Raw genomic sequence first — 281,685 nt, 5'->3', positions numbered from 1 at the left:
AATTGCAAGCTACGCACAGCCCTAATAAACTACTGAAGGCCACTCAAGTGGCCAGGCCTCTTCACAAGCTGCCTGAAAGCGTAACTAAGACGAGGTGGTAAGTTTTCACCTAGGTTATAGGAGGAAAGAAGCATGCCCTAATCCCGAATTTCTTTTAAAAATAACTTGGATTGATAAAGCACATTTATTTCATATTTTAACAGATACATTACAAAACAAGCTGAACACCACTAGGAGCAAGAAAAAACAATTTTGCTTAAGAAAAAAAAATTAACAGCCAAAAGAAAACCGTGGAACAGGAATACCTAACATTGGGAAAGGCCACGGTTACTTTGCCCCACTCAAGACCCACGGCAAGCACTCCAACACCTCACACAGCTGTCACAACAGCACAGGAACACCGAGAGATAGGGGCTTCCCCCTCAGCTTCCCTCACTTTGAGGGCAGAAACCTCGTTTCTACACTTTTTCTCCCAGCAGCGGAAACAGCTCAGGGCCGCGCTCTGAGACGGACCCACCCCGCAGTAGCGCCAGACACTAACCATCTTCCCCGCCAATAGACAAAAAATGGCGGTCTCCTCCACAGCACCAGGTAGCACACATACGCACAAGGGCACCGCGCGGGACGAGTTTACATGCACACCCTCGCCCCGCCCCCCCCAAGGCGCATGCGCTGCCCGTTCTCTCTCCGCCCCTCCGCCCGCGGCGCCCTGTGACGCGCGGAGCGTAAACAAAGCGGTGCATTCTGGGAAGAGGGAATCGTTACGTGCAGGAAGAGGGAGCCTCCATCTTAGGCGCTCGACGCGTCGCGGCGGCGGCGGCGGGATGGCGGCTGATAGCCGGGAGGAAAAAGGTACCCGGTGGTAGGGGTGAGGGCAGTGGCTAGGCCCGAGGAGGGGAGATGGCTCGGGAGGGGGGGATTCCCCCCCCGCCCGAGCCATCTCCCCTCCCCGGGGCCTGCTTGGTTTCTGGTGCTGGGCCTTAACTCTGGGAGACGTCCGTGAGGAGAGCGGAGGGGCGGCGGGGCCGGGAGGCCCTCTTCGAGGACGATTTTCTTAGTCTTTAGATATGGCGTGTGAGGAAACGCTCCCTGTTGTGCCCTGCGGTGCTGGAGGTGATGGGGCCATGGTGCCGTAATGTGGTACCGCGGCGGCAGTGGGCTGAGGGCAAGGTGACTTGAGCAGCGAGAATAGGAATAAGTTCGTGGGCCATAAATTTAACGTCATTGGCAGTGAATTACTGCTGGTTATCTTCTCGTAGAAAGTATCTGCTTTTGTTTATTTTTGGTGGATCCCTAGCTGTATTTTTTGCAGGATTTTCTGCTGAGGGACGTAGTTACTTTAGCAAACAGAAACTGACGTTGGAGTATTATTTTGGTGATTTTTGCTCGGCTTTTTGCAGTCAGTTATGTATTCTGGGCACTGTGGGTAAATAAGTTTGAATTAAACGAATTGAACGTTTCCAGGGTGATGTATATTTGCCACTCTTGTAACTGTCTGTCACTGTACGTGGAAGCTGAAGTGATCCGCATGTTGTCTATGAGATTATATGAGTCAATCCTCACCAAATAGTCCATGTAAGAAATAAAAACAAAGTTTAGATGTAGAAGACTGCTGTTTGGTGGTTAGTACAGACAATAGCAGTGTTATAAAAAAGGTAAGGATCATTGTGGCGTTGTGGTTTGGTTTACATTGTTTTGGATTTCTATGGGATACATTTAATGTAAGGTTTTTTTGCATAGTAGATGTCCATAAAATGTCTTTTGTCAGAGTGGTGAAAGGTTGCCTACTCTAATATGTATTGTGAAATTAGATCACATGGAAAATTCCCACTAGATTTTGTTAGAACTGATAAGTAGAATTATTTCTGGTGCTTCATTCTTAACGGTATTATTGTAAGACTGGTGGGATAGGATAGGATACGATCAGGTTGTGTTGAAACAGGTGTGAGGTGCCGCCATGGATGAGCAGTGAAATTGAAACATTTACTGTTGTCATCTATAAATTTCTGCTCATATAATAATTTATCCAAATGGGCTTGAACTCTTTTATTCTTTGTGGGTTTTGTTTGTTTTTTGTTTGGGTTTTTTTTTAATCACTGACAGTGGTCAAGTCACAAGTAGCAGACAATAAATGTTTTTATGTTTCATATTTTAATTTGCTTTTAATTTTCTGTCCAATGAAAGGGTTGATTCTGACTGCATAGCAGGTGTTAATGCACATTTGTTTGTAACTCAACTTATTTCTACTGTAAATACAACATTATTTTTATGCTCCTTTTGGAAGAGAAATGCTGTTTCACTGCTTAAAAAAAAGTGGAAATAAATATTGTGTACCTTTTTAGTTTGAAACCACCTGGTCTTATCTCCTCTGTTTGCCAAATCATATTTTTGCTTGGACCCTTCCTTGAATAGATCTAACGCTCATCGCCAGTAGAGAAAAAATGGCCTCCCCAGGTCACTTTCCTGCTGTTTCAGGTGAGTTAAATTTGTTCATGGAAGGATCCAACACACCTCAGAGTCAACAAAAGATGAGTTGCAGGAGAGCCCAGTTGGGAGTGTCTGTAATGGAAAGGACTCATTTGGACCTTCCCCCTTCAGCAGTGATGAACTGTAAGAAATCTGTCCTCTACCATCTTTCTGTTTCTTTTTTTGTGCTTTTCCTGATGCTTATCTTGATCTGTCTGAGATAATTTAGCTCATCAGGTTGAACTCTAACAGTGACAGTTCAGTGAGTGGAATCGTCTTGTGGAAGTCTGTTGAGCGGTATACTCACTGCAAGTGAGAGACGGGAACTGTGTGTTCTGATTGCCCTTTTTGCATCACCAGGCTGCTAAACAAATCTGGAAATTATTTTTAAATAAATCAGATGGATGTACCTACAGAAGGGGACGGGGGGGAACTCATCCTTCTCCTGTCTTTTGTGTACTTGTTTAAGGTTCCAACTATAAATCAGGCCCACCTAACTTGGAAGGGATTTAACAGAGAGTATGTGTCACACTTGCTTATTCCATTAAATTTTCCTTATCTGCTCATTTATTTCTGAACCAGCTGATACGTGAGTCTTTTAGCATCTCTGAATTCTACTGCAGTAGCTAGGTTAAATATAGTTTACTCAAGTATGCTGTTACCTCACCAAAAGGGAAAAAAAGCTAAGGTTCAATATGTGTGATCTGAGATGGGTGATATGTTTAATATTCTAATCCTAGTGCACCTCTTTTTCATAAGTCTTTAGTAAAAAAAAATCTGGTGCTCTGAACTTGCCTAGTCTCCCATGGGGAAGCAGAATGCAAGCCAGGAAATTGCAGGCCATGTTTAGTAGTTGCACAGCCATGAGTCTGACTCTTGTGTATCTCATCAGTAACAGCAAGAATATTTGCTGTGGATGTATAGGTATAAGGGCTGTTCCCAAGAGAATTATGATGCAGCTTCGTGTTATATTTAAATGCCCTCTAACTGTAAACTGCCCGGGAAAGGCTTGATCCACCTCTCACTGCACTGCTTCCTTTGCATTAGCTACAGCAATTGTGCAGTTCAGGGACCACTTCTGCATTCCCCTACCACAGAAAATGTGGAGAAATGCCAGCAGGAAAGCTAGCACACATGCTGACTTCAGATTCAGTAGTATATAGTAGAGATACAATTATAATAGTAACTTTTTTCCCTGATGTGGATTGTGTCTTTTTTTAATATCAAGCTGTAAAACTTCTCTTGCAGCGCAGCTCAAGATTTTGAGATAGACAAGTTGCCAAACTCTGGAGGACTTCGTCTGCTGCCTTACCCCGATTTCATCCAGTACAGGAGTCCTTACCTGCTGCTTTATAATGTTGTACAATGCGTCTTCTACAGATGCTGTCAACTAGTGGAATCCTTGGAGTTTGCTCTGCTTTCCTTTTCCTGAATACAGAAAACAGGATCAATCATAGTAATGTAAAGTGGAAAGAGCTAAGAACTCCAGAGTTTGGGAGAAGAAATATGAGATTCCAAAATTAATACCTTTTCTATTATTTTTCCCTTTGCATGCTTAGGCTTAGTTCACTCTTCTTTTTAAAGTGCTTGGCCTACAGATCTGCTGTCTAAAAGCTGGTGAATCCTTCTACCAGAATCACCGTATATCCCCTTTGGTTTCAGGCAAAGTGAAACGGAGTCAGAAACAGTGACAGATCTTAAAAGTTGTGTGACCAAGTGTGGTCATTTACTGCTTCTAGCATGAATTGTTGTAAACTTTTGCCCTTTTGATCAAGGTGAATTAATTGTAGCGGTTTATTTTCAGAGCAGCTCAGAATTAATTATGCAGCAAATAAGTACTACTTTCCCCTTCTTCAGTGGGGTGACCTAGCTTATATTCTTGTTGATAACTTGTCCTGTTGTGTTTTTTCTACTTGTAGGTGAACCACAAAATTCACCCTTCTAACACAGCAATGATGACAAAAATAGCAGGGCAGCAGGGGAGATAATTTAAGGTGCAACTTCCTCAGGATTTTGAGAAGAGAGTTCACTCCTCTTTGCTTATGGCACTCAGACTATCTTCCAGTCTCCTTTTTCTCAAATTTTGTACAGGCTTTTTTCTTAAGCTTTCATTTGTAGGTCAGCTTTCCTGCAAAGCTTGTGTGACATGGGGAGCCAACTTGGACCATATTCAGAGGCCTAAGTGCATCCTGTGACATATTTTAATTCTTTTATTGGCTTTGCTTGATCCTTCCAACTGAAATTGTAGAAATAAATCAAGAGGATATTAATTTTTGCCTTGTAGCAGGAAATGTTTGGGTTTGTAAATATTAGTTCTACTGTAGTTTACATATTCAGACTTTTTATAGTTGTTTTTAATGTTTTGGGTTTTTTTATTTTTCAGATGGTGAACTGAATGTTCTGGATGACATTTTAACTGATGCTCCTGACCAAGATGATGAGTTGTATAACCCCGACAGCGAGCAAGATAAAAGTGAAAAAAAGGGTAGGTGACTTTGGTAGTGGATGTCCTGCAGGAATGTAAATGGTAAAAATAATCTTTCTTGTTAGGGTTAAAATATTTGAAGTAGTGGCTCTTATAACCTGATTCAAAGAGTGAAAGAGTTCCAAAAGTCTTTATTTCATAGACATCTGCCTTTTCACCTGACCTTCCAAGCAAACAGTTAACTAGGTTTCCTTTTGTCTCAGAAGCAATTGCTGAGTTTGGCTTGTTGTGAATTCATTTGCTGTTAGAAAATTACTGTCCTTCTTGGTTCGATGAAGTGAAATGGAAATGGAGCAAGGGAGTCCCAGCGTCCGGTTCCAGCTCAGTTCTTGATTTGGCTTTAGGCCAGTCCCATAAGCGTTTAATTTAGTATTCTCATATATACAATTTAGAAAACACCTACCAAAGTCTAAAGTTTTGCTCTTTTAAAGTAAAATACATGTTTTGGAACTTGAGCTGTTCCTAACAAGCAGTTTTGAGTGTTGTTGCAAAGCCTACAGCTGGAAGGTGCTACCTATGACTGCAACAGGGGAATTACCCAAAATAGAGAAAGTAGGTCCCTCTGCGTGGTTTTTGGTTTGAGATACAAAATAACATTGAACTTGATATCTCTTTCTATTCAAGGATCAAAAAGAAAAACTGACAGGATGGAAAACGCTGAAAGCAAGAGACAAAAACCTTCTGTGCATTCATCGAGGCAGATGATGCCAAAGCCTCCTAGTTCATCAGTTAGCAATAACAAGAGAATAGTGAGTACGAAAGGAAAACCAGTATCAGAATACAAGAATGAGGAGTATCAGAGGTCTGATAGAAACAAGCGCCCAGATGGTGATCGAAAGACACGCGTGTCGAGCAGTTCTAGGGAACCTTATAAAGGACAACCAGAAAAAACTTGCATGAGGAAGAGGGATATTGACAGAAGGGCGAAGTCTTCTACACCAGATGGTTCAGAGGTATTAAATATTCTTGCTGCCTTATAAATTATATGAGACTTTTATAAGGCACATTCTTAGGACTGTGTGTGCATCCTGACAATGTTATATGACTGCTGATTCACTTTTTCTTTAAACGTCAGAGAATCAGGCATGATGTGGATAGAAGACCAAGCAGATCCAGCCATTCCTCTAAAGAAGAGGTGAACTCTGAGGAATATTGTTCAGATCATGAGACTGGCAGTAGTGGTTCCTCTGAACAAGGCAATACAGAGAATGAGGAGGAAGGAATGGAAGAAGAGGAAGATGATGAAGGGGAGGAGGATGAAGAGGTGGAAGAAGATGGGGAGGAGGATGAAGAAGAGTATGAACAGGATGAGAGGGATCAGAAGGAAGGAAATGACTATGACACACGAAGTGAAGCCAGCGATTCTGATTCTGAATCCGCCTCTTTCACAGATGGGTCAGTCAGATCTGGGACTGGTTCAGATGCATCAGGTAGGTAACATCTAGCGTGCTAATGTGAAATACCTTGCCATTGAAAGTTTGGCTGCTTTTAAAAATAACCACTTCCTGACTATGTCAAAAGTAAGCCTTAGTAGCACAAGTCAGTAAGATGTTAATTATGAAATACCATAGGCAAGGAAAAAATATACTGGAAAGTGGTATTTCCTTACACCAAAACTTGTGGATATCAGGATTGCCATGCTGAGGATTCATAGTGTTCTTGATTGCTCTGGTCTTGCTGTTCAATGCTTTGTAACATTAGAATTAGTATTTTCTTAAGTATCTAATGGCTTAGTTTTCCATATGAATCATTTTGGTGTTGAATTGTTCTGTATTCATCTAGGTGAGTGACCAGGTAGACTGATGTAGTAAAAGCACCATATCCCCAGGAAAGGATAGTTGAATCTTAAATAGTGGCTGCCTTCAGCTTAGGAAATCTAAACCTAAGTTGAAATGATTAGCTATTAGGGCAAACTTAGAAAGAGAGAAATGTTTTAAGCAAAAATTAGAAACAAATGCTTCACGGTTGTATATTATAACTGGTCCTAACTTACAGATGTGAAGTGTTAATGATGTAAATACTTTTGGTTTTGGCTGGTTTCAGGTGTTTTTTTTGGGGTTTTTTTGTTTTTTTTTTTTTTAAGAAAGCAGCTTGCAATCCTGTTAAGATTCCTCTTGTCTGTCTTCCTTGTCTGAAGTTTGCATAGGTGGTCATCCTGCTTAACATAATGCCTTTTTTTGGCTCAGCTCTGCTGTTTGGAATTAGAGAACAGAAAGGTGTAACCTGAAGACAAGTGAGGCTGTAATAACTGTTCTAAAAAGCTCTGTAGTATAACATAACACTTTTAAGAGTGGAAATAGTTGCCTGTGTGCCTCAGTGTTTTGTTTTCATACCTCTTGCCATTTTATTGAGCTCTGAGTGAATGAGCCGATATCACTATCACAACACAGTTTGTGCTCTATGTTGCAAATTTGGCTGAAGGCTGAAGAGAAGAGCTAAACCACCCTTACTAAAACACCTAGGAGATAAATTCTGTCTCTAACCTTTGCACAGAATTACTAGATTTGTGGTGTTTGTGTTCCTTTTGTGAATGAAAAGCTTGAGTAATTAGCATTTGCTTCTTTTGTGCGTGATAGTTTTGGGGCAGCAGTCACAATTTTCATGTGCAAGCCAAATGCTAACTTTGCTATTACAGATGTTATTTTCCTGTCTCAGTACTTTTTATCTCAATTTTGCCTGACACTTGATGTTTAAAATATTGCTTTTATTTGTTATGGGGTTTTTTTAGATGAGAAAAAGAAGGAGAGGAAGAGAGCGAGAGGTATCTCTCCAATTGTTTTTGACAGAAGTGGAAGTTCTGCATCAGAATCGTATGCAGGTATTCTTTCCTTTTATTGCTTGTCATCCTGACTTGCATCAAATCTTAATGTGTAACCTAAAATAAATGTAACTGGCTGTAGAGGTTTATGGGGTATGTAGCTTTGTATAATTTGGTATTGACTTCTGGCATGTTGTGTGTGGATACCTTTGGGGGGAAGTAGGCTTTCTTGTTACTTTAATGCTATTCTGTTGCTTAAGTGGAATTTTCACTTTTTTTTTTTTAAACTTGGAAGATGATGATTCAGTGACTAGTTTTCTGAGTAGGAAATTGTTCAAATACTATTTTAAAAAAACAAACCCAAACCAAACAACCCAAAAACAAAACAAAAAAATAAAAACCAAAACAAAACACTCGTGCACATTGAATAGTACTTTTTGTGTGTGTGGGTGCGCGCCAGAAAGCATAATTTGTCATGAATGAAAATTGTATGTGACAAGGCTGTAGAAATTGTATATTATCTCTATTAAGGCTCAATCTGAACAAATGTACTTTGGCTAAACACAGGTTCAGAAAAGAAGCATGAGAAATTATCATCTTCCGTTCGTGCTGTCCAAAAAGGTATCATTTAAATTTGAATTTTTAATGCATGCCCCATAGCAAGCCATTGTCTCTGTTCATTAAATTACCTGTAAGTAGTAATGTTCCGATATAAATCAGTTTGAGCGCATAATTGTTGTGAGCATGACAAGTGAATCTTGAGCTACTTTTGCATGTGTTGAGAGTGATACACAAAAAGTTCAGTCGCTTTGCTCCTTGCAGAGGCAGCCAAGCAAAAAATTAAGTGCTCACATCTGAAAAGAGGAACATTTCAGCATTCTCTATTGGATGACTTGTGCTGATATGAATGTTACCCAGTATTTATCCAGAGATTCTTAAGCAAGGAAATAAGTTCTGTATATCGGAACATCACTGAATCATGCTGATTTTATTTTATTTTTTCTTTACCTGAATATCTAAGTTTTAGTTTTTATTTGGTTTCCCCTGGCATTTTGTGCTCTACAGCTTAGACTGTTTCAAGTTGGGTGGTTGACTGTGATAACACATAGGTAGGAACTGGGTGGGATACAGTGTATTTTGAAGGAAACAAACAACTATCTACACTCAAAGCAACATTTTTTACAATTAAAATATTTACAGTTCAGCTTATTTGACACTTTGTTTTTTTCAGACCAAACAAGTAAACTTAAATACATTCTCCAAGATGCAAGATTCTTTCTCATCAAGAGTAATAACCATGAAAACGTATCGCTTGCTAAAGCGAAGGTATGTTGAATTTTCTTCAAACTGATCACTTTGTCTATTTTCAAACACATGCGCCTTACTACAGAAAAGCATATAAATAGATGCATTCTTTTCTCCATCACTCGGGTCTTGGTAGAGGCAAGGATGAAAGCCGCTACTCCTTGATTCTTCAAGGATAACTATTCTGCTTCCACTGTAACCTAGAAAAGTTTCTATACCATCAGTCATTTATCTTGATAAGAGCAGGTTTAAAAAGGGGCCTGAAAGTCTGTTTGATAACGTGCTAAGCCAACCTCCATTGGGAATGCTGCAGTGGTATTTTCTCCCTTTCATCAGCACCTGTGTTTGTATCGCTGCACTGTGAGGAGGTTAAGAAGGCTGTTTTGGCTTTCATCTAATGCTATAAAAGTAATTTTTTTCAGTTGATTTGGGGATCTGAAGCCTTATTGCAGAAATGTATGCCTGGCAGTGCTGGTGTAAGGGAGTTCTTTGGGCGGGATTCCAGTGCACTGGACTTTAGCTGCTGAGGAATGGCACTAGGCCACTCTGGTGGTTTTGTATTTGCATGTATTATTTGGAACAGCTTGTAGAGAAAATAGGCAATTTACTGTTACACAATATACACAGAGTATGTGATTCCATTAATGAAGATTGTGTAAAATAGAATAGCATTAAAACAATTAAATTAATCTTAAAATTCCTGGACAGATTTGGCTCCCCCCACCAGCTTTGGGTCTGATCGCTGCAGTGAACACCGTTCTGACTGGTGTTTGCTTTAGCTCTTTAGAGGAGTACGTCCTTTCTGTGCCTCATCCACACTTGGGGCTGCAACAGTATCCTTGTTCCTAGAGTTCTTGGGGTGGATGCTTTATCTCTCAGTGTATAGGCATCAGTGCTTTGCCACTGCACTTTCATGAAACTGGCTTTTGTGGTGCCAATGCAATAAGTTGTTCCAGATCACAGCAGGGCTTCACAAGCAGCCTAAAGCACTATACGTCTGACTGAAAGCTAGTAAAAAATCCAAATAGTTCTCTGGTGACTCTAATGAATTGTCAGAGTCAGGTAAGCACTAATCTGGGCACAGAGTAGGACATGAGAACATACCTTCAATAAAAAAGGAAGGGGAGGAACATTTTATTTGGTAGATCCTAGATCACATTCTGAGGCTGAAGTTTGAACATACTAAAACAGCACAAGCTTCTCTGAGTTTCCCTGGAGAATACATCGGGGAGCTGATCTTGCTGAAAAGTAATACAGCAAACTGGTATTCTATAGCTCAGCTCGGTGCCTTAAAACAGATTGGGTTTTACTGTGCATGGCTACACAAAGGCTGGTGAAAAGGAAAAGGTAGGAATTAGTAGGTGGGGATGTGGGAGGCTGAACAAACTGTTTTGAGTTGTCTTCCCAATTTAAAATATTGGTCTGGTGTCTTTCATGTTTCTGGCCTTTCACTAAAAGAGTTTTAAAGTCTGCAAGCTGTCGTTAACAAATCTGTGTCATACTAAAAAGGTTACTGAAGTCTACCTGCCCACCTTTCAGTATATATGCTGCTGTTTTTTCATAGTTTGTGTGTATTATATAATACATGAACTCCCAAAGTCACTTAAAACATACATTAAAAATACTAAAGGCAAAGGTTTTCATATATCTGTCCATCATTATAATTACAAATGAAACCTTATAGATGGTCTAAATGCATCTGCACTGTTCAAAAAAAGATTGAAAAGCCAATATTTTAAAAGTTTTATCATGGGGCAGGATAAAAATATTTTCTGAAGGAACTGACTTTAGCAACACCTTTCTTTTTCCGTTATCTTCTGTCCAGAACACTAGTTTGGTCTTGTGTTCCTCACCTGCACTATGTACTTCTGTTAGCTAAATCACTTGAGATGAACTCTTACTATATTTTGGTCGTGGGTGGGGATTGTTTTGTTTTAGGGAGTATGGTCGACACTTCCAGTGAATGAAAAGAAGCTTAATGCTGCATTTAGATCAGCAAGGAGTGTTATTTTGATATTTTCTGTAAGAGAGAGTGGCAAATTCCAAGGTAAGGGAAAGTGACCTATTATCAAGGTAAGTGAAAGTGAGTTTTATGTGCAATAGCTTTTCTGTTGTGTCTGTGTTACAATTCATGTGAAATCCTCTAGGATTTGCAAGACTGTCTTCAGAGTCCCATCATGGAGGATCACCTATACACTGGGTGCTGCCTGCAGGAATGAATGCAAAAATGTTGGGAGGTGTCTTTAAAATTGACTGGATTTGCAGGTAATAATTGTTCATTTACGTTGCTGTTTAGTAACAAGGCATTATAATACCATTTCTGTGTATTACCCACTTGAGTGCTGACAGCATCCTTTTGAAAACTTGATTCAACCAGAGATCTGTCCTCCAATCTCTCCAAATCCATGCCTCCACGTTACTGAGCTTGGGACTCAGGTCTGTACCTGACATGCACTATAGAAAATATATATTTTTTTAAATGTAGACAGTTAATTAATTTAGAGATTTTAATGCTTGATTGTGTTCCTTCCCTGGTCTCTTGCACTGAAACCAGAAACTATTCTGAAGTCTTTGAGTAGAAACAACTGCTTATTTGAATAGACATCTGTGGATAAGAGGGGAAAAAATCCTGTAAGGACAGATCTGTCTTCATCTGACATCTTGGCATCTGATTGAATAAAGAAAAAAGAAAATGCTACTTTCTGAAAGAAAATGCTACTGCTCTAAAATAACATATGAAATAGTACAGATATTTTGCATAATGTATAGGTTGTGAGCAGTATGTTCATTGATTTAACGGAGTATGTCTTACAGAAAAGGTTTTAAACCTCTCTTAAGAAAAAGAGCTATATCAATCCTGTGAGATACATTGCATAGTTGTACTAACACTTTGGGCTGCCAGGAAGACTAAATACAGGGAAGGTGAGACTTCGAATTAGAGAAAAATCTAGGTTGGAAAGGTGGTCTGGAAGTTACTGTCTCCCACCTCCAGCTCAGAGTGGTTCTAGCTTCATAGTTAGGTCAGATGCTCAGGGATTTATTTCAGTAGATACCACAAGCTACCACCTCACTTAAAGACTGGTCAGCGTATTCAGATGGTGAGATAATAAGCAAGCACAATCTCGATATTGTACAGAGACCAAAAAAAATTTCTGAAATAAGAGAGCCTGTCATAGTATGGACTATACTAGTTAATATTAGAATAAGTCAAAGTGAAATCTTCAGTTATTAATATGTACTAATACGTTCATTCAGAGACCTGACAGTGCAAAGGGTAACAGGATTATTTTCTGTGTAATGTCCTGCTGTATGCATTTAAAAATTTTTTTTAAATGAAAAACGGAGGCAAAACTATAAATGATGACACTTGCATATTTAGGCGTGAATTGCCGTTCACTAAGTCCGCTCACCTGACCAATCCTTGGAACGAACATAAGCCAGTAAAGATTGGACGCGATGGACAGGTTTGTTAATTTTTTTTTTTCTGTAACTCACATCATCTAGTGCTTGCTTTTGGCTTTGTATGTACAGAGAAGATTTGGAATCTTTTTAGATCAGTTGTTACTTGCAGTAGAGTACTGTGACAAAGGCACTCGGTTTATTTCTAATGTTGTTGTGGAAGAAGGAAACAATACGGTGCCAATTCTGATTGTCATATTTGTGTGATAAACAGTGTTTGATGCTTCAAAACTGTGTGATATTTTGGATTTGAAATGTAACGTGTCTTGCATTGTATGGTATGCAAACCTATATAGCATCCGTTTTTAAGAGCAGGTTCTGGTGTTTCCAGCTGTGCTCTGTGTTGCTTTTTTTTTTTTTTTAAATATACTGTATTGCTTAGGGCATATACTCTACCATTATAAGGTATATGCTAAGTAAATTTTATGTGGGGTGGCTCTTTGTCTTGTCAGACATACTAGAGTGCAGGTACGTTACTGCTGTCATCAAGTAACCCAGCCTTGACTAAAATAACAGCTTCTGCTTTCTTAAGGCACGATGGGAGTTGCATAATCCCCGTGCTATATGGAAAATGTAGACTCTGAGTGTTATTTTGCCCATAGACACATTCACTTTATTGGGTAGCACAAGTAAAACAGTATTTTCAGTCTTGTTTTTAATTTAGTGTGAACTTAAAAAAAAATTTCCGTTAACTTTGTTTCTGTTAAATGGTCAAGGAAATAAATTTGTTAATGTTTTGTCCACTTCACGATAGAGTTGCAATCCGGGCATGGGTTTCATCTTTTTTTCATAAAATTGCTGTACTGTTAGGTACTGGGCAAGCATTGTCTGATGCTTGTTCTCCCTGCTTTTCAACTTGGGTTATTTCCTGAAGTGGTTGTCATTTATCCATTTACATTTTGTGTAAACCTGAATGGATCTCTCTTCTGAGGACGTGTGCACTGAGCTTCTTGCATTTACGACATCCTTTAGGAAGGCGTTCCGCAGGCCTGCTAGTCACCAGGTTGAAGAAGCACTTTTTTGGATTGTTTTGCACCTGGCTCCTGCTAGCTTCATTTGATGTCCCTGAGTTCTTGTACCAGAAGAGGGAATCAACGAGTTGATCTCTGTCCCTCTCTCCTCCAAACAACGCGTGGTGTGGGACACTCCCATTGTATCAGTCTTGTCCCCCATGTTCCTCTCTCTATTCTAGGCTGGAGAGAGCCAACTTGCTCAGTCATTGCATGTAGGAATTGTTGTGCTCATTCGGTTATCCTTGCTGCCCTGCTTTGAAGCTTTTCCATTTGTACTGTTGCCCTATTTTTTGAGATGAAGGGGTCAGAACTGCACCCAGTATTTAAGGTGTGGGTGGAACACGAACTCTCAGTGTTCAGGACTTTCTCGTTCTGTGTTCCTTTCCTAATAATCCTGAACGCACAATTTACTTGATTTGACTGCTGTCAGGCATTGAGCTGGTATTTTCTTGGACTTGTCTATCATACACTGAAGAACTCACTTTTAGTGGTAATAGTCAACTTCGTCAGGCCATGGCTTTATATGTGAAGCTGGGATGGAGTTTCTTCCTACGTGTGTCACTTTTCTCTCTGTAATAGGTGATCATTTTCTTTGTGATGAAAAACAGTCCTCTGATTTTGTAGCAAAACAGTGATGTGGCCTGTATGTCTTATGGGAAGATATGGTTGCCCCAAGTGTTGGACTAGTTTATGAAAATTCTAAATATTGCCTAAAGAGTGAAAGGTAATGTAAGTGAATTTTGCTCTGTGTCTAGTGATGCTGAAATCTCTTCGAAGTGTCCTTTTTTCTTTTTTTTGTAATGTATGTTGTCAATGTATTTGGGGAGAGTTTAATTTCTTCAGTTTATAAACCACTACTGAACTTCTAACTAATTCTAGGAAATTGAGCCGGAATGTGGAACCCAACTTTGTCTTCTCTTCCCTCCTGATGAAAGTATTGACTTGTATCAAGTCATTCATAAAATGAGGCACAAGAGAAGAATGCACTCACAACCCCGATCAAGAGGACGCCCATCCCGTCGAGACCCCGTTCGGGACGTGGGAAGGTTAGAAACGTTCTTTGGACTGATAATAGGCACATGTATCAGAATAACGTGATGGAGGAATATGATTCGTCAAAGCTTTCCCTGCGATAAAGAAGAGAGAAAATCCTCAAATCAAGCTGCATGGACAAGTTTGTGGCTTCATTGAGGATTTCACATGGTTCCCCGGTCTGTCATTTTTCAAGAGGAAAATGGGGATCTTTGCTTTTGCAGAAAAAAAGCTCTTAAAGTGCTGTCTAGTTTAGACTAGATCGTTTATTGAGATAATGCAACGTGTAATGCTAGCTGTAGGTAAGCTTGGCTTGATCATGAGCAGGCTAGATGGAGAGAAGGAAATATTTATATGCCAAAAATGTGTTAATATCTTGTAAAAGCCTTTTCTTTCAGGTGTGTCTCTGGATAAGCCTTATCAAATATGGGACTTTTATAAGGATCACTTAGAATTTTGCAGAAGATGCCGCCTCATTTTGAGGATAAAATATTTAAGTTATTTTGATATTCAAGAGGAGCATTATTGGGACTGTTTCAAATTGTGTCACCGTGATGTGTTAACCCCATTGCCAAATATTCTCTAACATGTAACCACTGAATTCACACATCTTGCTGAGCTTCTGAAAACAGTAGGTTCTTTCCAAAAGGGATCAAGTGGCCCTTGGAGACCCGGCAACAAACCAAAAAGAATGGCTGTTGCTGTGTCTGTATATACAACCTTTCCAGATGCTGGCAGTACCTGTGGACTTAAAGTATTTTTAGAGGATCGACATGGTTATTGATCACTGCTATATGAACTTAACATCATTTTCCAGAAAAAAAGGGGTATAACTTGTTACAGAATTGGAGAAGTCTTTGCAAAGAACTGATATTAGCACTTCTGCCAAACACCTTTTCCCCGTGTAGCCACTTTGCATACAGACTGATGTATGGTTTGGGCTGAAACCTTTGGTTAAAGTTTCCTCTTTGTGGAAACATCCTGTGGTAGGTACAGATACCCAACAAGAGTCCCCATTTCCTTGAGCTTAAAAAAAGGACACTGTAACGAGTAGGTAGGAGGAAACCTGGCAGCGCCCCCCTATTTTTGGCTTTAAAGGACTGAACACCAAGATGGCTTTTGAAGTTAAGCTAAGAGGTTTCCAGTGCAATAAAGTATATACACGTGAAGGTTTTGCAATGGACTGCAAACTATACATATAACACCACCACACCTTCTCAAGCCTGCCAGGGCCTCCATTTATGTATGTGGCTTACAGCTTAAAGTCAGTAGTTGGACTACTATATGAACTGTTTCTATCATATTTTATACCGGTCGTAAATGCACTCTCAAAACTACAAGAAAGCGGTATGTTTATTCTTTACACCAGCTTTTATTTTCCTTGATCTGATTTTGCTGTAGATGCAACTGCTTTGGTTTTTGGGCTTTTTGCCATAGTAAAGAATCTGCTTTCATTTTAAAAAGCTTAGTAACTGGGTATGGTGGGCTTTAAAGACTGAAGTTGGGAAGGGGGAGGAGAAACGACTCTTTATAAAACTAAAAGCTACATGAGCTTGTTACTCAGTGAGCAAGTTGCACAGTAATTAAGCAAAGTGTTAATTTCTTGTCATGTCATAAGAAATTATATTGCTGGGGTGGGGGGGAAGGGAATGGATTTGTAGCTGCTTTGTGTTTAGAAACACTGTTATATTAGCATTGGAGTCTCCCATTAATCTTGATGTACCTTGATGGAGCAAAATTAGCAGCCACTTTTCAGTTCTTTATTAAACATAACAGCAACTGAAATGTAACTGTTTTATAATCAAACTTCCTCCCTGAGAGTGAATTTATCATCTCTTCTGTAAAGGAGCTGTTTGTGTAGAAAGGAGCCCCAATTATTTTAATTATTAGGAAGCTTACTTAAACTTTCTGTAAAAGGCACTGATGCATTGCTGGTAAATTGCTTAGAAGAGAAATTGTTAGAAATAATATCATTGGCCTACCCAGTTAGAAGAGCTACAGTGAAATAAGCAATTTCACAAAGCATGCACAATTTTATTTATAAATGTTATGGAAACAGACCTTTTATAGAATTCTTTACCCCATAGGTAGCAAATACAGCAACATCCATGACTTCTGACTGTAATGATATATTTTGCCATCTATTTTCACTGTATTTAGTTCTGTAAATTATTTTGTTATCCAATAGGTTGTTTCAAAATGTAATGTGGAAAGTGTAATGTTAAAGCCTAAGTCTGAGTTTGTTTTAGACAAATTTGTTACCCTTTGTTTGGTACGAAGGTACAGTTGGGTAGAGTTCCTTCCTTAACTACCAAAGCTCCTGTAGCCAGAAACAGTGGAGGGTATTTAATCAGACTGCTGTTCCTGATTATTTGAGTTCAAATTTAAAGCTGTAGAACATTTTGAAGCAGATGGAATTCAGAATGATTAAATTGAGATCCTGGGCAGCTCAAGCTATTCCTGTGAGGTATTCTGCTGTGACGAATGCTCCAAGCAACCTTGTTTAATCTCTGATATCTAATTTGTGTAGGCGTCGACCAGAAGATTATGATATTCATAACAGCAGAAAGAAACCAAGGATTGACTATCCCCCTGAGTTTCACCAAAGACCAGGTTAATATCTTACTATGAAGATTTGTGTGCACCAGTTCACAAGTGTTTTCTCTTTTAGTGTATCCTCATTTAATTCAAAAGTAAAATAGTGATATGACTGGGATATAAAAATGGGACTTGTGCTGTCTGCTGGTTTAACCCACCTCTCGCAGAAGTCAGTGACACTGTTTCACTGGTTTGAGAGAGCTGAGTTAATCTAGGCTGAGCCCTCTTAAGAGCCTCAGAATTGTGTACATTGTTGTGAATGATCCTCTCAAGCAGTTTGTTAATACAAGTAGCTGAAATGCCTGACGGGCACAAGAATTGGTTTGACCTACTTGTCAATGCACTAATCGTCAAATTAAAATGTTTATCAGAAACTTCCAACTGGGAAAGTCAGCTGAGATTGCCTGACTAGCAGCCTGTGTTTAGAGATGACAGTAGACATTCAGTTATGTTTTCAGAGAGAATTTTTTTACAAGCTTGACATGAGGAAGGGAGGGGGGAAATTTCATTGCATTTTACAAGAGGGTCTAATGGTGAGATTGAGAACGGAATTTTGTAGTTCTCCAGAAAGAAATGTTTGTAGCAGTAATGCAGCAACAACACTGGTAATAATGCAGATTTTTTTTTCTTCAGAAAGCAATTATTAAGCAATTGTCACTTTTAATCTACCAAATCTTGCTTCACTGCTATTAGAAATAAATATTCCATTATTTCAGTAGTAGATTTGTAAGTCTTTCATACGAACCTGTCTTTATCTGTCCAGCTTGACTGCAAAGCCTGTGTTCTTTGATGCAAAAAGAGTGTTATTGCTGCTCCTTGGTTTTCTAAGACCATTGTTTAGAGTACAGAACAAAATATTTTAAAATAATGAAGCTCAGAAGCATTATTTTATTAGCATAAGCATGCCTGGTGGTTTGCATAATTTTACTGAGCTTTTTAAAGTTTACTTCCTGGGATTTACTGAAGCTGTGATAATTCTTTGCCCTGTGGGGCTTTTCCAGGTGTCTTTTAGGTTGTTTTTAATTTTCTGTGTAACATTGTATCCAAAACTATTAAGAAATCAGCCCTAAGAGTTGCCCAGATGAACACATTCCACTGAATACATGGTTAATAAGTAGTAACAGCCATGTGCTGACTGCCAAAGGACAGTACCCTTCAAACTTGTAGGCATTCCCAATTTGTTTGACTAAAATTCAAGTCTTTATTTGCACAGATACCCCCTTGCATATTTATTTGTACTGTGTGCAAGTTCCTATGGGTATATCTGTATCATTTTTTTGTTACTGCATTATACTATTTTCCTGTACTGTCTACAAGAAGTTGTAAGTTTTTGAGAATTATTTTGAAAGTGAGGGTAATGGCAGGTCGACACAACTTCATAGCTGGCACAAAATGAAAGGGCAGTTTCTAATGAGTATATTTTTTAGACTGTTATCATGAGATGGTAAATTGAATTAATACTGCTTGATGTTCGAACAGGGTATATAAAGGATCCCAGATATCCCGAAGTAGACAGGTAAGGTGTGTTCATGTTACTCATTTTTATGCCCTGGTGACTTGTCTGTATGGATAAATTGGATTTAGTTCTACAAATTTTTATTCCCAACAGACGATTTTCAGGAGTTCGACGAGATGTATTTTTAAATGGGGTAAGTTGGTGCATGCAGACTTTTGGGGAACTTTTTATATTCAGCTTTCAGCGCTTCCAGAGAACACTCATCACAAATGTTAATATTACTGTCTTTCATTTTAGTCCTACAATGATTACGTGAGGGAATTCCACAACATGGGACCACCACCACCGTGGCAAGGAATGGTTTGTGTCTTGTTGAATTACATTTTTCTCTGTAGAATATGAGGTGTTTTGTTCCCCTCTAGAGAAGCCTAGCATATTCATTCTGCACTCAACTCTTCCCTTTTCCTAAAATATATCTTTGCTGTAGCTGTAAAATTTTTAGGGGAAAAAAGTCTTTATATCAAGTATTTTGTAATTTACTTAGCTCTCAGCAATAGTCCAGCATTGTAGTAAGCAGTACAGCAGCAGGAATCTGGCTTGTTTTGAACCTACAAGAAACTGCAAGCTGTGAGGAAATAGCAGAACCCTCCTTTAGCCTGCACAAGAGGGTGTGATGAAATTTTGTATTGCGCTAAATATTTGTAGTAATTGACTTTCTCTCAAACAGCAAATGCATCAAAGAGGTGGACTTGCTGCAGAGGCTCAAGGAATGGGCTGGCATGCTCTAGTGTTGCGCAGTGGCTTGCTTTTGGCTGTGGCAGTGAAGCATGCCGGGAAGTAGTGGAATGTACTGCACATTGTAATCAAAATAAGTCTTGCTGTATTGCAGCCTCCACTGAAATGCACTTTTTTCCCAGTCAGATGAGCATATGTTTCCCTGGAAACATTCAAGGTCAGGTTGGATGGGGCTTTGAGCAACCTGATCTAGTTAAATATGTCCCTGCTCTTGCAGGGGGGTTGGACTAGATGACCTGTAAAGGTCCCTTCCAACCCAAACTGTTCTATGATTCTATGAGTACACGTATCTATGACTACATACATGGAAATTAACTGATAGTTCACTCGTACAGCTGTGGTTTTGCTATCATGTCAGGAGCAATAGTCATTATAACTAGTTATTTTGGTTATATTTAGTAATTCTGGCCCTGAAGGTCCTGAATTTGCGTAACTGTAATGAGTCTTTTGGCTCTTGTGAATGAGCAAAAGGCAGTGCCGGATGTAGAGATGCTACTATAGCCTCTAATTTTTCTCAGCTGAAACACAACTCTGGTTTGTCTTACCTGAAGGAAGTGAGCAAAGTTGTCAGACTGGGAGGAAAATGGTTTTTCAAATACAGCTAAGCCTCCAGAAACTCCCTTCCCCCCCCCCCCCCCCCTTCTGCCTCATTCTGCATGCTGTCCAAGTAGTCATCCTAAAATCCAGCCCTTCCACCTACTTCCTTTGTGACAACAATGCAAGCAAAGATGCTTCAGTAGTATGGGAAAAAAAGGCCTTGCTGATTGAAGAAATAGAAGAGAAGAGCCAAGAGATGTCTTGTTTAAAAAAAAAAAATTATCTGCTAGCCTTTTGTCAAATAATTTCTCTTGCAGAGTAAGTTTGTGCATTTAAAATAGGAATATATTCATAAGGAATGGCACTGAAAAGACTCGTTTCTATAAGAGCTCACTGGTTTGAACAAAATTCACATTCCATATACATAGATTTAAAAAAAAAAAGGAAAAAACAAAACAAAACAACCCCACCACATTTAAGTAGCAGAAGTTTTATATACAGTATCACTTTGAGGCAGATATGGAAAGAAGGCATGTTTGGGGAGGGTGTTGGCCAAACTTGTAAAGAAGCAATGGTAGAGAAGTAGTAAAGCATGATGACTTAATGAAAAATAGTCTGCCATTCAGTTAGGAGGCTGTGATTGGATATATTTAGATGTCATGTTTTCCATCTGAATGAAAGTAACCTCTGCTCTTAATTCCCAGCATTCAGCCTTGTGTGCATTCCTTTGTTTTGAAATGCTCAACAAACTTGCTGTAACTTTCTTGTAGCCACCGTATCCAGGTATGGAGCAGCCACCACACCACCCTTACTATCAGCACCATGCACCTCCACCTCAAGCTCATCCTCCATACTCAGGACATCATCCTGTACCACATGAAGCAAGATACAGAGACAAACGAGTAGTAAGTGTCCACAGAGACAGAGGGGAACGCAAGTCTGCAGGGCAGAGTAGGAACAGGAGGAGTTTGGGGTATAGATGTAGCCTCACCTGAGATTTGTTGACTTTGATAAACTGCATTTTTAAGACCTGTATTAATTTTCCTTGGAAAGATCAGTTATTTAGATTGACTAGAGACTTCCAGCATCTTTGAAAAGCCTCTCCCAGGTGATGTAGAAGAGCAAAATTCTCAGAACATACTCTTAAACTGAGGTGTGTGTTTAAAATGGCTTCCAGCTGTCTAGCTCTTAACTTTTCATGCTGAAGCCCAGTTTGAATAAGGACATGCCTGTAATATAACTTGTGCTCACGCACAACAAATTACTTTATCAGCAGAAAAGTTTGTGGTTTATAACTTTTTACAGGCACATCAAAAAACAGGGCAGATTGTTAAATAATTTCTGTCAGCTGGCTTTGAAGGCTGCTTAGCTTTCAGGTCTCTTGCATTTGAACCCCAGCTTCTGCACAGTGGAAGCCCAGACATGGTGCTGCCCTGAAGATAAAAGAAGAAACTTGTACTTATGGATGCTGGACATAATTTGTTTGGGTTTTTTTTTAAATACTGGGCTTTCCCAAGAGTTACGGCCAATCTTATGAATAAAGGAAGGGAGGGGATTTTAATCTGGGAAAGAAAATAAACAGAGCTGTCCTTTCATCACAGCACGACTATGACATGAGAGTAGACGACTTTCTTCGCCGCACACAAGCAGTTGTCAGTGGTCGGAGAAGCAGGCCTCGGGAGAGGGACCGAGAGCGGGAACGGGACCGTCCTAGAGATAATAGAAGAGACAGAGAACGTGACAGAGGCCGTGATCGGGAAAGGGAGAGAGAGAGGATTTGTGACCGGGACAGAGACAGAGGTGAAAGAGGTAGATACCGAAGATAATCTATCTGGAACCAGTGCTCACTTGAAACAAAAAAAGCTTGTATTTTTTTGTGTGTTTACAAGTAGTACATTTTATTTTCAGCTGTCTACTTAAAGTTCATTGTGTAGAAGGATTTATAATGACCCTCTCTATTCCAAGCATGCAGTGAACTATGAACTGGAAAAACTCAAATCGGCCAAAAATAAAATACGCAGAGCTGACATTCAACTTGGCATTTCTATTGGAGCAGAATGGGAAACAGCTAAGGATGTAGATATTGATTAATTCTCGATACGTGTTCATCTACTTAGTGACTTCATTCTAGGTTTTTGAATACTGATGGATAACTGCCATTTTTTTTTTTTCTTTGATGTTTTCTTCCTGTAGTTTCACATGGTTCAGTGGGGGAATGCTGCTATCAAGTATGCAAATATTGAAGTATGATTTTTTTTGACTGTATGGCAGTGTTGTAGCAGCCTTTTTTCTCTCCCTGCCCCCCCCCCCCCCCCCCCCCCCCGCATTTTTAACCCTATCTGTAAAGTCAAGTGTTTTTTCAGTCTTCAGTAATGAAAGCAATATTAAGAAGACACTATTGATTTCTAATTTTTAACCTTTTTTAAAAATCTTCCCGCGTTCAGTAACATTTTGGTCAATTCTCTTGTCTAGTCTCCTTCCAAAATGTACACATTGCTTGGAATGTTCACAATCTGCGTGTGTGGAACCAGAAAATATTGCTGTATTCTACATTGCTACCTTTTTTTTTTTTTTTTTTTTTTATAAAAATAAATTGGTAACTATTGAAATGATTAAAACTCCAGATCGGGTTTCTTGGTCTTCTAAGCTTGCCAGCTTTGATAGATTTTGGCAGTTCTGGGAAAGTATTTGTATTCAAAAATAGCTTGAAGGTTCTTGTGATAGGTGAAATTGATCCGAAGCCTGAATTTAGGAAGAGGACTGCTGAAATAAAAGGTAATTGCTTTTCTCTTTCCACTGTGAAGTTGTTAACTTATAGCTCCTGCAGCTAATCAGAGTTATTAAGGCCCTACATGTTCAACTTAATCAAATTATTTTTGAGCTATTGATAGGCTGTCCTCAGCCATTATCTACCAGGAGTGTTCTAGTCCTGCAAGATCCAGACGCTCCCCATGTCTTCTTTGTAGTGATTACTGCATCACTTGTTATTTGTCTTAGGTAGGAAATATTTGAATCTAAATGCCAATGGTAAAACTGTGAAAAAAGAAAAGTAAAACTTGTAGCGGAAGTTCTTCAGTTTCTCCAGCAATTTCCTAGTTCTCAAAATTCGTATGAGTAGCACTGCCTAGGTGGACTTCTTCATAACCTTCTCACATAACAAAGCCAGATTGTAGCATGTGCTTTAAAGACCTCCAGCTCCACAGCGCTGAGTGCTGTAGCCGTTTCTAGAAACTGCAATATAGGATTGGCCACAGTGTGGCAGTTGTGGAAACACGTGTTTTTTAGATCTGACAATAATTTAGGCTCTGTATATTTTAGTCTACACAGCTATAGTAAACATCTACATGTGCTAAGCAAAAAGTTTGACCTCCAACATGCAAGTATGTTGAGATTTTTTTAAACACTACAAAAAGTTGAACATATGTTTTAGTTCCTCAAAACAGTTTACTGTGCACTGAGAGGTTAGCCTATTAGCAGTAGGATTAGATCAGTATATCAAATTCAGTACACATACTGTGTCTAATTGGAGAAATGCATCATAGACCACCTTTGTTCTTTGCTATCTTTCTCTGCTTTATATACAGGTAGAAAGAAGAGGGGGTTTTGGTTGGTTTTCTTTTTTATTTTTTTAAATTCAATACTAGGTAGGCCAAATTTCTCCAAGTTACAGAAAAGCACCTCCTTGAAGTGACTGCAGAGCACTTTCTCTGTCCAGCTTTTCCCAGCTATCCTGTTTTCCATGTCCTTTGTTAGCCCTCTCTGACCAGCATCTACGCAGTATGCTAGGAGGCCTGCTGGCCTTCTGGCATCCAAACTGACATCTCAGCAAATCTTCTGCTTGCAGAAGCTGGATGATGGGGGCTGTTAGTGATCAGGCTTGGTGGAGCTGGGCTAGGACCCAGCTCTATGAACAGTTACAGCAAAACTTTTCGGATCTGGGGCCTGAATGTCATGCTGTTCCACTTTCTGTTCACTATGCATATTTCAATATGCATATTCCTATATATGATTCCATCATGACCATAGGAACAGTGTACCAGAAGTTACCATGAGAAGCACTAGTCTTGTTCTAACCCCTCTTTACTTTGGAAACAATTCACTTGAGCTTTCGTAAATGTTGTAGTATGAAGAGATGTAAGCAGACATTGAAACTATTGACAATGTTAATAAAAAAGTTAATGTAGCGTAGGGAATTATATTATGAAAACAAAAATAACATATTTTCTTAGCCTGTTCTGTTTGAAAACAATTCTGCAGCATCCAGAATACAGCAAATATCAGTTAAAATTGGGGCAGGTTCTTTCTTGAGTAAGCTGGCACAGAAGTGGAATAACCTTACCTAGAACAGGACACCTGAACTAGCATCATTTTAGTAGGCTTTCATCAGTAAGTGTACCTGGAACAATTTCAGGAGTGCTGCATTTACTATCACTCTTATCTGAGCCAAAAGCAGCGTTATTTTCCCTCCAACTTTTCAGGAAAGGCAAGTGACTATTGCACTGTTCCCACATGTAATGTTACTTCTTTGCAAGTTCCATGTCTAGAGATTCTCCTGCATTTATCAGTTAGCATGGCTCAGAGGCATTTGGGGGTTAAGATGGGCAAGTTACTGGCTGAGGTGGTTTTCACACCCCTATAGTGTTGCAATTAGAATGATGGCCTGTGCAGGACTCCAGGCATATACTGAATGGAAAAGAGAAATGCTTCTTGGAAAAGTAATTTCTCTGCTGGGTTTAGGACTCTGGTCTCCCCTCAGTCCCCAAGTAGTCAGTGCATTTGTAAAAATGTGATCATACAGGCTTTACCAGCCACTTGCAGCTCCCAGTTTTTCATGATCTTGGCCATTCAGATGGGCGCTTTTTAGGAGCCTATGATCTTAGCTTCAGTGTCCAATCTGGAGAGAGCTGTTCTGACAGGAGAGGCATTTTGGTTGTGAATCATCAAGCCTGGATGACATTATAGGAGAGGACAGGCTTAAGGTGAGGAGATTAGTTGCAGATTGATGGGAAGGCTGAATTTATTAAATATACCAAAATGAATTTGAAAAGTTAGAGCAGCAATTACCATTCTAGGGACCGTGTGTGATCAGCTAACAGGGTCCCAAGGGATAAAGCAACTATAATTCAATCTTATTTAGGCCAGAAGGAATTTGCTGGCTAAGCAAGCAGCTCTGCCCCACAACAGCTTTTTAGCATAACCCAGTTCAACAGGGTGCTTCATGATATACCCAGCTTAAAGCATATCCTAATAATTTTATTCACCAAGGAATGTGCATAAATGCCTTGCTGAATCAGCCTAGGAGAAGAAAAAGTGCCGATGGGAGCAGGATGTCTATTCTTTCTTCCTCTTTGCAATCCTGCCACATCTTCTACAGCAAAATAAGCAGCACTTGACAAAAATGAAGACAGCAATGGCTGCACAGGTGAACAAGAATGCCAGAACATCCAGGCAGTGGTACTGGTACCAGGTGAGATGGTGAGCAGCTGGTCTCAAGTGCTTTGCTCCTTTGTGACGCATGACAAATTCAATCCAGAAGACAGCTCTGTCCAGAGGCTTAACTGGCTGGTCGTGGTGTATCTTGGATAACCTTAGAGCATTTTCCTTATAGCTGGGGAAGAAAGAAACCAAGGAGATTTCTCACTGATTCCTGAAACAATCCATTCAGCACCTGGCAGTCCTCTTGAGGAAGGTAGAAAGTCCTGCTTTTACTTTCATCAGTGTTATTTAAATATATTTGAAACTGGCCCAGTTTACTCCTATCTGCTAAAACTGGGTTATGAACAGTAATAAAGCCAATCTTTTGCAAATAAAAGTTACTCAAAATTATTCCAGATGCTCCTTTAAAAAAAAGCAATGTGGAAACATTTGCAGCATTTTCTGTTCCAATATAATATAGTGTGCTGGTTTGGGCTGGGATAGAGTTAATTTTCTTCATAGTAGCTAGTATGAGGCTATGTTTTGGATTTGTGCTGGAAACAGTGTTGGTAACATAGGGATGTTTTCGTTACTGCTGAGCAGGGCTTACACAGAGTCAAGGCCTTTTCTGCTTCTCGCACTGCCCCACCAGTGAGTAGGCTGGGGGTGCACAAGAAGTTGGGAGGGGACACAGCCTGGACAGCTGACCCCAACTGACCAAAGGGATGTTCCATACCATATGATGTCATGTTCAGCAGTAAAACTAAGGGGGAGGTTGGCAGGGGGGCCGCATGCACCGGATTTCATCCAGGTCTTTGGATGCCTTGTTGTAATCCAGGTTGTTTTAGGTCACCTCCACCATTGCTAATTCCCTCAGATACTGGATACCTCCATCAATGTTGGTCCATTTGCTTTGGGAATTTGCAAGTTCTTCCTTGAAGGGATACCTGACCTTCACACTTCACAGCAGTCGCTGCTAAAGACTGAGGACTCCTGCCTCTTTTCCAATCCCTTTGTCAGTGGTCTTATCCTTAGCAAGGGATCCCAGCTGCCGGGCTTCCTTACCCTCCAGTTCCTGACTGATAGATACAGTAACCTAAGGGTATTGGTAACTCAGGGTCAGGAGAAAGAATTGTTATGGCTACAGACAGAGTAGACATAATACAACTAGAATTGTCACCCAGAGTGTCTAGAGGATTTATACTAGCAGAGAACAAGGAAGAGAGAGAGAGACCAGAAAACTGTCTCAGGAGCTGCTCTGGGCTTTCTAAGAACTATTTTTCTCAAAGTGGTCATAAAATGTAGTATAAGGAAAAGCAAATTACTGATCTCTCCTTTCTGAGAAATTCTCATTCTCAGAAATGAAAGGTAGTTTTCATCTGAAACCCAAACTCCGGCTACTCAGTATTTTTGATTCGCAGAAGAGCCAGCACAATTTCTTACATCAGCAGCCCAAGATTTTAATAACCTCATCCTACTGTAAGGCAAGAACAAAACTTACGTGGAATTGTTAATGACTGTGTTCAGTGCATCAACTAGGTCCTGTGTCTTCAGTGTTCTGAAATCCAGCTCAACTGCAGCTCCCTTTGCCCTCATGTGAGCAATGTTGTCGTGCTGGTCAGCAAACATGGGAATCCCAACCATCGGGATCCCGTGGTAGATAGCTTCATAGATCCCATTGGTCCCACCATGAGTAATAAAGGCCTTCGTCAAGGGATGGCCTGGAACAGGGAAGGAGAGGCATGTGTAACAGCAGCTGTGGCAGACTGCATTCACTGGGACACGAGCACTGCAAACTACCCAGGCAAATGCACTGCTGGAGAAGGGAACAGCCCTGACCTCTGGATCAGCATCAGAGCTTGCATGCTTAGCTTTCAAACATTCATATTTATTTTAATGCAATGTGTGAATCGGCATGTTCCTCCAGACTACCCCAGAGTTACTTCAGCCCTTCTGCTGTTGTACAGTTCTAGGTTTTACATGGTATCAGGTTCACAACAGCCCCCTGTTGCAGCCTTGCTTAGGTCAAGCATTTTGAAGAAGGAGTGCTGGAGATGAACTGCAGAAGCCAAATCCAGCTCCAGAGTACATGTCTACTTTGATATTTACTCCTGCCTACAGGTGGTTCTTAGCCCTTCCAGATAATTGCCACTGAGCTCTGTAAGACAGAGGCTTTTGCTTTAGAGATCCATCTTTATAGCTAAGCTCAAGTTGCTGCCTTCTTGAGCCACTGCTCCCTACTCCCTTCACAGGCTGTCTGTGTCTTCCATGGTTCTTGTACAGGCACTTGCCTTAAAGTCAAAAGCAAGCTAGGAAATTAAGGCTCCAAGAGCAACCCTCTGCTGCTTAAGCTGCAAAAGTAATTGTAGCCACAAGTGTTATGTGCCTGAATAAGCCATTTTAGTGGAAAAACAAAGAAGGAAACAGTTTTTCCAAGGGCGCAATGCATCCCAGATAGAATCACTCTCACCAAGCAGGTCATTTTGGGGTATCCAGTCATAAATCCTGGTGTTGGACCCCAGAGTTTCTGGTTTTTTTCCTTTGTACCGCCAGATGACCTTGAACAAAGGAAGAATAAGATAAACATAGTGCATGTGATGTGCCCTTCTGTATTATTACATGTAATGTAGGGCTTTATCTCAAACTCACGTACCTTTTCCAAGTAATTCAAAATAGCTCTGGCTCCAGTTTAGCTCTTTGATTAGTTATTATGTGCTTATTATAAAAATTGCATAGAGTGATTTTTATATTTTGGCCTATGGACAGACCTCCATGTCATTTGGTTCAGAGAAAGGGAAATGCCAGAACTCCCCATGAGGTGACTCAAGCAGTCTGCCTCTCTGGCAGCTTCCTGGCTGTGGCACATCCAGCAGAGATGCAGATAAAAACCAGGCCAGTCCAAACATAAAAGGCTTATTGAAGGCAACAGGAGTGACAAAAAACAAGGCAAGTTGTTTTAGACTTGAAAGGAAATTTACCTTCTGTGGAAGCTGGCTGAGGGCTCTGGCAATCACATTACTTCTTTCATCAGTTAGGTTGTAGACCATCGACCCAAGAGAGAATACCACGATGCCGTGTTCCCCTGAGCTCTGAACAAATTCTTCCATTTCCTAGGAGAGGCAGAAAACATACTAAGAGTAATTATGCACTGCAGATTACACAGATTTCTGTGAACAGAGAGCATAACCTTTTTAGCTTATCAAGGAGATGATGGTGATGTATGAGCACCTCTGCTGACAGAAGGGCATTACAAAGATAGTCCTGGCCCTGTGCAAAACAGACAGTTTCTCCCCAGGAAGAAGCAGGACAAGTTGAGACAGGTGACAGAAGCTTTGTCTTTTGGAAAGCAAGTCAAGCACTTTCAGAACACGTTTCTTTCAGAGCACAAGCAGCAGGAATGGATCCTGCACTGGCATGAGAGGGCCATACCCTGTGACACCCTCCCTAGCATAGTCGGTCATGGTTCTGGATTTTCCTGGAACAAGTACTTTGCATTTCATAGCTCTGCAGGAAGGGACAGTGCTGAAAACTGACAGGGTTTTTCAGCATCCTGATCAGAGATTCATTGAGTCGCTGCTGTCACTTTGTTAGTCAGCCAGTTCTCTATTTATTGCAGTATAGCACATGTTGCTAAACAGATTTTCTATAAATCAGACCAGTAGGTCTTCCTGTTCCTTTTTTTGGTTAATGTCATGTGAAATGGAGCAATAGCATCCAAAAGGGAATGGTTATCCATTTCCCCCAACTCAACCCCTGCTACAGGGGAGTGGGAGGAGAGTTAGAAGGTTTCTTTTAGTAGACAGCTTGCACTGAAAATACCCTACCTCCTCTAAGGCTCCTACAAGAGTGATAATCTAGACCAGAGCTTGTCATGTTGCTGTCATCAGTATCTGGGAGTTTCAAATTCCACCTGAATACTGCCAATCACAGCAGAGCATAGGCTGGAGATGCTGAGTATTTTACTTCCTTTAAGATGTCTTAAACTAAGCAACAATAGAAAAAGTGTTTATCACTCATCTCTTTCTGGAAGTCTTGACTCCATTTTGTCTAAAGAATTTGTCCTGTGACAGTGCCTTTTTGCATCAGGTATTTCAATGTTATCATGGGCTGCAATTATCTTGTATCAATATAAGATACATGTATCAATGCATGTATCTTAGAATTAAATCATACACCTAACTACTCTGAGGTAGCACCTATTTTTCCTAAAACAAACACTGTATTCCCTCCTGCTGAGCTCAGCTATCCCCTTTTAAGACAGCAGGCTGTAAACCCAGCCCTCAGTTTGCACAAGTATGGACAGATTGCTAAATAGCTCCGTGCTCCCCACAGCCAGCAGAGCATCTTCTTTAAGAATGAGCTGTCTCAGGACATGGCTTGCACAGTTGATCAGGGAGAGAAGCAGTTTTTATTCTGCTGGGCAAACAACCAACCAACAGCAGAACAAAGTTGGGATACCTTTGGTAACGGCTTTGCAGGCTGGCAATGAAGTCCTCCAACGAACTCAAAGTTGGGCAGGAAAGGGCGTGGAAATTCAAAATCCCAGTATGTTCTGATTAACCATATCTCTGTTTTCCCCATTGTCTCACACAGGGTTGTGGGCCTTCCTATGGACAAGATACAAGAGGTTTACAACATGCATGGGAACAGTCTTGTTTGCTGTAGATTGCAAAATAGGAGCCTTACCTTTGTCTTTTGGCACTTCCAGTCAGTGTAGTCTATCAAATCATGCATGAAATGAAAGCATGGACAAATCTAGACCTATTCCTTGCCCCGTCCTGTGTTCAGCCTTGGCAGGTTGCCATGAACAAGGCAATACAATCTTTAAAAGGATTTTGAACCTTCAGGATGAATTTAGAGCAGTACCAGAGTAAGTGGGAAGCATTTAGTTTCTGTGATACAGAAGTGCAATTCTTGTACCGCTGAAAGACTTCATTACCTGTGCTTGTAATAAAAACGCACTTTGGGGAAGAGAACGATCACAGAAAATTTAGTTCCAAATAAAAAAGAAATGAATCGCAAAGTGATGATCACCAGTCAGGAGAAGAGTTTTGAAACAAAGTTCTGTGGCATTTTTCAAATGGTGACTCAGTCAGTGGCTGCTCAGGCTACAATAAAAGACAGGTACAGCCGTCCCTAGTTCTCCTGGGGACTGGGTCAGCTCCTTCTGATACACGTTGGGGAAATTTGGCCAAATCCATAGATGCTTTGAATGTCATTTTATGCAAAATCCAATGTCTCTAGAAATTAATCTATAGAAAATATCCAATGGGTAAAACTGTTTTATAGCTTCCCATTTGGAAAAATATATATTCTCAGGTACATGTTGCAAGTTGTCTCTGCAGTATTTTCCCCACAAGGTGGAACTGGGGAGTAAAAGGGTTAGAAGTGTTGGTAAATGATTGTCCAAAGCCAGCCTAATGCAAGCAGGAACCAAGCAAAATAAGCAGCAAGATAAAAATTATCTGTAGGGCATCTTCTTACACTACTTGATCAGTATTACAATTTATGCCAGTAATTTTTTTAAATTTTATTTTAAGTAAAGAGCAATGAGTCAGTTACAAAGTTCCTGGAGTGAAAATTAAGCCTGTATTACAAGTAGAGTGATATAAAGGTGTAATTAAGTCTTATGTGGTATTAAAAAAAAAATTCAATCCAGGGAGAAGGCTCTAGTCTGCAGAGCACAGAGGCGTTCTTGGGAAATGCAGGAAGAGATTGGAGGGCAACAGAATAGATGCCCTTGTGTTTGCTGTTCACTCATTATCTGCCTAAACGTAGATATTCTGTACAAGATTCAAAGTCCATTGAACTAAAAGGTCTCTTTAATAGACTTTGAATCAAGCCTGAGTTGTACTAGGTTGGAACAAAAATTTCAGGTATGTATGTAGTTTAAGGAGACTATTTCAAACTCTGAATGGTGGATGAAAGGGAAAGGTGACAGTTCTTAGCATTTATTGTTGGAGTATATGAACTTATGCTTAGCATCCTGTACTACGCGGGGTTGCAAGATAAAACCTCCAGATGATGCATGCAATGTGATGAAGGGTGCTTTTTTTGCTCTGCAGTTATCCAGAGACAGCCAGTGTTCCTAGTTACAACAGTTAACTCCATCCCTTTGTTGTCAATGGAGCTATCTCCAGTGCATTACACTTAGTTAAGGAATGATGTTGCCCTCCAGCCTTTATCTGCTACCATCTTAATTGTAGAAGTGCCTGTCATCAAGATGAAGAGGCAACAACTGTCCTCTGAAAGCACTAAAATGGGCATACAGCTCACTGCAAGAGCTCACCAGCAGTATCATCATTGACAAAAATTAGAACTGTATGCTTTAAAGATCCTCAAGAGGAACTAGAGCAAAACTACACTGGTCTCTGTTAGACTAGACCAGACCTAAAAGTGAAAGCACAGCCTCCATGAGACCAAAATGGGATTACCATCTCTGCTGGACATTGAGAAAGAGTATTTTGAGACAACAGCATTGAGCTCACAAAACATTCAAAAGGCACAACCTATGCAAGAGGAGAAACCACTCAACAGCTGCCTTACCTAGGACCTTACTGTAGTACCCATCCCATTCATCTCGCCAAAACTTCAAGAAAAATAAATCCATATAAAAGTAAAAGAGGAAGTTCTGTAGTCTTTCCATGAAGGACATCTGGTCTGTCAGCCCCCTTGTGATAGCAGGCACATAAGAAGGTGGGGACGGGAGCCCACCACACAGCCGCTCTACCACATTCCCATCAGAGAAGCGGAAGCTGTAGACAAAAGGGATTGCTAGGATTTCTGCTACGAGCTCCCCACCTACAGACAAGGGGTCAGCGATCAGGACATCAAACTTGGCCTGCTGCAGCTTTTCTATCAGCCGACGGTTCATCACCAAGGTGTCACAGGTCTGCTTTGACATATTGGTAAAGACCTCCAGGTCTTCTTTCATCCTCCACATGATCTCCCAGGGAGAGAGTTTAGAGACCTTATTCATCCAGAAATTGAGGAAGTCCTCCATGATAGCATACAGGGTCTTCTGGGTAAAGGGGACTTGCAGGACCTCAAAGGTGAAGGGGGAGGAGGTATCTTGGTAGTTGATGAGCAGATTGCTTGAGGGCACCAGCACAGTCACTTCATGACCCCTGAGAACAAGCTCTTCCAGCAGCACTTTCACATTGATCCAGTGACTTGCATCGGTGGGCCAGACCACCACCTTCCCACAAAAGCCAGAGCTCCAGCAGCATGCATAGGCCCAGAGCAGCCAGGGGAACCTTGGCTGCATCATCTCAGCAGTCCATGTACAATTCCCGTCTGATCGAGCTGGAAGCAGTTCACTGCTCCAGTGTGCAGACACTTTACAGCCAGGCAATAAAAGTGAAATCCACTCAGTGCCAAGCTTGGCAAGAGGGCTTGTTAGAACACAAAACACTCATGGGAGGACTGGGCAAGCAGCAAATCCCGTTCTGGAGTCTCCTGCAGAGCCACAGCTGATATTGAAATGACGGCAGCTCCTGTTTCTGCTCACCACAAAGTGCATTTTGCAGCATGTGAGGACCAGAAGCCCTTTCCCTGCGTTGTAGTTTAATCTTGATAGGCAGCGAAGCACCACAGAGCCTCTTACTCCCCCACAGTAGGAGGGGAAAAGAATCGGAAGGGCAAAAGTTGGAAAACTCATGGGTTGACACAGAGACAGGTTAATAAGCAAAAACCAAAAATAAACCCAAGAAGAACAAGTAATGCAAAAAGAACGCTCACCACCAGCCAACCAATGCCCAGCCAGCCCTGAGCAGCAGCAGCCCTGGCAAACTTCCCCCCCGCCACAGCTTTTGTTGCTGAGCACATCGCATGGTATGGGATATCCCTTTGGTCCGCTGGGGTCAGCTGTCCTGGCTGTGTCCTCTCCCAGCTTCTTGTGTACCCCCAGCCTACTCACTGGGAGGAGCAGTGTGAGAAGCAGAAAAAGCCTTGATGCTGTATAAACACTGCTCAGCCATAACTAAAGCATCCCTGTGTTACCAACACTGTTTTCATCACAAATCCAAAATATAACCCCATGCAAACTACTATGAAGAAAATTAATTCTATTCCAGCCAAAATCAGTATACCCTCATACCAGATCTTCAAGGTGAAGGTACACATTCCTGTACCAAGCAGGAGCTCAGGCTAGGGAAAGCACATGAGCAGCCCATGGGACTTTTTTGACAGCTACAAGATGAACCTTATCACTTGACTACAGCCTAGATTTGCTTCTTTGCCCTGTAAGAACCAACCTACCTGCAATTTTTATCTGCTCATTTACTAGGTGCAAAATGTCCTGCAGTGATTCACAACTAGCCCACAAGATGCTCTAGTTCTGTCCTCTCTATAACCAGATGCTGTGGACACACAGCACTGCTGCTGGAAGGACACAGTACTGGTAGAGATGACTCCAGCATCAGGCCACCCCAGGAGAGAAACAGGAGGAGGTGAGGAGCACAGGTTTTGTTCACCTTGCTGCTTCTGTGCCTTCTCTCGGGAAGATGCTGCAAACTGCCATCGGTGTATCCATACCATGTAGTAGTCCAGGACAGATACTGCCAAGACAAGAGACCTGACTTCTCTTCTTGACTGTATCCTGCATATGTAGTGGAGATGCTTAGTGCTACTGATGTGTTCAGGGAAAAGAACAGGCAGCTGCTCTCTCCTGAGCAGAGGGTGAATGAGGCTCAGACGGAGTCTGAAGAGGGCCTGAGCATTCTTCCAGGAGCTCAGCGCCACCACATGAGCTCCCCTCACTAGACTGACCGTGGAGCAAGCAGTCTTTCATCATGCTTCAACCTCATCACTTGAAAAAGCCTTTAGGCAGCTCTAGGAAAGCAGCTAGAATAAGAACCCTGAATAAGATTTTCCAAGGAGAAAGAGAAGGTGCGTGCATACACTGCAGGAGCTGGGATGTTGCCCCATTTCTGTGAGATGCTTTCCCCTTCCTTTCACACCTCCTTCAGGACTGTATACATTCCAGATCAAAGCATATCACAGTCAGGGTAGAGAAAAGCTAAGCTAACATAGCTAACAAAACAGGTATTGCACATGGAGCCTTAAATGCTAAACCCCACATGTAACAATAAAAAAGACAACACCAGATCCAAGCAACTCTGAGGCTTACACAACGGGAGAGCAGCAAACCATGCCTCTGCCAGCACAAGATTTTCTAATCTCTGTCAAACGTGATAAGCAACACAAGTACGCACACAGCTAGGTACTCTAATAGCAGGATATCTTAACAACTTAGGTCTCTTAGCAGAATTACATCCTCCTAGTGAAATATAAATAAGTCTCATATTGAAATAATAATCCATTTTGTCTGCCCACCAACAATGCATGTATGTTTGCCCTGTTTCCTTTTAAGTATTATAATAATCACTTAGAGCAAAAATGTGAAAATTACTGCAACTATTATTTAAAAAAGAAAAAAACTTAAATACAACTATCTTCTAATATTTCTTTTAGACACTTTCAGAAAAGCAAAGAACCCTGTCTCTGCTGAGGGCCTTTTATCACTGCAAATTGGGGCTCAGCTGCTCTCCCAAGCCTTTAAAAGACCAGAGGAGGCCATTATCTCTCATTTTGAGACAAGCTAGCAAGCAAGAAGGGTGCTAGGGGAAAAAAGGTAGTATTGTTGTATAGTTTTCCAAAACCATTTTTTATTTCTACTTCAAAAGGTTTAATTCAGTACTAGTGTTTGGTGGGTGTATAGTATTATGTTGCTGTTCTTAGTGTTTGTTGTTATTCGTCTATGAATATGACTGATGAGGTCTGTTTCAGGTGGCTTTAGCACTGTTTTACCTTTCCTAGAAGTACCTGTACGGACTTAGCTCTACTAGCGTAGCAGGTCAGGATTAACAGGTAACGTTTGTACTTGCCTGGATTATTTGACTTGACACAGGAGTTTTGGAGGAAGGAGGGAGTTCAGGGCTGTCTTGCTCCTAATTTGTGCCTTAACCTCTAAGCTCTGCGTATTTACTCTTGTGTGTACAGCAGATGTAACTTCTGGAAGTAACAGCAGCCTTACCTAAAACATCACTGTAGTATTGATCCCAGCTTCCCTAGAGAAGGTAATGATATATGATATCCTGCACAGTGTAGCTGAAGATGTTTTTTAGCCTTTCCAGGAAGGACATCCTGTCTATTAGGTGGCTTAGGGCCGCTGGTACGTAGGAAGGAGGTGCTGGGAGTGTCCCACAGAGCCGCTCCACTGTGTTGCCTATGGAGAACCAGAGGGTGTACACGAAGGGGATACTCGGCTTCTCAGCAAACAGCTCCCCACTGTGTGCCAGTGGGTCTGCCCAGAGAACATCGAAAGTGGATCCCCTCAGTCTTTCCAGCAGCACCTCATTCTTCAGGACTTCATCACAAATTATTTTGGTTACATTCTCCAGCTTGTACATCAGTTGAGCTGTCTTGTAAAGACTTTCCCAGACAGGTAGCGCTCTCTCTTGGTAAAACCAAAAATAGAAAGCTTCTTCCAGTAAGGTAGCCATCTCCTTTTTGGTGATCGGAACCTCAACAACCTCAAACTGGAAGGGTGAGGGCTGTGTGGGGTTGAGGATGAGGAAGCACAAAGGCAGCAGCACGGTCACCTCGTGGCCCCGGACCAGAAGCTCCTGGAGTATGTACTCCATGTTGAGCCAGTGGCTGCCTTCCGCTGGCCAGACCAACACCTTCCCCCCGGACCCCCAGCCCAATACAGCCAGCAGCCACAGCACTGCCACCTCCTTCCCAGCCATAGCCTGCCCTGTGTGGCAATGCCCCCGTGGCCTTCCTTTACCAGGGGCAGCAGCGCTCCCAAGCTGGGCTGGGCATGCGTGACACTGCCTTGCTCCAGAGGGCAGGGAGCCATGGTAGTTGGCGTCAAATCCTGTCCTGGATAATGGCATGTTTCCCGGGGAAAAAGGTGACTGGCACTAACTGGCACCGTATGGTGGTAAACAGCTTGCTGAAGCTGGAAGATGTGCTTCCCCTGGAGCAGCGGGGAGAGCTGTCAGCCCTGGGGGGCTCAGTCCAGCGAGGATTGTGTCCTGTTGGTCATCCTGGCCCTCCTGCCTGTCTAACTACAGTCTCGATGCTATTTGTTTGGTAGAAGAGGTGACTTTCTCATTCTTCTGGCTCTTTGAAGTACAACTTGGCATGCAGCAAAGATGTTCACCCACTGTGTGGGCACCCTTTTGCTTTATAAAGCCACTGAGTGTCTGTTCATAGTGCACTTAAGGTGGTGATCCAGGGCTGCAGCTAAAAAGCTGCATCTCGAAGTGGATGAAACTACATGGCAAGTGACTCCAGTACCAGAGTAAGACTGTTCACAAGAGTGAACTTGCCTCTTCAGAGCACGCATTGCGGGAGGGCAGAGCTGGTAGGTGATGGTGTGGGCTGTCCTGCCTGCTACTAGGTGCTAATTATGCACTATAAGTTGAACCAGAAAATCTGTTAAACAGTTTTATTTATGGTCACCCTTCTGATGTGCAATTAAGAAATAATGTAAGCCCTCTTCACTGTGCTAAAAATCATCATTACTGGGCTTCTGCCCAGCTCTCTTATGCAATGGTTTCCTAATGTTGTTGTGCAAGATGTTTGCTACAGCTTCCATCCTTTCCAGGATGAAAATGAAATCCATTCAGCTTGAGAAGCCAAGCTGAGATACCTCATCTGCTGTGCACTTGACAACAGTTTGGTGTACTTTTGGAATTCTGCAGCATGCAGGTATTTGCAGGCAATTGAGCCCCGAGAGATTTGCAAGTGTTCTTTTTAATGAGCTCAATGTCAGGTTAGTAAAAATGGCATGTTGATCACATGTGATTAATACTTAAATAAACATATTTTTCTACATATTCACTCAAAACAGTCCAGAATAAAAGCCTGCAGAGGAAGACTTGTTGCTTTCACTGTTTGCTTGTGGGTGGAGTGTATGTTTTAAATAAAACTTGTTTTGTGCAGAGAGGATTGGGTTTATATGAACAGCGATGTAAGTGAAGTCTCTATTACAAAGCCACAATGCATTTCAGTATTGCTACTGAGGGTGGCAGGGTCGGCTCATAACTCACCAGTTCCCCCCTCCTTGTTATGATACTCTGGATTTGGAAAACAGCTCTATTCCTGGCTGCTTTCTGTGCAAGCAGTCATTGGAGGGGAAAATGTGTAAGCTGAGCTCCCTTGCTGAGGGCCCTATGTGGTGTGGAAGTTGTTTCAACCTCCACATTAAAAATAATTATGGCAAAAGTCAAATCCCTCAATTGGGATGACCACTGATCCCTGTCTCAATGCAATGGCATAGCAGCACAGCACCCTGACAGGGGAGTGGATGCAACGGGTGGACCCTGGTGGCTCATTCCCTTTTCCACATAGGGGCATAATGACAAACTTCTTGCTGATCTCTCTCAGACCTTGACTTTGCCACCCTGCCAGGTTCCTAGCTCTGCAGGTCGTAAGGCGGGAGGCTGTGTAATGAGAAGTGAAGTAGCAGAAGGCTTACCTAAGACCTTGCTATAGTAGATATCCCATTCTCCCCAGTAGCTCTGGAAAACGTAGTCTTGCAGGTGGTAAGACACGATGTTTTTTATTCTCTCAACGAAGGACATGCGGTCAGTGAGCTCAGACAGGGCTGCGGGCACATAGGACGGTGGGGCTGGGACCTTGCCACAGTGCCTCTCCACGGCGGAGGCCGGGGAGAAGCGCAGCGAGTAGATGAAGGGGATGCCCAGTTTGAGAGCCAGGAGGTCCCCGCAGAGGGTCGCTGGGTCTGATAGCAGCAGGTCATAGCTAGACCCCTGCAAGTGGGCCATCCGCTCTTGGTTGGTTAGCACCGCGTCGCACATTAGCCTGTTCATCTGGTGCCAGCTTTTGGACAGTTTTCCCAGCTCCTTGTAGAACTGCCAGAAGGTCAAGGTGGTTGGCCTGTTATTCAGCCACAGTGCAACTATATCCTCGATCAGGTTCTCAACGGTGTCTTTCTTCAAGGCCACATTATAGACCTCAAACTTCTCTGCAGCCTCAGCCCCGGGTTTTACGAAGGGGGAAGCGCTGGATACCAGGACAGTAACGCTATGCCCACGGCGGATGAGCTCCTGTATAACTATCTTCACATACAGCCAGTGGCTGCCTTCCGCTGGCCAGACCAACACCTTCCCCCCGGACCCCCAGCCCAATACAGCCAGCAGCCACAGCACTGCCACCTCCTTCCCAGCCATAGCCTGCCCTGTGTGGCAATGCCCCCGTGGCCTTCCTTTACCAGGGGCAGCAGCGCTCCCAAGCTGGGCTGGGCATGCGTGACACTGCCTTGCTCCAGAGGGCAGGGAGCCATGGTAGTTGGCGTCAAATCCTGTCCTGGATAATGGCATGTTTCCCGGGGAAAAAGGTGACTGGCACTAACTGGCACCGTATGGTGGTAAACAGCTTGCTGAAGCTGGAAGATGTGCTTCCCCTGGAGCAGCGGGGAGAGCTGTCAGCCCTGGGGGGCTCAGTCCAGCGAGGATTGTGTCCTGTTGGTCATCCTGGCCCTCCTGCCTGTCTAACTACGGTCTCGATGCTATTTGTTTGGTAGAAGAGGTGACTTTCTCATTCTTCTGGCTCTTTGAAGTACAACTTGGCATGCAGCAAAGATGTTCACCCACTGTGTGGGCACCCTTTTGCTTTATAAAGCCACTGAGTGTCTGTTCATAGTGCACTTAAGGTGGTGATCCAGGGCTGCAGCTAAAAAGCTGCATCTCGAAGTGGATGAAACTACATGGCAAGTGACTCCAGTACCAGAGTAAGACTGTTCACAAGAGTGAACTTGCCTCTTCAGAGCACGCATTGCGGGAGGGCAGAGCTGGTAGGTGATGGTGTGGGCTGTCCTGCCTGCCACTAGGTGCTAATTATGCACTATAAGTTGAACCAGAAAATCTGTTAAACAGTTTTATTTATGGTCACCCTTCTGATGTGCAATTAAGAAATAATGTAAGCCCTCTTCACTGTGCTAAAAATCATCATTACTGGGCTTCTGCCCAGCTCTCTTATGCAATGGTTTCCTAATGTTGTTGTGCAAGATGTTTGCTACAGCTTCCATCCTTTCCAGGATGAAAATGAAATCCATTCAGCTTGAGAAGCCAAGCTGAGATACCTCATCTGCTGTGCACTTGACAACAGTTTGGTGTACTTTTGGAATTCTGCAGCATGCAGGTATTTGCAGGCAATTGAGCCCCGAGAGATTTGCAAGTGTTCTTTTTAATGAGCTCAATGTCAGGTTAGTAAAAATGGCATGTTGATCACATGTGATTAATACTTAAATAAACATATTTTTCTACATATTCACTCAAAACAGTCCAGAATAAAAGCCTGCAGAGGAAGACTTGTTGCTTTCACTGTTTGCTTGTGGGTGGAGTGTATGTTTTAAATAAAACTTGTTTTGTGCAGAGAGGATTGGGTTTATATGAACAGCGATGTAAGTGAAGTCTCTATTACAAAGCCACAATGCATTTCAGTATTGCTACTGAGGGTGGCAGGGTCGGCTCATAACTCACCAGTTCCCCCCTCCTTGTTATGATACTCTGGATTTGGAAAACAGCTCTATTCCTGGCTGCTTTCTGTGCAAGCAGTCATTGGAGGGGAAAATGTGTAAGCTGAGCTCCCTTGCTGAGGGCCCTATGTGGTGTGGAAGTTGTTTCAACCTCCACATTAAAAATAATTATGGCAAAAGTCAAATCCCTCAATTGGGATGACCACTGATCCCTGTCTCAATGCAATGGCATAGCAGCACAGCACCCTGACAGGGGAGTGGATGCAACGGGTGGACCCTGGTGGCTCATTCCCTTTTCCACATAGGGGCATAATGACAAACTTCTTGCTGATCTCTCTCAGACCTTGACTTTGCCACCCTGCCAGGTTCCTAGCTCTGCAGGTCGTAAGGCGGGAGGCTGTGTAATGAGAAGTGAAGTAGCAGAAGGCTTACCTAAGACCTTGCTATAGTAGATATCCCATTCTCCCCAGTAGCTCTGGAAAACGTAGTCTTGCAGGTGGTAAGACACGATGTTTTTTATTCTCTCAACGAAGGACATGCGGTCAGTGAGCTCAGACAGGGCTGCGGGCACATAGGACGGTGGGGCTGGGACCTTGCCACAGTGCCTCTCCACGGCGGAGGCCGGGGAGAAGCGCAGCGAGTAGATGAAGGGGATGCCCAGTTTGAGAGCCAGGAGGTCCCCGCAGAGGGTCGCTGGGTCTGATAGCAGCAGGTCATAGCTAGACCCCTGCAAGTGGGCCATCCGCTCTTGGTTGGTTAGCACCGCGTCGCACATTAGCCTGTTCATCTGGTGCCAGCTTTTGGACAGTTTTCCCAGCTCCTTGTAAAACTGCCAGAAGGTCAAGGTGGTTGGCCTGTTATTCAGCCACAGTGCAACTATATCCTCGATCAGGTTCTCAACGGTGTCTTTCTTCAAGGCCACATTATAGACCTCAAACTTCTCTGCAGCCTCAGCCCCGGGTTTAATGAAGAGGGAAGCGCTGGATACCAGGACGGTAACGCTATGCCCGCGGCGGATGAGCTCCTGTACAACTATCTTCACATACAGCCAGTGGCTGCCTTCTGCTGGCCAGACCAACACCTTCCCACAGAAGACAGGCCCTAGAAGAGCGACCTGAAAAAGGACCAGCTGGAGGTATTTCTTAGAGCCGGTGGCTTCTGTGGCCATGGCAGGTTTAAGGGCTTGATAGCCTGTGAGTTCGCCCTTCCAGTTGGGAGTACTGCACCTCTGTGTTGTGTTTGATGGCTCTTTACTAGTGCTATTATCAAAAGCAAGATTTTGCTGTTGCACAGGTGGGGCCTTTAAAATCCACGTTTGGTCTCAGGTCTGAAAAGACAGAAAAGGATGTTTGGTAATTCACTTTTCCCTTTCTGCCTTCTACCCTACCCTGTTAGTTTCCCCCTGTTGGAGGTCCTTTCCCTGATTAGCAGGGTGGCAGCAATCCCTGCTGCTGTCAAAGGTCTGCCTTCAAGCTACTCCCTTTGCACAAGAAGAATTTAATCCTTTTTTTATATATACCTTTTGTAGTTTTTCTGAGGAATCCTTACCATGAAATAAAAGCAAATAACAGGGGTTCTCTTCTGGCTCTCTAGTTACTGTATCAGTAGATGCTGGCAGATTTACTATAATTATTAGCAAATAACTGGCACTGCTGCCAACACTGGAGAAATACTGAGATTTGCTGGAGAATGTATGACCACATCTGATTTTAAAATGCCTGTTTTCAATTACAACAGCCATGGTATCTGTATACTGTAATGTTTCTATTACTTATGGCAGCAAACGTACCTGTACTTAAAGATGTATTTCTCTTATTCTGAGAGTTTCCCAGCTTTCTTCACCTTTCTTTCCAGAAGCAGCACAGGAGCTTGCTTAGCCGACAGGCAGCAGCGCTACAGGGAGTGCTTGCTTCAAGGAGTGCTTGCTTCAAGATATTGCTAGACTTGGGGCAAGAGCCCTGGGCAACACAAGGTGGAGGGACACCTATGATGGGACTAGCAGTGGCAAATTATACCATAGGCATCCTTAAGCCTCCTCAACCCTTCTACAGCCGTGTCCATGCTGGTAAATAATATGAATTACTGGCAGTCATGCCCCAGCCCCTGCAGAGGGCTGCTGTCTCTCCAGGCTTCACTATTAATTCAAGTTGGTGCATCTTTACAGAGGAAGAAACTGCAAGTGAGCCAGTCCCCTGGATGCCAGCTCTGGTACTCACATGAATCACTTGTGTTGCTCCCATGAACTAGTGATGCCAGAGGCAGGCCAAGGAAGGAGAGGCCACAGGGTACATTTAAGTGTCTGACTTGGAAGCGGCATCCTTTTTCAGGGTGAGATGTTAGAAGTGCTGATGTTTCCCACTCTGAGAGAAGGCAGCATTTGGGTGATGATAATGCCAATAATAACATGTAGTTTGTTCTGATATGTGACAGGTGGTTTCCAACTGCTCCCAGACAACTCTTCACGCAGGGAGCTCATTGCTGCTGTCTGGGGCACATCACCACCAACCTGGTCATGTTGTGTGCTCAGTTCAGGTGCCTAAACATGGGTCTGGGGCCCTCCTGGCCCCTAAAGGTGCTTTGCAGAGCAAACCCCACATCTTTTGGGGTGGTTCTCACTTGGAAAGTCGGCACTTGAATGTAAGGTGCTATGCCCTGGAAAGAGCTCTTAACCACCAGGAGCCAAAATGACAACTAAACCCCTTGCATATAACGATACGCTTGATCCAACACAATTGGGAACAAATGCCATGCAGCAAAAAACTCTTACCTAGCAGAGTCTTCCAAGGTACGTAAGCATCGTGCTCTGAGTTGCAAGGTGCAATTTGCTACACCGGTTTGTTTCTGTTTCTTGCTGCTCACCTCCTCTGTGCCTGGGCTGCTCTGGCAAGGTTGGGTATTGGGCAGAAAGAGCTTAAATAAGTAGCACTCTGAATTGGGCTTTTCCAAAGGAGGAAGTAATACAATATGGGATGATCACACCAAGGTGTGTATTCTGGGATTATTAATTGCTCTTTTATGCTCCGGTAACTTAATAGTCAAGATGGTTTTCCCCATGCTAGGTTATATTATAATGTTATTACAGAGCCAGATTCTCAGAAGGACTTTGCATCCTGTAGCTCAGAAATATGGTGTCTGACTGCTAAAAAGATTTTTCACTCCCTTTAGGGTCCCAGATGGTAAAACAAAATTGTTTGTTAAGTAATAGACTTGTTTATAAACTGTCCACAGGAACAAGGAGAAAATCTTGTGGTTTGTTTGCAGAGTTTTTCAAATGTTGGTGTGTTACCTGTGCTGGGTGTGTGGCCCTTGATTCTGGAGATCTAGGCAAGTTTTTAATGACTTGAAAATACAGGAATCTGAAGATACACCTCCATGGTTTTTAAATACTCTCCATAATATTCAACCTGACTTTTTCTAAACCCTCAGAATTCAGGGCAATTATGCCAGCATGTTTCAACAGTAATTTGGCTTTACAGCCAGGCGTTTCACTATGATCTCTCCATAGATCTTTGTATTCAGGGTATTATCTTTTTTCAGGCTAATTTAGCTTATTTGGGAAAGTCCTACAAGAAACTTAAAGCTTTTCCAGCAACTATTGAAAGGACATGTTCATGTGGCCCCTCAGTAACTAATTCCTCCATAGCAAATGAGAGCTATTACTAGGGGAACCAGAGGGTTAAATTTGTCTTGTTTCCATGCCAGCTTTTAAAGACGATACTCAGATTACTCTTAATGCAGAAAAGATAAGCATTTTGAGAGAGTTAAAGGACAAAATCCAGCAATTGAGAGAAACATGGGGCTGAAGAAAGTAGATGGTGTTGTCTGTATTTCACACATCTAGCATTACTAAGTAGAAGTGCTGAAGACACTGCAGTCACTTCCAGCCTTGTTAAATAACGACAGGCTTTTCGAGGCGAAGGTGAGTTATGCAAAATTTAGGCAATACAAACTAGTGTTTTCCACATACGGGTCTCTTCACCATTTTGCTGAATGGGGGTTATGGTGTACATGGCCACGTTTATTTCTAGAAAACCTTGATGCCAGCCAGCACCTCAAAAATTCAGTGCCAGGGTAGAAAAGGGAAGCTTTTGCCCTGAGAAGCACCAAATGTCTCTGTGGTTTTCCTTTCACTTATTACAATAAAGCAGCTTCTGGACTGAAAGCAGACTTGAAAGTCTTGACTATCTCTTTTTTTTGGGGGGGGTGGGGGGAAGGCTGGATGGGGAAAATATGAAGGTTGGCTCATCCCTGAGTATAGACAGTGGATTGAGCCATTTTGCAGAGGCACATGTGCAAGTACTCAGTAAAACCCCTACTCCCATGTGATCCCCAGGAGTAATAAGGAAACGAGCAAAAGTTAATGAGCTGAAATAGCCTTACTATAACCACCTTTCTCAGCTAAATTTTATCTTTATACCTCTGCCTTGCAGCTGTAGGACAAAAATACCACGAGCTAGGTTTATAACATTTCACTTGTTTTTATTGATTGAGTTTAAGATTTTATGAACTCTCTTCACTGCTGTTGCAATGCTGCAGGGGCACCTTGGCATGTAAATGCATAGACACCGGGGTGGCTTGCACTGGAGCCATTTCCACTCTGCAAAGTCAAAAAAAAAAAAGAAGTGAAAGAAGGACCAGGCCAAGTTTTGTGTCCCTGCTAGGAATTGTGCATTTTTGGTGGAGAAGAGGTGCTGCACCCTGTCCCTGCCAGTTCTACAGTGAGGTGCAGCAGCAGAGATTTGCCAAAGCTGCCTGCAGATAGGGCACACCCCTGTCTTGCCAGTATCTGTCTGACCCCCAAGGCAAAGCTGAGTGCTATGGAGATGGGCAAATCTGCAGATACTGAGGGTATGGACATGATGGGACTCATCTAGAGTGGGGACTTATCTGGGGTCACCAGCCCAGAAAGGGGCAGTTGCTCTCTCCCTCCGACCTTCTCATGTGTGTTTGCTACTCATGCTCCCATGCCAAGCCTTTTGCTGTGCCAGGTCACCGTGTCAATGATTTATTTTAGTGGATGAGTTTGCTGCTGGGCCAGGGAGGATTTGGGCAAAGACAGGCTATCACGGAGCAGGGGTCCCCCTGAATGGTTGGCCAGCAGCCATTGCATTGAGCCACATAGTAATGTATTCACATGCTATAATGCATTTGTGTGTTCATAGCTCTGCAGGGGAATTAAAACTAAACTGAAATCCCTGCTAAATTTTGACTGAATCCACCAATTGTACTTAACCCTGCTGCTGTACTGTAGCTTCTTGCTGGATTTCTGGTTTAAAAAAGGAATTTGGAAGCAGAGCAAAGCTCATCTCTGGCCAGGGGAAATTTATCAGAGATAATTTTTTCTTACTTGGATGCAGCCTGTTCAAGGTCCTAAGCCACGTCTGTGTCTGGCAGGAGCAAAGTTTTGCTGTTTGACGCTAGAAGCTGCTAGCACGAGGTTTGTACCTGGGCCTCGGTACACAAGTGGTACACCTGCCACTTATTCCCCAGAGGTATATCCATGTGGGAAGTCTGCACCTCGGCACGCATCCTCAGAGACAGCCTTCTTGCCAGCACTGCCTGTGACCAGGACTCCTCTTGTGTTTCAGCATGCAGGGAAGGCAGAGACTGCTTTTCCTCTGATATTGCAGGTTTGGAGCTGATCCATCGTGGCTCCGTCTGGGATGCAGAGGGGAGCACCTCATCTGCTGCTAACTGGAGTGTGGAGGAGTGTTTCTGCACATCTGTCTGGGAGGCAAATAGAGGTACCCCCTCTGCTCCCAGGAAATCAGGTCTGGAGGTTCGGACTTGGGCTTCACCTCATAACTGTGAGGGATGCCATTTCATCCAGGGGGTAGTTCACCAGGATAGGTTTGTGTTTCCTCCTCTGTTTGCACTGGAGTCATGGGTGGGATTTTGGCTGGGGCTGCTGTATCCTGCACCCGGGGTGTTTTGAGGCTGGAGGAGTGACAGGGAGGAACATTCTCTGCTTTGGATATTATCAGCTCGGATGTCTAGACCTCCGCATGCAATGTGGGAGCACCCTTGGCCACTCTTACTGTGAGCATCAAGGACTTCCCCTGAGCCGCTGCCTCTAAGCCAGCAGGAAACCCACGGGCGTCTGTGCACAGCTGTGAGGAGGAAGGCTCCTCCGTCCCCGCTGGGGCTTTCACCCACCATGTGTGCACCTTGGCATCAACAAGCAGCGGGAAGAGAGGCACTGCATTCATATCAAGGGGTTCAAAGTCCTGGTTTTACACGGGTGTTTACGAGGGAGCTGCACTCATCCTGTCCTGATTTGCTAGATGGTGTTTTAAGGGCAAAGTTACTTCTGCAATCCCTCCTCTGGCCTCATAACCAAATACTTATTTCTTTCCCGGGGTCTTAGCAGTTTGGCTCTACACAAAACTTCTGGGGCACAGCATTTTAGCCTCCCCTAGCTGGTTATGTCACATCTCTTCAGCTGCTAACAAGCACCATATCTACAGCAGTGAGGGCAGGTGCTGTTAGGATTGCACTTTGAGCCTAGGGACAAAAGATATAAATACAAAAAACCTGGTTCTCATAGAAAGTAGCAAACGAAAGCACTTCTTGAGGTGTGTTTGATGCCCCTATACATTGCACAGGAGCTGCTATCTGAATTATGAAGAGGAAAGAGGTGTCATTAGAGAGTCATCTAACAGACCAGAGATGCTTTGGGGAAACAAAAAACAAATCTGTGTGCTTCCACACAAATGGAAACATCTAAGGAGCAAAGCAGGGGCAATTTGAAGGCCTTGCTGTATATCCAAGCAGCAACAAACAGGCGTGCAAGAGATTTAGGGAGGGAAGAAAATCTGGAACAAATTACAGGGGAACAAGTTGTTGACATTAGTGGAGGAGCAGTCTTCGGCAAGAGCAGCGGGGCCAAAATACATGCTGGTGGTGCTGAGTCACAACAGCAGGAGTAAGAATGAAAGAAAATTCCTGTACCAAGATGTCATGATATCAAGGGGCTGAGAGATAAACCAGCAGAGGAAATCCAGCGCCTGAATAGACTAAGATGCCTTCAGCCCAAAAATACACAGCTGGGGGAGGCTGTGTTATGAGGAAAGCCTATAGAGTGCTGAAGGATGGGGAAGATCAATGTGAATGAATTGGTGGTAGTATCTCAGTGCATGAAGTAAGGGACCTCAAACCCCCCCCCAAAAAAAACCCAAGCTGTGGGGGAAAACCAAATCCCCAGGGAGGTACAATGTGCTATGGGACATGGTGGATGTCACAAGAGCCAGGATTTCAAAGGCAGATTTGTAGAAGACAAAATTACAGAGTGACCAGACACAGGGAACCACATCTGGCTCAGGACTTGCTTTCCCACATGGCATCTTTTCTGTATGACAGAAGTGGCTGAAGCCACCACTCACCACTTCAGGTGTCTCTGCTCCTGTCTGTAATTACCTGGATTATTTTTACTGTCTCCTCTTCTGGCATCTCTGGCTCAGTTTTGTTTGCACTGAGACTGCAAGGTAAGAGGGGACAGCAAGGTTCAGAGCCTGCTGCGTTGTTCTGTAATGAATCACTACAACCAAGTGATACACAAACTGCATCATACAACACAGAGAAGCTCCCAGCATCTGAGAGAGGACCAGAAACCATTTCCACTTATTTTATTATGACTTAAAATAACATTTCTTCCAAGGAGGGATCTCAGTATCTTCTCTTTTTCTCCTTGTTTTCTCCCCACACATCCAGGTAGGTAAGACCTATCTCTGCTGTGACACCCACCACCCCCACTTTTGTTGTGTTTATGGTACCTAATGGCCAAACTCCAAGGATTTTGCTGAACGGTGGCATTTAACTCGGTTCTGGTGCCTGTATTCCTGGACAGGTCCCACCTGACTGTCAGTCTCATCCCTGGAGCACAGTGGAGCTGTTTCACATCCAATAGACCCTGCTTCAGCGCTGGGTTGTGCCTGGCTGTATCCCTGTCACTTCACCTGTCCCCCAGGTCCCTTTTTTTAACCTCTGGTCATCTTTTTTAACCTCTTGACCTATTTCACTCACTACTGAGAAAGAATTCGCATATTCAGCGATGTTCCGTGCCTACAAGCAATGAATATTTCCTCCAGGTTGCAGGCAAGTTTGTCTTGCACGTGTACCAAACAGAAGAGAAGACGACGAACACAGGCAGGAGAGGACAGCATCGGCAGAACCAGACCCAACAACCATCTGACTCGCAGTTTCCTTTTCCCATTTAAGAATGATTGCGACATAAAACCAGTTATTTTAAAAGCACCAGCTTTTAGCAATGCTGTTCCAGACCCCTAGCTGCATCATGTGTCGTGGTGCTGCAGTGTGCCCTTTAGCTGTGGTTTTTCTGGCCACGGTGGGAGGGGGAACAGATGAGGGGACCCTTTCCTCTGACCCCCTGGGGACCCGCCATACCTGATGGGCAATGTGGTTGCGGGGAGACTGGCACAGCATAACAGCTTCCAGGTCCCTGGGAGCAGAACAGCACAAAAGCAAAGAGCAAAATCCTCCCTTTTGCCTCCAGCTTCGTTGCTCCTGGGTGGAAGGATTGGTCCCAAGCTCCCCAGGTTGTGCCCATCTCCTGGCCACCCTGGGGCTGGTTTTGTCCCCATCCTGCTCACCTTGTCTCTTCCACCTGGCCCCAGCAGCAAGGCGGGGGGGGGGGGGGGGAGCATGGCCATCACCATGCCCAGTCCTGTCCCATTCACCCCCAAAGGGTGACATCAGCAGGGGTGTTTCTGAGGTAGGAGGCAGTGGGTGTGGGGCCCTATGTGAGCACTGGCCATGGTAGAGATGCGCATGTGGAAGCTGCTAACAACGTTTATTTGTCGCGTGCTGGAAACACCTCTGTACCGCGTACAGGGTTTTTTATTCCTCCAAAAAAGCCACACAGGCATATCCTACGCATGTCCTGAGCAGACAATGAGAGACTGGGGCAATGTGAGGTGGGATGAGGCTCGGTGGCAATTTGTAGCAATGCAGCAACTTTCACACAGGTGCAAATTTGGGAGGAAGAAACAGAAATAAAACACTGTTTTTGCAAAAGTCCCCCTGGCATGGGGAGGCCAGTGCGACACAGGCAGGCTGGGGCAATGTGGGAGCTGCTGCCAGGAAGTGGGACTGGGGGGGGGCGGTTGGGGGCACTCAACAGCGCCGTCTCAAATCTGGGTGCAGAAGCGCAGGTTGGTGCCTGACATCTTCTGCACGTAGTCCTGGTCGAAGCGCTCGCTCTGGGCCACGGTGAAGTGGTTCTTCCAGTCTCCAGCAGTGCCTGGGGCCGGGCGAGATGGGGCTCAGCGGGGGCCCGGGGGGACGATGCACCGGGAGCCCCCCGGAGCCGCTCACCTTTGCGCATGAAGGGGGAGACGCCCTGGTCCATGAGGTGGGAAGGCACCATGCTGTAGTTGGCAGTGGGGTTGTCCCGCATGGCCTCAAAGGAGGTGTGTCGGGTGATGGTGTCCAACGCCGCCTCCGGCAGCTCCCGCCCCAGGAACTGGGCCACCTTGGCAATCTCCCGGCGGAGGTCCTGCGAGACACGGGCTGATGCTCACCCCTCCTGCCATGCCCCCAGACTCCACACCACCATCCACCCAGGCCCCTCACCTCCTTCAAGTCCTCGTAGAAGAGGTAGAGGATGGGGTGATCCTTCCTCCGCTCCCAGTAGTCCTTGACGTGGTCATACCAGGAGCCATATGCCACTGCGTGGGGACAGCATCCAGGGGGGTCAGTGGAGGGGCTGGAGGAGGGATATGGGGTGAGCCCTCCCAGGGGTGCCCTGTTCCACCTCTGCCGGCCATGAACTCTTCCAGGTACTGGGCCCATGTCCCAGGGTGTGGGTGCAGCTTGTTCATCAGGTCAAAGTGGTAGAAGGAGACAGCCACGTCCTTGGCATTGCGCCCCACATAGATCATCTGCAGAGGGGCCATGGGGTACAAGAGGCAGCCCCAGGACTCCCAAGAGGGGGGATGCTCCAGCCCCTAGGGCTCCCAACACTACTTAGGATGGGGGGGGTCCTGCCCCAGGGAACAGCAGGGCTGCAATGCTCCCCGGGGCAGAGACCAGGCTTGGAGGTTACCTTGCAGCGGTTTTCCCAGAAGGACTTGGGCAGGATATGTGCAGGCAGGTGGGTCTTCACCACGCGGGGAGAGGGCATGGTGGCCAGCAGGTCCGTCCCTGGGGGACCCCAAAGCACGTCCCCAGCAGGCTCTCGGCAGAGTCCCCCTGGGCTCAGCCCTCAGTGGGCTGCCCACAGCCAAGCCCCCATGTCGCGCTACCTGCTGGCATCTCCCCGGGGGCAGAGAACTCCAGCATGGGCACCCTATTGCAGATAATGTCCCTCTTGCACTTCTCAGCGTCGCCACCTTGCAGGATCATGTCCACGATCTCGCTGACCCAGGTGGTGCCTGAGGAAAGCAACGCACCGGAGGGGCAGGGGGTGGTGGGCAGGGTGGCTTTGGGGGGCTCAGCACCGACAACCCCCCGGACCTCAACCAGGCACCGGGGGGGCGAAGAGAAATCCCACACGGCTCTGTCCCAACAGCCCCGAATGTGCTGCGCACCCCCAGGCAGGGGCTCCCAGCCCTACAACACGCTCGCCCACCCAGCACCACGACGTCTGGCAGGCTCGGGGATGCTCACCAGATTTGGGGAAGGTGACCACCACGATGTCCTCGGGGCGGCTCTGGAAGGTGTCGACCTGGTCCCAGTTGTGGACGAAGGCACTGACCATGGGGATGCCGTGCACCATGCGCCAGGGCTGCCGCAGGTAGGCGTCCGAATCGGCCATCCTGCCGGGGACGTGGACGGGGACGAGGACGCGTGGGGGGGCTGGCCAGTGAGCAGGGGCCCCCTCGCCCTCCCGGGGCGGCCGCTGGCCAGGGCAGCGCGGGCACCTGGCGCCCTGCCCGCCCGGGGAGCAGCAGCGATGCCGCCGGCGCAGGGACCGGAGTCACCGCGGCCCTGCTGCCGCGCCCGCCGCGGGGGACGGGGTCCCGTCTGCGGGGGCGGGAGCCCACCCCAGGGCCCGGCGAGGGCTGGGGGTGCCGCAGGGTGCCGGCCTCGCCCAGGGGGACGGGGTCCCGTCTGCGGGGGCGGGAGCCCACCCCAGGGCCCGGCGAGGGCTGGGGGTGCCGCAGGGTGCCGGCCTCGCCCAGGCCAGGCACCTCTCCCCTGCCTCAGCGCCCCAGGGCAGCAGGGAACCGGGTCCCCGGGGTTACCGCAGCAGCCCTCAGCCCGGGGCAGGTTTAGGGGAGCTGTCTGCACCCCAAACCCACCACCCCGGACCCCGCAGCACGCAGCCCCAGGCGGCTGAGCGTGGGCAGGGCACCCGCAGGGCACCCCGGGGCACCCGGCTCACCTCGCCGTGCCGCTCTGCGCCGGGGGGTGACACGGTGACACCAGGAGGGTGACGCGGGGCGGCTGACGGCAGAGGACAGGGAAACGCGGGGCCCCGCGGCGGCTTTCACGGGAGGAGAAGGGAAGAGGCAGGGCGGGCAAGGGCAGCAGCGTTCGCCAGCGCTGTGGCTGCCGGGAGGGAGGAGCGAGCACGGGGAGAAGCCGGTGGCCACTGACCACATATAGGTACGGTTTAAGGTGACACCCACACGTGTTTTGCCGAAATCCTCTGCCATCCCGTGGGCTGCCAGTGGCAGTCCCCTGCCACGGCGGCCGAGGGGACTGGGGAGGCCCGGCTTGTCCCCAACCCGAGGAGAGGCCAGCGGCCCTGGAGGGACGGCTGGGTTGGGGACTCAGCGCAGGCGCAGGGCAGTGAGCATCCCGTGGAGGGGCAGGGGGGACATTTTATTTCTCTCCAGCAGTCCCAGGAGAGGGGAAGGAGCCTCTGGCATGGCAGCGGTGCCATCAGCACAGGTCGGATTTGGAGGGCGTCCGGCGGCGCCTCCTCAGATCTGGGTGCGGAAGCGCAGGTTGGTGCCTGACATCTTCTGCACGTAGTCCTGGTCGAAGCTCTCGCTCTGGGCCACGGTGAAGTGGTTCTTCCAGTCTCCAGCAGTGCCTGGGGCCGGGCGAGACGGGGCTCAGCGGGGGCCCGGGGGGACGATGCACCGGGAGCCCCCCGGAGCCGCTCACCTTTGCGCATGAAGGGGGAGACGCCCTGGTCCATGAGGTGGGAAGGCACCATGCTGTAGTTGGCGGTGGGGTTGTCCCGCATGGCCTCAAAGGAGGTGTGTCGGGTGATGGTGTCCAACGCCGCCTCCGGCAGCTCCCGCCCCAGGAACTGGGCCACCTTGGCAATCTCCCGGCGGAGGTCCTGCGAGACACGGGCTGATGCTCACCCCTCCTGCCATGCCCCCAGACTCCACACCACCATCCACCCAGGCCCCTCACCTCCTTCAAGTCCTCGTAGAAGAGGTAGAGGATGGGGTGATCCTTCCTCCGCTCCCAGTAGTCCTTGACGTGGTCGTACCAGGAGCCATATGCCACTGCGTGGGGACAGCATCCAGGGGGGTCAGTGGAGGGGCTGGAGGAGGGATATGGGGTGAACCCTCCCAGGGGTGCCCTGTTCCACCTCTGCCGGCCATGAACTCTTCCAGGTACTGGGCCCATGTCCCAGGGTGTGGGTCGAACTTGTTCATCAGGTCAAAGTGGTAGAAGGAGACAGCCACGTCCTTGGCATTGCGCCCCACATAGATCATCTGCAGAGGGGCCATGGGGTACAAGAGGCAGCCCCAGGACTCCCAAGAGGGGGGATGCTCCAGCCCCTAGGGCTCCCGACACTACTTAGGATGGGGGGGGTCCTGCCCCAGGGAACAGCAGGGCTGCAATGCTCCCCGGGGCAGAGACCAGGCTTGGAGGTTACCTTGCAGCGGTTTTCCCAGAAGGACTTGGGCAGGATATGTGCAGGCAGGTGGGTCTTCACCACGCGGGGAGAGGGCATGGTGGCCAGCAGGTCCGTCCCTGGGGGACCCCAAAGCACGTCCCCAGCAGGCTCTCGGCAGAGTCCCCCTGGGCTCAGCCCTCAGTGGGCTGCCCACAGCCAAGCCCCCATGTCGCGCTACCTGCTGGCATCTCCCCGGGGGCAGAGAACTCCAGCATGGGCACCCTATTGCAGATAATGTCCCTCTTGCACTTCTCAGCGTCGCCACCTTGCAGGATCATGTCCACGATCTCGCTGACCCAGGTGGTGCCTGAGGAAAGCAACGCACCGGAGGGGCAGGGGGTGGTGGGCAGGGTGGCTTTGGGGGGCTCAGCACCGACAACCCCCCGGACCTCAACCAGGCACCGGGGGGGCGAAGAGAAATCCCACACGGCTCTGTCCCAACAGCCCCGAATGTGCTGCGCACCCCCAGGCAGGGGCTCCCAGCCCTACAACACGCTCGCCCACCCAGCACCACGACGTCTGGCAGGCTCGGGGATGCTCACCAGATTTGGGGAAGGTGACCACCACGATGTCCTCGGGGCGGCTCTGGAAGGTGTCGACCCGGTCCCAGTTGTGGACGAAGGCACTGACCATGGGGATGCCGTGCACCATGCGCCAGGGCTGCCGCAGGTAGGCGTCCGAATCGGCCATCCTGCCGGGGACGTGGACGGGGACGAGGACGCGTGGGGGGGCTGGCCAGTGAGCAGGGGCCCCCTCGCCCTCCCGGGGCGGCCGCTGGCCAGGGCAGCGCGGGCACCTGGCGCCCTGCCCGCCCGGGGAGCAGCAGCGATGCCGCCGGCGCAGGGACCGGACTCACCGCGGCCCTGCTGCCGCGCCCGCCGCGGGGGACGGGGTCCCGTCTGCGGGGGCGGGAGCCCACCCCAGGGCCCGGCGAGGGCTGGGGGTGCCGCAGGGTGCCGGCCTCGCCCAGGGGGACGGGGTCCCGTCTGCGGGGGCGGGAGCCCACCCCAGGGCCCGGCGAGGGCTGGGGGTGCCGCAGGGTGCCGGCCTCGCCCAGGGGGACGGGGTCCCGTCTGCGGGGGCGGGAGCCCACCCCAGGGCCCGGCGAGGGCTGGGGGTGCCGCAGGGTGCCGGCCTCGCCCAGGCCAGGCACCTCTCCCCTGCCTCAGCGCCCCAGGGCAGCAGGGAACCGGGTCCCCGGGGTTACCGCAGCAGCCCTCAGCCCGGGGCAGGTTTAGGGGAGCTGTCTGCACCCCAAACCCACCACCCCGGACCCCGCAGCACGCAGCCCCAGGCGGCTGAGCGTGGGCAGGGCACCCGCAGGGCACCCCGGGGCACCCGGCTCACCTCGCCGTGCCGCTCTGCGCCGGGGGGTGACACGGTGACACCAGGAGGGTGACGCGGGGCGGCTGACGGCAGAGGACAGGGAAACGCGGGGCCCCGCGGCGGCTTTCACGGGAGGAGAAGGGAAGAGGCAGGGCGGGCAAGGGCAGCAGCGTTCGCCAGCGCTGTGGCTGCCGGGAGGGAGGAGCGAGCACGGGGAGAAGCCGGTGGCCACTGACCACATATAGGTACGGTTTAAGGTGACACCCACACGTGTTTTTGCCGAAATCCTCTGCCATCCCGTGGGCTGCCAGTGGCAGTCCCCCTGCCACGGCGGCCGAGGGGACTGGGGAGGCCCCGGCTTGTCCCCAACCCGAGGAGAGGCCAGCGGCCCTGGAGGGACGGCTGGGTTGGGGACTCAGCGCAGGCGCAGGGCAGTGAGCATCCCGTGGAGGGGCAGGGGGGACATTTTATTTCTCTCCAGCAGTCCCAGGAGAGGGGAAGGAGCCTCTGGCATGGCAGCGGTGCCATCAGCACAGGTCGGATTTGGAGGGCGTCCGGCGGCGCCTCCTCAGATCTGGGTGCGGAAGCGCAGGTTGGTGCCTGACATCTTCTGCACGTAGTCCTGGTCGAAGCTCTCGCTCTGGGCCACGGTGAAGTGGTTCTTCCAGTCTCCAGCAGTGCCTGGGGCCGGGCGAGACAGGGCTCAGCGGGGGCCCGGGGGGACGATGCACCGGGAGCCCCCCGGAGCCGCTCACCTTTGCGCATGAAGGGGGAGACGCCCTGGTCCATGAGGTGGGAAGGCACCATGCTGTAGTTGGCGGTGGGGTTGTCCCGCATGGCCTCAAAGGACGTGTGTCGGGTGATGGTGTCCAACGCCGCTTCCGGCAGCTCCCGCCCCAGGAACTGGGCCACCTTGGCAATCTCCCGGCGGAGGTCCTGCGAGACACGGGCTGATGCTCACCCCTCCTGCCATGCCCCCAGACTCCACACCACCATCCACCCAGGCCCCTCACCTCCTTCAAGTCCTCGTAGAAGAGGTAGAGGATGGGGTGATCCTTCCTCCGCTCCCAGTAGTCCTTGACGTGGTCGTACCAGGAGCCATATGCCACTGTGTGGGGACAGCAGCCAGGGGTGTGTCAGTGGGTGACAGCACCCCACAGGGTCCCCACATCCACCCATGGATGCCCTGTCCCACCTCTGCTGTCCGTGGTTCCGGGCCCACATCCCAGGCTGTGAGTGCAGCTTGTTCATCAGGTCAAAGTGGTAGAAGGAGACAGCCACGTCCTTGGTGTTGCACCCCATGTAGATCATCTGCAGAGAGCTTGGTGACACGTGGGGACTTCTAAGGTCCCAGCGGGGCACGTCCCCCCCTTATCTCTGCTGGGTCCCTTCAGGTGTGTGTCCCCTCCAGCCTGTTACCCTTCAGCAGCTTTCCCAGAAGGATTTGGGCAAGATGTGGGCTGGGATCTGGGCCTTATTCATGTCAGGGGATGCCATGGCCTCCAGCTGCTCTGTGCCTGCAAAGAAGATTTCCCCCAGGAGCATTCCCACTGCTGATGGGGTGGCCGCCCCAAACCAAGCCTGCCCCCCATATGGGACCCGCTGCTCCCCGCTACCCCCTGCCACCATGCTACGTGCCGGCATCTTCCCAGAGGCAGTGAACTCCAGCATGGTCACCTGGTTGACGATGGCATCCCGCTTGCATTTTTCAGGGTCGTTGCCTTTCAGCGTCATGTCCACGATCTCACTGACCCAGGTGCTGCCTGGGTCAGGTCAGGAGAAGTCAGGCATCTGGCTGGTGCCATTCCCACTGGAGCCCCATCTCAGGTACCAGAGGGGCACCGTCCAACAGCATTGCCTTTCGGCATCTCCCCATTTCCCAGCCCGGGGGCCTACAGGCTGGTGCCTCCTTCCCGAGCACAGCCTCTCTCCGATGCCCAGGGATGCTCACCGGATCTGGGGAAGGTGACCACCACGATGTCTTCGGAGCAGTTTGGAAGGTGTCAACCCGGTCCCAGTCATGGGTGAAGGTGCTGACCATAGGGATGCCATGCACTGTGCGCCAGGGCTGACGCAGGCAGGTGTCTGAATCGGCCATCTTGCTGGGAATGGGAATGTGCAGGGGGGCTGGCTGGCAGCAGGGAGCATCACGGGGCCACCTCATCCCCCCGAGTCCCCAAAATCTCTGCTGAGCCCAGCCATCCCGGCTGCAGGAAGGAAACCGTGCCCTGCTTGCTGGCACCCTGGGAGGTGGCACCTGCCTCCCGTGGGGATTTTGGGGCTGGCTGGTGGTGCAGGGAGCGTGGACGGGCACAGCCAGCCCTGGGGGGCTCAGGTCAGCGCAGGCAGTGGGCAGCTGCCCATACGAAGCTGGCAGCACTGTTCCTGGGATGTAAAAGCTCGCAGGGGCTTTGCTGTCTGGGGATTCAGGCTGCTTTTTGCCCTGCCCTGGGCTGTTTTTTATCCCAGCTCTCTGTTGCACGGCAGCATGGGGAAGCCCTGCTTGCGGGGCGGTGTCCTGGTTTCAGCTGGGATAGAGTTAGTTTTCTTCCTAGTAGCTGGTATAGTGCTGTTTCGGATTTGGTATGAGAATAACATGATAACACACTGACGTTTTAGTTCTTGCTGAGCAGTGTTTATACTAAGTCAAGGACTTTTCAGCTTCCCATACTCTGCCAGTGAGGAGGTGCACAAGAAGCTGGCAGGGGGCACAGCCAGAACAGCTGACACAAACTGACCAAAGGACTATTCCAGACCATATGACGTCATGCTCAGTATATAAGCTGAGGGGAGTTGGTCTGGGGAAAGTGATTGCTGCTCGGGGACTGGCTGGGCATCGGTCAGCAAGTGGTGAGCAGTTGCATCACTTGTTTTTCCTGGATTTTGTTCCTCTCTTTCTCTTTTGTTGTTTTTCTTTTCATTACTTGCCCCCCCCCCCCCCCATTAAACTGTTCTTATCTCAACTGATGAGTTTTCTTACTTTTGCCCTTCCAATTCTCTCCCGCACCCCATGCGGGAGGAGGGAGAGTGAGCAGCTGTGTGGGGCTTGGTTGCCAGCTGGGCTTACACCACAACAGGGGGCTATGTGAGGGTTTGAAGGAGATGGGAAGGGTGAGGCTCACAGGACTCTCCCCGGGAAACCTTTCCACCTGCCGGCTGGGACAGAAACGCTGGAGATGCCGGCTGCAAAACCCTCACGCTGTGATTTTTGGAGAGCAGCTTTGTGGCTGGCCTCTGTCTCCCAGGGGCTTGCAGGGACACCGAGCCCCTCCAAACCCCCCATGCCCACCCATGCAGGCCCTATGCTTGTGAGGCTGGGGCGCCCTGAAACAGGCCGAGCCCCTGGCCCATTACCGGGATCTCCCTGTTACCTGCCTCTTCATCGGGCGCTCTGGCAGGGAGGAGGCAAAGCTTTGCGCGCATCTTGGCGGGGGTGGGTTTGTTATTTTCCCTTCCCCGCATGGAAGATGGAGGTGCAGGGAGGTGCCTGGCCCTGATGGAGACCGGGGGATGTCATTGGCGACCTGGTCCCGGCACTGCAGAGGGAGGAGAGCAGGGAAGGGTCAAGCGGGGATGGGGATGCAGCCCCTCTAGGGACCATCCCCAGACACCTGTGATGAGCTGTGCCGTGCTCAGCACCCCCCGGTAAACACCCAGATGGCGGAGGGAGGGAAATCACAGCTTTCCCCTGTGCCCGCAGAGGCAAACGCACGAGGAAATCCCAACCCACGTCCCGGGGGGTCTGAACATCACCCTGTCCCCATCTGGGGGTAATACCCGTAGACATTCCCAGGTCCTCCACTGGCACAGAGCTCGCTAGTGGGACGTGGGGTCAGGCTTTGGTCACCCCACCCCCACCCCCGCCAAGGCATTCAAAAACACGGGTCCAAAGTTTGCAGGGTTGCAAAGCAGGAGTGCAGCCGATACCGTGCTTCTAGGAAAAGGGTTTAAAGGTGCCGGTGGTGGTGAAATGCTCCTCCTTAGCTGCTTCCCATGGGTGAAAGCAAGCTAGGAGGGAGTGGGGTGGGCAGGAGACATGGCAGCTGGGCAGGGGGAGCAGCTTGCCAGTTTGCAACCTTGAGAAAAACGTCCCTGATTTGTCCCCATGGCCGAGTTCCCAGTGAGGCACGACACGCCATGTCAGGCGTTTGGGTGTTTTGCAGGCAGGGACATGCCCTCCCTGCCCATCCGTCTGTCCATATGCCAGCAAAATTGGCTGCGTGTCCAAACCCTGCAGGCAAAGCCAGGAGCTGGAGAAGTACAGAGGTCTCCATCGGCATTTAAATAAATGCATGGAAAGGATTTACTCCTATGGGAGAGCTTCCCTCACAGTGCTGCTGCTCTTTAGGAGTCAGATCCAGGTTGCATCTCTTTGGGGATGAAACAACCCCATGAGACTGCCTTGCCAAAAAGCTGCAATCCTGGAAACTTGTTGTGGTTTAACCCTAGCCGAACATCCCCCCCTTCCTTCTTCTTCCCCCAGCTTTATATGCTCAGCATGACACCTTATGGTGTGGAATATCCCTTTGGTCAGTTGGGGTCAGCTGTCCCAGCTGTGTCCCCTCCCAACTCCTTGTGCACCCCCAGCCTACTCGCTGGTGGGGTGGGGTGAGAAGCAGAAAAGGCCTTGACTCTGTGTAAGCCCTGCTCTGCAGTAACTAAAACATCCCTGTGTTATCAATCAACACTTTTCAGCACAAATCCAAACCATAGCCCCATACTAGCTACTATGAAGAAAATTAATTCTATCCCAGCCAAAATAGCACAAAACTCAAGAACAGGCTGGAAACAGAGTATAACTGGGGAATTTGGGGCTCCAAAGCAAACCCTTGCCCCCAGTGGGAGGGGACTGGTTTGCTCCAGTCATCCCCGAGTAAGGGCTTGACACAGCCAGGTTGGAGGTTGCAGGGTGGATTCCCCACCGGCAAGGACAGTGATGTTGCCGAGCGCGGCAATAAGCCGTCAGGGAGGTCTTTCCCTTAATCTTTGCTCCACAAACCACGGGCTGGCAAGCTCCAGCTGGGCCAGGAAGCCTGGGGCAAGCCCTGCCACCACCCACTCTGTCAAGAAACTTGCCACAACCCAGAGGCATGAAAACTCCTATGCACGCAAGAGCTGCAGGGTCAGCAGGTTCGCCAGCGCTTTGGGTTTTTTCTGCTCTTTGCTGATCTTTGCTCCCTTCAGGTGCCTTGGTAGGATAGGGCTGGGACAGCCCAAGGTGTCAGGGGCCAGCGGTGTTTTTTCGGAGGATGCTCGCCCCTGGTGATGCCCAACCACCACTGCCTAAAAATCCACTGCATGCGCCCACCCTCCCGCCCGCTGAGCATGGGATTTGGGAGGTTCAGCCCCCCACACCTTTCCTCACAGGCAATGGCTTGCCCTCCAGTTATCCCAATTTATTGCAGGGGGAAAAGTGAATCAGCATGAGGATGCTCTGTCTGGACCCACCCTCCCTGCCGGGGGAGTGGGGAGAAGCGTAGCCCCCCCGGGAAGGGGAATGATGCCCTCATGCCTCCATCTGGAAGCAGAGGTCGGAGCCCACCATGTGCTCCTGGTAGTGCTGGTCAAAGCGCTCGTTCTGGGCCACGGTGAAGTGGTTCTTCCAGTCCCCGGAGATCCCTGGGGGCAAGAAAGTGGGTGAGGCAAATCCTGACACCCCGAAAATATTTGCAGCCATGGATGGGAGCTGCAATACAGCCCGAGAACAGCCCTCCGAAGCCCTCCTCCACTGGCCAAACCCCACCTTTCCGGAGGAAGGGGGAGAGGCTGTGGTCCATCAGGGTGGTGGGCATGGTCTCGTAGTTGGCAGCAGGGTTCTTCCTCATCACCTGGAAGGAGGTGTGGTGGAGGATCTTCGCCAGCGTTGCCTCCGCCACCTCCTTGCCCAGGAACTGCAGGATCTTCTCCACCTCCCGCCGCGGGTCCTGAGGGGCAGCTGACATGGAGAGGCTGCCAAAGAGGCTGGGGGGGAGCAACCGGGGTGCCCTCCCCTCCATCCCACCCTCACCTTCTTCATGTCCTCATAGAAGAGGTAGAGGAGCTGCTTCTCCTGCTTCTTCTCCCACCAGCCCTGCACGTGCTCATACCAGGACCCGTAGGCCGCTGCGGGATGCAATCAAGGGGTTAGCCAAAAAGCGAGATGGTGGGGGACACCTTCCCCACCGGCGTTTCGGGGTGGGCACCCTGGGGCTCAGCCCCCACTTTTGCCAGCCATGAAGGTCTCCAGGAACTCGCCCAGCGTGCCGGGGTCGGGGTGCATCTTGGCCATCTGGTAGAAGTAGTAGTAGGAGACGACAACATCCTTGGGGTTGCGGGCCATGTAGATGACCTGGGGACAGCCGAGGATATGGTTGGGGAGTGCAGAGTGATGCCTTCTCCCTGCCACCTGGACGGGGAGAGAGGCGGGGGGCACCTGCAGTGTTACCTTGCAGTCCTTGTCCCTGAAGGAGGTCGGGAGGAGCTGGACTGGGAGATGGGTCTTCACTAGCCGCGGGGATGGGGTTTTCTCCAGCAGCTCGACACCTGCAGGACAGGGGGCTTAGTGGTGTGAGCCCCAGCACCCTCACCCCCACCTCCGCTCAGCTCCCTCCCCGCCCAACCCGAGGGGGCAGCAGGGCTAGGAGGTTCACCGCTCGGCATCTCGGGGGCCTTCATTTCCAGGAAGGGCACCCGGTTGAAGATGGCATCCCTTCGGCACTTCTCCACATCACCGTCGTGGTAGATCATGTCCAGGATCTCGCTCAGCCACGTCGTGCCTGCAGCACAGGGACAGCGTTGCAAGGGCTGGCGTCCCCCCGTCCCCCTGCACCCTTCCTCAGGGCCACTCACCCGATTTGGGGTAGGTGGCGATGAGCAGGTCATCTGGCCGGGCTTGGAAAGCCTCCACCTGTGGCCAGCCCTCGACGAAGCACTTGTAGAGGGGGATGCCGTGGAGGCTGCCCAGCTCCTCCCTGCCCACGTCTTCCTTCCCCATGGCCGACGGCGGGTCCCCGCGGCGCTGGCTCTCCTCCCTGCCGGCAGCCGCCTCCACCTCGGCACCGGCTGGATCCTGGGGCGGGACCGTGCCCGGGGCCGCGCCGCGTCAGGCGAAGTCCAGCCCGGACCCGGGGATGCCGCGTTCCCTGGCAGGACACCGCCGCGAAACGTTTGGTGCCGGCCGTGCCCTAGGGCCGAGGGGGCCGTGAGGGGCCGGGAACGGAGCCCGGCATCGCCTCTCCTCCCGCCCGGCATCGCCTCTCCTCCCTCCCGCCCGGCCGCGCTTCTCTCCCCGCTTCATCCCCTTTAATGGGTACCGCGGGGACAGCTCTGCCACACGGGGCCCCCCATCCCCGCCGGCCGTACCTGCCGGGGTCCTGCGGGCGCTGGTCGGCAGCGCTGCTGGTTCCGGGAGCCTCGGCGCCTCCGCCCTCCCGCCCCTCCCCAAGCGGTAATGGCTAACGAAAGCCGGCTCGGCCAAGGGGCACGGGGGCTGGGAAGCAGGCTTAAAGGGCCGACGGCTGAGGCGTGGGGCAGTTTTGGGGTGGGCATCCCCGGGGAGGCATCGGGGTGAGCGGCGGGAGCCTGTGGGGCCCCCCGGACCCCACTCCCAGTTGGGCCCTGGCAAGGGAGGGGCGGCTGGAGCCTTATGATAGGCAGGCACGTGGGCAAGTAGCCCGGCAGGGAGGGCAAGGGTCCCGTGGGGCGAGGGCAGGAGGGTTGTGGCAGAAGGGGCCTGGTGGGTCGCGCCCGGGGGCCACGATGGTGTCACCGGTGCCGGTACCGGGTGGCTGCGGTGCCGTCCCGCGGCCGCCAGGGGGCGCCGCCGCCGCGGGACCGGCGGGGGAAGCGCAGCGGCGGCGGGAGCGGGGTCCCGGGTCTGCGGGCAGCGGGGGCCCTGCTGGGCCCGGGACCCTCGGGGCCCTCACCGGGCGGCCCGGGGACCGTGCTGGGGCTGCTTCCCCGCCACGGCTGCTCCCGGTGCCGCGGCCGCGTCTCTCTGCCCGGGGCCGAGCGGACATCGGCGCCCCAGAGCGCGCTCCGGCCCGGGGCCGGGGTGCTGTTATGCTGGGCACCGGCTGCAGCCGCGCTGGGCCCGGGTGTCCCGTCTCCCCGGGGCTCCTCCGGGGCGGCTCCGGCCGCGGCTGTCACGGTCCCGGCGCGGGACGGCCGCAGCCGGCGGGCGGGAACCGGGGGCGACGCCGTCTCCCGGCCGCCCCTGGCGGCCTCAGGGTCCCGGGACGGGGCCGGGCGAGGGAAACGGGAGAAACCGGGTGAAAATGGAGCAAACCGGGGCCGTTTCCTCCCTTCTCCCCCCGCTCGCTGGCTCCGGTGCGGGAGGCGGGGCAGCGGCCGCTGCCCGTTAGGTGCTGCCTGAAGCTCGGGTCCGTGCCCTGCCTGCAGGCAGCTGCCGGGGTGTCGGTGCGGGCCCTGCCTCTGCCCACAGGCAGCGTGGTGCTGCCCCCATCCCCTCCCGGGGCCGGACCCCCGGCTCTCGGCTGGGGCCTCTTCCCAGGACCCACGGGTGACGCTGGGCCGGCGCGGCGCTGGCTGCTGCCCGCCGGGTTTCGCGGCCGCAGGGCTCCGGGAGCTGCCGTGGCTGCGCTGCCTGCCCGGCCTGCGCTGCCTGCGCTGCCTGCGCTCCTGCACTCGGTTCCTGCTCCACTTCTCCACCGGGGCAGCCGCCGACGAGGGGTTTGTTTTCCTCTCCCCCCGGTGCGGGATCCCCCATGGGGCCCGGCGACTTTCCCGGCGGGTTTCAGCACCGACTCTCTGGGGTCCCCTCTCGGGGGGCAGCAGCTGCAGCTCGGCCTTCAGGGCTGGGGGTCCCCGGCAGCTCCGGATTTCCACCACAGGATCAGCCCCAGCTCAGTCATGCCAGCAGCTCCCGGTCCTGACTCCCAGCCACGTCCCCTGGGGGAGAAGAGGACCCGGCAGGGCTGGGGGTCTCCCGGGGTGGCCGGTGACCCCTCCTGCCACCGGGCTCCCTCCTCCCGGTGCAGGTGCCGGCTGGTTTCTTCTCCCCAGCTCTTTTCCAGAGCAACTGCCGGCAGGACAAACCCCTCTGGCCTGGCGCTGGCTCTGTAGAGCCGGGGAGAGCTCGAACCGGTGAGCGTGGGAGCTGCTGCTGGGGGGAACCGGTTTCCGCCGGGGTTCAGCCCTTCGGCCCTGCCCGGAGTCACCCTCGCAGGCGATGCCCAAGGGCCGGAGCCAGCAGCGTCGGGCGCTGCCACAGCGGGGCCTGGGGTGGCTCTGGGCCCTGTGAACGCCCTGCTTTTACTGAGAACCTTCTTTTCAGCTCAAAACGTGCTGCGGTGGGAGCGGAGGCTGCTCCAGGGATGTGCAGCGGCTCCTGCAGCCCCGTCGGTGACACGGTGAAGCCGGCCTGGCCGGGCACGGGGAGCGACAGCTGTCCCGGTGCTGCCGGTCCCTCGGGAGGTGTTGGCGGCACAGGCGAGGCCGTGTGGCTGTGCCGAAGCGTGGGGAAGGCTCATCCCAGCGCCTGGGCGAGGACCACGGCCCCGAGGCGATGAGCACTGGTGGGGAGATGCTGGTGGGGAGGATGTGTCCGGTGAGGAGCGTGCCCCGAGGCGGCGACCGAGCAGAGCCGTGTGGTGGGACCAGGGTGCCCGGCCGTGCCGGCGGGGCCCGGGGGATCTCCGGTGCCGCAGGAGGGGCCGAGTCCCTGCGGGGTCCCTGGGGACAGAGGGGCGGGCAGGGGTCACGGGTCACGTCCCTGGACGTGGGAGCCGGAGGCTGCCGTGCCCCGGGGTTGCTGGGGCTGAGCAGGCGTGGGGAGCCCGGCCTGGCCGGAGCTCGGGGAGCGGTTTCGTGCTCGGGGCCTTTTGGCTTTGCCCCTTGTCGTGCCGGCGGGGCGGCCGAGGGACAGGGAGGGTGGGTGCTGTCCCCCGGCAGGGCTCCCTGCGGGGCCCTTGGGGGGAAGGAGGGGTCCCGGTGCTGGTGGGGCAGCACCAGTGGGTCATGCGGGTGCTGGTGCACGTCCCTCGGGGCTGGCAGGCGCTGGCGGGGTCCGGCTCAGATCCCAGTGGCACTGGTGCGGTGCCAGCCCCAGCCTGGGGCTGCTGGTCATCAGTCTGTGCCGCTGCTGCTGCACGGGGTGGGTGGGTTTTAAGCCAGATCCTGGCACTCTCCTGGGGAGAAACGGGAGGTTTCTGGTGTCCCGGTGTTTCTCCTTCCCCTCCCATTGCGGGTGCACGGCACTGGGGAGCTGCTGCCAAAAGTGCTGGGAAGGGGCCGGGAAGAGCTGCCTGTGCCTGGGAGGCAGCAGGGTTTGCAGGGGCAGCAGCTCCGGGGGCTCTTTGGGCTGTGCCGTGCCACTGGGAGCTCTGACCGTCCCACATCTCTTCCTGCGCAAGGACGGACAGACAGACGGGCGGACGGATGGATGGAGGAGCCCCAGCCACGCCAGGAGAGCCCCACGCCACTGCTGCCGGAGAGACCCACGTGGGGTGTGGATCCCCCAGGAAGAAGCCGGGCTGCCTGCGCTGGGGACAATGCTGCTGCCTGCCCTCTTCGTGGCCCCACTCTTGGCTGGGGACAGCCCTGCCTGCACCTGCCCACCCAGAGAAGCTGCGAGGACTTTGCAGCTCTAGCCTGGCTGCTGCTTCAGGTCGGTTGCTTCTGCCTTGTTTTGTTTTGTGTCGTGGTTTAAGCCCAGCCAGCAACTGAGCCCCACACAGCCGCTCGCTCACTCCCCCCTGGTGGGATGGGGGAGAGAATCAGAAGGGTAAAAGTGAGAACACTCATGGGTTGAGATAAAGACAGTTTAATAGGGAAAGCAAAATCTGCGCACACAAGCAAAGCAAAACAAGGAATTTATTCACTCCTTCCCATGGGCAGGCAGGTGTTCAGCCATCTTCAGGAAAGCAGGGCTCCATCACGCATAACGGGTACTTGGGAAGACAAATGCCATCACTCCGAACATCCCCCCCTTCCTTCTTCTTCCCCAGCTTTATATGCTGAGCATGACGTCATATGGTACAGAACAGCCCTTTGGTCAGTTGGGGTCAGCTGTCCCAGCTGTGCCTCCTCCCAGTTTCTTGTGCGCCTGGCAGAGCATGGGAAGCTGAAAAGTCCTTGACTAGTGTAAGCACTACTTAGCAACAGCTAAAACATCAGTGTGTTATCAACACTGTTTTCAGCACAAATCCAAAACATAGCCCCATACTAGCTACTATAGAGAAAATTAACTCCAGCCCAGCCAAAACCAGCACATGTTGTTTCTGCACCCGTTCTGTTTCTGTTCCAGCTCGTGAACGGCTCCAGTTGGTTTATGGCTCCAGCTCGTGGACGGCTCTGGCTAGTTGCAGCTCCAGTTCATTTCAGGTCCAGCTTGTGGACGCCTCCAGCTCATTTGCAACTTCGGGTCATTTGTTTCTGCCCCCAGTTTGTTTCAGGTCCAGCTCATGCACAGCTCCAGCTTGTTCTTGCTTCCAGCATCAAAGCTCCAGTTGGGTTTCATCTTCTCCAGCTTCATTTTGGCTCCAGCTTATTTGCAGCTCCAGTTCGGTTCCATCTCCAGTTGGTCTGTGGCTCCAGCTCCAGTTCATTTTTGCTCTGGTTAATTACAGCTTGTGCTTGTTCAAATGATCTCGGCTTTTGACAGGGTCATAAATCAATCACTGTCATAACTTGAATTGTACATTGTCTAAATATGGACTAATGAGTTAATGACTATTCCAGCTGTTGTACACACCTCAAATAGAGAGCTGGACACACAAAGACGGTGTGAAAAGTGCCTTTTCCCCCAGAGACTATCTCAGACATTGAGTTTGGCCTAGTGCATGCTGTCCTCCCAAGCTTCAGGTACCAACGTGACCGGCCCCCCACCTCTGGCAGGGTTTCACATGGGTGCCCCCGTCCCGGTCCCCACCTTGCTTCTCCCCAGCCCCCAAGCCACTCCTGCCCGTCGCCCCCATCCCACTCCTGCCTGGCCTCCACCTTGCCTAGGACAACTTCTGCTGTAGGCAAGCATGACTGCAGCCCAAGCGTCCTCCGGTCCTCTCTCATCTCCCTGGGCACCCCCCAGCAGCACCCCACTGCCAGGGCACGGCAGGGCATTGCCCAGACCCTCTCCTCACCCTGCGGCAGGATGCTCTATGGACCATGCTGGTCGCTGGGGTCTCATCCCAGAGCTGCGGGAACAAGGTCCACGTGGGTTGCCTCAGTGCGGAGCGGGATCGGAGAGAAACTGCACTCTCGGCTCCCTGGGCACTCCAGGCACAGGACCCATGGCCCAAACCCTCCCCACCTGGAGGGTCTCTCTCCCCTGAACCCTTTCGAGCATCCTTCCCAGCACTTCTCACCACTGGGCCGGGGCCAGGGAGACCCATTGCCCCAAAATCAGCTCCAGGATGCAGACACAAGGTATGAGCTGCAGGCATCAGCCGGGACATTCCCTGGGGATGGGCTGAAAACCCTGCAGCACTCCTGACAGTAGCAGAGACCACAGCTGGAGAAAAGGGGGGGAACCCACAGGCACAGGAGCGGGCAGCAAGCTGGAGGGGCCTGGTAAGGTGGGATGCCAATACCAATGCCCCGGGCTTTGGGCCTCGGCACCCCAGCACCGTGGCATGGGGCTGGCACAAGGACAGCCCCTTGGGCAGCTCCAGGCTGGGCTCTGCCCCTTGCTGGGGCTTCCTTGTGAAAAAACAGATGGGGAGAGCGACTCAGTGAGGTAGGAGCCCAGGAAGCCATTCCCGAGACCATGGGGTGACAGAGGTAGGTGCGAGGGGCCGGGTGAGGACAGGGAAGGCGTGGGAACAAATGTGTGCCGGGGGGAAGGGAGGGCTGCTGGGACCAGTCCCTTGCAAAGGGCTGCTGGTGACATGGGGACACACATGGGGGACACCCAGCACTGCTGAAGTGGTGTGATGCTTTCATCTTCCTGAGCGATTCAAGCAGAAACGGGAGCAGACCTGCTTTCATAACCATTCTTCCAAGAATTGGCCAGAACACCATGGCATCTTTACGCTTCTTGGTCGACGGATTCAATCATTTCAACAGCAATCAGGGCTGTGCATCGAGCACCAAATCCAGGCAAACAAGGGGTGTCACACATGGCCTAACAGAGAGGGGAGATCAACAGGTATGCAACATACTTTATTTGCAAGAGAAAAATTATTTCCATCTCTTCAGTCCTCCAGAACAGCTTCTGCCTCACCCATCATCTGCCCCCTCCACCTCATTACCTGCCTCTCACCACATTTTCCCTCTCCCACTATTCCCTTTTTGTCCCCGCCAAGAGTCCCCTGGGGGAAGACACACACTCAGATCCCTGCCTTCTGGGTGCCTCGTCTTCACACAAATAATTTGTTCCCCTCAGTAGCACATGCAATTTAATAAATGCCTGTAGTTTTAAAAGCAGTTTATAGTTATAGGCAAGAACTAAATGTCCTTCCTTCTCCTCACAGAATTTATATCAACACATGACTTGTGTTTTATCCTGCATTTCTGCAATGCCCAAGCAATGCATTAACAGCAAATCATTTCTGAAATCAGAGAGGCTTGGGACTGGATCAGACTTGTCGGGGTGCACTTCTCCCCCCAGGGCAGTCCACACTGAAGAGCTGGGACAGCCCCAGTCCCACCAGCATAGCCCTTATGCTCGCCAGGGCTGAGAGGCTCAGAGCTGCTCCTGGCCCAACGCTTCCCCATTTGCCCTATGGCTTCCAGTGGCACAACTACATCAGTGCAGAACAACTGTGGGCTCAGTCGAGTGAATAACTACGTGGAAAATGTAAACGGCAGCTTTGTGTCCATGCCTAGTGCTACTCATAATTGCTTCCTTCCCACTTGCAAGAACAGTCTTTCCCCGGGCAAAGCCATTCAGTATAATTAGCAAATATAAATATTGCCGTTTGCGTTTCAAAAAAACCCCAAAGCTTTTGTTGCCCAAAGTTGTTCAAAACCTGCAAACAGACTAAATTAGGTGTCATGGTTAGTAGAACTCCTTTCTTATAGTGGCTGGATTTGGTTGGGTAGCTGATCCTGTGTGTTAACCTATAGAAGCCCTCACCCTTTTCACCACACTGACCTTTTCAGTAGTAATTCCCTAATTAATTTTGATATAGGAAGATAATTCTCACTATGTCTAGATCAAGAAGTATTTGTACTTAATTCTAGCAGGGAAGAAACCTTTTTCTTGAAAGTAGAGCCGTATAGCCTCAAACTGTGTTCAGTAACTGCTGCTGTATCAAATTATTTTTCCTTATTGCCTTCCCCATCCGTTTGTGTCTGCTATAAGATAACTGCTGCCCCCTTCAGCAAAATCAGGGACCTATAGGGCAAGTCAGTTCAGCTATAGGTAATTTCAAGGTAGTTCACGTTGTGGTGACTTCATTGGTTTTGTTCTTTCAAGTGTTATATGTCAGCCTTACACAGAATTTATTTATGCTAAATGAGATACAAACAGGTCTAGTTCCGCCTTCCAAGGGCCAAGCTTATACCATCATATTTTCCTTCTGTTATAGCTGAACCAGGCGTTTTCCTTCCATCTGAAACAGAAAACAGTAGGCTGAAGCAAAATTAAACAGAAAGAGAGGAATGAATCACTCCCCTATTTAGAACAGGATGAGGATTAAAAAACCAAACCAAAAGAAAACCAAACAACAAAAACAACAAAACCAACAACAAAAGAAAAAAACCACCAACCAACAGAGACTGTAAAAAACCTGAAGCCCAGAAGGATATTTTGGTAGTAACCTTGCCGGTGCAGCTGCTAACATAAATGTTTTCTAACAAAAGTGCATTTTATGAACCCATGTGTGACAGTTAACCCATGAAGGCTTGTGCACTGAGAGCAAGGTCTGGGGAGCAATTACCTTTGGCTGCACTGATTTGAGGTGGGTTTGGTAATTCTGCTTTGCTTCAACTTCTGCAAAAAATCAGAAAGCCCTTCCTGAAGTCTGGCAGGGAGGTGATGGCAATGGAGTGGCTGGAACTGGAGAAATCCAGCAAAATCTGAGCAAAATACCTCCTCGGTGCTGCAGGGCTTAGTTTGGCAAGGGAAAGGAAATTCACTTGCACTCTCGTGGCCCATCCTCTTGGGCAGGGAAAATAATTCCTGATGGTGCCTCTGCAGCCACTTGTTGCCGAGCAGAAGACCAGCTCCAAGGAGAAGCTCTTGATTCAAAGCAGTATAGTCCTACCATTTTCTAATCTGCTTTTTATGGGAAAAGCTACTTTGGAAATGCTCTTGGCTCATCAGGCTGTACTTTGAAGCAGCTTTTCTTGTGTTCTCTTTTCTTCTCATCTTTGAGTTTCTTGGGTTATTTTTAGTTTAAAGTTACTGTCACATTTACAGTAGAGATGTGTGCAGCAGGTTGAAGAAGCCGCCTCCCAGAAAATCAGCACAAGAACCACCATTCAACTTGTCCACTATTGCATTTTACACCCTCCTATTTGATTTATTGGTGTAAATCATATCAAATGCCTATCTATGTATTGCCTATTGTTTTCTTGGAAAACCTTTCCCTCTGCTGGCAGCATTGATGGTGAGGACCAGGCCTGGGCTACCAGATGGGGGTGTCCCATGAGCCTGTTGGTGGCCAAAGTGTCACCTGCTGCACATGTGATCAGGAACTCATGCCAGCTCTTCTCAAAGCGATTGCGCTTTTATGTGTGTTCATGGACTTATGTTTCCCTTGTTAATGGTAGATGATTTACAGGAGCACAGAGAAGAGGCTGCTCTCTGGCAGGCAATTTAAATGCTGTATGACCTTGCTTTTTGAAGGGTCATTTAACCTTTGAATTGCATTTACCCTTACAGCTTTGAAGTCAACTATCTTATATATGAGTGGTAGAGCCCCAAAAGCTCTGTTTTGGCTTCCCACCTCCCTCCACTTAATTTTTGCTATTTTTCCTACTCTTGTCTCCTATTCCTCCACAAAACCAGCTTCTATCTATCACTCCCATGAAAAAAATACAAGCAGTAGAAAGTTTAGCAAGAACTCTACCAGAGTTTTCCTACAAGTTACCTGCTCATAGGTCCCACTGCCATTACTGCAGTCCTTGGCCTCCCTAAGTTTGAGCTGTAAATATACTACTTAGATCTGGAACAGCATCAGCAAAAACACTTCTGGCCAATGTCGGTAATATGGCTTTCATTCAAACTTTGGGAACAGCATATGATAGTACAAGGACTTCCAGCTCCTAAGATCTTTAATGAAGTGACTGCTAAAAAAGAAATACTACAAACCTCTCAAAATGCTTATGTGATTTCCCAGTGTTAAAATATCTGATGCTTTAAAGGGTAACTTTGTGACACAGCATTATAAATTTCCTCTTACAACCAATGTTACAAGGAGATCCAACTCTGCAAAACTGCATCAATACCGTGAAACTTGTTTGCCGAGCGCCATTCCACCTTGCCAACACGCTGTGTCCCCAGGCGTGGAAAGAGGGACCAGTTTGTCACCACTGCATACGGCAGAGCACATCATGTCCTCCTAAGTAAATGTCATAGCAAAGCCATTCCCACTCCTGAGAAGCCAGAGCAGCGTGGACGTGCTGCATGTGTTCTGCTGATGTTTTCTCGTGCGTCATGTCCCAGGAAGCCTAATTTAACTAAGGAAAAGACTTGCAATCATTACAAATGATCTCTGTCTCTCAAGTGCTTTGGGGGAAACAGATAACCCGGTCAGGCAGAAGGAGTCAGGCTGGATACAGAAACTACAAGAAGGAACCTTTGAAGACAGAAGCACATCCCAGACAGAGCGAGGAAGGGCACGTAAAGCACCAAGAGGCAGTACCGGGAGAGAAGGGGAAAGAAACACCACTTAACCACCGCAGCTTTGCTCACTGCAAATTTTAACTCTGCAACATAAACCACTCTGGGCTGTGTCCAATACCTCCTGTGCAGCCAAGGGGTGAGGAGGAGGGCTGACGTGATGGTGAGGTGGATTCAAGCTGCTCACCACTGTATGAAGAGGCAGGGTGCAGGACTCGAGCTCATGATCTGCACTTCCAGCCGGTTCCAGCCACTCTGCCAGTCAGAGCTGCATGTGGCCTCTGCTCAGCTGTTTTGGCCATCCTCTTTTCCAAGCACCCCTGTGGCTAGTGAATTGCAACTGTCTTGAAGAGTTTCTGGGGAAAAACTAATTCTGCTGATCCAGAGACAGAAGACAGAGCCTCGACGAGCTGGCTGGCCTTTTTTCCCCCTGGGCAAGATGTTGAGTGCCCTCTGTTTAACAAAACCACTCGGCATTTGGCCCACACAAACCACAAATGATACCTTCTCACATGAAGGGAATAAAAGCGTTTCACCTCCCCGCATGCAACAAGTCTCTTTTGTCAAAAGCTCCTTCAATTTTAGACATCGTGATCAATTTCTGTCGGCCCGTGGGAGGCATCTCTGCCAGACCATCAAGCTCAGACCATGCCCAGAGGTACCATCCACTTTAGTTACTGTTTCAGATCCACAAAGGACGCAACCCTGGTGGTTTCTCCAAACAAAACCCACCTTGGGCTCAGACAAAGACATTGCCATGTTCCCTACAATCAGAGCAACATCAAGTACCTTCTGAAGATGTCAGTTTACCTAAAATAAGCCCCAAAATTTGTGCCCTTCATACTGTCCTGTGTTGAACTGGTGTTAAAAAACACAACTAAAAGTTTAATGGGCCCATTTCTGGTTAAAGGCGCTTTTCTGACACGCTGATCTGTTTGTAAATGGCTTCTCTTTCAGATAGTGCTTAGGAGCAGGAGGCAGTGAAGCTGAAACAGCAATCCTCCAGCAGTATCCCCCCAGTTTTTCAGTTTAACAGACGGTTCAGGTACCTCAAGGGATGAGGGACTGCTCACCAACACCCTCCCCACAAAATGCTCTTCCCTCTCCCACAGCTGCCACCCTCCATGGCTGGGGGACAGCCCAAGCCCCTTTGGCTGCTGAGCTGGAACAATTCTGCTATCAGGGGGATACTCATATAGTATCTGAGTATCTGGGGGCATTGCCCCCAGTATCTGGGGGCATTGTCCAGATGAGACCACCTCCCCAAAAAGCCTTTTTTTTTTAAATCAAGAAAGCCGTTTGTTTAAACAAAAGCAAGACAGATTTGGAACAGCAGCTCCATGCTTCTGGAATTAAGTTAACATTCTTAACAGGGAAAATATAAAGTAACCAGAGGAACAAAACAGAAATGAGAAGGCTCATCCCCAACTCCTGGTCACCGCACCTTCCCAGGGACTCTGGCTTCTGGCCTCTGCTGCAGCTAATGCTATGCTGGGACCGTGGTCTGCTCTGTCCATGCCTTGAGGTCCTTGAGGAGCTCCTTGTCTCCCTGCATACAGCTCCTCCAGCTGCTCCAAGCTCCTTTCAAGCTCTCCCTGCTGAAAGTGCATGGGGGCTTCACTGCACTGGGGCTCCGGCCAGCTCTGTCTCCAGCAGCTTTAGGGCAAACCATGTTCAGAGTGGGGGGATGCTTGGGACAGCCTGCCTGATCCTGGCATGGGGGTGAGATGGGGGAAGGTGGACCAAAGCAGCAGATATTGTCCTGCCAGACCGACTTTATGAAGGTTGCTGTTGTGCCACCCCATTTCAACTAATCAAATGCGCTGTGCTTGTGCTCCTTGGAAAGCTTCAGTATTGCGCTCACTGGCTCCTCTACCACTTCCTTCTCTGTTATTTTATTTTATTTGGCAGAAGCCCAGCAGTCATACTCTGAAGTTGAAGGTGCTCCCAACACTTTTCTTCCACCAACTGGGTCCCTAGGGATCCAGGCCCTCTCCTGTGAGATGGTTAATTGATTTGACTCCAGGATTTAGTATATACTCCCACTTCACCCTGGCACAGGTCCTTCTGCCTTGTCTGTGCCCTTTGTACCTCCACATTACTGCCACACCAATCCCCTTCCTCCCACCCACTGTGCTATGTCCTAGCGTGCTTGTTCCTTAGACTTCCAGGATTTGTGCAGAAGCACACAAATAATCCCACTAGCTTCATTTCCTTGTAGGCTGCTGGCAATATTTCCCAAGAGTTTGTCAGAAAGCCCCTGCCGCCCCTGGCCAGCCAGCCACCCTGCTCTGGTGTTGCACTTCATACGTGGCTGTCAGCTTCCCTGTGTCACCAAAAGCGCTGCCAACCAAACTCCTGATCTCCCCAAGTTTATACAGATAAGATAAGGTAAAGAGTTGGTTTCAAGGTCTTTAGTCCACATTTCTATTTTCTCATTTGGCACCTTCCCAAGTGACAGGAGAGCTCCCAATTTTTCAGTAAAATGCCTGTTGCAAACGTAAATCCACGGGCACAAAGCATAGCTGTGTGGGTGTTAGTACCTTGCCAGCATGCACCAGACACCACCTGGCATCCCGGGCAGGAACAGGGGTGCTCCCTCTCCCCATCCACTTCATCCTGTCAGACAGGGATGTCCCATGCCAGGCTCACTGCCTGAGCAAAGTGCATCAGCAAGATGTGTCAGACTGGGAGCTGCCTCAGCTCCTGACCATCCAAGTTGTCTTTCTTCAAACGCGCTGCACTACTTGCACTCCCTTGACTTGCCATGAGGCTGCCTTTGATGAACGGGAGCACCCCAAAATTCCCACTCCCACCTCAAAAGCAGAGCCAAAAGCCCTCCCCATCTTTCTTTGGTAAAACGAGGCAGGCAGGCTTTTGATCATCAAAGTTTTCCTCTTTGGAAGGAGGAGCCGTCTAGTCATGGGTTCATTGATTCCCTGCCCAGCAAGAATGTTTGCTTGGGCACAGCCAAGCCACACCTCTGATGACTGTGACAGGCAGCGCTTGGTCTCTTTTGGTATACTATCAGCCGGGTTTATCAGAGTATCAACACAACCTCCCCACACTATGACTTGTCCCTTCTGGCCAGCTCTCCCTGCAGAGCGGGCAGGGGCTGCGTGGTTGCTGAGCTCACCCCTTGTTTCAAGGAATCTTAACAGCAGGTTTTAACCTACTTATTTACTTTTTTGGTCTGTGCAGGAAGTCTGAGCTAAAAAAAAGACAGAAGTATAATTACTCTGGCACGCCTGCATTCCTGCTCCAGGCTCAGGCGGGGAGGGACTCTTTCTTGTCGGAGCCAGGAAGAGGATCTGATCCCTGGAGATCATCTCCACAAACGTGCGTAACTGAAACCTGCAGCCATGCTGAAACAGATATTATCGGACATGTACATCGATCCTGACCTGCTGGCAGAACTCAGCGAGGAGCAGAAGCAGATCCTCTTCTTCAAGATGAGGCAGGAACAGATCAGACGGTGGGAGGAAAGAGAAGCTGCTGCGGACAAGGCTTCAGCAAAGAAGCCACTGCCAAGAAAAGGTAAGTTTCTGCCTGCCGGCTGCTTCCCCCTCTGGCACAGATCTGGCCAAGTCAACTGCTCCCTAGAAATAGGAGGTAATGTGTCCTTAGAGTAATTTCTTCTCCCAGGGACATATCATAGCCGTATTTCCAAACCATAACTAAACTCACCTGCAATGGGGTAGTTTTGGCCAGGCATGCAATGGTTTTACTCCCTGGCCCAGACGCTGTCCTTGACCAAATTGCTCAACTCCCCTAGCTGGGAAGACAGGGCTTACTTGCCCCCAGGAGATGCATCTCATTAAGTTTCCCACTAAATGGGGCCTCTGAATCTGTCTATAAAATAACCATGGACTTGAACGTCTGTCCTGGGGCACCAGATGTGCAGGGGGCTTCCCATTGTGCCTTTAGACCTGAAGTCCCCTTGCCAGGATTACACAGCATGCCGGCTGCTAGGAAGATAGCACTCTTCTCCCAGCTCTCCCCTGTGTGATCTGTTTGCAGGTAGTTCACCCTCACACAGTTTGGGGAGGGCAGCAGCAAGGAGTTAAAGCAAGAAAGGAAACAGTGGTGAGTCTTATCCCTGGCCCCCAGACTCAGACATGCCTCTTTCACTGACCCGGCTTCAGTACCGTGAAACGAAATGGGAGGTGTGTGCTGTGTCCCTGACGAGCTTTCCCCATGTACAGCTGCTTTTGGAGAGGCTCTGCCACCGGCAGCAGCCAGGAGGGCACAGCACGCGGGACACAGGCCCTGCACAGAGCCGCTGAGCAAACAGCGTTTGCCAAAGAGCTGCTTCTTTTCCAGCCAACGGGAAGTCGGTGACATGGAAGCTGGGCGCTGACAATGATGTCTGGGTCTGGGTGATGGGCGAGCATCCTTCAGATAAATCGTACGCGGCCATCTGTGAAGAGATCCAGGCACAAAGGGCAAAGCGGTTAGCGAGAGAGCAAGGCAAGGAGGGCAGGTAAGCACCCTTCAGCTGGAGGACTTGGTGGGCAGACACGGAGGAGAAGGCATTTCTAGGGACCCAGAGGCTGGAGTCTTCTCTGTAGGGGCTGTGGTTACCGCTGTCATACTTGACTTGCAGGCAAAAAGCGCAGGCGAAGGCGCAGGTGAAGGCGCAGCAAAAAGTGCTGGCTTTCTGTGAGTACACACAATGCTGGCAGGGACCAGCTCCAGCCTGAGGCTTGCCCCGGCTCATAGAGCCTCCTGTGATAGGGCTCCTGCACGGTACCCTCTGCAGACCACAGGAAATGATAACTCTGTTGTTGCAGCAGGTGATGAGTTTGGATAGCACTGATTCATCGACAGGTGCCCGTGTACAGCAGGACGACTCTTACTCACCATGAGTAATTAATTTAATTATTCCACCTACCTGATTTGGAGATATGATAGCTGTCTGCACGCACGTCACTTCATTGCAGCCCGGCTCTGCTCATGTGCAGCTTCCTCGCAAGATGTTCAGAGAGCAGAAAGCAACTCCCTCGGGTTCCTAAGTCCTCTCTCTCTTGTCTTTCAGAGAGACTGACTCTTCTGTAACACGGTCTCTACATCCACAACCAGGAGTCCTGGGTGAGACAGATCTCCACAGGAATAAAAAAAGCACTGTGCAGGAAAAGAAGGAAAGTGGGAGAAAAACTGCTGCTGCTACAACAGGGAAAATCCAGGAGCTCGCAAAGGTAGTTTTCCCCCTTTTCTCCATAGCTATCAGAAACATGTCCTTTGAGATCTAGGAAGTGCAGCAAATCCTGGTTGCCATAAATAGAAATTTGAAGAAGAAATAAAGCCAGCTAACTGTTAAGGCTTTTCTTCTGTAGTCAGAGAAGAAGCCATGCTGTTACATCCTTCCTTAGGACTCGGGAGGTCCGAGTGCTATTCTCAGCTGGGATAGATCTGCTCTGTACCGACAGATAAGTTACTCTGGATTCCTTTGCTTCCATTCTCCGTGGGTAAAACAAGGGTCACAGCACTTTCGCTCCTGCTCTGTGGCTGGTTTGGATGGCTTTTGGGGCAAGACCAGGGAGGCTCTCCCAGGATCTGTACATACAAGGCCACAGCCCTCAAACACATCATCTACTTGTATAAAATAACAGATGAAGATGATTTTGCCAGAATCCTCTGACATGCATGTTTTAGATTGTTCTTTTTTTTTTTTGTCTTCTAAAATAGTTAGAAAATAGCTTATGACCTTGACAGCACAGGACAACTCCAAATGCAGTAACTACAGTGGCTGCTTTGCTGTGGTGTTTTGTTACAGAAATATTTTTCTCCAGCAGTAAATACATTTCTACTTTATAACTGGCTACAGAAAGCCATTTGCAGAGAACTGAGAAAAAGATAAGGTAAATTAACTAGGCATGCAACCAAAGCTGAACAGAAGGAACAGAACACTCTGCCAATTTAATGGGAGAAGACCAATGCCATTCAGCAGAGTTTTCATTCAGCCTTTTGCTGCTAACTTGTATGAGTGTATATTCTTTTATTATACAGCCACTCCATATTTTAGTATAAAAAGCATGCTAACTGAAGGTTGGGTTTTGGCAAAGCGCCTCTCCTGCTTCTACCAAAATACTGAAGGGAGTTTGGAATGGCTGTCTCCTTTATCAAAAGCCTCTGAGTCACACGGGATTTTTCTTAGCACTGTTTGCTGAAGTTGAGCAACTATGTGGGAGATTTTTGTTTTCTTTTCAAAGGCAGCTATTAGTCACAGCTAATAAAAAAAACCCCAACAAACCAAAAAAACCAAAAAACCCCAAACCAAAACTCCCACTACCACAAAAAAAAAAAAATCTAAACCCCTTTCAAAGTCTTGCACATGGAAATAGAGAGGGGGGTGTTTGTATGTTTTACTTTTGTTTTCTGTTATTATATTATTAGTAATTTTTCCCTGGTTTCTGGGGCTTTTGCTATTAAAAGGAGGGATCCAGACCAAAGACCCCTGTTGCCTTTTCTAGGCCTGGAGAGGGGCTTTTTCTCACCTCCCTGGTTGAAGTGCTTTGAGATCTAGTTCCTATTTAACCTGAGGGATCCGGGCATTGTGCTTTGTCTGCTGCAGGGGACGGGGGACTGATTTAAGAAAACAAGCTCCTTAACACACATTTGAAGTTCCTAGTTTCCTGTCAAGGAGAGGGAAATTGGAAAGCCGTGTTCATATTAAATATTAGCCAAGTAGGTGATGGAGATAAAACAAAGCGTGTCCTTGGTAAGCAGCATAGTACAGTTAACTCATTACTCACTGTGCCGTGGGAGGCAGTTTGGGTCTGACGGGAAGGTGGGTGGGTGTTTGCCCAAAGACAAGTCTAACTGTTCATCTTCAAAGGCAGGTCTCAGCTAGCGACTGCTGCCAGGTTCGCTAGACTGGTTTGCAGGGAAGAGTGAAAATGAGATATGCAGCTAGTTGGGTCAGTTTGACAAGCAGGGGTTTGCAGTACCCCAGCCACAGCAGCAAACAAGCACAGGCAGGCAAAGCTGTGGACAGCAGGTTCTGCTAGGTCTTGCTTTAGAGGGAGGGAGGGAAGGGACTGCTCCCTGGGAACACTTGGGAGCCTTGCTTAGCAAACCTAGGCATGCTTATGACAGTCCTGACACCCCTGAGTTCTCCTCCTGTGGCATATTAGGCCTAATATGATGGAAAAAACCCAATGTTTATCAGAGAAGGCTGGCAAAATTTGTTAGCGTAAATGTCACATCACTGCTTCTGCATTAAACACCTATTGCTCAAAAAAAGAGCAATGGTCCTAACACCGCATTTATTTCTCACTGCTCTTTTCCTCTGCCCAGAGGGAAACCAGAGATGTTCACCAGATGCTGGCAGACTGCTATGTGAGGAAGCATGGCTTTCAACAGGTAAAGTAGCAACCTAGGATGCTCCTAACACATTGAGTGGGGCCCAGACTTTATGCTAGAGTCCCAGTCAGCCTCAGAGCCTCATCTGACCCAAGAACGTCCTCACTTCTTGGATCAGTTTGATTGAGTGTTGCCATGCTCCTCATGTACGGTATGATGCTTTGGAGGTGATACAAAGCAGGCCAGGCTGGCAGACTGGGGAGCAGCACAGGGAGATGCTCCTGGTGATTTCTGGCAGACTGTTTTCCCTTACTTCCTCTGTTGTCACCTGCAGTAAAGACAGAGGGTCTGTATGTTGTTGCAATTGGAGGGATTCACAATAAAGAATGGAGTTCCCAGTATTTCAAGGCTAGCTAAAAAGCGGGGTTAGAACTAGCCTGGGACAAAGCTGAACATGCTGTTTCTTTCACAGACGAAGGAAGCACAGAGGAGAAGTTCAGGAGAAGAGACCACAGCCCCCCAGGAGGCAATACCACAGAGCCACCCCAGCTCAGAGAGCCAGAGGATGCTGCAGAAATCGGATGAGAATGAGCCTGAATGGCAGGAATCCTGTAAGATCTTAGGATGACATTCTCCTATGGGGCTTGAGAAATCCTAGGGCTCTGTGGGGTCATTTCAATCCTCCTTCTGCCACACTGGAACTGCATAATCCATCAGTGGGTGGAGAGTACTGCCAAGAAATACAGTGCTGCATTATCAGAAGTATTTCTGAGTCCACACAGCATTGAGACGAGAGCTGGGCGAGGAAATAGAAAGTTTTTCCTTCAGATACTATATTAAAACAAGCAATGAATAGGAACCACATGAGTATAGCCAGGATAATTAATTTTAAACTAGAAACTGGCCTTTTGTAGGACTTTGCAGTAACCATTGCTCTTGAGGACAAGTGTAATGGGTGACAGGGACTAACTAAAAAGGGCTTTCCTGTCATCCAAGCATGATCCCACCTAAGCAGAGTCCTGCTGCACTGACTCATGTAATGAATCCCAGCGATGGAAAGGAAAACAGCAAACAGTATGAGACTTGCAGTAGCATCCATCACTGCTGCCAAATCCTTCCTGAAGGACAACCTGATGCATTTATTTTTCCCAGTTCCTCCCCTGCTGCTCAGTAGATGGCAATGCTGTACTACCAATTGTTTCCACTTCAGGCCAGGGGTTTTATTTTTCTTACTGATAAAAATCTGAAGTTGATTACAAAAGCAAGGAAAGAAGTACCCTAACTCAGACCGACCAGAGCACTGGTTACTCCTACAGACTCCTGCAGGATGAGCTGGGCCTAGACAATCAAGGCAGTTTTACAGCAAAAAAAAATATCCAGCCAAGTTCTCCACTTTCCATAACGGTTTCAGCAAGACTCCCCCCCGCCCTCCAAAAATGATCAGCACTTTCAAATCCTTCAAAGTATTGATTTCGGGTCATTTCAGCAGCTTTTATTCCATATGCCCTCCCTCTCTGCCAGCTCACATGAAAGGCACTAGAGAAATCTGTGTCTGAACCAGGAGTCAGCATCTGAAACAAAATGAAGTAGTCTCTAAGTACAAAGGGACCTAGTGCCCAGAAAGAACCCAGATTTTTAATCTCTTGAAGGAATAAAAACCAGACCCTGTTAAGTAGCAGATTCTCAAAAGTGATGGGAGACGTGGCAAATGGTCTCACAGTTGAATGCGTCTTTCATTTTGTGAAACAGGTACTTCCTGTTTTAAATACCTCCAGGGATGGCGACTCAACCACTTCCCTGGGCAGCCTGTTCCAATGCTTGATAACCCTTTCAGTGAAGTAAAATTTCCTAATATCCAGCCTAAACCTCCCCTGGCGCAACTTGAGGCCATTTCCTCTCGTCCTATCACTTGTTACCTGGGAGAAGAGACCGACCCCCACCTCGCTACAACCTCCTTTCAGGTAGTTGTAGAGAGCGATAAGGTCTCCCCTCAGCCTCCTTTTCTCCAGGCTAAACAACCCCAGTTCCCTCAGCCGCTCCTCATCAGACTTGTGCTCTAGACCCTTCACCAGCTTCGTTGCCCTTCTCTGGACATGCTCCAGCACCTCAATGTCTCTCTTGTAGTGAGGGGCCCAAAACTGAACACAGTATTTGAGGTGTGGCCTCACCAGTGCCGAGTACAGGGGCACGATCACTTCCCTAGTCCTGCTGGCCACACTCTTTCTGATACAAGCCAGGATGCCATTGGCTTTCTTGGCCACCTGGGCACACTGCTGGCTCATATTGAGGCGGCTGTCAACCAACACCCCCAGGTCCTTTTCCCCCAGGCAGCTTTCCAGCCACTCTTCCCCAAGCCTGTAGCGTTGCATGGGGTTGCTGTGGCCCAAGTGCAGGACCCAGCACTGAGCCTTGTTGAACCTCATACAATTGGCCCCAGCCCATCGATCCAGCGTGTCCAGGTCCCTCTGTATTCTTCCACTTCATCAAGCAGGAAGATGGCCAAAGGGCAGCAAGCTTAAAACTTGCCTGCTGTTCGCTCCTGCAGGACTCTTTTTTTGTTTCAGTGCGGAAATCCAAGGCAGCAGATGAGAAGAGACGCTCCCTTGCACGGCAAGCCAGGGACGACTACAGGAGGCTTTCCCTGCAGGGCATCCACAGAGGGAAGCAGGCAGATATTTCCAAGGGTGCCACAGCAGGAGATCGGCGACCACTCCAATATCCGCCTCTCCCCCCCAAGCCTAAACTTCTACCTCCTGCGACGGCAAATGGGAGAGTGATTAGGTAAGGAAACCCCTGTGCACTGCGGAGGGGAGAAGGGATTAGATTATTCTGCTCTAGCATGAGATGGTTGAGATGGGAATGGTTAGCTCTCCTCCTTGCGTGGAGGAGACACCCCGCAGGGAAAAATACAGAGCCTAGGCTATATTCCAGCCTAGGGTGTGATGAGGCTTATTTGTTCACCCCTGGAGGGTAACAGGTTTATTTAATAGAGTGTCCTAAGCCTAGAGTGCATACATCCTCTATGCTAGGTGTCCACTGAAAACCATATAATGTTGCTGACAGCTGCACTAGTGTAAGCCTTCTGTTTAGGGCTGTTCTTAACATCCTGAACAAAGGTAAGTCCTGCCAAGGACTCTAAAGCTGTCATTTGGACGATGCACAAACTATGGTCTTTTCTGACAGGAAAGAGGGAATCCAGAGAACAATCTCCAATTCCACTGAAGAAAGCATCATCAAGTGGTTCAAAGAGCATCAATTCCCTCTCCGAGCTGGCTATCAGAAAACCACGGACACAATAGCACCTTGGTTCCACGGTGAGTCCTGAGTGTTTCTGCCCCAACCCAACTCTTTAAGGAGTTGTTTCTGCTAACACAGCTGCTGCCACATGCTGGGCCCAGAAGCTTTTCAGAGGTGGCTAGGTTTTCCATTTTAGATATGTATGGATGTAGTTTAAATTCCTTTAGCATTATGACAAAGGGCAAGCTAAAGTGTTAGAACAGAGGCCAGATCTTCAAAATACCCTGTACCTCTGTGCCACCCCTGCCTCCCTGTACTGGATGCATGGTCACCCCAGTAACTGTTTGGACCAGGGTGAGAGAGATTTGGGCACACCTCATCCCACTCATCCTTGGCCCCAGGTCATTCTCCCTCCATATGTGCTCATCATCCATCACCTTTCTGTCCCATTGCTAATGGGTCATTGTGATCCCATCCCTCTCCCTTGCTTTGGAAACACCTTTGATCCGAGACCGCAGCAATGAAAGCATTATCCTCTTGTAACTAGGCTTTCAATGCTTGCATGGCTTTCTGACAGGACCTCTGATCACTGTCTGCACAGCCCTGCTATACTGGAATCAGCATACAACACACTGCATTGCCATTCCCTCTCTCATAACACAGAAGCTGTCCTTTTGAGCCCTGCACATTTATCATTCATAATCAGCCAAGTCTGGAACAGTTAACATAAAGCACAGTTAGCATGTGGCCATGGTCTGTTACTAGCAATGGCAGTACTGTTCTTCCTGGGCTACTGGGAAAGAAAACAATGCAAGGGATGAAAGTGCCACGGACCGGTTTTAGAGTGGTAAAGCAGATTTCTTGTGAGAACTGTTCCGTCCAGTCCTGCACAAATGCTTTTCTTCCTTCAGTTTTGTGTTTTGGTTTTGAACAGGTATCCTAACCTCTAAGAAAGCAGAGGAGCTTCTGAATAAAACAGTACCGGGGAGTTTTCTGGTACGGGTCAGTGAGAAAATCAAAGGCTACGTGCTCTCCTACCGGTCTGTGGAAGGATGTAAACACTTCCTCATTGACGCCTCCAGTGATTCCTACAGCTTCCTAGGAGTGGACCAGCTACAACACTCAACGCTGACTGACCTTGTAGACTACCACAAGGTGAACAGCTAGCAATGCATTCATTAACTGTTTAATTGCCTCAGGGCACTTCAAAATAAGAAAGAAGAGATTCAGTTGTTTTAGAGTGGGTAACTAGACCCATTTTAGCTGCTGTTGGGTATCCTGTGTGCTGCTCCAGAAGGGTATGCCAGCCTGATGGGTACATCTCAGGCGACCTAACACATCTCAAACATCTCAGACCTGACTCACTCCCCCTCAAGTGTGAAGAAGACCTTGCACACAGGGCTCAAGTTACTTACACGCTATTTAGTAGAAATGTTGATAAGGTGAGATGTGACAGCATATTCACACAAACTCCTTTTTTTCGATTCTCTCCATGGTTGTGGGGTCCCAGCAAGCTGAGTAAGCAGAAAATCCTGCTTGCCTCCAGCTTCAGCATGAAAGAGAACAAGGTATCTTTGTAATCTCAAAGCAGGCAAGGTGTGATACTGAGCAAAGATAAAAAACAGAAGAGAAGGAAGAATGTTGGCAGGTTCTTGCAATGATAACAGCAGTGTTTACTAGCACTGACTGCAGTTACATGGGCTACAAGGAGGGCCAGATGGATTGTTCATTCCTTTACTGTAAGGGACAGGACAATCATTTTTCCTAAAGGTTCATTTAAAATCCGTGTTTCTTTTAAATAAGTGCCTAGCCTAATACAGACATGGCTAAACAAAATTGGATGTGAGGGACATATCTATGTTAATTTGCTATATGGAGCTCTACCTGGGCTGCCTGAACTTGCTTCTTGCATGGGTTTCACAGTTCAGTCTGAAATTGTTGAAAGCAGGAGCTATACGGCTATTGGTGCTGGAGCCAGAGGATTTAAAGCCTTGTTGTGCATACCTATATTAAAGATAGAGCCATGCCCACAGTCTGCAAAGAATCCTACAGACCCCCTACACGACAGCAGACATGGGCAGGGTGAACCCACTCTGCTGAAGTGCTCTAGTGGGTTCTGCTTATCACCCACCAGGTGACCACGAAAGAAGGCAAGTTCCCACCATGCATCTGCTGCTAGGGTAGAGACCAAGATGGGAAGCAGAGACTGTACTATCAGGGAATTCCATGTTAGAACAGGGCTTGCCTGAGCAGAGGGCATGTGCTCACTCCAGGATCCACCCTTGTCACTCCCACAAACTCAGCCAGGGGTACAGTCCACAACCACCCCGTCCTGCTTACCTGCATGCTGCACAGTCCTTGCTCCAGCACTTTCTAGGCAGGGCAGCATTTCACGCCATAGAAGCTGCGATTGCCTATGAGATAAGCAACAGCTTTTTCCAAGAACTGCCAGAGTTGTGTCACTGGGTTTCTGCACCGAGCACAGACATTGTTTTATGAAGACAGAGGTCAGCCACGTGGGGTCCATCCCCGAGTTCCCCAGGGCACTGAGCTGTATCACACAGTGGGATTAACAAGTCCACACCGTAACAGAGGCAGGGAGACTGCTGTCCACCCCGTGATGTTGTGATAGGTAGGGTCTGTTTGAAAGGTGGTGTTTAATCATATCCTATATCAACAGGATGAACCCATCACTTCCTTGGGGAAGGAGCTGTTGCTTTACCCGTGTGGCCAAGAGGACCAAGAACCAGATTACATCTCTCTCTTTGAGTGAACCTCCTGGTCTCGCTGTGCAGACCCATGCTTGTATTCACAAAGACTGAACTTCAAACTAGAGCTGCTGATGCTCACCTGAAACAGTTGCCACAAGTGCCTCTATTTTATACCCTTCACAACAAAGCAGCAGGAGGATAAGTGCTCTTGTGGGCTTGTGGTATCAACTGAGTTAAAGGACGCATCAGCCCAGCAAGCTGCAAAGCACCTGGATGTATCCTGCACAATGGAGTGAATGAGGTGATGAGATTCACTCAGTTGAACAGGGAGATATTGCCACGTATTTTCAGTGGGTTTTTGCAGATTTCCTGGAGGACTTCTGTATTCGAGCTGCCTTTTGTTCTTGAATGCAAGGTTGTGTGCCATCTGGGAAATAGATTAGTATCTACAGTTGAATGAGATCATACCTTCCTGAAGGCACAAAACAACTTGGAGAGGTGAATTGGTCTTGATATAGTAATTTGCATAATGTGAAGCTTAATCCTCTAAAATGCTGTGCCCTTGGAATCAAGGATGTTCAAGCCAAACATCCAAGCAAACCCTCAGTGCCTTTCAGTGAAAGATGTTCTCTGTGAAGAGGGATTTTCATGAAAAGTGCATTTTTTAACTCCTTTAGCCTCTGAATATAGATCCTCACTCTTTTAACCCGTATTTAAATCCCACACTGGTATTTCTGCATAGAGAGGGATGAACCCTTTGAAAGGGAAAGGAGAAGGGATACAGGAATTTGTATGAAAGACTACCACATGCACGGAGCCTAAGAAATGTAAGAAGCAGTGCCTATATCAGTATTAGTACAGTTTACAGAAGAGTGTTTGACAGTAAAGAATGCTGTTTTCCAAAATGCAGCTATTTATTGCAAGTCGTGTCCAGATTACTGAGATGCATCTGGTGTAAACTTGAGCATAGAACTTGTTTTTTCAACATAATGTTCTCTTTTCATATCTGTTACACTGCTCTTTAAATACATAATTCAGAATATTGGGGGAGAGGCTGGACAGAATCACATAACAAATTAATCCTCACCCAGATCCCCTCATGTTGTTGCACGTGACAAACTGTACAGCTGAGGGTTGTGGTGTGAATCTGCTAACATCATTTTTCAGAGATGTGATCCTCAAATAGTGAACAAGAGTCAATCTTGTTTCAGTTATTTACCTGTTCCCTTCTTTCTGTTGGATCAGGGCTACTCTGCTTAACTTGAGGAAGCAGTCAAAAACTTCAGTCTAATATCGATCTGCGTTTTGCAGAACACAGATTAAAATAAATTGTAATCATCTGGTCTTAAAATTTACAACTATGCTGATAGGTGGTTTCCACACAAGGAAAGAGGGGATGACTGCTCTCCAGTTACAGCAGGTTTAACTTGCTAGAGATAAAGCCTTAATGTAAAATGAGATTCTGAAAGTAACAACATTCTGGCAGAGCAAATGACTTCAGGAGCTTCTTGAGCACTATATCACATGTATCAAAGAGATATTTTCAGCATAATCTGCATCAGTCATGAGAGGGGGTGCTAGATTATCTGTAAGGGAAAAAAGTCCTTCCTTCCCTCTTCATGAACTGTTTCTTTTGAAATACATGGTCAAAATGAAAGGTCATCCAGAGATCCTAGAGAAAAGTTAGCATCTGTTCTCATGTGAAGAACATGCCATAGCTGTTGTCCTGCTGGAGAAAAATCACAAAGTGTTTTGTATACCTATGGGCTGGCAAAGACAGGGGACAAAGTCTCCTTTAAAAAAGGCAGTTTGAGAGGCAGGGAATTAACTTCCATAAATAAGATGCAGGCTGAACTGGCATGGACACAGCAGGACATGCAGGACATGATCAATTTTAGCTCTGAGATGTATACTGGAACTCCTCAGGGTTTGACCTGCTGACCAGTGGACTGGTAGCTTCACATACCTTTACAAGTACTTATTTGCAAATGTTGGCTCAGTAGAGCCCAGGGAAAGCCACTATCAGTGTTCACATCTATCCCACATGTTTGAGAATCATGCCTCAGTTTTTTACTTCACTTGTCTGCTGTGAGGGAAGAAACCTGAAGTTTTATACCTACACATTTAGATTACTGCACTGACTGCAAAGGAAGCACCCTTGCCAGAACAGATGCCCTCAAGACTGGCTCTTCTGTTGCTCTGAAATCTAGTTACCCTGAAAGTCTGTGGAGCAAGGATGACTTGCAGTGGTTGGGAATCAAGGGTGCTGGCTTGTCTTGGGGAACTTCTCTGTAGAATCCTTCTTTCTTCAAGGGATGCTGTGCAAGGATTACAAGAGTAGTCACATTTGAAAATTGCTTGCTGGAGAGATCATGACACCTGGAAGGATACGGCAGTTTGTTTTGCCCCATGCCTCTATGCCTTTAGCCAGACCATGCAACAGTCATCAAAAATTAAAGCAAGGAGTCCCCATATGACCTCATTATCTACACAGGGTGATCTCTATTCCCTCCCCAACTAAGATCCAGACAGTTGCCATTCTGAGAAATTTCTGGGACAAGGAAGGTAGAGAGCTGCCTGGCAAAAGGTACCATTCTGTTGGCTGCTCTCTTTGGATTTCATCTTTTTCTAACTGGTCTGGAAGATCTGTTACAGCTCCCCTTGGCTCACAGAAACATAGCTAACAGCAGCTTCCCTTTCTCATGTTCTTCACCTCTCATATCAGTGCAGCCTCCACCTTTAAAAGAGCCCTGCCAGACTTCTGTTGTGATTAGATTCTCCTGCACATCACTGAGGTGGCCAATGACTGTGGGCTGGCTCTCTCCATCATTGATTCAATCTCACCTCTTGCCAAACTGGCTTCTGCAGCCAAGGAACAGGAACTGCATAGACAGTATTATTCCCAGCAGGAGGAACAGCATCTCTGTGGAAAAGGACGTGCAAGAGAATCACAAAGGTGCTATTGAAAAACATAACTTGTGAAACTCTGACAGGGGTTGGATGACATGCTTGCTAAGGTATCCAAAGTAAAAGTGTTGAATTTACAGGTTCCCAGTGCTTAGAATTAGAGACTAATATAGTTTTGAAGGGACGTCTGTAGATCATCTGGTCTAGCCCTGCTCTACAAGTGCGGACTATCTCAAAGTTACATTAAGTTGCTGAGGGCTTAGGGAAACCTAGGGGAAGATAATGAAAAAACATCATGGAAATAGTTAAGGCTGGGTTTGAGGCAGGTTACGATTATGAAACTTTCATAATATACAACACCCAGTTCCAAATTCAGGTTAAGTGGGACGGTAGGAACAACTATCACCTTGGAGCAGCTCAGTTACTGTAGCTCTCATATGCATTCCACAAGCCATGCCTGTCTCCTCCTACTGCATAATATTTGTAAAGTTACTCCATCAAAACAAAGTCCTTTATAAATAATTTATCATGTATTCTGGGAACAAAAAAGTTCTTTGGAGGACCTACTTGAGTTATTGCTGAAGTTTTTATGGTAAGTGATGTATTTGGGGGTTGGGTTTTTTAAGCATATAGAGTTTCCATTCTTTTTGTACTTTTGCAGTGGTTTTGGATATTTGGTGATTTGCAAAGGAAGTGTAATGCAGATGATTTGCATCCAGCAAAAGACAAACACATGTAAACATGTGCCAAGGGAAAAGGTACAGTAGCATGGTCTCTGTCTGCAGATTCTGCATGCAATGCTTTCAAAAGAGGTTCATAAGCGCTCTTCCTATCACACAGTGGCAAGACAAATAGCGTTCTATTCATTGTTCAGTGCTATCTTGCATATTTCTTCCCCCAGCTTTTACAAGCCAAAAACCAAATCAGAATCTGGTTTCAGACTGCCTTGAATTAATCCGAAGCTATAAAACAAAGAGACCACTTGGAGAAACAGCATTTAGGTAAGCAAATGGGATTTACAAGCGCAAGCAGCTTTTGTTGGCTAGTATATATTAAAATTATAAACAGCAGCCAGAATTAAAATGAAGTGCTTTATAAGAGCAGTAACTCATGCTTTCAACAGTTTTAGGCAACTGAAAAAAAATCCATTAAGAAGGAGACTAATTTTTAGGATGCACCTATAATTATCATAAGATAATTTGCAGGGTCCAGTAATCCATCACAAAAATTTATTTTGTTAATTACAAAAAGCTTGCTATGCCCTGGGCAAGATTCTATATTTGGTTTAGAAGGAATACTTTGGTATAAAGTCAGAAAATGTTCATCAATTTTGGTATCTGACATTCAGAGTTTAAAGCCTCCTGCTAAATCAGTACTGCAAGTTGATATGTATTTCCTTTTCTTCAGCATGGTAAAGCTTCTGCCTTCCAGCACCCAGGTTGTGTAGAAAAATCACTTCACTTATCTGAACTCAGTTCCCATTCACAGGAAACACAGATCTGCAGAGCATTTTCCAAGTGTTGGAAGGCTGTACTATTACCTAGTATGGCTAGAAGCAGAAAACCTGAAGCATGACAAAATAATTCCCAAGTAAAACCGACTTCATTTAAAAATAAATCTTGACATACTTACGGTATTCTAAAGCAGAAATACACCATCTGATTCATGTGATACAGACATGGCTCATTGCTTTTGGTTCACTATCCACAGAAGAGAACAAACACTACCCTCCAGTGTTTTTGAAACATCACACTTGACCAGTAGGTCTTTCTCTTTCTGAATTTTAGAAAGCACTTTCTGAGATGCCTCTTGTCTCTGAATGAACCCAGAATACCCTGTTAGTGCACTGCTACTGTCCCCCCGCCCCACCCCCTTACAGGAAAAAGATTTTTGGTCACTCCAGCTTAACCATTGTTAACAATCAGATGTCCTTCTCAGAGCAGGAGCTCTGTACTTATTCAAAAATAGCCCTTTTTAGATATGTCAGGTTAGATGTAGAAAATAACTCATTATTATTGACCCTTTGGTCGGCCAATCCTTTAAACATCTTGCAAACATTTCAATGGAAGAGCACATCCATTTGTTATTGTGAATACCACACTGGCATTTACGTAATGTTCATTGTCTCCATGACCTTGAATCTCATCAAGTGTTCAGATCTTCCCCAGAAGCAAGTGCTGAACAGTCAGACTAATGGAGTACTTAAAAGCCCTACTAAGAACAAAACAGAAGGGAGGACAAGCACTTTCCCTCATCTTCTTTTGCTGTCATCCTGCTGGAATCTCCATCCTCTTTCAGCCTCATCCCATCTTTTCTTGTTAGCAGCTCTTTTCCAAAACACCCTATAGTCCAATTCAGAGGCTTTTTGCCTCCCTTTCTGGCTTCATGTCTTCTTACCGCTCAGTTTCTGTCTGTGCAGGTGTGACTCAATCTCTTGCTTGAAAACAAGCATCCCAAGCTGGCCATGAGAAGCCTCGTTCATGGCCTTGGACTGCATGCACATTTTGTACTGCTCTGGGGTCAGCTCGTCCAGACATTGCTTTTCATGCCACAGATGGAAGAGACCCCTGACAGGTGTTCGGATCACAATGAGGTTGCTGTGGAGGTATTTGCGGTACAGATGTACGTCTTCACCACCCCAGCCTTTAATGTCCAGATCAAAGCCACCTGACACAAACAAAATCCAAAATAAAACTAGAAATATATACTAGCAAACTGATGCTATTAATTGCACTACAGCTGTTCTCTGGCTCCAGTCAAGCCCTTTAAAACAGCCATACTTTCTGCCAACAAAGTGTCCAAATTTCTTAGTTTCAAATCTTTCACTATCAGACAAAATTGCTTTATTTGTACTGAGCAGTGCTTAGATTCTGGTAACCTCTATGGTACCTAGAAATAGTTTGAACATCTACCCAGAGCACTGCTGCAAATTAGAGGCATAGACACACTGGCCAAGGAAAGGGAAGCTGATCACAATTTTCTATGTTTCAGTAAAAAGGCAGACGTATTGGAGTGTATTTTTCTTACCTATGTTGATAAAATCAGATCTGTACTGGCAAGTCATCCCAAAACCAAAGTCTCTCCAAAATCCAGTTTCTTTTTTAATAATCTGCATGAAGGGAAAGGAATGTTTATGTGGGAGCAGAAGTACTTTCAGTGTGAGCAGAAAAGTCCCTGAATGTGGTCAGAAATAGGAGCAACTGCCGTTTTATTCTTCCCCATGTAAATCCATGGCTGATCCTGAACCAGTTTTTGTAGATACTCATTGCATGTTTCTGCCCCAAAAAAACAACCGTGTCATTAGCTATCATGGATAAACCCCTGATCTGGAACAAACAGGTTTCGCTCCACTCCTGCTGTTGTAGACGAAGTGGAGCAATATCACATCACTCTCTGGAGTTTGCTTCTTCACAGGCAAAACATTCTCCAAAATCTGTGGGAGATTTTTGCGGGATTCAAATCTGATGTAAGAAACATACCGGTAAACCAGAGAAGCCAGACTCTGCTGTAGAGCAGATGGTGGCATCCGGACTGTGGACCACAAGAGTTCTGGAAGAAAACAGTGGTTCTAACCTGATCGCACAACGGACAGCTTTTTGATTACCTTAATTTTGACAAAAATTAGAAAAGTGGTAAGAATAGTTTTCCATTACAGAACTGCTAAATCCAGCTAAAATTTAAGTCCAGAAATGTTAGGTGGTAGATATATATCCCATAAAAGCCTTTGTAATAATGAATGTGCAGTCTTAATTACTGAGGTGGACCGTGAAAACATTATGTATTACAAGTAGAAAATCAGAGCAGTGAGAAACCATGGCTAGCATTTTCAAAAGCAGATATCCAAGTACAGATCCCCAAGGTCATAATTCATGGGTGTGAGTGACCTAACCCAATCTGGTGAGACATCCAAGAGTTTCAAAGGACTGGGACAGGTATTTAAATCCCCTAAGCAAGTCAGCGGTACTTCACACTCTTGAAGGTCTGGTTACAAACCTATCCCTTAGCAGATGTTTTCGAAAATTTTGGCTTCACTTGCGACAAAGTTACAGAAGATCAGGAGACAGAATTTCCATTTCTGGATTTACAAATCCCAGTGTTTCCTTTACCAAAAAATCCTTTTCCAAAATAGTTTCTCCTGATTTCTTGTTCATGACTCCCCTTTTTGTTCATAACCCTTGTCACTTCAATGGCTTTTTTTTATTTTACTGCTCGCATTGCTATCTCTTCCTTTTCTCATTTCTCCTTTCCTTGAAAAAGCCAAGCCACTGCAGAAGCCAATTAAAAGGAAACAAGATTGTATCTGTCAGGTCTGCACTGTAACAAGAAATCTCCACAACGAGGCCCTTACAGCAAGCTACTCATATACATTAGCGTTATTATTTCCCATTAGTGCAAGTGGCTGCTGCACAAATCAAATTCTTTCAAAGATTTCTGAAGGCTTTTTTTTCTCAGCCGCCTGAGTACCAGGACAGAGAGCTAACACTGTCTTGTTTTAATGGCACAGATCTGGCCTCATGCCTGGGAACTAATGTGGGCTGAAAATATAAAAATCTACATAAAAATGAGATTGGCAGTACTTCTTTAAATCGAGAAGCTTTTCTGACATAAGCATCACATTTTACGATTCAAATATTAGCTATAAATATTTGCACAATCCTGACAAAGTACTTTGTGGAATTTATGCTAGCTTGAGAGCTAAACTTTATTTCATTTCCTAAGCACAGTACTTACAAGCCTGAGGGTCCCTGACGGCTCTCATCAGAGAGAGAAGAGCTAACATGAATCCCATGGTATTATCAGAACAAGTTTCCTCTGAGGAAAAAAAAAGCAATGGAAAGGATTTTCCAGACTCTTTAGTAAAAGACTTTCTGGCTACCTGTTGGATAACACAGGGAGCAGTAGACAAAAAAATATTTTAAAATATTTTGGGTGGACTTCTCAAATTCTCATTCTTCATTTTTCTAGAGGGATTGCATGAGGTGGGGGTAGTGAAGACAGAAGACTGGACTCAGACCCCTAGTGATCTTTTCAGCTGTGACTGTTGCTGGGCTCACAACACCTCTAATTCCTACCTAGTGAGAACAACAACAGAAGCTGGAATGCTCTGGAGACAGTGTCCAGCCTGGGACAGGATGAGCCCTGATAGGTGCAGTGCCTGGCAGTAAGAGGGGCAGCTGTGGCAGGCTGGGACCTGACCCAGAGGAACTGAATGAAGCTGCATAGCTGGCTTATGCTTCAATTTGAAAATTCAGCCACTTACCAGCACTAGTGGGCAGAGGACTGTGACCCGCTGACTCTGGAGAGAAGTAAGAGTGGAGGGTGTACATAAAGGGAAAGCCACCACTTCTATCGCCCCTTTAGCTTCAAGACAATGCAATGCCAAAGCACAAGAGAATGGAGAATAGCATTTGCAGCAGTGCCAAACAATGGCTCTGCCACTAGCATTCACGTGAACCTCTCGCCTGCACCTTCTACTTCTTCCTCACAACAGCTTCCTCCTCATCAAGGAGATTCACCTGGGTTTAACTACATGTTTTAATCGTATGCGTTATGGCAATGTTTTTAAAAATAATGCTTTGTTCTCACACCAAAGATAAGCAGGTGAGATAGAAATCAGTGGAGTTATGCTGTGTTATGTCAGTGCCAGATTAAAGCTAGAAGGGACAGCTCCAAGAATGTCATTTGACTCTGAGACAACGTGGTACACTTCAGAAACACAGTCTGCTCGCAGGCAGTTTAATCATGAACTGTGGGATGGAAAAAGCCACTGTAGGTGTTCAAGTAAGTGGGGGAATAACTGTGACAGCCCCTGGAATTCTGTTTTCACTGACTAGTCTAAGGATATTTATGCTTTTTACAAATGTCAGCTCTTCAAGATGTAAGCAAAGAAACTATCGGTGCAAGGAAGAAATGAGAGCAAGATCACGGACTGTCACACCAAGACAGCACACCATGGAGGAACTGTTCGCTAATTAGAACATCCTTCTGGCAGAGAAGCAGACACGGTTTAAATTCTTAGGTTCCATGTATAAAACATCAAACAAGGGTTAAAATAAATGGTACCAAGATACTTCCCTGTGAAACTTAACTGCAGAACTCACGGTAAGGTGACTGCTGTAGTTAATTTTGTCTGTGTGGTACTCACAAGGAATAGGAAAATGCTACCCAAGAGCACATGCACCTTTAAAAAATGCTTTGTCCAAATAAAAGCAGGCATTCAGAGAAGCACATACTTACCAGCTGCTGTTCTAAAGATGGGATGGAATCATGGTGGCCATAAATTATACTGGGGTTATACTGGCTAAAGAGAACCGGATAAAACACCTTCTTTCCTGGAAAAGACAATGGGTTATTTTTTTTTAAAAAGCTATATAAAACACACTTCTCTCTCTTACAAGATGCTGTCCAGGCCAGACCAAATCCAGACAAAGTCACACAAGTTTTGGACTGAGCCTATGTTCTTTGCATGAAAATGTGAATGTGAGAATATAATTAACAAAAAGATCCTGTTCCAGAAAGCACAGGTACTGAAGGAAACAAATTCAATCACAGTGGGAGCAGGAGTGTTATAACCTTTCAAAAGCCAACCAGCAATGGAATTTTTATACATGTCTTAATTAGTTCTCTAACTTTCAGGAATGGTTTACAGCAGCTTCATTACCAATTCAAAGGCAAGAATACTCTGGTGAAGGCTGTTACACAATAGGTAAAAATCTGTTGAAAGACAATACACTTCATGAGTAACAGTACCTGGCTGTGTGTTCAATCTACAGGAGTTCAGGAATTCAGCTGTGAAGTATATGTCCACGTCGCAAAAAAAGAGAACAACATTGTTTCCTTTCCAAAACCGAGCACCAATGTCTAATCCTTTGCCCCTGGAAAATTCTTCATTCAGCTGGATGAAGGTGAAGTTCTTGAAGTTGGCTGACCTAGGAGAAGGAAAATATTCAGCAACTTACCCTGTCCTTCCAGCTCTTAATAAAAGTGGGGGCGGGAACCCAATATGAAACAATTAACCTAGAAATCTCTAGTATCACAGTTCTGAGAGCAGTTTGAGGGATGAGATGTCCTCTTTAAGTCTTGAGGAGATTTCCACTATGTCTGCATTCAGTGCTTGACCTGTGTACCCCTACACTAGCATTCCTGTCACAGACATTCTTCGGGTAGACCTCACAAAAATCCCACCAACGCTTAGATGGACAAAAAACTCTTTAGTAGGCAAATATAAAATACCTGTGGTCATATTACTGTATCTATACAAGGGTCTTCTTCCCACATGGAGATAATAACAAAAGGCTACACTGCCACATGATCTTGACAAACACAGCTATGCAAGCAAACACAGTAGACCAGACCTGGCCAAAAGCATCTAGTTCCTGTGTGCTTGACTGAAATTGTCTGCACCTGCCTTTGGAAGTCAACTTTCAGTCCCAACAGTTAAAGCCACTTTCCAAACCACTAAAGTAGTTACCAGTGTGAAAAAAAAGCTGCACTGAGGTAAATTCAGTAAAATCTGCTTTGTGGTTCTGAAAACCAACATCACAAAACGACAGATATGGGACTGTCAGGGTAACACTGTTTTTATCTGATACAAAGGAAAAAACCATTTTCTCCAATGCAGTTTAGAACTTTTTGGCACAACTGAGTCTGGACAGCTACCTAGTCTCCAATTCATGGTACAATCACTGTGTATGAACAACACACATCAGATGTTCAGGTACTTACTTGGAGGTATTTTCAAGTATCGATTTGACTTCATCCATTTGTTCTTTTCCAAAGTAAACTACAGTGAGGTGAATTCTCCCATCCTGCTGAATGCCCATTTCCCTAGAGAAGAGAGACAGATTTGAGACTTGTCCCAGAAGTTAGCTTTCTTCAATAACCTACACCCACTGGGGAAGGCAGAGTAGGGTGAACCTTGGAAGGCATTCCTGAGGGCACGACTCACTGACAGAGATCCTTGTCCTGACAAAGGGGCTCACTACCTCTGTCAAATGGGACAGAATACTACCTTGCAGGCAAATTAGGAAAAAAACTCTCTAAGCAGTGTTTGTTATATTAATAGGAAGACACTATTAAAACAGGCCATCCAGCCCCAGGAAGAATGATCAGGCAGGCAATAACTCCAGCACTTAGGAGAATATGAGAAGGAGGATTTTAAAGAAGCTATATGTACCCTCCCTCTTAACCTTGATTTTTTTGTAACAGATATTCCAGAGTTCAGATCTTTGGCATTTTGTTACGAAACATTTACTAAAATCTAAGTATCAACCAGAGATCAAGCCAGCAGCCTAAGGGTAGGACCAATCTGAACTAATGCTAGACATCATGCCTCACTTGCACAAAGTTTAATTAGTAAGAGTTCATCTATAATCAGCAGAGAGATCAGCATGACCAGAGGGTGATTTCTCCCAGCCTAAAACAAACATCTATCAGATGGCTAATTTAGACAAGGAGCCTATTTTTAGATGTCTGTAATTAGGCAAAACAAATCCCATTGTAAGAGTCAGTATCTGTTGCTAACACAGTCTTTTCTGGGCAGCTATTTAAAGCTACATCTCAATTAAATTCTCCCTCCAAACATCATCTCTGTGCTGAAAAATAAAATAAGTTTAAAAGCAACTATCCTGAAAGTTCAAATACATTTCCTTCTTGCCTCTTATTGCCTTAATTTTTCCTCTAATAGGGCCTGGCGAAGTGTCTGGGAGTATTAATTCCCTATTTCCTTAGAAATGTTCCTTTGCAACTAATGGCATGAAATTCTTGCGCTGCCACAGTTGCGTGTGCCCCAACAAAACAGATTAAGACACATAAGCCAGGTACACGCAAATCAGAAACCTTAATGACTGGAATATAATTGCTTTTACTGCTAATCACAATGCATTAAGCAGCCAAATGCCTTTCAGTCTCTATAATCTCAAAAATTACTTCTTAGTGGCACAATGAAATGTTATGTAAAAGTAGCATGATTTTCACTGAGTGAGGCCTTGATAACTCCTGAAATTGCATCTTACTTGCCAAGTAATAAAAAGCAAAGGGAGCACTGGAATGGAAACCCACCTGAAATTCTGCATGAATTGCCGAAATTTGCTGGCTCTCTTGGACAATGGCACAATGACATTAATAAGTGTGTCAGCCACATTGACATTTTCATTTTTCACTTTCATTACCGGACCGAATGGCCGGAATAAAACAATCTTCTTGAACTGATGTTTTGTGTCTCCTTTGAAAGTCAGCTCATACAATGTGCCTTTGTCTTTTTCTGTGCGGTAGATCCCTGCGTGAAAACAAAAGAGAGGAGATTTTGGATTAAAGCTGGGCTCCTGGGGGAAAAAAAAGGATGCAGTCTTCATGTGTTACACCTAAGCTGAAAAGGCAGCAGAGGCATGAGATATTTACTTTTAAACCAGTACACAATCCACCATCATTTGCAGGAGGCTGTCACTCTGGCAGGGACACAGCCCTGGGTTGCAGGAGGTATTGGGTATTCTCCCAGGCACATTCCTAGGCTTGGCTGAGTTACAAGCCCCTGAAGGTTACCAATTGCTCACACTCAGTAACCCAGCAGACATACTGTCCTTATTTTTCAGACTGCTCCAATTGCACACTGCAGGCAGGCATGGTAATGGTGATGCAGAGAGACTGCGAAAGGCTGCCTGCCTCTCTGCAATGCGAGTGATTAGGCCATCTCCCAGAAAAGCAATTTCCTGATGAGCACATTCATTTCCTCCTTTCTAGGAGGTTCTCTGAAAAGTACCCTAATAAAACTATGCAACCAGGCCCCAGCAGCCATCAACTTCATCCACTGCTAATCAGGACACAACTCTCCTGTTACTCAACTCTCAAGAGACGTTTCTTTTCTTTGTGGCAATGATGCCCACTCCTGGCCAAGTAATGGTCTGCAAGGATGACACTATGGAGTTTGTCAGAGGCTAGACCCAGGACACAATCCTGGAGACTGCATTAGACTGTCTGCAGGTATATTTAATTCATACAAGCATGTACTTATTTCCTGTATGGAATTAACTTTTAACATACTCAATGGGTGAAATTGTCCCATGCTGAGGGCTGGCATGAACTATAAAAGTATTGGTCATGCCCCACTGAAACACTATTCTGATACCTTAGATGAGATAAAGTTGGCAAAAAGGCTATAGATTTTACCCACTCTAAATGACACTTCAGTCCGTACAGTGCATACTGAAATAAAGCTTTTTCATAGTTAGATATGTCAGGTTTAAGAAGGAATAATTAAATGCTAATTCTAACTACTTGTTAAGCCACTGTAAATAACCTAACAACTTCATCAGTAGAAGAGTATAATTGCATTGCCTTCCATCTCTTGCAGAAACTCAAGAGACAAGCAAAACACGTCTGGAAAAAAACTCCTCCGCTTGACTTGTTTCTTCTTCTTTTATCTCCCCATCTGGTTATGAAGAACAGCTTGACCAAAATAATGCTGGTTTGGTTTTTTTTTTAAATCTTAGTCATTCCCTGATGTGTAACATTGCTTTGCAGCCGACCCATAGACTGTCAGTTCTGTCTGTATTTCTTGTGAAGGTCTGGGTCAAAGGTTTCTTTGAACAGCAGAGTGACATAAGCTCTTCATCTTGTATTGTAGCTGTTACATTGGTATGTCCAGAACATCCAAAAGATTAATGAGGTGTGATTTTATCTGGCCAGAGTTCTGTGGACTGTCTTATCTTCATTACCATTGTGTAAGTGTTTTATTCTTAATGAACACTTCAGTTGGTTAATACTATATGCAAATTTACCAATCTGTTATTCACTTTGTGTTTTATTTTTAATACAAGCTGATTCAACAAATGCTGCAATCCTCCCTCCAGCATAGCAGATGAATCTAGTGAGATATCAGCTCCATCATTCTTTTACTGCCAGCCTTTTAAAGCTGTGCCCTTGACTCCCCCTAGCTTTTTCTATATAGTCTGCCCAAGGTGCAGACCATGAACTAGATCTGTTATTGAACTTGAGCCTGCACTTGAGATCATCTGAATGGTGACCTAATAGTCCCTGCACTTCCTCCTCCTGGTGGCCAGAGAATGGAAACCTGGGCCTTTTATATTCTGCTCACCCATTCATTCTTACAGAAAGGCTGCTGATGATCTGAGTGTGTTGCTGGGTGCGCTCATTTACTCAGGCAGTTTTTGAACACAGGTCTTGCCAAGGAAGTTTGTGTTGTGGAAGGTTAAGGTAGCCTTTTGACATTAAGCTAAACAAAAATCTAAATTAAATCTGATTTGCATTTTCTCTAGAGAGAAATAGATAGGACTGTTTCACATGCTTGACATAGCAAACTGACATTTTTCATAATAACAAAAATCTGAATTAAATTAACCAATTTAATAACATCTACCACGCAACATCTCAGTCTTTGCTTCTACTTCCTCTTCTACCCCAGCCAAGAAGCAATGACCTCATAAATACCACTTCCCCAGAGATATGTACTACATTTGTGGAATAAAGGAAGTGTTGCCAAATAAGCAAGCAGCACCTTAAAGCAGGATGCATGTTGTGACCCGAGGGGTCCCTCCTAGGGCTATAGGCATATCAACAGAGGCTGCTTGTAACTCTGCAGTTTTGTTCTTGTTCAGGACTCTACTACAGCTAAAAATAAGCATCTTAGGTGAAGGCAAGGTTCCCTCGTGCAAGATGGTAATCCAAGAATTTATAATCCTAACATTTTATCTTGAAGAGAATTGTATGCAAGTTTAATGCATGTAATTAAATATGGTTATTCTTGACACACTTTTAAACCATTTGTTTTCCTTTTTTAAGGATCATCTTTCCTTTTTAAAGTATCTTCTTTTTAGAAGCAGAGAACAAAGTGATTTGCCCAAGGTCAGGCAGTGAGCCTTGGAAATGAGCCTGAATGTTGAGTCACTCTGGGGACTCACCCAGCAGAACATCCTGCCTTTCACAAGATTTTTCCATTTCCGAAGGCACTATTTCATTCATGCCATCAGGACTTTTTATGCGATTCAGAAAGATGCATCAAGCAGCCTCAATTCTAAGAGATGAGCTATGAGGATGGGAAAAAAAGTAGTCTCAAAAAAGTAAAACACAAAAGATTTTCCTGAAAAGGTTGCTCCTGAAACGGAAGCCTTGGAAAGGCTAGACTGTCACTATGGATAAAAGAAGCTTAATTGATCATCTATTGCTTCCATTATAGCAGCTATGTTCCAGAATATGCACTGTTCCTTTGAGAGGCAGGGAGAAAAGTCAAGGCCTTTGGAAACCCAATGTAAAAAAGTGAACAGGAGCTTTGGGTCAGCAGAGGACTGGCCCTAAAATGAAGGAAAAGGAGAAATGAGAAGCAAAAAAAGACCTGGGCTGAAGGGTTGACTAAAGAGCAGTAAGTGTCCAGTCTTCAGAGCAACAATTCCCAGGGCTCTCTAAAGAAATGGAAAATACCTGATCTCTATTCAGCAGGGCAGGCAAATAGATTTCAGAGATCTACATGGAACTGATAACTAGAAAACAGCCATGCAACCTTAACAAAATGCTGTTGAGTGGATGACAATTTTAGCCTCAGTTCCACAGACCATAGGTCTTGCACTGTCAATAGAAACACTCCCTGGACCTGTGCTCATTACTTGTATTCTGTTAGATGTAGGAACCGCTATTAGGATTTACCAGTATTCATTGTCCCCACTTTAACTCAATATTACAGTGGTCTTCCCACTTCACATGCACCTTATCCTTTGAGGAAGAGCATCATCCTTTCTCATAGTAAGCTTCCAGGGCAAAACTGCATCAAGTAGCCCACCACTAATAGCTGTCAATTTGAGAAAGCAAAGCTACTCCTTTTCCTTTGTCTCTGAGACCTTATTTAACACTCCAGTCACTAGATAGCCACGTACTTCAGGTAGGAAAACTTATGATACAGCATATTTGACAGTGCCATGGCAGGGCATTTCTGAAGCAATCCAGGGTTTTTCTGGAACTGTTCCTGTTGGGAAAGAGTACCACCAGACAGTGATTACATTCACTTATGGAACACACCACTCAGGCTTGTCAGAGTCTCCAAATTATTATCTCCATCTTTGAGAAAATTAATTACTTCCAAATTTATTCAGCTGTGCTGCCATTTACATAAATTAATGACCAGACCTGTTATTGTGCCCACTGAGCAACTGGCTTTCTATTGGAAACAGAGCAGCCCTTTGCCTGCTTATAATACACAGAAATTTCTGATCTTTTCCATGTTGTTTCTTACTAACCCCTCATGGCCAAAAACTAGTGAACTTGATACAGAAGTGGGAGGAATAAGGGGGAGAGGGGAGGATTATAGCAGCTGAACAGCCCAAGTGCTTGTGTGAAGAGAGAAGCAGAGCAGAGCAGCAGCCAGATGGATATGTTTCGGGCCCCAGGGAGAAGGTGTGGTTCTCTTGGTTTTGAATAAGAAAAAATGGAAAATTCCACCACGTGTCAGCTATTACTCCTGGAAGGAGAACTGTCTGAGAATCCCATCCAAATTTCATGTAACAGCAAATCTGCTGAGAAGGAGTTTAGCTCAGATGTAAGGTACTAGGGTCACAGTCTAATTCCCACACACAAGTCGTTCTGTCTAGAAACCGCAGAGGATGCAACACTTATTTTGAGAGATCCCAGCCACGGAGACAAAACATTTCTCCTTAAATGTAAGAAGTGCTTGAAGAAACATTTTCCCTCTGCAAAGACAAGAATAAAGGCACAACATGGAAAAGAGAAGGAGATATAGACCCCAATCAAATTTATTGCACCGCACCACCACCCTGCCTATTGGCCTACGTTAGCAATGAACTAGTACTGAAAAGTGATAGCAGGTACCAGTTGTGACCCACAAGAATAGAAAAATCCACACAAGAGGCCCAAGCAAACAAGATTAACTTGCACCGCTCTATACGCTAGTAAGACTTGGGATTAGCAACACACTTGAGTAAAGCCAGTGTCAAAGGCTTCATTGAATAGGGCAGAAACAAAGACACAAGTCTCACATATCAAGAGCAGCAGTTCAGGTTTTGAATCCTGTCTCTGACCCTGATTACCCAATTTTCATTTCAGCATATCCCTCCATCTGCTCGACCTTAAGACGAGGGCAGTAGCCCCACCTTTAACGTAAGAGATGCATACACCTTTTGTGTGTTCTTATTGCTAACGCAGCTGGAAGATAAAAAGCTTACAGGGTTAAGTGGTGTTACTTTCAGTGCAGACCTGGGCCACATCTCCCAGAAAGCTCCAGCTACCCTGGGCAGTTCCAGAAAATGAAAAGAGCTGGTTTTGCTAGCTAGGTAACACAGCTCACGGTTGCTGTGTTGCTGGATTGGTATGAAGCTGCCAGAAGCTGCCATGGAATCCAGACTGTTACTAACTTGTTGTGTAGGCAGTGGCACCTGTAGAGTGCTGTCTCCAAAACAAGTTCTGAGTCCAAACCATACTTGAAATGCAGAATTGGAACAGAAAACTCAGTCCTCCCTTCTCCTGCTCAAGTTATACAGAGCAATGGATTTGTTTGTGCTTTGATCAGCAGTTTTTGTCGTTCTTGGAGAATGGAGGATGGGGGAAAAGAGACTGCCAAGAGATGACAGAGACTTCCAAAGGAACTCTGCAGGGAAATCTTCTGCCAAGTCAGCTTTTTGTTTCCAGCCCTGATGCACGGATCCTTGCATTTGCAAACAAATAGGTTTGCACTGCTGAGTAAGAATGAGTATTTGTTACCTTGCACCTACAGAAGCAAGGGCCTGCCCTGCAGGGGAGGACACAAGGAAGGTTTCTTGAGCTCAGACTGAGCTGCACGCAGGGCTCCAGTTTCTTGAGCTCCGAGTTGCATGCAGGGCTTCCTCCCTCTGGATTATTTCACCATGGTATATGAAAGCCAGCAAGGCCATTGGTGCATGAAGAACCTCCACAGAGCCAGCATTGCAATGTGCATCCCTTCCCCATGCCTTTCTGCACACTAGTTTCTGCCTTGTTCCCCAAGGATGGCACCGGTACCCAGGCAAAGACCCTTGATTGTGCGGAAAGGCACAGGGTAAGTGCAAGCAAAAGGGTAACTTCAATGGAATATTAAGCAATGTATGGCAGGAAACATCTCCTCCTTTCCCCTCACCCTCTCCCCATGAAAGAGCTGGTGCCAAAACAGTCATACATGCTTGTTCAGCTCCTATAATAAACAGTAGAAACATATTTTGAAATTATAAACCAAACAACAAACAGAAAGGAGGAGATTGGAAGCGTGTAGCTCCACGATGCATTCAAATGCTGGCAGCCAGCAGCACTTCCCAGTTCCCTGCTCTTGCCCTGGTCCCATGTCTGAGCAAGAGGAATTTGACTGGTGTGGAGGAAATGCTTGGACCAGAGGGGAGCCAGGACCTGCCTCAACTAGGTCTCCACAGTCTGAAAAACTCATGTCCCTGCTGTGGGAGGCACCTGCCTGACTGGCAGGTATATCCTGGCATGGCCTCAAGAACCTACTGCCTCTCGATACCATGATCACCGGATAAATATATACAGAGAGTGGAAATGAACAACTGGCCATTGCACAACAGCAATAGTTTGTCCTTATCACATGGAGGATGCATTTTGCTCTGCTCTATTCATAAATACTAGCTGAAGAAAACAATCCACGGCAAAATCACTAGTGATTTGGGATAAGCATGGGGGCTTGTGTTCAGCACATTAGAGCAGTCATTCCATAAAAGGTAGGCATCTTACCCACATGCCCTCTAAGTCTGCAGCACACACATCTGAAGATGAGGAAGACAAGTTTTTCCTCCTGTACTAAATTCAGCTAGGTCAGCTATGGATTAAATCTCACTGACAGACAACACTATTGAACAACAAGCAGGGAACATGCCAGTTCCTATGAAGTTAAACTAGGACAGCCATATTACAAGTAAAAATGTAGCTCTCTTATTGAATGAGAAACAGTCATGAGCCCTTGGAGACAAGATCTGTGAAATCTTGTCTCATATCATGTTTCTGCTGCACATGTTCCTGCCCTTTTAACTTGGAGCTGCTGTGCAGCAGAGGCTAACCTGAACAGGTATCAACCACAGAGACATCACAACTCCTGGAATACATCTGGGGCCTCTGTCTGGCTGGGAAAAAGCAGTCTGACTGGAAACAAGTAAGCACTTTGGATTTAGTGACAGAAGATGTGAAGTAAAAACTGGTTCCTGTTAGAAGTGGCACTTTAAAAATCCACACTTACTGCCTCAATATTACATGTGAAGGTAAAGACTGCTTAGCTCATTTTAGAATCCAAGGGCTAAGGTGCACCACTCCCGGAATAGGAGATACCCTGTAAAGGTTAAGCTTTCCTAGTCATTTGAAGTTATAGGTGATACCAGCTGAGCTCCTCAGCTGCTGTCATCAAAACCTGTATTGCCACTCTGACTCTGGCAGAGCTGTGCAGGTGGAAGTAAGGATAACACTGGAGTTTGGATTTGAACTGCAGTTGTCAGTCTGCAGATAACTGAACACTGGTAACAGATCTGGGATTGGAGACTGGTCATTCATTCCTTGCTTTGTCAGTTCCGAGGCAAGCGCATGACTAGAGGGCTGTGAGCATACATTGGTGGTCACTACGAGAGACTGGCAGGCTCTGTTGGCACAAAGTCCCGTTCCCCAGGAAATATGCCATTCTGCAGTTGTGCCTGAGACAGGATCGCTGGGTCACAGCACTAACACTGTCCCCGAAATCTGTGCTCCAAGATAATGCCCATCTCCCTCAGCAAGACAGTCACATCAGAACCCCTCACGAGCACTATGTGGACCTTCTAACCTGCTGTCTGCATACAAACCTTCAATGAAGTCGGAGGCTGTGTATACATGGTGTTTTGCATTGCTGTCCCCCTCTGGATTGTTCAAACTCCCAACAGCTAACTCGATCACCTCTATCAACTCATCTCTCTTATCCTTCCTTACAGGTTTCTCTTCTGGGTGGCGCGTCAGCCCTGTCTCCAGTTGGTACACCTTCTGCAGGGTAAAGCTGTCAAAGGGCATGGCCGCATACTCCGTGGACAGCTTAATGCCGCTGTGCACCTCTGCTTTGTCTACTTGGGAACGGAGGAAAGCCAGCAGGTTAGACTGGGCCTTCTCTGGGTTACTGTGGTCAAGCCGAATGTCCAAGGGGTCTGGGTACTGGTTCTGCACGTTCCTAAGCTGCTCGCTCCTGCCCTGGAGCTCAGTCTTCAGCTGGGCAATTTGTTTCTTCAAGCTGATGATGTAGTTGTGGTGTTGCTCTTCTCGCTCTTGCAGAATGGCTTCATATCCCTCCTTCGCAGTTGGACTGTGCACCCTGGGCAAGGCAAGCTGCTGGTTGTCACCCTTGGGTGTGCAAGCCAACATATAAACAATAGACACCGAGCAACAGGCCACCACCAGCAGGCCTACAAGTCGGGGGAGAAATAGAATAAATCCTCGTCGGAGCATCATCTCTCAAAAAGCAGAGTCTAAGCCCACACATGCAACAGTTCTTACATCCATGCAGTGCCACAGATGCCCCTGGACTTGGAGTACTCTTACACAGATGCATGTATGTGCAGGAATGGGCTTGTGAGCTCTCTTAAAACGTGTGCTCTGCCTCTATATTGGGCTTTCTCTGGTGTTTACCCAGCAGGACCAAAAGACAAGCTGTGAAGCAGACAGGACACCTCCTGATCCTCATGGCAACACCTATGCTGCTGCAATATGATCAACTGGTGGCTGATGGAGCCTGAGGACCTGAAAGACAAATGACAAGGACAGTCATTCAGGCACATTAGAATTTGGTCATTCAGTCCAGACCATTGAGAGTGTTCTGAGAATTTACCTCATTTCTCAATTGCTCTGACAGATCTCAGAGCTGTGAAGTGCTTGTGCTAAGACCCAAAAAGTGCCAAGAACCTTACGTGGGAAATCCTGTATGCATGCGTTTCATTTTAATAACATGACTTGGCCCATTGCCAATGAAAAACTAGTCCAGGCCCCAAAGTCTGCCACGCTTTAGAAATATTAGGAAGTCATCATCTGTTACTTTCTGGTGAGATGTTAAGGTGCTCAGTTCATCCAAACAATGACGGCCCTCCAAGCCATCCAAGCTTCCGAGCTCCGTTCTCAATGCTTAGAGCACTCAAATTTTGAAGGCAGTCAGTCCCACAGCTACCACATACATTTCAGCTTCCAGGCATGTTTTTCCAAAACATCAGGTGGCAAGTGTGGTCCCGTTTGAATATATGAAGCCTGACCTGGAGCAGAAATTTGATAACCAGGAAACTAGAAACTGTTATCAAGGCCAATTGCTGCAACTGACATTGTTTGACATATCCTACCAGATGCTCCCATAAAAACCAAAGAACTAGGGATAGGATTTTTTCAGGAGCATTCAGACCAAGTCTTACTCAAAATCAGAGGAAGCTTTGTTTCCATCTAGTCATCATTGCACACTATGTTTTCATTTTAAGGCCCTCTTCTGTTTCTCATAACATTATAAAAAGTCTTGCAACAATTTACAGTACTACTGTGTTTTCCATATATACTCTCTGCCCAGGAGTGAAGACCACAGAGAAGGTCTAGGGAAAGCTGGCTTAAGTATTTTTTAAAATAAGAGAAGTTAAAACTGTGAACATTATCATTTTTAGTAAGACTTCCTCAAGTATACTTAGAAACAGGAAAGAAATATTAGATGACTGAACACGAATATTGATCTAGCTGTAAGCTACATTAAAATGATTGCGCTGAGAACACTACCAGTGGGATTTTCAAAATCCCTCAGTTTTGGCCCAAATCCATGCCGATGCAAGGAACTTTGTCATTTACTCAGCTGACAGTAGACTTAGGCCAAAGCTGAGTAACATCCTAGATTACACTGCAACGCTGCATTGTTAGACTTGAACATAATCACATTAACCCCTTGATGCTCTCCCCTTGGATGCATGCATGACATTATGACACTGTTTTTGACAACAGAGATTCATAGTCCTTTTAGTCATACATCCTTGCCAGCAGACCCTTAAGTAAAAACAGTTTATTTAAAAATAAGAGTTTCAGAGTTTTTCAGTTATTTTCAGTTATTTCTAGTCTTGAGTCAAAGTATTCTGTAGGACTTTATCAACTGCTACATGACTTGCCGCCCTGTGTCTTGATTGACTATTACTCTATATACAGCAGTTATGCAGAGATATTTCTGATCTTTGAACTGTTATCAATATTTTAGCAGTCTGCAGAGCTCCTAGGAAAAAAAACACTTTTGGAGTAGGAATTGAGGGGGCTAGAGTGAGCTATAAAAATACTACTGTATTTTTCTCAAAGTAATGCTGAATGGCTATTATAGTATTTATAGGATTCTCCAGAAAATGTCAGCATTTTCAAAGGAAGAATTGTTGATGTTGAAGAAAATATTCAAGCAGCAGGAAAAGGACATGATGAAGTTGGCACCCTTACCTTTTTGCTGCGATCTTCTCTTTGGAACATCTTGGTCTGCTACAGCTACTTCTCAGCTTGCCACAATCATCTCCTGTTTATCTCCCTTCTTATGCCCTTCCCAGAAAATGCGCATACTATAAAAAGCACTGTCAACCTCAGAACACCTCTTCCTTGCTTTCACATTTGCCAGCTGCCTACATCTTCAGTCTGTCTCCTGCATGGTGAAAGGCTGTAGTGGAGACACTTCCTATGGATGCACTATAAAAGCTGGCCTCCTGCAATGTAAAGGAGCTTGTCAAAGCAGGGAAAATTAATCTGGGCATTTCTAACTCTACAACAGATCTGGCTAGTAGACTGCAAGAAGGTAGTGTGCAGTGAGACAGGGTCAGGAAGTGGTAAGATGTAGTACATAAAACACTGCTGTGCTTGTATGCTTCACTTCACACAATTAGTCCATTGACTGAATTGGCAGAAGCTGAACATCACTGAAAGGATTAGTTGTGCTAACATGGTATAAACTGAAATTACATCTCAATGGCTTAGATAAACACACAATTTCATTTCTATAAGCAGCAACAGATTCAAGTTTTGGGTAAAGAGCTCTTCAAATGTTGACCTTAAAATATATGTGTGTATATATAGCTATCTTCACTAAAACATACTGAGTCTCTCTTTAAGGTACTCTTTCTTTCCTGTCTAGTTTTCTGGTTTGTAATCTCAAGATGCATCTTTAAAAACACTTCAGGACACTAAATTAACTGAGCTACTTTGTCCTTTGAGCCACCATCCTCATAACAAGAAATTCAGGCCATGGGGATTTCCACCTTCTTCACGGGGATTTTACCATCACGACTGGAGGCATCCTGACAAGAAGCACTCATTACTTGCCCTCTGTTGCTAGATCTGTCTTATTAAATTGTACTGGTGGCTTTGGGGGCATTGCCTTACACTGATTGACATTTAAATATACAGCTGTTACTGTACTACTATCTCATGGGCATGCTTGTGAAAGCAGTCCCAATCCATGTCAGTGCCAAAAAAAGCAGATTACTTTAAGTCAACACTGAAGGTGGTCACGACTAAGGCATCTCAGCTGCACAGACAGTACCAGAAAGCTAGGGATGGTAACTCCTCCTAACAATCATTCTGTTGATTTCACCAGACCTACACAGTTTCACACCAACTGAGAGAGCCTGAGATGAAGGGGAGACAAACTGAAATGTCGTTTTTTTCCAGGAACTGACAAAAACACCTCTGTATTTCACAGCAGTCAGCTGCATCAAGTAGTATTAGTCTATTTACAAGGTGACGCTTTAACAAATATGCAGTGGTTAGTCTGATAGCTGAGGAAAAGGACATTAGTTCTAAAAAAGCCTCTGATTGCAAAAACATCTTCAACCTCCGCTCAACCTGTTAGCCCAGCCAGAGGTCAGCCCAGCTCACAGAGGTGCTTTTCACTTGTTTTCAAGGAGCCTGGGCCCAAAAATGATCTAAACACAGAAACAGGTCCTGTCATCACTGTGTAAATGGCTCTGCACAGTGGAGGGTGCTGCATCCAGTCATAGGGAGTGGCAAAACTTAAGAAAGTTGGTTGGTTTGAAATTTTGGATGGTATGCACCCACCACTGTTACTCACCAGCATCTGGATTTTTAATGGACTGTAGAGACACAGCAAATTTATCTCTGCACAGAAAACACAATGTATTTCAAGCCTGAATTTTTGACTCCCAAAATTCAAACTGAGAATTTGTGCAGAAGAAAGGGACTCAAAGCAATATATCTCTGTATATGTATCTTCCCCCTGAGCTCTACACTCTCCTTGCTCTTCACGTTGAGGACAGAAATGGATGGCAAAAGAACAGTCATGTTTGCAAAGGCAGTGATCTCTCAGCACATATGGCATGGGCAATACCAAATAATTGCATGTTTTCAAGTACTTTCTGCCACAGCTTCCTATTGCAGGTGTTAACTGAGACTGGCAACTACACTTTTAGCTCACAAAACTTTTTAAAATTCTTTTCTTTTTTTCTTTTTCTTTTTTTGTTTTTTTTTGTTTTTTTTTAATAGAGGCAGTGAATGGCAGAAGCGGCAATTAGTTTTCATGTAGGTGTTTGAAACATCTTCACTGAACAGCAGCATATGTCACGGTGAGATTTCACTAGAATCATATTAATCTCCAAAATGAGCTGTGGGGAGGAGGAAACAGATGTTTCTTCCAGACTTTAAGTGCCTTACAAAAAAAAAAAAGAAAAAAAAGGACATTCTGCAGCCACTTGGCATTTGCCTTGAACTTTTTAATTACAAGGACTGTGCATAGCACTGCAGACAAATTAGTCTGCTTTAAATGTTAGGGACAAGATTTTGCCTCCTTAGCCCCCCGACAGATATTCAAGCTGCTCAGCAGAATGGAACATGTCACAGGGATTAAAATCTAGTCTCACACAAGTGTTTAAGGTGCATGTGGAGGGAATGCAAAAAGGAATTATTTCTCCTTAATGTCAAATCATGATTTCTCAACTACTTCTCAGCCCAGTTCATCTGCTCAGGGCTGAATTAAACAAAAGGCTGAATAAAGAAAATAATCTGTCTGACAAACTGACTGAGTGTACCTTCATAGCCTTCCTGTATTGTGCCCTGTTAAAAACCACACCACTGCTCCCTCTTGGGTTGACACTCACACATCCCAAACAAACCACTTAAAATCCTAACATCTGGTTTGCAATAGATAGAGCGTTTGAAACAGAAATAAAGGATTGTTAAGAAATAGTGTCCAGAATCAAAACACTAAATGCCAATACTTGAAGACAGTCGACAACTTACTGTAAAAATCTTTATTTCCTAGTCTTTGATTCCAGAGTCATCTTCAACAGAAAATCTTACTTGCATTGCCACGTGTATGCTCAAAGAGAAAGGTCTCAGTATCTAACCCCGCCCACAGAAAGACAATTACACTGTTCCCGTCTATAATTAACAATTACGATCTGATCATCTTGCAAATAGGTTACAACAACTATTAGAAGCAGTCTTAAACAAAACAGGAAACCTTCAAAAGCATTAACGTTCCTGGAAATACTATGTTTTCTTCTTGTGAGGGAACTGAGAAGTGGCTGGTTTTACATTCAAGATACTGTTACAGGCTTCTCACTCTGAAAGTTACAAAACAAGTACATAAGTTACAACTTTTCCCTTTGTTAGTACTCTGGACCCCAGTGCTGCTCATTTAATTGGTCCCTCTCATCAAGGTAAATCGGTAACTTTACTTAATAGCACTGTCTGCCATGCCACTTCAGCTGAGTTCCGAGGTCCAAGTGTACTTGCGTTAGACCATCCACTTACACGTGGTCTCAATGCTCGTGAAGGTGACTTTCCCAAAGACAGCACAGAACAGAAATCAAGAGGCACTCTGAAAGCCTTCTGCTGTTATATGCAGTAAACATGCCAGAGTTGTTTCAACTTTTACAGTAGTCATTATTTTGATTACAGTAGAAATCCAGTAATAATTATTTCTTTTATAGTATCATTATTTCTATTTAAAAGAAAAAAACACTAAAAGGAGTATTGGGGTCCCTTTGTCCTCCCAGTGCATACACATTCTGTGCGTGGTTGTATCAATGTGAATACACACAGGAGTGAAAGCACCATTGCTTTCCACTCTCCACTGTAAATCAAACTAGTTTTAAAGTAAAAAAACACAAAAGTTAAGCATCAATTAAGTTCTAACTACATCTGAAAAGAACCAATGTAACATCTACAATTATTTCCACACACCAATAACATCATTGTTTATTATAAAAAAGAACTATTACTTTAAGCAACACCACTCCCAGAACTGCTTTCTCTCCCCCAGAACAATGTTATCTGTGAAGGACTTGGCAGTTTTCCACTGATCAATAACCAGCAATTGCAGGAGTGTGTATTAGGAATGTTATTTTTTGTATGAGACACTCAGATTTCCACTTTATAACCACAACACACTACCCCTCTCTGCTAAACACACAGACTTTTAGGTATATAAACCCACACATCCTCAGTGCTGAGTACAATTAGTACAAATAGTTAGTTGGGGGTACTATAGGACACTTCCAAAAGCCTTTACAGGATTTTCCTGGAAGTTTCCACCACTCTATTTATGATAAAGCAGGCAATGTGACAGATACATGCCCTGTCAAGATACAAAGAGAAAATGCAGAGAAGAGATGGCAAGCATGCACTGCTGCTTCAAAGATGCTGTGACTCACAAAGACCAACTCCATGCTACCGCAGGAAAGAAACGATGATGCTTTTCTCTAAAGGACCATTTCTCATTAGCAAACTCTGACCTGAAGTTTTAGGAATTCAGTTGCTCCAAAAGTGTTTTGAACTTTGCTAAAATGGAGATGAAAAATATGCATTTGAGTTGACCTGGAGTTCAGCCTGGTCTTTTAAGAGCAAATTAACAGACCATCATAGTTTGTTATGATAGATGGCCATAGATCCATAGCCATCATAGTTGCCAGTCCTAAAAATTAATGGTTGGGCTAGACAGCTGAGATGTCCAACTTAGCTGGGAGACCAGCACCTTCTGAACATGAATTTCAATTTAATTTGATTTAGGCAAGTGCCATCTCAGTTTTGTAGATGTGTCAAAGACGAGCATTTTACTCCAATCACGTGACGCTGCAACAGCCCTATACAAAACCAAGGATAACAGTATGCTAACTGAGAATGGTTTATTTTGGCAGGAAACTAGCTAACAAAACAAGGACAAGCTATAGCAAGGGAACAGCTAAAAGATACTACCCTAATTCACTTCATTTTAACATCTAATTCAACAATTGCTCTCCATATAGAGGGCTTCCAGAAAGACTAAACTCAGTTTTAACGTAACACCAAGCTATACCAGCTTCTGAAATGGCTCAGAGAGTCAGCATAATAAGATGGATAGAACACAAATTCCTTTAGTATTTCCTGATTAAAACAAATAATAGGATAAATTTTGCTTATCCATTTAAGTTGGGACCTGGAAAAAATGCTGTTACTTCACTTTGAAATGTTTACACATGCACACTCAGTGATTTACACAAGTAAAAGAAAACTGACTGCCACCACAGGAATGAACAGTCATTCCTTTGAGAACAAAGATGACCACAGCCTTACAAAAGTAGCTCAGGTCAGCAGCAGCAAGGCCTGTAAAAGTGAAGGGATCTACACCTATGTAGGGACATGCTATGAATGCTTGTGTGTTTAGACCCATCTCTTCATGATTGTGTCACATGGTTGTTACTTAAAATATTTTTTGTACAAAGTACATACTAATGTACTTTGTGCCAGGAGTGCTAAGGATTCTGCCAGATGTATATCACACAGTACCACAATCAGACTTTCGATGAAATCTAGAGCCCAGTGCATGTGCACAGACCTGTGATGTAGGTCATGAATCAGTGATGGGTTTAGCATGTATCTAATTAAGCAGGAGAGTCATTTATCCATTGATAAAAGTGTGCAAACATGCATGACTAAGTTGTGTTCAGAAACAGAAAACCTAGCTAGGCTGAGCTGCAGACTAGAAAGCAGTTTGTATGTGTAACAGTATTTATCTAGGACTGCTTTAGTCAGGGCTATATAAGCACTCATATGTTTAGCTGCCATCAGACCAGCCTTTCAGCTGCACCTGCAAAGTGCAATGAAAGTCCACTGCTTTCAGAAAAGCTGTTAAGTGATGAAGTACAGTAACAATGACTTAAGGTCCCTATCTGATCAAAATCCTTGTAAGGTAGCAATATAGTTTTAAGATGTCTCAACAATCCAGTCTGACCCGGAGATTCCCTCCTCTCCTTACCAGAAATCCTCTGGTACAGCTAGAATCCCCTGTACCAAGCTAGATGGTAGACTTGAACTTCATTAACTCCAGCAGAGTTGACAGCAGCAGAGGTTTCCTCCCTCCTGAGTTCAGCATGTGGGAACTGAGGAGAGACATCTGGCTCCCACAAGTCTAATGTTATAGTCTCATGGTGATGCAGAGCCCTAAATTTTGTGCTCCCTGTACTTCAAATGAAATTTGCTGGGTGGTGTGGTATCAAGCCAGTGCTTCAAATAAAATAATTAAGAGTGAAGGGGACAAGAGAAAAAATATCTTGGTAGACAAGGTATAAAGGGTTTGGTATGTTATCTAGGCTGAGCAAGAATTATCAGGATAGGGATTAATATTGCTGACCAGGACTACTGTTCAGCTATGGTTTACATTACAAAAGAAAATAAAGTTTCAGACTACAAACTAATAACCAGGAAGACAGAAAATAACTGTAACCCGATTCAGTATTGAGACAGGTTACCCAAACTCCACACAGAGCTCTAAAACATGCAGCCTTAACAGCTCTTATAGCTCACATACCAACCCCCAAGCTCTGCTGATCTGCATTTCCCTATCAGTCTGGTCAGTACTGATCGACAGGAAGAGGCCAGTCCCCTGACTCAGTCCCCATTTCCTTCCTCCTCCAGGTTAGCACTTACTATGAAACAACATGTGCCACAGAGTCCCATTTAGTTCATCACCACTGTTTTGATCAAAGACCTAGCATTTCCTTGATATATCAGAAAAGAGTCTCCTAGTAATTCTTTGAAAAGCCCAAGCTTTTTTAGTTGTTTCAGTAAAACAATTTTTCTCTTTCTAGAGAAAGTTTCCAAATACCTTTTTCACTTTTCTTATTTGAGGCTCACATAATATTTGAATCTTACCAACTTCACCTTCATCATTAAACTAGCCAATTCTTTATTATGGGAACTTGAAAAGATAAATCACAGCAAAGTTTCTGCAGAAAAGGTCCAGGCAGAGGGGAAAAAGAAAGGAAGGCTTTCTATATTTAATATTGTACAGTCTATTTGACCATGAAATTCTTCTTCCAAAAAAGAACTGAAAAAAAAACCTGAAACCACCAAAAAGTAGAGAACTATCTTGCAAAACACAGCTATCTACAAAGTTTTACTTAGGTCAATTGATTTCAACAGAATGTAGATGTTTATCTTAGTATGATACCCTATCACTTATATGGATTTATTTTTAAACAAAATATTTCAATAGGTTGAGAATGTCTACTTTGTTTTAACTTAACAAATCACAGTCCTTCAACTTTCCAGTTCATGTCAGGTTTTGTGGGTTTCTTTGAAAATGCCAGAATGCACACAGGCCCACAGAAAACATTGCTTTTGGTCAAATGGCTATAAGAAAAAATATTTTTTTAATTTTATGAAAAATGTCATCATATTTCTATATCCTTTAGTTAAGTAATCCAAGCCACATTTTCAAGTGTTAATGAGACACCTGCTCACAGTTACTTCGGTTTCTAAGATTTCATCTCTGATCCTCAAACCACATTGAAAATGGGATCTATGCTTTCAATTTCTTTATAAAATACCTCAATTCAAACAAGTAGTCTGACATACCAATTTACAGCTGTCTGATATACTAATTGACAGCCATAAAGATAATTTAAGTTTTCATTGGTCATCAAGAAATTTCAGTTCCCTCATTGAACTCTGTTGGTATCTGGGATTAAAACTGTAGTTTATTATGGAGATTTTAATTGCAGTTATTGCATCGTTGTCAATAGCTCTTAAAAACCAGCCATTCAGCTAGAAACGTGTTAAATGTTAACAGTTCATACAAGAGGCATCCTGGTTCTCTAACACAGAGCTGATTGATGACATAAGTAAAGCCAGTTTCCCTTGCCAGTAAAAGCTACCTTTTTTTCCCCCCTTTTGTTACACAGGAGAAGTACACCCCGCAGTCAGGTCAGCATTTCCTGAAAGGTTCCAAAGAGCCTATCTCTTAAAACAACAACTTCAGGCGTCAATCAGAAGCAAAGCATGTTTCATGCAAAGTTATGAAATAACACACACAATATGAACTTACACCATAACATTTTTTTTCCTCATTGTACCACAAAGGTATCCGGCTTGGTTTGATTTAACAAGTCGTGTATCAAAGTTGATGAAAACCCAACTTCCTTTTTTTTTTAAGGATCGTTCATCTTTTTAAAGAAAACAGTTTCCTGAAATTAGGTACATTTATAAAGCTTTTCAGAAAACAGGAATAGAAAAAAAAGTATAATCCTCATAACCTACCAGAATATTTGAAGAAAAGAGATTTCCTTATGAGATGAAGCTTTGTGCTACTGAGTCTTTGTTTCTGTTCATATGGAAACCTGCCTGCAAATGATAGCATTATTTTTTATTTTAACAAAGATTGGCTAGAACGTGTGCTGGCACAGCTACAGAAGCTAATGAAATAAAAAGAATAAATTGCTGCTCTGCCTTTACAGATTTCTCCCTTCCCCTCCTTTTAATACAGTTTTCTGTAGAATATTAAAATCATACCATTTTCAACGAGAACCCGTGGCAGCTTAACTCAGAGGAAGATATTCCCGCCAGCAAGCAAATGTCGTCTAGTCTGCCTGTTTTCTAACCCGTGGAAAAGGAAATGTGGCTGTTTTCTGCAGTCTCTTGCAAGTGTACATTGCCCCATTAACTTCTCTGAAGGGTTTACTGTAATCGTGCAATGCATTCTGGATTACAGGTCTGAAGGTTTAAAGTCCTTATACTGATAACCGATTACTCCTGTTGATTTCATTGTTAATAAGCTGTAACACTCAGCTGTGGAGTAGATATGAATAAAGTTTCTGCAATCATCTCACACGTCAGAGATGGAAAACCTGTCACACTAATGAAACACCTGAAGATTCCATATAAACTGGGTGAGACCTATATTTCTTTTATCATTACACCTCCACCAGTTTCTTTCTGTATATTGTTCTATTATCACAGAATTAGTTCAACAAGGGCTATTAGAAACAGCAACGAAATGTCTCACTACAAGTATTTCAATAGTTCCTAAAAGAATAATGGTTTTCCTATTGACGGGAAAGCATCTCCTTTTCCTAGCTGCAGTCAATTTAACTGGCAGAGTTTTCCAGGACTGGCATCTTAAGAACAAATGACAAGAGAATTTCACTTTCTTGCCTAAAAGAGGAAGGAAAGCAACTGTTGGTGGCAGATGATAGTTGGAAAACACCAGCTGAAAGATCCTATAGGAAAGAACGAAACATGAGCAAATGGTGTCAGCATGTGGACATGGAGCAAGTGAAAAAAGGCAACTCATACCTGGTGTAAACAAAACTCCCATAGAAAGAGAATTTTTAAGTGCTAGGTGAGAGCATGCGCAGGGGATTGTGGTGGTTTAATTCCCTCCTCTGGTATGTACCCTTGACAACAAACTCAGCTTGACTTTGCATTGAAAGCATGACAAAAAACTCGTCAGTAAAGCTGGAGAAGCTGAGGGAAATCCTTGTGTTTTTAAAGGAAAATATAGGTAAGAGAAGCTGCTTGACAGAGCAGATCAGATCAGATCAGCCATCCATTTAATGGTCTACATTGCCTTTCGCAGAGGATACCAAGTGCTTTAGAAGGTGCGAAAAAACTTGTATAGCAGAGAAATATTTCTAACCTGTGTGATTTTGATGATCAACCTATTCCCTAAGCATAAGTTTGTATTTTATAACAGACATGCACAAGAAAAAATTCTCCTATTTGGGAAATGTTACATTTCTTCATTAGTCCTGGATTTTTAACATGGTTCTGACCCTCCACTCCTTCAAAATTGGTATTCTTCCATCTTCTCTGTTGTCAGAGAAGCCACATACTTCTAGCTGTTTAGGTACTATTTTTAGCTACTTCTGAAAGAGGACAACTATTTCTAATAGCTACTCTTCTTGATTAGTACTTCAGCTAGTTCTATTAAGTTGCAGTCAAAAAGGACAAAGAAAAGTGTATTCCCTCAAAAATAACTGGAAAATTCAAAGAACATAATTATCTTACAGATAACCCCACTGGGACAAGGATACAATCATAGGCAGAACTCTCCCTTGTTTACTGTAAGAGACATGCATGCTGAGAGATCTACTCACATTACCTAAGGTCAGGCTCCTGCACTTAGCTACTGAATTATCTCCCCGACTCCATCTACACTCAGCAAGAACCACATTCCTGCTGGGAGCCCAGGGAATTTACCTGGCTAACTCAACCATCTAGTCTGTCAGATGCCTATGGATGGCTGGGGCAAATACTCCCCCAGACCACCTATTCCACACGATTATTTCACTGAAGAGCTATGCGTAAGCATCATTGCACTAAGCCAACTAACTTATTTTACATAATTACAGTGTATTCATTACTGCAAAGACCACAGCTCAACAAAGGGAACATGCCAGGAAGTAGGAAATCTCCTGATAACTTTGACACACTGACTTGCCTCCTGTAAGACTAATCCAGTGTCCTACTGTTTATTCATTTTATTTCTGACTTTAGCCACTTGTATGGGATTACTGGACATGGCACAACCTGTGCGGTGCAACAGTACAGTACATCTCCAGTAAGTCCAACACACCCAAGAAGCACTCAGCAGAAAAGGGAAAGAATATAATGAAAAACAGATGTTCTTGACTTCCCCTTTGGTTTTATACACCTGCTTCTGCTTTATCCCAGATATTCTACCTCAAAATGTATAGTTGACTCAAAATACAAGACATGCAAGAACCAGGCACTAATCTGAGTTAACAATCTGCTTGCTAGCTGAGGAGTCATGCATACATCCATTATTACAGGACTAAAAATAGCAATCCTTTGAGAAGCTGTTAGAACAGCAAAATGTGGCATGTGGATATAAAAGTAATCTGTGGATAAAAGAAAAACATGGTGAGAATCTATTGCAAACAGATGGTTAAATAAAGCAAGCCATTTCATCCCAAGTTTGAGTAGCAAATATTGCCATCGTTATCAGTGATGTCAGAACCGACTGCTCCACGCGGGGTCTCACTGCATTCCCTTCAGAATGGCCAGGCTCCCAAGGCAGTGGAGTCTGCTCCAGATGAAAGCTACGTAGATTCCTAGCACTCTTTGAGTGCTCTTTAGGTCTTGTTTCCACCCATTTTGTATCTCTGCATGGTAAACCTCTCCAGAACAATGACGTCCCCTACTGTTCAACACTTTGCACAGTGGAAGTCAGGTCCAGCAGGGCCCCCAATGAACCTATTGCAACAGCAAGGCATCAAATACCAGATAGTGGCCCATAGCTTCTTCATTCTCCGTAACAGATGCACAGGCCATTTCAGAGGCCCTAGCAGAACCAGCGTGGCTGGTCTACTGAAATGACATATTAGTGCTGGCAATCAGCCCAGAAACTTTAAATATAGTACAAACTATGGCTCCAGCTCAGAGGAAAAAGAGTAAGAAAACAGTAAATACCTTGAAATTAAGACTCCTCCGGAATCTCATCTTAGTCTTCAAAATTAGGAGCCTAAATCTAAATACTGTGCACATATTGCAGCTACACAGCAAGGTTCCTCAGCTGTTGGCAGATCTGGAATGTCACATAAATCTGTCACACAGGGGCAGAGAGAAGGAATTTGAGGGGCAGATGTGAGGCAAATACCTTGGTCAGGATCTCACAGCATGATTTTACATTTCCTTCTTTTAAGAAGTGCACGCCCTTAGGATCACTATTTTGATGTGTGAACCTTTTGCTGGGTGGAGGCTCTACCCACTCCTTCTTGACTTCCAGAGGAGATGCCCCATGAAATTCACTCTCTCCAAGCACACTCTCCTTTATAAGTGGGAAACTGTGGTTTAAGGAGTACAGCTACAGACAAAAAACCCAGGCTGCAGTTATAGGATGGGTCCTTCTATATCCATTAGCACAGGAAAAAAAAAGGATTCACAGTCTAAAGGGAGACAAGAGGAGCAGCTGAGAAGTGGCTTCCTCAGATGCTGAGCTGCACATGGAGGTCCCTCTAGATATGGGTCCCTAATATCCAGCCAAAGGGAGGCAAAAGTAAAGACAACTCACTGTAATGGATAGGAAGACTTGCTTTTAGGCAGCCTCCTTTTCCAGAGTAATTCAAGCTAAGAGTCATTCCCTGAGAACACGCTCCACTAGAGGCTCATGCAATAGAGCATTTCTTAGCAGCACACTTTATGGCCTGCAACGATATAAACAAAGTTCAGCTGCTCGTGCTCCGACGCACTCGCAAAACACAGCCCTCCCTCAGCCCAAATCCACACTTTGGCACAATGCCGCAGAACACAGGCTATATTCATTAGACAGGTCGGTTCTCAGGCTTCATCCATTTCAGTCTGCAAAGCTGTCAAAAAAAAGTCACAAAATGACCAGAAAATGCTTCCACCGTACCCGCGGAAGACAGCCCAGCTTGTTCAGTTTGAAAACTTTCTACACCAGAAGTGCCTGATTTTCAAGACCCCAGCATGCCCGTTTCCTGCTGTTATAAACACCCGATCAATCTCAGCTGGGAAACACTGTATCCATCACTGGGAACACTCAGAAAGCTTTCTCAGGGACACACCACTTTTTTCACCAGTGTAGCAATGATGTAACTAGATGAGGTTTCTCAGGCAACTAAAACACTGCACAGTCAGGCTACTTGAAACAAAGGACTTGCTAAAAGGAGACGGTGTACTGTGAAAGCAGAGCTAGAATTTGCATTTCATTAAAGACAGACACTGAAACACGTAACAAAAAAAAGTCATCCCACAAAAAGAATTATTACTGGGATGGTCACTGGAAATTTTTTCCTTTGGAAAAGGGAAGTTCCCCGAGGAGTTAAGGTAAGGAGGACACAATACTAGAAGAGGAACATTTGTAATGGGTAGCACTAGTTCTACTGTGACAGAAAACCATCAAGGCACACTTCCCTGTGCCGTAGGTAAAATATGCTGGACAAAGCACCTCTGTCCCACTATTCCAAGAAACGTAACATCAAGAACACAGACACTACAGCTTATTAGCACTTGTCAGATAACATGAGGAAGTCACGCAGATGATTTCAGTAACTCCTGATAAATCAAATGAGCAGGAATTTACCAATTATAATTTCCTACTGAAAACAACAGTCAGCTGCAGTGATGGAAAGCAAACTTTTTCACACCTCTGATTTTATGCCTCCTAGGTAGACTTCAAAGGCACATCAGCCACAACACGAAAACTATTTTCAGAGCCTTACAGCTGGATACATTTAGTTACCCTTTGCTACTTTTTTCCTCTAAACATGCACTTTCTCAATAACCTTTCCCATCTATTCTGGAATGTCATCAATCTAATCAGGCATCAGGACATCAGGCATCAGGACACTTTGGATTTGTCTTAGTTCCCAAATCACTCGGAAGAAAAAATACAGAGTGTATCTATGTATGAGCTAAATGGAAAAATTAAATTATTACTAATGCCATAATGATTTACTATGGAAGTTTTCATTTCATTTTAAAGGAAAAAAATATTGAGGTTATTTCCAAGGCTTAGAACTCTGAATCTCAATCTGTTTTTCTGGCGCTGATTCTTTGTAAAGTATTGTGTCAGTCCAAAACATTACTACAGTAGTAGTAACTGCTATTAATGAACATTACAAGTGGACCATCTGACAAGATGCCACAGCCAGGAGCCATTATTTAGAACAGTCTGTGCCCTAACTTCATTTGAAATTACAATAACCAATTTTTTTCTCCTTAATTCATCTATCCAATCTCAAAATGTCAAATCTCTCTGATTAGCTCAACACATACACTGTAACAGAACATCTGAAAGTAGCTTCAAAGGACACCAACTTGCTTGGCACCTTCACATTGTGTGCACATGGTCACTGAAGAACAGAAACACAAACTTTAAAATTCATTACCAAGCCTATGCTACTTAAGCTCAGCAATCAAATTACAAACTTTGCATATGCAAGAGGGGAGATCTATCACCTGCCAAGATGACATTTGTAATCAGAGTAAACAAGCAGCACAGCCTAGATTTCCTAATGTGGCAGGCTATTTACAGGCTCTGATTTTCAGGTGCTGAACGCTCAAGACTGCATACATGCAAACAAGCCATACGCTTGTGAAAATACAAACCACATGCTCCAACCTGAAACCTTCATTCTAGGAAACAGAAGGGACTGGGTTAAATTGTAGACTGTGCTGTCCTCAAGCATTCCTCCACTCTGGCCGTTAGCACCAATATACCCAAGCTGGGGACACATAACTCCCTTTGCTTTGCTGAAGGGATGGAAAAACGTGCTTAGAAGGAAGAAGTGAGGAGTAAACAAGTGGAGACGAAAGATGAGGGCGTATGTGGGAACCACTTAGAATCATGTTGTTGCTAAAATAACCTTGCAATGTGAAGAAATTGGCTGCAAGTAGGTTCGCAGCTACAAAGAGCCACAAAACCTCAACATGGTTTGAAGCAGTTTGCTGAAGGGAAAGAGCTGTAGCAGCTGGCTTGGATTCTGAAATGTGTTGGGGGGCAGGGGGGGAGAAAAACAAAACAAAACAAAAATCCCCATGTGTTCAAGACCTACATATCTGCAGAGAACATCAAGACAGCCTTAGAGAGCACAACAGGGCCTGGACCAGAACCACATCTCTTCTCATGAAGGAGTGAGGAGTGGACTGGGAACCTTACCCAAGTGACTCTCCTATTTTCCCTGTGCAGCCTCTATGAGCAAGGGACTCTCAGCTTTTGCTCTTCCCAAAGGCAGACTGGGTTAGGAAGCTCTTAACACCCCTCTTTCCACCAAGTATATTTATCTCAGCAAGTCCCAATGGGCCTGAATCCAGCTACATCAAACTTTCTGGGCACTTGTGACTGTTATGAAATGGAGTGACTCAGCCAAGCTACATCAGAAAGAGAGCATCTTTTATTTGTTCACAGAAACTTAATAAGCCAAGGGAGGAAAAAAACTCAAGTGTCAGAAAAGACACATCCCTACATATCTTCATCTTACAAAGCTTAGCCCTTCTCTCTAACCTTAGGCAGGTATTGCTATCTGGCTTTCTGTCTCCCCATATACTTCTGACTGTTCTGCCTCCCTCCCTGAAGCTCTGTGTTTCAGAGACTCTTAGCCATCTGTCCGGTGATGCAGTTGAATCAAAGGTATTAGTGTTTATTTACCACCAGCATTTCCCCACTTATGTTCCCATTGCCATGGTGAGCAGCAACAGAGCCTGAAAGATAAGGTCAAAACATAGCCTAGATGTCTCCCACAAGCCATCTGGAAGAATTGTTTTCTGAGGAATTCTCTGCCATGGATTTACCATGTGACCAAAAGCCAACCTCAACTCAGCACTCTGGACTCCTAACTGAGCTCCTGGGACATCTGGGAACAAGACCCATTCCTACAAACCTTGAAGCCAGATTCCCCTCCAGGAACTGGAACTTCCCAGTTCCTTACAGGTTATCAGTGTTACCTTTCTGGTCTGTGTCAGACTCATCCTCTTTCCTTCCACAGTGTGGAAGTCCAGGTCCCTGCCACATACCTGCATTGCTTTGCCAAGCACCCCAACACCACTTTTCGATTATTATTTTCCACCTTTCAGAAACTTTCCAGCCTATCCTTGCACTAATTACAATGGTAATGTGTGACAATATATGTTGCATCTGAATATAATATTTGTGAAGACGAAGCAGATCTCTTCCCCAGTTACTATACCACTGAAAATCAAATGTCAGCCTGCATGTCTTGGATTACTCATAGATAATGCAATTAGCATCACAGTACAGTTATGTAAACTGTTAATCAAACATGAAGACAGAGGAAAAAATAGGAGATGTCAAATGAACCCTGGAAAGAGACATGAAGTACAGGCTGTCAAGGCTGCACACACTGAAGTGCTGCAGGAAAGATTAAAATTATTGTGGTAACTACGTCATGATTTAGGCCAACCTAAGAGGGAGGCTAACGCTTGGTGAAAACCTGGACCAACGCAGATGTTCAGCATGAGAAATTGTGTCCTGGAGACAGTTATGAGGACACAAAGTATGGAGCACCAAAAAAGCTGAAACAACGCCGACATACAACAGCTCTCTGTGCTGTCTCAGCAGGAGTCAAACTTCAGTCCCTGGGACCTACCAGAAAATTGGATTTCAGTGTAAGCTGACATTTCTGAGCATTAAATAGGACTATTCAAGAGATGAGAACACAAAGTGCAGTATTGACAATGGTGTCAATATATCACAATGGTGATATCGCAACGCAGCTTGGCATCCTAGACTTAGATGAATTATGCACTGGGCAAGACTGAAGCTTATAACTTCTGTGTTATCTCTTGTATCAGCTGAGCCATGTCTGGATTAATTTTAAGACAACTATTTTGGGACCTCTTGCTACATGAAAGCAAAACCAGGTTCATGTCAGTTTTAGCTTGGGAGACTGGCTCAAATCCTTTGTGGAATCAAATGCAGACTCAGGCCTTAATTTTGACTTAGGTATCACAATACAGAGACGTCAGCTGTTTTTCCCCTGTGAATTGCAACAAACCTTCTCTACTGATAAGTTCTGATGTCCTAGCTGCTTTCTGATCTGAAAAACACCACCACCATTTAGAAATTCTTCCCCTCTATCTTGAAACACACTCTTGAAGAGCCTAAGTGAAAGGTTCCTTTTAATCCGGATCACTAGCAAGATGCAATATGATCAAAAACCCAGATCAAAATTAAGAAAAAGACACAGTGTGCTGAGGAAAACAATTAAAGATTTAGCCAGAAAATAGGCATAACTCAAAGGAAACTTCCCTATGTAATAGACAAAGTGTCAGTAAAGAGTTGTGAATAATTCTTGCCTGCTTTTCTCACTTCACATCAAAACCACACTTCAGTGTTTTGTTGCTTCACTCCTAAGAGATCTGAAATGCTTGCCTTGACTGACCATACAAATCAGTCCAATGAAAAAGACCAAAACTGTAGTAGAAAGTACATACCATAAGCTTAGGAGCAATGCCTCAAGAGTTGTGTCATTCAGCAGGCAAAGATTACACTACAGCCCCTCACACTTGGAAATAAGCCCTCTCTTGAAAAAAGCCCCAAGCAAGTAAACACAAAAGGACATCATAAGGAAGAGCAAAAGCTCTCTCATTGCATTGAGGTGACTAACATGCAGCACATCAGAGCCTTTCCAAAACACTGCTGTACTTTCTAGGTCACCATGTGCAGTTTCCAGTGCCTTTCCCAGGGCAAAAGGGTCTGTAAACTAGTCTGGAAGACAGCCCTGATCAATTCGCAGCTGACATATATATATATCATTATGTTATAGGACTGAACACCAGCCCATGCAAGCAAAGTCTCCTTCCTGGAGGCAATATGATCCTGTGCAAGTCATTTTCACTGTCTGCTTCTTGATATTTCCAACTGTAGCAAAGACAATAATGATGAGGCACACTGTAATTATGCATTTAGATAAGATGGTGAAAGACATCAGAAGTGGACACCAGATGTACTTAAGATGAAGTCACTCTCTGTGGCTTCTTCTCTTCACTGACAGTCATGGAAACCCAGTCAAAGAACTTTAACTAGACACTGAACTTTAAGACATTTGGAACCAGACAATCCAAACCCAACCCTAGCAGTGTAAGAGTTAGCGTCATTATTAATATGCTGAATACTACTTCTCCAAAAATCTCAATGTGAAATATCAAAATTCTCCAGAAGGTGGGGGGTTTTCGCTCCCCACTGGGTATGTTATCATAAACATTAATTGGAAAAAGCCTATTTACCTCACATACGAAGGGGGGAAAAAAAGCGCCAAGACTGGAGTTGCCCATGACAGTTGCAGCAAGAAAACAAGAAACTAAAGAGGCCTATACCAACATGAAAGCTTTTAACATGCCACTGTAAAGGTTAAAATGTCAGATAGATTTCTTCAAGAGTCAGATAATTTTATCACAAATCCCCTTAATGGTGGTGCATACTCAGCTGAGAGGAACTGTGGACACAATTTGGTTCTAATTCTTTGAACTCACAGATTTTTTAATTTTTTGTTTTAAAGACAAAATAAAGGTGAAAACCAAACTCTTAAAAGAAGCAGCAGGAAAGTCTTACTGAGGAGGACAGTTTTGCAGTGGCACTCCCAGCATGCGATGCTCAGCTGACCGAGTGCAATTCCACCAGCATGCAATCATGCCCACCAGCTCACAATCTGGCCCAGGGATTCCAAAGAAGAATGCAGTTGTCACCTCAAGCTGATGTTCGCCTAAATAATAGTGCTCAGCAGCAAGAAATTAGCACAGCACAGATATTTATCACACCAGGACTCTGATCTGTCTCACCCCACCTTCTCTCTTTCCTTGGTAACTCTGGGAAAGAGATTACCTTTCTCTTGGACTCCCCTTGATAGCAAGGGACATCCAGTTAGCTCTTCCCAGTAGAAGGAAATTCTCATGGACCTAATGTTCCCCGTAACAGCAAAGGCTCACCTATTCTCTCTGGTTGTCGGGAGAAGAGCACATTAGTCAACCAAGATGAAGATTATAATGGATGCAAGGACTCCCTGAAGACTTTCCCCTCACAGCCAATTCTCTTCCTTGCTGTTTCATGAAAGTTGAAATATTTCTGTGGGAATGTACCAATATCAAACTTCCATTAAAGATTTTTTAACTCTAGGATGGAACTCTGGAGGGAAACTAAAGAAACAGACTTAATCCGCTCTGTGAGTACCAGCACTTCTGTACAACAAATACAGCAGTGATTAAGGATCTCGCAGGACCCAATAGCTTTGAAACTCGATCTCATACAATATAAATACAGTCCCATGACTCATCCATCCTCTTTTCTACACCTCCTCTAACTGATTACATTTGAATCATGCATATTAGAAAAAACATCAAGACAGTACCGTTAGCTGCACTACAAGTTGCAGAAGCACAAAATGGCATGAAATGCCTAAGCCTTTTTAATAATGATGCTGTTCTCTGCTGCAGATCACCTGGCATGCACAGCTCAGCTCTCTGAAAAAATAATGCAGTCGCTCCCTGATTAAATTACTCCTGGAGTGGAAAAGACATTGAGCAGCCTGCCTGTTGCGATTGGCTGTGTAGTGACTGAGCCCAATGAATATGGAAATAATGGAAATCCTAGACCAATATAGACGAGAAGGAATATGTGACCCACATAAAGGGCATGCTGGAGTTGCCTGAAAGTAAAATCATAGTGTTACATCAAACAAGTGAAAAATGCTTAGTATCAGGGATAGGGGTTAAAAAACAAATAAAGATGACTTCAGTAAAATGCCAGAGGGTTCCAACAGAGACGCAAAGCCTTTTCAAAAGCCCTTTACAGGACATCATCCCAGGAAAGAGGTGAAACTGAGAATTTGTTAAATCCTAATTCCTAACTCTAATCTAGACCTTTGTGTCCCTTTTGCTGTTGAGGTTTAATAGGTTTACAAGATTACTAAGCAGTTGCCAGCCAAGTTTCTTTGACCTGGACTCTGAAGCTATGACCTTTTTAGTAGTTCACAGCCAAAAAGATTCTAATTGGAATATAAGAAATGGACAACTATCTTAGAAAAAACAAAAAGCTTTACCACCAGATGAGCCTGTTTTCACCAACTCAAACAAATGAACTGCAATGAAGGTAAGAAAATTACAGCCCTGCACTAACTGGAGAAAATCTGTAACATACCTCCATTAAATCTCTAAAAAAAGCCTACATTTTCCTTGGACATGGCTCACTTGCCCACCTGTGCTAACCAAGAATAACTAGCATGCCAGTGTAAGAGGTGCTTCTGGTGAAAGAGAAGTGGTCTGCTTCCCACATACTCCCTGCAGCTAGAGTACAAGGCACATTCAGGCATCCCATATAGCTCTGGCCCTCCTGGCACGTATACCACTCCCTGGAATTGCTAGCAAACAGGGGATGTTACAGCAACTTTCTTCAGGTTCTTCTACCTGGCTGACCAGGCAGGTAGAAGGCAGATCCAGAATCAAGGGAGAAAAGGGAAGTTTAAACCACATTTGGACAAATGTAAATATACATGCACGCACAGTTCTAAACTCTTTTTGGCCACATCTAAACATTAGGGCTACTGTCTCATTACAATACTTTTAAGAGGTTCTGAGATGTGCTCTCAAAACACAGTTTTGCATGTACTGTACATTTGCAATGATCTAGTTTCTTAGTATAGTTAGTTCCTAAGGATTTTAGAGTGAAGCTTTATTTTCCCTTCTCTAATGCTAAGAAATTTTCCTTTCATTCCTTTAACATTATGTAAGTGCTTTTCATTTCCTGAACAATTCTCAGAGAAAGCTAGGATACTTGTGGAATAGCTTATTAATTCATTCATAAATACATATACTTGGTTCAATTAAGCATGAGAAAACTTCACCACTGACTTTTATCTCATAGGATCACCTGCACTGTCCTGCAAATTGGAAGGTAAGTGATGTGTTCTTTAGGCTGTTTTCTATCCCTGTGGCTCAAACAAATCTCTACATCAGTTTCTAAGCTAGTAACCACCACTCTCATAAGTGCATCAATCTAAAATATTTCTGTTTCAATTTGCTAGGATTTGAGTCAATATTCTGATGTGTTATATATTCCCCTCAGATGATTTTTTTACTTAATAGCAGTCTGATGAGAAAAAAAAACCAGAGCAGTTAACCTGATTCACAATACAGACTACTGTATATTTTGCTAATAGCTTTTTACAAGTTTTCCAAAAGTTGATTTAAAACCTCTTCCCTGCAATCAAGAGGCTTCACCTTCTCACAAATAAAATAATAAAAAGTTTCCTGTAAAACAGGTGTTTCAAAACTGTTACCTCTATTTTCAGACTATTCTAACTGAAGAGGAATGGTTTTCTTAAATACTGGCTCCACATTAAAAGTGCATATAGGAAAGACTGCTTGATGTGCCAGAGTAAAGTTCCTCCTTTCCAAATCAATACAACTCTTGAAGTTTCCCACTGTGAAGGATGTCAGTACCTATGTGATCATCCTAAATGTTAATGAAAACACCAGTTGTAGGATACATGAAGGCAAAGAACCCAAATATAGACATACTCTGGACTGGACAAGTTGAAATCCAACAAACAGCCCTATCAGGGGGTGGGTGACTGGTTACAAAAGGTAAAAAATAAAAATGCACACAATGCATCCTTCATAACTGGAAGCCCCTTTGTTCCGACACTGAGTGATTACCATTGATCCCTGGCACATGCAACTCTACCTAATTCCATTACGATCACCATTGCCAGCACTTTCACAGCTACCTTCTCTGAAGTAAATTCATAGGGGAAAATGCTGAAAAAAACTCTTAAATTATATAAGGACTAAAATCCCATTTTTAAGACTGAAATGCTCTGCCTTGTAAGCCCTCCCAGGTGTAGCTGAAGTACCACCTTGGTAGCAGAAATAGCAGTACAGGTGACAGAACGTCCCCTCACCTTTCACATCCCAGCAAAAGATGTGAGTGAAACACAAACCAGTGACCACCAAGGCTGGTCTGAGTAACACGTGAAAGTCACTGAAGCCATCTGCTTTAGTGCATGTGCTTGGGAGCCCTTTGGATAATCAATCACTCCTGTGGTTTGAATATTTTACCCTGTAATTCTTCATCAACCCAACTTTCAAAAGCAGTGATCACTTACTAAACCGTGTCCAAACCAGGTGAGTTACAGATGGCTCAACTGTTTTGAAAATTAAGTGATTCTAATTTCTACAATAGAATATAATCTAGTAGGCAGAGCTCTGAGCTGAAATGCAGGAGACTTAAATCCTGCTTCTGGTTCTGCCACTGGCAAGACTCTGGGTGAGTCTTTTCACCATACACAAAACAGGAACAATAAGAGAATTCCCTCAAAATCTGAGCAACATTACAAACAGATGATTAATAGGGATATCTGGCTGCAGGCTTTTGGCTTTGAAAATCTTGATGCAGTTTCTCATCCTGGAGAGGGAGAGAGGATTATTCTGTTTAAGCACTGTAAACTATTTATAGCCTTAGCTATAAAAAAAAGTTTTGCAGAAATAGCAAGCCAGAAACCTATGGCTGCCTCAACCCTCTCCAGTAGAAACAATTCCCAGGGGTATCTGCACACTGTTCCAAGGTTGCTGGAGTGCATATTGTTCCATGTCTTCTTGCCAGTAAATTGTAGGACTACTTTCAGTCACACAATGGAGAGGAAAAAGGAAAAAAAATTTTCCCCAGGATTTCACTTCAGTAGAGTTTCTATAACTGTTCTGTTATTCTTTTCTTTCCAAATAGGAGGATGATGCCCATGTCCAAGTGACTGGTTTATGCTTCTCTGTTATCAAGGCAACGCAACATGAGGACAATGGCTATTCATGTAAATGGAAGGGTAGCCCACTTTGTCACAGGCACAGACTTGGAAATTAAAGCTATCACCTCCTGTATTTGCTATTGAAGATGAAAACTTCCTGCTAAGTTTTTCCTATTGTTTCCCCCCATCGTCTTTGCTAGATTATGCCCAATCTAGCTCACAGACATCACTAGCAAAAATGAACTTACCTTGGATGCTTGCGTTAACTTAATGCAATCCAGTTGTCCCTACTACGCTCATACCACCTCTGCAAGCCCCTTCTCTCGAGCTGGGAGCAGGCCACCAATTAAACTGGCAGAATGGTTATATGGCTTCAACGGGACAGCAGAACTGCAACTTCATAGAGTTTAAGGCAGACTGAAGATCTCAACAATGTTTAATGCTAATGTACTCTTAAGAACACTCCCATTGGCTTTAATAGTGCTGGGCATGGAACAGAGTTAGCATATTACAATTTAGCCTAAAAACCATAAACCTGTTGATGATGAACCAGAAAATGGAATCCAGAACTGTAACTATTCTAAAACTAAGGAGCTAAGCTTGTGCCTTTAAAAAAAAAAAGCTATTGCTTTCAGTATAAGGAAAACTACTAATTTTACAGAACTGAATATTGCATTTCTTCCATAGGTTCTAGTAACAGCAAGAAGCTATGTGGTCTGGGTTGCCTTTGACAGTCTACAGAGGAGATCTAAATAATCCACAATCCTCTCTGTCAGCCCATGTAGTTAAATGTAGTTAGAAGTGGTTGTGCTGCTGACCCTTCAAACCATGGACTCAAGATTAGCACTTCTGAGAAAAAAAGCAAAAGAAATCTGCAAAGCTTCTACAGCCTCATCCTTGATTTCTCCGATGCCTTCCAGTCACTAGAAACTTAAAAATAGGCATCCATACAAAGAACATCACAATCAAGAATTCCAAACACAGTGCCTGAAAGACCAGGCTGCCATGTCTGTATTTCCTAACGACGGTGTGAAACAAGAAGACAGGCTTTCTGTACCCCTGAGCAGTTACTACCTACAGCTGTAGCCTAAATGAGTAGTTAATAAACCAAAACATGTGGAAACCTGCTATTAAGGCCCTAACTTTTGATGTTTTGCTGCAGCTGAGGTAGAACACAAGGAATAAAGTTATTTCAGCTTGATCAACAGGCTCATGGCATTTCCCGAAGCAGATGCTGACAACTGCCATTGAGCTGGTCAAGCTCCCTGGAGGCTGTGGGAGACATTCAGTGTGTGGTATTTTTATCCAAGTCTTTATTCTCCAGCCTAAATGGAATCAAGTTGCAATGAAAGGGTCCCACTCAATTGCATGAATAAGCAAAACCACTGGGGTTCACTCAAGCCCTCCAGCAGCATGGCATTCTGCCAAAGGCTTCTCTTCAGACCAAGACATGACTTCAGACATGACTCCTTATTAGTAATATTATAACAGTGCTGAGAGGCCCTCACAGAGACTGCAATCGCACACTCAGTCTAAAATGCACACATGACGAGATAATCTGGGTGAAATATTTGCACCCTGAAGAGTTAAAAGAAAAGCAATTTGCAAACTGTGCTACAGACCCATTTCTCTCTAGCCCTTGGTCCTTAAACTTTTCAGTTTATGCCCCCCAAGTCTCCTATCCTGTCACCTACTTCAGTGGGCCCATCCTTAAAGAGTAACACACAGATCTGTGCTATCTTCTGACAACCAACCTTCTGTCCCAGTGTCAGGAAAAAGCCAGTCAGACCTCTGCACAACATTGAATGTGTTAATACACCCATTGGTAGGGAATACAGCTCACCATGAAGACATTTTTTCTGAAAACTAAGTCCCAAAGGGAGGTGAAGAGATTTACTCCCTTTTGGACTAACCAGCCAAGTATAAGAAGGTAATGCATACACTAATAAAGATATCTTTCAGTCTCTAATAATGAAATAATTAAGAACAATGATGACACCTTGTCTGGATAGACACAAACGAAATGGGTTTCGGGATGAAAGACTAACACTGCACTGTCTGAAAAATTTTGTAGAAAAGACTGAATAAGAAATGAGAGGTTCCTCAAGAATCAGAAAACGGTGTGATGGAGCTTTCTCTCATCAGAGGGGTAACTAACCAATGGAGGCTTGTGAACAGGGTTTTTCTAATAGACGTGACCTGAAAGGTAAGCTATGTGCAAACAAGAAAATATTGTCAGAAGAGGATCAAATCAGTAGGATGGGGTAAAAACCTTTCTAATATAAGCTAGGTATAAATAGATTAAGAATTTTTGCCTTTTATTTTTTGTCTATATCTTCCATAAGTGTTTCTAAGTGTGCTGCCTATTTTAACTGTTACAAATAAAAGTTCTTACTGCATTTCCTCTTAACCTGGCTTGAGTTGTGCGTGATTTAGACTAACTAGACAACAGCTAGCCTTTCCTTACTAAGGACATGGCAATCCATAGACTAGGTCACTAGGGTAATAAAACAAGCACCCAGTTAACCTGACACTGTTCAGGGCATGCAAGGAGAAATACAGCAAGACACAAGCTCTGCTACATTGGCTAGGTAGAAAGCTGGCACCACAAACATCAGGAGAAACAAATACCTTCCAGTAACCGTTGGTAAGCAAGAAGGCTGGAATCCAGTAAGATACTCCAGCATACGCTTCAACTCCAAAGATCCCAAAGAACGCACCAAGGCACCCCCATCGTTTATTCTCCTTCCCCATTCATGCTTTCTGGCAAAGTAATGTCAGTAGAAATGTCAACACATCAGGGTGTGTTACTCATGAGATTCCCTTTGAGAAGCAGGACTGACTACCTCACAAACTAGAGATCAGAAGGGAAGCAATGCAGCCCATACACCCTCTGCCAGTGATGGTGGATCAGAGATGGTATCTAATTTGTTGAGGAAAGGGTTCAGAAAATGTGTTATATAAAAACCACATTAGTTTATTATACTGCTTATTTTTAAGGTTTTTAAGGCACATTGAACTTGAGATAACTTAAGCAGTAGTTCAACAGAATAAACTTTTTTTTTTGACAGTAGAAAACAGGTTGCAGACATAAGTTGTGTATTTGCACTGTGACAGGATATGGATTTATAACTCACAAAAATAGATGACAGAAAATGCTTAGAAGATTTGGTGTGATATTGATTAAAGAAAGTTAAGCCTCAATGGGTTTTAAAACCACCTTTGAATGAATTTATTCATTTGAGTGGTGAGTGGCATATATAAAAGCTTATAGTCATAAATATTTTTGCTCTGTAAGATTAAAAATAGTTCACTGTAGCTTTGTAACTCTACTCTGTATCATTCCCTACCCCATCCCAAGTGAAAGCCTCTCGACAAACTGTTAAAAGACAGATCTCTTGAATGGAGTCAACACTATTTGTAATTCAAACAGCAAATAATTTCAGAGATGTGAGGAGCCAAACAAGATAGATTTAGAACATTTTTCTAAATTAAAAATGTTTCTGGGCCTGTAGTATAGCATGTCTGCTTTAAAACATGCTTCCCCTTGTAAGAGATGTCACAAAGATTCAGATGGATTGATTTAAATAACAATAAAATTATAGAAAGCATGTGTCAAAATCTTGAATTATAAAAACTGTAACCTTGCTACAGAAAAGGGTAAAAGAAAAATTAATCTCACTTGAACGGCAAGTTCTTAAATTGCTTGAAAAGAAACATAAACAAGAAGTAATATTTTCTAATTCCACAGGCACTAATCATAGCTCACCAACAGTGGTATCGCATACAAATTCCATTTTCAATGCAGTTGCATATGGCCAATGTTGCAGTGACACCTTTCAGCTGTACTGATCCTCATAAATAATGATTCAACCTTTCAAAGCTATATACTTCCCATAACAGGCAACATTAAGTGGAGAAGGAAATAAACAGTCTGAGATGAATCATTATTTTTCTATTTTATTTTGGAGAGCTGTTAAAAAAAGAATACACCAAAAATGCACCATATATGTTTGAAAACAATTCTACTCAAGTTAAACATTACCATAAAAGTCGTCATCATCTTACAAGGAAAGTGGTTCACAGTGGAAACAATTTGTAACACAGTTTTACGAAGTTTGCACAAGAATTGCCTACCCAGGGCAAGAAATCCACTCACACACTTAACGTGATAATAATAGAGGAGAAACCCGAAGCACTTACAAAGATGATCTCTCATTGATCTAGGGTACATGAGCTAACAGGAACATTCAGATACATAGTAGATATTGTTGAAATAAAAATACAGGATTTTAAGTGTTGCATAGACAAGGAACAGCTTTGTGACAAATTTATTCACACTTCATCAACAAGAAAAACAAATAGCAACAGGATAATCTTAGTAACTATAAATGAAGGAAATACTGCATCTGCTTCATATTCTAATTTCAGAGATAGGGAAAGAAGATTTCCTTACCTCAAATACAGCTTGAAGAGAGACATTAATGATATGTCTACATCCTTTCTTAGTTCCCCTGATAGCAATCTAAGAAGAAATACAAAACAGCAAATAACTATCTTCCCTGCAGACAGCATGTGCCCAGGAATGACATGCTTCCCAGTAAACTGTGCTGAAAAGAAGTGAAAAAAAACCCTATAACTCAAAAAGACAATCCTTGCAAAATAAAAATTCAAAAACTTTATACTTTAAATTCACAGTAAGGTTTATTGCATTTTGAGGGAGTAGAGACATTCAGGAATTAAATAATATAGACATAACTGTGATGTCACCTCAATTCTCAATAAAATATTAATTTGGTACATTTGTCTACAAAAGAAAGATGGTAAATTCATCTGCACAGAACTCAGCCACTGAAGACCTGAAAAGATTCCTATTCCAGTAGTAGGCACACATGGGCTCACATGATACAATCTTGTTAACTTGCTTTTTCTTCCCAAACTACAGTGCTTGCTAAAGCTACACTCAAATATTAAATGCTTTGGTCAAGAGTTCATCCACTGACCTGCAATGAAAGCCTTGTGTTCAGCTCCAACATTTTCTAACAGCAAACAAGAAAAAAATGGATTCATGGAATGATCTGTTAAAAAAGAAAATCCTCACATAAGCTTTCCCTGAGGGGGAAGAAATATCCACAGGCTTTAAATTGGCCAGGCGGATTTAAGAGGAAGCAAAAAAAAAAAAAGGCAGCTCTTTCTGTTGCGTCAAAGAGCCCACTGTGCAATAGGAACAGTGAACAGAGTTGTTAAACTGGCAAGCTTTTGCTGAAGACAGCTTTTCAATATGCTCTCAGCATCGTCTCCCAGGGCTGGCTGGAGACAGTCCCACTCCTCTTATATGAGCTATGCTCCTTCAAGAGGCAATCACTCTTAAGGACAGTTTCTCTAAACATGCCGTTCAACTGGTTTTGCTGCACATGATGAGGGTAATTATGCACGTATACATACCTGCATTCACGTATCGGAACTGCATGCTCTTGGGGAAAATGCAGGCATATTCAAACTAGTGATCATTACCTCAGCTTAAGAGCAGGATGCTAAAGAGCAGGACTGCCTGCTAAAACTCTGTTCTCTGCTTATACCATTCAGTATGCTGCTGGAAAGCAATTTTGAAAGGCACAGTACTTACAGAGGAAACCTCTAATGCAATTCCATCGGGACATTGTAGTCCAAGCAGCACTCACTGATTAAAGGAAATAAGTAGTCACATGCTGCTGACTAGCTTTGTGTTTAGTGCAGAGAGCTTGGATAGCCACCAGAGACTGTAGCTACAAGGGATGAGCTAACTGTCCCTCCCGGGAATGGATGCTACATGACTGAAGACGTCTTCAGAGGCTGAAGCAGTGTATTTACTGTGAACAGAGCAAGGAAATCGAGCAACCTGGTTAAATGTGAATGAAGCCACATTCATCACCACATACAGGGAATTACTACACAGATCTCTGCAGCTGCAGAGACCACCCTGCATCCCTTTTACAAGCCATGGAGACCTAAGGAAAGGCATTCAGAGCACAGTTCAACCTACTCCAATCCGTATCTGGTCAGCTGAACTGCTTACAAAGGGAACCTACGATGGCTTTCTCAGAAGAAGGTTGCAGGCACCAACATTTTTTGAGATGAGTGGCACTCCAAGTGACAAGGCAACACACACCTGCAAGATGTGCACAGAAAGAACCTGCAAGGAAGGATGGGATTGGTAAGAGACAGGAATGAAAAAGAGGAAATATAAACTGTGGAACGCACTTTTCAACATAACTGCAGGATTAAAAGCAGGGACAAACATACGCAGCTGGTTAATTTAGAATTTATTTTCTATTTCTACATCTTCCAGAGTTGCCACAGGGACATTATGAGCCTGAATATGTGGGAAGGCAGCAGGAGGAAAGGAGGTACGTCCAGGAGATAAATTCTCCCTATCCATGTTCTTTCTCTACTAAGAAAGCTTCTATAGGGAAAAATTATTTCTTTAACTGCTTCTCTTCAAATTGTTCCAGGTGAAAATGAATTTCTCTCCAAAAAAGTGTTCTCATAAATGGCAGAGTAAGTTTCTGGATAAAGTACACCCAATTTACAAGTGAAATAATGGCATTTTCTAAGCTTTTAGCCCCGTAAACTGAATGCAAGGTCCTATTTGTGTACCAAGCAGTGTGCTGCTCTATCATGCTCTCACCACACTGGACAACTCACTGTGTTCAAAGCTCCAGCTGTAGTGTCACTGGAGTCATACGAGTATAGCTTTGGCCGTATGAGAGTACGATGATTAATAATTCCGTCCCTGCTGTGTGGAAGATAATTACAATCTGGTTCGGTTTCCCAGTCCTAAAAGGTAGGCAAGTATTTTAACACATCTCATAATAATAATACCTGCTCGTAAGATTACCTAAATTTTCCCCCATAAAATTGACTCCCCACTGCTCATCATTGTCAAATTGCAGGCTGAAGGAAACTGATCACGTTTGCTCTTTGCTTGAAATGGATTTTTGGTTTATCTTAGGACCATAAAAGAACAGTTATATGCACTTTGAACAGGTGGCTGGACCAGATGATCTCCTGAGGTCCCTTTCAACCTAAATTATTTTATGATTCTGTGAAAATGAGGTCAATTATTAAAAGCTGCTTTAGGCTACTACAGAAATGAAGTGGACTGTGGCCAACTCTAGTGTTTTGAAGCCAGAATTTGGATTCAACTGTGAAGACTATAGACAACCCCAGAGTCAAAGATCTCTGTTCTGTCGTTTCATGACAAGTGACAGATCTGCTGAAACATGCACGTTTGTACTGTCATTGCCACCTATGAGGTCTAACAGATACCACGCTATGGAGAGGGCTGTGTTGGATCCCACACATCCCATGCTGTTCCACTCTTGGATTCCCAATCTCCCTTTTTTTTCCTTCTGGTCTGTCACCCAGACATCCAACCTACTGTCCTCCAACTCCAACGGACACTTGGTCTCAGCCTCAAATTCTCAGTGACTGGCAGCCCAGACAACTCATCTTGGCTGTAGAAATTGCTCTGCACAAAGCCCAAGGACACAGAATTGGTAAAAAAATCCACAAAACAACCTTCCACATGCTCACTAGTGTATGTGTAGACCGGACCGCACTGCTAGCTCAACATAGACTCTCTTCTCCAAGGCCTCACTTAAATGATACTAAGGAGACTGATCCTTTTCAGATCTTTTCAGTACCTATGCAAAGCTTTAGAAAAGAGAGTAGCTTCCTTGTTAGCCATGCCAGACAGCAACTCCTGGTCCCCAGACCTAAGGAATGGCTAGCAAGTCAGGCTCACATCATGCAGCACAGCAGTTATCCTAACTTTTGCACCTCCACATCATAGATGACTTAATCCCATACCACAAACCTGACTTACCTGGCCCTAGCACTTGTTGTTAATACACCAGTCCTGCAGTAGTGATAACAGCCTGTGGGACCAAGTCAGGAAAGCCAACACAGAATGGATGATATCTGCTAGGATTATACCAATCCAGAAATTTAGAAGGTGGAGAATGACATTCAAAGCCCTCTGCCACTGTTCAGTGCCGACCTAACGCCTTCCGAACACTCTCTGTATTGGCTAGTCACAGCTGCCCTAATGGAACCCCTCAGTTGTGGCACAGAAACAATTTGGTGCGCTACAGCCAAGGTCTGCAATACCGCCTTTGCATGCATCACGTATCGCTGTCCCTATGCTGCGTCAACTATACTGCCCGAATCCACCGCATCTGTTATCTCTGTTACTCAGAGGCCTTCCTCAAGAAACAGGACAATCTTCCCAGGGAAAAATCAACCTTCACAGCATCAGACGACTAAACTGCCTTGAGGTCAACGCTGCCTATTTCCTGCTACAGGAGCTTACAAAGCCTCTTCCTGATAAACAAGGGTCATGTAGGCATTTCAGCTGGGTCCTGAATTCCTGCAGGAAGAAGGCTGTGTGCACTTCTAGTTGGCTGGCTAAAACATTGAGACCTTCAGCATGCCCTGGACTGTGGAAATCAAAACAGCACAATCTGTGCAAGAACTCATGAAAGCCGCTTTAGGTGGAGAGGAAGCTTCAGATGCCAACGTAACTAGCCCAGCCCCACCACCACCTACAGGCTTGGCTTCTGGGATGGGAGACGAGTACGCAGTGCCATTGGCACATCAGTAGTTCACATTTAGTACAGTAATAGCTCTAAACAGAGCACGTTGACCTGCTCGGCTAAAACCTATAGTTTATGTTCCCAGCACCTTTAAATACTACTCCTGTCTCACCTGATAGAGACTCAGTACCCATATTCTCAAAAACCACAGTGCTCCCCTTCCTCTCATCCACAAATAAAACATAAGCAGTGTTTCCCACTCTCTCACTGACATCACTTGCCCCAATCCCCTGCAATTCTTCTGATCCTGCTACCTGTCCTGTATTTATGAGATTATCACAGAGCAAACAGTTTTACGTCCTAAGTCCAGGGGTTAGGCACTCTTAATGTAAGTCCTCTGTTAGGTCTATCAGCAAACTCTTCCAAGCCTGAACATTGCTCAGGTGGCTCCTACCTTCAGGTGGCTCCTACCTATGTCCCCTTCAGACTTCTTGCCTGGTGTTAACTTACACTTTGTATGATGAAAAACTTTGACTCTCATCTCCCCCTTGCCTGGAGGGGCTGAGTAGACTGGCAAACAGGTGTAGCTTTAGGAATAAATGCAGAGGCAAGGATTCCACAAATCTCTGCAAGAGGCAGCAGGGTACTTAATTTGAAAATTGAGTTATTGTCTTAATGAATTAATCATTGCCTTAAGGGTGATTCTGCACCATAAATTTTGCAGGTGACTCCTCACACACCCATTCCTCTCCAAAAGCAACTTCTGATAACCCACTGCCATCCATTATCACTCTTGTAGCATCCTGATCCTGGCCTCACAAGCAGCATATGGGGAGTGACAACCAGCCCATCAGTCCTTGCTGGGCAGTTTCTGAAGAGACAGAATACACAACCTTGTTACTATATTCAGCCCCACAATGCAAAACTCAAACTTTTTTTTTTTTAAACTCAAATTTGGATGTATGCATCTGCACAAGTACATAGGGAAGAGCTCTGGATAGACCTACACACGAGCCAGTGATTAACATTGCTGCATTTGCAGGGGATTGCAGGGCTGTGAAGTCATTTCTAAAGACCTGTGCCATCCTACAGCAGTTTGTAGATTTGATAGCAGGGGCAAGAGAGGAAGAAGAGGAGGCATCTGTTTTATGAGGGACAGCCAACTTTCTGCTGTGGCTTTGGCACCTCTCTGAATGGCAAATTAATCACATACTTTGTGCTCCTTCAAATTGCAACTGACCAGTGTATGGTGAGAGCCTTGAGAGAGGGGGCAATGAACAGGATCCTGTTGCAGCCAGCATGTACTTCCAGCTATTGATAGGGTCAACCACTTTCAACGAGGCACTTGTGCAACAATTGTTACTGCCATCACTTGTCATGAATCCCAAATTAGGATTTGTTAGTACAGCAGCAGGAAATCAAAACAGGGCATGCAATAATGACAGTTCAAAGTTAGTCTGGACTCAGCCCCCTCCCTCAGAGGGCAGAGCCTTTGGAAGCACACCTCTTGCCATGTAAAAATTGGCAGACTTCAGCATCTCTGCCCCAAGCACAGCCCAACATTGCGGACACAGAGTGAAATCAAAGTAAGATCCCCACCAAAAGAGCGCGGAAAGTTCCTCACATAATGCTGTTGTTGGAATAGGAGGAACTGGCAATAGTATAGAGAAGAGGAGCTGAGAAACCAAGTTCCCAGGCCTCACAGGGACTCTACAGTTGAAAATCTGTGGTATCCTAGCACCATGAGAACACATTTTCACCTCTACCAGAATAACAAGAGGCATCTGTGGGCCTTGTGCAATAACTGAGAAAGAACAAGGCAAAAATATACCACAGCCATCTCAGCAGGAAAACAGGGACCTTGCCCCTTACCTGTAACAGAGGTTAAGAGTCTGTTAGAACTATTTGCTAATTGGATTATTGCACTAACTCCTGGATGTGGAGATTTACAGATTTGATCAGTGGAAGTTCCCAAGTGCAAAGTCTGTAAGGTCTGTTGCTACAGCAGAAAGGAACAGCCTACTGGAAAGGACCAAAGGAAGTGACAAAGAAAAAAATGGAGAAATTTACATTTTAGGTAAGTAACAGAAAGAGACAGGCTTGTAATCAAGCATCTTAACACTGAAAACTAACGATAAGCAAATCTCAGTTCCAGGTTGCTGGCGGCTAGGTGCATTTCTGTGGCGAAAGGTCCTGTTGGCATCTGCTGTTGGTGACCCTGGTATTGGGGCTATAAGAACCTTTGAGAAGCATGAGCCCAGGCAGTAGTGCTATTGCCTTGGACTTTTAAAGTGGGCTTTGATTTGCAGCAACACAAACTTCAGGAAGGCAGTGCTCCACTGCAACCAACATCAGTGATTTTAACTCAGTTGCCTCCAAGTGCCATTATACCCATGACACTGCCCACAGGGCCAGAAGACAGGTTTCTTGAAGGTAGCCTGGCAAGTCTCCTACCAGCTATCATACTAGCTGCTGAAGGCCGAAGAGCAGGCCTCTTTTACCTTTGCTCCCAAAATTCCCTATGGTCAGTCACAAGCTTTGGGAGCCCAAACTATTGCCCTGGGCCACGCGAAATCGCTGTAGTCCTCCCTGCCCATACAAGTCCTCCTAACTCCCAAATTTCCTGCTGCACAGGCCCTCCTCAGCCTACCCCCCCCTCCCAAGTCCTTGCACCCCCTTGCCACTCCGGGCCCCTTGCTCCTCACTAGCTCCGGCCCAGCGGCCACCACAGAAAAGACACATCCCGGGATCGAGAGAGCAGCAGAAGGGAGGGAGACGGAACAACGACGGCCCGGTACAGTCGCCCCGCCAGCACGGGGCACCCGCCGGCGGCAAGCGCCGAGAGCTCTTCCGCCCGCTTCCAAAATGGCGGCAGGCGCACGCCCCCTGATTGCGCGCCGCCAGGGTGGGGCGGAGGAGCGGAAGAGACCGCCCCAGGGCAGCGGGGCGCATGCGCGCCGCCCGGCGGCCGGGCCGGGCGCAAGATGTCGGCGCAGGGGGATTGCGAGTTCCTGGTGAAGCGGGCCCGCGAGCTGGTGCCGGGGGACCTGTGGGCGGCCAAGGCCTGGCTCATCACGGCGCGAAGCCTCTACCCCGCCGACTTCAACATACAGGTAAACGCTACGGCTGCCCCACCGGCGCAGTATAAAGGCGCGGCGTGCAGCTCCCCCACACGGCCTTGCGGCGGGCGCTCCCTGACCGACCGGCGCTTCGGCCAATGGGGGCGGAGGGGAGGGGCGGCCGGTTGCCGTGGTGATGGGGACCCGGCAGCGCCTGCGACGACGCCGTTTCGTCCGTTACTCACCGTGGCGGCTGCGGCCGGGCCCTGCCAGGGCGCGCGGAGAAGGGCGGCTCCCCTGGCAGGGGCCAGGCCCAGCGCCCTGACAGGCGTCTGGGCCTAGCACCCAGCTAGAGGCCTGGCCCGGCATCCCCAGAGGGCTCCGACCCGCAGCCATGACAGGGGCCGGACTCAGCACCCGTATTTTGCAGCTGAACACTCTTTTGCAGACTCTCTTCGTCGCGTTTCACTCCCCCCGGAGTGCACAGGGCGGCTGGTGGGAAACGCCCAGCCTCTCACTGTGGTGTCCTGTGGTTAAAAATAAAGTGGCGAGCTTGTAACTCCTCGTGTTTCACTGCAATAAAATCCACTCCTATGAATGCTTTGTGAAAGAGGTGAAAGTGTTGGGTTTTTAATAACTGGGGGGAAGGTCCCTTTCTGCTTCTTGTGTTTGCACATGATGAAACATTCGGGTTTGCTGTTGCAAAAAAAAATTAGCCACTTCTAATAGAGATTTAAAGTACCTCTCTTGCCTATGGCTTTTGTAACAGCTTGGGTTTTTGCATTGCATTTGACTGGAAACAAAGCCTGGTCAAAGAATCTTTGAATTCTCACTGATTTTTTATTTGTGTAAAAATAAAGGTAGCATGTTAATATTAGAGTACTTACATTATCATACAGAAATTTATGCCTAATTTAATGTGTGATTAGATAGTCTAAACTCAGCTCCTAATTTCTACAGCAAATGTTGCAATCCTTTCATTTTCTGTTATTCAGACTGCTGTGGCAAACTGGGGACAGTTTTTTAGAGTGGAAGGACTAATCTGATTCATAAATGTATTCAAGAAAGCTAACGTTCTGTTCTTCCATCTTGCAGTATGAGATGTACACTATCGAGAGGAATGCTGAAAGGACAGCATCTGCAGGCAGGCTGCTTTATGACATGTAAGTAATCAGAGCTGGAACTCTACAATTATGCCAGGTGCTTGTTTCCATAAATGTCAGAGTTTCCAAAAATATAATGTGAGTGTTCTTGGAAATCCGTGTGGATAAATTATCATAGAATCATAGAATGCTTTGGATTGGAAGGGACCTTTGCAGGTCATCTAGTCCAACCCCCCCAAAATTAAGCAGAAAAAGTCTTATTAATTAAAAATAAACAGTAAAAAGGAAGGTTTTATTTTCCATTTGCCCACGCACATTCTTTCATAGGAAGGTTTTGTTTTGGAAACAGATTTTGGTATCACTGTGCACTCATTGCCTCCAACTTTATTACAGGTTTGTGAATTTTCCAGACCAACCTGCTGTATGGAGGGAGATTAGCGTTATTACATCGGCATTAAGGAATGACTCGCAGGACAAGCAGACACAATTTTTAAGAGGTAAGGATTCTATTCAGTGAATAGGGAGAGTCCTGAAGGAATCTAAAGATAAGCCCTTGGGTTACCTATCTAGTGTGGCAAGTAACTGTCAGTCTTTTTAACTTTGCTTGTGGGCTGCAGATTTTTTTTCTCAGTTCAGCCTGACAGACTTCATTCAGTGTGTTAGGCTTAGGAAACACAAAGGGACATGAGAAGCTGATTCCCATTGCTTTGTCTCTGATACGGGTAGACTAAGTCTGCCAGAACAACAAGCGCTTAGAAAAGAGATTGCATAGGGAATAAGTGGAATGGGACTTATGAATCATTGTCCCACTGCTTGCAGAGAACAATGAATGATCATAAAAATGGTGTGAATTTGTACATATGACATGAGGGTTATGAAAATGAACAGTGACCAGAAGGGCTTGGCGTTCACTGCTGGCAACCACAGGTAGTTTTGAAAGCAGGATTTACACCTGAGAAATTGTAATCTGCTGTTTGAATATGTGCTTCAGAAGCTGTAAGGATAAGCAATGTGTAACTCTGCATACAGGCTATTCCAGTTAAGGAAACATTTGCTTTTTCATGGGATGTGTTTATTTTTCAGAGAGAATACATGAAACTTACAGGGAGAATATGTTGGTTTCTTTGTAGTGTTTCGTTGGAAGTTTAAATTGAAAAAACTACCTTTTAATAATGAAAGTATAAATTGTGGAAGTGGAGTGTAAGTAAAAAAATAAATTAACGTTATTGAAAAAGCATCTTAAAATGTCAAATATTTAAGTATTAGAATTTTCAGTATTCCACTCATTAGCAGTCTTACTTGTTAATTCAAGTTCTGTGCACCTGAATAAACACAGATAAATATTCATGCGGTCTTCTCTGAAAGAAACAGCCATTTTTTTCCAGTCATAGATACTAAAAGCTGAAAAAAGTGTAAGGAAATCTCTTTCAGTCTGCATGGCAAGGTTATGTTGACTAGTCTTTTACCCTTTGTCAGTCATCTTACAATTCAGACATAGCAAGTGAAACATTTTAATTTTTTTTTTAAGGATTATTTGAAACCCTTCCTGGTCGGGTCCAGTGTGAAATGTTACTGAAGGCCACAGAGCAGTGTTTTAACACATTAGAAAGGGCAGAAATGCTACTACTACTTCTGCGACGTTTCCCAGAGACTGTGGTGCAACACGGGGTAAGAGAAGAGAAGCTCATAGTAACTATTCAGCATAGTGGCGTTCTGTTTCTTGAGATTGTGCTGAAATGTATTTTCTTTTGCCTAGTGAGAGGGTGATTTTTTAAATTCATGTTTAATTGTGGCTAATAGTTCAGATTGCTGTATCTTGAGCTTACCGTCGGGAAAGAATTGGTCAGAAAACAAATGGAAGCAAATAAAACAATTTTTTGCTTTGTAAATGCAAAGAATATTCCATGCTTTTTGAAAAAGCAGAATAGTACAAAAAAGAGTGTAGAGGAGTGTTACAGTCTAAGAAAGAACATTGATTCAGCTTTTTGTCAGTAAACTCTCTTTGAGGGCAGAGTGCTTTGAGGTTATGACTAGACTCTAACAAGCAGCGTGTTTGCTTCGACTTACAAAACTCCGGCTGGAGCTCTGTAAATGATGACCTACTTTATTTAAGGACAGTTTAAAAATAGTTTTAAAACCTGTTAGTTCTGAGACTGACTTACAGTAACGTGTTCTAGCTTGTACTAGCATCAGACAGAGTGCACAGTCAGTTACAACAGCTCAGGTGACAAGCTGCAACTTTAAGGCCTGGTCCTTCCATCGCTTTCATCTGTCTGTGCACGTCTTTACTGATATAGTCACATGCACAATTTTTCTCTTGGTCTTGTTTTGCTAGCTTCTGGTATCGCTTTTCACCTGTTATTAAGTAGGGATAGTTTAACTATGTATTTAGAGACTAGCACATGCAACTGCCATATAGTGAATCGCTACTCATGCATGCACTGAGTTATTGTTCAACTCCATTGAATTGCATTTCAAAAAGTTTCTAAAATCACTGGTCCAGTGTTTGATTTTCACCTGTGCTTACACAGGTAGGCCTTGGAGAAACATTATTAGACGCTGAAAGTATTGAAGACCAAGAATCCCCAGTGAATTGTTTTAGAAAACTATTTGGTAAGAAAATATTAATGTTCTTGTTTTATTATACAACTTTTTAGTATGGCAAGATTCTGAGTTCAGTAAACTACTTTCAAGATACTAAGATTAGAAAACCACTTTAGTCAGAAGAGGCTCAGGCCACATTAGGCCAGGCTGACCATAAATTGGTATTACAGTCATTCATGTGAGGTTCTTTGTGATCCTTTGTAGTGTATGGTCAGCCAGAGATGGAAGCTTACATTGCTGATTGAGAAACCTTACTTAGGACAAATGGAACAAAAACCCCCACAAACCTAAAGGATTTTTTGGTTTGTTTTCTATTTTAGTTTGTGATGTTCTTCCTTTAATAATTAACAACCCTGATGTTCGACTTCCTGCCAGCTTGCTATATAAATATCTGAATAAAGCAGCGGAATTTTATATTAACTATGTAACTAGATCTACACAGACAGAAAGCCAGTATCAAGGTAAGAATATTTTTACAAAATTAACCTTTCTTAGAATGTATTTTAGCATTACTGAAGTGACGACCATAAATGAAGAATGCATTACTTTTATGTAATGTATCCCGTAGACAAGGATAGTCATATTTGATGTTTCTTAGTTCTTTGATACCAAAATACCTCATGGTGCTTCAACAATTTAGTCGTGATGCTTATGGTACTTCAACATATGTACTGAGAGGTAGGACAAAATGTCCAAGATCTCCTTATCCAGCCTATTAGCTCTCTTGTATGAGGAGGCAGAAATGCGTACTGCTCCCTGTTAGCCTTCTCAGTAAAGAATCGTTACCCTGAAAGCTCCGATGTACATTTTTACGTGTCTCCTTCTTGAAAATAAATCAGTTGGTTTGATTTCTTTATGAAGATAAAATTGTGCTGGTTTTCCTAGGTTCACAAGATTCCTCTGATATTATGTCTCCAAGCAAGCGTAGCTCTCAGAAATATGTAATAGATGGTCTCACAGAGAAATCATCCCAGATTACAGATCCTTGGGAGAGGCTATTTAAAATATTGTCTGTGGTGGGAATGAGGTGTGAATGGCAAATGGATAAGGGAAGAAGGTGAGAAATGTGTATTTTTCTGGGTATTTCTTCTCAAGGAGAATTTGGCTTTTTAATTCTTAAGGAGGTGGGTTGAAGAAGGATTTTAACATGAGGACATTTTGTGTAAATTCAGTGCAGCTTTTCTTTCAAGAATGTACAGTGTAAAGCAAAAACAGGGATCCAGGGAGCACTTTTCAAATTAGTCTCTAAACTAAATCTTTGTTGATGCAAGTCGTGCATAAGAATTATAGTACTATGGGGTATCCTTCCCTAGGTGCCTCGGCAAAGAGAAACATGGTAAATGTTAGTGAAGTTTCACTGGCATGCGTTCCCAGCCTCCACTAACTTGCAGCTGGGGGATTTCCTCAGCCAAAATATTTAAGTTTTTCATATTCACTATGCATTCTTTCCTTTAGTTTTGGACTCTGTAACAACATCCTGAATTCTTTTTATCTCTGTTCCTCAGAAGTTTTGGCGATATTTTGCATCGAATGAAAGACCTCTGCAGATACATTAGTAACTTCGATAGTGATGCACACGCTAAATATAAGAATCAAGTAGTGTATTCCACAATGTTGGTCTTCTTTAAAAATGCATTCCAGTATGTCAGCAACATCCAGCCATCGCTCTTTCAAGGTTAGTTTCTAATGTTTCAACTTTTGTAAAGAGTTCTTTGTGATTTCATTGCTAATGTCTGAAAGATCTTTTCTCATTAGTCTTTTGAAACTATCATCTTACAGAGTGACATGGGTCTTTTTTAAAATTCTCCCAAGCCATTAGTCTTACCAGCAGAAGTAGTTCATGACAAGTGCTGTAGTGGATCAGACCAAAGGTCAGTCTAACTTAGCAAATTAATCCTAATTTGTAATTAATTTGTAAACTGAGCATTTAAAGTATGAATGTTACCTATGCTTTTTCCTACCTACTCAAATCTGCATTTGGGGGATATCAGATTTCTTGGAACACCTTGGATTGCTTCTTCAGGGATTGACTGGACTTTTCAGGGATGGCCCAGAAGCTGAGGGAAGTTCTTTAACCTCCAGTTTGTTTAGAACTTACTGAAATAGCATCACAAAGAGGAATTTTCAACTCTTAATAGTGTGCATTTTCTGCTTCTTCACTCACTGCTAGGGAATTCCTTGCAACAATAACAATTGTCACCATAGGTAATTAGTACTTATTAACACTACAATTACTGATTCATGATAAAATTACAATTTTAATTCTGTGTGTTGTGTTCATAAGTTTCATCACAGTTTCCTGCGGGGAGCAAATGATCATTTGAGTAATGAAACACTCAATACAAATGATGACTTTTAAACAACTTTACAGGAAGTTGGGTAGTCAGTTGAACAATGTCAGTAGATAGCTAAGCTCAGAAGACAAATGACATGGAAACTTGTATGCAAAGAACATGTAGTCACTTTAAAAATACAGGAAATAATCAAGTTGAGTTTTTTGTTCTATCCAGAGGAAAGAAGTGGGGCAGTGAGATACTTTAGCTGTGCATATAGTTTTAGCTGCTTGATTCTGAGTTGAGGAAGAAAGGAAGTAAAGTACTGGTGAAAAAGTTCCTTTCTAAGTTGTACAACTGAGTATGTTAAAGCTCATGTTTCCAGACTGAACCACCAAAAAAAGAATGTATACTGAGACAGCAGAGCGCAGTCCCTTTGGTGCAGCATTTCTGGTACCCTCTGTCATTTCCTGACATCAGGAAAATATTTCTGAGACATTTTTTACTAATTTCTGCTTTAGCATTAAAGTCTAGTGGTATTCAGTGCCTTTCATATCCTTTCTATCATTAGGGTTTTTCCTCCTCTTTGGAGGGCTCACTGTAGAAATGTAGAATCCTATGTATTTTGAAGCGTAGGGGTGGGGAAAAAAGTTGTCTCTTCCTTAATCCAGTAGCTCTGAGCTTTGATCTGTGACTTTCTTCTTATGTGCATGGACTTGCAAGAAACCTCTTGAGAGAAAACTTTTCAATGCATTTCTCTTACATAATTCATATCTGCCTTACTGGAGACTTGAGAAATGAATGAGGCAATTCACACCTCTCATAACTTTCAGGCTGCCTGCAGGCTTGGCAGGAGTTGCTATTTGCGCTGATGCTTTTAGGGGTTTATTTATAACACTCTGTGCTAGAAATCAATTAGAAACTCTAAGCTTAGGTTCTAGAGCTCGGTTAGACAGAAAAACACAATGTTGCTCTTTGTATGGCTGTGTAACTTTCAGTAATGTAAGAAGGTCTGCAGCCCAAGTCAAGGGTGCGGTTAGGTTTTGTTTTGTTTTAGGACTGGAGGTTTTGGAATAAAGGCTACAGTGCACTTGCCTGCTACTGAGAAGAGAACATTTCTTTGGAAAGCAAAGCACTTAACTGGTATTCATTCAAATCAGTATGAGTAAAAGAAAAACCCACTCCTTTCTTCTCAGGTGTTAGAAGTAGGCAGCTCTTGAGATTCTAGTGATAAAACTCTTCCAGCATCCCAGTTGTACTTTCATATCTGTTTCTCATGGATGCTGTTTTCTACATTATGACTTGGCTCTGTTTTCAGTTCACACAGACTAGATTCCAGCACAGTGGAATACATGATGGTACAGAAGAGGTGATTTCAATGTGTTGTAGCTTTTGTGTAGGGGACATTTCAATGGTGGTATTTAGTTTGAACCTAGTCAAAGGAGATAACATTATTTGTTAAGCATGCCAGGTTGGTGGTTTCTTAGAACATTAACTTCTGTTGTAGTGGACTCCCTACATATCACTTTTGAGTAGATGGGAAAAGCTTAATATGGGTTGTTTTATGTCAAGAGATGAAATGGATTGTCTTTATACTAAGCTCTCAAATTAGTTCTTTGCAATTATGAATGAGGTCTTAGCCTCCTGTCTTTCTGCAAATAGAAACAGAAGAAATGCACATACTGAAAATACTTGTCCGTACTACTGTCTTATCTGCTGATTTTGAAAAGGGAAAACAGATTAGTGGATTTCCCCTTTCCTTTATATTTCTCTTTGTCTGAGCTTTGCACATCTATATACAACTTGATTGTGCAAAAGGAGAAAATGTTTTTGTAAGGAAAGCTTTCTCACTAGTGGCCATGTACCAATGTTGTTTGAGATTAAGAAGTGTTGTTCCTATTTTATATCTAATGAAACTTAAGCACTGAGGTCTGAAATAACAGGTCCCAGATCCCACTGGATGTTCTGTGACACCAGTGGAAGTAGAAATTATGTCTTCTGTGCTTCAAAATGAGGCTTCTCTAGAGGCTTTGGGGAGTGATGATGGGCTCTGGCAGTCAATTAAAGGTTTAATCCTGTACACTGAAATCAGTGGGGGCAAAGCTGACACTGAGTGACCCTTCTAGGGAAATCTTGCAATAAAATACACTCACTTCTTTGAGGCATCAGTGCCTGTCAGCATATTGCTTTGGTTTCTCATGAGAATGTTTTGAGAATATTGCTGTGCTTCGCCATGTTTGTGGCTGTTAACTTCAGAGCCATTTGTTTTGTTCACCTGTTGAATAGTTGACTTACATAAAAGCAAATAATGCTTGATGAGAGAACACCTGCTGTCTGAGTATATCTTGTGACTGCTCCATAAGAAAAGGATTCAAAGATACTCTGAAGCTCTCAAGCAAACTCTTGTGACGTCTGGTAAATGCATTCTAACCTTTACCGTAAAGCTGCTTTGAGAAAACCATAGCTTTACCAGCATAGTTTAAGCTTAGGCAACTTAAGTAAATTAATTTCAGATTGTTTTCTCTAGCATTATAATCATTACTTGTGAAGGAAACAAAACCAGCTTGATGTAGACATGAGACCTTTCAGATCAGTCTAGAGCAATCCTGAATTAATTTATCTTTACATCCAGGTCCAAATGCTCCAAACCAAGCCCCACTGGTTCTTCTCGAGGATGTGACCAACATCTATGGTGATACAGATATTGATCGTAACAAACACATACACAAAAAGAGGAAACTTGCCGAAGGAAGAGAAAAAACAATGGTAACTTTTCTAGACTTTTTCATTTGTAACAAGAATGGCATTGGTACTGGAATTTAGACAATAGTGGTTTTGACACAGATGTAATAGACATATTTTTAGAACTACCTTGGAATAGCTGTTTATGATCACAATTTGCAAACAGATTTTTTTTGGGCTAAAGCCAGCAAGAACAAAACGATTTTTGCAGCAGTTGCTGTAGACACATACATGCTGATGTGAATACTTTAACTTGAAGGAGTTCAGCAGAGGCTGCAGAAGCTGTTAAAAATGGTAGCTATAGCAGTCAGATGCTCTACAGCTAAACCTCCAAATTAATTGACTTTTCATGATTGGAACTGTGAATACTGATCACACTATACCACTGAGTTTCTTGGTAGCAAAACAGATTGTTCTAATATTAAAACAAGCTAAGTGAAAAGTCACTTAAAGGCACTTAAACTAGGATCTTGGCATCTCTAGTACAGAATTGTTTTCTTGTGTTCAACTGAACTTCTGTGACTTTAGAGTCCTTTGAAATCAGTATAAATTAAGAAATTAATCTTCTTGTTTTATACTGACTCTTAAGCAGAGCTCAGATGATGAGGATCCTTCTGGGAAGGCGCGAAGTCGCCATATTGCAGTAAACAAGGCAGACCTTGCAAACTCTATTGAAGTATTAGAGAGCTTTAAACTGGCAAGAGAGAGCTGGGAGCTGCTCTATTCTCTGGAATCACTTGACAAAGGTAAGGCTAACTGCAGGCAGAGTTGCATTTAGGCGTCGTTGCTGTGCATAGAAGTCATTTTACTATTGTGAAAATAGAATTCCTGTCATTGTGAATCCTTAAAATTTAATTTACTTTGGGTCCTGAGTATTTTTGATCTCAGTTTCAATAAGCAGCTTTATCAGTTGTTGCATTTCTGAATATTTTGTTCCTGGATTTCGTTTAATTCTTCATGCATCTTTGCTTATTCACCCCCACTTCTCTTGGAAGCAGCTTTTACTGAAGGAGCAGTTGGTTAGTAGTAGTGCTGATAATAGTTGGTGAGGATGTGCTGCTAATGGCTGCTTTAGTTCATGCTTAAGAAGATGTGTCTTTACTGTGTCTCTCCCTTTCTGATAATATCTGGTATGATAATCTTGAAAACAAATTTATTTTCTAAAAAGCAGGCAAATAGTACCACCTAGCTGCTTTTAGATTTGTTGGACACTGTGAAGAGAAGTATAACCAAAATATGATTGTATAGGAAGAGAGTATCCTGTATTTGAAAGATTTCACACTCTTACTGTTTTGTTTTTTAATTTTTAAATTCAGCTTTTTTGTTCCTAGATTTTTAACCCAAAGCTGTGAAATGTTTCATTTTCTCTTTTACTTTTTCTTCTCTGACCACTTATGCAGAGTTCACCAGAATTTGTTTGTCATGGAAGACAGACACCTGGCTTTGGTTAAGAATCTTTCTTACAGACATGATCATCTACCAGGTAAAAAAATAAAGTAAAAATTAGTGAAAATGACACCATTATGTTGCTCTTCCTTCCAGTGAATAGCTGTTCTGGTTAGCCAGTTTGACTACTTTAAGCGTCTGCCGATTTTATTCTTTAAAGCATGACCCTTTTGGGGATGGAATCATACCATTCTTACCACAGGCTAGGTACCCTGCTTAGGATATTCCTGTCCCAATAGCTTTTTGTTGAGTCCAGCTAGTTTTGGCATATGGGAAAGACATCTGCGTTGGCATTTTGACCAGTAGATATATATAGTGTTACAGAAGAAAAGCGCATTTTATTCACCTGCCAGTGCATTCTATTGGAACACAATCAGAGAGAAGAATTTTCAAACAGCAGAAGATTTTAACATCTCAGTTAAAATTTATCATTCTCAGAAATTAGGCTGACTGCACTCATTCCAAATACCATCTATAGAACAAAGTTTGTTCTTTTATATTTTTCCTTTGGGGGTCTTTTATTTTTGCCCATACTTGTACCGGAACAAGAGCTATTTCAAACTTTATTAGTCTAAATAAAGTAATGATTAACTCTGAAGAGCATGATTATTTGTTTCAGTTATAAATGCGATTTTGTAAACAGGCTTTTTAAAGCAGAATTCTGTTTGTCTTCTCACTGCCTTGCAAGTGATCAATCCACACTCCTGTACACAGCACATCACTGGAGAGCGTTCTGCTAGATTAAAATTTTGAAGCCTTGTTACTTGGACAAGCTCTGTTTTGAAAGCTTTCTGTAAGGGAATTTTTATTTCTGTCTTTCTACCCATTGTATACAGAAGACCCTAACACTGTCTTTTTATATCTTTTTTTAAAGGGGCAGTACAAAAAAGCTATTAGCAGCCTACATCACTTGGCAGCTCTTCAGGGCTCTCATTCTCCACAGCAAATTACAGGGCAAGGATCACTAGAAAATCAGAGAGCACTAATCCAATTAGCAACGTGCCACTTTGCCCTTGGAGAATATCGGGTACGTACAGCATTCCACACACTGGTCCTTCATCATCTGGCCCTGTGGTTCCCGTTTGTCTTCTTCCTTTGAATTTTCCCATTAGCCTGCTTTCAACAGGGCATCAAACGTAAGCCAGGATCTACTGAAAAATCCATGCTTCACAGAGAGAAGAATTGCACTTCCTGGCACATTAACTGACTGTCCATTAGCGTCTCTCTTATATAGTCTATTTGGTAGTTATATTTGGGGGGATTAGTTATGATTTTCCATAGCTACAAGTGTTTGAGTTGTCTGTAAATGTAACCTTAAATTTGAATTCCTTAACTGTACTGAAACTGTTTTAAATATTAAGGGAAAATTCTTAGGTATAAGCTTCACGTGGCAGGGGAAAGAAAAGGTTTATAGAAAAGAAACTTCTGTGATCATCTTAGAAAAGAATTCTTTATCAACTGACAGTATAAGAGATTCCAGAACAATATTGTGTGGCCTGACCTCTGAACTTGCTTTACCTTTGCAATACATATTTTGTTTTTAATATTACAGGAGTGCATGGTGGTCTGAGGTCAGTCAGTGTCAGCACTAGTAATAAAGGCTGGGTCTCTTAGGATCTAACATCATCCCAGTAGTACTGGAGAAGTCTTTTTGTCCCTTCCAGTCTACTACTTTTTAATTGGAAATGTGGTAATAGATCCCCACAGACCTCTTATTGTCTCTAGGAAACAGCATTAAACATTCATTGTATTTCCGTCATGCTGTCAGATTGCCATTTTCCTTTCTATTTTTACCATGGACAGAACAAGCTTTTAAAAACTATTCTAAGAATTCATTTGAAAACTTAATCCTTCAAAATAAAATAGTTTTTGATTGCAGTTGTATTGATCTTACACTCTTGAAATTAAGAATGCCAGTACATATTTTTTCACAATTAAAATTACTTATGTAGGCTCTCAGAAATACTTTAATGACAGCTACGTCTTTTTGCTCAGCTGAACTAAGTTACACATTAAGTCCGCTCAAGTTCTAGAAGAGAATTTTGTGATTTTTTTTTTTTTTGCGGTGTCTGAAATTTTTAATCATTATTAACATATCTGAATTTTAAGAACTTTAATTTAGACTTAGCATTATCATGTCTCTCTTCTTTTTATAGCAAACATGCGAAAAAGTGCTTGACCTCATGTGCTGTATTTTACTTCCAGTACAAGAAGGAGGTAAAGTACAAGAGGAGCAACCTAAAGTAAAGTCTAAATTCAGGAAAGGTATGGAGTTGCTACTACCCTAAACTCAGTGTCAGCTCAATTTTAGTTCATGCATTTCGGTTGAGTGTATAATTCTTCTCTTTTTGTATTATGAAAAGGGAGGAAGTTCTTTATCCCCTCTTGTTTTTGTGAGTGGTTTTCCTGCTGGTACCTATTAAAAGTATATTCGTCACAAAGTCCTACCACAGGAAAAGAGAATGAAGAAAAAATTTTAAAATGTGTAACTTCACGTTTTGAATCATTTGTAATTTACCTTCAAAGTTTTCCTCCCTACCTGAGATTTGGCAACTGTAGATTTTTTTGCTCCATTCTAATTTCTTTCAAACTTAGATAATCATGAGACCCCTAAAGAAGTGTATGATAAACTGTTCTATTGCAGGGTCTGATTTGAAGCTTTGGCCATGTACCAGTAGAGCTATCATGCCTTACTGCCTTCATCTATTGTTAGCTTGTTTCAAGGTAAGCTATAGTCACAGCTTCAGATTCTCTCATGTCTCTAAGGCCTAGTTTATATATCTGGGGTCCTGAAACTGCATGGCCTTACCCCAGTGGTGTGACTAGGTGTGAAGGGCTGTGCCTCAAGTGCTTCTCACCTTTGTGGTGGTCTGTGGGTGGTCTTTGGTCTGTGGGTGGGTTTGTGGGTGGTCTTTTTTTGGGGGGGAGGGAGTGTTGATGGAGGAGGGTTTGTTCTCTCTTTTTTCTCTTCTATTCGTTTTAGTTTTGGGCATAGGAGATAGAACTAATCTCAAAATATTTTTGTCTGTATTCAGACTTTCCTTATAGGTCAGCGGAGAGAATTTGGTATTTTGGCTGGAAATTTCCAACCTATTTTAAATGTATATATTAGGGCAGAATGAAGTATGCTCCTAAAGAGCTTTTGTATTTGCACAGATGTAGGTGAGATGAATCCCATGTATTTATAAAAGCAACATGTGTTTCCAGATTGTCTCAATGTCATTTTTTTCCCTGAAGCTCAGAGCTTTCACAGACAGCAGAGATGATATGGCGCTGGGCCACGTAGTTGTTCTGCTTCAGCATGAGTGGCCAAGGGGTGAGAACTTGTTCCTGAAAGCCATCAACAAAATCTGCCAACAAGGAAACTTCCAGTATGAGAATTTTTTCAACTATGTCACAAGTATCCTTTCTCTAACCAAGAATGTCTTTCACATCCAAAACTATGTGCTGGGGTGTTGAAAAAGCTGTTAGATAGTTTCAGCAGCAGTTCTCTCCATGAATCATATTCTGTATTTATTTCCATACCATGCAAGCCTCTTGTAATAGGTGGCAGTGCACAATGGACTATAAATATGCCTCCTGTCAACTGTTGTGGCACTTGAGAGTACCCTTAAGTGCATTGGAATTGCACTTACATTCAGAAAAACAGCAGCAGCTTAGGCTGCTCGTGCAAGTGACGGCAGTCTTTTCAGTAAGATATATAAACCATTATACTACAAGGTTGTTAACAAAAACGATAAAGCAGTACCTGTGCTTCAAAGAGTTGAATGAATTTGGCTATTGTTTATGTAATGCTTTCTGTGGGTACGATTTTTGGGTTGAGTAAGATAATGAGCTATGTCAAAGTTCATGTGAAGCATGTCTGATTTCTCTATTCAGATATCTGACATACACTTTGATCGGCATACACACACGTGGATAGTTTAGTGTTTAACCTAAACAGACATCCAGCCATGGCCTCCAGGAAGCAAGGGGTCTAACTCCTATCTGAGACAACTAAAAAAGCTCTGGTGTTAAAGGAAGGAAAAAAAATAAAGAAAAGCTAAATAAGGGACCAAAATAGAAAACTAAAAAGGGTGGTATGTGCCACCGTGGTGGCATTTCCTTCAGTCCCAGCCTCAGTATGTACTGCTTTGATAACCTGCAGTGCAGGAAAAGGAAGTAACAACAACCAGGGAATTTGTTTGGAGAGATGAGCTTTCTTTACCTCTGCCTGACTGTACATATGAAGAAATGAACAAAGAAAAGAAATTGACTGATGTGTGTATTTTGCACTTTAAAAAGCCATTTCTGATGAATTTCTGGAGGATTAGGAATACATGCTGTGATCTTCTTTATCACTTTTAAGAATCAGATACTTCAATAGGTGTTCATTTTGACTGTCCTTTCAGCAATGTGGCTTCAGCTGTGAGGGATAAGAAGGAATGTTCTCTATCATTTTTTCCCTAGTCAAATCTTTAACGTTTCCTTCAGATATTGATATGTTGGAGGAATTTGCTTATTTAAGAACACAGGAAGGTGGGAAAATTCATCTGGAACTGCTGCCAAATCAAGCAATGTTGATCAAGTAAGGGTAAAAAAGCATTTACTGTTTTCTTTGTGGAAAAAAAAAAGGGAGTATGTTCTGATTGTCTTTGCTTTCATGTAATCTTCTGGATAGTAAGTTTGTCATGTCTTTGAGTTTAAATATAAGGAGTTGGCTAAGGAGTTCAAACAAGGCCACGAGTTTCTTTTTCTGACTCTCCTCCTGATCTGTGAATTCTTTTTGGGGGTTTTTCAACTTTAAACTCCTACTTTTACAGAACTTTATTTTTAAGCATGGTATTTGCTTTCGAATGATTCATATTAAAGTGATTACAGTATTGTTCCTTCAACCAGACACTTGCACTTTGCAGGAATTCTTTAAATAATTAGGCATGCCTGTAATGTGTTGTTATTCATTTTGCTGAACAGTAATGCTGAACAGAAAGCACTATTTGTTGTAAACCAAGTTATGAAAGACCACTGAATGATGAAAATCTTAGGTATAAAACATAAATTAAATTACACTCCAGGTAAACTCTAATAACCTTTCTGTCAGACCTAGCAGGTCATCTCTTGCTATGTTCTGAACAAGCTTATTCTGCTTAGCTTATTATGAGATGCTGAAGGAAATTAATAATTTGGATTAACTTCGTAGGTGTTCTGAGTCAAGACTGAACAAGTATCTCCTGCAGGGTTTTAGTGGCAGAATGTTTTGGAATATCCTGGTTGTTTATTAGAACTTGTGGTATTTTGCTTTATAAAAGGGGGCCTACTAAACTTTGTTGAAATTCCAGTTTGGGTTAGTGTATTCTGGCTATTCACTAACTAGAAATGGGCTAAAGTTTTCAAAAAATGGGAGCCTAACATTGGACAACTGGATCCAAATTTGGGCTAGTAAATAGATTTTCCAGAGTTCTAGGTAACCAACACAAAAATGAGATACTAGGTGTAATTAAAGAAAAGAAAAAGAAATACAAATGCTTAATTATGTGACAGAGAATTTTCTCTTTTAAGCTCTAGATTTCCAAACTCTTACCCTTGCTATATCTCACTGCTTGTAACCAGCTGTATGAAAACAAGAAACAGGGTATGCTGCACTACGTATGATGTTAACTAATAAGCTTTGTCAGCAAGAGAGCTTAGCACTGAAGACTATGCCTGGTAACTTCTTAGCTGCTATCTCAAGTTAGTTGCAATAGTTCAGCACTATTTCTCTGCGTCACAGCTTTTATTTTGATTGGTGTGGTAGCTGTTACTGTTCTGACCTTACCAGTCAGGAATTAGGTAGCGAGCAGTGTTTCTAGCAAGACAGAAATCTCTCTTTGACCTCCTTTTGACCAGTGTTATGTTTCCTGAATGATGGAAATGCTGGTAGAAGAGAGGTCCGTTTCTTTGTGCTTATTGAGACAAAATGGTCAAATATGCCATCCAGCTGGAAAAGCTGTGTATAGTGTCTTTTATGTGGCTGAGATGTGTAGGGCAGGAACCACTTCATCAGAGAGCTGATGGAAGGGAGAGTTCAGGGTGTAGTCCACTAATCGGAGATGATGTCTACTTCCCTGGTACCCCAGATATTTTTTTAGCTGGACTGGCTGTGAGGCTCAGGGATGTTGTCACCCAACAGTGTTGACCTCAGCAGCACTGGTTAGCTCACGGCCTCCCCCAGCTGGGGTTTTACAAAGTGCACCTGCACAGCCCTGTTTCCTGGGGCAATGGTTGGTAGGCTCAAAATCTGCAGACTGGCTTTCATCTTTCAAAACTGTCACCAGTTCTGGTTGTATGAGCTGCTGCACCATCCTCACAATAATTAGCAGAGGCAGCTCAGATACTGTTCAGTCATGCACAGGAAGACTCTGAGTTTGCCACAGCAGCCCAAAGACAAAGCAGTTGCTCCTTTGCCTGATCTTTCCTCAGCATAAATGTACATAGCAATCCTGCATCTTAATTGATGGGAAATGCATTACAGATATTATATGTTTTTTATACGGACAGCTTTTTGTTTCATGACTTACAGGACATTTTCTCCCCAGGTGAATTCCACATTCTTCTTCTAGTACTTTTCCTCAGTACCTTATACTTTGTAGGAAATTGTATTCATTTTTCTGAACCCAGGAAAGCAAACTGCAATCTGGTTTTCAAAAGCTGAAGTCAGATCTTGGTAGCCTGCAGACTTATAATCGGGTCGGGCAAAATACACATACAGCTTGTAAGCTTTCCCTTTGCTTGTATCCATTGTGGGAATATGAAGGTCCATGGTTTTGGTTTTAACTGGTGATATAGCCAGCTCATTCTGTTTGCAATGTCAACAAGACTTCTACGATGAGGCTCTGAATTCAACCACTAAGTGCTTTTGAACTCCATTCTAGACAAGCCAAGTTTCATAGTTTTACTGATTATACAAGTCAGTAGTGGCAGTGTTAGCTAGTGAGGTTAAAGAGGAAAATAACAATATGCAAGAAACAACTGATTAATATCGTGCTCCTCTTTTTAACAAATCTTACTCTAATTAGTCTAATCTTAGCCTACCAAACCGTGTAAACTTGATGTGAAAGCTGTTGAGTGTTCTGCCTCTACTCACATTCCCATCACATCTCCCCTTGGGGACAGAGGAGGAAAAGCTCTGTTGGTTTGAAGTGAAACAAAGTATCTTGAGAGTGTAATTTTTATTCTGATTGTGCACTTGGGTATGTTTAGTGCTGACTGCAGATCTTGCAAACAGTAATGGAAACAGTTGCGCAAAATCCCTTTTGCAAACATCTGTCACTCTGGGACCAATAACATCTTGCTGTTCCTTTGTCTTTTCTGTTCCCTGTGTCCATTTTTGCAAGTACTGGACTCATTCATGCCAAGAACTCTTGAAAAATATCTTATTTGATTGAATAATTCTTGTGAATATTTTATTTCAGGTTATTGTAGCTGTATTGTTGAGTGTTTCTGCACTACTAAAATGTCCCGTCTTTATTTGACTTTTATAAGCATAGCTGGAGCCATAAGCATAAGCCATCCCTATTCATTAACAGATACTAATCAAAATGCCCACCTGTGAGATCTGAAGGTAGGCACCTAACTCGATATTGTAGGTATGTAAGTGCGAGTCTTGCTTCTCTGCTCCCTTGTTAGCATCTATGAGGGTGAATGATGCACTAAGTACTCAGTTCCCTAGTAAGATTTAGGTGACATTTTGAGAGACTTAGGTTAAGAAACTAGACCTGTTCTCTGTATACCAAATTTCTCATTTCTCCTTAGGTGGGGCATTGGATTTGCTCTAGGCTAGATGTGTGAACAAAACTGTGTGATTATCTTGTGTTATAGATAGCACACAGAGATAAGGACTTAACTTCACAGAGACAACAAACTGTCTTTCAGCTCAGACACCTTTTGGTGGCTAGTTCATGTGGCCCTGGTCATAAATGGGAGGTTGCTCTGAGTGGGCATTTGTGCTCTGACATTGTGCCGTCCTCTAACAGCCATTTTTGTATGCAGTTTGAATTTGAAAAGGTGAAAAAGGACATCTGTGGGCTAATGAAAAGATACTTAGGCACCCTGTAACAAACACTGTCGTGTACTCAACTTGGCCAATAACCACTGTGCATGCACTTGGCTTGGGCTCAGCAGCAAATCCCTTAACTCCAAGTTGTGAACTCCCAGTTCACTGACACGCTCTTGCCGGCTCTGCAGGGAAGCTGTGGTATCTGCAGTGCTCCTCTGATGAAATCTTTTCTGATTGACACGCTTCCTGGGAAGAGCTATGACAGTTCATTGTAGTGCAACTGTGAATTGTTTTTGCACCTACCACTTGTCCTTTCTCCCGGTGTAACTGTCCAAAAATATGCATATATATTTAGACCACAGTTGCAGAACAGCCTTGCAATGAAATCTGGGGATATCTGCATGTTTGATGCTGCTAGGGTCCTGCGCCCCTTCAGCTGCTTGGTGGTCATATTGCTATGTGGTCTCACCCTAGTTCTTTGTTGCTCCTTTTGCTGGAGAGTTGTTTTGCACCAGAGGGGGAGTTGGTGTGTGGGTGTTTGAATGCTGCTATTTGCTGTTTTTTAAAGGACTTCTAGCCCTCCCATGGGGTTACTGCAGCAGGAATTCATACCTGTGCTACAGCCCAGCATACAGACTGCTGACAGGTACCAAGTGGAAAAACCCCGCTCATAGTGTGCTGTGTTTTGTCAACATGTTTTACTGCCCATGGTTTTCAGCAATTTGTTACTCAATATTTATCTTTTTTTTCCTCCATTTGTGCCTACATTGCCTGGCAAACCATGTTGTTCTATTATAACATTTATTTTTCTTTTTCCCATAAGTTGCCAGTATCCGTGTCCTTTCAATTTAATAATCACTGTTGAATTTAAACAAAAATGTAGAAATCCCCCCAAATGATACTGATGTTCATATTAGCAAAAGTATAACCCTTTATTTTGAAGATACTGGTTACTGGATCCGTTTGTAGCTACTTTTCTTCCTTTAAGTTTTCTTCATTCTGTTTTCTAGCTGTTACATGACATGCATCTTCAAAAGCGGTGCTGGCTTGCTCAATAGCTGTAGGTTGCATATCCTTCTTTAGCTTGTAACTGACCATAGCACTCGGCTGCCAGCAATGTTTAAGACAGTAAAGATGGAAAACAGGGCTTATCCCATAACCTCTGAATATGCTGGAGTATTTTCAGTGCAGTTTTGCTTCACTCAGCCTAGCTCATCAATGAATTGACCAGTAGTCTCCAGGCTAGTCTCTGCTTTGCCTTTTCCACGTGTTACAGAGGTCTCTGTAATGTGTTTTGGCAGAGAAGTCTCTTCTTAAATGCTGGACTTGCTGATTTAAGTGAAGGTGGAGTGGTATTGTTGGCAAGGGTAATTCCCAGACTTTTCCCTTTCTTGTTTCCAGAATCTCTGGATTGGCATAGGTGCCCTCACCCTTTATTTTTTATTTCCTTTCTGTCTTGCAGTGTGCTTGCTGGGTTCGGTCCAGCTCTTCCCTTCTTACCCATGACTCAGGACTTGTCTCAACATCAGCATTTCTTGGGCATGCTTTTCTCTCTAATTTAATTTATGTTGCTCCTTTAGTAGTGCTAGGGCTCTCACTTCAGGGCATATCTTTTGCTTCCCTTCCCAAGTAGAGCTTGCAGGTAGATGTTACAAAGTCTTGATCTTACTTAACCAGTTCTGGACCAGTGCAAGTAAAGTATAGTGCTTTGGCGCTGCAGAACATTGTTTTAAGGACAAGATTTAGGTATCGAGTGCTACAGGCCAGCGTGAAGACAAAGAACTGTTCATATGAACAGCCTTTAACAGGGGAATATCCCAAGAGTTTCCCCAGCCAGCATCGCTTTAGCTTGCTCAGTAGATGGACCTTCATTCTGTTTGAAAAGAAGTCCTGAACTTCTGCTCAGAATAAATGTAATCCCTGCCTGGTGTCTAGTATCTCCACAAGAGCTGGCTTCTACTGATGCAGACTCACAGCCTGGCTTGATTTGGGCTTTGTGTTGGCCTGTGAAGTGTTCACTGCACCTTTCATTAGTCAAAGAGTTGTCAGTGCCCACAGGATTATATAGCCCCTTCCTGCACTTTCCTACTGGTACAAGATGCCATCTGCTCTTTATGGTGGCAGCCACCTGTCCCCTTCCTCCAGAAAAAGCAGGTTCATCTTTTCACTCTTCTTTCAACCCCAGCCATTTATAGAAGTGATTACAAGGAGGAAGTGGCCTAGGCAGCAAAGGTAGAGAGAAAAAAAAATTCCTTTCCCCAAGAAAGGAAAACTCTGTATATGCTGGGTTAAGAGAATAGATTTTCCTGTTAGCTAGAACAGCAACATTTTTTCCCCCAACAGTCATGATCAAAGCAGTGAGAGCACAGACTTTTATGGAACTTCTAACTGTTGAAAGACTTGTAAGCTACTAAACACATGATTTTTTAAAATTGCATAGCACAGGCTATTTGGCTCTCCTTATATAAACTTGGGTATGGACAGTAGATATATAGTAAGTGACATGCAGCACCTTTTAAATTACTGTAGTGTACCAAATAACCGTTACTTGATTTTTTCTGTCTCTCTCTCCTTCATGTCTTAAGGCATCATACAGTTACACGGGGTATAACTAAAGGAGTGAAAGAAGATTTCCGCCTGGCCATGGAGCGCCAGGTCTCACGCTGTGGGGAAAACCTCATGGTGGTCTTGCATAGGTTCTGCATTAATGAGAAAATACTGCTGCTTCAGACTCTTGCTTGAATGGACTGGATCATGATGCAGCGTCTCTTACAAAGAGAGGGGAAAGCTCTTAATTGTATGAACAGCAGCGTGGCAGTGGAAAATCACTTGGCCAGAGAGTCAAAGAAGTTACCAATCAGTTACAGGTTCTGCAATACACAAATACTACTCAGTGTTTGTTCACCGCCTAGTTTTATGTGGGTAGATCAAACTTTATAAATAAAACTTTCTTTAAGAAGTCTTCTGTAATGTCCTATTTGTTTTGGTTTTTTTTCCATAGCATTATCCTAAGGTGTGTGTCTTAGTTCTTTCTGTCTTTATACATACGCAGAGAACATAGCAGGGTATTTCAGGCTTTTTATTAGCACTAGTTTGGAAATCACAGCGTGAGTGAATTTCCTGTGTTTCCAAAACCTATTATCTTACATTGAATTGGTCTGCTATCTCTTCCTTTTTGGCTGAATTCTACCTGTATTGCTGGTTTTCAGATTCAGAGCCCTTACATAAATCCGTTTATAAAAAGGATTGCTTTGATCAAACTTTGGTAATATCCAAGTGATTACACAAAGTAAATAGGAACTGGCCTTTCTGCACTCTTAGAGTGTAGCACATGAAAATCGGACCTCATCCATGCTAGCGGTATGTAACACTAAGGCCCAGAACATGCACAGACAGGCTGCTAAACCTGTAGCAGCAGCATGCTGATTAATAAGCCAACAGAAGACATCTTTGGCAGTAGGCTTCAGCGGGATCCTAAACCAAAGGTTTTGATCCAAGACCAAACTGGAAGAACACAATGAAGAATGATCAGTAGAGTCGCCACTTTCCGCAGCATGCTGTAGCACACAGGTGCCCCGAGCTTTCCCAGACAGTCACGACACTGCCGACGCAAGTGCAGGGCTGAGGATGCTGCCAGTGCTCCCAAGTCAAAAAGATGGCTGAGTTAAATGTGTGCCAGTAGCCAGAGTGGTGCAGGCGTGCGGCAGGTGCCAAGGGTATATACAAACCCCAGACCACGTGAGTTAGGGGGTGCCTTGTCAGATGCAATGACTGTTACCACAGTCCCATTCTGATAACCCCTTGCAGTCACCACCCAGATCCCTTGCAGTTCCTTTTGTAAGCACCATCAGGCTGTCTTTGACTGCCCAGCTGTTGCAATATGTTCAGTTTCTCTATATGAAGGAGATGAGCAAAATATTTACAAAATACAGAAAACAGAAAGAGCAACTGCAGCAGACTAGTAAGTTTTCGCTAAATAGGAAAATACTGTCCCTTAAGTCACATAAAAGTCTTGATGACAACTTCCATGGCACTGTAAACTTGAACTAGTATCCCTTTTTAGTAATACAGCCTAGCATGAGCAGCAACATTTCAGGCTAATCCACCTTATGCACTTGCCCCATCAGAATCTAGGCCTGCTACACCTTGACCACCTCTATCAGATTTTCCAGAATATCCTTCTCCTGTAAAGTAAATATGATATTATGACCCAAAGAGTTGTTGCAGTGAGGTTTTGAGTCAGATGCTCTGCGTGGGATTGACTGTCTTGCATCTTCCACTTAAAAGGGAAATAATTTTCAAACACTTCGTGTCCAATGTAGACCAGGATTGAGTTCATTCCTGAAAGTAAGCACAGGTCATACCATCTGAAAGAGCAGGTATGAGCCTGCTTCAGAGTAAGCAGGCAGAGGCATGCCAGGCTTATGAAACAGAGTGGCACCGAGACAACAACAGCTAATCACAACAATCACAACAGCTAATGTTACTTGCCCCAAAGATGCTACACATGTGTTTTCAAATACAGCCTGAGGGGTTCTCTCCCCCCAAGTGTTTATTGAAAAGAAATACAGACAACCTATATGCTAAATTGAAAATACAACCAAATCAGTATCCTGCAATTTTATTGACAAGGAGAATAATCACAGTTATTGTCTTCAGGGTGGCCGAGTGCCAACCTATTTGGTCAGATCTACTGCCTTTACAAACAAATGCTGACTGCCCTTCAAAGCTCTGGGATTTCTGGTAGGATACGATACCATGCTGTCACCCTACCCATCTTCCTGTCCAGACACCAGACACCAAAGCTGCTGAAAGGTTCCCTCTGCTGTGGGTTTGCATTCTGTACTCAGATGTTTGTCAAGAGCCCAGTGTGGTTAAAACCACAGTGGGATGCTTTGGAAGACAGGCTTATCTAAAAACGCAGCAACAGAACCTACACAGCTGCCCAGGGGATTTTGTCTCCCACATCTTCAGAAGTGGTATTACTCTGTTGACAGGCCTCTGAGTTTCCCATTAGGTTACCCAAGTCTCAGCAGTCCTTTCCAAAACCGACTACGAACCAGCTGCGGTATTTTGCTTGGTACTAGGCAGCTGTTCCCTGGGAACTTAACTCAAGACCAAACTGAGAACAGTCATTTAGCAATAGCAGCTTCCAGCCCTCATTTAAAGACCTGACAGCCCCTCTCTCCTAAATATCTGGTCTCAAGTGTCCCAGTTCTACGCAAAGATTCAGCTCAAGTTAATAATTCTGGCATCCTTCAGGTTACCTCTTTCTAAATCTTAACTCTTTTACAAGGGAAGCGCAGAAAACATAAAAGGATAGTATCAGTGCAGAAAGAATTTGAAATAATACATTTCCTGCTGTGATTTTACTGACCTGGGTAGAAAAATGGAGCACCTGACCACAGTCTCTTGACATCCACAAGGTAATATATCAGCAATAAGAGGATGAAGGCAAAGCAGCTCATGGTTGTCACATACGATATTGACCTACACACATTTTCAGTAGAAAGATTATTTAGAGAACTATGTGATACAGACAGATCTCAACATAAGAAAGGTAAAACATTCTCCAAGGTAAAATAGTACTTTAACAAAATCACACTAAACCTCTTTGCTTACCATAAGTTCTTGTTTATGGGAATAAACCCTTCTTCTTTAGAACATTTTGTCAGGATAGCAGAAATAATTCCCTGAAATAGAAAGTTGCTAAACTTTATATAACCACTGCAACATGTTTCAGAAATACTAAGTTTGCGTTGTATAAAAATACATATCTATTGAAGAGCTACATAACTATCTGACTTACCATTACTATGCTCCATATGAAGAACCGACTCATAATATGTTTGTGCTGGTCTTTGTAGAACAAGATAATTTTTCCTGCCTAATATAAAAAGAATGCAAAAAATTAATTAATGCCCATAAATGTAACTACATTTCAAGAGCCTGATATATTTGCCACCGGCTACCTGTGCTACGAAAGAGAACATGAATAGGATTTATGTCAACTAAGTGGCTGAAAGGCTCAGAATGGGAACTCTTTGCAAACAATGGACACAGATGGGGAAAACACGTAAATGCAACCCACTCAGCAATAGAGGTGCACCTTTTCTCCCTTCCCTACTACATTAACACTGAGGAAGGGGACAAGCAACTTTGTTAAGTTAACACAATGTGACTCGAGCTCCATCTCCCTCAGCAAGGATTGCACAAAGGAACAACGCCACGTCGACTCCCCAGCCAGCCCCAACAGCTTCTCCACATTGCCACGTCGCACCCTGGCCTGCTCGGAGCACACGCTCCTTTTCACGCACCACTAAGAAATGCGTCCTGATGACTCATTCCTCACTGTCACGCTTCGGTTCCAACCTCTGCTCCACAAGAGATTCCCACTCAATTTTTACCCAGTGCTACATGTGGTAACATTCCTTTCCCAGCACAAGAGTTTCAGGAGTTTCAGTTTGGTTAACGGCTGCTGCACAGACAGACAAGCCAGCAATGACTAACTAGAACTGCATCAAAAAGCATCATGATATCCTATTTTAAACACGGTGGTAAGCTGTGAGCTTTTGATGTTGGTAACACTAATGTGAACCCCTGCCTCCCTTGTGTCTGGGAAGGTGAGCACACCCACAGCACCTATGCAAGATGGCCAACACTGCAGGTCAAGCAGAAAATTAGCAACAGGGAACATGTACAGCTGCACCCTTTAAAACTGTATGTTTAAAATGAAGCTGTGAAGTCTATACGTCTCTTGGCCCTATTTTCCAACATGCAGAGCCAGCCTACTCGCAGCATAAGCCCAAACTTAAAACAAGCAAAGGAAGTTTCCAGGTGGATATTTTGCAAACTTCTTGTGTCCATCCCTTACGAAAACTGAGAAAAAGTCTTGGTTTATCTAATGCAAGCTACTGCCAGGTTAGATTCCACTTCTCTGACACTCACCTCAGGCTAAGTCAGCCTTGAAAGCATTGCTCTGGAAAAGTCTTTGTTAGAATCAGTCTCAGCCTTAAATAAAGAAACCAAGTTGCCTCCCCACTTCCAAGATTCCTTCAAATCTTCCCATTATAGCACACAGCCAGAAAGAAAAGAGGTACCTGCAGTCCCAGAAATGCCATAAAAATGGTATTTATGGTCCCCAGGATCCCTTCAGGATCATATGGCATCGTTGTTTGGTAAATCACCTTAGAGAGAAAACAGTTGTTACAGGGCACATGAGCAACCAATCTCCTTTCTCTTCCATCCCCTGCATGTATCATTCCCAAGGCCCTCCTGACAGCTCTGTTCAGTGCTTGCTTGTGGCTTCATACTGCAAACCAAAACCTACTTACACTTGAAGAGGGATGCTGATAAATGTGCTTTTCTCCAAGAAGCAAACGATCAATGTAACCAGCTGCTCCTCCAGTGCAGTTGGGATACTTTCCAAAGTCTCCAATGCCCCCAGGACCAAGATAGCCCCTAGGACAGAAGCAAACAGGTTATGGCACAAAGTGTTGGTATACTCCACCTGAATAGCAGCTAGTCCACTGGCCCAGCACGCTAAATGCTCGATTTTTTCCCTGGCCAGAGGCACACAGCGAAACACAGGTCCTACATGACAGCTGGCTGGTGGCCACCCTGTTTTGATCATCGCAATGCCATGAGCAGCTGGGTCATGAGGGGACAGGCAGTATCAGGAGCGTAAAGCAATGCTTCAGTTCAGCCCTGGCTACCCAGCCAGCTGCTCCACCTGCTCTGCAGGTGCTGTCCCTTTAAAGGGGCAAAGATAGAGACAGGGATGACATTGCGGTGATCATATATCGCGATACACAGACCTCAGGGAGATTTTAATCTTCTTTAGATAGAAAGGAACAATGATGTCACCTTTATAACGCGAGGTACTTTAGTATCAAAGTAAAGAAAGTTTTTTCACATGAATGCCTCCCTTAACCCTCTTGGCCTAAAAGCTCTCTTCTTCATTCTTTCCCTATGGCTAATAAAATATGTTTTCTACTCAGTAGAAGAAAAACAATCTGATGCCCCACAGAAAGTAGTCTGAGTGCAGAGTCTTACCTGGGACAACCTGGCACTGGTAACAAAAAGGTCAGGCAGAGCCAAATCACTTCTAACATCAGAATAAAAATCCACTGTGGCCAGTAGGGGAGAATATCCGGCAGAGCAGGACATGGCATCTCCTGCATGAGATGGAGGGAGGGGAGTATTAGCTGGGAAGTAAAAACCATGCCTTCGGAGATATCCTGTACTTTCTGGCAGGCAGTCCCCCAGATACAAGAGGGAGCTGTTGTCGTTACAAAACTGGGTTCTACCAATAGACCTTTCATCTTCACAAATGATTTCCAGACACTTAGTTACTTGGGGGAGGGGGAGAAAAACCAAAACAAAAGCCCTCAATGTTTTTTAGCTTGGAAAATATCAAAAGGAATTTTGATTCATGAGTAGAACAAAAGCCTTTTGGGAAAACAGACTCCAGAAAGGCCAAAAAGTAGGATTACTTTCCCCTGCTGTGAAAAAACACTGCCAAAATTAACCGGACAAAACACAGGCCACAGGACTCAGCATAGAGATGCCTGTCCCTGGGGTCCCTCAGCAGTGGAAAGTCATCAAAAATGCCTGGGAATGCCTGCTTCTAAGCACCATCTGAATGGATCAGTGAAATCCTCAAATACAGCAAAGCTAGATGTGATAAAATAGACTGGGACACTACAGAGTGCATGTTCCCTGAAATTTTTGCCAGGTCACACTGCACTACACATCAGGTAAGATGCTACATGTTTTCTCATCATTTCTCATGTGCTCTTTGTGCCCAAACAAGAGCAAAAGCTCCCAAACCCTACTCAGTATCGCTTGTCATCTCCCCACATAACTCACCAAGGCCCCACTCTCAGCCCCAGCTCTCGTAAACAGAAGTTCGAGAGCAGCAACCACCAGGTACGTGAATCCCAGCCTCTGGAGCACCCCAGGAATACGCAGATTATCCCAGGACACTGAAAAACATGCAAGCAATGTGGAAGACGAGTAGATACGGGCTCTTTTGTAAATACGAAAGCTACCCTTCTCCATGGAGAGCTGAGACCCACTACGCCTGCAGGTACAAGGGACACCTCCGCTCTGCCACCTCACTTTCTGCAAGTCATAACCCTGGGAAAGTCACTACTAAGAAGATAAACAGTGGTCAGCACAGGGGTCAAACAGAGTGAATTGCGTCAGTGTGGAACTGAACAGCGCTCTACAGGATACCATCAAACTGCCCCCATGCAACTGGCCAGTACAGCAAGGCTGACACTATTTTCTCAACAGCCCAGCCAAGGAGGCAGGAACAACAGTTGCAGAAATACAAGGAAAAGAGCATGTTCCACTCACATGGTCCAAGGCAGTAATTGGGATTCACAACTATGATTCCCAGCAGGATTAGCAGAAAACTCCTCCAGAGGATTTTCCTGAGCACATTCCACTTGGAACTTCCCCACCTCAGCATGGAGCTCAATGACAGCGATATCGATGTCCCCATGATGAACACAAACCTGGAGAACAGAGCAGATGGGAAATGGAGCTGACAGATGTCTCATCACACATGTGCATGACAGCAAACACTAAAGCTAACAAAGTAGCCTGCATTGGCCCAACAGAAATGCATGCATTGAGTGAAATTGGACAACTTTATTTCCTCTGATTGCTAGGAATTCCAAGACAACTGAGCTTGCACTGTGGGACCTTTCCACCTCTTTCAGTGCTCAGTTGAGGCAATAAAGTTCAGGGAAGTAATTGCATTCTGGTCTTTTTGCAGCAATACATATGCCACCAAAAAATTATCTTACCCAAAATTAAATTAGCATCTTCAGAGCAGTAAAACACAAGCTGAAAATCTATGATTCAAAGTCAGAACTGACCCGCTCCTCCCCTCTAGATTAGGTTCACAGTCCAAGTCCAGCTCCCATCTCCAAGAGTAACCACAACTGGTGTGTATTTTAGAGAAGCATGCTAGGGGCAGATGGGATAATTGCTTCCCCATAAGACCATTCTCTGGTTATAGAGGGATTAGCTTAATCCAAAATTCCCTTGGCTATTTTTTCTCTGGATACACATCAGTCCAGCTTTGAATCTTGCCAGACTGACCGCCTTCAGCACAGTAGCGTGGCAATGAGCTCCTCAGGGATACTGCACTTCTACTGGCAGGGTAACCCTGGGCCTCCCACTGATATTGGGGCAGGGGGGGGGGAAAGAAGATGTGGAGCAGCCAAAAGCACTTAGCTCTTCTACTGGTTCATAAGGATGATCCTGTTATCTGAACAGGCAGATTCCTATCAGCTGTCTAACACAAATTCACCCCTCCACGTACATTTTGACATGGAGGCAAGGTGCACACAATGTTCTCCTTGCAACCCTTAACATAAAGAATCACTTGACACAAGAACTATTCTTCAGGAAGACTTACCATGGAAACACCAGATCTGCCACTGTTAATCCTACAGAGAAATACAAAGGAACACATTATTTACCTTGAACCCTCCCTAAATTTTAACAACATTATTGCTGAGTTTCCAGAGGAATTGCAGGCTGCTTGCAATTATTTGATGCCCCCAAATCCAAAACACTTTATAAATGAAACTTACAAAGAGCTAATCATCTTGCTTCACTGCTTTTACCATTCTTCAAAAATAGGGTCAGCACTGATTGCTGTGTCTTGGGAAAGATTTCAGGGATGGGATCCCTGCTATTCTCCACTAGGGCAGCACGATGCCTGACCCCTTCCCCATCAGCTTGCCAATCAAGGCGTTACGTTTGTACAGCATCGAGCACCATCAGCTTGACTGTGGTCATTAAACAATATAGAAAAGTTAAAGATATGAACCTGTGTCAAAAATGAAAAGGTTACATACAGATTGTGATCTGAAACCATCCCGTCATTGTGTGATGAGCAGGACTATACACTGCTTTGCCTATTAACCTAACAGGCCAGATACCCTGCTGAGGCAAACTAGCACAGCATCCCAGCCTCCAGCTGAGCAACAGCTCGCTGCAGCAGCTGCAATGCTAACCATATCTAGATACTGCTGCAGTTAAAACCCAGATGAACTGTCTCAATTGTACTTTACCATTCCAACTCTCATGTTTGAAGAACCAGTATTTTCCTCCTCCATAGTTAACAAACACCATAATTATAAGAGAGAGCCTAAAAAGACAACAACAAAGTATCACATCGATGAAATACATATATGTGAACACACGCTTAATGTTTACCCCATTAAAACATTTCTAACTGTGAGATCTGGTTTATTTTATTTTTAAAGCAAGATTATGCAAAGTTTCCAGCTTTGCCGACCAGGAAGCAGCATCTCAAAGATCATGGGTGGTGGTGAACCAAAGTAAGCTCCTTCACATAGCGTTTTTGCACTGAACATATATTGTTCTTTTCCACCCTCTGCCACAACTTTAATGTTTCCTCAAACTAGATCAACTGCAAAGTGTTTCAGAAAATCCAAGAATTAAAATCTTGATTATCTTCCAAGTAAAACAGACCCCCTTGAACTGTCCATCTGCTATATATTTCCATACACTGTCAAACTGCCATTGGAAAAATCTTATTCTCCTTGGAAGAGTTGCTTTTGAGCAAGGTCTTATGCTCACCCTCGGAATGTGTCCAGGGAACGCAGTCGCTGCCGAGAGGCTGTGCTCCACAAACGCGGGGTGGGATCACTGCTAACGGAGTCTGTTGTGTTCGGGGACCCGAGCTCCTTCGGGAACAAACCAGACACACGAAGGGCAAGTCAGCAGCTGCATCAGCTGCCTAGGGAACAGAGGTCAGCAAACTGCAAACTTTCACATGCTGTGTTTGTCTTTGTTCTCCCCATCTTCCTCTTCCTTTTGTTTCTCCACTTGCTACTTCTAACCCCTTCATGGCTTCACCATATTGCAATAATATTTGCAGATGCTCCACACTCCACCTTTGACCAGGGTGGAAACAACAATGCAGTGAAAAGAGCCTGTGTTTGAGACTGATGAGAGTTGGGTACAGTCCAAATCAGCCACAGACTTGCTGTCACTGTGGGTGCTGCTTTACAACAGAGCTGAGCAGATCCAGTTGCTGACTCTGAAACAGCATCCATCTCATCCCATCAGCACTTGTCTGATACCACAGAGAGACTGTTTAGAGAGCTAAACCAGAAGAAAATTAATCCTTTTAAATGCAGGAGTGGCTTCTTTCCAATCGAGTTCCCTAAATCACCCTGATCAGCCCCAGTGACAGCATAAAGAAGCAGGCATCACTGTAACACAGCTATGGAGATGAACTACAAGAATTGCTGCAGAGCTCTGCTCCCAAATCTTTTGATTCTAGACAGGTTTGGACCTCCTAGATGTGAAGCCCAGACTGTGATGACCTATCTGTATTCTAGTACAAAACACGGCTCACACAGAAATGCCAGCTTTAGGGCTGCCAGAGAAGTCTCGACTTAAATGTAGATCCTGCTAAAATTCCTGCTGTGCTGGAAGCAGACATGAAAGCTGGCATTTCTTCCCTTCCCTTACATTGTCTATGTCAGAAGGGGACAGTATTATCATTGACACGTTTGCTTCAAGGGAACTAAAGAGGGCACAAAGCTCTATGTTCAAGACTTGCAAGAGCTCTACTGGGAATCCACTAAACTTGCATGGAAACCCAGTCTAGCACTCTCCAATGACATAATATTGCCTGTCTGACATCAATACAAGATTTGCCAAGGGCAATATGCACAAGGGGAAGATGATTAGTAATAAACAAGTCCCCAGATAGTGTGTGTTCCTCAGAGATGAAAACACTACAGAATGCAAATTAAAGATACTGTGGTCACTCACAGAATTAATCAGACGATCAGTTTCTCTGGGGTTCAGTTTCTTGTAAACCCAGTTTCTGACTGGATCAATTCTGAAAGAGTAACAGTTTAAAACACAAAACAAAACAATAAGTACTTTATAGCCAATTTCATCTTAATATCAACTATTTAGCAGCATAAATCAAAAGCTGGGACAGTCCCTATTTCTGTTTTCCCAGCTCACATACGTAATACTGAGATTCAGCCAGTACCCGGGACCTCAGTGAAGTCCAGCTATGTAATTACACTGCCACAAGCTCAGGTTCGGGGCTTTATTCTTGGGTTGTTTACAGGCAGGGATGACTCACATCATTCAGTACACAGGATGGAAGGCTGCATATGCTACAGACACTTAGGTCCCACTGACTTGTATTGCCGATTCAGGGCTAGACCCAGGAACAAGTCACTGGAGGGAGAGGCAGGGTGTGCGAGCTTACATTGGACATCAGCTGCTCTGCAGTAACTGCTCTACAACACAAGCTAACAAGGCTGCAAGATATCCCTCAAGGGAAATTGTATCACTCTGTATTTATTATCATATGGACAGATACCACAGCATAACTTCTACACATAACAGGACGTGACCTGCAAGCAGGGCTACAGTGGGACTCTGAAGCACCACCACGCTATGATGCGTGTTTTTAAACTGTCAGCCCCACTTCACATGCGAGGAGGTATTACAATACTGTTCACTTACTTCATAAAAAGGCGCCCGACAATCAGGATAGCAAGGATCCCCATGTAAACCAGGAAAGCAAAGAGAATAGCTACATGAAAGAGAGAAGAACACAACTCTATAAATGATCTAAAAAAAACATTCAGCAGCCTGGGCTTGGCCAAGTGTGACACAAACATGAGAAAAAGCCCAACCCACCAATCATCACACCACCTTCTCCATGCAATACATATCCCCAGCCTGAGTCCCACAAAAAAAAACCAAACCCACACAACAAAACCCTAAAATAACCCAAAACAAAAGCAGGCTAGTTTCAAAGTGCAGCTCAGTGACTGCACATCTCAGCATAAAAAAGGCAAAATAAAACTGCACTGCATCACAAGGCAATGGTCAGAAAAGAGCCTATGTGCTATACATTCTAAAGAAACCAGAGATTTAGAAACAGCCTCAACATGAATAAGACAGGGGAGAGGGTAATACACCAAGTTTGCAAGCACGGACAGTTTTTCTTTACAGCTGGAAAACTGGAAGGACTGAAGAATAACCTAATATAAAGGCAAAGAATGGACAAGACGTAGACAAGAGTTTGAAACAGCCTCAGAAAAGAGATGAACAAAAAAGCAAGACGTGTGGTTTGAAATTAAAAGTGCAACAACAAACAAAAATCCAAACACGGTATGAATCGTTTCCTATTTTGTGAGAGAAGCAAGACAGAGGGAAGAAGAGGGAGGATTCTGTGTACATACATAAACATACAGGGGAACAGGAACTAACTCTAAAAATATCTCCCTCTGGACACATACCCACTGATTTTTCTGAGCTAATCCCTGCTGCAAAAAGGTTGTGGTCATACAGTATATCATGTGAACAGGCCTGATCCTGGTCAGGGCCTCAAGATGGGTGTATAAAACATAAGGAGGTAAGATGCTGACAGAGGAGCAAGCACATGACACATCTTCAGCACAGCATGAGCGTCTGCACAGGCTTTTTAGGAAGTTGGTTCTGCTAGGAGACATGCAAGTTGTAGAATGAAAGGGGAAAACAGAGCGTTACATACGGAGGTAGCTGTTGATAGGGCCTTCATTGATGACTAGGTCACAAGAAACAGTTTTGGTGCTTGTACTTAGGGTCTTTACCACAAGGGAGTAATTGCCAAACTCTCCAAAATGATACTGAATCCTGCAAAGGATAAAGGAGATGAAACTTGCTGAGCCATCACTGCTACGTGCAGGTACCACAGCAGCATTTGGGGGGTGTAAGCCTCAATGCTTGTAGGAAAGGCAAGCTGAAAACTTGGCCTAACAGCGTGATCTAGCAAGGAGCCGCCTGGCTCTGCCTTTGCCCAGCATTACCGTCCCCTAGCCCAACACAGATGCTTTACCGCACATGCACCGCCTACTACATCACCTGTCGCCTTAAGCTACAGCCTCTCTGCAAGAGAAACCAGGCGCTTGCACATGCTGGCTTAACACATACCATTTCAGCTCCTGCTTGCACCTAGATCCTTTCAGCACAATTACAATGTACACCACAGTTACAGCAGCGGGGGGGAAGCCTGAACTCTAGGTCTAAACAGTCAGGAAAAAGGTGATGAGCAGGCAATAAACAGGTGCACGACTTCAAGAAAAAAAACCCCAAATATAGGATAGAGCTATGCAGGTGTTGTCTGGGGCTGGGCCACGTACTTGCAGAGCTCTCTGTCACCCACAGAGCCGTTGAGCAAAAGGGTGAGTGGACGCTGGGTATCGACCATTACCGCCGCTGTGCCCAGTTTTCTCAGGCTCCTGTTGCTGGGTGGGATGATCGCCAGGAACTGATACAAGCACTGTGGAAGAAGAGGGTGAAGGGAGCTCATTAATGCCAAAGGAGAGTGAAAGGGGGTCCTGCTTTGCATAGCAGCAAAGGAAAAGACAAGGGAAGATGCCCAGGGGCTGGAGCAGCTCCGGCTGCGGGCCTTCCCGGCGTGCCGCTCGAAGGTAAAACGGAGGCAAAGCAACCTAACGAAGCCACGGGGAGACGCCAGAAAAGCCAAGCAGCCCCGCCAAGGGCCGAGGCAGGGCTGTCAAAAGCGGAGGCCGGTGCGTGACACACACACGGTACCACCCCTCCGCGGCTCCCTCCGCTCACCTGGTGGCAAGCGCCGGAGAGGGCGGCGAGGCGGAGGCCCTGCGCGGGCAGCTCGTTGCGGACAAGCAGCAAGGCCTGGTCCATCCGCCCCGGGGGGCGCCGCTCCGCCGCCGCCGCCGCCGCCCCCCGGCGGGGCCCGGGCCCGCTCCCCTCCGGCGGGCCTTCCCCGTGCGGCTGCGTGAGGCCGGGCGCCATCAGCAGGGCGCCCAGCGCCGCCGCCACCGCCGCCACCAGCCCCGCCGCCGCCGCCATGTCGCTGCGCTCCGCCCCGGGGCGGGGCCGCCGCCGCCACCGCCCTGCGCGGCCGCGGCGGGGCCGGGAAGGGCCGTCGCTCCTTCCCCGCGCTCCCGCGGCTGCTGCGTTTTCCGGGGTCAAGCGGCCCTGCCCGGGGCGGCCGGCAGCCCAGGGCCTCCTGTTTAGAAAAGCAGGAGGATGAACAGCGAGGCGAGCGTCGAGCTTGAAACCGCTTTTAACAGATACCGCTGCCACGCGTGGCCTTTCTTGTAGGCTGCAGGCTCAGGACCGCGGTGTCTGCGAGGCAGCTATGTAGCCTGCAATGAAAAATCCCTGGGCTGGGAAGAGGGCCCTGCTTAGCCTCCATCTTTCACGGAGAATGCAGAAGGCATGGCCATGGAAAAGAAACCGCACTTTGTTAGGAGGGAGTTTCCTCCCAGGGAGGCATCATCCCTCTCGTTGGTGTTACTGCTTGCGGCCGTCCTGCTCCTTAATGCCCTTCTCTACCTGTACCTCAACCAGTTTTACATCTCTTCGGGACGTGTTGAAACGGACCCTGCCCTTTGCTCTTTCGGGTACTTCAAACTGGGAGCAGTGAAGAATTGTTCCCCGTGGCTCTCCTGCGAAGCCATAAATAGGGAAGTCAGGAAACTCAAGTGTGTTGGTGAAGGTGCGGTGAAAAAGGTAGGTTTGGTTTTACTTTCTTCTCCCCTGTGGATAAAGAGCTTTCACTGTTTGCTGGCTAATTAATGCCCATACTGCTGTTATAATTATCCTCGCAGCAGCTAATTACTGCAGACATCCAGGGGCATATGGCTACTGGTAAGGTGCACAGAACAGGTAGGAGAGCATGACCGGAGCCCTGGGCCACCTCCCTGACACCGAACGACATCCAGCTACACAAGAAAAGTCACAGAGATTGGTGAAGTGCTTGTGGAGCCTGGTACAATCGTGGCAGAGTAAGACTGGCTAGTTGGGTGGTATGAAATAATTTAATTCATCTGCATTGCCCATTCCAAAGAAAACTTAGGAAATCATGATGTAATGATGGTGTTGATAAGGGCTTGCTGTGAGAGGTACATGGCCCTACTTAAAGGCTTGACTGTGCCTGGTGACTGTAATTTGCAGTTGTGTCTAAGCAGCTCGGAGGTCAGCGGCAGCTGGTAGCAGTCAGTGGAAGAAGGCTCTCCACGTGTCTTACGTGTCTCTTGTGTGTCCTCAGGTCTTCCTTTCCGAGTGGAAGGAAAACAAAGTGGTCCTTTCACAGCTCACCAACTCAGAACTGAAGGAGGACTTTCTCCACGGACTGAAGATGCTGAAAGCACTTCAAAGCAAGCACGTTGTCCGGCTGCTTGGCTACTGTGAGCAGCAATTCACAATCCTCACCGAGTACCATCCTCTAGGCTCCCTGAGGGGCCTGAATGAAACTCTCCACATCCCCAAGTACAAGGGCATGAACACCTGGCATCGCAGGTTGATGCTTGCTATAGACTATGTGAGCATCATTCGGTACCTGCACAGCAGCCCTCTGGGCACCTTAGTGATGTGCGACTCAAATGACCTGGACAAGGTCCTCTCTCAGTATCTCCTAACAAGTGACTTTCACGTCCTGGTGAATGATTTGGACGCTTTGCCTCTTGTGAACAGGAGTGCCGGCAGGCTGGTGAAGTGTGGTCATCGGGAGCTCCGGGGCGAGTTTGTAGCTCCCGAGCAGCGATGGCCCTATGGAGAAGAGGTGCCGTTTGAGGATGACCTCATGCCCCCCTACGATGAGAAAACAGACATCTGGAAAATCCCAGATGTGTCAAATTTTTTCTTAGGCCATGTTGAAGGAAGTGACATTGTGCGACTGCATTTGTTTGACATCCATGCAGCATGTAAGAAGAAGGATCCAGCTGAAAGGCCTTCTGCCCAAGAGGTCTTAGACACCTACAGGAAAGTTTTAACTCTGCTTATTCGGGAGGCGGCCATGCCTGGTACTAGGGAAATGTTATAGTGAATCATGAGACAAACAACATACTGAAGTTGATGTCCTTCCTATTTATTTAGCTTGCCTGAAGGGCAAAATCTCTGTCCCCAAAACTGAGAAGATAACAACAACTGAACTTGTACCTTTTGGTCTAAAAAAAAAAAAAATCCACCCAATGCTGGAGCTGTGCAAGCTTCCCATTGGCATGTTTAATCTATCATTGGAAGAGGAGGAGGGAGAGAAATGAAGCTGTGTGGGTGCAGGGGGAAATTTGTTCCTCAAGAAATAATAAATTTTCTTTTGCAACATTAACACAAAAACTTGCTTAAAAAAATCTGCAGAAAAAGAGTTAAAAAAAAATATTGGCCCACTTAAACTGGTTGGCAGAGGACTGGAGAGCAGAGACCATGGCATGTCCCCCACAAGCTTTGTGCTCATTCCTGTGGCTTTGGTCCGTGTCTTATCTACAAAGTCCTCACCCACTTCCCCACGGAGTAAAAGCAGTGGGTGAACCCCCATGCCAGAGCCCCAACGGCAATCTCTCCCTGCTGGATGGCAAATAGGTTGGTTTTGGAGCTGTATGGCCATTGCTCTGTGGGCCCCATATCCCACACCAGCAAGCATGTGGCCACTTTGGAAGCAAGCAGATGATGCAGATCCTGAAGAGCCTGCTTACAGACACATGCTCTTGGTTTTCAAGCCTTTGTCCCGTAGTGTTCTCAGACAGCCTCTTTGGAGATGAAGCTGTAAAACAGGATTCTCTTGCTCTTTTTTAATCCACAGATATCCTGAGCACTTTGGAAGAGAGCTGAAGGGTATCTTTTTTTCATTCAGTTATTCTTGCTGAGTGTCATCATGACTTAATGGAAGGGGGAAGAACAAGGAACTCAAAGAGAATGTGACTTCCTTCCAGAGCAGTAAGCGTTAAACAAGAGCTTTGGAAAATAAAAGCCCTGTATTCAGAGCATACAACTCTCTTGGGTCTGAATTCAAAGCCTGCTAAGCATAAAGAAAGGCTGCTTTTTTGTTCAGTGTATTTAGGAGAAAGCTTTTGGTACCTACATGGACGTTACAGTCTTGTACCAACAGCTGGAGAGGAAGATTAATGATGCCTTAATCCAGCAGTAGGCTCTGTTTGGTGGGATTGGGATGTACTTGTTCTCTCTGTGAAAAAACAGGAATAGTATGAACGAGACACATGGACTCTACCATTATGCACCTGAGGACTTTCTGTTCTGCAGACTAGGTCTTTGAAAGACCTAAGGGCCTGAGACAACTTTCATGTTTTGACTTGAGAGGTGATTTGTAAGCAGAGAAGTACACGGTCGTTTCTGCTGAAGAGTTTTGTTCTCTTCTTTGCTGTGCTGATATTCCTCTTCACCTAAACAAGCCGTGTTATGACTGCACTGAGAACATGCAGTCAGTTTCTATACATAATGTTCAAATGCACGTGTTCTATTGCTACCAAAATTTTATTGTAAATGGGAAAACTTTCCTGCAAATTACTAAATTCATACCTGATTTCACACAATGCCAGCAGGAGCCCTTTAAAGGCTGCTCATTATGGCTTTCCTTTCCCTCTGGGCAGTCTATTTTCTTAAATTAGCTGATTTTTGCAATTTTTCACTTGTGCAGTCCTTCCTGGCAGCTTTGCTGCTCAGGTTGTCAGGAAGCAAAGCTCAGAGGTCAGGGTGTCCAAAAGAGAACAATGATTTTGGATGCTTCGTGTTTGTTTTGGACTTTGACTCAAAACACCTTAAAGAAGCCTGGGGAAAAAGAATGCTCTCTCTGTTGTAATTGTATCATCCAGCCCATGAACTCTTGAGTTGTTATTATTAGGGTTAGAGTTCCACAGTTCCAGCATGAATCCAGGATGTGCAACAGTTGGAAAAGCATTCTGTTACAGCTCCTCAAAGCCAGGGACCAAGCTTTGAAGGGCCAAGAGTCAAATCTTTTGCATGTGCCCCCAGCAATAACTTGTTACGTCTTGTTAGCCATCGTGCATACTTGAAAGAAAAATCGGCATCTGCTGCCTGTGAAGTAAACATACCATGTGTTTTTTATGAGAGTAGCAAGGACAGACAAGAAGAACCTGCCAAGCTTCTTATGCTGGTCTCTCTTGGTTAAGACAAGCTTCTGCTTGGATTCTTGGTCTGTTGTGTACTGTTGCACCTTGCAAACAGCCATATTAATTTCACAGAGTGAAAAACAAATGAGGACAAATTCTGGTTCTGCAGTTATTTTGCCATGGAGATGTCTCTCTCTGTTCCTGGATGAAATAGTTACAAATTTTTTTAAGAAAAGGTGTCTCCCTAAATATTCACCCTGACCACTGGGTCCTCCACATATCTCTTCCCCATTCCCTCTCCTTCAGCTTGTGTGTTGTCCAGTGTTGTATTTCAGCAGGAATAAATTACATTTGTTCATTTGTTCTGAATACTGCATTATGGAGCTTCGAAGCTTCTTTTTTGGGATGTTGTTTCTGTCTATGAGGAAACACTAGATGGCAGCATGAAGGTCAGCTTAGCATTAGTTATTAGCAGTTGCAGTCTCTCATGCCCAAACATAGCCAGGATCTGGCCTTGGAGCCAGTATTTTGCTAGCAAACTTCCACAAACCCCTAAAAGATCTCATTGTGTTTGCATTAGCGAGTCTGTAGTAACAAGACAGATAGATATAAGGGCTGTCAGAAGAGGCACACGTGCCAGTTGAAGGGGCTACCTCCCCTTTAACTTGCTCATGGCATTTGTGTACTTTACCATCCCTTTTAATCTCAACCTGGTGCAACCTCAACCAGGTTTGAGGGTCACCTCCTCCCAGTCTTTCAATAAAATCAGAGGAGTTTGCATCCTCTCCATCCTTCTTCCCCACTAACCCCTTCCACAATCTCAAGATTGCATGAATCCTGACCCCTCCACATTTCCAGCTTCTTTTCCCTTAAAGGGAAGGGGCAAGGCCTCACAGAGAAGGAAAAAGAGGCAGACCAGCTCTACATGCAGTTGCCTCCTCTCTTTCCAATTCTCTCTGCTGGCTATTCCAGTTTTCACCACCAATGACAGCCTTGGATAAATATTTGGGGGCTTTGCTGCCTCCGTACAAGCAGTTCTTCTACGTCTGGTGAAAAACATCAAAGGATGAAGAGGAGGAAGAGGCCTGTTCACAGCTGGAAGCCTGCAAGCCCCTCTCTCCTCATGCACTCCCCAGACTGCTCTAGGCCAGCAGACATGACCTCCCCTGCCAAGGCCACTGCCACAGATCTGCCTAGCCTCAACAACAGCTGCTGGTTCTCATCTCAAGCTCAAATCAAGGGGCCCACACTCCCTGTCCTTTCCCACAAAAGATGCTTTTCCTGGGATGGTTATTGCCAGGTTTCCTATTGTATCCCTGTTCCTCCATCCCAAAAGTCCAGCCAAAGAAGCTGCACAAAGACGCAGGCCACACAAGGAGAAGGACTGCTACTGGTGCTCATCTCGTACAGAAAACTTCAGAGGAGGTTCCCCAAACCACCCTAGGTGGTCAGTGTCAAGGCAGATACAGTCCCAGTGGGCACAGGGCTTTTGTTTGCTGCCATCACCAAGATGAAGGCCTTGGGTCTGGCCCCTTGTCCAGAGACAGGACAACCCTTTTGCTGAGGTCAGTGATCTGCACCACCTTGCCCTTCCCTTTTGGGCAATGCCTCCTCTGCCATCCCTGCAGCAGTCCCAAAGCACATCCTGCCCATCACATCTGACCAGCTAGGCAAAGAACCCAAGCAGAGACCATCTCCCAGACTCAAGAAATAGCACCTGGTTCGCAGACTGAACCCCCCAGGACACTGCTGTGCCAGCAGTGAAGACAGGGAGACCTAGGACACGCCAGCTGAGCCTGCTGACAATCTGGCTGTGGGTGCCAACTGTGTCAGGGCATCTGGACCCACTACTGGTATGGTATGCTCTACCCTTGGTCCGATGCTGTTGTCAAAACAAATTCCCAGTGGATTTCCCAATAAAGTTTAGCCCTTACCAGCTAGGTTTGTACCACAGGATACAGAATGGAAACAGCCTGTCTCAGAGCAGAGTCCCAGATTCAGTTCAAACCCACTGCTCCTTTCTTTTTCTCCTCAGAGTCATCCAAAGAATAGCACTGTCAAGGTCATGCTGTTTTCCTTTCCAAACTGTCTGCTGGCTTCAGGCTTCTAGGTGGCTCAAATCTGATTTAGTGTCTTTCTCTCTGTGTGCCGTGGGTTTCAGACTACATCCTAAAAGCAGGTCTATAACACTAAAACTGTACAGGTGAGCAGCCTTTACGGCAACTCATCTGTATGTTCGACACCATCAGATGTAAAAAGTATTGCATGCATATATGCAGCAGCTGCTATGGAGGTCCGGGTAAACGTTGAGGAAATAAAATGGACACAACCCATTTAATTGAACAGGGTTTTTTTTTTCTTTTTTGAAGGACACTTTTGAAGTCCATGTTACTCTGTATTTAATAGAGTGGTAACTATTAAGTGTATCAGAAGTTTAGAATACCACACAAACTTTTTGACATTCTATCACAAGCTCTAAAACAATATTTTCCTTTGGTGCCACACAAACAAAGCATCAGATCATTATCTTCTGTGAAACAGAGGCAGTGCTGTTTGCCAAATATAATTTGTGAGATATTTGGCAGAATTTGCAACTGTAAACCGATTCTATCATTATGACTTACCAACAGTCAAGAGACCCTGGGAACAAGAAAAAAGTGGTTCTCAAGTTCTTCTAGCATGATATAATGCATATATTTGTAGAGTTCATCCAAATAAATTATATGCTAGATGGTACTTTTAAAAAAGAAAAAGGATTTTATGGTTTTATTTTAATTGAAATACTGTATACTTGAGATGACCACATGATTTCCAATAATTGTCAGTCTGTGTTCTGAAGTCTATAATCCAGTATTTATCAGGATTAAATGGTGAACATTTTTACATGACAGTGATATTTATGTCTCAGCGATTTCTGATTCTGTTTAGCTCTGGGTAACTCAAAATCCATTAAAAATTATATATTTATATAGAGACAGACACACAGATTCTTTGGCCATAATTTTCAAAAGAACAAGCTTACTGTTAGATTCCAGCATTCACATTTTGAATATGGAGTAACTGGATTTTCAAAACTGATAATATTCAGCAGCTTTCAGTCAAATTTATAGTAGGTGCTGGATGTTAAGGACTTTTGGAAAGTTCTTTCCTTGTAGAGCTGGAAGACCCTTTTCAGCAATTCTCTTGATAAATCTATGGGACTGAAGTGGGTGCTTTTATCAAGTACACGCTAGATTTCTTTGTGGAATGAACAAAGTTCCCCCTTTTGAAAAAGTTGGGATTTTTTTTTTTTAATTAAATCACACAGCTATGTATTTTTCTCCTCAAGAGCTGGTTCCTGTGAGGAGTTGTGTCTGACCCATAGCTGAAACTCCCCAGGCTTATGTGTAACATTACTGTGTAATGTTGAAAATCTAGCCACTAAGCTTGGGTCTCCATTAGCTATGTTTTGCCAGAATAGCTTACGCCAATGCCATATATTATTATTATATATTATTTGTTTGGTGCCTACATGCTTTGGTCACAGGCCAGGATCCTGGAGGTCAGATGCCACACAAGCATAGCACAAAATGACAGTCCTTTCCCTACAAGCAGCTTTAGTATAAGAAAATAGAAAACAACTGATGTCCTCATGCATTAACAGCATACACAAGCATTGGTTATCCCATCCCACCTCATCCAAGCTACAAATAAATATGCTACATAATCTACACGGACAGGTCACACCATTTCTTGTGCACGTAACGACAACTGCAAGGCCTGACTTAGCTCTGACCAAATTCAACAGCAGCTTGCATTCCCATTTCTGAAGGTGTTTCAGGCGCCTAAGACTGAAACAACAGCCCAAGCTATAAAAGGAAACAACAGTGTACCAGGACAAGCTAACCTAGGCTTAAGAGTCAACCAACTTTGGTATTTGAACCAGATTCTGCAAGGAAGTCATGCAGAAGGCCTACACCCCCAGAACTCCTATTGCTACAGGCCAGCAAGTGGGAGATCACCCCTTTTTCTCAGGTTTGCAAGGCTGTCACACTCACCACAGCACTGAATGTTGTGCTCCTCAACGTAACCCTGTCCTACCCACTGTTTAACATTTGCTAACTTCAGAGGGGTATGTGGGGGAAGAAAACCTCCCTCTGCCTATCTTCTAGGTTGGGGATGAGTGGATTATCTGAGCCTTAAATCAAGCATTTAATTAAATCAAACAAATCAGGCACCTGCTGAGTGAGGCAGAGTCTGTTCCTGTGTGCTGGAGGCTGCAGAGAAAACCCTAAGACCTGAAGTCATGGTTTGTGGATGCGGGCCTTGGTTTCCTCCGGATGGGAAGCTGGGTGCAGAGTCCTGGGGCATTCCAGCCCCTTCCCAGGTTGTCCAGAGCACAGCTGTAGGGTTAATACAAAAAGTGCCTTTAGATACAGCTTAAATACAGCTTCTCTACACCCCGTACGAGGGAGCCTGATCTCAACTGAGGTCTAAAGGTAGTAGTGAAATATAAAGAGCACCTACTTATGTTTATTCTTTCCACTTTTCTTCCACAGATGTTTAATGTTTTCTTGTTAGGCCTGTTAGCAGAAAAGTTTAACATCCTAAAAAAGCAAACAAAAAGCCTCAACTTCATGAGAAACTATTTAAAATCCCTGTAAACCCATGCTTAATTAACTGTCTTGTGTCACGTTGCATAACTGATAGACTTTTTTTTTTTCTTCTTAGTGGTTTCCACAGTTCTGTGCATGGGTGCCATCCCGATTTAATGACCTAGAATTATGTCTAATTGCTGTTCTACTTTTCTTTCCCACACCATGTGGGGTAAGGAACTTTTCTCATGATAACAGTGCCTTAGCTTTTTTTTTTTTATTGTCATTTTCACTCATATCCTTTTCTGCCCTGATCTAAGGCTTCTTAAAATGAATCTGTTCCATAGCAAGGAAAGAGAAGGACCTGGCACATCTTGCACTGAGAAAATGGCTCCCTGAAGGACGGAGTTTCCCCAGGCTGGTTGGACATTTGCAAAGTGAGTGCCATCCAAGCAAGGTGTCTAGACTCCCTCTACTCAGTAAGGGGTCAGAGCACTTCCCAGGCACAGGAAGACTCATTCTGCATGTTTGACATAGGTTAGATAAATCATGCCCTAAAAATACTTGGGTTTTCCCCTTATTGTCTTATAAAGGGTGAAGACAAATAACCACAGCATGAGCACACACCCCAAATAGGTGTAAAGCAAAGGGAGATGAACCATATCCATAATGTCTACATTGTAATAGTTCTAGTATCTGAAGGAAGATATGGTAAAAGGAAATATCAGGGCCAGAGGTGGATAGAAAGAAGCAGGACGAGAGGATAAAGGACAGCACACCTAACCTATCATGTAGCTCAAATATGCCACATCAGGCAGTACAAAAAAAAAAAAAGTGTGTGTGTGTATGTGTGTTAGAACATCCTCTGCCTATTTAATGTGCATCTCATTAAGCAGTTCAGACAACTTTTCAAGTTTCTAAACCAAAACACTTGCTCTGCTCCACCTTTTCTGCCAAAGCATAATCCTAGAATTGTGCTTTTGGCATCAGGAGCATATGGAAGATAGGAGTAAGCTATGTTGCTCCAGCATCTGAATATCCAGCAACTCCCGTTTTGACACACACACACACACACACACAAAACAGGCAAGATTTTTCAGAAAGTGCTGTTTCTATTTTGACAACCTAAACTGTCAAATTTAGTTCCTATGTGAAAAGTGAAAGCTCTTGACAATCTGAACCTCTTTTTCTCTCCACACCACGCGCCGCTGAGCTACATCCCACAACTCCACTGCCACAGAGCGAGCACCAGCACAGGCGGCTGAAGGTGTTTTTGACTCCACGCCTGCCAGGCTTTCAGAGCTGCTGAATTCACACCTCTGGCGGCCCTCCACCCGCCTGCGCGTTTTCCCTCAGACACTGGCACTGCGAAAGCAAGAAGACTGTTATAGCCCCTGTGCCTGCATCCTCGGGGAGAGGATGAGAAACCTCCAGGGAGAGAAACCGCCACCTACTTATGTCCGATCCCCCAGGGACTGGTAGCTAGAAGGGAAATAAAAGGGGGGGGGGGGGGGGGCGAAGCGACGCCAGCTCCCTCACTGCCCCTGCTCAGGGCCACCCCGAGATGGCGGCAGGGAAGCCGAAGCGCGGCGCCTCACGCCGGTCCCGACGGCTCCCCTGACGTCACTTCCCGCCGCCCGCGCGCCGCCACGGGGCCGCCCCTAACGGCCGTCCCCCAACGGCCGTTCTCCCCCATGGCGGCGGCGGCCGGGGGGGCAGGCGGCGGTGGCTCGGCGGCGCTGGGCGACAGCGGCGCTATCGACTACTCGGTGCACGAGGCGTGGAACGAGGCCACCAACGTCTACCTGCTGGTGGTGCTAGCCAGCCTCGCCCTGCTCGTCTACGCGCGGCGGTGAGGGGAGGCCGCGGGGGGGGAGAGGCCGCGGGGGGCGGGGCGAGGGCTCCCGCCGGGAAGCGGCCGCGCCGGCCCCACGTGTAGCCGTGCCGGCGGGGCCGGGCCGGGCCGGGCCGGGCCGCTCACCGCCTTGCCCCCCTCGCAGGAACAAGAGGAGGATCATGCGCATCTTCACCCTGCCCCCAGCCGCCGAGACGCCGCCCGAGCCCAACTTCTACGACAGCATGAAGAAGATCCGCCTGCGGCAGCAACTGGAGATGTACTCCATCGGTAAGTCGAAGGAAAGAAGGGGCTCTCCTGGGCCAGTGGGCTGCTGGGGACGGTTCCTGCAGGGGTGGCCTCGAGCCTGCCAGTCCTCGTGCAGTGGGGGCGCCAGGGCGGAGCCCTGGTCCTGTGGCACCATGTGAGCAGGGGTTCTGCAGGAGCGTGGGTCACAGGATTGAGGTGTGAGGGAGCAGCTGTGTGAGTCTCTTCTAGCTGTCAATGAATCCGATGTTGAAGTTTAAAAGAGCTGGGAATGTCTCAATATTGTCAAAAACGTGGATGGATTTGTAAAAGTTGAGAGGACTGTGGAATCACGAGTAATTCATAAATTGGAAATAAATGAGAATTTTACTGTACCAACAAGTGTTGCTGCTCCCATCTTAACGTTGAAGGTCAGGATGGAGGTAGGAAAGAGCCCCATGCCTCTGGTATTCCAGAGGTCCAGTTCAGAGAAACACCTGTACTTGCTTCACATCTGCCATACATGCACGCCTAGAGGGAATATGGGCAAGAAATACTTAATGAGTTGAAACCACCTTTTAAATGTGAAGATTTAATGTAAAGATTCTTAACCAGGCCATTGCATTCTGTAGGAACAAAAAAGGACGTGCTTCCTACAGAGGAATGCCTGCTGGCATTTGTTGTTGGTGTTTGTTCCACCGCACACAACTCTTGGATCTCCCTTTGCCTTGCTAACCAGATCAGTTTTGAAGTCAATGTAGTTGTTAGCTTGTGGCTTGTATATTGTGGAGGAGATGAGTGATGTGGAGATCAACCGTGTGACTAATGAGTCGTTCGGGTCATCTGTAATAGTACTTCTGAAGCCATAGTCTTTAATTTTTTTGGTTTTTTAAATGAAAGGACCTGAATGGAATCATAGTTGTCTGCCATTAATTTACTGACATTTTGCTATGACTCTACTGTTCAGCCTTCTCAAGGCCATATGCTAAAGGACTAGTTCCACGTGGTGACTGAAACTTCCTCTCGTGTGGCTAAGCAGTGAAATTACGTTCTCTGATCTTAAGTCTATTTCTTGATTGTTATTGTATTTGTACGTGTATATATATCGATATGTATACACGCACACACATATATATATGTATATAATAAATGGTATAATTGGTATTGATCAGTGTTTCTTTTTTTCAGCAAGGAAGTATGAACAGCAGCAGCAGCCACCAAAACAGACTGAAAGCGTACAGCTCTCAGTGGAGTGAAGCCCACAATTATAGGAACTCAGGATATATTTCCAGGGCTGATTATAAGAGTCAGTGTGGAGCTATTTTCAATGCCTCTTAATGGATACCTAGCTGAAAGCAAGGGGGAAAGGAAGGGGACTCCCCAAAAACCTTTGTTCTCGGTAGCTTTTCTCTGAGCCCCGTGAAGTAAACTGAGTGCCTACTGAAACATTCAGCATGAACGTACCCAACACAGGGCAGAGCTGCTCAGAGAAACCTCTGAGTGTAGAGAAGTGCAGTCTTACCAGTGTTTTAAATTATTTCTCTCTCTGCCGGCACCTTGGAAATCAGCTCCTACCTTCTCTGGTAACAGCACCCTAGAGAAAGCAAGGCAGTACCTGTCTGCCTGGAAACCCTTTTGTTCCTTGATCACGCATTGTTGAATTTGCTGAATGCGTTCAGTAAATGTGAATGAAGATACTGTGGCCTTACTGCCTAGCGAAGGTGAACAGCTTTGAGAGCCCAGAGTGTCGCTGGCGGTAGCGCAGAAAGATTCCGCTCTCTCACGTTTATATGGAGGTTGCGTATGCACTACTGTGAACCTTTCCTGGAGAAAGTTTGAGAACTGAGAAGTACACAGTGAATTGCATGTCTAGAAGACACTTAAAGCCAATACTGTAACGTTAATAGCAAAAGTGGTTAGCGTAATTTAGTAAAATTGCTTTAAAGAATGGGATTGTCTAAAAATTTGCATAAACAGAAAGATCATGGCTTACCCAGAAGAGATACCACACCCCAGTGACTTTTTTCTTTCTAGGTAAATCACAAAATCAGTTAATCTAAAGAATACTGCAGAAATTACTTCTTAATAAAAGCATCGAATCATCAAAACTACTTGAAGCTGTATCATGCTGTAATTCCTAACGTTACATGACCTGAGTAGGCCGAGTGGCAAACAGAACGCTAACAAACGGCACAGAGAGCTGGGAGCGTATGCCCAGAAAGAGGGTTTTTTTCTAGTTCTGTGCTAAAACGTATTAAGTCTTGGAGCAGTGGTAAGCAGCACTGCAGTTCCATTCAGATATGGGGAAACTTGTCTTTGTTCACCAAATCCTCTTTATTAGGTTGAAATTACCTGTACTTTATTGTCTGTAGGGTCAGTAAAATGGGACCTGGGCCGCACTGGCTGTGGCAGGAGATAGCTAAGCGGGTTTGCCCCGTGAAAAGGGCTCCTTTGGGTGAAGCCTTGCCATCCGCCCCAGTGGCCCCTTTTGACAGCTCCCCCGCGTGTAACCGAGGAAAACAGACGCGTGGCTCAGCGGGGCGAGGGCTGGCGGGAGGGAGCGCCGTTCCCACGCAGCGGCGTGGGAGCAGGAAGACCGCGGAGGATGCGGGAGTCCCCGGGCCTGCCGGCGGCTCGGCTGCGCTGCCCGGCCTCCTCCCGCTGCTGCCTTTTCCTTCCTACGTTACTGCGGCCGTACGAAGCCCCAGCTCCGCACCATCTCCCCGTTACTTAGCGGTATTTACGCGGGACAGACCCACCTCCGGCCGAGCTCCCGGGGCGCTGGTAACACCTACCTCCCGGAAGCAGGGCCCTTCCCCCCACCCCCGCGCCGACCTCACTTCCTGCCGCCGCTTCCGCCTCCGGGCCGCGCCGGCTGTTGCTGCTGCCGCCGCTGCCGCCGCCGCCGCGCTGCCGCTGCTGCTGCTGCTGCTGCTGCTGCTGCTCGGAGGCCGGAGGGCGCCCGCCGGGCGGTGAGTGGGGCCGCGGCGGGGCACGCGCGCGGGGGCGCCCCGCCCTCGCCCCTCCCCTCGTCCTGTCCGCGCTGAGGGGAGGGGGGCGCCTCACCGGCGGCGGCGCGCGGGGGCTGTTGTGAGGCGGGAAGGGGCCGCCCGAGAAGAAAGCGCGGGTGGGGAGGGGGCGGCCGGCGCCGGCTCCGGCTCCCCTTGAGGCCCTGGGGCAGGCTGCGTGCCGCCCGGCCGGGTGGGCTTTCCCCTCCATCCTCCGCGGGAGGGCTCTCCGCGTCCTGTGCCCGGCTTCGCTCCGCGGGCGCCGCAGCGTTGTCCCGGCGCGGGGCTCATGGCTGTACCGAGAGCTCAGCCCTCCTTCCCACCAGCCCTGCCCACCCGAGCGGTCAGCCAGGGAACAGGCAGCGCGGGGATGAATCCTTTCTAATGGCGCATCTTCTGTAACGCTCTCCAGGGCCACTGTCCTCAACAGCCATCCGATGCAGCTCCGTGCGTTTCCATAAAGTAGCGTGTCAAAATGAACTCATTCTTTCCAGTTTACTAAACCCAGCCGTCTGTAGCTAATAATTTTACAATTTTCCTCTCAGCTGAGCTGGAAGCACGGTGAAGCGCTTAGAAATCTCGAGGGGCTTGCAGCTCTGCTTGTATTCATGGGCCTGAGGTAGTGGCACAAGCATCTCACAAACTTACTTGTTGAGACAAAACATTTTTAAGGAGAAGCAACAAAAGCAAAAGCTTTTCCAGGGTGCGTACCTTTTGCATTTGCTAGGGTGTTAGAAGAATGCTGCTTGAGCCATGAGCGAAGGGCAGGTAGTGCTTTGTCTTCCAGACTTAAGTGCAGCTATTGAAGTTCTGTCCCAGCAAAACTATACCGTTTTGTTGGGGGTTTTATATTTCAGTTTTACAGTACAAGTATGCTTTGGGATGGAAGGTACAGTCAGCTTTTGAAATTTTACCTCAAATTTCTGCAGTGATTTTTACCCATTAATTCACTATACTGCGTGTAGAAAAAAAGTGCTTTCTTTAATTGGTAGTAAAAAATCGGTGCCTAAAAGCAAAGACAGATAGGGTAGAGACAATAGATCTATTTTTTTTTTTGCATCCATTCATAGTAGTCGGGCTTGTAGGCATGCACAGGAACGGATTCTCAAACTCTCGTGGAACTTCGTTCATGCTGAATTATTAGATGTCTTGGATGGGGAAAGCTTTTGACCTTTAAAAAAATTGTGCCAAAGTTATCTTTAGTCGTGTTTATTTTTGAGAATGCTGTACAGAGGCAGATCTTTCTAGCTTGCCCAATACTGTTTAAAAAGCTATTGTGATATGTAGATTTAGTGGTGTCTGATCACACAAAGCATGCGAGGGAAGGCTTTCAAAGCAGTTAAAACTTTGCATCTATAAGGTACTGCAGAAAAGCATTAACAAGTTGCTCTCAATTACAACTCGGATGTTTTTGAGAATCTGACAGCTCTGTTGTGTCCATGGGAGCAGCTAAACAGCAGATCTTACAAAAGATCTTTGTAAATGCAGTCTTCAGACGGAGTTACAACCATGACTCTATAATCTTATGTGAAAACTATAATCTTCTGTCAAGTAGTGGAAAAGCCATCTCTCTCCTCATAACTAAAATGTGGCTGCCAAGGTTTCATACTCAGTGCTGCACAGAAGATCAACGCTTTTTGGATAGAGCTTTATAAATTCTGTGACAAGGCTCAAGAAGGTCTTAAATATTTCTAAGCTATGAGTGTGGCTGAGTTTAAAGCTGAAGACGTTGTAGACTCTGTGGGCCTTGTAGTGAAAATATCTTCCCCTGTGCCATGAGCATTTTGAGTTTCAGTCCGGTGTTACGTGCCTGGATAGTATGAATTGGCATGTGCCGGCCAAGCCCAAATGAGGACGTAGCCTGTGGCAGCTGCTGTGGTGCCTTATAGCCATAAGAGTTATGAATTTCAGCAGTGTGACACTCGGGTGGTGCTAAACTTGCTCTCAAACTTCCCTTTCAAAACTGCCTGATCCATCGAGAAGACCTGTAGAGGAAGCCTTTGCTGTACCGCTTGTACTGCTGATGCCAGTAGAAGCTCTGAAAATGGGGAGAAGATCCCAGTGCCTTCGTCCGAGAATGGTTTGCAGGGAAGCTTCTTCAGCGCAGTGCAAAATTATTCATTGAGAATATTCTAACCTATGATGAATCTTTCTGTAATTTGCGTTTTGCATATATGATTAAGCAGCATTGGCGAAAAGCCTGGTGACAGCACAGGGCTCTGGAATGTCTCCCTGTTGCCTGGGCAGTTTATTCACGTTAGCTTACTTCCGTGAGCATAATCACTCCTTTTAAAGTCCTCCTGAACTCAGGAGTGCCGCTGCTGTTGAGCAAGCTGAAATTATACACGCTGCAGAGAGAAAGGTGGGTATGTTGCAACTTAACCTCTCTTTCAGAGGAATTGAAGAGATTTTGTCCCAGCCCTAATTTCTACATTAAAGAGACTGAAAATTGTCACTACATGCCTTCTTCAATGGGGAAGAAGCACCTTGTTGGAAAACATGTTATTAACTCCATGATGTCTTTAGCCTGTTATGCCTAAAGAGCAATAGCATTTGGAGGAGGCTTGCTGACAAAGTGCAGTCTTCAGTCGTGGTTGCTTACACTCTGAATCGGAAGTAGTGATCAAAAGGTGTTCCCTTTTTGCTCCAAACACTTAAACTGTGCTTTAGTCATGGTAAGGAACCTGGCTGATGTTACCTAGCTTATTAATGTAGTCACTCAAACAAAAAGGCAGCACTTGATCTTGTCCTTGAGACAGAGCTGCCACTGAAGAGCAGAAGGTTTCACTGCCTGAGGCTCCTAGGAAGAGGTAAGATCCTTTACTTTGCAGCCCCATTTCTGTTGTGGCATAAGAGTTAAGGGCTAAGAACAAGTTTCTTGTAGTCTAACAAGCTCCATCAGAAATTGGTGTCGCCTGGGTTGGCAGGACTCCCTGCTGGCTCAGGGATAGACACTGAGTCCCTTAGTGGGACAGACATTTAGTGGGACAGACACTAAGGGACAGACACAGACACATGACCAGAGATATTGACCACTGGCAGAACACCCCCAAGCCAGCACAAATGTCTCGTGAGAAATCTGACGTTGGGGAGTGGAAATCGGTGCTACTTTTTCTGTAACAGAAGACAAGAAGGGAAGAGAAAAAAACCCATGTCGTGTTAAGAGCAAAAGGCTCAGGATTTTTTTAGGCAGGAAAAATCCTGCCTTAGTAACTTTTTTTCCAACTCTGATAAAAAAAGGCTGATGAAACTTCTCAGTCCTCCGTTGTCTCCGTGAAATCTGTGTTTACAAGGAAAAGGCTAAGAACCTTTTTAAGAATGAAGGTGGTTTGCCTGATTTTTGCAAGGAATGTCTAAGCTTTGGGTGTTACTTTAATAAAAATAATTCCTGATCTTTTTATGGAATATCTAAACTCTGGGCGTTACTTTAATAAAAATAACTTCAAACTCCAAGATTAACAGAATTGCTAAAAGGAGTTAGTTCTCAATGAGAAAAACAATAAACTCAATTTGGAATTTCTGAACCAAGCCCTCGAAAGCAATTTGTGGCAAAACTCCAGAAAAAGAAAAAAAAATTTCATTTTTATAGAATAGCCATATATCTTCTTTCTCAATTATAGCTAGGCACTGCTTTGAAAAGTGATTCTCCCCTTGCAGAGGCCTAGGAGTGAGATGTTTTAGGAGAAGTAGGTTTAATTTTAATCTAACAGTAAAATGAATTAAGAATCCTAAAAAGGGCCTGCTCAAATTAGGGATTTGCTGAAATTGGAGTCTGAGAAAATATCTTACATTTGCACATCTGAAGAAAAACTTAGATCCTGAGTCTGCGAAGGAGTAGTCCCCTTCGGTTTCCATCAGGCTGTCAGACTTGCTGGAACTGGTTTTAGACATCCGTGATGTATAAAAGGCATGTGTGGATCTATAGCTTGCTCCTGAGAAAGACCGCAGTTTGGACAAGATTATAGAAACATTTGTCTTTTTTGTAATGGAATAGAATGAGTATTTTGAAAAGACTCGGCTGGCAGGAGGGCTGTATTACTTTCCAAAATATCCTCTGGATCATCCTGAAAACATAGTTTGTAATACGCTCTTGACTGACAGCATAGGGTGTGAAGCATAAATTCCTGAGCAGGAAAGATGTACGTTGCTTGTGCAATGGGAGACTCCATGTGATCTTGTTATTTATGGCACTTCTCTCAGATGTCTTTCTGGGACTTGAACAGCTGCGGTGAACTTTACCCAGCACAGAGTATTCGGTATGTTTGAACGACTCTATTTTGCCGTTGCTCAGATTGTGGTGTATGCTCCGATGAACAATATTAGAACCAACTTCTGTGACACCGGTTGTAAAGACAGAGCACAACTTAGGGAACCCTTTTACTGATTGATGAAAAGCTTGAAGGGGAAAAAAAGTAAGAATATCATCTTCCATAGCTTTGGTTGGGGGACATCAGGGAGTGATAGTTGAAGGCATCCAATTTCTTTGTACTGTAATATGGAAGGAAGGGTGGACTGACAGAAGAGGAAGACTTGCTTTTTCTTTTCAGAGGGAAGGTTGTAAGGGTAGAGGCAGAGGCGCAGGCTTTTTCAATAATCTAATTTCTTGATGACCATCTTGTTAAATGGCAGCAACTGTTTTTTGCAGGAACTTTCCCTCGCTTTGGTAAAGAGCTGTGGCTCATTGCGCGTTTTGATATGTGGCAGTGCCATTGCTAAATAGATCCAAATCTACAGTCAGATAAGGCTTGGAAAAATTGGTGTTCTTAGCTCAACTAAGTAACCGAGTTCACATGATCTGTAAGTGGCCAGTGGATTTTTTCTTAGGCAAAGTATGTACTGCTTGTATTGCACATTTATTTAAAGCTAATTTTAGCACAATAGATTGAGAATTCTAGCAGCCAATAATACCTTTGTTGAGTCCGTTAGAAGATTTCCTTACCCAAGATCTGTTTTTGTGTGTGACAAACAGAAAATATCACATCTTTTTGACTTCATATTCAGTAACAACCCAAAAGCGGTGAAAGCATTGCACTCAAGCCCTCCAAGATTACTTTTGTCACTGCTGATGGGAGAATTGTTCTGTATCATTACTGTCTTCTCTTTCAACCTCAGCAAATCCTGAAATGCCAAAGGCAAACCACTTGATGGCTGATCAGAGGTCCTGGAGATGCTGGTATGTCAGTGCTCTGAAACTTGTGGCTTGGACTGCTGTTTGAGCATTGCCTAAGAGCATTGTAGAAGTACTCGGTTCAGTATGTTGTCTTTACACATGTGAGACAGAAGAACAGGAAAGCATTTATGGCCTCTTAGAAAGAAAGTATGAAGATCATTGCTCTAGAACAGAGTTTCTAAGACTGCTGCATAACTATTAAACAGCATGGGGAGGTCATTGAGAAATATGCAATGGGACAATTTAACTGTCATTATGAGACCTATGATTCTATTGACTCTAATCAGTATATGATACCCAAATAGAGAAAAAAGTTGCGTGTGGTTGTATTACTTAATGAGCTAACAGCTGGCAAAGCGGTGCCTGTTACCAGTTCTGTTAGTGCTATTTTGATCATTAAAGAGCTCCATTCGTTTATGGACCATAGACTGGGACAGGAGTTTTCTCTCGACTGGTTGCTTGCCTGAAGATCCTTCCAAAGACGGATGAAATGGTGTAATTTTCTTTTTGGTTGAGGCAAAGAAGTATTCGGTTGCCATAGTTCACCAGTTCCAAGCCCATAATCAAAACACTTGCGGTAAAACAGTGATGGCTATGTGGTGTTTCTCACAGATGCTGTAAACTCTGTCATCTTCTTGGGGGGCCATCTTCACATGAGATATCAGCCAGACCCACTCTTTCTCTCCTAAAGACTTTGGGATTAAGAACCTGTGGCCTGGGGTCCAAAGTTTTAGCTCCAGAGGCTGGGAGAAGAAAGGGCAGCCCAAATAGTTTCTGAAAGCAGGACTATATTTTGGGAAGTCAAGAGGATCCAGAACTTCAAGTTTGCTTTAAGAGTCTTCCATCCTTGTCTGCTGCTTGCATACATCATTATATTTTGTTTCACCAAATTTTTGTTGAATGACGGTGTGGCTTTATACCTTGATGTCTCTTGCAAGCGTTGTGTGAGCAGAAACAGCAGTGACTAATAGCACTGGAGCTTTAGTAAGTACTTGGCATAATAATCACGATGAATACGGCATGAGCTCATCCATAAGTAACAACTTAGGCTAAAGTTATTGTACAGAGGAACCTGCAGCCCACAGGAACATCAGCCAAGAGCAAAATGGCATTGATTTTGCTTGGTTGGACACTCTTGTTCTTTATTCAGGCATGGACATGGGAGGAGAATTCTTTGCTCAGAGGGAGAGGTCCCTGTATGACCTTGAAAAGCCCAGCATGGTATGTTTCTTGTCTGATCTCTTATAACTAAATTTATCAGAATCTCAGAGGGGTTCAAAGAGCACAACAGGGGAAACCAGTTTGCTTGTAAGGGTGGCAGCTCTGGAGTGGAAAACATCAGAAAAGTGAGCTTGCAAGATCTGGAAGAGGGTGGGGCCTGGTGAAATTCTGGTGGAGCTGCCAGCTTCCAGCAGATCCCAGAAATTTAGTGTATAGAAATGTTGCTGGATAACTGATAGAAGTTGCTAAGTTGTTGCCTTAAAGGCCCTCAGATTGTGTTCCTGCTCTGTAACAGAGCATAGTATGGCATGGGAGCTTATGGCGCAAGCCAGGCTGGAGCCCTGGGAAAGGGAAGAGAGGTGGTTAATAGCTGTGCTAGTTCCCATTGTGCAAGAACAAAGGGGTATTTAAATGAAATTGAAAATCAGTACAGTTGAAACCTGGCATAATTATACCACATGATATTACTGAGGCCAAAAGTTTAGTCAGATTCCAAGCAGACCTGGACATTTATGTATATAGTAACAATGTCCAGAGTTGCAGTAAATAGGATTAAAAATAAATTAAGCACATAAACCTTCATGCTAATTGATGAATTCAGGAAGGAATTTCCCCTTTGGGTGAATTACATCATTGTTCACTACCCGAGCTGTTCTACCTGCTGAAGCATCTGGTCCTGATCACAGGAGGCAGGATTCTCAAACAGATGGACCAGCAATCTGACCTGTCGTGGCAGTGCTTAGCTTACCCTGCCTGGGTAAGGTCTTGTTGAAAGGGTTTGAGAAGCTTTTTTTTTTTTTTTTTTAGGGTTTTCTGAGGCTACCTGTAATGTGGTATATGTCTACTTTTCCAGTTTCTCATTGGTGAAAGAGGACAACTGTTGACCAAGTGCCTTTAACGAATCCTGAGAAGTGCCTACTAACACGTCAGCAGCAGCCCGCATAAAGATGGAAGCTGTGATGGGCACATAAGGCATTGCTGTATTGCTCCCTAGATTAAAAAGTAGCTCTGTGAGCAGCTGAAGTAGTGAAGATGAGTTTCCTGCAGCTTTCTCAGTTTTGGTGGCACTGTGGTACCTTAAACATCTTCCCTTCTTTCTTCCCATTACACAGCGGTACCATTAGCATCCCTGATTTTCCCAACAGCACAGTGCCTGAGCAGCCTCTCACTGCCTCGTAGTTCTTGGGTATATTTAATCAAAACATGATGTCTTCCTGATGTTTGTGAACCATGCATGTTGCTCAGGGGGCTGCCTTGGTTATTTATTCTGCAAGCCTCTTCTAGGAATTGAGCACCTGTGAAATCTCTGTCCTTTTCCATCAGATTAGTTTGAAATTGGCCTTATAATTTATGTTTCTGTGCATGGGACGGTCGGTGTGGTTATGTAACCATTGTTTCCTTGGGAAACAAGGAAAAATACCAGTCTTCCAAGCAAGTTGCTGTGGAATACTTTTCCTTTCAAAGCCATTAGGTGCATGAACAGTTACACCAAATAATTGAGGCACGCCTGCATTTAAAACGTGCACTGTTTAATCTTAAGACTTTCCCCAAGGTATAAGGGGAAGGCTTCCTTGCCAAAACACTGTAATTGAGTTAACTGTCCAGGAGGTTTCTGTGTTTTGTTACTGAGCTACAAAATTCTTCTGCTGGTGTTGGCTGCTTTGAAGATCAAAGTTAGAAGTACCAGCCTGCCAGTAAATTGTCTCTTCAAAATAAAACTGAAAATTCCTTGGTTGCTTCAGGTGACAGCCAGCATCAGATCTTTTTGACAACTATTAATCTTTTTCTGCAGTTCTCTTTCTGCATGCAACATTGAGCAGCCTGGATGTCTTGTAATCTGTATGGTGCATACGCTGAGTATAGACATCTGATTAACGAGTGAGGATGTCAATAATAAATTGAATTACTTGTCCGCAGTTAATTTCTGGTGCTCAGAGAGAATCTGGAGTTATGATGATTATGGAACAGTGAAATTGTGGTTTCTGTTTCCTGTATACAGTGATCATCGTGATAAAAGATTAAGGATCACTGTGGTATAAAATAATTGGATGGTATCTGGACATGTTCTGGATGTCCTGCTGACGGGACGTGTGGCTGCCCCAGCTTTTGTGCTCATGAAAGCCCATGAAATTTGTGATAATTGCCTTTCCCAAGTAGGCAATAGCATGTTTCTCAATTAGCAGGCATGGTCACTGAGGCACAGGCTTTCAGGACGGTTTGCCTCCTAAGCACTTTTGAGGGTAAGGACTTCTTCAGGAGTTCAGAGTTGAGGGAATATGTATTTTTCTTTGACGTATAATCCCCGCACAGCAAATACATTTCTGTCCAGTTACTTAACAGCTATTGTTTCTGCAATACCCAGAGCGTTGTCAGAGGGTTTCTTGCTTTGACTGTCCAAGGCTCAGTTATCTTCTCTACTGCAACGTGCAAGAACCAAAGCCAAGACTTTTTGTGCTTGGATGGGACTCTGTCCCTACAGCTGTCCCTCGTTTCTAGCGTAAGAGAGCTGAAACAACCTGTTGTTTTGCTGGGAGGCGTCGGCGAAGGACTATGCTGTCTTTCTGAGTGAAGTGTGCCAGTGTATGGAGCATGCTGCTGTCAAGTGCTTTTGAAGAAGAAAGGGGGATTTCACATGGGAGGTGGAATTCTGAGAATTTGAGATGGTAGCTGATAAGAGGTAGGATCTGCTCTGCCTCTGCTAGTAAGAGATTTTGGTGCTAATGTTTATTTAAAGATGGCCTTAACCCTAAAAGGGAGAGATAAAATTGCTTTCATGCTTCTGTCTCACTGAGAGCTGGCTGGCAGAATGGTTTTGGTGCCTGCTTATCTGCCCTGAAGGCTTCATGGCTGGGGAGGCTGCAGAAATCATCTCTCCTGCACCCCCTCATTCAGCATTTGGGCAAAATCGTGAGGCAGGCAAATGGTTTGGGCTGCTTGTTTGGACACAAGATGGCTGTGTCTTCATTTTGCGGATGAGTCATCCCTCTGCCTTTTTGTTGTTAGACTCTGAACAGTGCTGCTGTTGGCTTTGGGCCTGCTTGATCCCAAGTTTTGGATGGCAGAAACAGATAGGCAAGTCCCCTCCACCCCCACTTTATGACATGATTTTGGGGACAAAGACACACTGAAAATACCTTAGGCCTTTGTCACCTTGTAGTTAAACTGCTGTAATGCACAGGAAGCATTTCCTCCGGTACCTGATAAATGTGTAAAAATGCAAACGTACTGTGGAAGTTGCGTAGATTAAGGAGCAGTGGGGAAAGTAGAGGAGAGGGCTTACATCTTTGTTTTTCGTCTCAGTTGTGGGCTAGAGCTTTACTTACTTGGACAAACGGGTCCTGGGTAAAGATAACGCATTGTCAGTAGCAGATAAGTTAATAGATGGATCAGCGGTTTCTTTTAGTTGAGCTGGCTGCCGCTGACTAGTTCTGCAAGCTTGGCAGCCGATGATGTTTTCCACAGTATGAAAGGCTAGCCGGTACAGGATTTCTCCTGCTCGTCATGTCAGAAACAAAGGTGCAGATTGGGAGATTTCATTGGTTACCCCAATTTTGGCACGTAATGTTTACATACCTAGTTTGGCAAAACTTTGCTGTTGTGAAAGGAACTCTTTATTTCCTAAAAGGAACTTGAATGAAAGTTGGGATTTTATTAAAGACACAGAGGCATATTATTATTCATCTTTCCTTGCTTCATCCCTGTGATGTTTCCTGTTTTGCTTCTTGAGATACAGGTGTCATGATGAGGAGCTTCTCAGAAACAGAAGTGGATGATGAGTGGAGATGAAGAAATCATACATTTAAGAAGTTGGCTCAAGTTTCCGTTACAGGCATGGAAAGTTTCTGAGACCAAGCCATGTGAGAAGAACATGAGTAAAGAAGAGGGAGATGTAGACCCAGACTTTCTAGAAGGGATTGCAGGATTTGAGAGGACGCTGCACATACGTCACGTAGTTTGCTTGCTTATTCATTTACCTGCGCCCCTGGATTGTAATACTTTGTTTGCATATCTGTTTGGAAGTTCAAAAATCCCCTCACATCTGTGTCTTTAATATGATCATGGCTTCAAGCTTGTTTTAGGAAGAGCAGAACATCTCTGTAGTTTTTATTTGTGGATTAGATAGCTGCTGCTTTGTACTTGAAATCAATTTTGGTTTTTTGTAGAAACGTACATTGAATATGGAGAAGATCAGACCATGACTGTTACAAAACAGGAAATCAGGGGTTTTGCTTGCATTTAATAAACAGCCTTTGCATAAAAGGTGTGACAGGTGCATAGGTAAAAGAAAAAAAAGATAGTGCTGGCCCTCTAATTTGTGTAACCTTACAATGTATTGTTCTTACACTGTCCTTAGACAGATGTCAGAATCAAATATTAATCAGTTCAATCTTTTTTATTTGACTGTTGGTCACAAAAATATTCCAGATAGGTAAGATTTCTTGGCAGGGCTGTGGGGTTTTAGGTGCAGATTATTTAGTATTGAGTTAAGGGAGAGCTTTTTAGAAAGGTAGTTTTTTTTAACATCTTGGGTGTTACGTGAAATATCTCCAAGGAAATACTAGCCATGCAGTCCAGCAAGTTACGATGCTGTGAACAGACTTAATTGTAGTAAGCCTCTGATACGGAGTTACTAAGTCTTTGACATATATGTATTTAAAATTTTAAAATTAAATGTCATTTCCTATATTGGACAGTGTTGCTGGTAGAGGCAAAGAGCATCTTTATTTTTCTTATGAACTCTTATCTGTTGTTTTATCCTTAATAAAAGGCTATGTTTATTTTTGCATACTGACTGAATATTTGGCCTTTAAGAGTATATAATTAGATGGAAGAGTAAAAGCAGTTGTTAAAGGACTGTTTTTTCTAATGAAAATAGTTTGAAATCATATAATTTTAGTTTCTTCCGAATAGATGTGATTAGTGTGTTGGAAATAGTTTCACAGTGGATATAAACAGAACAGTTGAGAGACAGTGGCTAAGAATGTGTCCAGCTATTTTTGTAGCAAACAGTTATATTTTTTCAGTCTCTTTACTTAGATATTTCCGTATAATTGAACAGCTAAATTACAATTGGATACAAAAACTATTTGCACTTAGTAATATTTATATTTTAAAATAGGTTTTATTGTACTAATTGATAAGTAAATCGCAATGACTGTGAGAAAATCCTAGCGTATATTATTACTTTGATAGAAATTTGAGTATGGGATAGTATTGTCTGTATCATATAAAAATGTTTTCATGGATTTTTAGCTGCTGAAACTGAAATCAATAAACTTTAGTTACTGTTGTTGACTGGAACGAGTAAATCTGCACATTTCTGTTTTCTTCATATTACCTCTGCCTCTATGTTCACCTAGTGTTTCTTCCAGCATTACTTCTTTCATGGTATTTGCCTTCTTTAGATCAACCCATGAGGCACTCTTGGTGTGGGTTTTTGCATGTTCTCGTGGAAGACTTTCTTGAGGGAGAACTGTCCGTCTGAGTTTGTGTAATTACTTTATGTTTTCTAAATAAACCCTAGAGAATCCCAGGCAAAATAAAATCCCTGGATTAGTACAGTAGCCAGTGGGTCAGTTTGTAATTTTTTTCCTATTTTAAATATATTTGTCAGTAACTGATGATTGTGTTTTAAAGTAGATATAGAATGGTCTTCTGCACACCTGAATTTCACGTTAGATAAGTTACACCAGTATATCCCAGATTGAATTAGTACGTTAGTGAAAATATGGTCTATGTTCTGGATTACTTTGGAGAATGGAAAATACTTTTTGCTTGGTTGAGAAATTTTTAAAACTGGAAAGGATTACGTTTCCTTTAAAACCCTGGTGCTTTGGAATTGAAAGAAACAAGCTTGTAATATAGCCCAAATTTATTGTAATCTGTTTAGTTATTTATATTAAATGAAGTGATTCAAAGGTGTTCATGTCTGCTGAAATTTTAAAGAAAACAATCAAATTGTGAGATAATTGGTTAAACGCTTGGAGACAGTGTTGATTGAAATATTAAGCACATTTTGGGAGTATTGTATTCCACTGTTTCAGAGCAACTGTTTTCTTCACATTATTTTATTCATTTGATTTAATTCAATATCTGGTTAATTCAAGGCTGAGGAACTGACTGACAGTTGAAACAATGGCATAATTAATTTTCCCTTTTTAATTTATGTGTAGAAGAGATGGAAGAGGAAATGACTTCTATGTCTTCTGAAGGTCTCGGTGACCAGAAACAACCAGTTGTTTATTAATTATAGATTCCTTGTTTACTTCTTTAAAAGAAAAAATATTTTATATACTTTTTTCTGAGTATTCAGTGTTCTTTACAGGATGATCCACTTGCTCATTTGTCTTATGGATAACAGTGAGTGATTTTTCCTTATCAGTATGACAGAGGTAGACTGTGGGTCCCTTCCAGGTCTTGCAAGAAATGTGCTCCACATGTGCTTCCATAATTCAGAGGACTCTCTTCCCATGGTGTGGTTGTCATACCTGGCTGCTGTAGACTTAATTTTTTTTTTTTTTAGGTTCTTTTCTCCTTTTTTTGCTTGATTTTTTTCAGTACCGCAGCTCTCTGGGAATTTGCACCCTGCCTTGGAGTGGTGCGGCTCTTCTCTCAGTGCTTGTATGGAGCAGAGAGGTCTGTGTCAGCACTGTGCCATTCCCATTGTCGGGTAGATCATTTTCTGCAAGGGAATTGCATAGGTGTAGAGAAGTCCCTGTTCAAGCCATGGTGGGCCTAGCAGGATCCTAGCACAGCTAGCTTTGATTCTCACCCTTCTCCAGAAAGGCAGGAAGAGGGAGGGTTCCTCGTGGAATCCCCTTTGCTATTCCTGAACTCTCAGCAGCATCCATGCTATCTTTCTTCCTCTGGGCAACTGTCCGGGTGCTGTAATGCATCACTATCATCAGCACAGCTTAGCTATAAACACCTTTTTCAGAGGATGAGGCACACTAGCCACTGGGGCTGTTGCCATGTACTCAAAGAAATATCTTCTGCTACCTTAATGACTTTCTCTTCTCTTTATAGCCTCTGTGTCAGCAAGCAGAGAAATTCTAGCTGTTCGAGCTCTTGCTGCGGACAAATACGCTCGTCAGTTCACTGGAGGCAATGTGTGTCCTGTTATCCTGCCCGTACCTTTAGGAAGACTCTTTGTGCTCCACCTGGACGTAGGCACTGGACCGCTGAAACACAAATGCGGGTAATGTTACCCGGGTTTGCTCCCGGGCTAGGAATAGCCCAGATAAAACATGGAGCCATCTCTCCGTAAGCAGTAACTCATCTGAGGGAGAGGGTTCTTTATAACAAGATCCTTGACCAAGCCCCTGTATTAAGCTGGCTTGTAGGTCCACTTTTCCTATGATTTTCAGCACTAATCTCGCAGAGGAGAAGCATTGAAGTGGAGAGCAACATTTTCCTTTGCAGAGGATAAAGCCTAGCTTTTCTTGCCCTGCTTCACAGGGCCGCATGCCCTTAGTAAGTCCTCTTGCAGGTGTTTGCTGAGCCAAGTACCTGACTATGGGACATTCTTTGGTGTGTTGCATTGGCAATGATTTAATTCCTAGCCAATGTGACAAGTCTGTTGGCCACCTGTTTGCTCCAGCAGCATTGTCAGCCTGCGGTGAAGCAGCCAGCATGCTAACTCTGCCTTGTAGGTGGAACTCAAGGTTTTTGCTTCACCATCATGCTCCTCATGTCTCTAGCAGCAGAGGCTACAGGAGATAGATGTGTACCATTACATGGACTCTGAAGAGCAGCGATCAGCAGCTATTGGACTTTGTGGGAGAAACAGGCCTATTAGCTGGCAGGTACCATTCTTTGCATGGTCTCCAAACAGTATTAGGCACGGTCACCAGCCTCCTGGTGTAATATCTGGCTCCTATTCCTATGAAATGAAGCCAAGGTCACAGCTTTCATTCCTGTTTCCACCTTTATATCTTTATTATTGCAATGCTTGTAGAAGAAAAAAGCAGAATTTCCATTGCCACTATGTATTGGCCTCATCTACTTCCACTTACTCCCATAACCCCAGTTGGCACCTCAGAGTGTCATCGTCCCTCCTCTCTTTGGTTATACCCCTGGTCCTTTCCTCCTTTTGGCATTCAGCTAGCTCATTTCTTGGTCTTCTGTCCTGCTGGCCACACCGATTTTGGAGGTTGTCAGTGAGAGCCAGCCAGTGTGGTTTGGCATGTTGATAGCTACTCGCTCACTCTAGCTCCCTTTGAAGAGAGAGGGTTGCTGGACTCGGGGGAGCCCCAGCCATCTCTTCTGGCCCAACGGGAAAAGACTCCACAGTGATTATTCTCTGAAACCCAAACCAAAATGGAAATGGCAGGCAATCTGGGGCTTGAGGTGTCAGGTTTCCTTTATCTGAAAAATTCACATTGTTGACTTTTGGCAACCACACTCTGGCTTTTTACCAAGGGGATCTTTGCAAAAGCCTCTGAATTTGCAAAATGCGTATTTTTGGATTGCCACAGGAGCGTTTCATGGGCAGTTTTTATGTTCTGTGTAAAGTCAGTATAGGTCCTTTCATAATTCAGGATAATGCTTCTTGAGTTGTCAGCAGTAGCCAGGGCTTCTAGAAATACTTTGCCCATGCTGATTGCTTTCTTTGGATATGGGGCTGGGGAGGGGAAATGATGGATTAAGCTCAGGGAGGCTCAGAGCAGCAGTTCCCCCCTTTCCTTGGGCTTAGTATGGATGTAGTACGCTCAGCCTCCAGTGAATCAGCCAGAGTTGCGGGCGATACGAGTCCAGTTCCTGGCATTAACTGGGGCAGTGCTTGAATCAGCTGGCCAAAGCCTTGCTCATTCAGAATGGGTTTGCTGCCTTTGAACTCCTGGCTTGGCGTGGGCTTGTGCTGTGGCAGGGGTTGGAGCCAGCCTGGCTCTCCCAAGCCACACAACGCCCGGAGCCTGTGTCATCCTCTGTGCCAGCCTTGGCCTCCGGCAATTCCAGTTGTGGGTTCCTCCTTTTCATTTTCCCAGGGCTTTCTTGCTCAATAGACAAACGTGATCTCAAGCAGAGTCATGCTCTGTAACATGGCAGCTCTCCCTGCATGCCTATGCAAGCACAGCCAAATCACCTCGACCATTGGGAGTGGAAGTCTCCTAGCTGGGGTTGGATGTCCTCTTTGAGAGCCTGGGGGCTTGCTGGAAAAAGAAGTTCGGATGACAGTGTGACAGAGTTCAGAGCCATCAAGAAAGCCCATCCAAACAGTTTGCTTCCTCAGAGCAGAGGAGTCACTCCATCCCTGAATGCCAAGTGACTTTTTAATTTTTATGTCTACCACATTAGACTTTCCAGAGAGTCCCCGAGATGGTTTTTCTTGCAGTGAAACACGGATGCATCTCTTTGTATTCAGAGATTATCCTGATAGATAACAATGTGTTGGAGCTTGCTACCCAATATGCAAAAGCAGATGTGCTTTTGTTGGTTGGAGCCGGCTCTTTCCAGCTTGGACTGTGTTTGTAGCTATCTGCAGAGCAGATATTCAGAGTTTTGTTGATATTCATTGGGAACAATGGAGTCACCGAAGCACCCAGAAATGGTGCTGTGTTTGGTAGAGCTGTGTTAAATCTCCATTAGCCTTCAGAACCTCAGGGCTGATTTCCAGGTAATGATCGGCGTGTGCTGTCCTGCTTCAAGTCCCCCATGGTGTAGATGGTCACAGGGGCCTTCAAAACCAGAAAGAAGGGTATTGGAAGAGTATTTGAGATACTATGTGATACCTGTGCAGTCATCTGCCGCCCATTTTCATTTCTCCTCATTAATTTTATTTTCTTTCTTTGTAGATTGAGGGGAAATAAGGGTTCCCTGGCCGGGTCAGGGGCACAAATACTGAATAAGGGAAACAAAAGTCCCCGGTTCCAGCTGCTTATGGCTCCCAATTGTAGAGTACCAGCAGGTATGCAAAAGCCCAAAAGCTCCCATTGCTGGTCAGTAACCTTATTTAAGTTGGCACAACGTAACTGGAACAACATCCTGCAGCTTTCGGATGTTTTAATTGTATTTCTGTTTCTGACCAAATGCAGTTTATAGGTATTCAGGTTCCAATTCTTACAGGTTTTTATGCTAGAAAATTATAATCATCCCCCATTATTTTCTACTCAAAATGTATGTACTTTAAAATAAATATAATCACTTAAATACATAGCCTTCCCATCTGAATGGCAAAAAGGCCAGTTACATTTGATATAAAAGCTACATTAAGTTGCAAATTAATGTTGTTTTAGTGGTTAGTGGTAAATGAGAACCTGGGCATCTTTCAGAAAATAGCTGATGTAAAAATGCAAAACAAAGGGGGTTTAAAATTAATTATTTAAATTGGCATGTCCTATTACATTATTTAAACCAGAATATAAATCTGCCTAACATGGGCTTGTTGAATCAAGCAGGGATCTCTCAACTGTGGATTTACCAGAATAAATTACAATTAAAAAAAAAATTATGATATCTGATCGAGATTGTAATATATAATATTTATCATTTCTACAAATATTTGATTTGATGGGAACCAAACTGGTGCTGCCATTGCCAAAAGCCGATCCTCATCATTTATTTTGTGGTCATATAAAGTTTCCTTTGCCTGCTTCTTTAGTGGTATCCCAAATTGTAACTCTTTAATGGTCAACCTATCTTGGCTTGAATTTTCCCATGCCTGAGGTCCACAATGCTGATTTAGCAGAATAAAACCTTTGAAGATAATTCCTTTTCTCTGTGCTGTTTATTATATCCTTTGCTTCGCATGTAGACCGAGCTCCGAAGCTTAGGTCAACAAGAAACCACCGTGTGGTCAGGCTGTCTCATGGGAAGCGGCACTCAAATGGTTCCGGTTTGTTGTTCTCCTGGGTCTGAGACGATTCCCAGAGGTTGGGCCGGCAACTTCTGGCTTTTGAAATCGATGTAGACGCCTCCCAGACAACATGTCCTTTTGACAGTCTTTTTACCTGCATCTGCACACTGGGGGTGGTTACTCTGGGATGGGTGAATGGTCCTTTAAGGAGAACTAGGGTGGGTTTAGTGCTTACCCGGACCGTTTGGGTTTGAGCTTTTCCAAGGCAGACATCAACAACTTATCAGCTATAAAGAGAACATGAAATAATATTTTGCAGTCTTTTTTTTACTTTATAAAGTTAAGTAAGTGCTCCAAGAAAGTTTCTGTGTTTGTTTATTCACTTCCTTAAAACCTTGGAATCCAGACCTATAAATACAGGCTGACTTCATGTTTAGAATTATGATCGCTCTCACTTATTGATTGATGCTACTTGTTAAAAAAAAAAAAGTATTGAGATATGTTTAGATCTGCAGGGAAAGATTAATATTCTTCTTGTTAAAATATGTTGCTTTTGTACATAAGGGAAAACCAGTGTGAAAGTATCAACCTCTCGCACTTTTCTAAAACTAGGAATCCTGTTTGCCGGCTATTACAGAAGTAAAAGAAAAGACTTTGCAACCAGACTTAAGAGATGTAGCTTTTCACAAAGTTAGCAGCTGTACTGCAAGCTTAATAGTAGTTGGGTATTGACCTTAAATAAAAAGTCAGCATTTCTTACAAAGAATCATGGCCTGATACTTACAATTCTTTTTTTATTGGGGATTTTTAATGTCATTTCTGCATTGCAGATTTCTAGCTGGAGTTTTGCCCTAATTCTTTTTAGAAGATGATGTAGGCTTACTAATCCATGTGAGTTTTCTTAAGAAATGTAAACCACTTTTCAGATTTACCAAATTATCCCTGAATATCATCTGCAGCTGATTTTAACCAATTTAGAAAACTTTTGCCTTCTTGTTAAGAAATATCCTTTATTCAAACTTGAAAAAATAGATGAGGTAAGAATTATGTTTGCAAGTCTGTGTTTACAAATCTAAGTCAATGATTTGGTTTTTCTCAAATGTTCAGGGCACAGAAAATTTACTGATTTAAGTTTATTATGTTGGAATACGATGCCATAGCTTTGAGTGACTCAGAATGGAATAAAACCTAACAGTTAAATTTAAAACATCATTTATTTATAAACCAGAAACGTGTCCAAATAAATTTGCGTCTGTCAGATTTTTAAACTGTGACAATGCAGTTTTGATTTACGTTCCTTTTTGCTGAATAAAATGGCTTAATTGCATTATATAGTATTAAGGGAAATATTTTATATAAAGCTAAGCCAGGTGCTTTTAGGCAAACATTATTTTTGCCTTGACATACATGCAAAAATGTTTCCCACTTAAAGGAAAGCGGTTGAAGGAATTTGGATTGGGTAATTTAGGTTGAACTGTTGAAAGCGAAGTTGCTTGCTTAGGCATTGATCCAGTCAAAACTCGTGCACATCTTTAACTTTCTGCAGTCTGCGTAGCCTGTGAGACCTCTACTGACATGGATAAAATAACAAGCATGCAACATCTTTACCGAATTGGATGTATGTACCCTACCATCACATGCACTTGAATTAAGCGTGCATTTAAGTGTGCTTGCAAATAGAAGACCTGGGGCTCCTCAGAGATTACCTGATCACGCCAAAATGCCCAGCTGGCAGGCAAAAATGAGATTTCCTTTCTCATCTATGCCTATGCTTGGGGGGAAAAAAAAAAGGGAAGGTTTTGTTGCTTTTAATATGAGCTTCATTGGATTGGTTTGTCTCACTAGTGCAGTCATGACGCAGTGTTGTGTTTTATCAGTGCCCACCCCCAGCAGAATTCTTTGCTTAAGAGGAGGCAGATTTTCACCTACTGAATAAGACTCTGGACTCGCATTGATGCTTCTCGGTGTTGTCTTGTGTGCTCTCCTGTGCCTGAGTGAATTTTATCCCCGGACTGCCTGGTGTAAGTTATAGCCCTCTTTCTACCCTCTGGAAGTTTGCATGTTCAGATGTGACTGTGCTGAATGATAGGATGTCTATTTTAGACTTCAGCCTGTATTTACAATCAGGGGGGCAAGTCGCTGGAAGAACTTAGCTCCTTTTTCTTTTGGAACAACTTTTAAATACTGGGTGAGTTTTAAAGATTTCTCTGCATGGTTTTCCTTTATAAAACATGTTTTCCATAACCATGAACACTTGTTTTCTCTGAATGGATCTTAAAATTCTGTAGTGTCGTATCATAAAAACCACTTGCTTGTTAGAAAGACTTTGTTCGGTCACTGAAGGATTAAATTGTCCTTTAGTTAGAGAAAAAGATATTTGTCAGCAAACACACAACAAGGACTTGTTGATACTTTACCTGTCTTACTTGTTTGTAGAACTGCTGTTTAAATGTGACTGCTGTCTGTGTTTTTAGTGAGTGTTTTCAGCAACAGAATCTTGTGCTAAATATTTTACATGCATTTTTGACCTTTCAGTGGTGGGAACAGAGGTTGATAGGGACTAAGAAAAGGAAGCATCCTCTGGAAGTTTTGGGAGCTGGCGGTGACAGTCCCTCTCTGCAATGTTAAACTGGATGGGAGTCCTTGGAAAGCTATCAACTTCAGTCTTGTTTCCATATGAAGTAGTAGCATGAAGTACACTTAAACACATTGCCAACTTGTTAAAATAGGAACTGATTGATAGAAAAACTGCTTCTGCAGATGCGGTAATTGATTTTTTTTAAAGTAAGTCAAGGGTGCTTTTTGTGTACTGGAGCATTAAACTTGCATCATGCTTGGCCTTGTGACAAGTCCTGTGCATGTAATTTAGAGCCATATAGGGATGTTCTTAGTCTTGAACCACTTGAATTAATACCACCTTTCATATAATGAGTGTAGTATTAGTAATTTAAAGTATTTAGTATTAGTAATTTAAAGATAATTTACGAGCCTTGTGGCCCGAGCACGAACTGGAAACGATAAGGACTATTGATGTGAACGATGTTAGTAGCTTTGGTTATAAATCAGGCTTGGTTTCTATGCAGTACTGTGTTTAGTACCAATAGACTGGAATGCCAGATCTGGTATGAGTTTATATACATAGGTGGGAAGCCTGAGAGATTGGTTTTATATAAAGAACAACATACAGAAATTAGAGAGGTATGGAATAACCTCCTAGAAGCTGCTGTCTGGTAAGCATTTTAGACAGACTTTTCAGCCACTGGTAACGAGAAGTGAACCTGCCTGTCAGTACAAATTCAATGCCACTGTCTATCATGAAACGGCTGCTGTTTTCAACACTGCAGGGGAAAAGAAATCGTCCTCCCCTGTCTGTCTTGTCATAATGCAAAGTGGAATAGTTGTAAGAGTTATCTTGAGAAATGCTACGCTAGCTGCTGTCTTTTGATTTTTGCTCATACTTGGGCAACAACAAAACAGTTAAAACTGGGACCTCGCGGAATCTCTGTCCCGTGTGGAGTAGGAGAATGTTTTAAACTGCAGCATGGGGCAACTTCTGAGAGCAGAAGAGCTGCATACAGCATGATTTATATATGGTATGAGCTGCATACGGGATGATTTATATACTTTTCAATGTTTCATGAGTGCAGTAGGTTCTTCGTAATTTTCTGCGAAGAAAAGATTAAAGGACATTTATGGGGTCTCTGTTTCCTTTATGTCACACAACTGGATTACTGGTGGGTAATGCACTCTGATTGCTTCCCTAGACTTTGAACTTTGTCCTGAACTTTTATTTAACTGTTCGTCCCTGTTGTTAGATGTTTCTGCGTTCTCTTTAGCAGCAATTTGTTTGGCAAAAAAACCAACAAATGACAACTTTGTTTTTCAAATTTTGCATTATTTTTTTCACTAAAAACTTGTCTAGGCTTAGAAGTATACTGTGAATAGTTTCTGGAAGAGCTGTCTTAGTAAATGTCCGTATATAAACATGTCCTAAAATGATCTCGTGGTTACTGGGAGATCCTGACTTTTTCCTGAGGATTCACTTATCATTCTGCATGAATCAAGGTGCTTCCTTACCTAGGTTTTTTTTCATCTCTCCCTTAGGGAAGAACTAGCACTTTGTGTTGACAGAATTATAACAAGATGTTTAGCTAGCAACAAAATAAAGTCCGAGGGGGGTGTCTGGATCATCTGCCAGTGAGGCAGAGGGACGTGCTTAGCATTTCCAAAAATCAAATTTTTCTCACTGAGGTGCAAGTTCTGTAAGTTTCTAAGTCCACTTAAAGAGTTAAAAGCTTCAACTCAGACCTCCTATGTATGATACTCTAATTATGGATCGTAAGAAAACGTATTAGCTAAAAATCTTGCCTTAATGCAGAATTAGCTTCTTACAACTTGAAATTTCATCTGTACGCCTTTCCCGTCGCTCTAGCAGCCATCAGAGATGCACGCTCCAGCTTCAGGTCCTGCAGCTCCCCGATGCTAACGCAGTTCCTCTGCCCTGCTAATTCCCAAGGGTGAGTTTGCAGCACGACCACTGCAGTGCGGGCTGCGCTGGTTCAGGAAGAGTTATCCAAAGCGTAAATAGGAAAATGAACTTTTCCACCCAGAGTCTAGTGCAGTAGTGTAGTGCACCCAACTGTGGAGGCCTTGGCAGAGAGGTGGTATTGGTCCCACAGGTAAATGGGAGGATTTCCTGCATCTAGCAGGTCAGGTTGAATTGCATTTGGCATGCATAGAGGCATGTTGATGGAATATAAATGAGCACAGGAGAGAACCAGGCTAGTGACTTCCAGCTGTCATGCAGAGAGCAGATCTGCCATTCCCTACTGTACGGTGTTTTTTCCAGTTTCTTTTTCATCCCAGTAACAACATGAAATACCACAGGCTCTTGGTTAGGTTAGGTGATGAGGGGCATAGCTCAGCGTGTCTGAGCATGCCAGATGTATTTTGGGCTCCAGAAAGAAGCATGCTACAAGATTTAGCCTGTATTTAGTCACTGGCCTACTTTGCAGGATATTTCGCATTTCTGAAAACTTTCTCAGTGGAGATGTGCCCTTTTTCTTTTTATTTTTCTTTCTGTTTCTTTCTTTAAACATTTAACATCTCTTACAGTTATTTAAGGTTGAAAGTAGTAACACCTAGCCATTCAAACGCTGCCTGCATGTTAATTTTTAGACGTGTGCTTATTCCCTTTCCTCCTTTCCTTTTGATTTTCATCTTGTTAAAGACAAGGCTTGGCCATTGCTGTGCTTTATCTCCTGGGCAAACGCAGTGGACATCAAGTTGAGCCTCCCAAGTTTTGGAGGAAGTTCTTTTTTGAACCGTCACCTTGCATAAAATGACAGGAGGGGTGACTTCTTACTTAAGACATCCTTTTCTCCCAAGGCTGCATATCCTATTTCACAGGGAGGGAGATTATGTAGCTGCCTCTCCAAGCCCTTTGCCAAGAGCCCCGCTGACAGACTTTGGGAGACTCTTTGGCCTTCACGAGGAGTTTTAGGAGCACACATGCACACACTTGAAGTCTTAATTTCTTTGGGACCATCTGGAGTTCTTCCCCCTCTCCTCCCAGGGAAGCTAATAAAGGCAACCTTGTGACTTAGTGGTTTATTTTGGAAGCTGCAGGAACTTGCTGTGGCTGGAGGAGCCCGATTTGGCATACATTGTCCCGTGAACTCTGATGCGGTGGGGGAATGTCACAATCCCCCTGATCTTCCTTATCCCAGAGATTTGGTCACTGCAGTAAATTGGTAGGTTGGTTGATAAGTGGAGAAAAGACAGATCTCTGTTGGGAATAAGGGTGTGCTTTCGTCTTGCGGGTCTGAAGGAAACGGGTCTCATATAATCACAGCGTCTGTGGATGCATGCATGGATCTCAGTCAGCTTTGCCCATTTTCAGGAGAGGAAACTGGGGCACTGAGGCTAACTTGGCAAAGGTACTGTGTAAGCCCATGCAGGATGAAGAATTTAATCATTAACCTCCAGGATCAAGGAAGGACCCTAGTCCAGCACTTCATCTCCTAGCAAAAATCTGATATACATAATAGAATTTTTTAAATGAATTTAACGGAATTTTGTCGTCTTGTTTTCCTTCACAGGCAAACAAGTACTAACTCTAATTGTTTCTTCCAAATATCATTAGCCTTTTCTGTCTCTGTCAAGTCCTTTTCCACTCAGTGAGCTAGTGCTCATGAATTATAAAAAGGCAACAAGTCTTCAAACATCAAAAATGCATTGGTGCTTTGTTTTCTCATGTTATCTCATAGTATAAAAATCCTTATACAAATGTTTTTAGCCGTTAAGACCTTCTGAGATGTTATTTTAGAGTGTAAGGCATTCAAGGATTGATGTCTGCTCCATGTCTGGAAAAGACTGGAGCAACAGTTGTTCAGCCAGTTTGGAGCCTGGAGAAAGAAAGAGGGACATCTTTTCTGCTGAATATGTGTATTTAGAGAAAGAATCAATCCTTGACATCAGCTTAAGGGTTTTCTAGGAAACAGGTATAGATGTAGTATTTTCCTGTTGGTTATTCTCAAGAATCCAGCATCTCAGGAATATGCAAAATCTCTTATAGTTTTTAATTTTGCTATTATTTCAGAGGTTTCAGAGACCCTTCCTCCTTGCTGCTGCAGGGCCTACATTGCATTGGGGTCATTGAAATAAATTAACTATGGTCTTGAAACTGTGGATGTGGGTATATTGTATGAGACTGAAGCGAATATGGGGAAACTAGGAGAGAGCAGGAGCTGGGGTCGGGGCTTTTCATCTGATGTCTCCTGATCTCTTGAAATGCTTCTTAAAACATGTGGAGTTGGCTGATGGATATTTGCTGCTAAATGTTCATTTTAACCCCTTGTCCCCTCCAAAATGGCACTTTTCTGGAGCTGAACAGCATGGATAGGAAAGCAGAGGGTGGCATGGGATGTCTTCATGGTGGCTGCTAGCAGAAGAGAAGCAACCCTCAGAAGAGGCAGATGGTTTGGGCAAATTTGCTTCTAGCTTTCGACCATCTTGACATCAGTGTTGGCCTTATCACTCTGCTTAGCAGTCTTTTGGATGGTGAAGGTTTTATTTTTTAAAGTCCCCTTCTCTCTGTCCATTTTTTGGTTTGAAAGAGCTCACTCTTTTTTCAGATTAGACTAATTAAGGACTAATTAAGATAATGCGATCATAAAACTGAAACTATCAAAATAAATACAAAAAGATATCTATAACAATGGTTTGAATATAATAACTGTTAGTAATTGGTAATCATCTATAGGAAAGAGCAAAGAGCTCAACTTTTTAGTTAAACTTTTTTTATAGACTTCTCTAGATCTGTAGGGATACATGGGAATATTGCGATTATTGTGCTGTTTCAGTGACTGAGAAGCTGTAAGAAAATTGTATTCTTACTGCATGGGATGTGATAACAGCAATAGATGAATATTAATGTTCTTCAGAGTATTTTCAGTGGCGTTTCCTAGACAGACACATAGATAAAATCATTTTTCAGAGGAGTGCATCCCTGGTTGCAGCTGATAATATGTGGAGAGCTCTGCTGAGGTCGGTGGAGCTAGGTGATATACATCAGCTGGGAATCAGGCTGTATGGTATGGTCTATATATTCTACATGTCTTATATTCACTGGGTGCAAAAAGCCAAGAAGAATCCTCCTTCTAGAAAGAGGGCTTATCGTGCTGTTTGGTAAATTCAACACAAACAAAACCTCAACATTTCTAAATCCTTTTAAATTGCTCAAAAGATTTTCTTGGTCAGTGATATTGCAAGAAACATATTGCTTTGGTGGTGACCTAATTTTAACCTTTTCTGAATTGCTTTATCATTAGAACAGTCACATGCTGAGGTAGGACCCCATTAGTGGGTTTAAATCATCTGTTTACTTCTGAAAACGCGCATTGTTACGGGCTCGGCTGAGTATTCCCTTTTTTTTTTTTTAATTTTGTCTTTTTTTTTCTTCTTTTTTTTCTGTTGCAGGACAGAACATCGCAGTTGTACCGGTTTGGGAGCAAAATATGGAATGTGTTTCACTGCTGACCGAAGGCAGCCAAATGAACAGTATTTATAGTAGTTTGAAAATCAGCAGTTAGCAGTTTCTTCACATTCTAACACTACCCAGCACTTTCCAGAGAGAACTCATTGTTTACAAGAAATCTGCTTTCCAAATCCGTTGCGGTGCCCTCCAGCCTTGACTATTAACTATTTGCAAAGGGGAAGCTAATCTACGCTTTGGGGAAAGATGGCAATGGATGAGTACCTGTGGATGGTCATTGTGGGTTTTATCATTGCTTTTATTTTAGCCTTTTCGGTTGGTGCAAATGATGTTGCAAATTCTTTCGGAACGGCTGTGGGCTCTGGTGTTGTTACTTTACGCCAGGCTTGCATTTTGGCTTCAGTTTTTGAAACCACTGGCTCAGTATTACTGGGAGCAAAAGTAGGAGAAACAATTCGGAAAGGTATAATTGATGTTAACCTGTACAACAACACTGTCCCACTGCTGATGGCAGGAGAAGTGAGTGCAATGGTTGGTAAGTAATACTTTCCTATTCCAAGTAACATTCATTGTGTATTTGTCATCTGTTCGTTGTGCATATTGTTAATTAAGTCTTCCCACCTTCTGGATTTGCACATCTGGTTTTGTGTGAATGCAAGGGCCTGTATTCCTTTTTTAATCATCTCCTATGTTTTTTAAATGCTTCTAATCATGTACATTTTTTGTGGTTCAGCCATTTAACTAATAGAAGAAAAAAATGTTTAACATAATGGATCATATATATGTATTCTTAGGGTACTGAAAAATTATTTTGGAGGTTTTTATGGTGGTAAATGGAAAATATGTAAGCATAGCATTTGTGACTGTACATTTGTGATCCTACAGAAATAACAGTTTGCAATGAATACGTATGAGAAGGAATTACCTAAATTGTTTTAAAAAAATTGCAGAAAATCCAAACATATTTGCTTAAACTGATTGTCTAGCTGAGTGATTGCAATTAATCATATACTTCACCCTTGCCCATGGCAAAACTAAAGGAGCAGTGAAGACAGATGGTCACACATTTAAGGTCTTTTTAATTTTTCTGACTCAAACTGACAGCAGTTCAGCATACCTTAGAGTCTGCTCCACATGCTTTTGTTCTCCGTTTAGAACAAATAGCGTATTCTGAGGTAAGTAACATTAAGCCACCATATTTACTCTTTGTTTATATGCAAGAGGCTTTGTGAGCTTTTGGAGAGCTCCCTCAAGGATCAATAGCAAACCTGCTTTTAAAGGGCAGGAGACAGCAGGAAGGAAACCCTTTCACTGTGGGAGAGGCAGCCCCGGCAAGGGGCCAGCCTGCCCATCCCACCACCACTTCTTCAGTCTGACAGGTCCATGGCATCCCACGACAGGGTGACGTGATTTATATGAGCGTCACAGAGTCCTCTGTTTGAAAGGGATGCTCCACTCAAAGATTTTATTCCTTAAACCTCCTTAAACCTAACCTAAATATTATGTCTACCTACCCCCTCTAACCTTCCCACAGTTTTCAGGCAGGACCTGAACGTGAGGTAGGAGAATCCATGCAGAGGTCTACTACATGAATCCATGCAGAGGTCTACTACATGCGGTTATTTTCCCATTTCTTTGGGGAAATGGGAAGATTTTGCTTTTTTTAAAATTTTAATGCATAAAAAATGGACATCAAGGGCCAATTTCTGGACTTGTCTGAGGTAGCTTTGTGCGCTTGAGAGCGGGGAGGTGGTTCCCATGGGCTTTCGCTGCTCCTGAGACTCCTGAAGGTTGGCCACCTTCCCCTGCCCAAGGGGACGAGGGGTTGGTTAGCGAGAAATCGCTGCTGGGACCGCAGCCGCTTCCCTAAATTGTCCCTCTGTGAGGCTGCCAACTTAAACCACATCAAATGCTCTTGGGCACCCCCCATCAGTTCCTCTTTCCCATTGCCTTGCAAGGTCAGCTGCAGATTTCTGGTCTTTCCCTCAAGCTGCAGGGTGGCTTCTTAGTACCTCTTCACTTGCATAATTTAGCCTTCTGCTTCCTGAGATAGCTCCATCATTTCCCATGGGTGTGTGCCCAGGAGCAGCATACGCTGTCTGAAATGTAAGTGAACTGCATCTTCTGACCTTCACGTTCTTGATACTCAAGGTCCCTGTTGAAGGAAGGGTCCTTTCCCTTTTCTGTATCTATTTCTGGCATCCTGATCCTGGCTGGGCAAAGTTTTAAGGCTCAGATGCCCCCTGCAGAGGCAACTGGCCAGAAGCTCAAAGAAAACAACTTATTTGCATGCATATTTACATAAGCCTGTGTGAACTTCATGACCAGTTGCATTCCCTTCCTCCAGTAAGGGCATTAAGAAGAAATTCCACATTTTAAATCTCAGAATTAATCCCAAGTTACAAACCGCAGATTTCAATTTTTTTTCCCTCAAATCCATCTCCAGCTTTTGTCTGGATGTATGATGTTTTTTTCTCTGTTTTCTCTGAGCTTTCCTGTATGTTTTCTTTTCCTCTTTCTGTTTTTGCTCTGCATTTTCCCCACCATTCTCTCATGCCTCATGATCATATTTTTGCAAATGGACTTAGCTTCTGAATTTCGATGAGGCTTAAACGACTCAACAGTCTGGGAGAGACCAAAAGTCACTGTATCCTCTTTCCAGATGTTGGTGGAAGATCCTTTGATGCTTGCAGCAAACAGCAGATGTTGATTTTCAGGGCAACCTTCTCTCCTAAGAGAAAAGGAAGCAGGGAGCAATGGGATTAAAATTTTAAAATGTAACATTTTGTAATCATTTGTAGTGTATTAAAATGTTGTTTGTTGGGCAGTTGGGAAGTTAGGGACTGTTGCTCTTGAGAGTAAATTGTAGTACTTCCCTAGCATTAACTAATTGTCAGGTTATTGTCAGGAATTGCCCGAGTGTTGTTCTCGTGATCCTGGTGGGAGCTGAAGTCAGCAGTTGGTGCAGCCGAGGAGATGCCACCGACAGAGAGGACATCCCAGCCAGGATTAGCAAAGCGAAGTACTAACCCAGTCTTGCAGGTGGCGTGGTACTCGATGGGAGCTCGCGGCTGGCACACAGCACCAGAGCCTCAGGAGAATGGATGTGGTGCCTTCAGCAGCAGGGGAGCATGAAACACACCCTGAGCCGAAAGCCGGTGCTGGCACCTCTTGGTCAGGGCAGCCTGCAGCCAACCCTCTTTCTTTAGGAGATAGCAACAGGGGGGAAAGGGTGTGTGGCCACGGTGTCAGCAGGCCTGAAGAGTCTGAATTTGGGACCCTGAGACAGATCTAGTGAGCCTCCTTGCTTCCTAGGTTAGTTTTGCAAGGATAAAAATTGGGAACATGCATTTTATATTAAAGAGGAGTGAAAGCTTTGATGTAGGTAGTTAAGGCATTGTAAGCCCCAGAGGAAAGTCCTGCTCTGGCTTGATTTGTATTTTCTTCTGTTCCTTAATGTGCTCCCTTAAACTTCTTTAGACCACGCATTGTCCTTCTCAGACCATCCATCAGTCCTCCACCTCTTTCCCTCTTACTTTCCTGTTTGTTTTCAAGGTCAAGTTGATTAAATAAGAAATAGTGCCATATTCCCTCTATTTCCCCCCCAACAAAAAACCCAGCCCTCACTACACATTTGTAGTGCAGCTGTGGCTTGGTTACGTTTTCCCTATTTTTTAGACTGAGTATTTTGTAATTGCATATCTATGGCTGGCTTATCTGTTTATTTGGCTCTTTACAGATGTTACCATCTGTTTTCTCTTTCACCTCACTTCCACTTGCTGGTCTGTAAGTTCACGTTAAAGGTTTCAAAATGTATTTATTTTTATTTTAGTACAGGGGAAGAGAGGCCAAAAAATTAAAGAGCAGGTGTTCCTTGTTTGATCTAGAATTTCCAATAGCAATAGGAGTAATAGTTGTTTTGGGATAGTACCCCAGGAGAGATGAGTTTTACAAACTGGTTGACTTCCAAATGTTGCTGTGTATGATGCCAGCAAATCACCATTTGCAGATGGCTCTGTTTCAAGACCATCAAACCATCCTCTCATGTTGGAATTGAGAATGGAGGCCGAGATTTTGAGTAACAGCATATGTTCAGTGACCTTGCTTTATCACCTGTGTCTGCTGCAGATCTGTTAAGAGAGGTGGCACGAGCCAGAAAATATGAGATCTCTCATGGCAGTTTGATCGCAGCCATTGGGGCCTCTTAGCACATGAAGATTTAGTCTTAAGGCCATGAAGTCTTAAGATGAAGAGATCTTTCTAAGAATTCTCTAATATTAGGCAAGATCCACAGAAAGCTTGTGTCACTGCCAAAATGATTTTGGTGTCCTGAGGTTAGCACCACTGGAAGAGGAGCAGGGAACCTGGGTCCTTGCAATGTGAAAATGAGTTGGAGCATGGAGCTGCGTGTTGAGAGCTTGGTGGCCAACTGTGGTCTGATCTAACTACCAAAAGTTGGGACTGAAAACAAATACAAGGCATCCTCTCTGGTGCTTGGGGTCTTTTTTTTTTTCCTGCACTCTTGGCAAACATCCTTCCTTGGGACGTCTATTGGGACACCAGACATCGCATTTACTTTATAGACCATTAGCTACCATCGCTTAGTTAGTTAGGGGATCTTATTTCCTTATGCCAAGGGTATCTTTGGCTACTCCATGACTAAGATAAGCCTTTTCTGCAGTTCTGAATTTCTCCAGTGCCGCAATGAGCTGCAAATGAAGGCAGTGAGAGAGTCCTTATTCCCTCCTCAGTCCATTTTTCCTATAGAGGACTCCGGACAACCCCGTGTCACTGAGAAGAGGCATAAAAACTCCCTGCCCCGCAATTTGAACCTTTCTCTGGTAGCAGCTGAATTTAGGAGCATGGGTGGTTCACTAGTGAAACGGTGGATGCCTCCTCACACTGATCACTTGGAGGCTTCCACATCCAGCTCTCAAGAATGAGGGTTTCTAAGCTTGGTGCAGACAGGGAGCAGTTTGAGTATTTAATCAGACAGGCTGTAAATACTGAAAGCCTTCAAAAAAAACCCCGGAACTGTTGTGCAATGTAGAGAGCTGTTAGTAATAAAAAGTCATAAGTAAGATGCAGCATTTAAAGCTGCTATTAAACTGTCTTAGTATCTGCTTTTAGAGACAGAACAGGAACAAAACTCTCTTTAGGAGATCTCTGTTGTGCGTGTGGAGTGTAGGCAGCGCTTGCAAAAGAATGTGGGTACATGGCAAAGAATTTTCTGCATGACATTATTGTAACTGTTGTTGTTTATACCATATGGTTGGGGTTTTTTCTAGGTTCTGCTGTTTGGCAGCTGATTGCATCGTTCTTGAAACTCCCAATATCAGGGACCCATTGCATCGTAGGTGCTACGATTGGATTTTCTCTGGTGGCAATTGGCACACAGGGAGTCCAGTGGATGCAGCTTGTCAAGATTGGTAAGTGCTGTTTCCTTTTATGCATGAGGGTATGTGAAATAGTGTGCAGTGCCTGCAGAAAACATTCCCAGAAATCTGCTTCGTGCTGATAGCACTCCCTCCTTAAATTATTTTCCACCCCAATCCTGTCATTCAGAAGATGCACTGATGCCGTGTTCATTAAGGGCTGCAGTGTGTCTCCAGTGGAGAAAGGGGTAAGATGCAAGTTGCACTTCCCCAGCAGCAAGCTGAGGAGACATTGTCCCTCAGAGACATGCTTCAAGGTGACATTCCTCCTCTTCTGATTTTTTTCGTGGCAGCTGATACCACCTCATTCTTGCTCTCAACAATGCTAGCCATCATGTGAATGCCCACAGTCATGTTTCTCCACCCACCAGCTTCAGGGAGGCGAAAGCTGGGCATAGAGCACATGTTTAACTCACAGCCTCCCACTGCCAAGATCAGGACAGCCAAGCAGGGATGTGAAGGAGTTTTCATTATTGTTTTGGAAGCCTTGTAACCCGAGTCGCAGCCTAAACCCTGTATTAAAGGGATTTGATGCTGAAGGCACGGAAATACAATTGAGCTTTAGAGAAGTTGGAGCAATGCATATTTTTTTTAATTCTGTCAAAAGTAGAGGATAGTTTGCAATGACAGCAGAATCAATCTGTTAACCATGCCGCAAACAATAAATCACTCTGGATGAGATTTCCAGAGCGCTGCCCTAATCTGGTTTTATTGAAATCAGTGGGAGTTTTACCACCTACTTAAGTTAAATCAGTCCTAGACACTTGCAAATCTGGCCTGCAAAAAATGTGCGTGCATTATTCATTACAGTTGATGCTTCTATGGCATTTTGGAAATCGAGACTTTTACCCTGCGAGCAGCATGGCATCCTGCTAGATGCAGTTACTTTCCACTTGTTTGCAACATTCGTGTTCATGGTGATTAGGAAATTACAGGGCTTTCTTGGTCCACTCTGCATCAAACTACAAGAAACTTTCCTGATTAATTTGATTGCTAAACTTGCAAAATTATTGGGAAATGCTTTGGCTGACGTTTCTAATAGTGCCTAGTATTACTTTGACTTTCACGAGTGTCAGTGGACATTGAGTTGCACCAGTTGTAAGTAAACATACAGAGCATTCATACCAGTTGTACAAGAACTGTTTTAATTTTATTGCTTATTAACTACTTATTTAACTACTATGCAAGAATACTGTTTATTTCATGTTTCATTCTTTCTTTTCTTCAACACAGTTGCCTCTTGGTTTATTTCCCCACTGCTATCTGGCTTGATGTCTGGAGTCCTCTTTGTGCTGATTAGATTCTTCATTTTAAACAAGGTAAAGAAATCTCACTATTATAAAGAGTGCTAGGTATGAAGCTTGTGTTCTTTCCTCCCATGTGAGTGCTGGCATTTCCAGACTTGAAAGTTTGTGGCTTGCTTTTTGGACAGGAGACCAGTAATTTTTTTTTTTAATACTCACTGGAACCGTACTTGCTCTTAGCAGTTCTGAAAGCTCAGAGTAAGTAATCTGACAAGTATTTGAGGCTTAGAAGGCGCTACGTGGTAATTAATATTGTATATTCTGTTCGATTAAAGGATGGTGCATTGAGATTGCTTCTGTATTAGTACAAACCTGTTGGTATTGACTTAGCCTCGTGATAGCCATCCTGACTGTTATTTAAACAGAACAGTCCTCCCTTGGAGATACTCTAATTGGTATTTCATAGTTGTGAAATTTTAAGCTTTGGTTTTCTAGCACATCAGACATTAGAAGATGGGCATCTGCGTATTTCCTAGATTCTCAAGAAACCTGAATCGATGGGTTTTAGTGACCTCAGTCAAAAGTGGCAGCTTTGAGGTAACATCAGTCCATATATTTCCAGTGTGGAAGACGATTTGCCTGCCTCCCAGCATGAACTGGAAACCAGAACACTTTTATCTGCTCTTTCCATTTCTCTCACACCATTCAACTTGCTAAAATGGGGAGTGCAGCGCATGACAATGACCTTAAATAAGGGACACTATATTAGCAGTTATACAGGGAACTTAAATAGATGAGGGATTAATTCTTTTGCTTTAAATAACACCACCTGTAACCTCAGCTTCATCATTCTTTATTTCTGATGTAAATACATGTCAGCGATAAAAGCAGATGATAAATTTGATCAGACTCAGCTTTGAATGTAAAATTACTCAAGTGGCATAAAGGACGAGGAAGAGTTCCTCTATTGCATTCAAAACCTAACAAATTAAGAAATTAGTCACCAAAATCACATGAACTCTAGTATAAAAGCCACACATTTAAGCATTCAAGAGGCAGAAAAAGTTCAAGCTAAGGAAATTGTCTTCTGACTGCCATCTGTGCCATTCACAAAGTAGTAAGATCTGTAGAGCTTTGGCATAAGCAGGTAGCAACTTGCACTGTGTGCGTGCATAAAAGAGCAGCTTTTTAGCTTGCGAGTCCGTGGCCTGGTGTAGGGGTTCATGCCCTTGTTGGGGGTGTCTGTGAATAGCAGCTGGCCCTGCGGATACAGCCCGTGCTGCATCACGCGTCGGGACCGGGGCATAGCGTAGGGTGGCCACAGCCTTTTCTCGGCTCCCTTTTATAGCTCATGGCAGCAAGAAACAAAACCACATTAGCCAGCCCTTAGCTTCGCCAGGCTCTTTGCAAACACGCGGAGCCCCCTCAAAAGGCCAAAGCAGCCTCCTCACAAAGGCTTTTTCCATGGCTCGCATGGTGTGTTTCCGCTGCGCCGTCAGCTGAGCCTTCCCTTGTGAGCACCGAGGGCAGGAGACTGCGGCGGGCAGCAGACACAGCGGCGTGCTAAACATTGCACGCTTGCTTTATGTATGTTACCTGTTTAATATGGCCAGCCACTTAATATTTCAAAGACTTCTGTTAGCTGGTGGAAAGTGCCAGGCTGTCTCAGTTGAAACTGAGAGGTTAGAAATAAGATTTTGCGATGGACACGTTGCACTGATGCTTGTAGCCCTGCCCCAAAAATATCAAAGCCCTGTCCTGCTCTGCACCCTTCAGTCATGCCGAGTGAAAGGGACTCCTCATCTTGGAGACAAGATAGGTATGAAAACACTCGCAGAAAGAAACCTGCCCCCAGGTCACCCAGCAGGTCTGCAGCTGACCTGAAAGTACAGCCTGTCTCCCTGGTTCCCATTAACAATGTCAAGCTTTCCCAGAGTGCTGGTGCTTGGCAGGACCAGCATTGTGGATTCGGGTGTAACCAGACAGGTCACCATCCTTTCCTCACCATCCACACAAAAGCTCCACCTGCCTGGCACTGAGTTGGGAGCACGTGTTTTCCTCATGGCGGTTCATGCCGATGTTAATCTGGTGGAAAATCCAGCTAATGTTTCCTTTTTTCCCTGATTTCTATGCAGGAAGACCCTGTGCCCAACGGTCTCCGCGCACTTCCAGTGTTTTATGCTGCTACCATAGCTATTAATGTGTTTTCCATCATGTACACGGGAGCACCAGGTGAGTGAACCGTCCGTGGGAGGCAAGGGAGGGAGGCTTCCCGCAGTGATGCTCTGCCAGCGTGCTGTCAGGTAGCTGTCGACACCGCACGGTTATCTCCTACATTAGGAGTTAACGAGGGCAAGAGTAAATCATACACCTCCCTACATGCTTCTATTTGTGTATGTGTTTTTGTGACTCCCTCCTGATCACTCCGGTTAGTGGAGAAGAGCACAGCTACAAAAAAAATCCCTCTCTAGAGGAAGGGGAAATACTGAGCTGCCAGCTTCGGCTTCATAAATCCGAGCATGTGTTGAGCTCTCAAAGGCATTCCAGATACGTGCATCAAGGAGGGAAGGTTCAGAGCAGGCAGTAAGAGCAGGTAGGCTGCTTGCGCTCAGTCTAACGCTATAGCTCCACTGAAATCAGCAGAGTCACTGTTCTGGCAGATCTGGCGCAGAGCCTATTAATTAAATTTACTTCCTTATTTCCCTTCAATGACAAGAAGCCCCAAGCCTGTTTCTGCATGGAAGGCATCTTCTTTCTTGGGTGTTGTGTTTTCATTGCAACTCAGTAGAAGGAAATAATACATGGAATTTTTAGGACTTTATTTATGGTTTTGTATATTTGTATATTTTATGTGCATTTATATGTTTGTGTTTATTTATATTTGTGTTTATATTTGAACTTACGTTTTTATATTTATGTTTGTATATTTATATTCACACATTTTATGTTTATTTGCATGTATATGTTTATATGTAACTTTACTTAAGCAGTGTACATTTAAACATGCATTTGCAGCAAAAGAGTTCAGAAAAAAGATGTTCAATGTTCTCGACTACTTTATTGAAGACTCTGGTCATTAAATGTTATCTTTAGATTAGATTATTGCCCCAGAGCCATGAATGAATTGCCCCGGGCAATTGAAGAGAGACTCCTGAACATGCCCCTGAATTAAGAAAGCAGGCTTAGAAAGTGACCTTTTTTTGCATAGAAATTTGTTTTCTCTAAAACCTGACACACTAGATGTACTAGATTAATGCAGTCAGTAGACTCTACTTCATAGCATAGCATTACTGAAATTAATAAAAAGCTTGAGAAGTTCCCAATTTGAGGGTAACATAACTCAACTATTCCTTTTTCTTAAGTCTAATTGGCTACATATCCGAGATGTTTCACAGTAAATCAGCTGTATAACCAACATTTCCTCATTGGTTGTACTGCAGAAGTAGGTCAGGCACTCTACAGTGACTCATTAAGCAAAATAAATGAAATAAGAATCTTAATGTCCCTTCTGTTTCAGCTTAGCAGTCTCTAAAGTGCATGAATAAAAAGGTGGGACTCTATTTTTGATACTCAGGAAATACGTATTTACTCTCCAAGGCCTCTGTCCTGGCAACATTTACTCACAAGGATGAATTAATCACGTAGGTTTCAAGATAGGTGTGCATATACAGGTTCGAAGGATCAGAGTCCAAGCTCTTTCTTCCTTAAGGGTCTGATCATTTAATTGAACAAGCACAAGGAACTCTGTTGGAGGGATACTTACAGGAACACAAGTTATTGACACGATTGTGCATTGCAGCACTGAAACCTCAGCTCTCAAGTGCTACATTAAGCTATTATCATAAGCCGATAATGGCTTAGATTAAGCTAAGCATCAGGCTTTATTGACCAGAGCTAAGGTCAGGTAAATACTTACCCTAATGGGCAACATGGTTTAACATGCATTAGTGTATAAAATCACTGCAAACTTGTTTTAGCAGCCCCGATTTGAGAGTTTTACCCCTGACTTCTTCGGAAATAAGGTCACAGTGGGGTGCAGAGAATTGGAAGACTAAACCTGCAAATGTTTGCATGTCAACTAGACCTTTAAATACTGCACTAACTGATATTTATGTTAAAAATTATCAGCTCATTCATGTTGGTTTTGAATACACTGTGAACACAGGCTTTTCTGCAACAGACTGCTCTTCTACTGCCTGAGATAATTAAGTCATGTTAATTTACGGTTTACTTGGGTTTTATTTCTTTGTCTTCACAGTACTGGGACTGGTACTGCCAATGTGGGCCATTGCTCTAATATCAGTTGGCGTATCCTTAGTATTTGCCGTGTTAGTCTGGATTTTTGTGTGCCCCTGGATGAAGAGAAAAATAGAAAGTAAGTAGTTGCTTGATGAAATGCGAGTGATGTAAAGTAATGGAATATTTCATTTCAGAGCTGGAAGTGCCCTTGAGAGGTCACCTAGTCCAGTCCCCACCCACAGGCAGGATGTGCTTAAACTATTTCTCATGTATTTGTGTAACCTGCTCTTAAAAACCTGCAGTGGTGGAAATTCAGAACCTTGTTAGGCAATCCATTGCAGTGCTCACTTCTTCTCGAGTCTAGCAGAAACAGGAAAATAAATCCTGGAATATAATCTGCTTTATATTTTATTAAGGAAACATTAAAGAGGAAAAATCTGGCAGAATGATTATCTTTAAGTAACTTCTTTAACTTTACAGTAAGTTGGGCTGATCACAGCTTTTAGCTTTACAGTTTTGCTTGTTTGCTTGTTTAGCTTGTTGTTACTCTCCACAAATGTAGTGTTTAAAATGCAGAGAAGAGTTTCAGATTTCATTAATAAATGAGCAGCTTGGTGTTTTACTTCAGTTACCTGTTACTTCAGTTACTTCAGTTACTTCGCTGAATTTTGTAGGAAGAAACAAAGATGCTCTAGAATTTTCTCAGATTAATTTAGTAAAGATAAGTGTTGGAAATAAATAAAGTGTATGAAACAGAGCCAGGTTATTGTATCCACGTTGATCTATGCTGTTCATGTGAACAGTGGAAACATAAGCAGCAAGACGGATAGGTTGGGTTTAAAATTACAGTACTCTTATTTCCTTAGGCCGGTTAAAGAAAGATGCTGCACTGTCAAGGATATCAGATGAAAGTCTTGATAAAGTTCAAGATGAAGAAACGCCAGTCTTTAAAGAGCTTCCTGGTGCCAAAGCATCTGACGAGAGCACGATTCCCCTTACTGGCTCAGTAACAGAAGCTGCTGGGGCATCAGATACTATTGCAAATGGAAACCATCCACGTGTACCATATGGTAAGAAACGAAGACAACACAGAGGGTTTATTTTCTCTGTGTTTCGATAGGGTTTCTTAACTGCAAGTAGGTCTCTGTCATAAATGGTAAGTTAGTGTTTGGGATTTCCAGCTCTAATCCCTCTTCAGCACTTGTTGGGAAAGATGCTCATTTACAAGTGACATTTTCTAGAGAGGATTTAAAAACAATTACATTTTGTTTGGCTGTATTTCAATTTTAGAAACAGCTGAAAACAAAAATTACTTTCCTTTTTGCTTTACTTTGTATCCTTAATGGTGTTTCCATCCTTTTAAGCAGTGGAAAAATACAGAGAACACAAATTGCTGATGTATGAAGGTTAAATTCAGCATAAAGATCATTAGCATACTACCACAGGAGATGAAAAGATTTGGACTTTAGTTGACAAACGTATGACCGTTTGGAGCGTGTCCACTAGAAAAATCTCACGCATTGTTTTCTGAACGTATATTTATAAGAAGCAGCCTTGTGTGCATAAAGCTCTTTTTGTTCTCCCATGTGTTGGGATCGCACCCCCCCACTTAGTGGTCTGCTGACTTCGATATCACTTTGCTAACATCTACACAGCCCTGTAATTTGGTTAATAAATGCGTAAGATATTTAACTGATTCTTACAAAATCAAATAAGTCATGACATGAAGCCCTTTGAGTGTGTGCTTCCAGTTTAAAAATAGCTAAAACCAATTCTGAATGTTGCACAGTGGAAATCCGGGAAGTCAGGAAATTAAAAAGACAGTTTCTTCAGAAATATTGCCTTAGCTGTGACATGTGTCCTACAGTGTACGCTAACGTTAAATGTATACAGTGGGAATAACTATCATCATGTTCATAGAAATAAGATATACAAAATGTTGTAATAGCTGAGGAAATATTTTTGCAGAACACGAACTTTTTTGCTTTCTGTTTTTTTTAGTTATTTTTTAAAGTTATGTAAATGTCTCTTAAACATAGGTACTTTTGAAAGGTGACCTCATATTCAGCATGAAATTACAGTAAACCACCTTTCCCAAAATCCTTATTACGCCTATTCAATGTAGACAAAACCTCAGAAAAAGTAGAGCTTATTTTACAAGACAGGAATTTTATAGAAATTACTTTTTTAAAAAAACTGAGGATTTAACCATCAGGTATCCCCTTTGATTCCAAGCCAATCCCAAGTGACTTGCTGCAGGTCATACAGAATGTCTAGGGGAGACCCAACGCTGGAACAAAGCTCTTTTTGCACAGAAGATGGGAGAGTTTATTTTGCAGTGAATTGAATCTTGGCTTATTCACTGCAAACACTGCAAACTGACCTTCTTTGTCCTTTGCTTTCGGATCGCTGCTGTTTTATTGTCTCATGAAGTGGGAGGGAGGGGGCTTCTCTATTACATTTCATAGAAATAAAAACTGTAAATCTCTGCCTTTTTAGGAAGGGCATTTTCGATGACGCACACCTCGGTGAAATCACCTGTTTCCAATGGCACCTTCAGCTTTGATGGCCAGATGAGGAGCGACGGCCATGTTTATCACACAGTGCACAAGGACTCAGGTTTATACAAAGACTTGCTCCACAAAATACACCTGGACAGGGCCACTGATGAGAGGCCTGCTCAAGAAAACAACTACAAACTGTTACGACGCAACAACAGTTATACTTGTTACACAGCTGCTATCTGTGGCATGCCCGTGCATTCCTCCTTTAAGGCAGCAGATACATCAACTCCAGAGGACAGTGAGAAGTTAGTGGGCGACACTGTTTCCTACTCCAAGAAGCGAGTTCGCTATGACAGCTACTCCAGCTATTGCAACGCAGTGGCTGAGGCAGAGATTGAGGCGGAGGAAGGTGGGGTGGAAATGAAGTTGGCCTCTGAACTCACAGATCCTAACCGGCCCCCAGTTGATCCCGTGGAAGAGGATAAGGAAGAGAAAGACACGTCTCAGGTCCATCTACTTTTCCACTTCCTCCAGATCTTAACAGCCTGCTTTGGATCCTTTGCCCACGGAGGTAATGATGTCAGGTAAGAGGACGAGATCTCACAAACCAGCAATTTTATGGTTTAAGTGCTTGGAGCAAGGTTGCCAGCTTGGCCGGTTGGAAAGCGTATTCATTTCTGCAGGCAGATGATCAACAGGGCTGTGGTTTGCAAAGCTTGTGACACTGATGTCCCCGGTGCTTTCCAGGAGTTGGGCTGCTCAGTCTATGGTTTATTTCCTTCTCAATGGTAACATCTTTTTTATTCGCTGCTAAATAATTGTGCAGTAATTAGTTTAATTCAGGTTTAATACTGGCAAGCTTTGAGACACTGAGACTCACTGTGGCATCCCAACCACTGCAAAAGCAAACAGGACAGTCCCAGCCCCGCAGAGTTCACAGCCCATTTTAACTGCAAGATCGGAGACCGTCAGCAAATGAGAGGTTTAGACTATTTTTGTCATTAGATGAATTTCATCTCTTGTCACACTGTGAAAAGAGGTGTGTGAAGAATGTCTTCATTTTGATTGCTGCAGCCCTTATAGACTTCCCTTTGCTGAATCTTTTGCTTGGAGTTTTCCAGGGATCTAGGACCGTGTGAGGCAGTGTATCACTAAATAGCCTAGAAAATCTAACAAGCCCTAACAAGTTCATAAACTGCACATACAACTTCTCCAGCTGCCACAGTTCTCTTACCAAAATAAAGGGAGCTACCCCCAAGGGGCCCTGGGCATGTTCCCGTGCCCCATGCAGAGAGCGGACATGGGCTATGGCTCATCTCCTAGTGCTCATTTAAGAAGCTTCCCATCTCCCAGCATAGTTCTGGTATGCAGTACTCCCCGGCAGGAGTTTTATCTGGAGCTGCTATCACCGTGGAGTTGCTCCTTGAGTTTGGAAGAAGCCAGTGAGTTCATCCTTCAGTCATTTGGCTTAAGTGTCTCCGTCCTTAAATCCCATGGCATTAACATCATTTCCCAGGAATAAAGGAAAAGGATCGTCGTCCAGGAGTCTTTCTCTCACATTCATATTGACTCAGCTGACAAAATCTCGAAGTTGGTCTCAGAAATGTTTATCTGCACCTTTTTGCCCTCCATCATCTGGTCAGAATCCTGTGAAATAGTGTCTCTTCACTCACTTGTTTGCCAACTTCTTTCCCTTCGAAGGCTCGGCTCTGTTTTATTCCACCAAGTACAAGACTTTTGACCGAAGGACGTAGGATGTAGGCTCCATCCTGAGGACGTAGGATGTAGGCTCAGGATGGAGCCTACATCCTTATATCTTCCTCCTCTGCACTCACATTGCTCATCTGCTTATAACGTTGCTTCATCTGCCAGGCCCTATTGCACCTTACCATCTCGGTGGCACGTGGCTGAAGGGCGGTTTGGGTGGTTTTGCTCTGTCCCTGGGAACATTGCATATTTTTCCTTTAGGATTTGGCTAGACTGGGCCTGGAGCAATCCACTTGGTATTTAGTAGGCACTCTTTCCTGTATCGTGATAAGGTCCCCTGAGAAATCCACTCAGAAACTGCTTGTCGAAGCAGCATTCCTTATTTGGGTTGTAGCTGGGGCTGTACTGAGTCCCCTGCCCACTGAGCTCTCGCCGTGTTAGCCGTGCCCTGCTGGTGTCAGTTTCAGCATTTGCAGCGGGGCTTTGCAGCGTTCATAACTTTCATAGCCCTCCTTAGGCATCTGGGCAAGCGCTGTCCCACTCAGCAAGGAGAACAGTTATTGCTCCTACTCTTGTCAGCCACCCGATTTAACTTGCAGCTCATCTTGAAAACACTTACAAACATGACTTTTCCCTCCCTGTCCATCCAGTGTTCTGGGAATTCGGAATAGGGCATTCTGAAGAGCCTTCTTGTCCTCGGTCTTGTTATTACTCCCTTTGTATCTGCAGCGATCTGGCTCTGGGAAGGAGTCCAGGGTCCCTCATCCTCTGGATCGGGGAGCAGCAGTGCAACTTTCTTTCCTCTCGGATGGTCTCCGTTGATCAGGACCTCTGCTCTGAGCACACTGGGCAAGAGCAAAGACCCATGGAGGCCGGTACCCATGCTCTGCAAGTGGCCAGCAGCAAGTGCCGAGAGGAACGTAGGAAAAAGGACAAACACCACTATTTCTTGTGATATACCCTGAGAAATACCATTGCAGAAAGTTCACAGCCTACCACAGTAGTTGCCCCTGCTGCTTTATTCCCTGTAGGTGATGCCTATACATACTCCTCAGGGACTCACAGGTTTATGCAACCATTACTTGCCTTTTCTGTAGGAGGCAAGGGTAGTAGAGTTTGTTAAAGTGATCTGTAAGGATGCAGTCAGTTCAGAAATCAAATTTGGTGCTGATAGGAGCTGGACAGGATGAAAGACAAGGTTTAGACTCTGTGCAGTATGCTTTGTTGCATCTTACAGCTGAATTCCCCCAGAATTCTGCATTTGGACCAGCTTGTTGTCTTGGCAATATTCTTTCCTGAAAATTCGTATTTTTAAGTGTTTTGCAGATCTCTACTTCTGCCAGTGATCCTACCAAATTTGCCAGCAAGCATGTGTTTTTATTAAATGCTCTTTATTCCAAAATCTCTTCTTAAGCTGAATTCATGTAATTGCAAAACTAAAGAACAACTTAGCTTCATTTTGTCAAAGCTGGTGGAAATGCAGGATGGTCATGGGTGTAGGACTGGATAGGAACCCATCCTTGCAATTGTACTGAGTTCCAGCTAAGCAATAAAAATTAAAGAACCCTTTGTATGCCAAAAAGGTTGAGTAGGTAAAACACTCTAGGAATGCAGATATCTATCTTGTGGATTATGTACCAGAGACATTTTGCCAGTCTTTGTCTAGCAGAGCAGAAGACTTCTTACTGGGCTCTTGGCTCCCCCGCATGTTGCATAAAGGTCTGCAGAGCTCAAAAGGCAGTGCATTGTTTTAAGAATAATGCAGTAGAACCTAGCTAGTAGCACTGCTTTCTGTCCACATTTCTGTAAGAAAGCAAGCCTTGGCAATCCATCTTCCACAGAAGGCTGCTATCTTTTCATCTCCCTCCTTTGTTCACTTTCCTTCTGCTCATTTTAGGTGCTGCTGTCAAGCTCCTTCTCTATTTTTTTTCTCAGCCTTGAATCCTGTTGTTAAAATCCTGCTTTCCTCTGCATTTGGTTTTAAGCTCCTCACTCATATATTTAGGGCAGCATCTCCATTGTCCACACCTTTTTCTTTGGACTTGTCTCCTACATTTTCCTTCCCCATCCTGGAACTCACTCTCGTCCCATGTTTTCTATTCATTTTCCATCAGGCTGTTTGCTGCTATTCCTTGAAGGGACAGGAGCTGATAAGATGAGTGAAGAGAGGAAAATTAAAAGCTAATATAAAAATTAAAAACTGCAGGTAGTTAAATGATTGACCTGTTTTAGAGCATATTTAAGCATGAGGTGTACGGTACGGACTGAACCATGATGCAGCTCAGAAACACTTTATGGAGCAGAAGTGCCTCATATAGTTTGGATAGTACTTTAGTGGGCAAAAAAATCATATGGAGATCTCCCTTGTTTCATTGTCCAGGCTTTTCCCCTGGACCTGGAAGAGTTAAATCAGTATTTTGCCTTCGACTGCAGAACTAACTCATAATAAGGGTAGCTAGACCTCAGTTTCTTCCAAGATGATGCTTTTTAGCATCATAATGATACCAGCTGTCTTTGCTGTAGGAGCTGATGTTTGTAGCACTCAGGGCTCGTGTTTAGGCTGCCATCAGCAGGGATCCTGGCTGGGGCAGTTGTGTGTTAAAAGAAACAGGGAGTCATGGTAACTCCTTATTTGGGTGACTGTTTTGTTCAGACCAGCCCCTCCTGCCCCCCTGCCGCAGAACTTATACGTGCTGTGTCAAGGATGCTGGAGCCCTTCCAGGGCTGGGACTAACTGAGCCGGGCCGAGACCCTTGTGACACCATCGTGCACATGGGCTGGATGAAATCTAAAGAATTTTAAATCCCGACTAAATGTGTTGGGACAGAACCGCTGAAAAAAATGTTGTTGTTGAACTTAATTAGCGGCGCCAAGTGAGCAGGTCCCACTGGCTCAGCACCCGAGCACAAAGGGAGCACGTCAGGTCATTGCAAGGGCAACAGGAGAATAAAAAGGGCAGGATGGAAAAAAAGGCCCAGGCCAGGAGCGTGACACAAGGAGAACTGCCAGCTTCCTAAATGCTTGTTCATAGCCAGCTTTCCAGAGAGGCTGGGAGGCTGGGCTTTGTTGGCCGGCAGGGATTATATGCACCTATGATTGAGTTGGACTGAGCTTATTTTCTGTAAATATAGGTTGGTTCAGCAGGAATCGTGATGATCCGGAGCTCAGCGCAACAGCGACAGCAGCCTACCTGTATAAATGCAGGTGGCGGGAGAGTTGCTGAAGCTGTAGGGTTTATGCTGCATTTCAAAGTCTGGAAGCATGTCTGAATTAACTAGTTCCCAAAAATGAGGGCAGTTGGACAGGCTGTTTTGGAAATGCCTAGAGAGGACTGCTAACCCCATAGCTATCTCCTGTGCTCAGCACAACCGTGGCTGTGGCTGCTTTGCTACTGGGTTGGGAATGAGAAAGCTATGAGCAAACGGTGCGTTGGCCCCACAGCCCATCCAAGCAAACGGGAAGATGCTTTTGTTGACGCAAGCAACCTCTGGAGCTCGTTATTCCTTGAATTCTTGCAGTCGAAATGGGATGATCCATGGAAATATGCTGTAGGTCAACGTGAGGTTTGCTGACTAAAATCTGCTGTTTATGCTGTGAAAAAAGCCTGAGCCTTGTGCTCCTGCACACCTGTCTGTGCATGTGTTTGGTCTTTTATTGTACAGATTCCTTCTTCTATAAACAGGCAGCCTCTTCTATCCGTTCCTACCTGGCCCCTCCACCTCAGGCCATCATTCCTGCTGTCACAGGAGAAACCCCGGGGATGGCAGAAGGAGCTGTGTGCCCTGGCTTGTGTGAGCAGGCATCTACCCTGGGCTCATGGATTCCAGCCACGGAGGAAAGTGGTTTATTATCATGATGGCGGCAGGAGCCGTGATGCTCCAGCTGAACAGGGTGACTGCAGACCATGCCCCTCGCCCGTGTCTGTGCGTGCCAAGGTGCAGGCAGTACTGAGGTTTAGCTGGTACATGCTGTAGGGAGAAGAAACCTGCTTGCAGACGTTTCACGGTTGCGTGGGGGATCTCAGTTTTGCTGAGTTCCTGCTGCATAAATTAGTTAGAGCAGCCACATTCAAACAAATTTCACATGGAGGACTTCAGGACTACCCTTGCATATTCATACTTAGCTATTATAGGAAAAAGGGGTCATTCGTGTTAGAGTCTGCAGGTGATGCCATATAGATTTATGGCACAAGCTTGACAAAAAATGGCTCTCTTATTATCCAAATGGCTCTCTTATTATCCAAGGCTACCTTACTGAAGACAGGATTTAAAACTATTTCAGAGCTATAGTAAAAATGTTCAGTATTTTTTATATATTTCTACACATTCTCTCAGTAGTTTTAGGGAAACTGAACTCCTACCAGATAGGGAATTCATTGTTAAACAAAGCAATGCAAGTGAAACTAGGAAATACCTGCTTGCCCAAAATAGAGGGAGAGGAAACTTCTCCCTTCACCTCCCTACAGACCTAAAACTGGAGTTTTAGGTCAGAACACACAAACAGCAGTGGGACTCACCTTTTCCCCTCTTCCTAAAGTAAATGCAATGGGATTAAAGGAGAGAAGGGCCAGAACATCTCACTGCACATAGAGAGCTTAGTGGGATTCAATCTCCTGGCTAAATAAGGAGTCTAAAGGAGCTATAATAAGGCTGGATTACAAAATGAGTATTTCTTATTTCCTCCCTGAGAGCTGCAGTCAAGATCACTTACAATATTTAGGAAACTAATCTGTCCATTACGATAACTGAGAGCAGCTTGAAATCTGATTTCTTCCCTTTTTAATAGCAGTCCATCGTGAAAGTGCAGCCTGTGTCCTGAGTAGATATGAATCTTCACTTCTGTCCTTAATTGTGCAGGTACGTGGTATCTCTGTTGTGCCACGCAGGCAAGCCAGAGAAGAGCAGCAAGAAACAGGGGGCTCCGTTGGGCACAAGAATCCCTCCCCATCCTGCTGTGAGCAGGGCCCGCGACCGGGCTTGCTGGGGGAAGGCTGATGCTGGTGGGCAAGGGGGAGGATGGACCCAGCCCTCCAGGGTCCAGGAGTTGGGGTTTCAGGGCCAGCATTTACAGTACGCAGCAATGAGCTGCGGGAGAAAAACATAGCCTTCCTGACTCATCAATGCACCCAAAGGTTGCACTTCACAGGGCACAGCTGTGACACACTTTTATTGGGCTATGGTATACGCACTATTTCAAAACTGTCCGATTATTTGAACTAGGATAAAACTCTGTTGATAATCTGAGATCTCTGGAGATTAGGACATATTTTTTTCCTGTTGGTACATACAGGAGTATCTTCCTTGCACCCTTACTTAACTGGGTGATGTCTCCAGGCATAACTGCAGCATATTCAGAAATACCATCCCACTTATTTTCCCAGTGGAAAGTTTGTTTGTGAAATCCTGGTTTGGGAAATAGTCAAATGACTGGGGATTTTGTAATTACATTTGTAATATTGGAAGCCTAATATAGATTTCTCCAATGGCTATTTTGCTCATCATTCAGTTTTAATCAGTGATAATGTATGTGTTAAGCTTCTTTCACTCAGCTAGAAAAAGTGGCTAAAACACAATCTGCTTTTTCACGTAGCAGAGAAGCAAAGCATGGTCATCAAGTAGTCTGTAGATTGTGGATTATAACATAAAGCTTATTCAGAGCGCAGCACTCAAATACAATTAGATTTTCTTTTTGAGCAACTCACTACTCCCCTCAAAGAAGAAGTAGCGAGGTAATAGCAATGTTGCTACTTCGTAAAATATTATGACAAGCTTGATGGGATTTGGCGGTAGAGCATTCAGCTGATGGCATCCTTCCATTACTGAAAAAAACCCTTAAATTTTACTAAAAAAAAAAGAAAAAGATTGTAGTCCTTGTTCCTCCAGAGAAGGGCCTGGACTTGTGACCCAAAGGTACCTAAAAATCTCTGCTTGTGTGTGTGTGTGCATGGGAAACTGTAATTTCTAAGCCTGTCTCATGATAGCTGAATGTGGGGTTTTTTTGTGTCAGTAATACTATCTGTCTCACAGGGGAGAGGAGAAGCCAACTCTATTTATAGTTCAGATTCACTGTCAAATGCTGTCTTTCACAACAGCTTTATAAATGGCGCAGGACAGATTCTCAGCTGGCACAAGCAAGCAGAAAAAGAGAAGTTGTGCCAATTCACGTTAGTCAAGAGAGCTAGCAAAATCATCATGAGAGTCAGCGCTTCAGAAACACTCAGCAGCACTTTGCTGAACCACTGTGACACACGTCTACAAGTACGAGCATTACTGTAGATGGCATTTAATCCTGTATCATGCCTCCAGGGAAGGCAAACAGCCCCTACGCACCGCCCCTGCTGCAGAAAGTCCTGTGCCCTGCGAGTAACCAGGGCCAGAGGAGCCTGGCAGAGATGGTGAAAGATACTGGATGTGAAGAATACACTTCACGACAGGTAGATGCAGGAGATAGGGTTCTTATGCCATAATGTTTTATAAATGCATCCTAAAATTAACTTGCAATGGCGATCCACTTGTGCTCAGTGGAAAAATGCGTATTAGGTGTACAAAACTAAATACCATGGAGTAGCTTATCTTGGCTTTTAAACCCTATAGCTAAATAATACGGTAACAGCCTCGAAAGCACTTCAGTTATGTAGGAACCTAATGGCAGTTTTACATGCAGATCGATGTGGATAGGTGTTCAGAGCCCCTGGGTGATCATCTCAGGCTTTTTTCTTCTCCCTCTGAACTACCACGAATAAGACTTGGAGCTCCAGCACAAAGGAGAGTTAGTTAAGGCAAGTAAAAGAGCTGTGTGGGAGAGTAAGAGAAAATAACTTATTGAAAATAGACTTGTGAAATGAGTCTTAGCCAAATGCATGGAAGATTTGAGGTCTGCTTTCCTGCTAGTCATGTCTTGAGTCAAATGAGATAGAACCGTTGGGAAATATTGTGAAAGCCACATCCCAGTCTAGCCAGTGTCCTCGTGGTTCATCTGCTTAGTCACTCAGCTGTAGGAGACATCTGTTAACCACAGGTCTCAAAGCAAAGTGTCTTATCTAACAACGCCTTTTTTTGATGTGTTGTTTCTCTCTTACTCTCCTGTTGGGACTGGTTGTCTTCTACAGATGTACTCTTCCTAGTCCCAAAGATGGTTGATTGCACATGCTCGTGGTAATGTCTCAAAGCTGATGTATGCAGTACCAAGATCCTACTCTTTGCAGTTCGTGAGTCAGATGCATTCACTGTGAGCTTTTGGCAGTTTTGTGGTGGGACAGGCCTAATGGCTTCTTCTAGAGCTGTTCTCCATTGGCATAGGAAGCATTGATACCAAAAGCCCCTGGGACTGGACTTACTGAACAAATCCAGAAGCCAAAGGAGCCCTCTGAAGAGCCGTGATGGTGGTAGATGGGAGCCACTGGCTGCGCACCACTGCTGGCCATTGGTAGCCACTTGCAGGTATTCAGGCTGGGAGACGCTGTTGTTCCTAGGAGCTGAACATTTAAGTCACATTGAATGTGATTTACAGGGAGAGGAGAAATGTCTCTTTGGTATAGATAACCAGTGATGCAGATACCCACAAATGAAAATGCAGTTAATTACCTTTTTGCCTTTCCAAGCATATATGGATGCAGTGCTTCTCTGCTTTCTTTTCCTACAGGGAAGGTAGCAGAAGTGCTGCCTCTAGGGGCATCAGTGTCGTCTCTTCTGATCTGTTGGGCAGCATCAGCCACTCGGATCCTCTGAGGCTGAGCATAAGTCAGCAGAGTTTTGCCTTGCCTTCCATTGCCACAAATAAGAAAATAACCTTTTCTTCAAGGATTAAGCTTAGTTGATTCACAGAAGTGTAGCATTTGCAAATAATTAAAACTGGATTTTGATACAAAAGAGCATAGTTTGCTGCTGTACTTTTTGAAGCCTTTTCTGTCTTCCCATTTACATTAGGACTGACAAATATCCATCCATAATCTCTTCAGAACAGTCAGGAATCAGTGCCTGGGCTCGCTCCAAATGTACCTGTTATTTTCAACAGGGAGGTTGTCCCCATGTGATACAGTACTATAAAGGGATGATCAGTTTTCCCTTTATTCATCTGATCAATGTTTTAGTTGCCTTTATCCATCCTTCCGCATCCATCAGTTGAAAGTACAGTGAAGGTACCTTTCTTTTTATATGCACAATAAGGCATTTAAATGTGCAAGTAATTTAATCCACACCTGAAAACACTGGCAAAGAAGTTGCAGGTTGACTTAAAAATATTAGAAATGCTTCGATCAAGAATCTCTTCTTTCTTGAAGGCAAAATAATTCTTGCATGTAGGCACTAAGGACTTTTCACATATCATCCTTTCACTCATGCAAAAACTCAACAAATCAAATGCATACTCAGGCACAGTATCAGACCAGAATTTTAAAGTATTTTTGCCAGTGGAAATCACTCTTTATTTTAAGTGTATTTAGTTCTTCATCGTACTACCCAGTGTCTTCAAACCTACTGGATTTTATTATCCATGTTAGCTCAGTCTAACTTATTTCCAGCATCTTTCTCAAAATCTGTAAGAATTATTCATTCCTTTTTATATCAAAGAGCATTTTTAAGTATTTTCATTTGCTTCGCAGCTTGAATGTCGTTGTGTGTGTTTACAAGGGAAAATTCCTTCCTAGTTACTTTGCTCCAGGACCGCTTCTCAGGGTTCAGAGGTCGATTTCTCAAGGACCAGAAGAAAGAAGGAGGGTCTCGTGTTGCTTAGGTGCACTGAGCTTTGCAATGCTGAGGATCCTCGTCTCTTGGTGATTAGCGCTCAGCCCCTAGCACCTTGTATCTAGTAAAGATGGGATTCAAGTAAATTATTAACTATCGGTTACGGTGGCTTGGTTTGCACAACATTTGACGTTAAAACTGGCCCTTACTCCATCTGTGTGCTTTGGAGCGAGACCAGGAACTAAATTTAGCTGGTCCTGGCTGCAGGGCGAGCACAGCTGTCGGTCCTGCCTGTGGCACTCGCCACAACCCACTCTCCTTATCGGTTTACAAAGAGGGGAGCTTCCTGTTGGGTTTCAGACTTTTTGAATGACATTGGACAGGTTTGCTCTGCTCTTCTTATGATTATTTAGACGTAAGTGCAGCACTGCCTTGCTTCTTATGCTTTTTTGGTTGTGGATAAATGCTGCTCAGCAGGGCAAGCAGCTACTCAGTTTAGCAAAAGAGCTGCAAAAAAAAAAAAGGATGTCGAAGTTCTTATCTGCTTTTTAGTATTTAAGCCTCTAAAGTAACTGATACCAGCTTTCAAGTTTTTCTTCTAACTCTGATGTCTAGAAACTTGATGCTTTTTTAAAATAAAGAGAGTCAGAAGTCTCACTCCAGGCACTGGAGACTCCAGCCACCAATATCAGGTGACCTGCATTAGGAGTGGGGACTTCAGTGTTGCTGACTTTCAGTGTTTTTCTAAATAGCAGCAGCAGGGTAGCAAAAAGGGCTTACACCAGCTCTGTGTCACCAAGGAGTCCTCTCTGATCCAGTCCAACTAGCTCTACAACGCGTTTGAAGAGGACTAAGTCACCTTTGCGCCTGCATTCTGATCGTATCTCCAAACGTTACAGGTTGTCAGACTAGATTATATTTGTATCTGCTTGTCTGCAATGGTAATTTTGTTCATTAATTTCCCTCTTTGACAAAAAGAGCTAATTTAATACTTGAATTTTAAAGATGCAGAGCTCTTGAACTGGTAAATTTTGAGATAATTTCAGCACAGTACTGAAAATACTGGGTTTTGTTCCAGAACAGACATAATGAGGTATTACCAACTGACATTTCAGGAAACGATTTGTAAAAGAGAAATTCCTTTCAGCATTCACTATAGTTATCAGTGATGAAGTGACAACTGAAAAAGCAACATGATCAGCGTCCCTTGTTGCAGCCTTTCCAAGCGAGAAAGGGTGCTGCCCATAGGGTCAAGTCAAAGCAATGCTGCACACACGATGAAGAAAAATCACGCAGAAAATAAAAGCCTTCTTTCAAGACAATTATCTGCATTTTTATAACTCGGGCGATGTTTTTCTGTTTCTGCAGCAATGCAATCGGTCCCCTCGTCGCGCTCTGGCTTATCTATGAGCAAGGTGGTGTAATGCAAGAAGCGTCGACTCCTGTCTGGCTGCTGTTTTATGGAGGTGTTGGGATCTGTGTGGGTCTCTGGGTCTGGGGTAGAAGAGTTATCCAGACCATGGGTAAAGACCTCACTCCAATCACACCATCAAGGTAGGCACACAATTGTCATTATGGTTGTGTGAACTTTGTGTGTGAACCAATCTGAGAAATTGCTGCTCCAGTATTTTGTTTGTAATGCAGTTTGCTGGATTTGCTGTGTTTTGATTTTAATGATAACCCGACTTCAACTTCTCCATCCTTCTAAAAAGTGAAAGGAAAAAAACCGAGGAAAAAGAGAGAAAGAAAGAAAAAGAAAGAGAAAGAAAGAGAGAAAAGAAAAAAGATAACCCTCTAAACTAATACTGAATGCATTTGGGGCGTAGAGGTCTACGCTGAACAAAGTCTTCTGCTGATTAACATGGCAGAAGGTGCATTTGGAAATGGCAAGATTACAGTGGCTTTCCCAGTTTGCTTCAGACTATTAAAACCATATGTATTTATTACAGTAATTATCGTCCTTAAGGCATACTCGACCTCTGCTGGTGCTTAACCGAATTACTAGTTAGGCATGATTCACTACAGCGTAGGGTAGTAAAAGTCCCTGGCGCAATAAGCCATGCAGCTGGGTTACTACAGATGACTAGCCTGTGCCGTTCCCATTATTCAGCCCTTCCTTGTTCTCTTAACTTATTCCTATGACAAAAATCAGTCGGAGATAAAACATTCGAAAGAAGAAACGGGTAAGACTTTGGCACGCTGCACGGTATCAGTCCGAGCTGATGCAAAGAGTGATTGTGAAGTGTTTTCTTATGCTTCCCGCAGTGGATTCACTATTGAGTTGGCTTCGGCGTTCACAGTTGTGGTAGCTTCCAATGTTGGACTTCCTGTCAGTACTACACACTGCAAGGTATGCCTTTGCCCAGCGACTGCAGTCAAGGCAGTCTGGACTATTCATCTTAAAATTGTGCCACTCGAGCCAGCAGATAATGGCACGGCGAGGGGAAAACAGCCGCTCACGGAGGACAGTCAGGCGGAGGTGCGTCAGCACGTCTCAGTCGTGCCAGCGACATTGGAAAATAATCAGGCTTCCAAAAAATGCATTGGAGTTGTCACTGTATATTTGCTGCAATCAGGCACAGTGTGAACTCCATAGCTGTGGTTAAAGAAAAACAGCACTGATAAAAATGTGACCTCAATTTTAAAGCAAACGATTACAAGGAAGAACCTGTTTTCCTCCGATGGTGCCATTTGAACCTGGTCGGGTAGCATTTCTCCCTTGTTCAGAGGCTGCGCACCATTCATCATTTATACTTCACTTTCTTGATAAGTGCATTGCATGGGATTTCCTGCATATAACTCTTTTACTACAGGTTTTCCATCTGTCTTTTTTTTTTTATTTCTTCACAGTGGATTTTGCATTGAAGTAATGTGTGCGCTAACGGTACTTGTAGCCTCAAATGTGGGTATTCCAATAAGCTCCACCCATTGCAAGGTATTGGAGTTTGCAGTGATCACATCAGTAAATCACATCACTAGGACAAACCATAACAAAATACAAGAGATACCAATTGTTGCAGATTGCCTTCGCTATGCGATGCACCATGCAGACAGCCATCGCAAAATAACAAGGACCGCTTTTAAAGCCGGTATGGCTAAGCAAAGTCAGTGTTATAAGTAATTGCACAAAAGTCTGGAACGTCTTTCACCTTTACATGATCATATTGAACTAATATAGACATATTAAAGTAATGTAGACTCGTAGTTTGTGTGATCCTGGTTACATGTATTTTAGAGCCATGTGTATGAAAAACACTGCAACATCATTAAGCTAATATTTTAATGTTGTCTCTTCTTTTAAACCAACTTGTCCTCACTTTTGTGCATTATAACAGAGAATCCAGCCCTTGTAATCAGTTCTTTGAACAAGGTTGTTGGCTTTTTTTTTTTAAAAGAAGACCAGTTTGAAGTATGGATATAGGCTGGGTAATGAGCAGAATTTAATTGTGTCATATGATATGCCGTGTGAGAAGACATTTGTATTGCTTGTAGGCAACAGGAGCATGTGGACATTTACACTGCTGGAAGAACATAGTGGGAATTTGGAATTTTGTTACCCAGGAAATTCCAGAGTCAAATATCCCGGCTTTCTTTCCATTGCTTCCCCATGGACTCCCAAGCTCTTGGACACACAGAACTGTCTGTATCCCTCACCCTCTGGCAGGGTGTGGGGAAGCCCCTCCAATATCAGAGATCCCAGAGCAGCAAAACCCCTCTGCTTCGGGACATACCACCAAGCCCTACAAGAGCCAGATCCTATAGGATTTGCTACTGCACAATGGGGACCTTGGAGCCCTTCTAGTTCTGGATGGGGCTGGGGCAGGCAGGTTTTTGGGGATAACTGCTCCATGGCATGGCAGGTGGGCTGGCAAGAAGCCAGGCATCCTTGCCTGTGATGTTGACCTGGTTTCCAGTGAAAGAGTCAATGAAATCCACATATCCTGCAAAACGCCCCAAGTTGGTTCAACTGGCCTTTTTCTAGTGAAAACCATTTCTTCAGAAAGCCTTCCTCTATTGCAAAATCATTTCTTTCTTCTGCTGTAGAGCTCTTTGAGAAGCAGCCAAGACTGAGCTGCTCTGAAAGGCTGTTCAGATTCCCTGGCATTGGCCGAACTCTGGTTCCTCTGAATCAAGCAGGGAGGGGAAAAATAATAATGTTATCCACTTCTAAAAATGCTAGCCTGAAACCACCTCCCTTTAAGCTGACTGGTATATCAAATGCATGATGAAGAATTTGCCAGGGAGAATAATACAGCTTTGATTATCCCAGTTGCATGCCTGAAGCACTTCTACCCAACTGTCATAAAAGAGAAAATACACTTTGGTGCAGACAAATAGACCGAATTTTAAAAGAAAATGTCTTGGAAGCCATAAGCTAATGAGAGGGCGGCATTAGGAGGTATTCATTGACTCAACACAGTTAAAAGCTTGGTCTTTTCTAACTGCAGAGCAAAATAATTATTTTAAAAAAATACTTCCATAAAAGCAGTTAATGTGGTTAGTCTGTGTCTGCTCCCTGTAGTTTGCTGTATCTCGTTAGGTGGATCACTCTTAATGGGAAGATCCACTTCACAATAGGATTAGGCTGTTCCAGGATGTCACATTATTATAACTGACTCTGTGTTTCAGGAAAATGAGATCCTGAGTTGAAAGATCCTAAGTCATCAGCACAAGATAAAGCAAACACTTGTAACAGATGTATTCCTTGTTTTTTTCAAGGGCCCACTGAAGGAATAAAAGAACTATTATATATCATTTAGTCCATGGGAAAATGCCTCTCTGAAAGTGCTGTCAGCCATTGAGACAGAAATGCCTTCTTAAAAATCAGCAGAAAAATTATTTTGCCCTAGAAATCAAAAATAAAACGGGTTCAAGGTGAGCCTAGTCCTAAGCTTCTAGCATCAAGGAGTGGGAATTATTCTTTTCCCCAGCATTTGCTCCGCAGCAAAATAGCATTTGCTAAAGTGGGAGCCCGACCGAAGGGGTGTCAGTCAACTGAATGTGCAGCAACTAGATAAACCAATGGCAAAGAAGGAGCAGCGTGAAACACTTCAGGTGGAGGGAGACCTTTTCGAGGTGAAACAATAGACTATAATGAAAAATTGAGACCAAGTATGAAGGGAAGCTCTGAGCAGCAGTTTTCAGGTCTTGGAGCAGATGTGGTGGCATCTGGAGGTAGCAGGAAGAAAAGCATTAGCTTCTGAGAAGGATTTGTCAAGCCCTCTCAGATCAGGAGTTGCATTCGATCCTAAATCAGAGGCTTTGGTCTACATGAGGTAGCCACCGCCCCATATGCCTGTCCTAAATCTACAGCCCAGCAGCTTTTCCATGCTTGGTGCCTGCTGAGAGCCTGAACTGCACCTTCGTCCTCGCCATGAGTCAAAGGGGAGAGGCAAGTCCCTCTGAAAGCCTCCAAGTCAAGAGGGCCTGAGGGAAAGACCTAACCTTCTGAGCCTCCAAAGGAATTTGCGAGTCTGAACACAGTAGCCACATTGCTCTGCCTGCACCCATTCAACCTCCCTTGGGATTTAGCACTGAAAAGCCGGTGTGGTATCAATGCATACCTTGCCTTTCTGCTGCCCAGGTAGGCAAATGATCATATTGAATCTTACACATAGTGCCTGTTATTTATTCTAAGATATGAGATGTAGAAATAAACAGGCATTTCTCAGCTGTAACAGATTGAACGTGTTCACATACGGATAAAATTAGAGTGCAGGAGTTAAATGTTTTTTCTGTGCAAAAGCGACTTTGCTGAGGTCATACTGTCAGCTCCATTTTGCTATTATGATTCTGGGGTTTTGAAAAATATTCTCTGTGTTGCTATGATGGAATTATCACGTTCTGTGTGTTATTATGATATGCCATTGCACAGGAACAAGAGAACCACAAGCATTTCCATAATGCTTTAAGCAGAGCATACTGAAGGCAAACTGCACTGGTTTCAAACCGATCTCAAAGTAGATATCATCTGAAATTCTGCAGACGGTGTAGTGTCCCTACACCCAAGTTTTAGCTACTCTCTTAACCTCTAGTCCATCAAAATCATTATTAATAAACTAAACTTTAATAATGTTTAAAACAGATTACCAATGCCATCATTGCTGATACCTTTTAAATTTCAGGAAGGACTCGGAGATTATCGTACGTAGACTGCAGGCTCGCTCAATAAGCAATGCTTCTTGTTGCAAGCATGACAAACAGATGCAAATGTAAAGGATGTGCAAAATGTAAAGCAGAGCCTAACAGCTGAGCTGCTGAAAAAACAAATGCTGTTTCCTCCGGTTAATGCTTTGATATAGTCAGAAGTGTGGGGTTCCTCTTAGCTGGGCACCTCCTAAATACAGAATAGCATATTGTCCACTCAGGGGGTATTCAGATTAAATGTTATCTAACAGATTTCCTTATTGGATCAAGCTTTAGACCGAGGCCTTTTCAGTCCTAGAATATCAAGTTTAGTTTTCCCTTGTTCTGTCACAGGCACTTTTGAGAGTCTTATTTCCCTAGAGTTACATGGTCTTCCACAAATAACTCTTTTCTCCAAAAAGAAACGTTAAGCAGTAGTTAGAAGTTAAATAAGTGTTAACAAAAGATGCGGATTCAATATCCCTGTCCTGTCTCTCCCTGCTTCCCTGTCCTCCCAGCATTTATCATTTTCCTGGCTCCATACATGGGGAGCAGCCCATCTTCTAATCTATAGGCAGGGACTGATACTCCCATTAAGAAAACAAGCAGGGAAGAGGAGGCAGGGATGGCATTTCAGGGAGCACAAGCCTAGCTGTGTCTTGGAGTTTCCTTTCCTTGAAAGCAGGATATTCCTTTCACATTTCTTGCTGCTTTACCATATGCTTTGAATAGCCTTGCACTGATTTACACGTTTTGGTTAACGGCACAGAGGGCCACTTCCAGGGCAGAAAGAAAACACAGCGTTTCTGAAGTTTTTGCATCATTTTTCACCGGAAATGTTTTTCTCAGTCCAGTTCTTTCTTAAAAAATAATATGCTGGGTTTATACTCGAACTTATTAGCTGAAAATACACTTGAAAGAAGAACAGGTTGTAGCTTTGCCCATGCCGCAGTGTGTTTTGTCTTCAAAAACACTGACCTACCCCGCTGCCCTGGTAGCAGTGCCTTCAAAGGGTATTTTAGTGGTTTATCCATTCCCCACCTGAAGCCAGACTGCTTGATGTCCGTGCAGTTTGCATGCCCCATAGCATCAGGCCGATGTCTTTGTCTGCAGGGAGCATTTTAGCTCTGGATGCTTTGCTTGGCTGGCTGGTCCAGAAGGGCTGGTTTTCCTTGGAGGGCTTGGACTGATGAGTTTGATGTAGGGCAGCTGTACTGGGTCTAACCTTGCGCTGTCTGTCTGCCCCTTGCAAAGTTACCATCGCTGTTACAGGGTGGGCTCAGCTGCTTACATTGCCATTGCTGTCCTGTTTATAGCCCACAGTATTAAATATATAGGTGCTGTTTGGAGTCAGCTCCATATGCCAGGCTACAAGCTGCAGAGGTTCAGCAGCTGCTGTGTGAACAGGCAGGACATCCCAAACCAGCAAGGGGACGGGCAGGTGGGATGGGAACCATACTAGCTATCCCGACCTGCCCCATGCCACACTCTCCGACAGAGCTTTAAAAACAACTTTCCCAGTGTTTTTGTGATTTAGACTGCAGTCTGGCCAGACTCGGTGGACGCTTGCCCTCTCCCCTACAGATTGAGTCAGGCGCTGGGCGGCTAGAGGGCTGCCTCAGTTGCGCTCATGGCTGATCTGGGCAGAGAAAAACCCACAAACGTATTTATTCTCCTTTGGCTGACCCAGAGACCCATGAAAAACAGGAGATCATTGCAAAATATAGGTTAAAGGACCCTGAAATTGTTGCCCTCCTGCCACCCCACCAGAACAGAGCCATCGTCATCATCAGGGGCTCCTTTATCTCAGAGCATCGCTTGGTATCAGCTGACTGGCATTGGTGTGGCCGTGGGCATGTTACGGGCGCTCGGACCTACCCTTCACCTCTTGTCTCCGCTCTCTTCCCTGCACTCCCAAGGTCGGCTCCGTGGTGGCCGTCGGCTGGATCCGCTCCAAGAAAGCCGTTGACTGGCGCCTTTTCCGCAACATCTTCTTGGCGTGGTTTGTGACTGTGCCGGTGGCCGGCTTGTTCAGCGCCGGGGTGATGGCACTGCTGATGTACGGGATCCTGCCTTACGTCTGAAGAGCCGCCTCCGCTGGGAAAAGGGGAAATGGCCAAGCTACTACCGAGGGGAGAAGCGTTCCCGTGAAAGAACCAGTCGGAGAGGATCCATCTTCCATATCTAACTTCTTATCTACTGTACATAACAATGTGTCATATTGGTGACATGGTGATGTGGTGCCATTTCTTATATATTAAAGAAATATATATGCATATAGTAGGTAACAATACCTAAGTTATATTATCAGCGGGGTGAAAATAATTGCCTAGAATTTAATATTTAGTAAAATTTGTACATAGTGTATCATTTTGGTGGCAATTTTTTAATCTTTTGAAGAAGAGTATGGATTAGGAAATGTTTCTTGTCCATTTGATATAAGAAGAAGCGAGGTACAGGACTGCATAACACATGAATTTTTTTTAAAGCTATTAAGATACTGGAACAAAATAAAATGTGCAGAAGTGTTTTTCATAAAATAACTTTGTTCATATCATATTGATCTTTGTGTAGCACAGCGTGATGGTTATGGCTGTGTAAATACTTACAAACAGTAACTTTAAATGGTGCATTTCCCTTATATATTTTGGATAAGAAAGTTTAGGAAGTACCAAAGAAGCAGGGGAATAGCTTGCCGATATTATGTTGTCGTCTACGTGTGTGGGCACGTGTTGTGTTTCCCCACCTCTAATTCAGCGTTGTTTTCACCAAGCTCCTGCCAGTGAGGCTGCGATAGTACTGTTCATGTCTTAATGTAACTTTAAAAAAAAAAAAAAAAAGGCACACAAAAAAGTTAGTTCTTGTTACTTAGTAGGCAGACCACAGTTCTCCACATTAGCTGATAGTAGACTGACTTCATTTTGTGGGTTGAATTTGAAGTATCTCACTGCTCACCTTCTACCTTTCCCCTTCAAGTCTCAGCTCCCGGTTGCCCTGCTATCAGTTCCAGCCGGAGGACCATCAGTCTCCCCTTTTTCTGTCCATCCAGCCACAACCACACACTCTCAGGTACAGGAGCAGGACCACAGGGTGCGTGGCACCCCCATGTACAGAAGTGAAGGGCAGCAGCGGGTAGGAGATGGGCTTAGCCCTGTTTTTGTGGTTGAAGGTATGGGCGCCCGTGCCAGTGCTGATCTGCGCAGGGGCTGGTGTGAGGAGCACGGCGAGGATGCGAGCAGATGCTGGGTCCCCCCCCGGCAAGTCCCATCCCTGCCGTGCTGCCGACTGCAAGGAAGGGGATGGGAACTTGGCCCTGCGTGGATAGAGGTTGCATGGTAACCAGCATTTGGGATGAGACTTTTTTCATGGCAGCTCAGGGGGAAATGGCTAGCTACATTCCCTGCACGGCTTTGGAAAGCACATTTGGGTGAAGGTTACTGTTCCATGGGTGGGAGGCAAAGGGCAAGGGGTGCTCGGAGGAGGTTGGGAATCTATTACTGTTTAAATGCTGCTAAAATTTTGATAAAATGTTCTTGGTACTCCATTGTGACTTTTCCATTGGTCATTCATACTAAATTTATAATAAAAAGATAAACAGCCCCTATCACTGCCTCTTGTGTTTTTCGAGCGTTACTCAGCTGTGCCAGCCGTAATGGGAAGGCTCCATGGGCAGCTAAAACCTACTCCTTGGCATCCGCTGCCCTTTGTTCTTTGTCTGCGGGGATGAAACCGCACTCTGTGCGGTGCTGCCAAAACCTCCCTTTTCTTCCTGCCATCCTGGCAGCCCCAGCGCCCAGCCCTCGCTCTGCCTGGGGTTTGACTCATGGGCATCTCCCCAGTGAGGTTTGGGAGCTCGGGGGCTGCTTCGGATGCGTTCACTGGGCACACGCTGCCTCCGACTGCCTCCCTAACCCTAACTCTCCTTTTTGGGGCTCCATAAGCATCCCTGTCGCTGCAGCACCGTGGCACTTGGTTTCCAACCCCTCTGAAACCCTAGAGCCATGGTATAAATAGCATTGGCAAACAGGTGGGACCGATGAAGCGGCTGAGTGACCAGAGCAGCCAGTAAACGCATGAAGACAATTTGGGACCTGTAGAAAAGGGTGGAAAGACTCACACTATCTTAGCACTTGCATAAACAAATGCCTGCCAGGTGGCCCAGCGGCTTGCCACCTTGTTTTATCTACAGAGACAAACCAGACTTCTCTCACTCTACTACCCGGCTGCAGCCTTGCCAGACACAGGCAGCATGCGGAGGGCTGTGCCGGCTCTGGGAGGGTATGTGATAATCCCCCAGGACACAGAGCTGGCCATCTGTCAACACACACATTTATTAATAAAACTGTTATGAGGGAAATGGCCAGCAAGGAAGCATCTCCAAAATATCCCCACCCCAAATACAATAACTTTTAATCTGGAGGTAGATGGAAAACCCAAAGTGACTTTCTCCATGCCACAGTGGTGTCCTTTGCCACCTCAGGGAAGCAGACTCGCTGCAGGGGAAGCACAGCTGGTGAAATGCCCTGCAAATATGGGCACAGTTAAAATGTCCTTCACTCAGGCAGCAATCAAAATAGGTACAGGTCTATTTTCAGAGCAACAAACACTGGGGTTTTTGCATTTTTGCAGCAGCATGGGGGCTCAGTGGGGCCTGAAAGCCTCGTTTAGCCAAGAACTGTTTAGCAAGCAGACGCTGATGGACCTTGACAGAGACAGGGGATGCTCTGCACCCCACAGGTCTGCCCCATCCCCTGAACTCAGTGCTATGGCAGAGGTTTTCCCACCGCAGTTCCGAAACCTGCCTGTGGCATGGTAACCTGTGCATCCTGGCTTGTCCTCCTCAATGGAGCAGCACTGTTCTTCTAGCACCCTGCTGCTGGCCTCCTACCTCCAAGGTAAGTGCCCTGTGCGCTAGTGACTGGCCAGACTGGCAGAGTACCTCCTGGGGCAGGGGGTCTGCCCCGCCACAGGTACTACGACTTGTTCTGCTGTTGGCAACTTAATGCTCCTTGCACAGGGCCATGTGCGGTGTGAGAACCCAGAAAATGCAGCTGGGGAAAGTGTGGGGCAAGGCAAGATGAAGGCACAGGACCCTTAGTTTGTTTGCAGTAGAGGGACTTGTGTTGCTTTGTGAGAGCTCCTAGCCCAAACTTGGGCACCTGGGTGCCCCTGGACTGCAAGGTGGCAGAGCAGGGGCTTGAAGAGAAGCCACTGGTACTGAAAAAGGCTTGGACAGATAGATTTTTGGGGGAACAGATAACTGTTTGAATGAGGGTCTTGTGCAGTTTATGTGCTACTACTTCTCTAGGGAAGGCAACTGATGAGAAAAGGGGTTTTTGAAAGGTTTAAGGACCTCTGGTTTTGTGTTCTTCCTTTTGTTAAGCTTGCTTTAGTGATAGCAATGAGATGGCCTGATGGATCTGATGGAGCATTGATTCCATCTCCTGGTTGCCAAAAGAAAGTCTGAATTTGAGTAAGATTTTATTGCCACTATGAAGCTTTGTAAGCCTCCTTCTAAGCAGTAAAGCAGAACAGAAAGGAATAGCAAAGAACAAACATATGAACTGTGCTTTTTCCAGAGTTTAAAGGTGAAGTTGTACAAATATCAGAAACTAATTAAGCTGACTGTGTGATATTTAGTTATCTTAGATCCTAGGAGAAAAATTGATTTCTGTTGCACTGAATTAAATTACATTTTCATACTGACTGACAGAAGCAGACTTTGCTGCTACTTGCCTTGCAAAAGTAACCATTATCTGACTTTAGTTCTTTAAACTAGGCTACTGAACTTTTACAGTGATGCTATTTTAGCACTGTATTGATGAACACTTTGTCCGGGGGTAACATTGGTTTGAAAGATCTTATATGCATATTACACCACTTTTTCAACTAATTGCAGTTTTCAAAAGGGCATTATTTTTCCTAAGCAAAACAATATTTTTAACTTGTACAAATATGCTGTGCTGTTACCAGCTTCCAGGTGCAGAAGCTTTTTGTGTGAGGGGGTGAATGCAAATAACAAAAGCTTGTTTCCTTCCTTAACTGCCATCAGCTTTTAAAACAAAGTTGGTGCCTGGAAACCAAGCACAAACACATGTTTGAGTTGCATGGCTCCTTGCATCTCCCCAGCTGACACCAAACAGCCAGCTTCAGGAAGATGAGCCTCAGATCATGACTTCTCATCTGATAAACCCCAAATTCAAGGATGTGACATCTACTACTGGTTGGCAATGGTGCCACAGTGCAAGTATTTACTGTGGATCATTATTCATTGCTGTGCTTCAGAGGGAGGAAAAGGAGTGGTAGGTGTCCAGCTGATGGCCAGTCCTCTTCATTGCCAAGCTGCAGTCAGCTCCTGGATGGGATCTTCCTGCATAGCAGCATGGCGCATGCCAATCCCCTTGCTGTGAGTTGCTCGTGCAGCTACAGAATTTGGGATGCTGCTAAAGAATAGGATCCTTGTTTCTGACCTCTCATTGTAAGGACAGCTGGGGTTTGCAGCTTCTGAAAGCCAACTCCACCAATGGTCCATATCCCTCCTCCAGCACAAAGGGAGAGGATGCTTGTACCTGCAAATGAAGTTGCCAGTGCCAGGGAAAAACAAGGAGGATGTAGTACACTGCTCTTAAGTGAACCAGGAAGATGGTCCTAACTAAGTGGAAAAGCACTAAAACATTTTTGGATGATACTAAAACTGCTTTCCTACTGTGAGAGAATTTATCACCTTTTTTTTGCTTGAGGGGAAAAAATATAGGAAGGTTAATCTGAAAATGTTATCTTGATACCTTGATGTACTTTGTAATGGATGATCTCCTCTTGATCTTGCAAGACAATTTTGAGAATCCCCTTGATTCCCATGGAAAGCAGGCGTACCTGGAACTGCCCAAGGTCTCTGGTCTGAATAATTTTCTGCATGCCTGACTCCTTCCACTCATTCATGCTTCTCATGGATTCCTGGTGATCTCTGTAATGGAAATTGCATGTGGCATGTCTTTCACACTCACGGGCTTATCAAGGTAAAGCTGACAAGTTCTCTCTTCTCAGCCTCTGACTCTGCATGACAACCTGTAGTAAGCCTTGGCCGCTTCCAGACAGATGATGATTTAAGTTTCCCACGAGACCAGAGATGCTTTGTTACACTGATAAAGTGCCTGTCACAGAGTGCTGGGGTTAAGTGCTGCTCAAAATACACCAAAAGAAATGGGGAACTGGCACAAGAAATTATCATGTAAGGGAGAAAGGAAACTTCAGGCTAGACCCAAGCACTGTGGAGACCTTGGTCCCCTTATGGGGAGAACGGCACAAATTCAATTCAGCAGGCAAGCTTTTGATGGTAGACAAAGGTGAATGCACCCCGTTTTCTTAGGTCACAGCCACGTGCTGTGTCTACCTGGTTTCCGAAGTTTTAGATAGTTTTTCTAAGCACTGTGAACAATTTGGAAAATTGTTCTGTGCCCAGAAATCTGTGCCCAGAGTCTTTGAGACAGCACTTCTTCAAGAGCTACATTATGCAAAGTTGGCTAAAAACCTTTCTACTTATTTGGGTTATTGTTTCTAAGCACTGCAGAAAGAGGTTAAAAGGCTATATCAATTTTCAGGCTGTTCTCTTCCATAAAAACCTGTCCTTCCTATCCCATCTTTATCCAAAATAATGTTCATTAAGGCAGAGTTCCCCTTCCTTTATGAAGACTGAAGTAAATGCTCTCAAATATCATTTGAAAAAAATCTCCTGGAGTCACTGAGTATTATGACAAAGACTTCTTACTTGTTTGCTTCATTCTTTAATTTTGGGTCGTTTACATCAAATCAGTGTAAAGATATTTCCCGTGTTACCAAAAATGACTCCAGTTCCCCTTCACACAGGAACTATAGAGACAAAAAGTCCTAATCTGTAAGACGCGTTAACAAATGCAAGATGTTTGCAGATGGTGTTGATAAAAACCACAAGTACTGGCATAAGCAGAAAGGGTAGAAATAAATGAGGTAGAAAGGACATACTGACAATACCAAAACAGCCTTCAAAGATCAAGAGGTTGCGGCTGAGACAGACGAATAATGGTGGAAGTACAAGCTGCTGATGCAAAACCAGAAGAGAAATGATGGCTACAGAGATGACAATGGCCCTCCCCTAAGTTCACCAGCTTACACGGCCTCTGTTAGAGTAGATTCAACTTGCAATCTGTTGCTTTTATTCTCATGCCAACATTAGATACAGAGCAGGGTGGCCACTGACTTTTCAGACGGGGCCATAAGAAGGATGGTCACAGAGCAAAGCGAGCAGTCTTTCTCCTGCCCTAAACTTTCCTCCAACCCACCAGGGCCCTTGCTCTTACTCTGCTCAGCCAGTTTCAGAAGTAGTACTCAAGGACTAAATTTCCACTTAATATAATTGAGAAAGGCTGTAGGGCTTTGCTGCTATCATTGTTTAGCAGTTATTTTTCCTGAAGCTGCAATTATCACTGCCAATGCAATTCCGTGGGTAATGGAGGCAGTCAGGACAGTATATGCTTCAAAACCTCTCAGGTGCTACCTACCCATGACACTTACTTGCGAGGCTCCCGCTGAAACATTTTAACTTCAGATCCTGCTTGTTTACATTTGCCATTAAGATTCTGCATATAAAAAGCTAATAAATGTTTTAATACATACTTCATGAAGTCATAAAATCCAACAGACCAGCAAGTTGTTTCTACCTGTGGCCTGTAACCACCTGCAGCATTCGCTGATGTATTTATAACCATCTAGAGATAAGTAGCATATGTGATAACACTTCATACTCATTTATTAACCTCACATAGCCCACTGGAGAATGTTCCTTTGATATAAAGTTGGATCATAGTTTTATTACTCAGAGGACATATATTAATTTCCACTTACAGTCTAGCAACACATGTGATGAACAAACCTGCTACAAACCTTCTGATAGAGAAAAAGAAGAAAATACCAGGCAAGGACAATTTGCCACCCTTGGAAATAAAGGCTCAGTAAAGCAAAGGCAAATTTCTTGTCAAACTTACTGAAAGAATGAAAAAGTAATGAATTATCCGGGCAATATCTGGGATTAAAATTGCAAAATACAGGGCTTTCTTGGTGTGATTATTTTGTATGCCCTGCTTATTCCTACTCAATACTACAGTGTTAAATTCCTTTAATCAATTAAACAGGTACATTCATGATGCAAAACAAATTAAGTGGAACAACTTTGGACAGGCTTTGCTTGTTGATTTGTCTTGCCTTCAGCCTGCACTGTGCTAATGCAAGAGTGCCATCAAGTGGTACAGCACGAAAGAACTTGGCAAAGAACTGATCCTCTAGCTTAAGCCTATTAAATGCAGGAGACCTAGTGTCCCCTGAAATGCCACCTTTTTATCTGTAAATAACAAGTGACAAAGATTGATATGCCACCATAACACTATATATATATACATACATATATATATGTATGTATCTATATAAAAACTTATGAGTTACCACTGCGTTTTCAATTCTGGTGGAGCTAAGCGGCAGATATTCCACTATGCAGAATTTTTTCCCTGGATGTTGCCTGATGCCAAACACATCTCAACACTGCCTGCTTCCTTTGATGAAAAAAGGTAATGCAGTTGTGTTAGAGTGCAACTCTAAGATAAACAGTGTGTGGTTAGCAGGTAATCACAGCTGTGTTGAAGCAGACATTTGAAGTAACAGAATAGGAAAATGTCAGGGAAAAAGAACAATATGAGCAGTAACTGAAAGATTGTTTGCAGAGCATCAGTAATTTGTGGTTAGTAACACAGAGATGTTTGAATCAGGACCACAATCGTTTAATTCCTAAAAGCTAACAAAACAAACCTCCTTTCCAACGCAGCTTGTTCAGTTCTGTCAACAGCACTAGGAAATATCCAGCTTTCCTCTTTTTCACTAATTTTAAAGACTTACATTCAATACAGTTATCCATGGTCAGCTGAGCTGGGATATGTGTCTGTATTTGTGTTCTCACACACAGCAAACCTCCCCTGGCAAAAAAGTCACAGGAGCATAGAGAGGGCCCTCATTTACTCCTTGGGGAGTATCTGTAATACTGGCATGCTGGAATATCCAGGGGTTGTGTTCTCTTTATTATCAGTATTTACATGGAGCTGGAGATAGAGGAGATAGGAAAGCAGAGGGAGAGAGGAAATGGCAATACACTATATGTCAAATAGAGGAACGTTGCTTCCAATAGTTAAATGGCTGGAGGAAAAATTAGACTTTGCAAAGACTTTAAGTTACTGTATTTGCATGCTATGTAATTTGTAGTCCAGGAAAAGTGGAAAAAAGAAACAAAGGGAGTTTCATTATTAGTATCATAAAACAAACAGTAAAATATATTGCATACTGGCAAACTTTCTAAACTACCAAGGAAGTGTGAGTGACAGGGAAAAGTTCATCAGAAGACAATGGCAAAGAATGAAAGGTAATTTAGTAGATGTGTACCCAATTACCTGGGAAAGCAAGGAAAGGAGGGAGGAACAGAGTGTTCACTAAAAATAAATACGCATCTGAAAGCATTCATTACTAACATGGCAGTTACTCTCTCCTCACTTCAAATGCTGTTGGAAAAGTAAACCTGCTGGTGGGTGAAGGTATGGCTAAGACATGGGAGGCTTGGAAAGTAACATGTGAAAGTAGAGGCTGTGCTTTCAAGTGGCCACAGAAAGTGAACATCAGAACTTCCCAGCCTCTTCCAAGATGCTGCCTCCCCCCTGCCGCGGTGAGCAGTCCTTTAGTCCTTCTGTCTTGTCGTGCTCAAGGGCCTGCAAAGCTGGTTCTCTTCAGCTCTTCTACACCCTGACTTTTTTTTCCTCTTTAAAAAGCAAACCTTAAATGAGCTTTCCTGTTCCCCCCAGTGTGGACAATGTGATGCACAGTCCTATACACCTAGATTGGCCCAGGCTCTCGCTTTCTGTAGAAGACGGTCTGAAGTTTGCTGCTAACAGCTCTCCATCAAAGAAGGGTCATCAAAGCTGAAGGCAGTGTTAGAGGCAGCATCACATATGTGCTCATGGTCTAGCTAATTTGCTATAAGCCCTATGCTGAGCCTGCAAAAATTAAGGAAAAGACTCCAATTCATAGAAAGCTACTTCCCAATAATGTATTATTAAACAGAGAAGCTTTCAAGCATCTCTGTTTATGTATGTAAACCTTTCTCGGGGAAAGTGGGCCCAGAGTTCAGTGAGACGAATGGTCTCTACATAATAGGCTGAGCTACCGTGCAAAGGTTCAGAGGATCAGAGCTAATGGTGTTAGAAGTCTCCATGGCAGAGAAGTATATCCCACAGCAGGAGGATGAAAACTGCCCACCTCTCTTCACGGTCTTAAAAATGATGAAGTTGACTTAGATGAGGTTTTAATTGAATTTACCTTTTCTTTTCATCTGCTCTTCAGTCTTCTTATTGCAACTTGTAAGGCTTCTCCAATTTCCAAACTGAGCAGGTTTAGAGCTCAGAAACAGAGAGTAAGTCCTGCATTTGGGGGGGGGGGGAGGGGGGCTTGAAAAACAGGGACCAAGTCCTGTGTTTTGGGAGTTTGAAACCAGAGTCATTCGGGCAGTTTCAGGTCTTGAAAACAGAGACTAAGTCTTGTGTTTTACTGCTTGAAAAACAGAGCCTTAGTCCTGCATTGCTGGGACTTGGAACCAGGCTCACTTGGGCAGTTTTAGGGTTTGAAAATGGAGACTAAAAGTCCTGCATTGTTGGGCTCAGAAACAGATATGGTTGTGAGTTTTTTAGGGGCTTGGAACTAGGCTCATTTAGCTAAGTTTAGGGCCCAGAGATTGAGACCAAATCCTCCGTTTTGGGGACACAGAAACGGAGGACTGTTGCAACTAAATGTTGCACTTTTGGGACTTGAAACCTGGCTCATTTGGCCAACTTTGGGGCTTGGAAAACAGAGACCAAGTCCTGTGCTTTGCGGCTCGGAACCGGGCCCACGCTGCTGCTCCAGGGCTTGGCAGCAGAGCCCCAGCCCCGCCTGTTTGGGCTGAGCCCCGCGGCCGTTCCCGGGGAGGGCAGGGCCCCCCTCCGGGGAGGGCCCGGGGGCAAAAGGCGCTTTGAGAGCCGAGACGCCCCTTCCCCTCCCCGGGCCGTTCCCCGGCCGGTGCTCACCGCCTCGGTGCCCCGCTTCGGGCACCGCCGGACCCGAGCTGTGGTGCGGGACACGGGCAGACCGTGCCCGGGCAGACGGTGCCGGGGCAGCCCAGCACGCCGGCGGTCCCCAGCCTTTATTCGGTGTCTGCGGAGCGGCCGGCGCCGGCTGCGTGACACCGGCCCCGGCCGAGCCACAGCGGCCCCCGCTGCCCTCCGGCCCCGGCGCGGCGGATTCCCCGTGCAGTCCCACGCGGGACTTCGGCCGCGGGTCCCCGCTCCCGCTACCCCGGCTCGGCCCGCAGCAGCTTCCGGCTCGGCCCCGCCCCGGAGCGCGGCTCCTCCTGCCTGCGACGCCAGGACGGAGGCAGCGCGGCTGGGCCCGGAGCTCCAGGCGCTCGGGGGAGGCCGGCCCCGGCGCTGCTCCGGGCCGAGGAGAGACGGACACCGGGGCCGGGACTCCCCCGCCGGCTCCAGGCCTGGGCCCCAGTCCAGGCCTGGGCCCAGTCTCCGCGCGACCCGGCCGCGGGCTCTGCGCAGCCCCAGGAGAAGCCCCCGGGGTGCGGCCTCGCCTCCCGGGCGATGGCTCCCGCCCGCCCCCCAGGGCCGCCCCCGCCGCGGGCGGTGCCAGCGCCGCCGTGGCGGCCGGACAGGAGGCGCAGGCGCGGGCGCGGGGCGGGGCGGCGGGCGGGGCGGGGCCCCAGGGCGCCTGCGCGGGGCGGGGCCGAGCAGGTTTGAGCCCCGGCGGCCGCCGTCCCCCCGCGCCCCGCCCCGCCCGCCCCGGGTGGCGTCGCGCCGGGCTGGGCTCCCCCGGCGGGGACCGGGTGAGGCGCGGGGGGCTCGGCCCGGGGACCGGCCGCGCTGGGGGCGGGGGCGCGGGGAAGGGGCTGCGGCCCCGGCCCCGGGGGGGTCTCGGGGCGGAGGCGGGTGGGCAAGTGGCGACGCCCGGGCGGCCGCGCTGCCGGGGGCTCCGCGGAGGAGCAGGCGGGGCTCGGGGCGCCGGGGAATAAAGCCCGGACGGCCGGAGCCCGGCGCCCCCCGTCCTCGCCCGCTGCCACTCGTGGCCGGGCCCGCCCCGCGGGTCCCCCCGTCAGCTCTCAAGCACCGCCCGGGGCTCCTGGGCCCGTCCCCGGCGGCAGGGTCTGTCCCCTGGGGCTCAGCCGCGTGTTCGTGGGGCTCGAGACCCGGCTCCTGGGCCGGTTTTGGGGCTCAGCAGCACAGACCGAGTCGGGCGTTTCCCGGGCTTGGAAACGGAGCCCAGGTCCTGCACTTTTGGGGCTGGGAAACGGGCTCCTGGGGCTGGGCCGGGGCGTTGGAGCAGAGCCCAGGTCCTGCGTGTTTGGGCTCAGAAGCAGAGACCAAGTCGGCTGTTCACGGGTTCAAATCCAGGGTGCGTGGACCCCCGCCAGAGGTGGGGGTCTGGTTGCGTTGGTGCCCAACACATGGGAGGCCGGCATGCACCAGGCCGAATCAAACGTCCGAGATGATTGCCTTTTTCCCCAGAGACTCTTCTCACACCGTCTTCATTTGTCCAAGTCTCTGTTTGAGGTGTGTACAACAGCCAGAATAGTCATTAACACATTAGTCCATATTTAGACAATGTACAACTATGACAGTTCATATTCAAGTTATGATAGTGATTGATGTACAACCCTGTCAAAAGCTGAGATCATTTGAACAAGCACAAGCTGTAATTAACCGGAGCTGGAGCCACAGAGGAACTGGAACTGCAAATAAGCTGGAGCCGAAATGAAGCCAGAGAAGATGAAACCCAACTGGACCCTGAAACGTGCTGGAAGCAAGAACAAGCTGGAGCTGTACCTGAAACAAACCAGGGGCAGAAACAAATGAGCTGGAGCTGCAACAAACAGGAGCTGAAATGAGCTGGAGCCACAGATGAACTGGAGCTGCAACTAGCTGGAGCTGCAAACAAACGAGCTGACTGAGCTGGACCTGAAATGAACGAGGCCAGAAACAACCCAAAGCTGCAAATGAGCTGGAGGCATCCACAAGCTGGACCTGAAACAAAGGGGAGCTGAAACTAGCCAGAGCCATCCACGAGCTGGAGCCACAGACCAACGGGAGCAATCCACGAGCTGGGGCAGAAACAAAACAAAACAGGGCAGAAGCAACCAACCTGAAGCAGCAGCTGAGCTGGAGGCGCAAAGTCCCTGCAGTGTCTCTGGGTGGGCAGAGCCAGGCAGGTGCAGGCAGGGCTGTCCCCAGCCATGTGCAGGGCAGGCAGCAGCATCGTCCCCAGCGCAGGCAGCCCGGCTTCTTCCTGGGGGATCCACACCCCACGTGGGTCTCTCTGGCACAGGTCGCTCCTGGCATGGCTGGGGCTCCTCTGTCAGTCTGTCTGTCCCTGCTCAGGGAGAGATGTGGGACGGTCAGAGCTCCCAGTGGCACGGCACAGCCCAAAGAGCCCCCGGAGCTGCTGCCCCTGCAAACCCTGCTGCCTCCCAGGCACAGGCAGCTCTTCCCGGCCCCTTGCCAGCACTTTCGGCAGCAGCTCCCCAGTGCCGTGCACCCGCAATGGGAGGGGAAGGAGAAGCACCGGGACACCAGAAACCTCCCGTTTCTCCCCAGGAGAGTGCCAGGATCTGGCTTAAAACCCACCCACCCCGTGCAGCAGCAGCGGCACAGACTGATGACCAGCAGCCCCAGGCTGGGGCTGGCACCGCACCAGTGCCACTGGGATCTGAGCCGGACCCCGCCAGCGCCTGCCAGCCCCGAGGGACATGCACCAGCACCCGCATGACCCACTGGTGCTGCCCCACCAGCACTGGGACCCCTCCTTCCCCCCAAGGGCCCCGCAGGGAGCCCTGCCGGGGGACAGCACCCACCCTCCCTGTCCCTCGGCCGCCCCGCCGGCACGACAAGGGGCAAAGCCAAAAGGCCCCGAGCACGAAACCGCTCCCCGAGCTCCGGCCAGGCCGGGCTCCCCACGCCTGCTCAGCCCCAGCAACCCCGGGGCACGGCAGCCTCCGGCTCCCACGTCCAGGGACGTGACCCGTGACCCCTGCCCGCCCCTCTGTCCCCAGGGACCCCGCAGGGACTCGGCCCCTCCTGCGGCACCGGAGATCCCCCGGGCCCCGCCGGCACGGCCGGGCACCCCGGTCCCACCACACGGCTCTGCTCGGTCGCCGCCTCGGGGCACGCTCCTCACCGGACACATCCTCCCCACCAGCATCTCCCCACCAGTGCTCATCGCCTCGGGGCCGTGGTCCTCGCCCAGGCGCTGGGATGAGCCTTCCCCACGCTTCGGCACAGCCACACGGCCTCGCCTGTGCCGCCAACACCTCCCGAGGGACCGGCAGCACCGGGACAGCCGTCGCTCCCCGTGCCCGGCCAGGCCGGCTTCACCGTGTCACCGACGGGGCTGCAGGAGCCGCTGCACATCCCTGGAGCAGCCTCCGCTCCCACCGCAGCACGTTTTGAGCTGAAAAAGAAGGTTCTCAGTAAAAGCAGGGCGTTCACAGGGCCCAGAGCCACCCCCAGGCCCCGCTGTGGCAGCGCCCGACGCTGCTGGCTCCGGCCCTTGGGCATCGCCTGCGAGGGTGACTCCGGGCAGGGCCGAAGGGCTGAACCCCGGCGGAAACCGGTTCCCCCCAGCAGCAGCTCCCACGCTCACCGGTTCGAGCTCTCCCCGGCTCTACAGAGCCAGCGCCAGGCCAGAGGGGTTTGTCCTGCCGGCAGTTGCTCTGGAAAAGAGCTGGGGAGAAGAAACCAGCCGGCACCTGCGCCGGGAGGAGGGAGCCCGGTGGCAGGAGGGGTCACCGGCCACCCCGGGAGACCCCCAGCCCTGCCGGGTCCTCTTCTCCCCCCAGGGAAACATCCCCCTGGCACAAATATTTATTTTCTGTGCATCTGGTAATGTTTCATGTATGTTTTGCATAGACATAGGAGAGGAAAAAGACAGGAGGCAATGTTTTACTGAGAGCCCAAAAATATCCAAGGGGGTTATTAAACTGTTGATAAAAGCCACTGTTAGGTGAGGAGATTAGCTGGACAATTTACTGTGATGTGGTACTTTGGGGACTCCCATGTGCTGGTAGGAATCCTTGTTGGTGTTTGGGAGGTGGGGGGGATCCTTGTGCGTATCTGTGTCAGACTGACGTGGTTGTGGGGCTCTTCGCTTTTTCTTTTGATCCTTCACCTGCAGGTTGGATCAGAATTATAAAGATTGGTGGTTAAGCGCTAATGCTTGACCTGCTGGTCACTGCCGTAAATGCTCCATCACTGAAATGCTGCAGCTTTAAACAACAGGTTGCCTCCCTCCCAGAGGCACTGATTTACCAGGGGACAGATCACCGGGCAACAGAGTCCCGCTGGAAAAGTGTATTTCGGAAAAAAACCCCAACCCTTATGAAACTGGGGCTAGGACAAATATCTTGTTCTTTATGCCTAGGATTTTTATGAATAACTTTTAATGAGGTAAAGATTTTCCAATGGATCAAGAACTACTTTTTATAACACCTTTTCCAGTTAGTAAATAACAAACAGTAAGAAAATAAGTATTCTGTTATGAACGACTTGGCAATGCGTGGCATTTTTCAGAGTGAAAAAATTTCATTGGTACATATGCATCAGCCTACATAGGAAAAGCAAGGTTATGTGTCTCATTTCAAAACAGCCATAGAAATGCAAATTCGAGAGTATGTTTGATTCTGTCATATCTGATTCACTTTGAAGACAAAAAGAAATCCTCCCAGCCATAGTCGGTACGTTGTCTCTCGTCACATTCATTTATAGGCAGCGGTGACGGCAGATACGATTAGATTCACAAAGATGGTGTCAATTAGTTTCATATTTATATGAACATACGGTCAAATTAGGTGAGGTCCTCAAGCTCCTGGAAAGCTATCTATGCTATTTCCATCACAGCATCTGAACTCCCCTTAAAAGGTCATACAGAACAGCTCACAGTGCTGTAGCCACAGTTGTGATTACTTTTTCACAAAGCACTAAGCTGTGACAAATGAACCCCTGCTGTATTTCATCAGGTAGCAAAGAATACCCGTTTCTTCAGTCTGTTGTGGCAGACTTCTTTTTACTTCATATCACACCCTCCGGTACCATTTCTTCATTTATTTCAGTTAAATCCCACTGGCTGATACTTGGAGGGTTTATAGCTTTACCTAATAGCAGATCTTGAAATCCAAGCTTGTTTTTTGAGCAAGAACTGTATCTTTGAATGAGGCTCCCATGCGCAAGATAATGATTTTTCCGTTAGCGCACTAAAACTCTTGAACATCATTTCTAGGCATTCCCCCTGGAAGAGCTGACGCAGCCAGCTGCGCAGGATGTAACTGCTGTTGGATGCCAGCGTTCTCCGCTCTGCAGAGCTCCCGACGCCCTGCCAACAGCTGCCCAGGCAGGCAGAGTTCAGGCTGTGCATGCCCAGCAGCTTCAGCAGCTGAGCGGGTGTTTTCTAATGGGATAGGCGGGGAACATTCATGCCAGGAGAAACATTTATTCTTCTTACCGGAACCGAGACCAATAATTTGTTACTGAGCTGAGTTCAGACTGGTTACCTACATTTTCACAGATTCCAAAATGAGCTCCTGACGCGTGGGCCTCCAGCAAAAGTGTGAGTGGGAAACTAACACGGTGAAGTACTAGACTGGGACTCCGGAGGGCAATGCTCAGTTTCCAGCTCTCCCGTAGACTTCTCTCAGATCTCAGACAGGTCTCGGCTCCTGACTGTGACCCCTCCGTATCTCCCCAAGAAAAATACTGATTTCAACCCTCTGCCTTTTTTCACTTCCTTAGATATAAGCCTTTACAAACGACTTCTTACAACAGGATTTTACAGCATCAGATGCATAGAGGTTTGCAGGTACTATTGGAAAGTAAGCAACATGCTGCCTTCATGAACAGCCTTTGTGGTAGTGGACTCTGCCACATGGGAGATCACTGATCACCCTGCAATAACACTGCCTATGTTGACATAGTATCACATGTGTAATAAGTAATTTGGAAGTGAATTTCTTGGATTACATCTTTTCAGTGTGTTCTCTTCAGCCACGAAGAAGGTACATACATGTTTTTAAAGAGAGCGTGCATATATGCTTTAACCACACCTACCACCAAGCTTGGCGTACAGGTCTGCATTGCTGTTGTATGTTTTCCAGAGAACTCTGCACTCTGAAGAGCACATCACAGAGATGGAAAACTTTTATATGCAGGTTGAAGCAGCATAAACTTGCTGGTCTGAGAATGTCATCCCACTTAGCTTTGAGATTCCCTTAAATGACCTATTTTACATATGCCCCTCTTCCTTCCACCTTTACAAAAGGGGAGATAAAAAGTCAAGTTTTTTTCTTGTTCAACCTTTCTCCTTCAACAGTGGTGAGGAGGAATTAATCAAAGTTATATGATAGACTTACTCAAAGTTCTAATCTTTGGGCTACCCCTCCTTTAAAGCTGAATTCGGACTCCATGTTTTCCTAACCCTGTATTTTTTGGCTCACTGGACGATGAAATACATCAAATAATGCCATCTGTGACAGTTGCTTTGTGGATTATGGATTTACTGACTTGGAACTGGGTTTGAGTCATTTAGTCCAATTGCAGAAGCCCTACAATAAGCCCTGAGGTGATAGCAGTTGTGGTTTTCCTGGTGACTTGGGTTAGATCTGAATTGTTAGCTAGAGCTGAAAACGTTTCCCTGATGCCATGGCTCTCACGAAAGGCTGTTTCTGCCCAGGCATCTGTGTGCTGCTGAACTGCACGTGGAAGGGGAGGAAGGTGCTGTAACTGTTGAGCAATTTCTGTTAAACTGAAAAGGGAAGTGTTGCTCACATCATTGGCCACGAGATTATCAGCTTTTATGGTCACAAGTAATTGAATGTCCAACCCAGGATGCTGGGAGCACATTGCTACAATATACAGTTTATTGAGCAAACCAAAAGCAAGCAAGCAGAATTTAGCAATAACTTAAGAGCCTAATCATTTAACTCCTTTATTTCTTCCACTGCAATGATGCTAACACAGATCATATCAGCTTGGTTGTTCAATAGGAAATAATACCACTCCTGCCTCCAAGCCAGAGAAATCAGATATTTGGAAACAGAGAACAGTATTAAGCAAATTGTGAACTGTGTTATCTAGAAATTAATCTTTCAGTTAAACCAGCCAAAGTCAGAGCAAAGATGAGGTTAGATAATCTCTTCGAGTGATAAACAGTACAGCAATGTGTTAACAACAAGGACAGGGGAATCGAGCAAAAAGGCAATCTCTGCAAACTACTTAACATGGCTCCCCCGCACTGATGTCTCTGGAAGAGTGCAAGCAAAACTTAGCTCAGCTTTTAGTTGTAGCTGTACCAGAGAACCGCAAGAAATCTGCTTCAGAGCCAGAGTCCAGTCTTCCCCTCTTGCAGGCAACCATCCCATAGCATCTCGTTTGGAAACAATCAAGCTTTATCCTAAAAGCTGTTTACAGTTCTTGTCATCACTGATGCTACTGCTTCAGAATCTTACTCAAATGAGGGTTTGAAATTTTTCCTAATATCTGGACTAAAGTTACTAACACACAGTTTTTACCTAATTGCCCTTCAGCCAATATCACCCTTTCACTTAGTTTCCCCCCGTGCTTTGCATTATGACTTCATTTTACCTTTACAAACAAGCCAGCTTCCATAAGATTTTCATTTTCATGAAATTGCCTCTGTACCAAATTGAGTTTGTTATTTTTATATATATATATATATATAAAAAATATTAACAAAATTTAGTGTAATGTTATGAGTTGTTACATGTCTTTAGTAAAAATATAGTCCAAAACATCCTAGGATTGTATTTTCTGTCAGCCACATCTTATTCTTGGCTCCTGTTTAAAACTCCAGCTATGCTCCTTTGTCACTTTCAACAGATGAGCTCTTAGAGTGCCTTCTAATTAATTCAGAACTATATGATCTTGCACATCATACTATGAAATTTGCTCCCCCCCTCTTTTTTTTTTTAACTCCAGGCCTTAACTCTGACGCATTCTTGCATAATCTTTCCTATCGCTTCTGGAAGTTTATTACATGCCTAATTCTCGTGCTACCATCACTATTGCAAATATAAACAAGATAGGTGTACAGACCCCACTGTGAAGAATTCTCCTATAAAACTTCTTCCAGCCTGACAGCTTTTCTTTGCTTCCATTGTCTCAGTTTGAGTTATTACCATTTTTCTTCCCATATTGTATAAATAATGATTTACAGGTAGGCTAGATCTGCCACATTTCTCCTGGCTATGAAATCAGTTATCAAAAATATATGTCTCTAAGAAATAAACTCGCATTATATTTTATCTAGTTTTGTGAATAAGGATAATTTTTCTATTACGGAAATAACTCATAAAGCACATGCGTGGGAAGTCTCAAGTAAGCAATTTCAGAAAGCACAGCAGCTTCCAGTAACTCTAAGCAGTCAGGGCTTCAGGCGATCAGTTCAACAATTTCACTGTTCGAAAGGCAAAATAGGAAACGCAAGCAAAAGATACAAATGTGCTAAACTTCCTGGAAAAGCCAAATACAGGAAAAGGCTTAAAGCTATTTTTATTTTGTTTCTTAAAGGAGAAGACTCACATATGAAGGAATCAAAGCCCCATTATGATCACACCAGGCTCAAAAAAGCTGAGCTTGCTGAAGATAAGCTCAAAAGTAAGCCATGAGGCACGTAAATAATGGAAATTCCTTATATGACACTGCATCTAGCACAAGTTAATGCTACTGCAGAGCTTGGTTCCCACTCTGCACTTACCACAAACAAGCAGGGAGCCCCTCTGCGGAACACAAACAGCTTTTCTGGGGCCAATCAGGAACATGCTTTAGCATGTTAAGAGTCCAAAAGTATTCAAAAAATGCTCTGTAGTAGTTCATTTTTGGAGAAAATAGTGATTGAACTGAGGCAGAGAGGCACTATAAAAGCCTCCTCTCAGTACCGGAACAAATTTGCAGTTTGGCTCACACATGTCCAAGGGGTACACTGCTGAGAAGAGCTGGAGATCTTTTGAGAGACTGTTCACAACACAGCTGACATACACAAACCAAATAATAAAAGCTCAATTTAGTTACACAACCAATAGCCCTTCAGGCCACCCAGAACTCAGTAGTCAGTCCCAGTCCTATTTTAAGTCATCTACAGCTGATTTCATTCTAAACTGACAAATAACACACTTGTATGAGTTGTACCTATTGGCTTTCTGATGTTGCTGCTTTTCATGGCTGAACATCCCTCTCTGTGATCCTTAAATAAATCATTCCCATCTGCACGTGAGCTTTTGCACCTGCAAGACACTTCTCAAGAGCAGTTCTATAAAGAGAGAAGCGCACAACGCCATACTTACAGCTGGGCCGGGGACCAGAACGGGAGCCAGGAAAATGCCACGCGCAGCTCAAGGATGGAGGCGGACCCTTCCCAGACGAGTAAGGTGAAGGACCTATGTTTCAAGAAATAAGATCCTACATAAATTAAGATATTGCGTGTAGTATCTTTTTAAAAATCCTTTGTGAAGACATTTCAAACGGTTTTGTAGTGCCAACCTTCTAAATAATACAGTAGTTTCCATTCATGTGTATATTACCACTAGCAGAATATGAAGAGGACGCTCCTAAAAGAAACAAATCCAAGGTTTAGTAAATTTTTTGCCTGTGACAGCTCATTGTCCAGATGGGAAGGTAACAGATACTACACATCTGTGAACTGCAACGCTAGAATGGTTTTGCAAATTTTTGCTGTTAATAAAATCACTGAAGCAGGAAGAGATGAACAAAGATCATCATCACAATGTACGGCACTATCAACTGTTAAATTTTTCAGTGGAGCGCTTCAGTGCTTTTTACAGTAATAACGGCATGGACTCTTGTGCCTGGGTACATCTTCGATACAGTAAGCTCCATTTTTCCTCCTCAAGATAAAATGCTTTTCAGAGTTCAGCAATGAAACGCGTGCATTCAGAACCACACAGAAGACACCCACGCACACTCAGCTGTCATCACGTGCTAGCTGCCGAAACACAGCTGCCACTAGGAAACAGGCTGTAGCACAGCTCTGCAGGCAACTGTAAGACATATGGAAACCCCAGGGCGTCCCGGGAGGTGGAGTGAGAAGTGTAATTTAAAGACGCATTGTGTTTTCATTCTACAAAAGCATAGTTCAAATGCTGCTTCTTTATTTGAGAGAGAAACTATTCTATGTATTCGTTATAAAAAGCCCGAAAGGAGAAAGGCAGAAGCCTACGCTTAGTTTGTTTTAAAGTTCGGAGTCTGTTCTATTTTAGTGCATGCAACTATGCACTTGGCAAAGGATTCCTCCTAAACCATCAGTCAGAAATCTAGGCAAAGGCTTTACGGTCCCGTAAAGAGCCAAAATTATGCTTGCCCAGGCACCGGCACAGAGACAGAGGAGGCAGCGTGTGACTCCCCTGTTTAAGGTCACTGGAGATGCAGGTGACTCCTGCTGCAAAACACATTAGCCTTCGAAACAGCGCTCTCATGAAACAGTCCCGACGGGCTTTTTCCTAGAGTGCAGAAAAGCCAGAATGCAGGTTTGCTTCAAACCCGCCACGGCATAAGCCTCGCTGGAAACACACCTTGGATCCCAGGCTGACACAGAGGCAACACAAGGACATTTTTCTGGGCAGGACTAGAAAGGGCAGGACCAGAAAGGGCAGGACTGCTGCCCTCTGTCCCCCGTCCACAGCAGCATCTAACGAGCTTGCAGCAGGACCTACAATGGGATTGAATAAAAACGTATTGCAAAAATGTCAAGATGGAAAATGTCATAGCTCAACACTACTTGGGAGATAAAAATTAACTCTAATGTTCATTGAATACAAACATGAAAAAAACCACTAGGCATGTAGCAAATAAATCATTAACAGTGCTGAAAAGTGGAGGGAATGAAAGATGTCACTACTTCAGTGTTTTACAGGAAACTCCAAAAAACCTTTGCTTTTTATCAGATCCCATGACAGTTAAACATCTTAATTCTGGCACGCTTATTCATGACTTTGTGTTACAGGGAAGGTTATCGCAGGCTGAAAACCCCCTTTGAATCTTCACAGTGATTCTGCAGAGAGGGGGCTCTGGATGGATTCTTAAAGGAGAATAAGGGGCCAAGACCAGTTAGAGGGGGACCAAGAGCTGTGCCAGGGGGTGGAATATGCTCCTTCCATTACGATTTGAATTTGGCCCTGGGACTTTGTCCAAAAGCAGTACAATTGGGCATGCAGGACAAATTCTTCCTTTAGGGACTCCTGCAGTGGGGGTTATTTAGGACGCAGCAGCAGGCCCAAATAAACTCAGTCAGAAACCTGCTTTTTTTAAATGTTACTCACCAAAACAAGTAAAAAGAAACAACATATATAACGATACAGAAGCAGAGCTGCTTCTGAGTTAAATCGTTTCCGAGTTTCCCCAGGGAGATCTCTGAAGCACTAGGAAGGAAAAGGAGCCTGCACTACCACTGCACTGGAAGCGAGTGCCTTCTATCTGGGAATAGCTACACTTTTTTCCTCTGCCGTCTGTATGACACAGGGATTTGGAGGGGAAAAAATAAAGGTGGCAATCAGGAAGCTTTCAGAAAAGACGGGAGAAGGGTAGCGTCAAAAAGGATCTGTGCTACCAGTCTCGAAATTTAAGTGGAGAATTTAAAAATACATATTTTTTTTTTTTTAGTAACAATGGGAGAACAGAGCATTAATGGCAGTGCAGAGTTACTCATGAAGACCTGAATTCTTTTTACGGTGTTTTTAACTTGTTTTCTAGAGTTCCTTGCAAAACACTGTCACTACAACACATGGCTTAGTCTCCTGGGAAACTGCAGCATAGCCACCACTGCACAAGTAAATTCGATTAATCTCAAGCCTTAACTATACTTTAAAACCTACCTGCTTCTTAGCACAGAAATCCCCCCAGCTGGTAAACCCAGCTGACAAGACAGGCAGGTCTCAACAACCACAAAACGCATGCTGAGTGCAGGATCAAAACACTAAATTGTCCAACAGTCCCGTCTCCACTGAGGTATATGCATGGCAAGGAACAGACTCTCCTCAAAACGTATGTTTAAAAAAAAAAAGAAAAGCTAGGCTAATGCATTAGAACAAGAAAAAATAGAGACTGTGAAGGAAAGCTAAAAAAGGGCTTGTTAACACCAATATGTATGTACCTGTTGAAGACCTTGGGATAAGAATTTGTTAACTAAGAGCCAAGTTAACTCCATTCCTAACAGAGCTCAGCCAAATACCTTCTTATCTCTCTAATCGCAGATGGAATGAAGAAACTAGGAATCAAAATGAAGAAAATTTTTTATTCAAACATTTGCATGCCTTTGGCTATCTTATCTACTAAGTATCAAAAATGGGCAATAGACCCTTAAATCTTTTTTCCTCTCTGCAACAGGAAGATTCAGACAGAGACTTACTGAAGTAAGCTTAAAGGCATAAAAATGTTTGTTCTCTCAGGAAAACTGCATCATCACACTTTTCCTAATCTTATTAGTAGGAGGACATGACCGCAGTATGCCAGAGTATATTTCCGCTCTTTAACAAGAAGCAACGGACAGTTACGTGGGTGCTCAGCTGTGTGGAGATAGGCAGAGTCTGTTCAGCAGCAGAGTCCCAAGCTCAAAGGACTGGAATGCCCAAGGAAATCAGGTACTTGGCTGATGTCAGCTCTTGTAAGCACCTAACAAGATGCATGAATACAGAAAGTGACAGCAAAGGAACTGCTGGAGACCTGCTTTAAGGCTTCATGACACCGGGCCAGGTAGCACTAGACACACCAGTCTTTCCCTGTGACCTGCCATCCTGTATGCACGGGATATCTTCACCCCCACTGGTAACAGCTATTGACAGAGGAGTGGCTTTCAAGAATTTTGGACTGGTATTAACAGCTTTTAGAAAGAACATGAATGAAAGAATGATTTAAAAGGATAACCAGGTAAAATGTTCAAAATAAGGAATTAACAAGGCAAAGCACTTAAGAACTCGAATCTCATTCAAGTCAAGAATGTCAAGTCTTCTCAATGTCTGACACTTTACAGAACAGGATTTTGGTTGCCAAAGGATTTTCCTTACCTACTAATTCATGTCCTTGCTACAGATGTCTTGTACCTGGGAAGTATGTTCCAGCTAGCTTGAGGAAGATCACTACATTAGAAAACAGAGAATTTATTTGTGCGTTAGGACAGAAAAACGGTCACTTTCTGCCACCCACTCTGGACAGCATGCAAACCCATGTCTCTTGGACCTTCGTCACCCACACATCTGTTAGCAGCTTCTTCCTTTATGAGGAAGCCCTCGACAGTTTGCCAGTGGCTAATTTGGCTCCCTTCTCACATATATTAATTAAACCCACATCCAAATGGGGACTGGAAGATGAGCCCTTTTCTCTTGTAATGCTTTAAAATGCAATTAACAGTAAATGGTTTGTCTAAAATATGCCTAGACAGACACAGACAGGTTCCAGAAGCAGAAACATTTGCTGCAAGCAACGTCCATTCTGGACACAAGGTGATGCGCCAGGGCAAGCCAAGAAACAATCAGGCTTAATTAACTTACATTTAATGAACATAAAACCTAGCCACCGTACTCCCTAACAGCTCTGTCTCAAACACCGTCTGATCAAATCCCTTGGACTGTGGTATACCAGTCCTTCCCCTTCCATGCCACTTGGACTCCTGCTATTTCAGCGATGCCTGGGGCTGGGCAAGATGTTTTCCCCGGCACTCTAATAGTGGCTGCACCCTGGGAAGGAGCCGGTTCACCTGGGGCTGCACCAAGAACAGCTCCTGTCATCAGAAGGGCTTTATCCAGTTGCATCCCTCCTGCCACTTAGGGGTGGGGGGGGGAGTTGTTTTCAATAAATTATTTGGGAAAAATGATATATTATCTCAGCTGCTTCAATTCCGTATTAATTGGAAAAAATATATAAGCTGAGGCTGATATAAAGACTTCTGACAACTGCACACAAGACACAAGAATATTATCTGGATAGTCCAGGACTAAAATTTTAAAAGATTACAAGCTTGCACACAAGTTAAAAACACTCTTGTAAGTCCAATTCCCCTTTCCCATTCTCATCCCCGTTTGGTTCCTCTGTGTAAAACAGAGCTGATGAAAGCTCAGTTTCTTCAGCATGAGTGCAGAAGGAATATTGATGATTTCACATGCATTTGGAGACATTCTCAGAAGAAACTGAGGGGTTGGCAGGAGTTAAGGGAAGTTAGCAGTCTACCTGCCTGTGTAAGCTTGAAACAACCCTAAGCCACATGCTGCTTGATCCATCTAGTCTCAAAATCCTGGTGCTGATCCAGCAACAGTTCTTTACCCTACACGTTTGCAACACTCTCTTGGACCTTTGGTGACTGCAAATCACAGTTTGGTAACCATCATCTAAACCAGCAGATAAGCATTGTAAAAAAGAACTGACTACCCAACGTATGCATATTTTTAAAAATCTTCTCTCTAATCTCCTCCCCTATGGTGTTAGGCAGGCACACAGTAAAACAAACAAAATACCCAACTGAAAATAGATTTTCTGTCTAGGTAGCTTTTAAGAAGACTGAATGATGAAAAAGCCCAAACCCTTGGCACAGAGAGGGACTGTTCTAGTGAACAGCTCTAGAGAAGATAACGCTACAGAGCGAAATGAGGAAAGTAAAAAGGGGATGAAGCTGTCAGTTCTGGCAGAGGGGAGGGGCTAAGAAATAAACTTCCAAAACCTAGGGAAAAGGCCAGGATGGAAAGAATCACTGAGCCAAAGCCCAGGTTGTTCTTGAATTTGCATGCACCCTATAAAAGGCCTGATCAAGATACTTTATCAGAAATAAAACCTGAAGGCTTGAATTTATTCAAGCAGTGAGCCTTAGTTATTTTGTGCACAACCACCAACATGAGTTTGAAGGACCAAAATTCAACTTTGCTATTTTTAGAAAACCTATACTGCTTAACTCACTGTGCATCCTGAGCAATACAGACACATTTAGGTGTCTGTTGGATCTGGCAGAGCGAACACCCCTCTGACCTGCAGAAAAAAAAGAAAGAACAGTTTGAAGTGGATTTGTTTGGAACCATATGCTGTTCTATGCATATTTAAGAAAAAACAAATGAAAACTCCCAAACCTTTCTGTGGCACAGCAGTTGTCACTTTAAAGGATTTTTCACACCCCTGACTCTATCTGGTTCCTTCAGAGGCTGCTCTGGATGCAAAATAGATATGCTGTGAAATAAAAGCTACTTTACACCATAATGTTGTCATTATTTGTTAACATCTAGCTCTACTACTTTTTTTTTTTAAATTCAGTGTAACTTGCTGCACACTGAACCACAGAGACCTGATGCAGTTTATTCAGCTCTTGTACCGCAGTTATTTCTCCACTAGCTGCACGTTAACTGATTTCAGTGGATATCTGAACACTGCCCCATTTCATCTGGGCCTACCATGAAATTTTGAAAGGAGTCAAGTAACCTTGAACAAAGCACCACAAAGAATTCACAGTTCTCATTGATGACAATACTTTTTATTAGAAAGAATAACAAAGTGCTTTCCATAGGATTCATTTAATACAAGAGTTTTTAAGAAATATGATTCTTCCTTTTTACATGGACAGTTCCAATGTGATGATTTTTCAGTGCAAACAGAGTCCTCCAAGATTCTCCTACATGTAGAGTTTCTTCTCTGTACACAGTAGTTCAAACACTTATGCATTTGGCGGGTGTAAAACAGTACTGAAGAGTCCATCCTTTAAAAAAGAGGTTGTGTAAAAAGCTTTCCATGTTACACTGACCAACAGGAATTACATCATTTGTTGTTTAACACAGATTTAGGGGACGTAATTCCTTCATACAGTCCTACACACAGATGCATAAAGGTGCTTTCAGTTCTATCAAGAATAATAGCCATATACACCAATATAAATAACATTATCAATTTTTTCTATATAGACAAAAGTGAAATGGTCTTTTTTTTTTTTTTTAAATTAACCTTCTGCTTTTTAGCTAGGGACATCCTTTGAACGCTTGGTGCTCCCTCTGCCTTGGAACTACATCTGGATGGAAGGAAGAACACAATGCAAGGACTGTTCACCCATTCCCCCTTCACTTTTGGCACACGTTTACAATCAGATTTCTTTTGACACATATATGCATCATTTCATGCATTCAATTTTCCACTCTTTATTTCTGATTCTATCCCAGTCCCCTTTTCTCCTTAACTCTCCTTTCCTGCAAATGACAGCGAGAGAGTATAGCAATAGCACAGAATTAGGACAGATGATTTGGTGCAAATTCTTATATACAATGGAATGTATGAAATCAAACAGGCGAGGGGTATCTTCCATGCAATACATTATTTTTCTTTTTTATTTCCAGTCAACCTAACTCCATTAGGAGGGATATTTTTTCAGATTTTTAAAAATGAAAAAATTCTGTGATGGACAAGACGTAGTAAGTTACCCTTAAGAGAAACCATATAAAACATTCACCGTACACAATCTTAGTCCAAAAGCTACCTTTCCCTAGAGTACGTGTGTACAAACATCAACATCAAAAGAACAACTGACATGACTTCATGAGCGAAACAGTCATAGTTATGCACATAATAAAAGGTTACATGCATATAAACAATTTCCATACTGAACTTGTCAGTCACACCCTTGGTTCATTGTTCCCCATTCCTTATGTACAGAGCAAAATCACCACTTCAGGAAATACTACATGCCATCTCACAGCACGGTGTCTTTACACAAGAGTACTACTGCAACGAGGATATCACAGAGACACTTTTTCCTACTGGACGAAAGGAATTGGGTGAGATCCTCTGAACAGTAACTTGATTGTGGGAAGAAAGGAAGGATTTTTTTTTTTTTAATGACAAGATGCTTTTGTAGTACAGCCCTTACACAGGAGAAGAATACACATCAACTCACCATTATATCTATACAAATATGCAAAGGTGTAAAAGATGTTCTGCTTTCTAAGGGACTTGAAACAAAACCAAAGTTTACCCCTAGGCACTTGTGAGTACAGAGCTCCCGCCTCCAAGTTCAGCCTGTAGTTGCTGTTTGCTTTGGGACTTCCAGCTGTGAACAACAAATGCCTATATCCAGGAACACCTTCTGTTGTCAAACTTTTCCCTGTCATCAGCATAACTGTTTAACTAGGTGCCAATCAACACAGGTTGCCATCTAAACACACAGCTGGGCCTCAGTCCCATTCGCCTGCAGTCCTGCCGCTTCAGCAGAGCCGCTCGGATCCACAGTCAAGGTCATCAAGGTCTGGAGAGGAGACCCGGCTCCTCAGAAGGTAACTATGCATTCATTAGAAAAGCACAGAGACACGTCTACAGATGGCATTTAGGCACATAAAGACTTTAAAGGAGCTGGGCCTTCATGTTCACTGCTCTAAATAACAATTATTTCACTAATAGGAACGTCTGTAAGGACTGGGACCAAGGGTCCTGGAAATACAGCCCAGCAACCAACATGATCCATGTAGGTATAAAATTGGCCTTGAGAATCCAGCTGCAGGACTGGGACCATAAAGAAGCTCCCCTTAATTTCAGAAGTCTCTGGATAAGACAGCATTTTCAACTCATCTATTGTTGATCTCTGCTAGTATAAAAATGTTTAGGAAAAAAGTCACTGCAAAAGCTTAAGTAGTTTTCTATAAATTTCACATATTCTATTACATTTCTTTAAGTAAGTGTATAATTTCACTCTACTATAGATGAACTCAATTTTGCAACTAAGTTTCTTACTAAAAGTAATGTACAGCAAATATTAAATTAGTAGCCTATTTAGTAAAGATTCTGTCTCATTTTACTGTTTTTCTTTAAATGAGCACATTCAACCTGGAAATATTCAATACACCCCTGGTGTGGCTCCTGGGGAGCTAGAGTGAATTTTGCACCTACTCTTGAATGTATATATCCTATTCTCCGATTTGTGTTGCCCATGATATGCACCTATAGATATGCATTTTTGTTGCCTAGCGTGGAAATGAATCAGTTAAGACTACTAAATGAAATGACCACCTGATTTCAACTACATTCTTGCTTTGCACGAGGACACAGGTCTGATTTGCTTATGTATGCACAGCTTCTAGCTCATGTTGGGTCCACGCTGCAGCAAATTAGGGAAGCGTTAAGAGATCTGATCTGATGTCTATCTGGTTGTTCAGACACTTCACACACGACCCACAGGAAGCAGACAATATTCCAGCATTGCCATCTGGAATGGCAACTCTCTGACACTGCAGCTGTAACTACCTACAAAGTCCATGGATTATACAAATATTTATCTTCAGAAGGAGGGCTGGGGAAAAGAGCACGTATTAAAAAAAAAAAAAGAAAGAAAAATAGCAGCAGGAGCTGAGTACATTTCCAAAAACAAGGCAGAGCTACATTAGACCATTTGGCCAATATAGGACCGCAAGTCCTCCTAAACAACAGCTGAAGCCTTGTGCTAAGTCACTAATGTTAGTATAAAAGCATTTTGCTGGCATAACTTGTTTCCTGGAGGAAAGCTTGCTATAAACTATACTAACCAAAGATGCTTTTGTGTCTGGAAGTTGTATTCACCTTATGAACATTTGTCACTGTAGGTTTGTTAGCAAACCTCCCTTGTGCAGATTTAGCTTTTCAGCAAAAAACTAGCAAATTATGCAGATTCAGGGAACAAACAGCACACGAGCCCCCCCAAGAGTGAAACAAGACACTCGCATCAAGTGTCCTCTTAAAACAAGACAGGAAATTTTCACTATACAAAGGAAAAACATTGCGGGGGGGAGGGTCGGGGAGGAAAACAAAAAGCCAATCCTTGGACTAAGGCCCCAAGAGTGCAGAAAACAGTACCTTGGACACCATTATATTACAAAAAACTCCTTTTTTGCCCTTCAAAGATGTAGTAGGGCACTGCTGACTTTGCTTAAAATGCATAATTTTAGTCTCCCTCACCCCAAATGTTGGAAGTTTAGCGAAATGCAATTCGAAGCATTGTAGCTTTTGATATGCCATCCATCTACTTAAACACATAAATCCACTGACATAGTGACAGTGTTGAAATACATCATCTGAACAGCATCTATAAAATTTTACTGTTGTACATAAATAATGACAAGGCACAGAACAGCAACCAGTCCAAGAGCTTGTAGGCCAAGAAACCAGAGCATAACCCAGAAGAATATAATTATTACAGGTTCTACTATCCGTTCTCCAAAGTACATCCTTGTGAAGCCTATTCTGATAAGGCTTTTGTTTAGTTCGCCAAAGAGGGTCCCCATCTTTTTATAGTCATCTATTACAGGTTCTGCGATGTGGTTTCTTTGTTCTTGCTGGACCTGTGGACAGAAAACAAAATTAGGAAATATGTTGTACAATTGGTTCTTATTACTGTTGTTCTGAACAAGTCTCAGCTGTTTCTATCTGAATGCATAAAAATAAGATATACATGCAATAAAGCTACTCCTTAAATCGAGACATTGAAAATGTTACGTAGCTTGTGACTTCAGTGCAACATTAAGGATGACACTCACATGTCCAAACTTGGGACATCTGAAGTGATACTACAAATATATAACAGCCTGTCTCCCCTCCAGATGCCACTCTAGAGGGGTAAAGCTCTCCTGTAGGTCATACATCTTATCTGCCTGTGCAACATGAATGTCAGGACAACCAAAATGGAATTAGTTGCCTGCAATTTCAGGGAGGGGATTTGACTTAAGTAGATTTGTTGTAAATTATTTCCAGAATATCTTCAAAACCACAAGAACGATACAAAACTATTAAGCACAAACTATGAAGTATTTCACACCAAAGCACAGGGAACTGAAGGGCTACTATCACCACTGAAAGAGGGGCACTGGATTCGACCAGGAAGGTGGCAAGCATCCATCCCAATGTTGGCATAGAAAGCCACGAAAGTCAGGCAAAGGAAGACAGACCCAAGGACTGCACAGATGCAAAGTGATGGTACAAAGAAGCAAAGGGGAGGGGAAACAAGTTCTGCACTTTTCCCAAAAAGAAAAATGATGGGGCAAATGCGTAGGAAGGCAGAAGCACATCTTTAGATGAAGATGCCATGTTTAAATACCACTGCAGATAACGTGCAACTGTTTCAACACGTAAACTGTAACTAGATTAGAGCATGAAATCCCATCTCTCCTTCCCCAGTGTCCAGAGATCCTTTGCACAAAACCTTACTGCCTTGCATTTGGGTATGACAGGGCAAACGCGCTTCCAAGACGATGAACGTGAGTTTTCTAATCCTTCCGTTAGGCAGCAATGAAAACACATGCAGCAGCTACTCATCAATATTTCAGTCAACTGATCAATAGGTCCAACAAATTGCCTGCAAACTCTAAGTGCAATTAGTCTACTCCTGGATTCAAAGCAAATATCTGTCTTTAGTTCTGTCTTCAAGGATGAAAGCTATTCTGTGTCCCTGGTTACACGGCACGGACACGGTGGAGAAACAGAAACTCCCTCCCACGGCAGTGCCAGGCTCTCCATTAGACAGCAAGTAATAAAGTGAATTCCCCTTCCCACAGAAAAACACCCAGCAAAGACCAAAGGCAGATAATATTTTTTTTTCTAGGCTAGACTTTAGGCCACAATGCAGAACCTTCTGGCTGAATGAAGGTTGGGTAAAGCACCACAGCTGCTACTGAAAAAAAACCCAACAAGTCCCTCAGCTGTGTGTGCTTGGGTATTTTTTTATTTGCTTATTCATAAAGATTTTGGTTTAAGCTTCAGTACTGCATCCCAGAAAGGGAGGGGTGCAGGAAGCCTAAATAGTAATGAATATTGTATTAGATGTTTCTGTGGTTCTACAGAAGAGCCTGAACGTGGACAACCGCCGCACGGGAGGTGACATACTGACAGCCATCGCCTTGTCTGTTTTCAGCCTGCTTCTCAGGCCCAGGTCCTTTTCTCCCCCTCATTGACATGGAAACCCCAGTTTTCAGCATTTTGGCTTTAACTGTGCTTTATTGAATGCAAATAAATGTTGACTCCTCTTTAATTCCAATGTTTCAAGATTACTTTCTTCAAGAAAAGCAGAGCCTCTTGTGAGCCCCTGCAGACTTGGCAGGGCAGGGTGCTTGCCACCCCAGGAACACAGTGTTATTACAGGAATTCTCATCTCTCTATTCCCAAAGAGCACAGGGAGACAAACAAACTATTAGCCTAAGTGGTATACTCATCACAACAATTAGGGAAAAGAGAAAGGATGTGCTGGGAAGGGAAAATATATTTGCTTCCTGCACGCAGAGATCACAGGGAGCACGTGCCTACGGGATAATGGCACAGGGGGTCAGAGCGCAGCTCTCATCAAGCGGCACAGAGACCACTTCCGAGAGAAACAGTTAACGTGTACAGGAGAAATCACTACATTTTCTAGCAAAGTAGCTTAGGCTTTGGAGCCAGTGGCCAATGCAACCAGGAGGGGGAAACCAAACGAGTCACTTCTTTGCCTCTGGGGTATTAACAGCAACGTGCTGGAAGCCTTCGCACAGAGCAAGCGGAGTGCAGCACTTGCAAGGAGGCTGCCAGCAGGCACATTTCCTCGAGCTCCGTCTCACCAGGCCAGTTAAGCACGATGAACTGTACGTGTCCACACTGACATCTCTCCTGGCATGAGGCAGCTGTAAGACACGGGATTGCCCTAGCAGCCCCAGTCTGCTTTGACAAGCTAACAGCAAGAAGTTGCACACAGTCTCTTCAGCAGGGTACAGAGTAAATTCCACCCTACTCGGGCTGTCCAGGTCTTTTTTATTTATGGTTTGGTTGGGATTTTTTTTTTTTTTTAAGCAAGGCTTTATCTCAGCCTCTCCTTCTCAAACAAGGGTAGATTCATGAATCCCTAAAGCAATTGCACAAAGCAAGCTTCTAGGCATGGAGACTGACAAGTGTGTGCTTAATTACAAAACAAGTGTCAAGTTATTTTTCCAAATGTTTTCAAGAGCTTACAAAACCTTTCAGAATGATCATGGAAATTCTCAAGATTTCAGAGTCTGCTTCAGTTAATTCAGGCTCTGTATGTCTTGTTTCAGGCAACTCAGAAAAAAACAAGTGAAGCTGAAAACAGATGATCAGTCGTAGAACACGGATGGCGTATTTTTCTTTATTAGTGCATAATATTTCACATGCTGGACAAATATGTTTCTTCAGAGGTGTAGCTAAAATAGAACCATTAGGGCAAACACCAGTAACATTACAATACTCCAAATTGCTAAAAAATATTAAATAAGCTTTAACATTGCAGCTAGAAGTTCTCCCACTAACTGGGTCTCTCCACTAATTTTCAGGATGACAGAAAAACAGCACACAGTCCCACATATGTGCCAGTAGCTCTCAAACCATATCCTTAGAACCAAATACTTCTCTTTTTTTTCCCCCCAAAAGTACTTTTCTAAACGTTTTTAGAAATTGGCTATGTTCAGCAAGGACACAGTTCCCAGCTGACTCTTAATTTCCATAGGACTATTTTCATACTAAATTCTGCTGAATCAGCCTGAAGCTAGGCAGACACTGCCGTAACAGAAAAATGCGTAGAGAGATGTACCCATTCTGAGCAGCCCACCCGAAACAAAACAGAGATTGCTCATGTAAAAGCAAAAGAAGCTCTGTTTCAAAGTTGCTAGTTTTCAAAACGAACAACCCACCCTTGGCTTCATAACTTTTAAGAACTTTTTGTGTATCAAGAGAGACCGGAGGGAATTTCTTTACCTGCACTAGCCCCAGAGAAAACATGCTTTCAAGGCCTTTACAGCAGCTCTTCTCTCATAGCTAACGTGTACTATGCAGGGGGCACCCCCGGACTTCATTTGCCACAATGCAGGAGGGCACGTAAGAGAGGTTTACTTCATCTGCAGTAATTTGTGTGCTTTTCCTCACTCTTTCAAAGACAGGAGTGATGAATAAATTCAGAGGGGCTGGAGGAGCATTTGCTTCCTAACCTAATGTTTCTTATCAAATTGCTGTAATGAATTACTCCTTACTGTAACTTAAATTAATTTTAAATCTAAGTCATTTTATTTTAGACATACTGGGATCATCAACACCCTTAAAGCAAATTACACTAGCAGATTCCTTTATACAAATGTACAACCACTGTGTATGACTTCATTACCTCAATTTCCTTTTCATTTTACATTCCTTAAATGCTTTCATATAGTGTAATAATTTTTTTCATTTAAAAAATATTTCATAGAATCATAGAACAGTTTGGGTTGGAAGGGACCTTTAAAGGTCACCTAGTCCAACCCCCTGCAATGAGCAGGGACATCTTCAACTAGACCAGGTTGCTCAGAGCCCCATCCAACCTGACCTTGAACGTTTCCAGGGATGAGGCATCTACCACCTCTCTGGGCAACCTGTTCCAGTGTTTCACAACCCTCATCGTAAAAAACTTCTTCCTTGTATCTAGTCTGAATCTACCCTCTTTTAGTTTAAAACCATTACCCCTTGTCCTGTTGCAACAGGCCCTACTAAAAAGTCTGTCCCCGTCTTTCCTATAGGCCCCCTTTAAGTACTGGAAGGCTGCAATAAGGTCTCCCCGCGGCCTTCTCTTCTCCAGGCTGAACAACCCCAACTCTCTCAGCCTGCCCTCACAGGAGAGGTGCTCCAGCCCTCTGATCATTTTTGTGGCCCTCCTCTGGACCCCCTCCAACAGCTCCATGTCTTTCCTGTGCTGAGGGCTCCAGAGCTGGACGCAGTACTGCATGCTCCATTTCATATTTGGTTTCTATTTTTGACTTCAAATTATTTAAAATTGAAAACAGAGTTACCATACAGAAGGGGAAGTGTCTGATCTGTCCTGTTGCTCAGCACGTACGCACAAACAATGTTCTTCACAAGCCTACTGCAGTACCTGAAGGTTCCCATCAAGCACCCAGTTTTCTCTTGTCTTTTCAGATGTTTGGTGTTACAAAATTTCCCTCCCTATTCCAAATGGCATATTGTCATCAGCAAAGCTGTTGTCTGTTGTCTCCCATCGCTTACTGGGAGAAAGTCAGAACTTGAAGATCCAAACTCTGAAAAACTTTACTACGGAAACTTTGCAACCAAATTTACCCAGCTGTTGTGGCCAAGTGGCTTTAGGGGCTTGGATGCTTTAAGGAGGACCATGATGTGCCCTCTCAGATGCAGGACACCATAAAAGGATCTTTTTTTCAGAATGAAAGTCTCCAAGGAGGTCACAGAGGAGATACTAAGTGCAAGTTCTGTCCACTTCCTGCACAGCTGGCTCCTATATCCCTGAAGTGCTTCCGAAAAAAAAATCTCCCATGTAATTGAATGTTTTCCTGGAGTAGCTTTAAAACAACAGAGAAGGTAAAGTCAGCTCAGCCTACTGAACCCAACAAACATGCTGTGGCTTTACCAGTTATGTTCGTCATCAACATAACACACAAAATTATGTGTGTTCTGACCACTACCTACCCTTGCTTATGGCAAACTTCCACCACATTCACTCAAACTCACTGCTGCCTAAAGTCAGGAAAGCACATGGAAATTCAGGAAAGTCACCATCGGAGGCCAGTCCACACCAGGCTGACAGCAGGAACTTTTTCTTGCTTACCCCCTTTCCATCAAGGGCGTTTTGACCATGCAGAGAAACACGAGACCCCATCAGAATATACCCCCCCAAAGAAACCATCTTTGCAATGATTCACATGCTACTCGCTAGGACAGAAGGATAAAGTTAGCACTGAACTTTTCACAGTCATTTAAGGCTGATCCCTGTCTGCACCTCCTAAGTATAATGTCACCAGTTCAAGGTTCCTTCCATTCAAATTGCTGGGAGCACACAGTTCGTGCCCCTGACCATTTACAGACCACACCAAATGACCTTGCCAAGCCCTTGGAGGATGCAGAACACAAATGGACCCAAAGGGGACACGAACCTACCCAACACGCTTGGGAAGTTATTTTCTTGTGGCTAATCAAAGACAGCATGGAAGCACAGATTTAGCATTTCTTTTTCTGCTATTAGCAACGCCAGGTCACTGGAGGACAGTATCAATGATGTCCTTACACCAAGACTAGATGCCCTTACACAGCGTCGCCAACAAGCTCTGCCTGGAAGCCCCTGCAGCTTCTCCTAGGGCACGGCATGGCCGCTGCTGCAGCACTTTCCTCGGCAAGCGATGGAGCCCGGCGCCCACGCTCAGGGCACCCCATGCTTGCTGGACGTGGCGGATTTGCTGGCCACACACAGATCACACGTGACAAACTACTGCAACACCTGTGTGCAGGTGAATCTCTGTGTGCTCAGGGTTGCCGCCCCCACCAGAACAGCTTGGGGCTCCCAGGGCTCATCCCTGGAAAGAAGAAAGTGGTCTGAAAGGAGCGACCCAAGCTGCTCGGGCAGCTGCAGCCGGTGCCTCCTGTCAGCCTCCTGGAAGAAAGACAGCCCTGCTTCACCACACACGGCCCTGCCGCGAGGCCGGCACGATGGGTGAGGTGCTACGGGGCCCCTAGGAAAGGCAGCAGTGGGCTGGATGAATTGTCTGGAGGGACCACAGACTGAATGGCTCTGAAGTGACCGCAACGTTTCTCAGTCCCGTAACCTCACCGCTGCACTAGCAGTGAGGAGAACAGGCGCAGTTACGGTCTTGCCTTCCAGGCGTTTCCTCTGCTGAAGCAGCAGCTTGGTCCAGAGCTTTGACACTCAGCCTAAGGATCGTGAGATGGTTTGTTTGGTTTGGGATTTTTTTGTGCATGTGGAAAAAAAAATCCTAAGTAACTGACTTGAGTGAAATAATTGGATGAAGTTCAACAGCCTTCCTTCTGTGGGAGGAGGGAGTGGATGAACAGAAGGAACCTGCTCCACCTAAAGATTCAGGATTAAAAAAAAAAAAAAGCCATTCAACTACTCTGAAGGTACAAGATTCTTCAAAACAAACCAAATAACATCCCTCTTCCTATTTTTCATGATTAACGAAGAAACGCCCAAGAGTCCTCTGTTGCTCAGACAACTTGAAAAATTTCCACCCCGCACTCAACGACAGCACCAGGCCGAGTACAAGTCTATCAGTTTCTCTTTTCTTGCATCAACTGCCCAAAAGGGCATTACACAAATGTGAACTCCAGCGATGGAGGAGAGAAGTCCAATGGATTGGGAAAATAACTGCTCTCCATCTAAAAGCTTGTGATTTTGCAGTCAAAAAAATGCTGCTGGGCAAAGGCGGCCAAGAGAGAGGGAAGTAGGAAACAGGTACCACAAGGTTCATCTCCGACACAGCAAAGCAGCAGTGTCTCCAAATTGCTGGTAACGTGCCTCAGATCACAATCGGTCACATTTACAGTTATAAAAGAAAGAAAAAGAGATGGCATATTTAAGAGAATTATTTCCAGGTTAGATAGAAAAGAAACACCTTTTGAGTTTAGTAGCAAACACGTGTTTAACAACATCTAAATGATAGGTTAAAAAAAAGTGTAATAAAGAAATGCAGGGATATCACATTTACATACCTACCCGCACATTTTCCTTTTTTTCAAGTAGAAAGTTTCCCCTGCAGTATTTAACTGCTCACTATCTATTTTACTCCAGTCATGGTTATTTTTACTCCAGGGAACAGGTGGTGTGTCTGATAGCTGAAGCCCATAAACACTTAAATGTCAAAAAAGCCACTGAGATGTGACTTTAGGAATATGCTTACTTACTGAAAAATACTCCTATATTTTTGAAAGCTGGAACATGAACGTTCAG

The 281,685-nt window shown here is 44.6% G+C and overlaps 16 protein-coding genes across 44 annotated transcripts in view; 6 read left to right on the top strand and 10 right to left on the bottom strand.

The window, feature by feature from the left end:
- Positions 1-723: 723 nt before the first annotated feature.
- YTHDC1 (YTH N6-methyladenosine RNA binding protein C1) lies at positions 724-22,512 on the top strand. Of its 6 annotated transcripts, none has more exons than XM_072861760.1 (18): positions 761-852; positions 2,476-2,610; positions 4,850-4,951; positions 5,576-5,904; positions 6,027-6,381; positions 7,680-7,769; positions 8,277-8,330; positions 8,941-9,035; positions 10,953-11,061; positions 11,162-11,279; positions 12,394-12,478; positions 14,366-14,532; positions 17,049-17,131; positions 18,596-18,632; positions 18,726-18,765; positions 18,870-18,932; positions 20,675-20,809; positions 21,506-22,510. In XM_072861760.1, the coding sequence occupies exons 1-18, from the start codon at positions 825-827 to the stop codon at positions 21,728-21,730; spliced, it is 2,250 nt and encodes a 749-aa protein (XP_072717861.1). In that variant the 5' UTR covers positions 761-824; the 3' UTR covers positions 21,731-22,510. The 6 variants fall into 6 exon arrangements, with proteins under 6 accessions (XP_072717863.1, XP_072717864.1, XP_072717861.1 ...); XM_072861758.1 differs by having other exon boundaries at positions 810-852; positions 2,413-2,610; positions 21,506-22,511; XM_072861762.1 differs by lacking the exon at positions 2,476-2,610 and having other exon boundaries at positions 724-852; positions 21,506-22,508.
- A 2,723-nt stretch (positions 22,513-25,235) lies between these two features.
- Positions 25,236-40,999, bottom strand: LOC140652110 (UDP-glucuronosyltransferase 2A2-like). 2 transcript variants are annotated; one of them, XM_072862447.1, is made up of 6 exons: positions 40,264-40,999; positions 29,778-29,926; positions 28,298-28,429; positions 27,790-27,877; positions 26,821-27,040; positions 25,236-25,512 (listed from the first exon to the last, which is right to left on the bottom strand). In XM_072862447.1, the coding sequence occupies exons 1-6, from the start codon at positions 40,997-40,999 to the stop codon at positions 25,236-25,238; spliced, it is 1,602 nt and encodes a 533-aa protein (XP_072718548.1). The 2 variants fall into 2 exon arrangements, with proteins under 2 accessions (XP_072718548.1, XP_072718549.1); XM_072862448.1 differs by lacking the exon at positions 40,264-40,999 and adding an exon at positions 31,866-32,589.
- LOC140652024 (UDP-glucuronosyltransferase 2A2-like) lies at positions 35,282-36,070 on the bottom strand. Its single transcript, XM_072862288.1, is given in 1 exon segment — positions 35,282-36,070. A coding segment is annotated over 1 exon segment (789 nt).
- Positions 37,715-38,524, bottom strand: LOC140652023 (UDP-glucuronosyltransferase 2A2-like). Its single transcript, XM_072862287.1, has one exon. It carries the CDS (start codon positions 38,522-38,524, stop codon positions 37,715-37,717), a length of 810 nt encoding a protein of 269 aa, XP_072718388.1.
- A 7,844-nt stretch (positions 41,000-48,843) lies between the features above and the next one.
- LOC140651751 (sulfotransferase 1B1-like) lies at positions 48,844-51,294 on the bottom strand. The gene is made up of 8 exons (XM_072861597.1): positions 51,176-51,294; positions 50,458-50,606; positions 50,094-50,222; positions 49,895-49,992; positions 49,604-49,730; positions 49,423-49,517; positions 49,165-49,345; positions 48,844-49,090 (listed from the first exon to the last, which is right to left on the bottom strand). The coding sequence occupies exons 2-8, from the start codon at positions 50,603-50,605 to the stop codon at positions 48,978-48,980; spliced, it is 891 nt and encodes a 296-aa protein (XP_072717698.1). The 5' UTR covers position 50,606; positions 51,176-51,294; the 3' UTR covers positions 48,844-48,977.
- A 322-nt stretch (positions 51,295-51,616) lies between these two features.
- On the bottom strand, positions 51,617-54,159 carry LOC140651750 (sulfotransferase 1B1-like). Its single transcript, XM_072861596.1, has 8 exons — positions 54,005-54,159; positions 53,200-53,348; positions 52,836-52,964; positions 52,637-52,734; positions 52,346-52,472; positions 52,165-52,259; positions 51,907-52,087; positions 51,617-51,832 (listed from the first exon to the last, which is right to left on the bottom strand). Exons 2-8 carry the CDS (start codon positions 53,345-53,347, stop codon positions 51,720-51,722), a joined length of 891 nt encoding a protein of 296 aa, XP_072717697.1. The 5' UTR covers position 53,348; positions 54,005-54,159; the 3' UTR covers positions 51,617-51,719.
- Positions 54,160-54,344: 185 nt separating this feature from the next.
- LOC140652516 (sulfotransferase 1B1-like) lies at positions 54,345-55,677 on the bottom strand. Its single transcript, XM_072863402.1, has 5 exons — positions 55,661-55,677; positions 55,179-55,213; positions 54,997-55,091; positions 54,739-54,919; positions 54,345-54,664 (listed from the first exon to the last, which is right to left on the bottom strand). Exons 1-5 carry the CDS (start codon positions 55,675-55,677, stop codon positions 54,552-54,554), a joined length of 441 nt encoding a protein of 146 aa, XP_072719503.1. The 3' UTR covers positions 54,345-54,551.
- LOC140652167 (sulfotransferase 1 family member D1-like) lies at positions 55,622-61,652 on the bottom strand. 6 transcript variants are annotated; one of them, XR_012042676.1, is made up of 10 exons: positions 61,325-61,652; positions 60,812-61,104; positions 60,613-60,738; positions 60,408-60,505; positions 60,185-60,311; positions 59,991-60,085; positions 59,727-59,907; positions 59,526-59,602; positions 55,935-56,085; positions 55,622-55,746 (listed from the first exon to the last, which is right to left on the bottom strand). XR_012042676.1 is itself a non-coding variant. In XM_072862568.1 (9 exons), the coding sequence occupies exons 2-9, from the start codon at positions 60,954-60,956 to the stop codon at positions 56,002-56,004; spliced, it is 933 nt and encodes a 310-aa protein (XP_072718669.1). In that variant the 5' UTR covers positions 60,957-61,104; positions 61,325-61,652; the 3' UTR covers positions 55,903-56,001. The 6 variants fall into 6 exon arrangements, 5 of the variants coding, with proteins under 5 accessions (XP_072718669.1, XP_072718668.1, XP_072718670.1 ...); XM_072862568.1 differs by lacking the exon at positions 55,622-55,746 and having other exon boundaries at positions 55,903-56,085; XM_072862567.1 differs by lacking the exon at positions 55,622-55,746 and having other exon boundaries at positions 56,039-56,085; positions 59,526-59,907.
- A 12,410-nt stretch (positions 61,653-74,062) lies between these two features.
- SH2D4A (SH2 domain containing 4A) lies at positions 74,063-84,823 on the top strand. The gene is made up of 9 exons (XM_072862131.1): positions 74,063-74,246; positions 75,033-75,192; positions 75,748-75,907; positions 78,009-78,074; positions 78,487-78,625; positions 80,579-80,795; positions 81,198-81,328; positions 82,186-82,406; positions 83,932-84,823. The coding sequence occupies exons 1-9, from the start codon at positions 74,072-74,074 to the stop codon at positions 84,022-84,024; spliced, it is 1,362 nt and encodes a 453-aa protein (XP_072718232.1). The 5' UTR covers positions 74,063-74,071; the 3' UTR covers positions 84,025-84,823.
- A 3,318-nt stretch (positions 84,824-88,141) lies between these two features.
- On the bottom strand, positions 88,142-139,272 carry CSGALNACT1 (chondroitin sulfate N-acetylgalactosaminyltransferase 1). 3 transcript variants are annotated; one of them, XM_072863153.1, is made up of 12 exons: positions 139,062-139,272; positions 134,375-134,524; positions 133,356-133,430; positions 132,809-132,877; positions 106,295-106,551; positions 103,675-104,596; positions 95,930-96,146; positions 94,595-94,696; positions 93,620-93,798; positions 93,107-93,201; positions 89,897-89,978; positions 88,142-89,536 (listed from the first exon to the last, which is right to left on the bottom strand). In XM_072863153.1, exons 6-12 carry the CDS (start codon positions 104,306-104,308, stop codon positions 89,253-89,255), a joined length of 1,593 nt encoding a protein of 530 aa, XP_072719254.1. In that variant the 5' UTR covers positions 104,309-104,596; positions 106,295-106,551; positions 132,809-132,877; positions 133,356-133,430; positions 134,375-134,524; positions 139,062-139,272; the 3' UTR covers positions 88,142-89,252. The 3 variants fall into 3 exon arrangements, with proteins under 3 accessions (XP_072719254.1, XP_072719253.1, XP_072719255.1); XM_072863152.1 differs by lacking the exon at positions 139,062-139,272 and adding an exon at positions 135,037-137,078; XM_072863154.1 differs by lacking the exons at positions 106,295-106,551; positions 139,062-139,272 and having other exon boundaries at positions 134,375-134,718.
- A 591-nt stretch (positions 139,273-139,863) lies between these two features.
- INTS10 (integrator complex subunit 10) lies at positions 139,864-161,131 on the top strand. 5 transcript variants are annotated; one of them, XM_072863303.1, is made up of 18 exons: positions 139,864-140,041; positions 141,083-141,150; positions 141,484-141,587; positions 142,619-142,758; positions 143,622-143,703; positions 144,015-144,155; positions 144,580-144,751; positions 145,200-145,369; positions 148,600-148,733; positions 149,302-149,455; positions 150,110-150,192; positions 151,030-151,182; positions 152,312-152,420; positions 152,800-152,879; positions 153,393-153,555; positions 154,629-154,722; positions 158,738-158,815; positions 160,755-161,131. In XM_072863303.1, the coding sequence occupies exons 1-18, from the start codon at positions 139,913-139,915 to the stop codon at positions 160,909-160,911; spliced, it is 2,211 nt and encodes a 736-aa protein (XP_072719404.1). In that variant the 5' UTR covers positions 139,864-139,912; the 3' UTR covers positions 160,912-161,131. The 5 variants fall into 5 exon arrangements, with proteins under 5 accessions (XP_072719404.1, XP_072719403.1, XP_072719406.1 ...); XM_072863302.1 differs by having other exon boundaries at positions 149,299-149,455; XM_072863305.1 differs by lacking the exon at positions 158,738-158,815.
- Positions 161,132-161,230: 99 nt separating this feature from the next.
- HGSNAT (heparan-alpha-glucosaminide N-acetyltransferase) lies at positions 161,231-187,712 on the bottom strand. Of its 9 annotated transcripts, XM_072863316.1 has the most exons (21): positions 187,584-187,711; positions 185,145-185,279; positions 183,850-184,033; positions 182,601-182,680; positions 182,312-182,476; positions 173,382-173,521; positions 172,754-172,875; positions 171,718-171,787; positions 171,004-171,073; positions 169,798-169,904; positions 169,266-169,342; positions 168,605-168,635; positions 167,533-167,693; positions 167,041-167,156; positions 166,225-166,346; positions 165,504-165,630; positions 165,270-165,356; positions 163,979-164,056; positions 163,792-163,862; positions 163,547-163,659; positions 161,231-162,510 (listed from the first exon to the last, which is right to left on the bottom strand). In XM_072863316.1, exons 6-21 carry the CDS (start codon positions 173,447-173,449, stop codon positions 162,329-162,331), a joined length of 1,602 nt encoding a protein of 533 aa, XP_072719417.1. In that variant the 5' UTR covers positions 173,450-173,521; positions 182,312-182,476; positions 182,601-182,680; positions 183,850-184,033; positions 185,145-185,279; positions 187,584-187,711; the 3' UTR covers positions 161,231-162,328. The 9 variants fall into 9 exon arrangements, with proteins under 9 accessions (XP_072719417.1, XP_072719415.1, XP_072719411.1 ...); XM_072863314.1 differs by lacking the exon at positions 183,850-184,033 and having other exon boundaries at positions 187,589-187,712; XM_072863310.1 differs by lacking the exon at positions 183,850-184,033.
- On the top strand, positions 174,110-178,968 carry POMK (protein O-mannose kinase). The gene is made up of 2 exons (XM_072863319.1): positions 174,110-174,741; positions 175,280-178,968. Exons 1-2 carry the CDS (start codon positions 174,448-174,450, stop codon positions 176,051-176,053), a joined length of 1,068 nt encoding a protein of 355 aa, XP_072719420.1. The 5' UTR covers positions 174,110-174,447; the 3' UTR covers positions 176,054-178,968.
- Positions 184,280-199,448, top strand: SMIM19 (small integral membrane protein 19). Of its 3 annotated transcripts, none has more exons than XM_072863320.1 (3): positions 184,280-184,520; positions 184,669-184,793; positions 185,381-185,909. In XM_072863320.1, the coding sequence occupies exons 1-3, from the start codon at positions 184,363-184,365 to the stop codon at positions 185,548-185,550; spliced, it is 453 nt and encodes a 150-aa protein (XP_072719421.1). In that variant the 5' UTR covers positions 184,280-184,362; the 3' UTR covers positions 185,551-185,909. The 3 variants fall into 3 exon arrangements, with proteins under 3 accessions (XP_072719421.1, XP_072719423.1, XP_072719422.1); XM_072863322.1 differs by lacking the exon at positions 185,381-185,909 and adding an exon at positions 197,881-199,448 and having other exon boundaries at positions 184,283-184,520; XM_072863321.1 differs by lacking the exon at positions 185,381-185,909 and adding an exon at positions 185,937-186,869 and having other exon boundaries at positions 184,286-184,520.
- On the top strand, positions 187,586-246,470 carry SLC20A2 (solute carrier family 20 member 2). Of its 2 annotated transcripts, none has more exons than XM_072863307.1 (11): positions 187,586-187,720; positions 212,923-213,473; positions 218,227-218,367; positions 219,607-219,692; positions 221,753-221,849; positions 223,876-223,992; positions 224,723-224,926; positions 226,356-226,944; positions 238,117-238,302; positions 239,014-239,098; positions 244,794-246,470. In XM_072863307.1, the coding sequence occupies exons 2-11, from the start codon at positions 213,185-213,187 to the stop codon at positions 244,956-244,958; spliced, it is 1,959 nt and encodes a 652-aa protein (XP_072719408.1). In that variant the 5' UTR covers positions 187,586-187,720; positions 212,923-213,184; the 3' UTR covers positions 244,959-246,470. The 2 variants fall into 2 exon arrangements, with proteins under 2 accessions (XP_072719408.1, XP_072719409.1); XM_072863308.1 differs by lacking the exon at positions 187,586-187,720 and adding an exon at positions 206,849-206,963.
- A 24,009-nt stretch (positions 246,471-270,479) lies between these two features.
- Positions 270,480-281,685, bottom strand: part of FAM241A (family with sequence similarity 241 member A) — a 17,675-nt gene continuing 6,469 nt past the window's right edge. Inside the window, exon 2 of the mRNA XM_072862581.1 lies at positions 270,480-274,312. Within this exon, the coding sequence (XP_072718682.1) occupies positions 274,067-274,312 (246 nt within the window). The 3' untranslated portion in view covers positions 270,480-274,066. The remainder of the gene's footprint in view (positions 274,313-281,685) is intronic.

This window comes from Ciconia boyciana, chromosome 5, assembly GCF_034638445.1.
Source record: "Ciconia boyciana chromosome 5, ASM3463844v1, whole genome shotgun sequence".
NCBI classification, from domain to species: Eukaryota; Metazoa; Chordata; class Aves; order Ciconiiformes; family Ciconiidae; genus Ciconia; species Ciconia boyciana.
This window is presented reverse-complemented; position numbering and strand designations above follow the sequence as displayed.

Coding starts and splice junctions, on each gene's coding strand:
- YTHDC1 (XM_072861758.1), top strand. CDS start 825: ATGGCGGCTGATAGCCGGGAGGAAAAAG. Junction 8,331..8,940: donor CGTTCGTGCTGTCCAAAAAG/GTATCATTTAAA, acceptor TGTTTTTTTCAG/ACCAAACAAGTAAACTTAAA. Junction 20,810..21,505: donor GATACAGAGACAAACGAGTA/GTAAGTGTCCAC, acceptor CTTTCATCACAG/CACGACTATGACATGAGAGT.
- LOC140652023 (XM_072862287.1), bottom strand. CDS start 38,524: ATGGCTGGGAAGGAGGTGGCAGTGCTGTGGCTGCTGGCTGTATTGGGC.
- LOC140652110 (XM_072862447.1), bottom strand. CDS start 40,999: ATGGCCACAGAAGCCACCGGCTCTAAGAAATACCTCCAGCTGGTCCTT. Junction 28,430..29,777: donor CTGCAAAGCCGTTACCAAAG/GTATCCCAACTT, acceptor TGCCTCTCCTAG/GAAATGGAAGAATTTGTTCA. Junction 25,513..26,820: donor ACAGTCATTAACAATTCCAC/GTAAGTTTTGTT, acceptor TTTCTTCCCCAG/CTATAAGGAAAATGCTCTAA.
- LOC140651751 (XM_072861597.1), bottom strand. CDS start 50,605: ATGGCCGATTCGGACGCCTACCTGCGGCAGCCCTGGCGCATGGTGCAC. Junction 49,993..50,093: donor CCCCGGGGAGATGCCAGCAG/GTAGCGCGACAT, acceptor GGGGTCCCCCAG/GGACGGACCTGCTGGCCACC. Junction 49,346..49,422: donor TCTACGAGGACTTGAAGGAG/GTGAGGGGCCTG, acceptor CGTGTCTCGCAG/GACCTCCGCCGGGAGATTGC.
- LOC140651750 (XM_072861596.1), bottom strand. CDS start 53,347: ATGGCCGATTCGGACGCCTACCTGCGGCAGCCCTGGCGCATGGTGCAC. Junction 52,965..53,199: donor GGTCACCTTCCCCAAATCTG/GTGAGCATCCCC, acceptor TGCTTTCCTCAG/GCACCACCTGGGTCAGCGAG. Junction 52,735..52,835: donor CCCCGGGGAGATGCCAGCAG/GTAGCGCGACAT, acceptor GGGGTCCCCCAG/GGACGGACCTGCTGGCCACC.
- LOC140652516 (XM_072863402.1), bottom strand. Junction 55,092..55,178: donor CGGAACCACGGACAGCAGAG/GTGGGACAGGGC, acceptor GTCCCCACACAG/TGGCATATGGCTCCTGGTAC. Junction 54,920..54,996: donor TCTACGAGGACTTGAAGGAG/GTGAGGGGCCTG, acceptor CGTGTCTCGCAG/GACCTCCGCCGGGAGATTGC.
- LOC140652167 (XM_072862567.1), bottom strand. CDS start 60,956: ATGGGGAAGGAAGACGTGGGCAGGGAGGAGCTGGGCAGCCTCCACGGC. Junction 60,312..60,407: donor TCAGGGACAAGGACTGCAAG/GTAACACTGCAG, acceptor GGCTGTCCCCAG/GTCATCTACATGGCCCGCAA. Junction 60,086..60,184: donor GACCTTCATGGCTGGCAAAA/GTGGGGGCTGAG, acceptor TGCATCCCGCAG/CGGCCTACGGGTCCTGGTAT.
- SH2D4A (XM_072862131.1), top strand. CDS start 74,072: ATGCTGAAACAGATATTATCGGACATGTACATCGATCCTGACCTGCTG. Junction 78,075..78,486: donor GGAAGCATGGCTTTCAACAG/GTAAAGTAGCAA, acceptor TTTCTTTCACAG/ACGAAGGAAGCACAGAGGAG. Junction 80,796..81,197: donor GCAAATGGGAGAGTGATTAG/GTAAGGAAACCC, acceptor CTTTTCTGACAG/GAAAGAGGGAATCCAGAGAA.
- CSGALNACT1 (XM_072863153.1), bottom strand. CDS start 104,308: ATGATGCTCCGACGAGGATTTATTCTATTTCTCCCCCGACTTGTAGGC. Junction 94,697..95,929: donor CAATTCATGCAGAATTTCAG/GTGGGTTTCCAT, acceptor TCTCTTCTCTAG/GGAAATGGGCATTCAGCAGG. Junction 93,799..94,594: donor ATACTTGAAAATACCTCCAA/GTAAGTACCTGA, acceptor TCCTTCTCCTAG/GTCAGCCAACTTCAAGAACT.
- INTS10 (XM_072863302.1), top strand. CDS start 139,913: ATGTCGGCGCAGGGGGATTGCGAGTTCCTGGTGAAGCGGGCCCGCGAG. Junction 141,588..142,618: donor GCAGACACAATTTTTAAGAG/GTAAGGATTCTA, acceptor TTTTTTTTTAAG/GATTATTTGAAACCCTTCCT. Junction 150,193..151,029: donor CAGACATGATCATCTACCAG/GTAAAAAAATAA, acceptor CTTTTTTTAAAG/GGGCAGTACAAAAAAGCTAT.
- HGSNAT (XM_072863309.1), bottom strand. CDS start 174,075: ATGGCGGCGGCGGCGGGGCTGGTGGCGGCGGTGGCGGCGGCGCTGGGC. Junction 167,694..168,604: donor GCAGATCTGGTGTTTCCATG/GTAAGTCTTCCT, acceptor TCTGTTCTCCAG/GTTTGTGTTCATCATGGGGA. Junction 165,631..166,224: donor CCAGTGCCAGGTTGTCCCAG/GTAAGACTCTGC, acceptor CTTCTGTCCTAG/GGGCTATCTTGGTCCTGGGG.
- POMK (XM_072863319.1), top strand. CDS start 174,448: ATGGCCATGGAAAAGAAACCGCACTTTGTTAGGAGGGAGTTTCCTCCC. Junction 174,742..175,279: donor GTGAAGGTGCGGTGAAAAAG/GTAGGTTTGGTT, acceptor GTGTGTCCTCAG/GTCTTCCTTTCCGAGTGGAA.
- SMIM19 (XM_072863320.1), top strand. CDS start 184,363: ATGGCGGCGGCGGCCGGGGGGGCAGGCGGCGGTGGCTCGGCGGCGCTG. Junction 184,521..184,668: donor CTGCTCGTCTACGCGCGGCG/GTGAGGGGAGGC, acceptor CCCCCCTCGCAG/GAACAAGAGGAGGATCATGC. Junction 184,794..185,380: donor ACTGGAGATGTACTCCATCG/GTAAGTCGAAGG, acceptor TGCATTCTGTAG/GAACAAAAAAGGACGTGCTT.
- SLC20A2 (XM_072863307.1), top strand. CDS start 213,185: ATGGCAATGGATGAGTACCTGTGGATGGTCATTGTGGGTTTTATCATT. Junction 226,945..238,116: donor CACGGAGGTAATGATGTCAG/GTAAGAGGACGA, acceptor CTGTTTCTGCAG/CAATGCAATCGGTCCCCTCG. Junction 238,303..239,013: donor ACTCCAATCACACCATCAAG/GTAGGCACACAA, acceptor TGCTTCCCGCAG/TGGATTCACTATTGAGTTGG.